Source organism: Amia ocellicauda, chromosome 6 (genome assembly GCF_036373705.1).
Source record: "Amia ocellicauda isolate fAmiCal2 chromosome 6, fAmiCal2.hap1, whole genome shotgun sequence".
Lineage (NCBI taxonomy): Eukaryota > Metazoa > Chordata > Actinopteri > Amiiformes > Amiidae > Amia > Amia ocellicauda.
The window spans coordinates 9397392-9629824 of NC_089855.1; the positions used below are offsets into that span (position 1 = coordinate 9397392).

The window sequence follows — 232433 nt, forward strand, 5'->3', positions numbered from 1 at the left end:
GCATCAATCATTACAAATTCAACTTACATAAAACATAGCAATTCAAAATATACATTTTACAACTTCCAATTCACACAGGCAAGTACAGTAAGTGAGGTCCTACATCCTGGACGGTGAAAGCTAAGTGCTGTCAAGATGTAGGGTCACAGACGAGGGCTATGGGAAAGGGAGCAAGGAGGAAAACAATCAAAAATGCAAGAAGCATAATACACTGTGAAGTGCTATCTAACGGGGGTTAAAAGGACAAATATTATAATGAAAAGATGTGTCTTGAGTAAGCGCCAGAAGGAGGTCAAGGACTCTGCTGTTTTGACTTCGGTGGGCAGGTCGTTCAGGGATGAGAAGGAGCGGCTCTGGAGGAAGGAGCTGGGTGTAGGAGAGCGCAGGATGGAGGGTCACTCCTAGATGTTTAGCGGAAGAAGAAGGAGACAGTGTGGTTGATTCCAAGGGGATCGAGATGGGGAGGTCAGCAGAGGGTGAGGAAGAGTGGGGGGAAAAGAGGAGATCCGATTTGGAGAGGTTGAGCTTGAGGTGGTGCGAGTGCATCCAGGCGGAGATAGCAGACAAGCAGGAAGAGATGCGTGAAGGGATGAGAGGGTCAGAAGAGGGAAAAGACAGGAACATCTGGGCATCATCAGCGTAGAAGTGGTAGGAGAAACCATGGGATGCGATGAGGGGGCCCAGGGAGCGAGTGTAGCAGATTATTTTACACTCCAAATGTATTGGAGCAGCAACTGCATCAGAGACTTCAAACCAACTTAAAAAGTAGTTTCCTTTATTTAAAACACAGAATATATTGCACTCAAATAAGAATATTGCACTTGACTTATAAATAGCAACAGATGTAACGATCTTAACAGCAAATATATCAATCAATTCCAGAATACATTTCCATTAAAATCCTTAATAACCGGTACAGAGAACAGAAGTGAAAACAAATAAACAACTTTATAAATTAATTTCCAAAAGCAACATAAAAGAAAACAAGGAAAATAAATAAACTTCAAACAAATGTGAAACTTTCCAATAACTCGTACACACACTTAAAATAATATGCAAATAAAACGTGATAATTCTGAACCCTTCCCTGAATCGGAGTCCTACACAATCCCCCTGTCGACCAAAGTCCAATCTTCTTAATTATTCCCCAAGACAACATCCATTTCCCTCTATGACAAATCCCTTCCGGGCTTAAATACAGATGTCAATAACCCCGCGATTGACAGCTCTTAAAGGGGCATCTTTATCTAGCAATACTACACTCTTCCCTTCTCACCCACTTTAAAATAAATGTGTCCTCACATTTAAATAAAATAAAACGTGCAAATCAAAAGAAACAAACAACGTGTAAAATAACCATCACCAAAACCTTCTCCCACTCCTGTACCCGTGCAGGCAAGCCTTCGTATTCCTAAAATAAAGCACCTGGCAGATGAAATACAACTAAAAACCACTAACAATTTTAAAATAAATGGCAGCCGCACACCACTGCTCCCCTCCACTTGTGCAGGATGGGGACGCGTCTTCTCCCGGACCTCAGACGACCTTGCCTTCTGCCTCCATCCTGCTCTTCAGGTGGTGTGCGACATACCCTCGCTAAAATACAACTAAAAACACACCCACCGTAGTCCACTCTGATACACCGCACCAACATCGGAAGCCCTCACCTACAGGGTTGCCTTTGGCAGTGGGAGCCCGCTCACTATCACTATCTCCCCTGCTTCAGCCTCTCCTCCAGAGAATGGACTCCATGGCCGCAGCCTCAAGTGGGTGTGGCACTCTACTGCAGGGCACTGCGGGGCGCGTTTTGTAAGAGCTCTGCCACCCTGCCAACCACCCCATCCTCAGTACCACCCTTGCCCACCTGAGCTGACCCTGGGGCTCTGCGGCCGGGGTGAGCTACCAGGGGGTTGGCTTCTTCTAGGCATCCTCATCTGGCCACTTACACCCCAGTCCGTTAAGGAATCGCCACATGACTGGCCATCCCCCTGCCCTGAAGGCACGTCCTCCTCGGCGGGACTGCTGCAGGTGCGAATGAGGGGAACAGCGTTGTGAGAGAGAGCAGCCAGAAGTTTTTTTCTAAATACATTGTTTATTTATATTAAAATGTACAGGGTTGTTAATTAAAATCAATTAAAATACAGGGTTTAACGTGTTAACAATACACAAAACACAAACATCCAGGGAGCAGTGCAGGCGAGAGGATCAGCTTTTGCTTTGTCCGCTCTCGCTCCCACTGCCTCTGCTCCGACCGTCCTGTCGCCTGCACTGTCCCGGGAGCGGCCACCCCATAACTGGTGACACGGGGGCTTTAAATACGCTTTGCACTGCATGGGGACTGGAGGGGCAGAGCACAAATTAAAACGTGCAAATGTGGTGTATTTAATCAAACTAATCAAAGTGCAAATGTGCAGTGGGCTGAGACCGCTTACGTGCCTTCGCGCATGTGCTGTGCTGGGACCTGTACTGTGCTACATAGCCTTTCTCCATTAAACTTCAGTCAACATATATATTTTTATTTATTTATTTTTATTTTTATTTTTTTAACCAAAGCTATGCTTGATAACCTACAACGATAGATTGTGTGTGGAAGTTAAAGAGCAGATAACTCCAATTACCCTTTCCTCAAAGCACACACAGCAGATAAAGCTATTACAATTAACAGGAATTGCCCTACTCTTGTATCCTAGAGGGAAAATATGAATTTTATCTCTAATTAGAAAGAAGACCTAAGGCTACATAGTTATCAGTTGAAGGATACCACTGCCACCGAAACATCCCACAGCATGTAAACATTAGAAGCGACCCTTTATGCAATCCCTCCCTGGAGCTTTCAAGAAAATAATGTTAAACCGGATGATCTATAGATCATCTGCAAGTTTCCATGAAATATGCCTCTCTGCCTTGTCATAATATGGATGGCAGAGAAAACAAGCATGGCTAGATGAGATTGTAATGAATTAACAAGTAATTGTGTTTTGTCTGGAAAGACCTTTCTCGCCTCTTAAATATCAGTTATTTTCAAGTCATGCACAGGTGTTTCACCATCATTTACAAGACAAAAACCTCTATGGGTAGGATCAGTATGGATTCCCTTTTACCACTATGGTTATTTTGAAAAATGAAGGTCACATTGTTTCTCACTGTTCAGAGCTTTGTCAGAAACCGTGAATTATATACTTGTTAGTGTAACTATTTGAAACCCACAACAGAAACAGATGGTAAAGATCTCCATAACCAGGAGTATGATGAGAGGATTGCTTGCTTGGTCATTTGTCCATTTAATCAATTTCATCCATTTGTTGTAATATACTATACTAAGTATACTGTCGATCAGTTGACATTTTGTAACTGCTCTTTGATTATTAATTCCCTGCAATATTTCTATATGTGGTAACAAACAACTACTGAATTCTGTGTTGCTCTAGAATAATATCTCTACTTGAGTTTAATATAAATGTGGATTGCAGTTTGTGCATTAAGTAAATCATCTGCAAAAAAGTAAATGCAAATAATTGGCCTCTTAGACGTTATGCAGATGTAAATACAAATTTGTTTGAGAAATATGAGATTCACAAGCAATTGATATTCTTAGAACAAAATGGATTTGCAAACCTGTGTTATCAAATCGCTTCCTTCTAATACAGGTCAAAACAAATGTCAGGAAACAATTTACCCATTAAAAATGTTCAGTTCTCTGTCAGATCTTGATTTCCAGGCTTTGTGTTGCAACATATTTTGTTAAAACTATGGAAGCTCCTTTTCAAACTTTGAAATGTATTTTTCAATCTTACAAACTCTATAGGACATTCGGGGGGATTTTGTTTTTATTTCATCAAAGGAAATATGCTGAAGCAAATCAATAATTTACATGTTGGAAACTGAAAATTGACAAGAGATCTGATGCACCTTAGGAACTTAGTTCAGTTGTAAAATATTTTCTTAATTCCAGCTCATTTGAGCTTGCTACCATTAAATACAACTTTTTTCAATATTTAGTGTTTTTAAAGAAAACAAAAACATAATATCTTCCAGATCATAAATCTGTAGCCCTGTTTCAGATCCTGTTTAATTGGATTTGCTAATCTGGCATAAAACCAGAAACATTCAAGTGTCAATCAAACCACTTAATTGAAACTGATCTGAAGATGAATTACTTAATCAACACATATGCTACTGCTTAGTATAATTCCTCCTATAACTTTGTGGCTTTATTCCACAATATGCTATAATGACACAATCAATATTCCATGGCAGACTCAAAAATAAACCCACATTTTGTTGTGTTGGTGTCTCCCACAAGTTGACTTCCTTAGAGTTTCACATGATGAAGTATTGAAGAGAATATGATAATAATATTAAAGTACACCCTCCAAAAAACGATGTATAACTTATCTCCTATGTGTGCACAAGCAAAACAACTCCAGATCTTTAAAAGAGCACCTAGAAGGTTTACAGTGGACACTACACTGCATTTGATCAATGTCATACCAATTTTGTTTTCTCACGTAGTGTTTTCTCTCAGAGCTGTGAAGTTCAAACAGTGTTGCATTAGTCCGTCACCCTCTTCTTCCATGTTCTTTAGAGGTGAGGAGCCATTTTAGATGCTTTCAACAGCTCCCTCAATGAAACAATGTTTTTGTGTTTAAACAATGCAACTGCAAGATCAGAATTGTTAGGAAAGGACTGGCCTTCCACTTTTAACCAAACAGTCTGTTTATTCTTTCAGTTGTTTTCTGAACTACCATGAAATGCACTGCAATGTCATCCGCACTTCACTTGCTCGTGAGGAGTAAATCTAGAAAAACAATGGATATATTCTATTATTATTCAGCTTTGAAGATGTGGCATCTCACCATACAACCACAGCAGTCATAAGTTAAAATGCAACTAGTTTTGCTTTATTACAACAGTATGGAATCTTTAATATTTCCATGTGATCCGGTATTTCTGCTTCCAGTGAAAAGCAATGTATTCTGCATTTTTGTTCAAGGTGAGCTGTCATTGAGTTAATTGCACTGATTTATCTCAATCAGAACTTTTTAATTGATTTCACCATTTCAGCAGTTGAATATTTAAAGTCCCAGAATTTCAGTCCCATTTCTATAACAGACCCATCTTATTTCAGAAGGGAAAAAGCTAGTTTAATCAGATGACATTCCAGATTGCTGCAGTACATGACTACTGAGTCTATTAGCACAGGCAACACAAAACCATGTCTGTCACATTCGTAAAACCGTTTGCAACTATCATTAAGATCTGAAAATGAAAGGGAAATCAATAGTAGAGAATATGAAATTCAAATTCAGGTTGTTAGGTGTCTATCTATGGGATTGATTAACGATAATACTGACTGGGTGTTGGGTTTCGTTCTTTCTATAAGACACTTTGGTATGTGGTAATAACTATATATTTCTGAGAAAAATACATTCTCAATACCCAACTCATTACTCTCTGTCACTAATTCAATGCAACTGTGAGTAAGCTATCATTAGTTTTGACACACTGACTGACTGGGAATTAAGAAATGCATCGATTGCAAAGGAACCAATTAGTTAGTCACAGTTGTTGCTCCAAATGATGTGTACCAATGAGCTCTATATATACAAGTCCTATTTTTTACTTTAATACATTATTATAACAGAGATCCATTGCCAGACAAGCTGAATATACTGACATATACCTCTTTCCTAAACAAAATTCAACTTTTCATGGAAGCTCAATGCCTGACTTTATACTTCACACATATTAAAGCTACTGAGAATAAAGTATCATATTTGTGCTCTATACATATTTATATGTAAATACAACACAGGGAGTACATTTGCCAATTATGTACATGTCAGATCAAGTGTTTTTTTATACAAAATCAAGAATCACAAATTTGTTTAAGCTAGAAAGAAATTAGCAAGATACATCTGAAGAAAGCACTAATAGTGTAGACCTGAAATATTGTGAAACTACATTTTTACAACTTTATTTTTGCAATCTACATAATTACAGAAAGATAATGGAACCAATGCTATCAGTATGATGTATGAGCTGGCTTTTGGCAATCAGTATTATATGATATTCCAAATATTGAATAAGGTGTGAATCTAATTTCCTCGTTCAGAATATATTAAATTGAAGTTCTATCTGAGCTACGCTAGATACACTTCGGGCATCGGCTCAGATGCTTCCAAAACCACTGGAGTCTAACTAATAGAAAATGCATATTCATCTGACTGTAGTGTTTTGATAAGCACAGTGGAGTTTGTGACACATCCCCCAGCATTTTATAATTCATTTAGTTCCTCTGTGTCACCTTTGGTAAAAACAGTGTGAGGCATATTAATCAAGGAATACTCTAGGTGCCATAATACACTTTGTATCATATAGCAGTTGACTTTATTTTCTTCACAGGTGGTACGACTAACCCAATGGAAAAACACCTTATTGCAGGAGAATATGGGTTGCATAATAACCATTTTAAAAATGCTATTTACAAATGTCACTTTCTAAACCGCTGGAATAGTTAGGTTAGCTACATGGGTGCCAATGCTTTAATTTTATTTCCATGACTACACTCCCATCTGCTGGAATAAAACAAACCTGTCTTTAAAACATGTTTTCCCCAGGATTTACTGTGACTCCAGTTCAGTCTAATCTTGCAGAGCCTTAAGTAATAATATGAAGTTAAACGGCCATTTCTCTGACAGGTTCATTATTCCTACTTAATGAAAATTTAATACAAGCGTGTAACTCGTTATCTCAGTTGCTTCCTTTCACGTTTTCCTACAACTGAGCCAACACAATCAGGATTTAATTACCTGTTGCCATTTTCTTCTTTATAGATAGTTTCATATTAGCTTATTATCCCTTTGTTTGATTAATGGAGAATAATCTGTCAGCTCCATACCTTCTCAATAATTATATGTATTCTTAATGCGAATTTAATCTTTAAAACACGCTTTTTTAGAGCCAGTTTCAACTTTTTTTATGATCTACTTGAAGCTGAATAATTTAGGGTCGCCGAGTCCTACAGAATTGAACAAATGAACCATTGTATACATTAGAAGAAAAAAAAACTAATAAACTATAACTACTACTAACCTACTACTGCTACTACCAATAGTAATGATCATCATCATCACCATTTCAGATGCTCCTGAGGATCTCATAAACTAATTGTGTTTCTGTTGTGTGTGTGTGTGTGTGTGTGTGTGTGTGTGTGTGTGTGTGTGTGTGTGTTGTTTTTTTAACCCTTGGCTTCTTGCATTTTCACCTGAGTCAGAAGTCATGCAGCTGCGGCAAGACAATTACTGAAAATAATGTGTGGATTTCAAATAATGGCATATTAAATATGCTTATATGCTCTATAAGGAACAAACAAACACCAGCTTTAGGGGGGGAACTATATTGGATCAAGAGGACATATATGAATGGCGAATTGCACAGGGTATAACTTTGCTTTTACAGAATACTACAAGTCCCACAAATCCTCCAACGACCGTTTCCGGGTCCAAACCTCAGAGCAGATGCGTTTTCTTTTCCTCCACTGTCTGGGAAGCGTGATCACGGCAAATCCTCAATTCTTATTTCCTTTTAACCAAACTGGTGTGATTACAGAATAAGAAAGAAGTGCTGCCATTCAGAGCCCCGTCCGGTGAATATTGAGAGATAGCGGTGCATCTGTGTCACATCCATCCCTGGGCGCCGCGATGGAGACCAAGCGCTGTTTCGCCAACCGGTTCCATGATTACCAAGGCGCTCTGCTCACCGGCCAGGGCAAGGAGGCTGTGCTGCCCATAGTGACAGCCTCCATCGAGAACATCATAAAGCATGTCCCCATGGCCCGTGATCCCAGGGACTGCATTGATGGAGGTCTCTATGATGGCCCAGCAGGGGTGGCATACATGCTGTACCACGTCTCTGAGTGCCCCATGTTTGCGCAGCAGAGGGACGGCTACCTGAAGACAGCCAAGCAGATCATAGACGTGTACGTGAGGTATGTGGACGCCGAGCCGGATAAGAGCATGAGGGCCGCCTTCCTGCTGGGGGGCGCGGGCATCTATGCGGTGGCAGCCCTGGTGTACAAAGCCCTGGGGCTGGCGGAGTTTGTGAAGCCGCTCACTAAATTTCGGAACCTGTGGGAGGTGTGTGCGCCCATCACCTTCCTCGACTGCGGCTCGGATGAGCTTTTCGTGGGGAGAGCGGGCTACCTGTGTGGGGCTCTGGTTCTCAAACAGAAACTGGGAATAGAGGTAAGGTGTGTGGATGCTGTGACTGGGTGATGATCTCACCTGTCATTTCAAATATGTTGCATTTGTTGTTACTGGTCACTAGAGGGGGTGATGAAAATGTTAAAGCACTTAATTGTTGTACATTTTACATTTGCCATCTGTGAAGAGCATCCCTCCTCTGACTTACGCACGTCATTCAGCTATAGGCGAGGAGATTTGATCTTTAAGAAATGACACCTGCAAACAAACGCCCATAGAATAAAAGACTCCCATTGCACTTGCTGTTTTTGACTTAAAGAGCATGTTGACCTTGAAGCCTTGATTTAGTATGCCATGATAACCACTATAGGGCATAAAAGTAGTCTAAAACCAGTGACATCTGTATAGTTATAGAAACCTGTCTATGTAAAAATAAAAATGCACAAGCCGCCAAGTATATTGTAAAGCAACTTTGATAGTTTAATCCCTATTATGCCATTATAGCAACTCTTTAATGGCTTTTACACTTCATTTGTAACAGGAAGTTGCATGCCTCTGAATTGACACATTAATTGAGATTAAGTAGACAGGTCCCAATGGTTTATTCAAAACATTTGTTTCAAGGATGTGAGACAAAAAACACATAATCCTGATGAAATACTGCATTTATTACTTCAGTGAATCAAATGTCATGTTGTTTCTTGTACAGGTATTAAGTCCAGAGCAGATCAAAGCAATCTGCCAGGCTATCATTGAGTCTGGTAAACAGTACGCTCGGAAGAAAAGGAAGCCCTTTTCACTAATGTATTCATACTATGGCACCGAATATTTGGGTGAGTACCACACTTTCACCATTGACTATTAAAGGTAAGGCCACTTGTTATTTAATGAGTCTGATTTGTCATGTGTTTAATTAGCATTTCAAATCAAAACCTCCATTTAATTTATGTTTATTTGTTACGGTAAACATAACCTATTTTACATACGATTTTAGCAGTCCATTGATCTAGTATGCAGAATCAATTTGGCATAACATACATCCTAATGGTTATTAACTAAAGTTAACATATAAACTAATGAAGACACAGGGGGTATACCACATTGAGCTCAATCCCCTTTTCATCAATGTGGAAGCTTATGAATGAATCCTCTTCAGCATTCCTCCTCCCTATGTTGTTTACACACAATCAGTGCTGTCTTCCCCTCCAAATCAATCTAACCCTGCTCTTCCTTGATTATACCAGATGGAGAAGTGATTCAGATGTGAAGATTAAACATTCTCTCCAACACAATGGCCATAGTAAGCAATGTGATTATGGGACTGTTTGCATGGAGATTGAGAAAGGGGACAAATAAGTGAAAAGACAATTAAGCGAATGTTATACCGCAATTGCACAGATTTCTCTGAAACACGATGGCAAGAACTTCGCACGCACAACAAAAGCCTGTGATTTTCTGTGATTGGTTCAAGTGGAAATCCTTGAGTGCCAATTCTACTGAAATTGCATGCCATTTTCATGGGACTAATGCTTTGTCTGCCTGTCATTGTGTGCTCTACTGCATCAGACTCTGGTCCTTTCTTGACTATCTCTAGGTGACTGGGGCCCATTTCCAAGATACGTTCCAACAGAACAATGTGTTCGGTATCGACACTTTTATCCCAACAAGTACATTCACTCTGTAAGGGCAGTTTAGAGGTGAAATAGTGAGACTCCTGTCTGTTATGTCAGCAGCAGGCAGCAGGCTGTTTAACAAGCATGATCCTTCATGCTTTTGATCTCATCTGAGTGCACTTGTGAAGGTAGAGGAATATATTAATTGGTCACAAGAAAGAGGCTACACCTGGATGCTAAGGCTGTCTAAAGACCTGCATGTTGTTTGCCAAGTCCATATTGCTGCATTTTGAGTATAAAAACAACAACAAATTAACTTGACTACTGGTTTAACCTGTTTTTACTCTGTGAGGCTGTTAATGAGCTCTGACATTGTTTTCAAACATATTTCACTGCACAGGTATTTGCATGCATGCCCAGTACTAGTGTATTTCTGGTGCTATAACACTGACTGTAAAAATGATCTCTTCAGCACTGATGTGCAGCAGACTGTGGATCAAATGTGCTAAGTGTTTGCCAAAGTTAAAAGAGCAAAAACTGTGATTGATAAGACATGCGTCTGTGAATTATTGCTGTGTCACGGCTCCCCAGTGGCTCAAATCAGTTAATTGAGGGCCAACACATGTATGCTTGTCATACCTCCAGAGCTCTTAATTAGTTAATTTAACCAATCTGACCTCCTGATGTGTAATGCACTCAAATTCAAAGAGTTTGATAGCTACGGGATTCTACTCCTCAAGGACTGGTTTGAAGAGCACTGGCTAAGAGGCTCCATAGAGAATGTAGAATGATCTCTTGTGTTTTGATAGAGCTGGTTCCAGTCCAGGCTCTGCCTCTAGAAAACTGGGGTTGGAAGCTCCCAGAGCAGCACACAATTGGCACACAAGTGCTGCTGGGTATGGCTGGGTGGAGGCCGGCTTGGGAATCCTCTGCCCATGGCATACCAGGGATGCCCTGTCCATGGTCAGTTGCTTGCAAGTTTGTTGTGATATCAATAATAGCAAAGTCACTTCTCTTTCTGACACAACAGCAATGGGAAGAGAAGTGAATGGCTTGCCAGTGCACGTTTTGGAAGACATGTGTATGTTGTCTTCATCTCTTCATCTCACCCCGGCTTATGTAGGGGCTCTAGCAGTGAGCCTGGGCAAATTGCCTGTAATTCATGAATGCAAAATGGTGGGAAAAAATAAATTGACAATCCTGAAATATGTAAAAATAGCAGCCTTACATGATTCAGAGCTGTATCTTTCTGCACTTCAGGCAAAGCCTTCCAAGGAATGCTAATATTGCACTACAGCAACATTTTCGTGTATCTGATACCTCCAATAATGAACATGTGTTCTGACAAACATGGTAGACTGTGCCATTACACACTGTACACCATCTACACTGTTCAGGATTTTCTTAGGCGATGTTCACATAATATTTACATATACACATTATAGCTTGCCAATAATAGATGGGAAATGCTGATTAACAGTCAATAAAAGTCTCCCTTTGAACAGTTAGCAGCAGCTGGGATACAAACACACTATATATTAAGACATGTTTTGAGGACATTGCCTTTAAAAGTAGTGATTCTGAACAAAAAATAAATGGTGGACAGTTTAGTGACAGTTTGGTTTGTTGTTCATCAATGCTTTTTACTCTGTGTGTGTGTGTGTGTGTGTGTGTGTGTGTGTTTGTTCTCGTTACAGGGGCAGCTCATGGACTTTCCTCCGTCCTCCAGATGCTGCTGTCGTACAGCGGGTTTCTCTTACCTGGGGACCGGGATTTAGTGTGGCAGAGTGTGGACTTCCTGATGAACCAGGAGCAGAACTGTAACTGGCCAGCCGAACTGGGAGCCATGATCGAGCGCGAGAACGAGTTGGTGCACTGGTGCCATGGCGCTCCAGGTTAGGCCATAGATACAGAGCTCAGAACAGGTGGCACGGAGCAGGACAGTACATAGACCTGCAGTCTGTGATGTTCGGCCTTGTACGGGAGAACACCTCCATGAAACATGTTCTTCACCAAGGTTCTCTCTGAATTTGTACCTTATAGACGTGCGATATGCTTGTGCCACGTAGCACAAAGATGGTCTATTGATTAGTGAAATTGTTTAGATTTCCTCTCTTGACATTGTCTTTCTCAGGTGTCTGCTACCTGTTTGCTAAAGCCTACCTGATTAATAAAAAGCCCCGCTACCTGGACACCTGTATCCGCTGTGGGGAGCTGGCGTGGCAGAAGGGACTGCTGAAGAAAGGGCCTGGAATTTGCCATGGGGTGGCTGGCAGTGCCTACGTTTTCCTGCTGCTGTACAGGCTGACTGGCAACTCCAAATATATCTACAGGGCCCAAAGGCAAGTGTTTTTTATCAGAGCGTGCATGTAGAACTGTTTTTGGTAGCATTATTTTTATACCATGAACATAATTAATGCATTTTTTTTTTCTAGTTATGGTTGATCAATGTGTCGTCTAATTTTCTCTCTTGACAGATTTGCAGAATTCCTGTTTTCCGATGAGTTCAAGACAGGATCCTGTTATATTGACCGTATTTACAGCCTGTTTGAAGGTCTGTCTGGGACCGTTTGCTTCCTGGTTGACCTGATCCAGCCTGAAAAGTCTGAATTTCCCCTCTTCAGTGTTTTTGTGTAGATCCTATAAGTGCACTTTAGACACAGACATACAAATGAGCTCTAATCGTGTCATTCACAGCTCACTGTGTTCCTGTTAGTTTAGTTTGTTGTCACTGCAGTCTGTAATCACAGTCCTGGCACTGCACAACGCACTTCACTGTCTGTAATGTTCACAGGTTCACAGTGAGCAGACATCGCACAACATGTCTTACATTCAGTGCAAATGTGAAGTGAAAAAAAAGAATCACAATCAGAATGTAAAAACATTCAGTAAGGAATACTTTTTGTTTAAGTTTAGGTCAGTAAGTGCCATATAATTAAGATTAATTTGCTGTGCTTCGCAGTCATAAAACATTGTCAGTGTCTTCAATAGAGTAAGTGATGAGGAATATCAACATATCAGGTCCAAAGCAGCGACAATCTGTATTGAGATGAATTCTCAATTCCTTATTGATTGTCAGGGGCAATTTGTGGTTTCTTTATATTCCTCTTTGTTTAGTTTTCTGGGGTCGTTGTTTTGTTTTGTTTTTGTATTTGGATCGCAAGCTTCATCTTGTGGATTCCAGTATCCCAACACTATCCTACCTCTCTGTCATATAGTTGCTATTTTTAATAAGGGGCCAGCCAACAGTAAGAAAGAGAAACTGCCGTTTCACAGAAGAGACCACTGTCTAAAAAGAAATTACACAGATGACATCCCTGAAAAAACATATTTATTGTTGATTTTCCTGTCCATCTATGTGTATATATATATATAGATAGATAGGTAGATATGTTTTCTTTTATAGAGTATGTTGGCGAGCAGAAATTCAACGTGAGGATTCAAATGTGGTTTTAAAGCAGCTTCATATAATCCAAAATTAAGAAATGTAATAACGCTTTTAGTTACTTGTTTTATGTGTAGTATTCAGTCAAGTGTAGTACTACTTCTGATGTTTGTAGATGTTTATACATGAGGTAGTGCATTTGCAAGTTTTAAATATTTTGCTTGTGAATAATTATTGTTTCTGATAGGGAGCTATAATAGCAAAACTTTGACCCACCCACCATCCAAAAAATAATTAATTTCAATAATTGTTGACATGCCAGCCCTCTCTCAAGCACTTTGCAATTTGTTTCTGATTTGGGGTGGCTCAATGTTTTGATTTGGTTTATATCTTAATGTACCTTTTACATAGTTAATTATGATAATATCACCTTATCTCAAACCTTAATCAAAACAAATCAAAACAAGTTACCTTTCTCTGAATTTTCTTATAAGAAATGTTTGAAAACCATTTCTGTGCTGTTTTATAAAGCTTTCAGAAAATGTATAACATGACAGTTTGACAGTTGGGGTTATAAATCTAATTTAAAAAGAATAGGAATATTTCTACTTGATTAGAGTACTAATTGTCTACTATTCTATGAGGTTAAATAATGGAGTAGTGTTATATGGATATATTTATAGCTATTTCAATGTAATTTTTTTAATCATGAACTTGACAAATACAACCAGTTGCTTGGCAAGGAATTTACTATACATTTTTATGCACTTTGTCTTGATGTATTGTGAAATGTTTGAATACTGCAGTTAAAGTCATTTCCTTTTAGTTTGTTCATTCTGTTGTGTGTGTATGTACTTCTTTTGTAGTAGATCTATTGTGTATAGTAAAGTTATTATCTAATCTTATGCTGCATAGATGTAATTCAGTATGTAGTAACTGTCGTTTGCCTTTTTATACTGTTTTACAAGTGTTTACTCACTATATTATTGAACTTCACTGTGATCCGGTTGATATATTCATGTAACACTATTATACATTATTAAGCTGTGGGTTATTTTTGTTCTTCTGACGATAGTTGCTTTAAATGCCTTTACAGATGGTACTTGAACAAAAATAAATGGGAAAAAACAACCTTAATCTCATACTTGTGTGTGTGTTGTCTCTGCATTACAATGAATGCGCCAACATTTAAGCTATAAATGTGCAATAAAGCAGCTGTTCAGTGGAACAAAGAAAGAGGCCACAGGAGCTTTAAAATACAAACACTATCACACAGACACACACATGTGGGTTTCAGGGAGGTGTGGGGAGATGGGTCAATGCTGCCCAAAAAAATTACAGTTCTTTAGCAGTTCTATTTAGAACCTTTGGGTTATTCATAAGTTTATTAAAAGGTTCGTTTAAGAACCGCGAGGTCCGTCGTGAACACAGGATCATTTAAGAACCCTTTTTCATCATGATCACAGTTGATTTAAGATACATTTAAGGTTATTTAAGGATCCTTGTTTGCAGGGATTATTGGTAAGAGGTTCTAATAAGAACCTTTAAGTGTTCCTCCACAGTATCAACCCCAGGAACCCTGATGTGAGATGTGAGGGGGAAGAGAAGTCAAGTAAGAAAAGGATTAGTGTAAGGAAAAGAGGGGACAGTAAAAGACATAGCATTTAAGAGAGGAGTACCTCTACCCTGTGTTCTGTTAATCTAAATGTATATATCTACAATCTATCTGCTTAACTATTGTTGTCTATATTTCCTATGTTTTTTTTTCCTTTGTTTGTTTGTTTGTTTTGTTTTGGGGGGTGTTATATCTCTTTATGTGGAAAAATAGCACTGTCGTATTCAACTGAAGCAGCCTGTTAACTATTATGGAACAATGTAATATTTTTACATATTCCTTTTATGTATATGTGAATCGCCATCACCATATGACAAAAAAATAAAAATAAAACGCGCATTGGTACAATAATTGTTTAAATGATATGTATATGGTTTCTATTACGCTGGTACAAACACAGATGAGCCTGCGCGCTGCCGGCGGCGGGAGCAGGTTTTGGGGGAGTGGTACCAGCGCGTGTGCGGCGCCACCTTCAGGGTCGCTATGGTAACTGCATCCCTTGTGCCCGACCGCGGCGCTGGACCACTGCGCGCCTCCGCCTCATCACTCGCCTGTGCGGGATGGGAGCGCCGGTGCGCCTTTAGGAGACGAGCTCCCTCCTCCCCCGATGGCCATGCAAGCATGAGACTCCCCAGCTCCATCTTTGTGTCTGTCTCGCTGTTCACTGCCGAGACCACCGCCGCGCTGTACCTGAGCACCACGTACCGATCTGACGGGGACAAGATCTGGCAGGGGCTGACGCTGCTGTTCGCGCTGGTGCCTTCGGTGCTGGTCCAGCTCACCCTAACCTTTATACACAGGGACCTGAGCCGGGATAGACCCCTCGTCCTGCTGCTCCATATTCTGCAACTGGGACCGGTTGTCAGGTAGGCTGTGTGTGAAATGTAGACACGCAGCACTGTCTGCACTGAATACTCAGCCAATGATTGCAATGTGTTATATTTGAGAGAGGACAGAGGCAGTCATTTCAGCTGCCACCCTTTCATCACAGCGATGGATTGGCGCTGTTCGCCAGAACCATCATTTTTTATTTAGATCGCAAATCCTGTCTTATGCTAATCACTTTGAGGAATGTCTTAAAGCTGGATGTAATGAACTAGTGACTTGCATTTTTTTCATCATGTGAATGAATGAATGTATCTTGTTTGTTGTTGTTGTTGTTGTTGTTGTTGTTGTTGTTTTAACAGAGGGTTATTATTAATCGAAAGTGAATTAGAAGGCGTCGTGTCAGTGTGTGTTGCTTTTCCTATATTTGTGTATTCCAGGCCTATTATATGCATACATTATGGTGCATTGCACATAGTTAGGTCAGAGACCAGTGAGTGCGATGTGGGTCAATAACAGCATCAATAAGCATGTTCTGTAATACACCACGCCAAAGCGTCTGACTGCGCTGGTTACATTTTATACATCAAAGTCTGTGTCATCGGGATATTTGAAAGACAAATAAAGAAAGAAAAATCACAGAAACAACTCCACGTGCTCTTTTCCATTGAGATTTTTGCTGGGGCACAAGAATCACAAATAAGCTATGGACTAATCTTCAATGCTTTCGTTGTAAAACTGCGTAAATAAAACTGCCAATGAATTATGACAGCAGAAGGAGCAGCATGTTGGTGGAAAAACACAGCCTGCTGTTCTGTTGCTTCAGTTGATTACAATCTGCATCAAACCTAATACTAAGCCCTGGCCTCCCTCAGCAGGCTGATTTAAAAGACATCTGCAGCACACTGAGAGGCCGAGTGACATGCCTGACTCGTTGAACATCTTTCTCTAAGGTTTGCATGTTATACAAATGCCCATATTTACATGTTTTGGAAATATGAATTGATGTTTTTACTTTGCTCTTCAGTGTGTATTTCATATAAGCGTATACATATATAGGGCAAAATATGTATTTGATGGAGAAATTTGTGATGGCAATGGCTGGTAATGATAACTGGTGGATCATGAGGCCAAAATGGAAGAGATGAGGTTAGCATTTTGGATTCAGCAACTGCAAACAATATTTAAGCGTCTGTGTTATGTCAGCTACCATGTTACTCCCCCTGTGCAATGGAGGTGGAATATGCTGGGATAGAAAGGAGGGGAAGGTTGCATTGTGCTTTTGAATTCAGCAGCACACCTATTAACACGAATCGCACATCACCTCGGGTCGGTTCATTCTTGTGAAAGCAACACAGTCGGATGCAAACTGTTAGCTTCATATCAATAATTAAGTCCTTCCGTGGACTTCACATCTGGGAGCCCTGTGCTGGCTGTTATGCACGAAGGCTAAGAGTCTGATTAGGGACCATTAAAGCATGTGGAGGTCTGTAGAAAGGAGAATAGCAGAGCAGTAAATAGAACCAAATGCTTTTCATTCTGGCCCTGAAATAATACTGAACTAGCAGTTTGCTTTGTAAATATTTAATGGCTCTTGAAAAGGGTATGTAAGCAGCTCTATCTCTTCAGAATGTATCGCTCTGTGCGTTGGCCCTCAGAGGGATGAAGCTTAGCCCCTCCTCTGAAATGTCGTTGTATTTGTGAGTAACGGTCTTGTCAAGGTAACTGCTGACACTGCAACAGAAGAAAGCAATAGCATCATCTCTGCTTGGTAAGAGACAAAACTTGGATTTGCTCTATCTGTGTTTGGGAATTACAGCTGCCCACGTTATTGTCGTGTTTACATGTGTACGTTGTTTGGTTTACATTAAACACATTTTGAAAAAAGTAATAGTCACATTCTTTCTCGTCTTGTTAAAAAAAACACTGTAGCTATCACGTTATACTGCTCTAGACCCTTGTGCAATAAGCTCTCGAAAAACAATCTTATCATTATATTCTTTAAAAACAAAATCAAGGAACCTTAGTTACTATTGCCACATCTAATGGCAGAAGGACAGAATTCTGACCAGTCTGTTTAACCAAATTCTAACCAGACATTTGATATAATTAAGAATATAACACGGTATATATAACTAGGAATGTTGTCTGGAGGGCATAGACAGACTTGAATGGTTTACTATTATAACTATTATTATTATTATAATACTATTTAGGTGTTAAGGTATGCTCTGTGTATTGTCTCTTTACTTTTCCATGCTGCTGATACTGAAGGAGTTAAATTGAATATTATTGGCCTTGTCTCTCTTTCCTTTTTCCACTGTCTCTATCTGAAGTTACAGAGTGTCCTATCTGACATTCTGTTGATCAAGCTGTCTGTCCTTCAGATTGTTTGGCTACAAAATCTGCAGTATCTTTCATGTCTTGCATATGTGCTCATTTCTTAAGATAACTCACTGTTGCTAGACAGAATGAAGAACCATATTAGGATTTTACTTCCTGACTATTGCATTACAAACTGAAATGTATTATTCCACCTTCAATGATTACTATTTGCCCCTCTGATATGTTGTGAAAGGTGTAACCAATTAAGTGCTTGAAAGAATTGTCTTTCACACCCTGCTACCTATTTTGAATAAAGAATCCACCCTCTGAATAAATCCAAAGGACATCCAAAGTCTCTCTGATCTGCAGAACACCCTCCCTCCTCCTGACAATGAGTGAAAACCCCAAGAAATACGAGCTTAGTAGACACACTGTCCGGCTTTATCCATACTGTGCAGTGAAATGAATCAGTCTCCCCTTTGCATTTCCTATTTAGGTACACATGCCGTGGTCAGTTAATGGCTGAACCGTAGTTCAGAAAGGGACAAAAACAGCTTACAGAGGATTGAAGTACAATATTGACCTCTCTGTTGTCGTTTCAGGTGTCTGGAAGCATTCTGCATATATGGAAAGGCAGGTCAGATCGAAGAGCCATATGTCAGCATTACGAGGAAAAAACAGATGCCCAAAGACGGTCAGTCCGAAGAGGTTGAGAAAGAAGTGGGGCAGGCAGAGGGGAAACTCTTCACCCACCGCGCTGCTTTCGCCCGGACGTCGGTGATCCAGGCCTTTCTGGGCTCTGCACCCCAACTCACACTTCAGCTTTATATCTGTGTGCTGCAGCAAGCGGTGTCCATAGGAAGAGGTACACAGGACGTGTGCACCCGGGTTGTATTTCAGCTGGTTGGCAGAAGTATTGATTTTCTGGTCCAATGCTCACTTCCGTTTTTTGCACTTGTTTTGGTCATCTCAGTTCACAAGTGCAACTGTTTTGTAACCGACCTCGAACATGTAGGCCTATGCCACATTAGAAGAGATAACATGTTATTAAACTTTTCTGGTCAGAGAAAGTGTGTAAAATTAGGCTAAGAAGTTCGTTCACAAGGGTTCACAAGGTCTTGACCTCAAAGCGCAGACTGGGCATACATTCTGAAAACAGGTAACTGAGGAGGAAGATGTATGGTATTATTTAAAAGAGGAAGGTTAGCAGAGGAGTATTGTGACATGGTAGGCTATGTATATACATTTTCACCTTTCTTTAGTACCGCTGAGAGTACAGGTGCCAATTTTAGTTAGACACTAACACTTTTATAGCATGCTATAATTTTTATTGAATACACAAGAACAGTACAGTATTTTACACTCACCAAAGAGGACCGGAGAAGAAGCACAGTCATGTATTTTTGTACCTCAAAGGTTATTACTGCCCACAGCCTATTATTGGCGCCGCTTCCTCCGTGTGAGATTTAGCACGAACATACGATCGTTGGCCAAGTTTAATTTGAATGCGATCCACAACAGCACACATTCATTCCAACAACAGAACAAAATAATATCTCTGCCATACTCAAGCTGCAGCGTCATATGGTCACGATTGTTTTTAACATCCATCTTTAAAGAGATCAAGGTTTAAATAAGAATCACACACCATCCAGGGCCCATAGAGGTAAAAAAAATCACTTTTGTTTGTTTGTTTGTTTCTGTTGTTTTACCTTAAACCCAACAATTTGGAAATCTGCAGTTCTGTTTATAATGTCTGTTTTTCTGCCTGGGTGCTTAAACCTTGATACAATTCACTCAGTTCGACTGTATATTTAACTTGGGGTGGAATTTTGCTGAGCTTCAGCCTGCAATTTTTGGTACTAACTAAATGTGGGACAGATGGTCAATTTATAGTAAGCTAGCAGGATCTGGGCTCGTGATCCCTGCCAAGGCTTGTTTACTTTCTGCAACCCTGGTTCACAGCCTGCTAGCCTGCAGTTTGAAAAGCAGAGCCGTATCTGTCCTCCCTTGGTTGCTGTGGACTCTGACTGTCTCTGCATTAGCACAGATATTGTTTTGGTCAGACGATTTGAATGAGATTTGCCAGTTTCAAACAAGGAGGGTGTAAGACCATCATTACATATTAAAGGGGATATGTTTTATCACATTGCATGTCTGAAATTAAGCAGTTATGAAAGTGAAATGATCACAGGAAGCTGTTATATATATGTGGACATGCAAGATTACCCTATATTTGTTCCCCTTACTTGCTCTTTATGCTTAGCAATGAAGCAATGTAATCGATCATGCTGTTTATTTCAAATAATGTCAACATTACATTAAATGCATTTAAGAACTGGAAATCCAAGGAACCCTCCACAGTTTTCATATTTTTTCATATTTCATAGTTTTCCCGTACCTCTACAGCACCTTCATTTGTCTTGACGCTTGTCTTCTTCTCCCAGGTACGTTGATGGTGATTTCCCTGCTGTCGATAGTGTACGGGGCTCTGCGCTGCAATATCCTCGCCATAAAGATTAAGTACGATGATTACGAGGTGGACGTGAAGCCCGCAGCATACCTGTGCATCTTCCTCTGGAGGAGCTTTGAGATCGCCACTCGAGTGGTCGTCCTCGTGCTCTTCAGCTCGGTGCTGCAGATATGGATTCTCCCGGTGGTGCTGCTCAACTTCTTCGTCTTCTTCTTTTACCCCTGGATACTCTTCTGGCAGAGCAAGTCCCCGTTCCCGGAGAACATCGAGAAGACCCTCACTCGGGTGGGCACCACGATCGTCCTGTGCCTGCTGACCTTCCTATATGCCGGCATCAACATGTTCTGCTGGTCCGCGGTCCAGCTGAAGCTCAACGACCCCGACTTGATCAACAAGTCGCAGAACTGGTACCGGATGGCGGTGTATTACATGCTGCGGTTTGTTGAGAATGCCACGCTCATTTTGTTGTGGTACGTTTACCAGACCGAGTTCTACAAGTTCATATGTGCCCCCCTGCTCGTCTTGCAGCTCCTGATCGGTTACTCCATCGGCATCTTTTTCATGCTTGTGTTCTACCAGTTCTGCCACCCTTGTAAAAAGCTGTTCTCCTCCAGTATTTCCCAGGGACTCTGGGCGTGCTCAAACTTTCTCTGCATGATCTGTAAGCCCCCCAAACAAGGGGAGTCTGTTGACAAGACTACACTGGACCCACCCAGTTACACTGACAAAGACATTGCCAACGATACTATGAATGAGACTCTGAATGGGAAAACCAGCCAGAGTTTTTCCAGCAACCCTTCAATACTGAAGGACACACCAGAAGGCCCCTGTCTCAATGTGTGATGCACTCTGAAAGCCAAATGAAGGCACAGGTTCACAGCAAAATGTAAAATGGGAAAGCAACACCATAGCAGTCATGCACTTTTCCAGCAATTCTTATAAATATGGATTTCAGGGGAGACATTGGCCCATCAGCAATGCAAAGGAAAACCTATTCTAGATGTTGATTTCCCTTGTGTTACCAATACACAAAAGAGCAACTGTTTTCATTCCAAAAGAGTAATGTGCTAGAAATTCAGATAATTAAGAAGTCACCTGATTTCATACAGATTCCTCTTCCATCTCTTTGAGCTCCAAAATAAAATATTCCTAGTTATTTAACTCCAAGATATAATTAACTCTGTTGGCAGAAACCATACTGTAGGGGATGGGAATATTTCTGCTTGGTTCTGTAACTTTCGAATGTACATTTCAGTGCTCTTGCATTATGAAATATGAAGCGCAAAATAATATGAATTGAGTGTTTACTGCCTGGGTAAGTTTTCTGGTTTCAAGTATTCAATTATTTGCATCCTAAGACAAATACTACTCAATGCAAGTTTTTCAATTTTATCTGCTACACTACAATTCAACAGCCCTGAAAACCAGTACAGCTAAATGTCTGTCTATGAGGCCAAGTTGAATATTTGGATAAGACTTCAATTACCGCAAAGAGTCATTTTGTAATTTGTTTATCTCTAAGAAGATTTTGCACAATTAACTAACAATTATAAATCCATATCGCATACCACTGGTATTCAAATACGGGACATTCAGTCATTTTTCCATCCACAGACCATTAATAAACATATAAGGCAAAGTTATAAACGAATACATATTTTTTAACATTATTTTAATGTGTGCCTATGATTACAGCTGTTCTTTTTCAGGTTCTATGGCTGTGCCTTGTCAGTGATTAGTATTTATTTGCATATGCAAAAGAGAACCATTCTCAAATTCAAAACAATAATCTTATAATGATAGAATACGAATTCATACATCTCATAGACTCTGTTCAAGTTTTTATTTTTATGCTGCGACAAAATGGCTGCCCTGACCTGAAACTATTAACCATTCATAGTGTTTCTATGAACTATTGAGCAGACATTTCTGGAGAGAAAAAAGGAACAAGTTCAAAATACACTTACTGCTGTATATATGTTTTATTATTAAATTACATATAATGTGAAAGAAGTAAATGTGCACATTCTGCCAGCTCTTGTTTCTTTGCTCTCGATGCATCGTTGCACATGCCTGCACTTACTTCGTAACTAACCGAGTATAAAGACAGAACCACCAGAAGGGCACGCAATGTGTTCAGGGAATTAATTACCTGCATGAACTATTAGAGAGTCTTCGTCCATAGTTTCTACCACATGTCCTGTTTTGGGGTATTATATGATATTCTCTGTTGTGGCATCTATTTAGATTATTTTCTGTACAGAGGGAATACATTTGGGAAAGTATCTCAGCATTCATCAGGTATAATTCTTCAGTGGGTTTCTCACATTGGGATGCTATTTTTCTTGGCTTGTATGGCCAGTAGAAGAAACATATACAAAAATAACAGAACAGAATACTTTATAACATACATCACCGTTCACAACAAGTGAAAGATGAAAGATGAATTTTGGCAGTGCTATGAGCCGCCCATTTACGCTGCAATCACGAATGTGCTTATTCTGACGGGATCATTTATTCTGCTGACCTCTAGTGGCCAAAGATAATGATACGGTTTACTGTACAAGGAAACACAAAGTACTGTACTTGTGTAATGTCCATGTATACTTCACAGCCCACTGTATGCCACACCCTGGCCCTCGAACAATACAAAAAACAAAGGTGTTTCATTACATCTGTGTTTGAAATAATTAAAAAAAATACAATAAGGTATAAGGATTGCATTTCTCACAGAATTGATTTCAACATTGGATGTGAAGTAAAACAGGGAATTTGTGGTCAGACCACAGTGCTTGTACTGTGTTGTAAGGCTTGTACCTAAACCTGCTGTGTATTAACTGTGTGTCAGTCTGTTTGTACTGTATTTGACTGTGTTATGTGTGATGTGTGGTGACTGGCTAACCTTTTCCAGTGTTTGGTATTTACCAGTGTACAATTTCATACAATATTGAACAGTTAATTTATATATAAAAAAATTATATATATATATATATATATATATATATATATATATATATATATATATATGTTGCAGCTGCTAATGCTGGACTTTTGCCTTAAACATTGTAAGACTGTGTAATAAATGTTACATGAAAGCACGTGGTTCCTTTGTGTTGAGCATGTTTGTCCAGGGCAACTGAATTAACACAGAAAGCTAATTGTTCCTCTCTACACATATATTTTTCTGTGTCTGGATGACATCAAATTGCCACTGCAACTGCAGCCCACAGTTGTAAATTACACAACCAGTATTTGTGTACATTTAAACCTGCTTTCAGTTGATCTCATTCATTTTTTTGTGTTTGACAGGTGGGTCAAGTCATTATTTAATTTTGGACCTCATAAGATTGTACAAGGAGTTGCCATAGCTTCAGTGAAGGAAATAAAATACAATTAAGCATTTTAATGGGAATGTAGGGGGAATTTCAAGAAAGTCCAACCTGATAGGGAAAGCTGAACAAACAGAAACAGCCAGCTGGTAGATTTTCCTTAAAATAACTTGCTGCTGATTTAAATTCCAGAAGAAAACAAAACACTGCATCTTGTCAATGTTTGATAAGATAACTAATATGACTAAAATACCTAGGATGGGCTGAAAACATTGAAGCTTGGTCAAACAAGCAATGGAAGAGTGTAATGGGCAGATGACACGTGTTTGTTCTCCAGGGAAGGGACTTTCTCAATACTATGTAGTTCCTACAGTAAAGTACAAAAGAGTGTTTAGTGTGTTTTTTCAACAGATAACCCCTACATTACTACATTGCACTTGAGTGTTTCATGTAATCTGTAATTATATTTCCCTCTTGGTGCCCTGCTGATTTACATTTGTCTTTTAGTCCAGAGGTGTGGTCCTGAGCTTTATCTGGGTAGTCACTTTCAGGCCTGACGATAAGTGCTGGTGAAAGCACAATGGAGACATGGACCTTTTGAAACCTGTGGTCACATTCATTTAAGAACAAAAGAACATAAGAAAGTTTACAATCGAGAGGAGGCCATTCGACCCATTGTGCTCGTTTGGTGTTCATTAATATCTAAATGATCCAAGGATCCTATCCAGACTATTTTTAAATGTTCCCAAGCTTTCAGCTTCAACCACATCACTGGGTAGTTTATTCCAGATTGTGACGCCTCTCTGTGTAAAGAAGTGTCTCCTGTTTTCCGTTTTGAATGCCTTGAAGCCCAATTTCCATTTGTGTCGCCGGGTCCGTGTGTCCCTGCTGATCTGGAAAAGCTCCTCTGGTTTGATGTGGTCGATGCCTTTCATGATTTTGAAGACTTGGATCAAGTCCCCACGTAGTCTCCTCTGTTCCAGGGTGAGAAGGTTCAGTTCCTCAGTCTCTCAGTAGGACATTCCCTTCAGACCTGGAATAAGTCTGGTTGCTCTCCTGTGAACTGCCTCTAGAGCAGCGATATCTTTCTTGAAGTGTGGAGCCCAGAACTGTCCACAGTATCCAGATGAGCTCTAACTAGTGCATTGTACAGTCAGAACATCACTGCCCTTGTTCTCAATTCTACACTTTTGACAATATACCCTAACATTGTGTTTGCCTTTTTTATTGCTTCCCCACATTGTTTGGATGGAGAAAGTGAGGAGTCCACATAGACTCCTAGATCTTTCTCATACGTTACTTCATCTAGTTCTGTTCCTCCCATAGTGTAATTATAGTGAACATTTCTGTTACCTGCATGTAATATCTTGCACTTGTCCACATTGAATTTCATCTGCCAGGTGTCGGCCCACAACTGAATGTTATCTAAGTCCCTTTGAACAGCCTGTGCTGCCGAGATTGTATCTGCTGAGCCACCTATTTTAGTATCATCTGCAAATTTGACGTTTGCTAACTATCCCAGAGTCCAGATCATTAATATAGATTAGAAAAAGCAAAGGCCCTAGTACTGATCCCTGTGGAACTCCACTAACAACCTCACTCCAGTTAGAAGCGACTCCTCTAATCGACACCCTCTGCTTCCTGTACATCAACCAGTTCATAATCCATCTACTTACATTACCCTGAATGCCTACAGCTTCCAATCTGAGGATCAGTCTTTGGTGTGGAACCTTATCAAAAGCTTTTTGACAATCTAAGTATATCATATCATATGCTTTCACATGATCTACAGCTGCAGTTGCATGTTCAAAAAAATGTAGTAAGTTAGTAAGACATGATCTGCCTCGTCTAAACCCATGTTGACTGTCTCCAAGAATATGGTTTTCATTGAGATGCTCCTCTATTTTCTGTCTAATCATTTGTTCCAACATTTTACAGGTGATGCAGGTGAGACTGATTGGTCTGTAATTTCCTGGCTCAGTTTTGTCCCCTTTCTTGTGGATTGGTGTGACATTTGCTGTGTTCCAGTCAGTTGGCTCATCCCCTGTTCTAAGTGTCTTTCGGAATATTTGAGTTAGCGGCCTATAAATAATTTCCCTCATTTCTTTAAGTACTGTTGGGAATATCCCATCTGGTCCAGGTGATCTGTTTGTTTTTAATTCTGCTAGTCCCTTTAGTACCTCCTCCTCATTTATCCTGATCTCTCTAGGGTTTGACTGGACTAATTGTCAACTTGTGGCATGTTATCTGTTTTTTCTTTTGTAAAAACCTCTGTGAAATACTCATTCAGAACATTTGCCACATCTTGTTCGTTTTCCAAGATTTGAACTCTCTACAGGTTTTCATAAATGAAACTAATGTGAGTAATGAATCACGTGTACATATGTTTATGATACCGTCATTTCGAGGCGCATGGCATCAACTCGTTCATACAGTTATATTTCATTGCTGGTATAAATGGTATTTTTATCAACCAGAGAAAGAAACACAGGGAGTCTTCAACCTACAGCTGGAAAAATGAACATGCATGTTCTACATTCAGATTGTCATCTATTTCAAAACTCAAAAGAGAAGTGAACAGGAATAAAGAAAAAGGGAAATATAAATGTCTTGTTAAAATCATCCGTAAAACAGGTTTCAGAGGCTCGAAAATCATGTACTTTAGTGTGTGGTTTTAATGACAGATTCTTTGAAGTGCAAATCCAGTTCCCTGTATTGTTAAACTATTACTGTATTATAATTCAGTTAATCATCTCTGATCTAAAATAATAAAGGCATTTACTTTGCAATGCAACCTAATACTATTGATCACTGTACTCAGTAGCTATTTGCATTTGCTTTACAGTAAGGGATAGCAGAGAAAGTGATGGTTTCATGAAAAATCAGGGGGCAGTAATTCCACTGTAAGAGTTTGTACATGATCACCACAATGTGTCATTTTTTTAAAAACAAAAAAGTAAAGTTAATAATCAAATCACAGCAGCACCTTGCCATGATCAAGTATAAGCTCCTTCTAATTATGAGTGTGTTACCGTTACCTAAAAGGTTTAAGTGACTTGTTAGTGAAAGCCTTAGTGATAAGAATTCAAAAAAGCAAATACTAAAGCTCAGCTCTGTGGCTGCAATTGGGGATTGCAACAGAGTGGGGTTTTCTTTCTCACTTCCTTGTGTGAGCTACTATATCTCTAGCTGCAGCACCTGCTGTCATCTCACTTTTTCTCCTTTTCAGAATGGGCAACTGGCTGGTGAACGAGGGGCTTTCAATCTTTGTCATTGTGCGTGTTTTCAAATACAACTTAAATCTTTCTTGCTTGATTTGGATGGAAGTCACTTCAATTTGTTAACAATATGCATTCATTTTCTTGCAGTTGGTATGGCTTGGGATCAATATATTCCTGTTTGTGTATTACTATATGGTTTACCTCAGCGAAAGATTTTTCTACACTCGAGTACTTATCGGGGTGAGTATGCGTTTATTTCATATTTTTACAATATTTTTAACAATATTTTATGCTTTTTCTGTTTTGTAAATCACATCCAGAGTGGATACCCAGATTGGTACCCTTCTGGATAGAGTTGAATGTCTCTGAGCAGAGAAGAGTGCAAAGTATTTTCCATTAGGAGAGAAAAGTTTTTGATTAAGGTTGAAATGTATTAAAGGTTGGGCCAGTTTTTCTAATAACACTGAACACTATTTAATAAAAGATGATCTTATCGCAGTCCTTTCTATTCCTTATTATTATAGAAATATCAGGGACTAGGAAAATATATTTCAGATGTTTTTTCTGCATAAAGTGTATGTATTAACTTTGTACCAAATTTATATCATAGACAGAAACATACAATAAAATAATCCATAATGGGTGTGTTTTTCTTTATCATTTTGCTGGAAAATGTTAGTGTATAACATTATAAAACATGACGGTTTGAAACAAGGGAAAATACTCTGAACATGAACCCAGTTATAAATGTATAACGTCTTAGTCCCGTGGGAACCCAGTCTGACACATATATGGTGTACAGGAGACCAGTACAGTGTTTATACGCTCTTGTGGGCTGTGCAGGTGTTTGCTCTGTAGCTATAATTAGAATTGGCAGGAAACGAAAGCTGATCTTTATTTTTGTTTCTAGCATGCCTTGTCATGGGCCAGAGCCCCTGCCGCCTGCCTAAATTTTAACTGCATGCTCATCCTCCTGCCAGTGTGCAGAAACTTGCTCTCCTTTCTCCGAGGATCCTGCCAGGTAAGGCAACTGGGGGGGTTTGGGATGAACGGTTGAACAGTGGATGGAAGAGATTCACTATGACATTTGTGATACATAAACTGTGAAGCAAAGAGAACTATGATTTCAATGTTTTTATGATAATAATTTCTGATCAAAGGGCAACAAGAACAAACATTAGTTAACGTATTTGATGTCCAGGAATAAGGAACTAATCTAAATACACACCCACTCCATTATATGGAAACAATTTAACTGACAGCAAGGAAGTGCAGTGATATGAGGCCTTTGTGATTTGTTTAAATTGTTTGTTATTTGAGTATTAGTCATTTACTTGGTCAACACCACCCCCATTGAGATATTAGCAAGCAGTGTAAAGCCATTGGGGAGGAGGACCATGCACAATTGTCCCATTCTTTCTACTTCCAGCCATTTCACACTGTTTCTACCACAGCTGACCTTAAACATAAGATATATTTACAAGAAGAACAGAAACCTAGCGGTATTAATCTTGTCTTCTTTCGCCACACTGCCGAAGCGGGGTTTTTAAAGTGCGAAAGAAGAACTATACTTGGCATATTGCAATTGTGGCTTTTTATTTCTTAAATGAATTTAGGGAAATGACCGGCTAGGACTTGTGTAAGCTAGTGCAAAGTGTTTGAATGTGCAACCGATTTCAACTTCTAGAACAAGATCAAAATGTTAATTGGGCAATATGCAAAAGTGATTATGGGCCAAAGTATTTCCACTTACAGCGCACAAAATAAATTAATAATAGTAAGTAAATTAAATTCGAGTTAAGTACAGTAAGTACTATATTTATGACAACTGCTTATTATTTGTATCAATGTGTTAATCCCTTAATACATTGCTGATCTGTATTTACTCCATTATATTGCTTTTGAAAATTAAAATGTGGCATTTGTGCCTGTGATTGTGGTAAAAGAGGCTTGTGGCCCAGGCAGTTATTTGACAACCAGACTTGCAGGCCGCTGATTAATTTAGGTTGCCCATCACTGCTCTAAACCGTAGCTTGTACTGGGAATAGTCCAGGTGCTGTAATATACCTCCAGAATCTGTCTGGTCGTCCATAGAGCCTGGTGAATCTGAGAGGTAATCTTTTCTTGGGCTAACTCACACCTCCTGGGTCTCTGGTATATCTTTCATCTAAATCCATTACACAATTACAACAATGGCAGAGGCACTTGCAGTATCTTGTGCCACAACAAATGTGGTGTGAGCATGCCAGAAATTTTTTATATAGATTAGAAAAGTTAGAAAGTTAGACAACTGAGAAAAGAAAAAAATGTGAAATGGTGCATTCATGTTAAGTAGCAAAGTTTAAATTTGAGGAAGTGTGAGTACACACACCCTTTCAGATATTAGCAGACATGACAAAAACAATATATACACACACATACACACACTGGGGTTGTCCAACTTTTGAGTTTACAACAAAGTTTGTCTTACTAAAGTTTAAAAATACATTATATATACACAACACACACAGATACATAAACTATACTTTTTTATTTAATTAGGTTTCAGGTAAACGCAGTGTGTGTAGGTGGTTGTAATCTGGTGGTTTGGTGGTGGTGGTGATGGCACTTCAGAGCACACAATGGTTTAGTCAGAAAATGCTAATTACTGATTAAAGCTTAAGGTAATGTCTGTGTTTCTGAAGTGCTGCAGTCGTAATATCACAAGACAGCTGGATGGGAATCTCACCTTTCACAAACTGGTGGCCTACATGATTGCACTCCACACTGGTAAAGACCTTTTCCCTTATTGACTTTCTCAAATTCTTATTATTTATCACTTTCTCAGCACGAGTCCTGGGGCCGTGTGTGCTTTCTTTATCCATCAAACACGGGCTTCTCAGGGGGCAGCAGTGTTGTTCTCATTTCCCTGTTTAATATTTGGGTGTCACTCAGTTATTCATAATCTCTGAAGTGTATGGTATAGGAATTCAAGCAATGTCTCACTTTGTCTTTGGATTACGAAAGAATAGTAATTGCATTATTTTGCCAATTGCCAATATTTCATTTTACTTATCTGATGCCAGTTAAATTCATAATTTGGCACATTGGCACAACACTATGTAAAGAATATGGCTTACAATGACAATGTGCAGTGTAAATATAGGCATTGGAAATGCAATTGATAATACAAAAATAGTATGTTATATATACAGAGAGAGAGAGAGAGAGAACAGACAACAATTAGATATGAAATTTCACTGAATTATTTTCCCTTTTTTGTTTTCCTTAGCTATCCACATATTAGCTCATTTACTCAACTTTGAGTGGTTCATGGATGCCCAGTTAGATGCCAACAATACTCTTCCTTATGTGTTGTCACAAATTGGAAATGAAGGTACCAACCGTTCCTACTTGAACCCGATCAGGTCCAGTGAAACGGTAAGTCCTACAATGTTGTATTGCAGAAACATGTTGCTGAACCAGAATGCATTATTCCTCTCTGTAGCAATTCAGTAAATCAAAATCAGAAATGTATCCATTTTAAATCAATTGGCTATATCAGTCACCCATCATTGGAAATGAGTCAAATGAAAATAAACAACAGAATCAAGCCCATGTTTCTCATTGGCAGTTCCAAAATACTGGATCAATATAAGTTGTAGTATTAATTGTACTCAAAATCTATTGAAATGTTCAGAAAACAAGAGGTGTTTCAACAGGGCTTTTTAGTCTGACATGGAATTGAGACATCAGGTGAAAAATGTGTAGAAGTTATTTTTAAATATGTTAATTTTCCAAACAATACAATTTTTTGAGTCACGTGTTTCATTCAACAGAGCCCCACGATAGTGGCATTTACAACCATAGCTGGCCTCTCTGGAGTAGTCATTACTCTAGCCCTGATCTTGATGATTACAACATCTATGGAGGTCATCCGGAGGTCTTACTTTGAGGTTTTCTGGTATACCCACCATCTCTTTGTCATCTTCTACATCGGGCTCGTGATCCACGGAGTTGGGTATGTATTCAACAAAGCCTAATGTATCTGCATGGATTTTGCAAATATATCTGCAAAACCTTAACTGGAAGAGTAATAATCACAGTGCTGTGACAGCATTCACCTATTATATCCACTTACCATATCTGCTTGGTGTTTGTAATTGGCCCTTCGGGACGCAGTTTAAGTGTCTTGAGATACCTGACCACCTTTGTTGTTTTGCATTGCTCAGACGAATTGTGCGCGGTCAGACAGAACAAAGTTTGCAAGATCATAAACCAAAGATATGTGCCAGTCAGTTTCAACAATGGGGACCAAACAACACGGATTGCCCGGTACCAGATTTCGCTGGGAATCCTCCAATGGTAATTTATTTATTTATGGTCTTTTTTGATCTTTCTTTATTCTAGACCTTTGTCAGGCCATTTAGGAGGCTCCACGTGCCTTGTCAGCATTTCTCTTGTCCAACACCTCTGGCTCCGGTTCTATTGTCAATACTTAATTATTGACCGTGAGGCAATTGGTTGTTGTGGACATTTGTTTTTATTTTTTTTAATAAATAAAATATTTCAAATACTGAATTGTTGTGTATATTTTTATGTATGTATTTATACAATAAATACAACAATCCTAAACCAGACCTCTGTACCCTGAGAAGGTGACTGAAGTAGATCTTTATTGGAGTGTTTTTCTTGAATTCATAATTGATGGATTTCAATCGATGCTTTCAGACATGGAAGTGGGTGGTCGGCCCCATGTTTTTGTACGTGTGTGAAAGGCTGGTGCGGTTTTGGCGATCACAGCAGAAAGTTGTCATTACAAAGGTTGGTGTTTCAATTAAACATATATTTATTCAGATAATAATATATGTGTATAATATATATATAAATATAATATATGTTCTTTGCAAAGATCGAGGCTAATTCATTATTGCTCCTGCAGGTGGTAACACACCCTTCCAAAACCATTGAGCTGCAGATGAAGAAGAAGGGATTTAAAATGGAAGTCGGACAGTACATATTCATGAAGTGCCCCTCTGTCTCCCAACTGGAATGGCACCCCTTCACCTTGACCTCTGCCCCAGAGGAGGACCACTTCAGTGTCCACATACGAATTGTTGGTGACTGGACACAAGGAATATTTGAAGCTTGTGGTGGAAACAAGAAGGAGTTCCAAGAAGCCTGGAAACTTCCAAAGTAAGTTTAAAATATATAAACTATATCTCTGAGGGCCTTGTGCAGAGAACAGACCACTTCTATTCAAGATGTCTTGTCTACAATCCAAGCAATGTACAATTACATGTTGAGAATCATGGTGGATGATTCTGGCTTCAACTAAGCCTTGCCATTAAATGTCACAAATAGTGTGGCAATGCCTTCACTTCTTCATTAGTCAAAAGTAGCTGATTCAGTGTTAGTCTCTTACCAGTAATTCATTTCCAGACCTAGAAGGCATTTTTCTAATGATCTGTTCTCTTGTTACTGGATCCAAGAAATTGAAAACATTTATAGAATAAATGATTCATGCAGGAGTCAGAGAAACTGGTACTGGAAAAAACACACATGCCCAGATAAAGGGGGTGTGGTATCTAACATACAGTTAGCAGTTCTGAAGACACGATTTTTTAAAAACAACTGTAGGCTGAAAGGAACTGAAATGGAAGGTGTGAGAATTAACTATCTGTTTTTGTCATATTACCATATTTCATAATTTGTCTGCAAACATCACAAGATTGGAAAAGTATTAAACAGGAAGCATAAGAAGAATTTTTGCACTGCATTATAACTTCCCATTTCACAGTTGTAACATATTTTGCAAATAGATTCATATCCCTGAGGTGCTGCTTTTGTAAAGCCTGATTCCCCAAAAATATTTTTAAATAATTTGAGATGGAATTTATATGTTTAAGCTACTAGAGACTACACTTTAATATCAAAAGAAAATGTTACATTTGGTGAAAAGAGTGTTAAACTGCTGATCTTGCCATTTAACTAACCAACTCATCCCTTGATCTGTCCCTAAGGATGGCTGTCGACGGCCCGTTTGGCACAGCTAGTGAGGATGTCTTCCGCTACGAGGTGGTCATGCTGGTTGGGGCTGGCATTGGTGTCACTCCCTTCGCCTCTATCCTCAAATCTGTCTGGTACAGATACTCCAACAACACCACCGACTTAGTAACCAAGAAGGTAAGGTGGAAAATCAGAATTACATTCAAGAGAATCATCGCCAACTGCCAGGTGTTTTGAGTTCTTGAGGGGACCTTTTCCTTCACACAGACACAAGGGCTTTGTTGTGTGTTGACGACATTTGACACCATTCCTATCATACAAATGTATCTATTAATTATCTTGTTGACCACTTCCCAGTTCATTTTAACGGTGCCCAAAATGGCTTCTCTTTCAGATCTACTTCTACTGGCTGTGCAGGGAGACCCAGGCTTTTGAGTGGTTCGCTGATCTGCTACAGTCTCTGGAGGGTCAGATGCTGGAGAGAGGGAACGCAGATTTTCTCAGCTACAATATCTACCTGACCAGCTGGAACGAAGCAGAGGTAAGGCAGGCCCAGAGATCCTATGCATTTGAAAGTGGTCCTTCCAAAACAGATCCACTAGATTCAATTCACAGCATTCCACAGCCTCAACTGGGATCCATTCATTAAATCAAGTACTTAGTGGTATCCAGTTAACTTTGTCCCTGTGTCCATTCTAGACAGATCCTCTCGTCAGGTTGGTTCTTTGAGCTATGCTGTGAAACGTCCTCATACACACACACTTACAAATAAATAGCGAAGCACGTAGAAGAAGAGACGACTGAAACTCTGAATATATTTAATTCCCCTAATCCCTATTATATAAGTGTGGAGAGCTGATTTCAAGCAGGAAGAAAAAGGAAGGTCACAGAATTACCTAATGACAGAAGATACTGTTGTATGGCAGGGTGTGGTGTGTGAATACCAAGAGATATGGTTCAGCAGGTTTTCCACCACATCGCCTTTCTATTATGAATTCCCTTCCCCTTTCTGTTCCAAGAAGGAAATGGGGTTATCGCTGGGCATGTTTCTAGCAGGTGTATTCGAGTGTGACCGTTTTCAGACTACTTTCACTCACAAAGAGTGAGTTTATCATGTGTGTGTTCTCTCACAGGCGCTGAATCCTCGGAGCAGTCATCCACTGTTTGCTCATAAGATTGGTTGTGTTTCTCCACCCGCAGGCGGCCCATTTCACAGTGCATCACGAGGAAGAGAAAGATCCCATCACTGGACTCAAGCAGAAGACCCTTTATGGGAGACCCAACTGGGACAATGAATTCAGGACCATTGCAGGCAATCACCCAAGGTACCTAGTGAACTTCTACACAGCTTCTCCTATCAGTGATGTATTTTTGTACTGCTCTGTGTTAGACATTTTTCTTAGAACGTAACCTTCCAAGAATAGTGTGAATAATGATTTCATAATATAAGTATAAAAAAATCTGTGACTTTTTGTAATAATGAATAATATGCTGGTCAAATCACCACACACCTTTAAGTAAACATTTATTGCATCACTCTTTTCACTAAGACTGCAATTTTCTCAATCCTGATCTTCGGTTCTGTGGTTGTTCGCAGTTCTAGAGTCGGAGTGTTTCTGTGTGGGCCGCAGGGTCTTGCCACAACTTTGGGAAGGCAATGCATTGACTACTCTGACGCTGACCCACGAGGGGTTCACTTCATATTCAACAAGGAGAACTTCTGAAAGCCGCCTGACGCTGGAGGAAGTCTCCCCACGGCCTATGCTAGCTAAAGCAGTTGTGTTGTTATTGCTGAGGTCATGCTGAGTTTGAAAAATGAACAGTTGCTTTTTATGTAACGCCCGGAATAAACTGAATCTTTAACCCACCTGTCAGTTGCAAATTAGGAGCCCGGTAGTAGGGTTTGTCATTTGTAATTGGCTAGCAGGACAAAGATTGTATTTAATTAAATCAATCTAAGTCAAGTATATAGCTATAGGCTGGGATTAAATCAACATGTTGACCCACCTGCTAGTAGAAAAGTACAATATTGTGCTCAATACTGTATTGTACTATACTGTACTGGTATTTCTATTTATAAATGTAACCACTATGATGAACAGGTTTGTACTTTGCAATTATCGGGTGGGTCAAAGTTTTCATTTAATCTGTAATACATACGAAATTCATAGTATACCGAATATAATTCTAAATTATATATTCAAAAAGATTCCTACACATGAATATCTGTTTCAATAATATCATTCTACATAAGTCTTGTTATTATAAAATAATACAGTTTATATATTTAGGAAGACTATGTTCTGTGAGATACATATTTATTTACCTTTGCTTTCTGAATTACAGTCAATAGTGTTCTAACTGTTACAACTTATTTTGGAAAACTGAAACAGAAATTATGAAATATGAAAGTCTTACATTCTGGCTTTTTATTTATTGTTGCATTGTTTTGTTTGTTAACATTTCATATGTCTACGTTCGCTGACAATTAGTACTAAATTACAAATTAACCTACATTTTTTATAATTTGAAATGATCAGGAGAATTGTCAGTTTATGAATTTAACAGTGGCAGCTGCTTGCATTTAGAGTAAATATGTTTACAGTGTATGATACAATTCAATATATATGTTATCTCGTTATCTTTTAATGTACACTTTTCCACATATTGCCTGTTGATCAATGCATTGGTCACATGTTTATGACTTGTGAAATGAATAATAAAAAGATCCCTCAGTGAGAAAAGCATTGACTAGTTATTTGAAGTTTACACTGCAAATCTTTAGTCTATATATATATATATATATATATATATATATATACATCAGCACTCTAAAGAAATCAATCAACAATAAGAAAATATGAACAATACAATTAGCTTTTCCAATTGCAGTGCTTTTTATAATACTCATACCAGAACAATTACTTTAGGAAATCAGTTACACAAATGTTTGTTTAATTGAGCTGCTGAGGACATCTAGGTATAGATTAACATGAGATTAAAGTGACAGTTTGAGTTCAATTTCAAAAGGTTGAAAACTATTAAGGTATTAATAACATCTTCACAAACTTTTAAATTCTTCCTGTAGTAGATATTTGAATTAATTCACCTGTCCCTGACTGGGACTCTGAGCTTTAAACAAAGTAAAATTAATGAATTAGCTAATGACAAGTGTTAATTATTATTAAATTAAGGTGCCCTTCCCATTTGCTTCACAGCTTGTCTTCCTGAAGCTGCCACTATTCTCTGGAGGTTTCAAGCCACTGCAAACAGGTGCAGACAGAGCTGTTTGGGCTGATGCTTTTGTGTAATGCAACACTGCATTAAAATGGGGTTTAAAACTAAAGTTTGGAAGGAGGTCAACTTCCAATATTTATATCTTGCTCCCAGCACAACCAATCAAAGACACCCTCACGTACACCCACAATTATTAATACCACAAAACAAACTTCCTTCCCTCTGAGTCAGTAGCTGCACTTCAATATCCATGCTCCCTCTTGCATACAGCATAGAGAACAACATGCCGCCTCCTCCCCAGGCTTGACAGCAGCTCCTTGGCTCCGCCCACCGAGTTGGGGGATTCTGATACCCTCGGCCAAATAAACTCTATTACTTCATACCACTACTAACTTCCACCTACTTCTATTGGGGGGTATCCAAACTTCTGAGATGCCATTAGAAGCCAAAACACACAAAAACATATGTTGCGGTCTGCTCTATGGTTTTACACGCCACAAAGAGGTGGGGTGGGTCTGAGCATCCTCTAAATTACTCGCGGTCCCGTTTAGAGCTGGCCAATACACACTCAAGTATAACACAAAGACAAAAGTTAGCATGCTGAATGTAAAGGACAATCACTAAAAGGATGACAAATGGGGTGAAAAACTGCAAAGATGGGAGGATGTAGAGAGAGAGAGGGAAAGGTTTCACCAGAGAGAAAAGAGGGAACAAGGGCCAGGAAGAGGATGTAGCTCCATTCCAAGATTCAGTTGTGAGATTTTAGCAGATAACAACATGGTTAACGTCTTACTGTAACTATTGTAACATGAGTTCACCACTGGGGATCGTTAAGCTGCTGTGTTTATTTGTGGTCGAGCTCTCCCTGCATCTCTCACACTATATATTTGGTATCATTTTTGCAAGTCACTGTGTTGCACACAATGAACCGATGAAGGGCTGATGTTTGTTGCTGCATTACTCAATACTGAAAAAAGTCCATTATTTATGTATTTATTTGTTTTATTTATAGTTGTAGTCTCTCTCTGCCGAGTGCAGGCCTTTTCAATTTCAAACATAAAATCAAACGCACTGAACACTTAATAAACAATGAAGGACAAAAGAGCATGGGAGGAGAGAGAAACTCGCTGCACCAAGAGAGAAAAATGTAAGAAAACAAGCAAGAGATTGACAAAATGTTGTTCTGTGCCCACAGCAACACAATGGAAGTTGGCAGGATTGGGCTGTTTTGCGATTGCGCACACATAGCAAAAGCACTCACCCAGAATCTGGAAACAGTTACAGTGGTGCTTCAAGTAGTGGGGACAGGCAGGAAGCAAATGTAGAGACAGACAGAATTAAGGCAGCTGGAAGTGCAGAAGTGAATATAGATACGATTCAGTCAATCTTAGCCCAGTGCTGCAGCATTTTCCACAACCAAAATAGCAGGAGCCGAGGAGAGGCAGTTTCGTAATGTGTCTCTAACAGAAATGTGTGAAGAAAGAGCTTACCTCATTGACCAACACTGACTTCTAATTCTCTTTCTCAAACTCTCAGTCCTTGGGGAGGGAATTCTGTTTCAAAACCGTTGTTCCCTTTTCTTGATTCTAGTTTTACCAATGTGCATAATCTAAAGAATGTGGTTTAAAAAATGACAAAAGATATTAACAGATTTTCCATGTGTTTAGACCCTGCAGTTTTTCTCTGCATTTCTTTAAGAACTGGATTGTTCATGGTTTTTTTTTATTATTCAACGTGGTCCTAATCCAAGTTTTGAGTGAAATACAAGTAGATTTGTTTTGCAAGCACTCAATAAAACTCAATGGGAGTTCTTTAAATCCACACCCTAGAAACCATCTAAAACCATGTGCTTTTAAGGGACATGCTTTCAATAAGAGTGGCATCTACATAATAAAAGGCAGTTTTATAAAGAAAACCTATTTTCTTTTTAATTAAAGAGCTTAATCATGATACATAATGAAGTGGATTATTGTGCCTTTCTTATCCTAAACTGTTTCTATAAACAGAAACAGCAGCAAAAAATTTAATAAAAGTGTCCACTCATAAAATCATTTCTATGGTTCCAAATATGTATTTTATCTATTCATGTAATACCTTACATGTGAGGTTGACATTAAAACGCATTGACAGAAGCGTAAGAGAGAGTTTTCAGAGCTAGCTTTTGATCAAAGCAGATGTTTTATGATATGGTGATTGAGAAATCAGTTTGTGAAATACTGGCCAGAATTCAACTGAATCTGTCCATGCAACCGCTCAATGCACATTTCGTGTAAGATACATGTAACCCAAACACATGTTCAACAAGGGTAAAGGAATAACTGAAAAAGATTCTAATACTGGGGTATGAATAATTTGTATAACTTGCAGCTGTGCAGGAAGGGTGGAAATAAAAATAATAATCTTATTTTTATTTAAGATTAAAGTTTAAATGGCTACACATTCAACAAATCAATGAACAGTGATTTATCATAAATGTTTTTTTTTATTTTTTATTAATAAATCAGCTTACAGCCACAATATTAAATATCACTTAAGCTTTATTGAAGCAGGGGAATTACATATCCTTGCCATGTTTACAAAAAGCCATTTATGCTTCACATCAATGCATAAAGGCATATCATAAGTGTGTTTTAACTCAGCAGAAGCACTGGTAAGCATTTATATATGCAAGATCATTGCTAACCAGATTTATTACAATCATACGCCTTTAATGTGGTACATATTTGCAAGATGTGTGGCATTAATAGGTGTATCAATTATAACATGATAATATCAAAACGAGTGTGTGATAAATGGGGTTTATTATTTAAAAAAAAAGAAAAAGAAAAGAAAGAAATGATATTATAATCAAGCCACGCCCCTGTCAAAGGATGTCACATGACACTGTCAGGCGCCAGTCTTTCACACAGCCATACAGAATCAGTGCATTTGGGAATTTTAGTTTTTTGTTTTGTTTCGTTTTAAAGAATCACATTCTTCTACACGCCATTGCAATCAAAATGTGTCACATCACACCCATCCAATCATTGTGACGTCTCTGCGCTCAATGCACAGCAGCGCCGTTTTTGAGCATTTTCTGTTTAAGTGCTGCCCCCTGGTGCTCATACAGATAATAGTCTCCATCAAATCTCACGTTTCAAATGCACTAAGCGTTTGTCTATTTCAGTTTACATCCAAATGGGAAAATCATATTTTAAAGTAATCATATCCTGTTCAAATAATAATAAACTTTATATGACATAAGTATTCTTAACCTTAACTTAAAACTACTGCACTTTTGTCTGGAAGACTTCTAAATACGTGTTCTTCCCAACGAAAGTTATTCCTATATCTGAAGTTTGTACAACAGCCACAGGCGATATCTAAGCAGACTACATTTGCATAAATAGTCGACTGATGTTGATGCAGATACAGAATAATATAGGATACTGATATACAAAATTGCCACATTCATACACTAGTGTGACCAAATCAATACAAATTCTGTGATTTAAAATAAAGTCATAAAGTGAGTCTTAAACAACAAATGGTGTTGCTTCAGAATTAATGGAATCTGGTCATTATTCTAATTCTAGTCATTATGTGTAAATGGTAACATATCTAGTAGTAGTGTTTTACTTCTTACAAAATATATGCGAGTTATTCTGCCCTGTAGTTGTGCATGTCCACTTGAGAGTTGTGCTCAGTGCATCTACTCCAGCAACCGTCTAGCAAAAGTCTAGTCTTCATTAAGCATGTGTAATGAATGAGAAACACCAGCCCAGGTGGGTTAATTCTATTTACTTACAGCTCGGCTCTAGATGTTACAAAAGCATGCTTTTCCTCAGACATCCCGCACAGCTGTGGCACGAGACGGAGCACAGGGATAGAGGGACGAGAGGCACTGTGTGACCCGGGTCTTTACACAAGTGTGTGCTCACTGTCGGAGCGGTAACACAGAAGGCAGGTCAGTACAACAGCTTGCAGTGACATTAAGAAGTCCATCTCCAATATTCAAGGCATGCTCTACCGAGGTATTTACAATACATCATCAAAGGTCATTATAATGCAACAATTGGTGTTTACATTATGAGCTTTATTCGGAAATTATTAGTTTCTTACTTCTATGTATTCAGCTTTATACAGCGTGTGTCAGTACTCATTCTCTACATTGTTTAAAAAGATTGGAACCACTCTTGGTTTATTTAGTGGTTACTTCTTGAATTAGATGATGCTAGTGCATCACTCAAATTACTGACACTGGTCATTCATGATTAATTCCTGGCCTTTCACAAGTGGTGGTGGGGGGGCGTTGTAAAGTGTGTGTAAATTGTAAAGTAACTAATTGAAAGTATAATTCAAATTCTTGTTTTTTTTCAGTTCCAGTTCTAGTTAACTTGTATTTATACATCAGAAATATATTACAATCAGTTACTGGATTCCGGCAACCATAGCTGAATGTGTCCATTGCCCAGAACAATATGTGCACCACATCAAACTTTATATAATTAAATACAATTCTAAAACAATCAATCGATTGGCAGGGTCAGATATGAGAATACTGCTTTAGTTTGGGGTTTAAATGGAAATTGTATATTAGTGGCATCATAAAAGACAGCAAAGTCACACTTCTGTTTAAAATCAAAAATACATAAGCAAAGTTTACTTAATAACCATTGTGAAACTGTAAATATTTTATTATTTGTCAACAAATTAAATATGGAATGTGTAAATATTAACGTTCTGGATCTCTATGGGACCAGATATTGTAATGCAGTTAATCTGTCACCATGAAAAGCAATAGCATTTGCAAGAGAACAGAAAACATTCAGCATTTTGAAAGATATCTTCAGTTTAGAGGTAAGATAGCAAATAAGAACAATTTAGAGCAGATGGTCTCTTTCATTCTTTTACAAAGCAGTTGTTGTTAAAATCCCTGAAACCATTTTGTTCTTTCCAGGCACGAATGGAGGCCAGATTTAAAGACATGTAGGGCACCACCATGTTATAAAAAATAAAGCATGGCCTTAAACAAGCACCTTTCTGCTGCATTTGCTAAAAGAATTAAAGAGATATATACACATTGTTGAGCAATGGGACTGCTGCTTAAACTGGAGAAACCAGAAAATAGGCCAAGCGTTATATAAAAGAATATCCATATCACAAAATGCATTGTTTTGCCTCAGGGTAAAATGAAAAATAATAAAGGCCTTCACAACACAATAACAATGGAAATGGTAACATATCTAAGCATGACTGTTAACCACAATGTGTAAAATGCCAAAGGAAACCTTGCAGTGTAGCCTAGATGCGCGACTGTGGAAGGTGTGCGTACTCAAGTGTTCATTGTTACCAAGCTAATTCGTAGTGCGAGAGTTACACACATAACCAGCATTAGATCTTCAAGGCTTTGGTGGTTCCCAATGCGTGTCTGTGTGCATTTTTTGTTTGTCCAGCCTTTTTCTCTCACGCTCTTCATGTTCAGAATCAGCGTGCTAGAGGGCCACGGCCACGGCGAAGACGCTGACCACGCAATACATGGTGCGGTTCTCCCATCTCACCGTGCAGCTCCCTGCAGAGACCAGAAACCCCACCAATCACACACGGATGTTTGAGGACACAAGAGGCTTATAACGTTCACATGCACGGTCCCTTGCTTTAGAATTCATACGACACATGAGAACACAATCATTCCAGCTCAGTATTGCATAAGAACAAGATCAATTCATTTATTTGTTGTAATGCTTTATATACACCGATCAGCCATAACAGTATGCCCACTGACAGGTGAAGTGAATAACACTGATAATCTCATTATCATGACACCTGTCAGTGGGTGGATATATTAGGCAGCAAGTGAACATTTTGTCCTCAAAGTTGATGTGTTAGAAGCAGGAAAAATGGGCAGCGTAAGGATCTGAGAGACTTTGACAAGGGCCACATTGTGATGGCTAGATGACTGGGTCAGAGCATCTCCAAAACTGCAGCTCTTGTGGGGTGTTCCCAGTCTGGAGTGGTCAGTACCTATCAAAAGTGGTCCAAGGAAGGAGAAGCGGTGAACTGGCGACAGGGTCATGGGCGGCCAAGGCTCATTGATGCACGTGGGGAGCGAAGGCTGGCCCATGTGGTCCGATCCAACAGACGAGCTACTGTAGCTCAAATTGCTGAAAAAGTGAATGCTGGTTCTGATAGAAAGGTGTCAGAACACACAGTGCATCGCAGTTTGTTGCGTATGGGGCTGCGTAGCCGCAGACCAGTCAGGGTGCCCATGCTGACCCCTGTCCACTGCCGAAAGTGCCTACAATGGGTCTGCTGCTACCTGCTACAATCACGAGTTCAAGGTGTTGACTTGGCCTCCAAATTCCCCAGATCTCAATCCAATCGAGCATCTGTGGGATGTGCTGGACAAACAAGTCCGATCCATGGAGGCCCCACCTCGCAACTTACAGGACGTAAAGGATCTGCTGCTAACGTCTTGGTGCCAGATACCACAGCACACCTTCAGAGGTCTAGTGGAGTCCATGCCTCGACGGGTCAGGGCTGTTTTGTTGGCAAAAGGGGGACCTACACACTATTAGGCAGGTGGTCATAATGTTATGGCTGATCGGTGTATGTATTAATTATGCATGGAAAGTATTGTTCATATAAATAAAACTGCCACCTGAGGTGCAGATTCTGACTCAGGAAGGTCGTCGTTGTTTTAAGTCGGTTACTTTGCTGCTTTATCTTTCCTCAACGGAACGCACTCAGAGGTTCTACGTTAGCAAATGTGTCAAACCTTACCATCAGTGGCGGTGTCCCAGTAGCAGGAGTTGGCCGTGTGCAGGCCGGCCCCGCTCTTCTGCATCACCGCACAGTTCACTGCAACACACAGAGCACTCAGAGTGACCCACCGCTAATGGCTCTAGACATACAAACGTTTGCTTTCTGCCTCATCAGCGCTATTAAGTCGTCACCCACTGCCACGCCATCTCAGAATCCATTCAGGGCACGGAGCCGTGATGCGACAGAATAATACCGACTGAGGCATTGCTCAGTCTCCTGGTACACAATTTAAAACACATATTAGGATGTTTTTGCTACAATTAATAAAGATGTGACTTTAAAAGGCAGATGAGACCTGGCTGAATCAAATAACTAGTCTGTTTGTACTGGTAATACAGCAGTGGCTGACAGATGCGTAGTGATGGGTGGACAGAATGAAGCGCCGGGCAGAGATACTTGCCAATGTACTTGAAGGGTTTCCCCTGTTTGACCAGCTGGGTGAGGGAGTGCTCCACGATGCTGGCCGTCCACTGGTTCACTTTGTTCTGGTTGTAATCCACTCCACCAATGATGCCTTCGATGCACTGAAAACAAGACATTTTATTTTTTATTTTATTGTTTTACACAAAGGCCAGGGTGTTTCAGTTCACTTCTACTCACATGCTAGACTGTAACATTGTACAGCAGATGTGTAATGTTTCATATTTTCGATTTATAATTATAATCTTTTCTTCTTAAGTGGTCTTATTCACATTTACGACAGGAAATCTTATAGCCAAGGTGATAAAAATGTATTGTGTTGAAATTTACTAATCCGACTAGGTTTTGTTAATCCATTTTCTCTTGGGGAAAAACATTATCTTATAATCGTATGGCATAATTTTCACATGCATTACAACAGTGGTAAAATATGAGTACCTCTTTGACATAGTTACTTGCTTCATCTGGATTGAAGGATACCTATAAAAGTAGAGAAAGTAGTTACACATACCATAATTCTCTGAAAGCAAACATAATTCTGTACATCATAAATACAAATAACACCTTGATCATTTTGATATACAAAACATTTGTAATGAATTCTCTTCAAAATATTATGTTCCTCACACTATTGCACAGAAATCAGGATGGTTGCTGTAATTTGATTTATTGTTGTAACACACCCTGCTGAAACAGAGTTAATAGCTCTAGATTGAGTCAAAACGTGTGAATCATCTGACCATCTATTCATATTATTTTAAATTGATTTGCAAGTTGATTTTTAACTGCTTTTGTTGCAAGTTTCCTAGAAACTCTGGGGATAACCTCCAGTCAATTTATGAAAGCAAAGTTGAGATTCTAGTCAGGAGGAGATAATTAGGCTTAACCAGGAAAGGAAATACTTTCATCACTGTAGAGAATACAAATAATGACACCTAGTCTATATAATGATAACTATAATCAACATCATCATCATCATGAAAAAGCCAACTTCTTAAGGATAGTGTAAGTAATGCACCGTTTCTAGCTAATGTCTGATACAGAAGACCAACTAGAAACCATAATGTCTCAGATCCGGCCCACTAAGAGCCAGTCCTGGCCCGGTCCGTCCACCCGCTGCCCGCTGACGCTCTGGCCACACCCTCTGACTCGCTGCAGGCGTAGCGCAGACATCCGCAGCTCTGCGCAGATCGACGCGGCTCCACCAATGGGGGGCGCTGGGACTCCGCCGATCTGCGCACGACTGCGGACGTCTGCGCTGTAACGCTGAAACGGGACCTGTATTCCCAGTCAGCAGACAAGCGGTGGCCAGACGCCAAGCGCAGCCCCTACAGCGTTTTAACTTAATCTTTAATCAGGAAACGATATATATTTGACTCAGGCCTGTTTACCCGCCTCTATTCTATGTTTTTAATGATCTGCTGACTGATGTCCTGTAATCCATCGATGGGTACAAATGCACCCTTCAAAACTTGTCCCCTGCCGCCCGTCGCTTTCCTCCCGACTGCGGCCTGCGCCCGTCCGGGGTGGACGTCGCTCTTAGAGGCCCTACCTCGTCGCTGTTATGGTACTCCTCCATTGTTTCGCGCACACGGGCGGAGATGATCCCACTGCAAGCCGCTGTCGGTGACACAGCGCCAGGTTCCTGTCCAGCTGTCAGTCCGGAGCTGCTGCTCGACGAGTGCCGGGCAAGGGAGTCCCACCCCGCCGGCAAGGGGAGCGGATCTGGTGATCGCCCCCTAGCGGTAAGAGGTCTACATGCCACCCGTTTGGAAATGTGAACAAAAACGCATAATGTCTCACTTCATGTCTTCTTTCATATGCACTGAATGTCAGAAAAGGCCCTATTCCCAAAGTGCAGTTTGCTGTTACTGTTGTGTGTTTTTTGACCCTGGGTAAGGCTGGATTGATAGTTAAATACACCATGTTCCTTTTAATGCCACGCAAAAATATATATTACTGCAGCTGCATGCATGGCTATGGTTGGTCACAATTGTACATTGAAAAAACTAATAACATAACTAATTAAGGTATTTTGATTTCCTATGTTTAGGTTAGCGGTTTTGTGTAGAGTTTGTAAATGTACAATGCGTGTAGTTACTTCATATGGACACCAGAGGGAACTCAGTTAAAGCATCTGAATTGATGTTAAAATGTGATGGATTGAAAAAGAGTCACAGCACCTTATACAGAAACTTCAAGAAACATAATCTTTCTCAACAATTAGCCATTTTTGGACCCTCTCAGTTATAGATGAAATGATGTTCTTGGCATAATAATGTCTGTAACTGTCAATACGTTCAAATCAATGTTTGTACTCTAGTAGCTGTGCCATCATTGTGTAATTTATGTTAATCAGGTATGCAGGACTGTAGAAACTGTGATTATAAGCTGTTGTTGTCTCAATTAATCACAAAAACATGGTCCCAACCACCAGACTTAAGAATATCTCAATTGATTTTCAGCGCATACAGACCAGTGGTATGTTTGGCACAGATTTAAGCTCCTGTGAAGACACACATCAGGTCCACTGTGAAGCAAGGTGGCGGATCGGTCGTGCTTTAGTGCTGTTGTGCATCCTGTAGGCATGGTGCCCGTGTTATGCTTGGCTGTTTTAGCCAATAAACCTATCAGCCTCTGTCCAGAAGCTCAAACTTTGTGTGCAATTTTCAAGCACAGTAACAATCCTTATCACACAGCCATGGTTAACAGAGCAAAAAACTAAAGTTCTTCTTAGGCCATCCATCACAATTTCCAGGCCTCAATCCTACAGAAAACTTCCAGTGCATGTAGGTACATATTTATGTATCATTTTCATGGTCATTTATGTCAAAATTTATCGTCAACATTTTCTTTTCAGTAATGCTTTTTCCCCTGACAGATGAGAACCTGACGTTTATGTATATTAGAATGTATGTGATATATCTTTAATGTTAAATACAGTGATTTTGGTGAGACTGTCTTTGTTAAATGTGTGAAGGCTTACCTAACTTTAACATTAACAAAAAATGAACGGTCCAGGTCTACTGCTAATCTGATTCTCCGAAATCAGCCTTTAGAGTTTAATGTGATCGCTAGGCCAGTCCAGTTTAATTTTGTAAATGTTTCTCGTCTGCAGTCCGCTAATTTACATGACAGGCAAGTGAAATTGCATTTGTGTGCTTGGATAGGTTTGGAAGCACATCTGAACACATTTGGAAATATGAAGACAGAATCAGTCATGTGTATTAAAATAGCTGTAATTCAATTACAATGATATAAAGTACAAAAAAAAAGATTTGAAAGTTTAAAGTTAGCCTCACCTAACTTTTACTTACTAGCTTTTTCTTATTGTTTGCTGTTAAACAGAAGGGTGTGTGTGTGTGTGTTTCTCTTCTGACACTTTCCCATTCTGAGCAGGCAGGTTGAACACAGAGTCAAGATGACAACCTGAGCGAAGTTAAATACTTTGCCTAGTCAGTACATGAAAACATGACAGAAACTATTGGGTCTCTATATACTTGAAGTAAAATGAGTCAAACTAAGACATGTTATTCACACAGCATTTCAAAAACAAAAACAAAACTTCAAGTTCAACAGAAAGTCTCAGAGCAACTACTAAGTGTTTAAATTAATCTCTAAATCATAGCTTACTTTGCAAAAGTAAAACTGCATCCATATTTTGTCATATGTTATACAGTGTTGTCACGCTCCAGTTCCAATATGCAAAATGCATCTACTTTCTTTAGATGCCACTTAGTGTGCATTTTTCACTGCAAATCTAAGATTCATTTGAAGTTGCAGTATGGTGTGTGCATGTGGTGTGTTTTGTCAATAATGTAAAAACATTAAAAATAATTTAGTGTATTTTTGGAATATAGATTATGCATTTTTAGTGTTTAAAACAATTTGAGTTTTTTTTTTAATGTTCCTTAGCTTTGTAAGGCAAGCACGTCTGTGAGAGAGTGATTTCAGGATATTAACATCAAAATATGAATAAATAATACATTATGAACCATATTTGCTCATTTATTTTGTGATTGTCGTGAGTATAGGCTCACAGACTGCAATTTTGTAGTTTTGGGAAAAATAAGATTAATTAATTCAGTTTGTTTGCTTGCATTGTGATTTAGACTATGTCTCTTAATTCCCTTACCTTATTACTGAAGCCTTTTGTTGCAATGCAAAATTGCGGAGATCTAAAATAAAATAAAACCTGCTGGAATAAAATGCTCCAAACATGTCAGTTACAGACAAATGCTCACCCTAAGCACGGGTTTCTGATTGAGAACAACACAGATGCATTGTTTCACCCTCTTTGAGTAACAGCACACACCATGCTTTAATGATTATAATGTATTTATAGATATTCTTCTGTTAAATGTTTTTTTCGCAACTTACAGGAGGGGGCTAAAAGTGGCAATGCAGAACTACATGATGATGATGATGATGATGATGATGATGATGCAATGCTCAGTCCAGCACAAGCCGCGGATGCAGGGGCAGGCCGGTCCGTTTCCAGCTGTAGTAAAGTCTGCACCGCCTCCTTCACGCAAAACACTCAGCTGCTGCCGACGGATCCCGCACAGCAGCGGGGATTAGCGGAGCAGCGCGCAGCTCGCAGCCGGGCTGATGATCGCGGTTGCGTTACGCAGGAATGCATCTCCTCCGCACTTTCGGGTGAGTTTCGTGCGAAGCGCAGGTATCAACACAAAAAACACAAGAACAGAAACAGATGCAATTCCTGTGTTTCTTTCGAGAGCAAAGCAACTACTTCTGTCCCAGCCACGGTGCCGCCGCGGAGGCAAGCGAGCAAGACACACACTGGCATCCCAGCTGTGGTTAAGGCACTTGCAGTTGGGCAGTTTTCATCGGGATCAAGTTGTATGTGATCGTTGATTGTGACATGCATGTTGAATGAAATGGAGAGTCCCACACATGCTGCTCGTCTCATTAGAAGAGCGCGGGCTGGTTTTACAAGCTCCTGGCAGGGGTGCGATGCGCTGAAGTTCAATCCTGTAACTGTATCAGAGGTGCATTGCAGCAAAGATGCACGTTACAATTACAGCGATGTTGTGTTTTAAACCCATGGGTATTGTTGTTCTGTATTTGTAGTTTAGTAAATGCATTATATTGGGGCTTACTAAATTGCGATTTCAAAGTTTATATTGCACTAATGCCAGACAATGCATTTCATCTGTCTTGATTACATAAGCAAAAGGAAAACTGTAACTAGTGCTATTACTGTGCAAAAGCAATGTAGGGGATTCTTTATTGCATTGTTTCCCACGCTGTAATCGTAATGTATTCAATGGGAATAACCACTATAAACCCTACTGTATTACCAGTAATATAGGGAGTAAACTATCGCTTAACCGTTTGGCCTATTGTAGTCTACCATAGTAATTACCTATTCACAAATGTGCATTTTGTAGTTAGCACTACATTTCCATTTGGACTCAACAAACAGCTTGTCTGATGTATAGGAAATGCATGCCTACTTTGGTTTTCCATTACAGGAAAAATAATGACCGTCCACTTCTGTGAATACAAGCACTATACATTTGTATTTATAATTTTAATATTATTCATGAAGTCATATTTAAATGAGCTTCTCCGCACATAAATCAGCATAATAGACACAATTAACAAATCTAAAAAGACTCATTAAGATGTTTCTTTGAAATATTTTACATTCACTGTCGGTCAGTATATAATTAGGCCGAACAATGAAAAGGTTGAAGTGATTCAAGTGTACTGATGAGGTCAACAGAAACACTGTTAATAGCTGACTGTCTTCAACAAATAGCTGAAGGTCTTTTATGAAAGTGACGAATGAATCATTGTGCCCTGAGATGGTCTTTTGACAACTAATTGCTCAGGACAGGCGAAAGAGATTCACAGGGACACACAACTGGGTGTTTTACCAGCTGATTAACAAGGAACAAATCATGGTGGTGGAAGACTGTCAGGAAGAGTTATTCATGGGTTTTAGTGATCAGAAGCTGGATTTGAAATGAGTCTGGTGAACTTACTTTAGAGCACAGGACTGTTATACAAAAAGCTATATAAATACAGTATTCTTCTTAATTTTACTGATAGTGTTCAATACCCAAGCATTTCTTCTGGTTCAGTAGATGTGTTTTTTTTAATTGATGTGACTTTGAAATAGACTGACTGGAAAATAGTAATTTGCTTCCCAGAGTTAAATGTAATCTGTGGTGGCTTTGTGTTGCATGTATAATTGTTTTGTTACGCTACAGTATCCTAGCTTTATAGAGTCACTTAGGATAGGGGTGGTGCTGTTAAAAATGAATATAATGTTTTTGCACAGGCGATAGATTTTTTTTTAACAAGATCCCAAACCTTAACATAATGTCAATAATATCTACAGTTATTGGCTATTACATAAGTACAGATGAAGGATATAGGGAGAGTTTAGATGCGATTATATTCCTACACTTATTATTGTTATGTTTTCTATACATGACCCTAAATCTAGGTAATTTATTATCAGATAATTACAGTTTATTTTAACCTGGGGACATGAGGTAAGCAGTGACATTCCCTATTCCCCATCATGAGACAGAATGTGTGCCAGGCAGCTTGAGCTGACATCAACCATTAAGGATTTGAAAAAGGACATTTAAATTCCTCCACCTTCCTGACCGAGCGCAGTGACCCTCTGTGAGATTGTCAGCTCAGGGCACAGTCATCCTGACCTGAACAGATGAGCAGTAGTCGCCCTGCGATTTCCCTGAGGTGTACAGAGGCCGAAGCCAGATGGTGAACTTCGAGGGCACTCAGCAATCCCATCCCTGTTTACCTCCGTCAGATCAGGTATCATAGATCTGGCCATCCCAGCTGAGGGAAGAACAAAAAACGTCACTGCGCATGGTATCCGTAAAAGGCTGAATCATAAAATATATTTACAGGACAGCTGACGTTTCGGTTCATCATAACAAAACAAAATATAAAACATTCTGTGTCCTACGTGTCTGCTCTCCGGCACTGGTCTTGCTTTAAAATCCTGCACTGATCCAATCAGAAGCGCTTCGTTGAGCAAGGTTGTTTTTTGTCGATGTGTGATGAGTTACCCACTGGGGTGTTGAAATGCAGTGGGCTGTGTGTTCGCTGCGTGGCCCCATGCCCACCACTGATCCGGAGGTGCCACATCATACTGCTTTTGAAGGGACACAGTTTTCATGTTCAGAACAGGCGAAATGGCACTTGTTAACAAGAGGCACCAAGTGTGAGGGTGACTGTGAATAGACTCAGCAGCATTTTCAAGGTCCCTGTGTCTATAAATGATATTCTCCATTGGATATGTAATCTAGGACACACCACATTTAATTTATTTCTGTCCTTTTTTCTAATATGTTTTTAGTTGCATTTAACGCACAACCATTTTTATTGTTGTTGTTGCCTGACCCCCAAAAAAGCCACCTTTCGATCTGCAGGTCTTATTAAATCTATTTTTCCTTTGTATCCAGTGGGTGCTGGACTGTGAATGCAGTGTAAGTGCTGCAGGGGAGGAATTCTTTTTTTGAAAATGTTGGTAAGAATGAGTCAAAGAGATAATGGGATAGCAATCACGGCAAATTACATTGTTTTTTCAGTGCCCTGAAAGATAGACTAATCTCTGCAATGGCTTTCCATTTTGCACTTCAACTCCTGTTTGATATGCAGGGCATCACTTACTCTGCTTGGAGAAAGAAAAAAAAACAAACAAACAACAACCTCCTCAAATAGTACACAAAGTTTGATGTGCAGTTACAGCCAATATAGGTTTTTTTTGGGAAACAATTGTGTGTGTGCATGTGTTTGTTTGGAGGGATGTAAGTCCAGCAGCAAAAATAAAATAATCGTTGTTTGTACGTAAGTATTACATGGAAAAGCTTAATTAAATGACAGTAAAGAAGGCTTTCTCTTAAGTACACACTAGATTACATTATCAATGAGTGTGCATTCAAGTTGTTTTATTAGGTGTGGTCAGGTGTGGTTTTTTCATTTGAGGAGAAAAAGGAAAAGAGCCAGTTGATTTTGAGCTAGAAGCATCACAGTTGCCCCCGCTGTGGTCACTGTCCTCAGCCAGCTATTCTTCTGCCAGTGCAATCTGCGAATCGGTCACCTTTCATGTTCTTTAAATACCTTCTACCTTCAAATACCTTCAAAACTGCTGAAAGACACACCGACACTAAAGCGCGAGAGTGTAATTACAGTGAATTAGTGACTGAATGATTAAATAAATGAAACTGCATGAATGATGTCTGGAATTGAGCAGTCAAGCAAAATGTAAGCCTTTGCTGTCAATGAAGAGAGGTGGTTATTTGGCTGTTGGCCGCCCGTATAATAGAATAGAAATTGTGAATAATTTAGGCTTGCTGTTGAAAAAGGAAACTGTAAAATTAAAAACATCAGGGAAGGAAACTGGAAGTGCCTTATCGTGTAACTAACATACATGAAAAAACTGTTAAATATTTCAAATGTTATCAAGCCAAAATCTTTCCCTAAGTCACCATGTAAGCTCATATAAATCTCTATACAATCTTATGATTGTAACAGGGAAATGAGCCCGATGTGGGTCAATCGGCAGTCTGTGAATGTATCTTTCTTCCAGCTCAATGGGTCTGCTGTTCCTTGAATTCTCAAACGATGTGCGGTGATGTTTTAGTGAAGCCATCAAGAGCCCAGTCACAGAAAAACCTGGCCCTGTATCAGATTGATTTTTAAGCTATAAACAAATACTACAGGCACCTCCAGACACTTTTCTTTCACCCTCTAATGATTGACTTGCTTTGTTGTACCTTAATTTACGAGATACTCACACGTATTTCTGTAATGAAAGGAAGATTTACAAGTGCTTGTAATGAAAGATAAATTGATGCACCGGTTCATGCCATTATGCCACGACACATTGTAAAGAAAATTGTAATTTCTCTTTGATGTATCACATAAGAAATAAACAAATGCATCCTAAGGACGTCTGCACCCAGGGATGTCTGCACCATGTTCCTTACTTGCTTACATCAATTGATGATTCTTGTCTGAAATTGAAAAAAGACAGTCCACTTCATTTATAATGAAGCCTGTGAACAAATCAAGACTGTGTGGACAAAGAAAACAGAAAACTGTCGTCCCTTGCAGCTTTGATTGTGTGTAATGGTTACATAATTATACAGTGCTGCTAAACACCTTTGTAATGTATCAGTGCCCACATACCAGACTCTCGAAAAATTAGTGAGACTGCTGTGTTGTTGGAAGAGAAATTGCATATTGTATTTAGTAAATAATAACTACCTGAAGGTAGTAACATAAATGTGTGAACATGATAGCATATTTTTTCAGTTCCATAGAAATCTTTTCGGGTCGCTTATTTCTAGTGATCTGGCAAGAAGGAAATGTGGAAGACAAGATAACAACTACAATGAATTCCCCCCCTCCCCCCAAACAAATGCTTGCAGGAGGAGGGATATAATTATTCGTAATGATTTTGATAATATCACAGATGTTACAGAAAACAATGGTATCACAAATCACTCTGTGAAACCCCATGTGTTTGCAGTGAAAGCTTCTGTTACTTCATCGCTAACACTCACATTTATCTCTGAGCACTTTCATGCTCAAAAATGCCTTAACTCCCCCCCACCCCCAGTTCTGTAAATGCTATTCCAAAGCCCGGTTTGCTGTCCCCGCACTGCACTCACGAAACAGCCCCTCCAGCAGGCTGATAAACATGCTAATTCACAATGTCGTTTTTCATTCCCCTGCAGAAACAAATCCACACAGTTATTGTAATCACCCACGTCTGAGAAAATCACCTTCTCTCTTTTGTGAATCAAACTCAGGGCCTCGGGGTATTGTATTAAATTAAATGTTGTATGTGGGAAATGATAAAGAGGAAAAACAACTGCAGAATGAAATACCATCCTGCCATGTCTTAATAATGAATGCAACAGATAGTGATACTTCAAACTAGTAAGTAGAAGATTTTCAGCCTTGACCCTAGACATCTAGTTTGTCTTCTGCTCCTTGTATCAATTAACTCCCAGGTTAGATAATTTCATTAACCAAACCATTTGATTAAACTAATCTGTATTGTGTTCTGCTCTTATAAATGTGAGTGAGGCTACATGTACCCTGCACTGAGTGTTAGGTTTCAAAAGCCCAGATCTCTTTTAATATATATTTAATATATTGGACCCAATTAAATTCATGGCAGTGTTTGATATACCTGCATTCCCACCAGAGTTTGATCAAAATTAATAGTTAACATATAAAGGATTTTTTTAGCTGGGGAGCAATAATTTATTAAACAGGTTGAGGACAGACAGAAGGGGTGTATTTGTTATATTTCTTGACCACAGTCCACCTACAGCATGTTGTTTTTGCTGAAACCAAGATCTGAACCCACCCATCTCATTTAAGCAGTTCAATAGAGGAGTCGATAACCATAAGCAATTAGGACAATGCAGTTTGATTGAAAAGAAGTCGGGGTTGAAATGCTCTTCACTGTACTATCAAAAATATTGAACTCAACAGACAAATATGAAAAGACAGCTTGGCTTTAATGGCTGCTACAAACCTTATGATTGATAGCAGGAGGACAAATTTGCCATTTCTGGTTCTGAACCACCAGAGAGGTGGGTCTCTGCGGTCTCTTTCTGGTTTGCCATGTCAGTCCGAGCGAGAGAACTTCTCTTCAGATTGAGGTCAGGGCTCTGAGTGGTTCTCCTTGCACATGGCATTCACACACAACTTTTTAAAATGTTATCATAGTGTTTGGTAGATTTACTGGCCCTCAACCATAATATCCCAGCAGGGCCGGCATCAAACAGTTGTCAATGTTATCACAATAAGGGCAGTCAGAAAAAATACATTCCTTACCTACAATATGACAATAATCTGAATTGGGGTTTATTTCAATAACTTTTCATAATATGCTAAACTAATATCTATTAACACGGCACGAATGCTGTTACTGATGCAGCTCTGAAAATTGCGTTCTTTGTTCCACGGATTCATGCATCTCCCAGCGGATGAAGCAGCACGTACAGTCGAGTTTGCCGCGTATTTAATCTCTGTCACGAGTAATGCAAGGTCTCAGAAGTTCTTTACAATTAAAATGATGAATGGAGTACACCTTTGCCCAGCCGCTCTGAGTCATCCTTTATCCCGCTTTGTTCAGATGCGAGAATAGTTTGAAGAAGGATGTCACAAGAGAGCCTTTTCATCTGTCCCATGTTGAGGATTTAGGATACAAACCTAATCGCATTAAAGGTACACAGAAGGGTTTGCTTTTGATTTTACAGGATTGTATTTGTGTGTGTGTGTGTGCAAATTATACAGCATGCCTATGAAAATGTTACACATTATATCCAAATCGGATGCAGTGGCAGTGAAAAATATACACTTCCCCTGCCTTGGTTAATGGTTAATTCAACTGGAATCTCAACTGAGATCAACTAACTTTGAAAATACATAACAGATAAATAGATATAGTTTAAAGATCAGTAGTTATTCAGCTAAATTAATCACTGAATAACATTATTTGGTGATTGGTGTTCATACTGTTAACTACAACTTGATGTTTTCCCTCCCCTAATTATATTAAAAAAGTAGATATGATGCTTCATTTGATTTCTGTCTGTTGCTAATTAAAATCTGCACACGCCAAGATTGTTAAATTCGACAGCAGGAGCAACAAAACAAAACAAGGAATACTAGCTCTACCCATTAGGTCTCTTTAAAGAATACATCAATTGGAAATGACATTGGAACAGATTCAGTGACATAGTCGGTTTCCTAATGATGGCTTTATTTATCCAGTGGGTGTAAACCGCACCTCCTCTTAATTCTCTGATCTGATCTCCTGAATGTTTCCATTATGGTGTTACTGCCCTGTTTTGATTGCTTTGGAGAGGGAAGACAGGCTTTGGAAAGCTTTACCACTGGAGATCTGAGCAACATTCAGAATCGCCACTCTCACAAAACTGGCAACCGCTTTGAGTGTTGTTCCTCTGTGAATTCTCCAGGGTGCGTGATTGACTCTGGGCACTTGGGCTTTAGTAAATAGTAATAGTAAATACATCAAGTGTTGTGACAGCAGTGCCTTCTTCACAAGTACTTAGCGGTCTTAAGTAATAGCCAGTGTCCTCCGCTCTCACAATCAACCAGTGGCTACTTTCTGGCAATTATCCGTTGGCTTTTTGACCGTTAGAGACATGGGAATTTGCTGTTTACAACAAAATGGGAATCTGAAATTGGATTGACCGAGACTTACGTCTGGCTTTGCTGTGAACGGTCACATATACTGCGAACATGCATCCATAATTCAAACTTGAACATGCCTTCTAATGAGGATGCCTATGGGAGGAAATGTAGGATCCAATTCACAGAGATAGTTGTTAACGTGGCTATTTCTGAAGTTTCCATTCCATTTAGTGCAAAAGACTGTACTAGGAATTAGGCTTATATTGTATTATATTTTATAGCAAATGACAAACTCTCCCATCATGTTACCAGGGTTCATTTGAGAAGTTGGTTGGGCAGTTTCTTGTCTGATTGCATCTCTCATTTTATCTTTCTCTTTATGTGCTTATGCAAAGTGTAAAACCTGTTTTTATGTGTGTTCGTCTGCCTCCCGGGAATCATTTTAAGGTTTATGACTGAACAGTGGATCCTCTTAATTCATCCATGAATTATGCAGGGCCCTTACTGTAAATATTTAATTTAGACAGACATTTGTAAGGGGGGATTTTGGGAATTAGGCAAATAGACAACCCTCTATAAAAATGAAAAGGAAAACGGAAATGTTTAAATGTGCAGGGCAGTAAATGAGAAAGACATGTACAAACGGCTCAAAATCAATGTTCTTGTTCAAATCAATATTCAGAAATCAGAAGTAGTAACACCTCTCAGAACGATATTATTTGTTTCTGTATATTCATGGATTGTAGTGCTACCCAAGTTACTAGGTTTTAGTTTCAGTACAGTGCTTTTCTTTTTATATGGTTTATAACACAAGATAAATGGAAACATACTGTATGCAAAATAAACATATTGCCAAAATCCCTCTTTAAGGACCCTAATTTGATCAGTTTTCACATTTAAGTCATTTATTTTCCTGACTTGCACATATTTGCTCTATCCAGCTGTAAGGAAAGAAACTAAGGAAGGAAACAGCTGTTAAATGTTTGCATTTCCTTTGCACGTGTACACAGCAGTTTCTATAGTTTGAAAGTTATCATACAGTGTGCATTGCTTTGACGTTAATGTGTGGCAGATTCTGCATCACAACATCCATAAGCAGAATTATCTTGTCTCGTGGACATTTTGAAAGATTTAACAATCGGATTTGTTTTTCTGTTCTTGTCTTTCTGTTCATCTTCTCCTGTTCTCTCTTCATCTCTTAATGAATATTATTATTTAATTCTTGGACACTGTCATCCTTGTTGCTACAGTTGTCACATAATTGCTTTCGAGTGCCCATGTTTACAAGGTAAGCTCTCCACTGTAGTCTTAGCCCTTCAGTGACCATGAAGCTTTTCTAACAACTCAATCACGTTGAAACTAACAGCACACTGTAATTAAAATACAACTTTTAGAACATGTTTTTCTCTTGGGTGATATTGAATTGACAGATTTGGAAATGTCTGACATTTACATCGGCAGCGTTTTGAAGAGGATTTGCAGTTAACTGAGCTGAGTAATTGTAGTAGATGGGTCAGTAGGCATCCATTAACTTTTCACCTACTCAAAAGCAGACCCCGAAGGGAAGTAACATCAGGGAAGGAAACTCACTGAGAGACAAGGACATGCAAGATGACTTTTCTTTAGTGGATGTAGATTGCCTTAAGTCTTAATTAACCCTTTAAATCTGTGCCAGCTGATCACTGGTAACCAGACGCTTGCTATTTTTTTTTTTTTATAGACCCACACTTTGAAGAGATCCTTGCAGGGCTATTATAAGATTTATCTTTTTATTCAATCAATATAGCAGAGGTTGTTAAAACCTGTGCATCAATGTTTGAGAATAAATTAATACAGCCCATTGTTTCACCTCCAGCAGCACGGTACTGTACTGAGACAGTTCGACTGTAGCGCTGTGCCCAGGACTACGCTCAGCTGTAAACTCAGACCTGTAAATCAGGCGTGTCAGCGATGTGATTGCGAGTGATGAAATCCAGCTTAACAGTATCACCGATGGCTGACCGCCTTGATGGTTTTCTTTGGAAGTACTGTGCTTTCCGGCTTGTTCCTCAGCGCCTCTTTTTTGTCGGCTTCCCAAGGACAGCACATAGTGAAGGGCATCCACATTACAACAAACACAATTCACAACTTCAGTTACCCCCCTGGAGACAGACACATCGGATTTGACAAATCTTGTAAGGAGACGTGAAGTGTGAAGAGATGTAAGCAGAACCAGAGGATTTTATTTGGTTGACAGTTGTCTCTAGGGGTTGGTGGGCTGGTTTTCTCTGTGGCCCTTGGGGAATACTATGCCCACCATCAGAATTCACCTGAGTTCGCAGTGCTTGTGGAAATATATATTACAATACCCTCTGTGTGTGATCAAGGTGCAAGGTTGCATTGCCCATACAGCTGTGGAAATGCTCTTGGCAAACCTGTATCTATAAGCCTTTTTTATTATGTCAGTACCAGTTCTTCTGACACACAGAAGAGTATAACCCAGAGACATGCATCAACAGGGATCTGTAGGTACATTGTTTACATCTCCTCCTGGCAGGAGAGTAAAACCCATGACACCTACTGTCTCAGTCCTGTTCTTGTCGTTGATGCCATTCGCACTCAGATCAAGACCTGATCGTAGAGCCTTTATTTTGTCAGGCGTTTCCCCCAAGAATGTCTTGGCATGTTTTGTTTTTCTGTCTGAGAGTCCATGAATGTATTGAAACATTTGAAGAAGAAGAAGCAAGTAGAGCAGAATGATATTCAGAGAAGTCTGTCAATAATTCACAAGTTAAATCTTTTTGAATATGGCTCGTTATTTCACTGCTTTGCAAATGGCCGAGGAAGCTGAGACCCTGTGAAGAAGCTGTTTGATCGGAGTCAACGTTGTGTGAACATTGTGCCAGGCTTTACCTGAGCAACTCTTATGTTTGTAGACTAAGGTCTGAAGTGATGATAACTGTTTAAAAGAGCCATGTCTTTCAGTATGGTCGCTTTTATATTTTATTTACATTTCCAAGCTTGTCAAAGCATCTCAAGATCTACACACAAACAACTTAATTGTGAAAAGAAGGCGTTGATCTATTTTTCGGCAGTACTGAATTTGTGTAATATTGATAAGACTAGCAATGTATTTCTTTTACAATGAATACATTAAAAAGAAGGCTTTCATATAATTTTCCGCATGCGGTACTATGTGGCATACACATTTTTTAGATTTTGTTTTGTAAATGGCGGCTCAGTGTTGTTCAGATTAGAGTGCTGTGCCTGAATTTAATTAGTTTAAATTGCTTTCCAAAAACACTTATAAAATAATAAAATTTAGGACAGTGGATGTAACCTCATTCATTAAAATATTTTAATGAATGAGGTTATATCAGCAGTCCTAAATAATACGCCACTAAGCAAAGTTTTAAATAATATATGCCAATACAAATGTGTTATTCTCCTCAAATGAGCTCACAGTATACAGAAACCAATTTGTTTTGTAGATGCAAGTAAAATAGCCTTCTTCTAGTCGAGGCTTTGGCTCTTTGAAGTATTTATAAAAGAGTACATTGTCTTCTCACAAGAATATTTAAAAAAGTAAAACTAAAAGGTCAAGTGAGAGGAGCTGTCCACAGGCGAGGCGAAAAGGCAGCAGAAAAGGTTTGAAACTCTTCAGATTGAAGGTTAATGCACCCCCACATAAACCTCTAGCACCGCCGTCATTCAGCATGTGCTGCAGACGTGGCAGACATGTTCTTTTTCTCTCCGGTCATTTTAAATGTGGTGATCTTATCTGAAAACAGCTCTCTTAAACAGGTTTTAATTAATTCAAGATCATATCATTTTAAATTAATTTAAGTAATTCAGTCTTTACATGTATCGTCATTAATTTAAAAACCTGAAGATGTGTTTGGATATTGTAAACTTACATTGTGTTCAGGCTAAAGTCATAACAGGGAACATCCTTAGCTCTTTGTATCTGACTGCAAAGCTTCAGAGATCGAAAATGAGTCTACCTTTGTAAAATGTTACATTTAAATCACTGTCTGTTTGTAGCCTTAAGGGAATGTGGGACTTTTTGAGGTCTAGAAAGCTAGAGTGAAACAAGAATGACAGTCATCTACCTTTCTGTAAAGTGCATCTGTATTTGAAGATTAAAATCCCTTTTGTTCTTTTGATTTTTATTTCACAGTTGTTTGCTCTTAAGTGCTCCGTACGAGTAATATCTTTTACAGCTTGTGGCGGACTGTAAATCTTGTAAGAAAGTCAATAAAATGTTTCATCATGTGGTGGGAATGGTACCAGAGAGGCAGTTTTAGCCATTGCCTCAGAGCATCGGATTGAATTGAACTTGACTGTGCATTTTAGTCACATGACCCATCAGAAGGGTGCGAAACCCTTTTCATTCCAACAGCAGCTTGTTACTCCATTGTTAAACACAGGAGTCAGTCCAGCTTCTATGAACAACTCCACTCCACCTGAAAGGCAACATGTGCGGGAGACTCAACTTGATGCCATTTGAGAACAGTTGTGACTTTGTTTATTGTGGATGTGATGATAGAGCTTTCTAAATGATACTGTGTTCATTTCACTTCACCTGAAGCATACATATGTGTTTAAAGCATATAGCACTTAAGCAGGATACTAAAAGGTTACAGTCCTGCATTACAGTGACTGATTGGAAACCCACCACACAAGGGCAGCGCAGGGTATTTGTCGTATCTGTGATGAATGTAAATACAGTACTGTACTTGAAGCCCACATGACAATCTTGGGTGAATTCGTTTCACAGACGTATCTGGGTTTGCGGGAACCTCCTCGGCTAGATCCTGCCGTGTCTTTGCCCTGAGGGGAAGACAGTGAGATAGATTTTGCAGCACTCAAAAAAAATACTGTCTTAATCCCATCAGAGCACCCCGCACACACATACATCAGCAGCGCCGGGCAAACTGCTACTGACAGACAGAGATTTCTAATTGGATTGAACTCCCTTGTTACCACAGTTCTCGCTCCAGTTTGTCTTCATATGTGACATTTTCACTTCTTTCACGGGCTGCACATCAGCCAATAAAAGTAAACATTAAAAAGCATTAATGTGTTTTATTAGTATTACAACGTACACATGTAAAGAAATGTCTTGCATTAAGAAGGGTACCCGTACTAAACGTACATTTCTTGGTTGATGCTGGTGTTAATGTGATCATTCATTGCAGGTTGTTTTTGAGTTAATGGTGCCCTTGCTTTTGACATGATCAGTCAATTAAATTAGTGTGTTCTGCTTGGCTTTACAACGAAGTTACCCCATTGATATTTGTAATGAACAGATACAGGAGTTATTACTAGTAATATCTGGTTTGGATAATCTGACATGATTAATAACTCTCATTACTCAAGTCCTTTGTTGGGTCTGGCAGAGGACCTGTTCTGAAGCCATGATGAGATTGGCATTCGTCATGTTGGCTAACTTTTCCAGATACAATAACTGAAGGGACTCGTAGGAGATGGCTTTGGGCAGAGGTGAAGAGCAGATTAGTACGAGGTCTGAAGTTCTGCAACGCAAAATTGTCAGTTTTCAATTAACTGTGACAGTGTTCAGTTTAACACAGATGTTTTCTGTTGAACACTGTCAGGTTTTGCAGGTTTTGCTGTGTGGGGTAGAGCATGTCCCCCCTGAAAAAGCTAGATACCACAGCAAATAAGCATCTGAAAAAAACAACAACACAGGAAATGCAGATAAAACAACCTTCTCCTATCAGATCGCCTTTATCGACCACAGCTGCTGAAATAACTTAAGCAAATTCAAAATAAATAGACCTACACATGGAAATAGCTCACCCAGAAGCACATTATTGCCAGACCTACTAATGTCTAGTTTTGCCAGAATGGCTTTGTACAGCAGTACGCTTCATTTACACCTTCACCTCCAGATCTTCAAGGGCCAGCGAGAGCTCACCAGACACTTCCAGTACCTTTGTACAGACATGAGAAAAGCAGTCTAGCTTCCTGTTGCCCTTGTAGGTCAACTCTTTCATCCTTACATCCTTCAGAAGATGATGTGGCAGGATTTGGCTACAGAGATGAGAGTTGGTGGCTGTCAAGGTGGCTGATGCTAATTAAAATGTACTCCTTCGTGTAGACTTAGACCCCGTTCACATTTGAGATTTAGGCAGACCCATGGTCGCCTTAACTCATATGTGAACGGGGTCATAGTTTTAAGGCGGCCCTGGGCCAGGTGAAAACTAGTCCCGCTTTTTGACCCGGCCTGAATCTTTTGAGGGACCAAAAGATGACCTAAATGTGAATATGAACGCGCCGGGCCTTTGCTATTGTTTTTTCTTGTACTAAGTATGATTGAAGTCTGTAATTTAACAGTATGCATTTTACACCTGAAAATTCCCCAGGTAACTTTATTAACTTATTGTGCATTAAAACTATATAAATTTTACCGAAGCAGAATCAGAACAAACGCAGTGGAGTCCAGAGAGAAGGTTGCACTATTTTCAGAGGAACTCAAAAGAAATACTGAGCAGCAGCTTGGATTGCATTGGACAGATCGACATGCAGCAGACAGCACCGAAGAAACCGACACTTGAAGTACTATTATATGTGTTGTATGTATGTGTGTATGTAATACACATTTTCAGTTTATGAATCTCAATAGGCTATTGATAACTAATACATATGATTTATTGTGATTAAATGTAGATCTAAATGTGCTTCGCTTTCGGGTGAATTGTATAACAGCGCTTTTAGACTTGCAGAACCGAAGATAGACATTCGAAAAGGGAAATATATAAATTTGAGATTTGAAAGATTACTTTCAAAGAAAATATAGAACCGATCAATAGCCTATATATATATATATATATATATCAATATTAATAAGTTGTGATTATAAGTACATCGCATACACCTGTAAGCAGACCTAATGTCATGCGTAACTGGTTTGTTTGAGCAGATTTGTTTAATTCCCACCATGCATTTAGTTTAGGCCTCCTTTTTGCCCACATATGTGAATGCACTTAGGCCTCCTAAAACTGCAAATGTGAACGGGGTCTCTAAAAAACGTAGGGCGAAATTTGAGGCGGCCTATGGCTGGCCTAATAAGTGTGAACGGGGTCTTATCTGGTGTACATTATTTTATATGTTTGCATCAGACGATTATGTTGCTGTAGATTCTCAGCTGTTTTATTTATTAATATCTATGTAAAGAGATGCCAAATAAAAAAAAAATGACACAAAACTGTAAGACAGGGTGCAGAGGAAACAGAATTCCTACATAAAGCTTACTATATCTACCCTAAAACCTATTGAAAACCACCTCACTGAACACATAGAGGCCCAGATATTAAAGAAAGCGAATGCGACAACATGGGGAACTAAGAGGAAGGCTAAATCCCCGCAGGCAACCCTTCTGCAAGCATCACTGGGCCTATGGGGATTTGTCAGCAAAAACACGGTTTCTGTTCTGCTAGTTGGACTAAATGGATAATTAGGTGTTGCGAAGAAAAGCTGAATAATCACATACCCAAGCACTTGAAGTCAATTGAATTTGTTCCTGGCATAATGAGACCATTTTAATCCTGTGTGACTCATTGTAGGTCCTTTAGAGTATTGCCTTCAAATGATTGTCCAAAACAATTTCATAAACAGGAACTGAATCATGACAGGAACTTCACTGCATTTGTTGTTTTCCGACAAACTGTGAGGCCACAGTGCATTAATGGACTCTGGAAAGCTTCTTAAAATGCTTACACTAGCTATTGTAGTTACATTCTCCTGTAATCTACAGATGAGTGACAAATTACAGGAAAAATCTGAATAAATGAGTGGAGGAACATAACAAATGCAGATGTCTCCAAACAGGTGTACTGCATGATACAATTAAGCAATTACCATCCTATCATGCTCTGTGGCATGTATACAATTATTATTGGGGCATGAATGGCAGGAGCTTCAGTCACAAAGACGCTCAACTGGCTCGTGTTCTGGACAAGAGTGCATGTGTGGGACACCAAGAGAACGGGACAGGCCTGACTGCTGGACCCCTACAGTGAGGGGTAATGTTATGCTGTGGGGGGCATTTTCCTGGCATGGTTTGGTTCCACTTGTCCTCTTAGAGGGAAGGGTCACTGCAAATCATGACACAGTTATTCTGAGTGATCACCTTTATCCTATGGTGACACATTTCTATCCTTATGGGAGTGGTCTCTTCCAGGATGACAATGCACATCCACAGGGCACGAGGGTCACTGAATGGTTTGATGAGTATGAAAATGATGTGAATCATATGCTATGCCTTCACAGTCACCAGATCTCAACCCATTTGAACAGCTATGCGAGATTCTGGACCGACGTGTTAGACAGCGCTCTCCACCACCATCATCAAAACCCCAAATGAGGGAATATCTTTTGGAAGAATGGTGTCCATCCCTCCAGTAGAGTCCAGAGACTCGTACAATCTGTGCCAAGAGCATTGGAGCTGTTGTAGTGGCTCGTGGTGCCCAACACCTTAATGAGACACTATGTTGGTTTTTCCTTTAATTTGTCACCTGTCTGTATATATCATTGTTTATGAAAAGTGTTAAGGAGCAAGTCAATCGAAATCTGTGTTCTTTGGCCGAGCTCTTCAATCACCAACTTGTTCCCTCCCAGCGATGTCAAAATATGCACCTGAGCATGATTAGTTCCCATCACTCTTCACATGCATTTCATGTATGTCGAAAACAATCATTCAATTCACAAATTTAGATCAAAGCATTCCTTGCAGCAGCAAAATTTTGGAATTCGGTTAAGATCTATATATATATATATATATATACACTCACCTAAAGGATTATTAGGAACACCTGTTCAATTTCTCATTAATGCAGTTATCTAACCAACCAATCACATGGCAGTTGCTTCAATGCATTTAGGGGTGTGGTCCTGGTCAAGACAATCTCCTGAACTCCAAACTGAATGTCTGAATGGGAAAGAAAGGTGATTTAAGCAATTTTGAGCGTGGCATGGTTGTTGGTGCCAGATGGGCCGGTCTGAGTATTTCACAATCTGCTCAGTTACTGGGATTTTCACGCACAACCATTTCTAGGGTTTACAAAGAATGGTGTGAAAAGGGAAAAACATCCAGTATGCGGCAGTCCTGTGGGCGAAAATGCCTTGTTGATGCTAGAGGTCAGAGGAGAATGGGCCGACTGATTCAAGCTGATAGAAGAGCAACTTTGACTGAAATAACCACTCGTTACAACCGAGGTATGCAGCAAAGCATTTGTGAAGCCACAACACGTACAACCTTGAGGCGGATGGGCTACAACAGCAGAAGACCCCACCGGGTACCACTCATCTCCACTACAAATAGGAAAAAGAGGCTACAATTTGCACAAGTTCACCAAAATTGGACAGTTGAAGACTGGAAAAATGTTGCCTGGTCTGATGAGTCTCGATTTCTGTTGAGACATTCAGATGGTAGAGTCAGAATTTGGCGTAAACAGAATGAGAACATGGATCCATCATGCCTTGTTACCACTGTGCAGGCTGGTGGTGGTGGTGTAATGGTGTGGGGGATGTTTTCTTGGCACACTTTAGGCCCCTTAGTGCCAATTGGGCATCGTTTAAATGCTACGGCCTACCTGAGCATTGTTTCTGACCATGTCCATCCCTTTATGACCACCATGTACCCATCCTCTGATGGCTACTTCCAGCAGGATAATGCACCATGTCACAAAGGTCGAATAATTTCAAATTGGTTTCTTGAACATGACAATGAGTTCACTGTACTAAACTGGCCCCCACAGTCACCAGATCTCAACCCAATAGAGCATCTTTGGGATGTGGTGGAACGGGAGCTTCGTGCCCTGGATGTGCATCCCACAAATCTCCATCAACTGCAAGATGCTATCCTATCAATATGGGCCAACATTTCTAAAGAATGCTTTCAGCACCTTGTTGAATCAATGCCACGTAGAATTAAGGCAGTTCTGAAGGCGAAAGGGGGTCAAACACAGTATTAGTATGGTGTTCCTAATAATCCTTTAGGTGAGTGTATGTATATATATATATATATATATATTTGTTTTGTTTTGTTTCCATTCAGTTGTAATTTCTTATGATTGTTTTTTCTGACTGAAACGTACAATGTGGGAAGATAATTTAGTGAATATGTTGCTAGTTATAGTTATAAGTACAGTGTGCACTTGTTTTACTACAATATAAATTATCATACAGTGTTAAACTCTGTATATCATTTGAGATCTTAAGTATAAGCTATGTAAATAGAAAGTGATCATGTATGTGCTTTTGGTTCAAAACCTCAGTACATGTTAATGTTTATTTTTAATTAAGCCTAGGTTTTTAAATAATGAATAATATCCAAATCTACTACCAATGCCATCACCATAGTAGAATGATGTTTTCAATTCTGTGAGGAATTAAACTCAGTGCTGATGCTAAGACTGAGTAAATTTTAACTTATTTTTTTGTATCAAATATACAATTGTTGAGAGGCAATAAAACTTGCCAAATACCATTTTTTCCATTCATATTCTTTAACTCTTTTCTGAATGCTTTTACTTTTCATTCTCAAGGATTTGTATCTGTGAGAATGGGAATGTCTCTGTTGTTTGGATAGTAAAGAGGTATAGTTTAAAATCTGATTTAAAAACTATGATGGTCCTCTAGATTATTTGATATACTGTTAAATGGATAAGATAACATGGTAGATAGTATTTCCCTTTATATATTATATCCCTTATATTTAAGAAAATAGCCTGTAGGGACTATAATTATATTCTAAAGGAGGCCTGTATTAAATTATATGTGTAGTATTATACTTGAAAATCTGGGTTTCAGTATTGAACGTAATGGTGCATTGTTCTGGTCAGGACGTATCTGTCACATTTGGAAATAACAATAACTGATCGGGTTTTCTGTTTTTTCGTAACCCGATGAGCAATTTGTGTTGAGCTATTAATGGTTACATGGCAACCAGTGGATATAAGGCAGGACTTTTCTGGTGTGTACAGCCGATGACAATTCGTTTCTTGTTGACAATTGGCAGAAAGCTCCAACCTGTCATTAGCCCCGCTGGGTAAGCCTGTGGGGACGGCAAACAGACCACACCTGCACCAGAGCTGTTTTGCTTATACGTGACAGGCTTTGTTCTATTTATTTTCCACTACAAAGATCGTCAAAGTCAGTTTCGATCTCAGCAGGATCAGAAACTCTGAAGAGACGTTGACTGCGTTATTACTATAATTATATTCTTCCTTCGGTGCTTGAGGACAGATTGAACGTTTCCTCAGGCCTCTAACAGTGCTCGTCAAAGTAAACCAACGAAATGTTATTGTCAGGGACCGTTAATTGTCTTTCTCATGGTGACAAGTAAAAGTTAGCCATGACAACGGCTTTAAACAGCTTTCTCTCTTTGTCTCTGATTGCCAGTTTGGTGTTAAATCATACACAGTGACAGTAACATTATCTCTACAGTAGGGCGGTCAGGGAGGTCAAGGAATGCCAGTGCCAGGACCAGCGTTTATTTTACAAGAGACAATCGATGTTCAGATTTCTTGTTTTGTTTCCTCTGCATCACGAGAGCCCGGTTTCATTTCATTGTAGCAGTGTGGTTGTCCATTCACAAAACATAGAGCAAATGGTGCCATGTTATCGGCAAATCTTATCGAGTGGTGGGCTGTTTCTGATTTAGCGTCAATAAAACACAAACAAATGGCTCATCGTTTCTCTGGATTCGAGAAAAGGGTCGCCCAGGGTCGATTGTTTCTGCTCCCCACTAAACTGTTTTTTTGGAAAGGCAGTACAGCTCTCAGAGTAGGATCTATCCACAAATACAACCAAAGGCGGTTCAGGTTCCTGCTAGAGATGGTTTTAGATAAAGCTGATGGTAACCTTTAAATTTGAATCTCATTTGCACAGAAGCAGTTGACAAACCGTATCCATCCTTTATTCTTTCCTGACAGGGTCACGAGGGCAACATTGGTTATGACTCCTTTGTACGTGAGCTGCTGTGGTGTATTGATTCAATGTTTTATGTTATAAATGATTCATTCCCAACAGATGTTGCGGTGCTGGTAGTGGTGGCTGTTGGGAATGTATACTGCGTCAAAAACATAGATCATGTTGAATTACGTTGGTACAGTCCTTTGAATTTATAACATGACAGGTGTGCCTGGTCTTTGTCAGCACTTGCTTGTCAGGCAGTCGTCAAAACATTTAATCAATGTCTTTTCATGAATATTATTTATAACATATACATACTAATGTAATGTAATACAGACCGTGCCAACAATAAGCCGTGGCACAGCTCACAATTACGCCAGGCTTGGCTGTAGTGGATGTAGTCAGATTATAATACTGGTAATGAATAATCCAACACAAAGTCAGTGAATAAATACTACTTTATAATCTTACTAATACTACTACTAATTATAATACTGTCCTGTTAGAATGTATGTCCATTAACAACATACTGAAAAGGCAGTTCCTCTTTCTTTTACTGCTTAAATGTATGTTTAGGGTTTTTATTAAATGTGTATAATCATAAACACACCAAATTCAAATGTTTTAGCCAACTGTTTGCACGTGTAACATAATGGTCATCTAAATGTGCTAAGAACAATGCCATGTACAGCACTAGCATGAGCATATTTGCAAGGGTACCATCGGTGTGGATTAGCAAACTTTTCTCAACGGACCACTATCATTTGCCCTCAGGTCTACTGCATCTAATGTCATTGCTCTTTCCTCTTCAGAGCACTTTCCCCTGGCCAATTCATCCTGGATATGAAATGCACATTAAATATTGACGTCCACAGATATATATTCTCTACTCTCTATGGATGCAGCGTAGCAGCTCTGCTCGGCAAGTGTTACTACTGAGTTACATCCAATACAGTTTGAATCAAGCTCAATAGTAATAAGGCATGAATGTAAACCTGCCCAGACATCCCTCATGTCATGTTGATTACAGAAGGTTTGGTTTGGAGATTAATAAACATTATTTTTTCCATCCAGATTCCACATCCTGTTGTCCACTCTTTACTGGGGACTACACAATGAATTTAAGCCCTCTTTTTATTGATTTTAATCTCTACATACTCCTGTCAACAGTACAATTGTATGAACATCAATAGTGTTTTATTTGTAGAGCTTGCGGCGCACCAGAAAATTAATTATTAAGCCTATTTTTGTTGGAGAATTGGTTTGTTTAAAAGGAAGTCAGAGGAGTGCTTGCTTTTGTGACTGAAGGTATCATCTGCAAGATAAATACTCTGCTCCAGTTCTCATAATTCGCAGAACAGGGTCTTTAATATCTATGCTGGACTGGTGCACTGGACATTGTGAGGTATGTGCCTTGCAATAATGTACTATTTCAATTAATTAGCAATATTCCTCAAGTAATATGTGTGTTGAAAAACTGCTACCATAGCAAAAGCATGTAAGAACCCTCAGTTCTCTTGCATCAGATACACAGCAGTGATTTCTGAGCATAATCCCAGTACTGCATTGCCGTTTGTGATGTGGGTCGCTTTGATTTGTGAGTGATGTTTCGTGAGTGATTTGGGTTGTGCTGTCTGCCTCCCCAAGTGCAAAATAAGCTAAACAGGAATTGAAAGCTAGCATGCCGACTAATGTTTATGAATGAATTTGCAGGACTGACCCTTGAGGAGAATCTTGCAGTGGAAGACTAGGATCCCAATCAGTCTGGAACTGAAGGATTATGCAGAGGACAGGGGTAAGGAATATGTTATATATATATATATAGTTTTATGATTGAAAAGGAAAAAGAAGCAACTACAAGAATTAGTATGTTCTTGGCTGTGAATGGCTTACAGCACATTCAGGAAAAACTACACATCTATATATTTGAACAATTATATTTGATTTAATGCAGGGAAAAACCTTGTTACTCTTTACAAATAGTAACGGACAACAGCACACAATACTGTTGAATCTGTTCCTGAGGTTTTAGATCACAGTTTAGAAGTGTCACCTTCCACAAATCTGTTTGCTGTGGCTGTTTATTGAGCTTTTCAAGTTTGTACAGTTGAGAACAGTAATTATGCATATTAGGTTTTGCTTGTAGATTAATATAATTATTTGTTCATTTATGTGTGTATATTTGTATGTGTGTGTGTTTGTTTATTTCTAATATTGTAATGTATTATTTATTATCCTGTAAAAAGCATAAAACCACTTCACTTTCTCCCAGGTATTATGGTGATAAATCTCACCTCAGTAACATGTCCAGCGAATAAGTCCAGGTCCTGTGTGAATTCAGTGTGTTCAATAATACAGGACTGCGTAGAAACATTGGAATAAGTATCCTAGTAGAACAGAGGAAAATCATAATTTCCTGCTTAATTGGCTATAGGTTACATGATGACATCATTAATGCATTAGTGGCTTTAAAGCATGGATTAAGCTTTTCAACAGTTACCTTAATTATAATAATTAGGCAGGGCAGATGTGACAAGCAGCAGATGAGTAGCTTGATTTCCATTACTGGCATCTTGTGCCCCATATTTACTTTGTGAACTACTATTGAGCTACAGTGCTAGGGTCTTTCTAGTCTGCGGTAAAAGGTTGTTCATTAATCACATGTGTGCACCGTGTAATTCAGACAATGCAATTATTTTTCCGAAGCAACATCTATTTAAGTTCAAGAACAAGGTTGGGTTTGTAATGAGGAAGTAATTATAAGCATACAGAGACGTTTTTTATCTGCATGTAGCTTCACCAAATCTCTCTTTCTGCTTCTGTACCATTCACACCTCTGCTAAAACCTGATTAATACCTCTCTGAATTAATTATCAGTCAAATATGGTATATACAGCTGAGTTCAGTAGTTACATGTTTTAATTGATCTTCAAAATTCTCTGATCCAAATGTTCCGCTATTTTAAAACAATCCTTAAGGCAGCGTTTGGGCTGACATGCAGGGAGACAGAGATGCTCAAGGGGATACTTGGATGTTTTCCAATCTCTTTGGTCCGTGGTTGTAAAACGCATGGCTTGTGAAATAAGGTGTTAGGGCTAATAAGGAAGGTGAGGGGAAGTGTATTGTTGCCTGGAAATTAAAGGGGGGGAATATATCAGACATGAGAGCATGGTGTTTTTAAATAAATTGAAAATACAAAGATTATTTTAAAATGACATCACTGTCCAATTCTCATTGATCGTCTAATGGTATTTTTATTTGGGTGTGTATGCTGTTCATGGATGCTGAAGATGAGATTTTATTTGCACTTCTTTTCTGGTTCCTTTATGTTAACACAGACCAATATGTCTTAAAGGTGTATATAATCGAATGAGAAAGTAAGTGCCTTGCTCTGTGCATCGACTTCTTTTAAAATGAATAAATCAATTTCTGAGTAACTGGTTTCTGCAGTATCTACAAATCCAGATGCAATTTTATTTTTTGCAAATTAGCCACTGTTTTAAAAATATGTTATGTTCTCTCTGGTGCGAATGATGTGCCAGCTTTGGAAAAATCCATATCCGCTTTATGATTTATACACAAGAAATATCATAGTTGTTCAAAGATGATATGCAAAATCATCCATCACATGCTTTTCTTGTTATTAGATTTCTGTAGCAAACAGAGAAGCTATTATTACTTATTATTTTATCTGCTGTACCAGTTTCTTAATATATTTTACATGTTTATAATGTCTGCAGTCATAATTTGAGCCCTTCATTGGACGAGAACAAATACTAAAGAATTTGCTATGAAAAATGTAGCTCATTAACCGCGAACTAACTTCTGCCACGGAGGGAGTCTTGTAAATTGTGCACAGTTTAATGTCCGTCTGTCAGCCGCTTGAAGGCAAACTTCTGTGAAATTGTTTCCAGTGCTTCTCAGACCATTAGTTTCTTGTCAGCAGGCATCCTCTTTGCAGGAGTCTTAAGCACTAGGTCAATCATAAGGCCTTTTGTTTTTTAAATAAAATGTTCCGGTTTAAAGTCGTTCCTCTTCTCTTAGGTTTGTTGGTGGAATATGGCTGGTTCATTATATATATTTGAATTGTTTTCACTTTTTCCATGATGTTACATACTTTTGTTTGTTTCTCGGATCTATTTATTTGTTCTTCTGTCTGTCAAAAATTTAAAAATGGCAACTGGTCGGATACATTGCGAGCAAAACGGACCGAAGATGGACAAAAAACGCTATAGAATGGATCCCAAGAGATGAAACAATACCTAGGAGACCATGTAACAGATGGAAAGATGAAATAAGAAGATTTACTGGTGTGACCTGGAAAAGAGACTCTGTATATGGAAACAAATGGAAATATTTACGGGGGGCCTTCTGCACTGGATCGATAAAGGCTGATGATAATGTTGGTGATGATGATATTTTAATTATATTGTGTTGCTGCTGTGATTCCAGTCTGCTAGTTAAGCAGACAAAAACTGTTAATCCAGCAGGCACTCAAGCAGAAATTGTGTCAGAACCTCACTCCGGTACTGTGGTTAGTTATTCGATTTAATTCAGTTTAATTCTATTTATATGTAGTATAAGGTCCCTTTGCAACACAATGCTGCCAAGCGCTTCACACAGTAAAGAACAGGAAAGAATAAAAAGGTAAATCGTTAGGCAAGGAGGAGAGAAAAACAAAACCCATTATAGGAAAGCAGTTGCTGTTACAGGAGAGAATAAATCTGTGGGGGTCCATCGCTTAAGGCCTAGGCTTAATGGTTGTCTCCCTTCCAGGCAATCTAACAAAATCGGGTAATTTGAACATGGAGATTGGAAAGTCTTTTATGTATTTTAGTTATCTCAGAGGTAAGTCCATTAATCTTGAGCCTCATGAATAGGTGGATGAGGAGGGGAGCTAGCAGACCCACTGGGGGCCCATATTTAATAAACTTGTGAAAAAAACAGACCACACTTTCTTGTCTATTTCCTCCACATCTGATTGGCTTACCCATCGCATTTTGATTGCTGTTTTACCCAGAGAGGGCACATGACCAATGCTTGTCTACAGTTAATTGAATGTAACTGTAATGGGATGCCATTACACTTAATTTAGGCTTGTAAAGTGTGATGACTGTTTGAAACATTCCTGGGATTAAACTGGGTGAAGCAGTCAGCGATGGAGAATGTCACAATGGCACACTTCTCCCAGTCTTTCTGTTTACATAAGTATAAACACGGAAACACTCCATGTTATATAGGTCAAGGAGAGAGAATGTGTAACGCCACACCTAGGATTGGATAAGCTTGTTTACTGAGACTGGTGTGAGCAAGCAACTCAGTGGAAATACATATATACATTAAATTCTAATTAAATTTCAATATCTTAATATCTGAATACTACAATTTGCACTTTCTTAGTTGCTCTGTAGGTAAATTATCTATCTATTTTTTAAATACCTGGCCTTAATACCTCTAACTTAAGTTTATTTTATTTTTGACTAGGGGGTGTGCTCACAAATAACACACTCAAAACTAATAAATAATGCAGGGAGAGATTGACTGAATACTTCCTTTATGTACAGATGTCCCCCTATAGAAGAACCACAGACTTTCTCCCTCGCGTGCTAAATTGTCAGTTTTGTGACTTCAGTAGCTTTTTATCTATTGACAACAATGGAATATGAGTCTATGCAAACCAATCTTTGAAATACTGAAATGGCTTACAGTTGAAATACATTTTTATATTGAAATAGATGTATAGAAGCTAATCTAGAGAAATAAATGTTCTCCCTCAGAAATGTAAAGAGAAGTTCAAACAGTAACTGTGTTTGTTCTGTACAGAATATGTGGGAACTTTACATTATGTACTCAGGGAGGTTTCCCTACGTAGCCAGGTCTGCATGTGACACACCCATGACGTTACCAACCTAAACATTGTACTGAGCTCAATAAAAGTTATATCGGGATCTTATGTGTGTCTGTTGACTTATCTCAGAACTGTATTCATGCCAGAGTTTTCCATTCCGCATTGAGAGAACCTGAAAGGATTCTTAATTTGGTATTTTCTAAAGCTAGTGTGATATCTTTTCTTATATTTCTGTATAATAACATTGCAATTCTGTATTCTGTTCTATTTGAAGTTCATCTTGATTATTGTTAACATGGAAAAACCCAGAATCTAAACCCTAAGGTTGTAAAAACAAATGTATCGTTATCCATTCCTACACTCGCTGAACATCGAAAACACGGTTAAAATCAGGTTAAAGTCAGCTGTTTAGTTTCTCCCCCACTCTGTCAGTTCACAGCACAAAGTTAGTCGCTCTCTTTCGTCATTGCCTCTGTGTCAGCCACGCCAGAGCCCTGTCCTTTTTAAGTCAGCCCAGTTGGAAGTGGTTGCGATTGTGTTGTGGTGGTCCAGTCAGAATGTAATTAATGGTGCCTGGTAGACCTTAAGCTTTCTTTTAGATGTAATACCCCTTTTGTTCCACAGCCTTTTACTGGGTATGTGCCCTTCTCTGCTGCAGGCAGTGTTTGATCGAGGTAGCAGATAGGGTGGTGCAGGCTGCCACCTCTTTGGTCATTATTTGGAAAAAATAATCCACGACTATTTATAGATCTTCTGCTGTGTAGCAACAAGGACACGATCACCAGTCCAGAAGACTTCCAGAAAGCAGAAAATCATCCGCTAAGATGACTTTCATAGACACAAATGGTACCGAACAATGTGGGTCCATCTGTGTGTGACAACAATAACACAAAATAAGTCGGTTTGGTTGCTGTGGCTTAATAGCACTTCTGAAGGTTTCTATGTTAGCGTGTGATTGTATGTAGGCACGAAAGGTTAAGCAATAAGACAGAGAATACTGTGCTATTTGAAGTGAAATGACAGAGGATGTCAAATGCAGGAGCAATGAAAGATAAGTGAAAATGTAACCGACTATTTCATTTTGATGAATGCCCTTTGTATGTGGTTCTGGAAAGTGATATTCTTCTGTGTGATCCAGTGGTTGAACGTCTGCACCAGTAGCTGACCTGACAGCCGGTTTGACCTTTGTTTCTCTTTCACAAATTACTTCTATGACATATTGTTATCTGTATCAGAGTCCTTTGAATGAACCACAAGAAATCATTTGAACCTCCCAGTTATATCATAGTACTGAATACAGTTATTAAAAAATGATGATGATGACTCTGAGCTCATGGTGCCATTTAAACTGAGAACCACACAGTAAGCAAGTACACTATTGCCTGACAGAATTCATATTGGACAACAATGGCTGTGATCAAGAGGACAAAGATAAGCCGGAGGAGTGTATTATGAAGAATAAATGAATGTGGCGCTTTTGATTTGTAAAGTCGAATTGGATATTCTTTGTAAAGATACCAAACACAGCCTAGTTTCTGTTTTCAGAGCAGCTGGTTTCAAGGAGGCAACGGTTTCTGTGGTTAACAACAGAGCCCTGTAACCTCCTGACCAGGACCAAACCAGTTCCCAGTCCTTCTATAACAGAACTATTTAGCATCCTAAATAGAGATTTCTAATAGGAGTTTCTGGCCTTTCTTGAAGAAAATTAGTTTTTTCTGTGACTTGTACTGGGAGAAAAACAAGTTGAGATGATGTGTCATGAAAGATTAAGATTTAAAGTAAACACGCCGCTGTGTTTTTGCAAGGGCAGATGTGAGGCTTTGAGGACAATGACCGCACACCAGTGTCTCTAAGCTTTGGGACTGCCAGTGTCTCACTTCAGCAGCTGGATATCCTAATGGAGAAATTGTAGACACTGTGCTATAGAGCCATTACTTCACCAAGTGCTGTAGGCATTGAAGCTCTGATATAATTCATGCTGGAATATGAACTAAAACCCGAAACACAGCACAACGATTTCTATCCACATTAGAAATCTGACTCCCGCTTCCACAGGAGATGCTTTGTTAAAACCTGTTCTGTACACTGCTACTTAAAAGATTATTATTCTCTTCTCCCATTTAGATCTGTTAGGTCAGCAGCTCACTGTGATTTTCTGTTTATTCTGTACAAGGCTCTTCAGGGACTCATTATTCCCCCCCATTTTTCATTTCAGCAGCAAGAATCTCCACTGATTAGTTTAAATGGCGTTCATCATCCAGCAGAAAGTGATATTAGTCTTATAGTTCTGTGCCTCTATGTTAATGCTTTTGGGAATAAGATAATGCCATAACCTGTAATGCTGCTTTAATAGCTATTTTAATTAATTACTTTTTCACATTCATATGTTTGTGCCTTTCTTTAGCAAACAACACAAAAATATCTTGGAATGTGTTGTCATTTTACCTGCCTATTTTAAGGTGGACAATTAAAATCTCGAGTGCTTAGCGGTTATTTTCCTTGTCACACAATTCTCCTTTTGAGGAATACTATAGCAGCAGCAGTGTGCACTGGAGAAGATGACAAAAACATAGTTAGAAATCACCTGATTTGAACTGTGGTCCTCATTGTAAACATTTCTGCCTTATTTTAATTAGTTCATGATTGCCTCCATAAAATTCGATAATCTCCTTTGATTAATTTACAAGACACTGGCCAAAACAAGCAATGCTCTCCACTTTGGGAGTTCCTTTTTAATAAAGAGCGTTTACAGTCCCTGTGTGTATTTACATACCAGCTGAGTCAGAGACATGTGTCTCTCCCTCGGCTTAAAGGCGTTTTTTACAGCTAACAGTGAGCACAGGGGTTTTGTAGAGGCTGAACTTCACTTTTCATTTGGGTGTGAGCTCCTTTTGCATGCCAGCACTGGGGAGAGCCAGGAAGGAAAGGTTTGTTGAGACCAGAGGCACCACTCGAGGACCTAAGGGAATGTTTTTCTTTTTCTCCTTCACTACAAATCTCCAAAGATATTGAAATTATGAAACCTCTTCTTGGTTAATAAGGGATTTTACAAGGTATGTTTTTATAAGCTTTATATATGGAACTTTTTTCTTTTTTGATGTTTTCTGTTACTTGTTTGTTTGATTAGTTTGTGTGTGTTTTTGAGTGTTTCTGTTGCATGGATGTTAACCCTAATATGTATTTTGCTATTGTATAAAACTAGATAATAACTTTCAAAGCAGTCTCGTACTTTAAGCAGACTGATATAGAGATGGTTTTACATTGAAAGGAAAGTAGACACTGTTGGTTCTTTTGAATCAACAGTTAGTCATTTGAATATGTGTTGTGTGCCCTGAATAATGTGATTGGCTTCACAGCAGATTTAAAGAATGACTCTATAGCTTTTAAACCCTCTAGTCATCAATATTTTCTTCATACTATTGTATTTGATAATTTATACTTGGGAGTTCAACAGGAATACCAGAGTTTTAGGTGTCTGCATATAAATGAACATGTTTGGCGTTCGCACAAAAGGTGAATGTTCTATAAATTAGTATACTCCTTTAGGTGTTACTTTGAAGACTGATTTTCATTTTTACTTTTTGAGTCGGTTCAGACAATTGTACAGGGTTGATGCTATAGAAATAAAGGCACATGTACTGACCTTTGTACTACAAAATACCCTACACCCAGTTTAGACCTGCTGCAGAACAGAATGATTACCAAGAGTTGTTCACTGAATGCAAACAAAAAGACCAGACTTCAAATTCATAGTAGCAGAGTCTCTTCAGGAAAAGGAAATCAAAGGTTAAAAGGTCAAGTGGCAGGTGCAATACACTCCATCTAACGAGGAAACACAGCTCCTCTTTCTGTGCACTGAATCAAGAATCAGGAGAAACATTTACCTTTTTATCTCCCATCTGTGACTGACGCATTTTCCACAGTGAGTCGTCTTTCCATGTGATCCACACTCACAAAGTGTAGATTAATTTTCTCTGACAAACTGTCTCCTTAAAGAACCCGAGATGTACTCTGTGATTATACACGAGTATAGGGAGCTGAAAGAAAGCACTTAACGCAGAAATAGGCCTGAAGAGTTGATGCAAATTGGAGTTCAAACTTATCTGATAGGCTAATGAAAACTGAAAGATGATAAACAAGTACACACAGACGTAGATGTTTTAAAGACATGGAACCATTGCCAGTAAAGAAAGTATTTTTCAACAGGGGTCAGTGGGAAAAGGTGGATTTATATTACATATATATGATGTATTTATATTATGCTCGTATAAGCTTTGTTGTTGGTTTTGTTAGATTAAATTTTTGTTCTGAACAGTGACATTTAATGTATGATAAACGGTTAATTTCTTAATTATACATTCTTACTTGAATCTTCCTCTTGAGACTCATTCACAGGACAAATGCCGGGAGATTGTGTGTTTTGTGGGGATTGAGATGAAAAGTAAATGATTTTGCCCCTGTACTCAGTACAGTTTAACAGCCTTAGGGATGCAAGTTCAATGTTTTTATTTCTAACTGGTGCGTCGTCCATTCCTTCTTCAATGTCTTTTGATGACACAATTGTTAAAGGAAGCTCGTAGTGATGCTCTGAGATTGTGTTTCTCAATGAGGTCTGTGTTTTAGGAGGGAACACGTTTGTATTATCTATGAGTAACGTAAAATATAAAGGCTTAAAACACCAGTGTATAAGTTCAAAACAAAGCATGTTCGTGTCAGAAGTCATTCTCCTCAGTAATGTTAGCTAATGTAAATATTTACATTCACACTTTCAACCAAGAACAAATATGTAAGATATAATAAAGATATTACTACCTAATATAAGGTTGATACCTATATAAAATAAATCACAGTGATATTAATGTGTGAGTATATCGTGACAATGCGCTGAATTTTAAAGCTCTGTTTTATGGACCAACTTTTATCGTTTAATCGGCCACAGTGCACGAGGAAACGAATATTTAAAATGCTTAAATGGTGATGTACTTATTTTTGAAATGCCATGAAGCTATTGTTCTCAGATTCCTTGTTTTCTTAGATTCAGAACACATTCTGCTTATTTAACAATCAGGTGCTCACCAAAGTGTGAGATTAGAGAATTAGAGAAGAAAATAATTACTTTTTCAAATTTGCATAATCTGCACCACATTTTGTCACACTGTGTAGCATAAACCTGGACCTTCATTCATTCATATATATTCAGGGAAATATACAAGAGAAAGAAAATGGTGGTCGGGAAAACTGAAAGAAGTCGGGAAATTGACATGAATTTCAAAACTGGCCCCCAGCTGATAAATTCATTTTTTATTTTTTTTTATTCACTCGACGAGAAATTGAAAAGACGTTCGCCTCATTAGCTTTCAGCGCTCAGCCGTTCTGCACCTGATAACACAATTTCATAATTAAGAGAGAAACATTGGGCCCAATAGTAATGAGCGAGTTTGCCAGCTGGGCCATATGTGCTCTTTACCGTGCGTTTGCAGTTTTTACTTAATTGATTTATCCCCCTCAGTTTATATAAAACTAGTGTGTTACTACAAGTACAATGACTGTCTGTGTGTCTCATTTCACTATAACTATGTATGCTACTGGTACAAGCCCTTCCACAGGTATTATTATTGATTCTGCTTGAGCAACAACCAACAGCTCTGTAATTTCCATGCTTCTATAACTTAAAGTGCATTTGTATTGGTGATCGGATTAAACAGATTACACTGAGCACACAAAATTGATTTCTCTTTCCTGGGATAGCAACCCTGATAGTTCAAACAGACAGGCTAATTGTCTAGTTTTCATCAAAGGTTTAAACATTGTAGCCAGAATTCTGCTTCATTCTCTAAGGCCTTCATTGCCAGAGTTTCATTGTTTCAGTTTGTTTTTCCGTTGCTTGCGTTAGCTTTGGATTTCCATACAGGTGTGCTAAATTCTGTCAGGTGTGAGTGATGTGCATACCGGACCTAATTTAAAACTTATTTTGTTCTTCAAGCTATAATTTCTCAGGTCAGCATTAGGCAAGTGCATAGGGAGGGATGATGAAACACATAGCCTTTCATATCAGAAAATAATAAATAATAAATAAGGCTAGGTTATAGGTTTAATTAATTTCCAAATCATGGCTTCATCAGTGCTTAAAGTAGCGACCGTGTTTTCCATAGTGTAAAATCAGATACTACAAAAAAAAGACAGGATTCCAGTCTCTGTAATGTGTTTTATTTAAATGTGTTTTTATTAGTGGTTGTGGAATACAGCTTGGGCATTTGGTAGATGTTTTAAAATGCTAATTGTGACATGACATGAGATTTGTTTAAAATATATCTATAAAAAGAAAAATATATAATATGTGTAACAAAAACAACACTGATGTAGAATGAGATTTTTGTGTTGTTTCATATGGCTGCATGGGAAAGTGGTAGCAATGTCTCTTCCTTTAGAAATAACAGAGTGAGTGATTTCTCAGCTCTGAATTATGGGAAGTGTCTTTAAAAAGGTTATTGATCTTAATGGAGTGGAGCTCTGAGGAGGGGTTCGGACAGATTTTGCTTCAGAAACAGTTCTTTACCATTCCATTAGAAACATCAGAGAAAGAAGCACTTGCAACATAAATATATCAAAGCATATAAAATCAAAAGGAGTGTAGATGCAAATAAAACACTAGTAACACTACAGGGTGCTGTTAATGGATGACTTCTTGGGACTCTCTATTATAATAAATAATAATGCTTTATACATACTCTCACTAGCTTAATTTGTAACAGATTAATTACAGGATAATTATATTAACAAATGCTTTAATAGATATTAATAAAGCCAATTTATGTTAATTTTATTCTGACATTAAAAACACTGCAGTTGGAAACAAAACCTGTCACTGAAATTGATGTTTTTTTAGTTCCTGTTGTTGTTGCCTTTTACAATGATTTTGAAATGTAAGACTACAGAGTAGGCAATGCATGTACTGGACACGGTTTGTCATATTGGTATATGTTGATGTAAAATCACTAAAGCTGGACCTGTGGTCACTAATATCGCCAGAGAATGACTCACTCCTGACCTTGAAAACTCATTTTCAGCAGCATCACATGTAAATATTTTGCCAGTCAGTTAATATGTGTTATCTAATTTTTTTTTATGTTTTATGTATTTATAGTCCACGGGTACAATGCTAAATGACGTAAAAAATAATAATCCTTGTCATATGTGTTTCAGATGTTTTTAGGAGCCTCAACCCAGTAAATCTGAATAGCTCATATATTTTCATCAGCTTGAAATGATAACACCAGCTTTAATACTATAGTTTTGTCAAGGTTATGATGGAGTGAAAGCCTGACCTAACAGATTTTATAAGCAGGTTGTAATACAATCTCCCAGCAGTCCATGGAAGTAGGTCATATGCATTAATGTCATTAAAGACACCACTTTTGAATATCTTCAAAAGCTGATTCGTTTGTTGAAGATGAAGAAAAACAAGGGTAACCAATGAAATGAGTAGATTTAATGTGTGTGTAACAGCAGCTGAAGGAAATAGAGATGTATGGAATAAGTAAAATGGACTGTTCATTCATCTTGCTTTATTATTAAACTGTTTCAAAATTTAGCAACTCCCAACCATTTTATCTACGCTAGCTGCTAAATGGAGATCAGAGCAGGATGTTGCCTTTTGAAATCAAGGTGTTGCTTCTTGACTTGAGGGAGGTCAGTCAGCCCATTCAAAGGTTATTCAATAATGAGCTTGTTAACATTCACATTCTGAACTCCAGTAGGGGTTTGGGTTTACATTTGTAATCCAGAACCATTCAAAAACCCTTTTAATCAAAAATCTCATTACCAGAAACGATGGGTCTGGGCTTCATAGTTTAAAATAGCCACAGGAAGTGGGTTATTGTGTGCAACAGAAAAATTACATAATTGCATTGTTTGCACAAGGAGTATCTTCAGTTTCAATGTGTAAGTCTCATTGAAATTCGTTAATTATGGCAATGTTGTTAACAAAACCTATATCTACATTTATGTAACACTACTTTCAATACTTTCAACCCCTGCAGAAAAGCCAGGAATAATACATGGTGATTTTTCTATAATCACATATATATACAGTGAGGGAAAAAATAATTTGATCCCCTGCTGATTTTGTATGTTTGCCCACTGACAAAGAAATGATCAGTCTATAATTTTAATGGTAGGTGTATTTTAACAGTGAGAGACAGAATAACAACAAAAAAATCCAGAAAAACGCATTTCAAAAAAGTTATAAATTCATTTGCATGTTAATGAGGGAAATAAGTATTTGATTCCCTATCAATCAGCAAGATTTCTGGCTCCCAGGTGTCTTTTATACAGGTAACGAGCTGAGATTAGGAGCACTCTCTTAAAGGGACTCTCCTAATCTCAGCTCGTTAACTGTATAAAAGACACCTGTCCACAGAAGTAATCAATCAATCAGATTCCAAACTCTCCACCATGGCCAAGACCAAAGAGCTGTCCAAGGATGTCAGGGACAAGATTGTAGACCTACACAAGGCTGGAATGGGCTACAAGACCATCGCCAAGCAGCTTGGTGAGAAGGTGACAACAGTTGGTGCGAATATTCGCAAATGGAAGAAACACAAAATAACTGTCAGTCTCCCTCGGTCTGGGACTCCATGCAAGATCTCACCTCGTGGAGTTTCAATGATCATGAGAACGGTGAGGATTCAGCCCAGAACTACACGGGAGGATCTTGTTAATGATCTCAAGGCAGCTGGGACCATAGTCGCCAAGAAAACACTACGCCGTGAAGGACTGAAATCCTGCAGCGCCCGCAAGGTCCCCCTGCTCAAGAAAGCACATGTACAGGCCCGTCTGAAGTTTGCCACTGAACATCTGAATGATTCAGAGGAGAACTGGGTGAAAGTGTTGTGGTCAGATGAGACCAAAATCAAGCTCTTTGGCATCAACTCAACTCGCCATGTTTGGAGGAGGAGGAATGACCCCAAGAACAACATCCCCATCGTCAAACATGGAGGTGGAAACATTATGCTTTGGGGGTGTTTTTCTGCTAAGGGGACAGGACAACTGCACCGCATCAAAGGGACGATGGACGGGGCCATGTACCGTCAAATCTTGGGTGAGAACCTCCTTCCCTCAGCCAGGGCATTGAAAATGGGTCGTGGATAGGTATTCCAGCATGACAATGACCCAAAACACACAGCCAAGGCAACAAAGGAGTGGCTCAAGAAGAAGCACATTAAGGTCCTGGAGTGGCCTAGCCAGTCTCCAGACCTTAATCCCATAGAAAATCTGTGGAGGGAGCTGAAGGTTCAAGTTGCCAAACGTCAGCCTCGAAACTTTAATGACTTGGAGAGGATCTGCAAAGAGGAGTGGGACAAAATCCTTCCTGAGATGTGTGCAAACCTGGTGGCCAAGTAAAAGAAACGTCTGACCTCTGTGATTGCCAACAAGGGTTTTGCCACCAAGTACTAAGTCAAAGGGGTCAAATACTTATTTCCCTCATTAACATGCAAATCAATTTATAACTTTTTTGAAATGCGTTTTTCTGGATTTTGTTGTTGTTATTCTGTCTCTCACTGTTAAAATACACCTACCATTAAAATTATAGACTGATCATTTCTTTGTCAGTGGGCAAATGTACAAAATCAAAAAAATTTCCCTCACTGTAACTTATTGTTAAGCATAAGTTTACTACTTTACACAAACTGAAATAGGTATGACACATTCACTTCTGTGTCCTACTGTATCATACTTACATACATAGGCAGAGCTCAGACACAGGGGCGTCACAAGGGGGTAGGCATCCTAGGCAATTGCCTGGGGCCCCGGTCTGGGGGGGGGCCCAAATGGGAAAACTCCCCCCAGCGAAAGCACCGTCCGCAACCACCCCCACCCAGCTCTCACTGGCGAAAGCACCATCTGCCCCCCCCTCTCTCACGGGAGAAAACTCTGTCGTCCCCTCACGCTCTCACGGGAAAAAATACCAACACTGCCAGGAATTAATTTGCCTGGGGCCCCCACATACTCTAGAATCGCCTCTGCTCAGACAGTCCTGCTATATAAGGTGTGTATGAATCAGGATCTATCAATGCAAGCCTCTGCTTAGAACTCATTGAATTACTTTGTTCCCAAAAAAAAGTATACATTTCCATCCATATATTTATTTCATACATTATAAACTCCTATCATTCATATAATTTCCTAAATATGCTACCTAGTGAGATTGCTTTGAGGGTTGGTTGCTTTCAGGGTATGGAAATTAAAGGAAATTTAAAAATAGTAATAGTTTGAACATAATCATTTGATTTGCTTTTGATTTAAGGGAGACTTGGAGAAAGCAAACTGCTTTAACTGAAATGTGGGATTCTTAATGTTGAGCATTTCCTTTTTTCAGTTTAATTATTGCCTAATTTCCAGTGATCCCTGTGTTTAATCACACAGCAAGCTCTGAACTGAAACATGGTGTCCTCTAGCTGCTGTGCTTATTAAAAACATAATTCAGCTTGTTTTATCCAGACCACATGTATCTGGTAATGAATCCCCCCCCTCTCTCCACAACCGTGAGCTGCTGTAGCACTTTTGCTGGGGTGACACAGGCGGACACGAAGGGGCTGCCTCTTTCCAGTCAATCATTTAGTTACATTTTGTGTTTATTCTAGTTGCTACACCGAATTAATGGAGAGACGTCCCCGGGGGGATTCTGAGAGACGGGGAGGGAGACAAGGGATGCCCAGCCACAGTGTGAGCGCAGTGACAGAGACCAGCACCAAAGACAGGATGGATCTTTATTGACTGGGACACAACTGACCACTGTAAGCCAATGTTATCACCAAAGAACACACGGCGGCATACCTTATCTACCTGGGAGGATATGTGTGACAATCTACACTGACAGCTCTCCCGCCCCTCCTGGTTTGCTCTTTTGCTCCTTCTTGCCAGCACTGACTCTGTCCTGCCCTGTCTGTGGATTAACGAGTAAAGGAGCATGGCAAAAACACCAGACATCATGAACCTCTCGTTCCTACTGGACCACGAGAGAGAGATGATTCTCCGAGTTCTTCAGAAGGATGAGAAGCTAAGGAAGTTGGAAGAGAAGAGGATAAGGTAAGATATCCTGTCACTTAAGTGCACTGGCTCGGGTGAAAACCTCAGCAGGATAAATATATTGCCTACAACTGCCTATTCTTTATCCATTTGAATTGCTAGACACTGTGCTTCATTGCTTTAATGTGGCTATTATTGGAAGCACTGAATTAATAGTGCGTACATATCTAACTGGCTCTTGAGTTGCGCAGGAATGCTTCAAACATTAAAACAGTATTAGTTTCTTCTGGTGTGTTTGTTAATGTGTCCTATATGGATGTCCGGATTCTTGAGAAGAGTAAACTGTATTCTTGACTTAATATCCTCGTATTAGGTGCTGTAATTAAAATTATAGCACGGTAATAATTTGATAAAAATAAAAATAAGTTAATATATTATTGACTAATTATTGACAGAGACACACAAGCTGGGATCAGGGTTTATTACAATATCTAAAGTCACCCTTCTGCTTTTATAGTGCTCAAATGGTTGCTCACTCTGTGTGGTAGATCATCATTGACAGATGTTTATATTTTTTTTAATAACGTTACAAAATTCCTTCTTCAGTGGTTGATAGCTGTGGATGAGGTATATACATATAACTTTATAGTATTGATCTTGTTAAAAGCTAAGGGGTAGTGTAATTTACAGGAGACATGCCCAACTAAAAGCTAACTTCAGTACTTTTTACTCCAAAGGTTGGTGATAAAAGAATAGCACTTCACTTATATCATGCTTCCTGCTGTATGCTATGAAAGAGATAAATCCCACAGGACAAAATCGTGCCACACATAATCTACACAGATGAGGGCCAAGTAAAGAATGTATTGATAATGTTATTAAACCAGACAAGCTTGGACTCTTTTGTCTCTCCTCTGACCTCCTCCTCCTCGGCCTCCTCATCCCCTGGGCTGGAGGTCAGCTGTGCTTTTGCCAAGCTGCGCTGTTGAAAAATTTAATTCACATCCAATCAATGTCTAATTATGCCTCCACACTAGAAACACCTGGCACTTTGTAGGGCTGGGTTCAGAAAGGTCAGAGAAAAGGAATGCTTTCTACCAAATTGCACCACTTAAATTTGTTATGATATGTAAATTGTTATGATATGCAAATAATTATGGGATTTAGGAAAACTAGACTTTGCTTTCTTTCCTCCTCTTGTGGTTGAAGTAAACCTTGTCATGAGTTGTGCTGCCCCAACCCTGAACTGCAATGTGGGTCTTCCAGGAAGTATCAGGCACACCAGCAGGTGCTTCTTTTTCTGTTCACCTCCCAGGAAACTGAAGAATGAGTTGCTGGAGATCCGCAGAAAGGGCTCCCGGAAGCACCAGGAGCCGAGCGACAGGATGTGCGTTCGCTGCCAGAAGACCCTGGGCCTGATCTTCGACCGCGGGGAGCTGTGCGAGGAGTGCAAGGAGCGCGTGTGCAGCGAGTGCCGCGTAGTGCTGCCCAAGAACAAGTGGAAATGCGCCGTCTGCAACAAGATCTCGTAGGTCTCCTCCAAAGCTACGCTGCCCCTCTGTGAAGGACGGGTCTAGATAGGAGGTGTTTTCCATTTCCCACAATCCTTCAATGACTTCTTCACCACTGGCTTATTTCCGAGAGGAGTGTTCTGCAGCTTTTCAAGTATTATTATTATTGTTCCCAAATTATGTTAAATTTATGATGTTATTTCAAAAGAAAATTATCCAACTATCTATTGTCTGGACAGCCGAGCAATTATTCAGTGTGAATAATGAAAACCTCTCTACGACGCAGACTATTTTTATATGACTTGTTTTGGCCCATAGGATTTACACCAGGCGTAATCTGTGTCCCACAAAGAGGTGTGAATCTCTTTCAACAGTTGGCCTGGCAACTAATCAATACTACATCAATCTCAGCGATACAGCCATTGTTTGTTTGGGGTTTTTGGCAGGGATATACATAGCATTACATTTTTAAAAAACTCTCTGGCCAATGATATACTCCATCCATGCCAGAAAATTTGCAGAATGTGAAAAACAAAGTTGCATTCAATAAAATCAGTCACTTTTGTGTTGTGAGAACCTTCTCAAACCAATGATTTGTGTGACAGAGTGGCACAATAAGTGACATATGATAAGATACGTTGAAAATACTGTTGAGCAGTCAACAAATATAGTGAATTCATGAAATTATGCTATAGCACCAATTGATAAAGGAACTGTTAACACTCCTTAAAATGTTAGCATTAATAGGAAGTTGATAAATCTGACAAATGTACACAAATCAAGATATTTCTAAAGAAGGTGCAGTGCAGAAAATGAAGAATAGCTTACAGTATATACAGAACGCAGCACTGATCTCAGAGAGGCAGTCATGTGGGAAACCTATGTGAGCTGGCAAAAGTTTGTATTTCCCAAATAAATATGAACTACTGAATCTTTTTTTACGCAGCTGGAAAATGAAAGACTAACACATTTTATTCTGTCTGTGTAGTGTGTAGTGAATTGCAGTGGTTCTAGTTGCCGGTATTTGAGGAGACACGATGGTGCATTGATGTAGGTGAAACAGCTGCAAGGGATGCTTTGGTTGAAGGAACCTGCACTCTGAATGCGTCAGTAGTAGGAGTCGGTGATAAAGACAAGGCTGGTGGCAAGATTTTAGTGATTGAAAGGGAGGAGATAGAGTTGGGTTCCAGTGACAGAAACAGTGAATGCATGGTTTCCCACTTTGTTTCCCAAAGAAAGCTGACCCACATGTGTGTTAAGGTTAGGTAGTCATCGTGTCCAAGCAGTGACCCGGCCACTGAGCGCAGTCCAGTCTCCACTGCAGTGTTCCCTCTCTTGTTGGCAGGCAGCTGAAGGTGGTGACCGGGGAGTGGTTCTTCGAGGAGCGATCCAAACGGTTCTCAGAAGGGAATGTGCTGAGCTGTGATGTCGTCAAGCAGTCCATCATCAGCAGTCCACCAGGTGAGAAGCCACTGAGGAAATGTTGTGCAACATATAGTGTTACCAGGTTTTATGTAGAAAAGAAAGTATATTCAGAATCGCTCAGAACAGCATATAACGGTTATGGTATTTTCCATTGTTATGAGATATCCTAACACTGTAATTGTAATTGTGATTAAACACATGAACTGAACAAAGCCTAGCCTTCAAGTTCTGTGGCAAAGAATGATTTAATTTAAACCTGCCCGTTAGAAAAGTACATGCATAAATGTAACATACAGAAGAGAAAATTTGACAAAGATGGACCTTGTATCCAAAAGGCTAGAAGATATTGATGATGATGATGATGTAATACTGTTGTATAAATACCAGCTACCCCCTGGAGTCAGAGTGCAAAAAATAATAGATTTCAGATTTCAGGCATTGCTTTACTGCAGTGGTTCCCAAACTGTGGGGGCACAAGACCCTCTTTGGGGGGGGCGCAGGGAAAGAGCTGAACGTGTAAAAAGTGAAGACGAGACACACGAAATCCACAAGGGGATCCAACAACTGTTGATTGTCGCCCCGCTGAAATCGCACTGGATAAACTGATTTATTCTGCATCAACCCATCTCTGTGAAACGACTTTTCTACACTTACATACATTAAAAACAAACCGTACTGTCGCGACTCACAAGTAAAAAAATTTTTTCAGTTATTGGATTATTCCATATCCAGTCCTGGCAATCAGAATAGAGGATTGTCAGGTAGCAGTGTCTGTGAAAGCCACTAATTGGTAGTTTCAGACCAAAATACACCACAGTTTATATAAGGTGATAATTACGGTAAAAATACATAAGAATAACTTGAAGCTTGAAATGTTAGAATCACTTGAGAGATTCATGCAGAGAGATTCCAATGTAAATGGCCAAATAAAATTGTGAAAAGTGAAATGCAAGCAAGTATTAAAGTGTATTCATCCTTGTTAAGCATTGGGGCTTCCACAAATATAAATGGTAATATAAATATGATTGTGTGAGACATGGGGGAGGGCACGAGCTGTGACCAGTGTTTTTTGGGGGGCACCACGCAGAAAGTTTGGGAACCACTGCTTTACTGGGATCCGAGTATTCTATAAAGTATTGTCACTTTGCACGTTTGTTATTCAGCAGACAGTAAGACTGACCAGAGAAAACAGCAGGCCGCCCAGGCAGCAGCAGAAAGACCAGACACCCCAATGTCTGGCAGGAGTGCCATCAGGAACATGCTGGATGGACCAGGGAAGAAAGGGTAACCGCTGAACAGGCACCATTGACAGATCACCAAAGTGGTTCTGTAAATGTTTCCCAGTTAGGTCAGGGTGTGTCTGAATCCCTCATCAACACCTGGTAGTGAGACCTTTAAGGCATCTTTGTCCATCTGACATCTTGCAATTTGTGTGGCAATGAAGCCACTGCTTATAGGAATTTCCAATGTAATTAGTATTTGAACTGCTCTGGTAACTCACTCTCTTTAAATCTCTGTTTATATATCTAGTTTTAACGTTCTGCTTCAGTTATGTTTTGTTGTAATGCTCACACAGGTTTCAGTCTAGCAGTAGATGCATTAGCGCAACTCATAGAGGAGTAGAGAAGAAATTCAGTTCTAAACAAACATCAGCCTCGCAGCCTCGCCTCGGTCACCACTGACTATCACACACTGTCGCTGGAATGAATTCACTGGGGTGGATAATGCCATTTATAATTGTTTCTCCTCTCCGTCTGCTGGCACAGGATTAGGCAGGATAAGAGAGGCATTCGACCGCTGCTCAAAGGTGAGAACGCTGCAGATTCTCGGCCCGAAGACTCCAGGAGTATAGGCTCGGCATCAGACCTGGACGCCTACAGTGTCCGCAGTGGCCGATCTACCCCCCGCTCCAACAGGTGAGCAGCACTATTACAACCTGGTTTTTATCCTCTCTACGGCATTTAAGAGAAAGGCTGCTCCTGTTTCTTCTGTAATGCCATAGAGCAATTTCATGTCACAGAACTGACACCACAGTCGTAATGAGATCCGACCTGTGACAACGATCGTGGATTCGGTTAGTGTTAGGAGTATGTTATCACACTGGAGCGATGGCAGAAGTCACAAAATAGGTACCACCATTGTGGCAATCTCTATAGATTAGTGTACTATCACTGTCATTGCAGGAAATCATCCTATATATCAAGAGGGTGTGAACAGTTTCCTCCTCTAGGGAACAATATATGTGATTTAGTAATGTGAGCTTTTCAGCTTCTCTTAGGTTAGAGGTCACTGCTTTTTCCGATAAAAGGAAGACACTGTAAATCACAATGAAAAATCTGAAATATAGCAACCACCCTTCTGGACTAATCCGCTTGGACCACTAAGGTTTTAAGCTGTTGGCCGAACAAAAGGACAGTGCAGTGAAGCAAAAATAAGATTTGTATTTGTATGTGTGGTTGTTTGTGTCTGTATGTGTATGTGTGTGGAGAATCAAATTGATTTTCTGTCTGTGTTGAGAGATGCTACCCTGAGAAGGACCACTTCTGATCCCCGGCCCATTAATGTCTCCTTACAAAGGAATTACCCGGTTGAGAACGGAGAGGAGGATGGTAAATGGAAGTGACAGTTTAAAGACGGTGGCCCATCATTCTTAGCTGGAAGATCCTTTACCACAGGTCCTGACTGCAGTGAGATTGAGCTGTGTGTTGTACACCATTTCTAAATCCCCATCGCCCTCTAAAAACCCAGTCGATTAACTGCACATGCTCCACTGCACAAAGAGCATGTGACCAAACACAGACGATTAAAGAAAACACGGGATTGTTGTGTATCAGCGAGTTGTAGGCGACAGGGCTCTGTTAGGAGTGAGAGATTTTCTCATTATCAACTGACTTTGAAAACAACAAACACCGTGGCACCCTCCCACTAATCTGCCATTGTGTGTCGTGCGTTTTTGCGTTACAGAAACTATTAATGTACTGTTTGTACAACAATATTGTAACATCACGACTGTGGCTCTACAAGGTTATTTCACAAATGTAATTCTACCTACAATTAAGCACATTCATGCACTGTAGAGAAACTGCACAATGCTATTTGTTTATTACCATTCCTGTTTTTTTCCTTTTTTGTTCCTGACATGAGTCCCTGCATTGTATTTAGGGGGAAAAAAAACAATTTTACTCAGATGGTTGGGTACTACTTGTACCTCAATTCCATGAATTACTCATGAAGTCAGCCGCAGTTTAAATAGCCTGCTCACAGCAGTAATGATTATATAAAAAGGGATGTTTTACTTGTCACATGCAATATATCTGTGACGGACTCTTTTGCTCATTGTTTTTGTGTCAACAGAGGCAGTAATATTGCTCTGGAGTCATCAGGGATGCCGACAGTTCCCAACAACCTCCGCTCTAACACCCCCGGCAGATCCCCGACGCCCAGTCAACGCAGCGCGGGCTCCGGGAACAGCAGGAGGGTACGGCACAACGCGCCAGCAGCTGCTCAGCACTGTACAGCAACAGCTATATTTTTTACAATACGTCCAGAACAGCATATTAACTCAAGCAATTATTTGTCCTTTAGTTATTTCACAAACCTGCTTTTCAAACGCACTGCCCTGGTGTCTCTTCCTGGGTGTGTCCCTTGGTGATACTTTCATATTCAGCTTCGTTCCAGTTGACTAATTAAGTCCGTTGTTTCAATGCGCTTTAGTATTAAAATCCAGGCCAACACACACAGAAATTTTAATAAGACTAAGACATACAAGGAAGCTCGTCCCGTCCTGTTTTGTATTCACAGCACACATCGCATAGTAAGGATATTGCTCACCTTTTTAAAAGATGAACTCTCCTAGTGTAATTTATATTGAATGCGGTGCATTTAATATCAGGCTTGACAGATTTTGAAGCTCTGGTAATGATTTCAATCCATTCAGTGGCAGAAGCGGAGCTGCCATTTTAGATAACATTATGCTTCAATTCTGCAGCAAACTATCATCGCCTTCCCGAACTAACGATGACGTGGCCACCTCTTTGATTATCCCCGAATGGAGACAGTCCCCTGTGTAGCGTACCGCGGTGCCACACGCCGGTGAAGAGGGTTAGGATGATGATGGTTTTGATCATGATTCCCATGCTTCGCTCTTCCTCTCTCTACAGGCGGACGGTGCTGAGAGCGTGGCGAGTTTCCGTGCCAGTGAAAGCGTGCACGATGACATGGCCCATCAGAATTTCAAGAAGACATCTGGGACTCCTTCGATTGCAATTTCTCGAGCTTCTCTCTCATCAGGTATGCTGCTCTCGATGTGCGGAGGAAGGCTTGGGTGCACTTAACTCGGCTCCAGAAAGAACTGTTCTTGTTTGGAATTGAAGCCATTTTAACCATTCTAGAATTGTATTGTTCAATATAACAATGTAATGTAGATAATATGACAGTTTTATGCAGCTAAGTTTTTTTTTATGTTGCTTGTATTTTTAGAAAACGTTATGCTCAAACTATTTAATTTGATCAATCTCCAGTTCACCTTTTTAATAACAATTGCTATATACCAAAGATTTGTCTTTATTTGATGTATTTCAGATTATGCATCATTTGAAATTCCCTTAAAAAGTTAGGGCAGTTGCTTTCCCCTGTCTTTTCTAAGCCATGGTGTAGGAAAGCTTAACATTTAATAACAACACGATTCAGTTTAAATGTTGTATAGGCTGTTCGCAGTGAACCTCTCATCTATTTTAACTGAACCTCCCAGTCAATATATTGTCTCCACTTGCAGTCCATATATTAAACTGCAGGTTAGTAACAGCTATGCAAAGTCTTCCCTTTATGGCAGTGATTTCTGACAAGCTATTTGGTGTGACCCTCTGCCCTGCTCCTTCAGCCTGTGTCTCCGACCTCCTGGGGGGAGATGAGTCAGTCTGCTGCAATTCGCCCAAAGTGGTGATTAAAAAACAGCAGTGTGTTCACGCCGACCAAACAAAATACCTTTGTAACATGGTTTATGATACACATTTCAGAAAGTGATGTACAGATATTGGTGCATTTCATTGCTTGTAGCTTGTAGTCACGAAGGCCCTTGACCTCGCTAAACTTACTGGATACTTAAAAATATGTAAATATCTTTCAAAAAAAAATTTGGCCTTGCACAAATGCTGTAAGAACGGATGAATTAGGAGCCCATCTGGTGAGTTAAAAAAGATTCTACTGTCTCAAGGTTTCAATACCCTGCTCTTCTCCACGACGGAGGTGTTTATGTGAGCTCTGTGTCTCATCGACCGCTTTCTCTCTCTTGGACCCGGGGCAGATCGCAGCCGCTCGGAGGTGGACCTGAGTGGCCCATGTGCCGGGTTTAACGAGGAGATGCTGAGCCTGCGGTGCCGGTCGGTGCCGGGAGAGCTGAACGATGCGGTGAGTCAGGTCGGCGGGAGCGAGTCCGCCCCCACAGTATCTCTGTGTTCGAGCCACGCAGCGAGCTGGCTGACCGGGTCTGAAGCCACGGGCCGATCCCACAGAGCACCTCCGTGTGAGAAGGACGCTCCTATTGCCTCGTAAACAGGCAGACTCTAGAATCGCCTCTCTTCTCCTTCTACACGTCTGCTGACTCCGTGTTATGCCTATGAGAGGTGTTTGTGGTTGACACAGAGTCATCCAAATGTCTTCCTTCGGGCTCTGAGTTCAATAGACTCATCCCAGCTTGAAGGACACTACTGTCATGAGCTCTAGATGTTGGGCAGGGAAGAAAATCAACACTTAAATTCTGAAGATACACAGGTGAATAGTAAAGGAAGGGTTTCATGCTGTAGAGGAGGCCAAAGGCTGCGCCGATCATATTTTGGTTGTAATTTAAGTATTGTCTTGAGCTGCCCTTTTAATCCGAGAAGGTGCTTTATGTTTGAAGGTCAGGTGTAGCATCAGCTTTTGTGGTTTATCCTACTGTACCTGCCATCAGTTTATATAACATTTACAGCTCATTAAAGTGAGAATAATAACTCTCTGCATTTCAAATATTTAAAAGTTTTCAGAACGTCCCTTCTGCAGCGCATGTTGTGTTCAGCAGTTACTGTGCTGTAATACCGCAGCCTGTTCATACAGCCCACAAAGCGTGTGCTTGCCTGAGTATTGTCATCTGTCATGTGTAGTTGATGGGGACTGAAGAGGAAGGGGAGGAGGACATTGACGAGCTGATGTCCGCACACAACTTCTCCACCCACCGGAACATGAAAAGCGCTTTGTCTGTGGTAAGTGTTCGAGCGCGAAACAAGCTCCGCTCTCCTGGCGAACGCGTTGAACACAGGCTGCGTTTGTCAATCACAGCGTTTCTCCCTCTTCTCCCAAAAATGAATTCTCTACCTTTTTTCCAACAAGTCTCATGACTCATGGCCAGATTATGAATAGTCTGTTGGCGGATGTTGTCCTCTGCCCTAGGCTGCACACAAATTAAGTCATCTCTGTTTTGTAACACCACACACAATACTGTTCACTTCAGGAAGATAAGACAAATATTTAGGATATGTGTAATAACCACACCATTTCCTTGGTACTAATTGAATAATTGTGAATAATTACAGAACTATGGAAAATTGAAAAAAACTGCTAAGTACCAAGACATAAAATGATTGCAGTGGGTATTTCAGAATTAAAAAAACACTCTCTTCCAAGCAATTTAGGGCTTTTAGTTTCCACAGCAATCTCTAAAGCAGCTCTTCTGCCCGTGCTTTCCATGATGTGTCAGCTGGAGTTTAATCCCTGGCTTTCAACGCTGCGTTCATGGAAACAAAAAACATTAATGGCTTTGACGGCTTCTGCAAAACATCAAAGAATGGAGCTGATTGTTTTTTCCATGTAGCTGTGAGGAGCACAAAAATGAATTTCATGTTAATACTCCTCTTATCATCATCATCATCATCATCATCATTTCCATCTTGTGGAAGATGAGACCGATTTGTATCAGAGAGTCCTCTACTGCCAGTGCGATCTGTTCAACTCCGTCTGACAGGCCTGGTCTGCTCCTCAGATAGATAGATACACAGGCTACGGCTCTTTATGACAGGAGGGTCGGGAGGTTATCTCCTCAGCATCTGGGCCCTTACCGGTGTGGTCACTCTGTCTTTCCGCTCTGCTCTCTTTGGTTTCCCCTCTGTGGCCCTCTTCTCCTCTCGACGTCAGGCTTCGGACAGGAAGTGGAGTTATCTAAACGTTCCCGACTCTGACGCTGAAACTGTGAGTGCACCTCACTCTCTTTCTTTCCCTCTCTGTCTGCTTTTTGTGTCTTCACCTTTGGAGTAGTCAGATGCTCAGTTGGTTTTAAAGCGTTCTTCTAGGGCAGTCGAGCGCACACTTCCTAATGACCGGAAACACTCTGGTGTGTATATTACTGAGATATGTAGATGAAAGTAATGTATTATCAATTACTGCTGCACATAGCACACACCCATTGCTTATACAATTACCCCTTATTTTTGCGGTTTTGTTTATAAATACTGAATAAAGTGTTACAGTGTGTTTGGAGATTATTGTGTTTAGAGAATTGATTTTGGATAAGAAACTGTGTTGAGTTAAAGTGAACCCTATCCCCACACATAACCTCACCTGAACCTCAGCACTTTGCTCAACCCAATCCCACACTCTTACCCTGAACATAGACCAAGCCACCACAATGATCTCACTGCTGACAAACAGATTGTTGGACAGACCTGGTGCTCCACTGTATTGACATTCCCTCCTCCTCCTCCGATGTCTGTGCCTACAGAGCAGTCTGAACAGCATGATGAGCGTGTACAGCGAGTCGGGGGACTACGGGCACGCCAACGTTAGCGGCGAGATCCTCCTCGGCATCAGCTACAGCTACAAGACCGGCGCTCTCAACATCCTGGTCAAAGAGTGTCGCCACCTGGCCATCGGCGACGAGAAGAAGCAGAGAACAGACCCGTAAGGCCCGTCGCACTGAACTCCCTGCTTCTCTAATCCACTCTGTAAATATCTAGGCTGCCTCTCTTTCCTCTCGGTTGGTAAGAAGGTTCCAGATTGCGTGGTACCTTCATTTGCTCTGTCCTTTGTAAGCAGACTGAGACAATGTAAACATCAGAGTCCGGGCATTGTCGTGTGTTTATTAATTGTTCCTGTGTGCTGTGGGCGTTTGCAGCTATGTGAAGACATACCTCCTACCAGACAAATCTCGCCAGAGCAAGAGGAAAACGAGCATAAAATCCAACACAACTAACCCGGCTTACAATGAAACATTAAAGGTAAGAGCTGGTGCTAGGCACCCAGTTTGTGTACAAGCAGTAGACTTAATGATTAATGTAAAGTTGTGATGACTGATTGGTCTCGAAACAGTGTCCCAGCCCCCTACAGAAACTAAGAATGCAATGAGAGGTGATGAACATTTGAATGCATTTGTAACACAATTGGAACTGGTATTTTGCACTGACATGACCAGGCATGGTTTTAATATTATCAATATTTAGAAAGCACCTAGATGCAATTGTTCAAGGTTCTGCCAAGCAATTTCTGTGCTGCTGTTGTCATGGTAAAAAAATCAGGAAATTGTGCAGCAGTAAAACAAATGTTTTTATTTATGCCTTGTGAACTATGGATCTATGTTTGTCATGCATAATTTCATAACTGCAAACCTTACTGACAACATAGACTTATGTTTTTTAATATATATATTTCTCAAACAACATTGAACTACAGTGAAATAAAATTAGTGAGAAACCTTAAGAGTTTTCGTTTGATATTTTTTCAATGAGAACTAAATTACTATATATATATATATATATATATATATATATATATATATATATATATATATACTGCATAGATGGTAAAGAAGTTCAGGTCACCATGTATATTTTAGTAGATGGAGAATGGGACTGGCTTTTCTGTTGTGGTCCTCTGTGCATTTCCTGAAAGTTCTGCTCTCCGTGCACGTATAAATATTTATTGGAATAACAAGGAAATCCTTATGCATTAAAAATGCATTCGATGGCAGTTAAATTTAGCATAGTGTTTTTCAAATTTCTTGTGTCTGCTCTATTAACTGAAGAGTTGGTAAATGGGCCAGCACTGCAAGAAATGCAGATTGACTCTGGCACATTGTCTCTTCCTTATTTAGTCTGCAGCACATCCGTGATGGCTGAATGAGCGCAGCAGTGTCAGTTGGCCAGTTTCCTAGACAGGAACTTTCCTGTTGTTGGTATCAGGTGTCTCAAAGACAGCCGGGACTGTGAGCAGTCCTCAGAGGAATTGACTGGAGGAAAGGAAAAGCAGGTTAACAAAGCTGAGGCTTCCTGAGTGCAGCTTAACAGCGAGAGCAGAGTTTAATGGTCCTCCAGGGTTGTGTAGTGTGGGAGCTGCAGTGGAGTTGGTGTAATTGCCTGTGATGGTCAGAAGGCAGGCCCTGTGCCTGTGTGAAGCAGACGCTGTAATGGAGCATCGGCTGGGTCACGATAGCAGTGGCTGCGAGAGAGCTTAGCTTCTCCTCTCTTGTTTCCGGGCAGTATGTGATCAGTCACTCGCAGCTGGAGACGCGCACCCTGCAGCTGTCTGTGTGGCACAATGACAGATTTGGACACAACAGCTTCCTGGGTGAGGTGGAAGTTCCCTTTGATTCATGGGAGTTTGAGAACCAGACAGAGGAGTGGTTTTCGCTGCAGCCCAAGGTAAACAAATTCTTTATCGCCATGTTTCTAAGGCAACAGTCGAGGTGAAGGGTGGGGGGAGAATCAGATCTTAGAGGGATTTTAATTAAACTGAAAGGTTACAGAGTGGGTTTATTTGACGATCATTTTAAGGTCCTGTTGGCATTTAAATTTTAGTGGTTTTTTTTGTATTCCTCTCTTACATGTTTTGTTCTAATTTGTGCATATATTACTATTCCAGACCAGTCTGTAAAATATCATCTTCCCTTTACGATTAGTTGTGTATCTTGCTCTGTCTGCTCTGCAACATTCGCTGTTGAGTCTGCAAACTAAACTAGAGTAGAGCTTTAAGGAAGAGGATTTTGGCATGTAATTGAAAATACTGCAGTGAGCAGATTCCTAAGACCATGTGTCCTGGCCGGTGTTTGCAGATGGACGCGGGTGTCGATCCAGTCCTGCAGTACAAGGGGGAGCTGTCCATAGTGCTGCGCTATATCCCACCAGAGAAAAACCTCATGCTGCCTCTGGATCAGTTTCAAGGTACTCTCTTCGACAGGCAAGCTTTGCAGTTGGGTTTCATGATTGAAACTAACAGAATAGGTCTTTTGAGGAGAGAGGACGTCTGGAATATGTCTGGTTTTCTGTGCTTGCTTTGTAATCGATGTGATCTCCGCTGCACACGACTTCACTGTGAAGTTGATTTATATACATTTCTTGCAGGCCTCCTCAAGAGAACAGTTACTGTCCATTGTGTATATTTTCCTGGAAATATATATTTTCATTATTTTTTAATACTTTCTTTGTCTTCTCAGCTAAGAAAAGTTTTCTGAAAGGGAAGAAAACAAATACCCAGCTGCCCAAAGGCGGAATAGTGGAGTTGGTTATAAAAGAGGCCAAAAATTTAACCGCAGTGAAATCAGGCGGCACGTCAGACACATTTGTTAAGGGGTAAGACCGAAACTTCGCACGTGGACTTTATCCAGTTTTCTCTGTGTAATTGTGGATATACACACGTCCGAATTCCTGCATCTTCGATGACAAAGTTGCGTTTTCTCAAAACTAGGTACCTACTTCCAGACAACAGCAAATCTTCAAAGCACAAAACCCCGGTGGTGAAGAAGAGTGTGAACCCGCAGTGGAACCACACGTTTAGCTACAGCGGCCTGCAGCCCAGCGACCTGCAAAACGTCTGTCTGGAGCTCACCGTGTGGGACAAGGAGTCGCTGTCCAGCAACGTGTTCCTGGGGGGCGTCCGTCTCGGCCTGGGGAACGGTGAGTGGGATTCAAAAGCACCATATTCCACACTGTGTTGTGATTGAGAAAATGGTTGCGGTTATGGTGTTTTATGTAAATTTAGGGGGACACTTTTTTTTTGGTAAAGCTCTTTGTGACATTTTACTACGTATATAAGGAGCTGTATTAATATTATTTGATTGGTCGATTGAACATTTCTTTCTCCGCTGTAGGTCTGAGCTATGGGAATGAAGTGGATTGGATGGACTCGCAAGGGGAGGAGCAACGGGTCTGGCGGCGAATGATTGACAACCCAGAAGCCCCTCAGGAGAGCACACTGATGCTGAGGTCCACGATGGGGAAACGCACGACCTGAGCAGACTAGGAAGATACAAACTGTTTTCAGCTCTCCGTTCCCTCCTGCAACACAAGTTGGATGGAGCCCAGCAGACCTATCCCATGCAAAAAGCCTTGGGTTGTACTGTTCAGGACAATGTACTGTATTATGCCCTATAAATGCATAACCTGCTCTAACGAAGACCAAACATTAAACAAAAGACGGCGCTACAGAATAAGCTGGAACAGGACCAGCTGTTCTGACTATGCACACTAGGTGGACTTTCAATTAAATGTTGTTGAGATTGTCTAATGTTGTTCAGAAAGGTCTTGGAATGATTAAGAAAGAGTCTAATTTGTGCAAACAGGACATCGTTCGTCCTTTAGGTGTTTCAGTTTGACACAACATATGTGGTCAGGATGTTTTAGTGGGAGCCCGTTCTTGGGATGTACCTCTGGTGCTTCAGCTGAACTGACCCTGGAAACACGCCCCCCCACCCTGCCTCGTAACAGCACATTCACAGCGACAGATTCAAGATCATCAGTAAGCCCTGTTCTCTAGAATGGTGGTATAGTTACAAAGAAATGAAAAGGAGGATGCTCTCTAAAGGTGGACTTGGCTACTTTTAACTTTCATCTGTAATAAATATTTTACGTCCACATGAAAGAGTTCATAAAATTTCATAAGGAAGCACACAATCATGCTATTTGCTCATTTGAAAAATGTACATTCCAAACACACAAATACCTGGTTTAATATTCATTAGTCAGCTATGCCAGCTTTGTGCAGCCAGAAGCATTTCAGAATGCATCGTATGGTTTGTTTATTCTGGAAAGTTTAGCAACCAATTCAGACACCTGGTTTAAATGTTCTCTCAGCGAGGCATTTGGACAAACCAACCTTGCGTTCCAGCCCAGACGTCTTGTGGAAATGTATTTGCTGGTCACGTCTGTGAAAAAAGGAGCCCAGCTGCACAAGTCAGAGCTTCTACAAAACATCTGATTGATCATCTGAAAAGACATGCACTAAAGATGTGGATATGTGAGGGCCCAGAGGGTTTTGCAGTAACTGCAGCGACTTCTCCAGGTGCATATTTTCTGTACAATATGTGGATAACATTTACTGTGCACTTATCTCATCAGTGAGAGATTCACAGAGAGATCTCCAGTGAAATGGAAAGGCAGAAGAAAGCACAATTACGATGTGTACTCACTATAAAGGTTTCCTGTTTCTCCACAGTAGGCATTAGACAGGTTGGAGTTTGCCCTTTTGCAGCAGTCGATCTTGGCAATTATTGTAATGCATTTACTAGGCATAATACTACATTTTCCCCTCCTTCTAAATCATCCAAGTTATATTTTTGTAATAGAGCTACATTTTTCATAACCAATTGTTACGTGACTGTGAATCTTGATAACCCGGCTGTCCTTAGAGACTGAAAAGGGAAATTGCTTTGTTGTAATGTTAACTGTAAGCATTTTGATATATGTTGAACAAATGTTTTTGATTTCAAGAAGCACATATTAACTGTAGACACAATTTGATTGATTTGAAAATGCGGTCAGCTTTCCTGGAAATGAGTGGTAATATCAAGCCAGACAGTGCTAACCACTTTCTATTACTTTGCATTTGTCTACCTTCAACCTTGTTTCAGTGACAAATCTTTACAGTTGTTCATTTCCTATCTGCTATGTATTTGTCCTCACCTATTTTTCTGCTTTCTGGCAAAACAATAGGTGTTGCTGTTAACCAGTTTACCTGCATCTGTTACTCACTATATCCCTGTCTCTGTACCTCCGTCTCTTTGTAAGATTAAAGGAAATGCTTTGGTTATAATATATATTTTCTGTGTTGTCATATTAAAAGTGGAATATGTTTATTGGGGATTTTTCTGGAAGAAATAAATAACTGCCATAAGCACCTATACAGGAAAAAATAACATTTATTTTCAGTCAAAACCTGCAACTTCATACAGGTCCTGGGCTGCGATGCCGTTGCTAAATTCGATGCCGTTGCTCCGATTCAGCGATAATGACTCCAGTGTAAAAACAGTGGATGCAACCAAATCAAATACTGAACTGTAAGAGAGTCTAAACAGATTTTGAAAGTTTCCTCTGTGTAAAATTAGTTTTAAAATAATAAGAACAAAGGTTAAATAAAATGTGTCAGTGCTGAACACAGAACTGCAGGGAGTTAATTTAGTCCCATCTGTCCTGGAGAAATGTTCTGCAGCTCTGTTAAAAATAATATATAAATTTATAAAACGGGGTTGTGACTAGAGCCATGTAATTAATATTAAAGTGTAGATTGTGTACTTAGTGTACTTCTTTTAAAAATGCCACCCACATTATTACCCGTCTCATTTACTTCATTTCCTGGCGCTCTAAGGCCAATTATGTTGTCTACCCATCTTAACAGAAACATCTCTAATTAGATATTGGTAATTATGTGCAATATTCTCCTATTACCTTCAAAAAGGTAATGGTTGTGCAGCCTGCACTCTGAAGTGATCCTTTCCAAAAAACAAAAAATAAAATACACGCTTTTGATGGAAATGGTGTTGATTACATAACTTCTAGGAAATTGAGAATGTATTTTATTCGTAAATGTGCTGTGTGTAACTGGAATATATTTATGAAATTAAAACCAACTACATTTTCCTCAAATAAAGTTGCTTAGATCTCCTCTTAGATAATAGGGTTTTTATCTCACAAACTAAAAACTTTCTGAAGCTGTAGGAAAGGGAAAAGTATTATTTCACAGTAAATGTAGCTTATGTCAGTTTGAACAGACTTTGCAGATGCCACTGACACCTGAAGTGTCATTAAGTGTGGTAGACGGCCTATCATTCACACCCCCTGCCAGGTGATCTCTGGGAAACAGTCAAGAGGAATCTTTTTCAACAAATGGAAATGCAACTCTCACATCTTTACACACGCTGCGCTTATATTTTGTGACACCTAAACAGGAACGTCTGAATTTCAAAACATGGCCTTCAGACTCAGATTGCAGAAAAATATATATTTTCAGATCAAAACATTTACTGATACACCAACAGAAATTACACAACTCAACAGCCTGCATTGCATTGATACACATGAAGGTGTCAATAAAAAAAAAAAAAAAAAATGAAAAATATACTGGAATATTTTTTTTAAACATAAATATAAAACCATTTTGTTTTTGCTAGATTAAACTACTTTCCCCCACCTCAAAATGAACAAAGAAAAAAAATCAAATGATGCAAAATAAAATCCTGGCTGCTTTAATAAAAAAAGAATAAAAAATACTAATCATGCATACGGACAAAACACAAGAAAAATATTTGTACATCAGTGTTATAAAAAGCCATGCTCTTCTGTAGCACCTCTGGAGACGAGACGGGGGCTGAAAGAGGTGAAAGGGAAGCCCCCGTCAGTGGGGACAGGACAGGGCACTGAGGGCAGGACTGGACAGGACAGGAAATGGGGACACAAAGGGCAGGACTGGACTGGACTGGACAGGAGAGTGGACACTAAGGACAGGACAAGACAGGGGACACTAAAGGCAAGACTGGACAGGACAGTGCACACTAAGGACAGGACTGGCCCGACTCCTGCTGCAGCTTCTGTTCCTCCTTCCTCAGGGGGAAGGTGTCGATGAGGGTGAAGAGCTCGGACGCGGTGACGGGGAAGGCGTAGCGCTCCTTGTCCGTTCCGTGCTTGTCGATCAAGACCATGCTGTAGCTGTTGTGGGAGATCTGCAGCAACAACCTGCAAAGCCCAGCGACAGCATTACAGAGCGCTGATGCTGGGGCTCCCATCACAGGGGTCTGGACACACAACACGCCACTGCACGTGCCCGTGTCTGGGGGACTAGCCCTATACTGTAGCCTGCACAGGCATCTCAGTGAGGGAAATCAAACAGAACACCAGACTGTGGGTGGGTGTTTGTCAGCGCTGTGTGTTTTTAATGTTCAACTTCAAATAGAAACCTCCGAACCTCCCTCTCTAAAGTGCACAATAAGAAAAGATCGAAAGCTAAATCATTTCTGCAGAACAAAGGGAGGCACACAAGGCTTAATTACACTCTTTCACTTTCAAAGTCCTTTTGATGGGATTCCATGTTCACATTATGTATGCATTTTGCTCTTACCAGTCGAATGCGATCTCCACTTTACGTTTAGCAAAGCTATTCCTACTTATTTACATATACACATACAAACATACATACATAATATATACAAACACACATTTACACAAATACTACACATTTACATGTTTCAATATTTATATACATTGTATAGATTCTAATGCTTGCTAAGTGTAACAAATTGAATAATAATAATTTCCTTTCCTTCCTGGAAGGTGGACATATGCAGGAAATGAAGATCACACCTGTGTTAACAGCGTGTGAATCACTCCACATACACTCCGCACATTACCAACAAGCAAATATTTGTATTTAATAAGGAGGTGTTCTTCGGTACACAACCCTGGAGCTGTGGATGACAGCGTCACATACCTGATCTGTAAGGCAAGGCCAGGTGGGATGAGTCTGTGCCTGATCCTGCCGATCTGAGCTGGGTAAACCCCCACCAGCTCGATGACGGTGATGTGTCTCAGATCAAGGCCACACTGAGCTTGCTGCAATCATAAAGAAACACATATACATACGTGTAGACCAACATACACACACACACACGCTTACTGTACGAGGCTGGAAGTTCATTTTTCAACCACGATTAAGCTGAATTGCTCTGGACCTTCCTATTGCAAAGACAAAAGGATAAACAGTCATTATTCCATAGATTGTGCTCTCTGACCCTTCATATTGGATTTCATAGAGGTCCAGTGAAGATGCATGCCTGTCCACTCAAAAATAGACTTGCTTTATGTTTAGAGATTGATTAACTGGATTTGAGTCATTCATTCACTAACATGCTGGCATTTCTGTAGTTTGTTGTGTGGTTACAAACTGGTAATTACAAGGTTATTATGCTATAACGGTGCTTTATGAGGACATTGCCAATGTCCCCATAATTCAAAACACTTAAAAAACATACTAAATGATGTTTTGTTGAAAATGTAAAAATGCAGAGAGTTTGTTATTAGGGTTAGGGTTAGGGTTAGGGGATAGAATCTATAGTTTGTACAGTATAAAAACCATTATGTCTATGGAGAGTCCTCATAATGATAGAGGCACCAACGTGTGTGTGTGTGTGTGTGTGTGTGTGATCATGTATCCATGCTTTACAGGGAATAACGGCAGAACAATTATCGGTTCTCCAGCCTGACAGCCAGAGTGCTCCATTCCTGGAAAAACAGCAACAACTAATTCAAAATTGTTATATCTGATGGGATATAAAAGGCACTACTGAACCAATTTTTCTATTCCAAGTAATTGTAATAGTGCATACTCAAAAATGTATCTAATACAAAATAGGGACTATGTTATGTAGCTTATATTTTAATAATTCAAAATATAAAAATGAAGAAGAGTAGTTTAGATTAATAATTAACATGTTTGGAACCCATAAAAAGACTGAAATTAACTATAAATATTTTATAATAAATATATATATATATTGTAACTACCCAATATGGTGCTTCGTCATTTTGAAATGTAGTCAATAAGAGAGAGTGATTCATACTGTATTTTCCTTTAAGCCATTTTATGTTTTTACTTTTTCAGTGACATTGTATCTAAAGGTTATAGCTTTCAGGTCCCAAGCTTCGTTATACGTTTTGACATTTGAAAAGGTGCCAAATAATATACGTATAATTTGGAATAATGTACAAGTCACAAATCTGCAGTGTAAAACTCACTTTCGTTTAAGTGACTCGGATATTTTCCTGTTATTAATTTGCCATCTTTAATTAACACCCTCAGATTTATTAAAACTGAAATAAAACTGAACCTTCTGCTGCATTTCTACCCACAGAGAGTGCAACTGAAAAGAATCCAATACAAATATAACTGTTCCACATGCTTTTCTGTAGCACAGAGCAGTCCGACAGAGCATCAATGTCCAGTCATTGTCTCTGTACGCCACATTAAAAGCATAATAATTAGTGCATTTTAAATAAGTTTCCCTTGACTTTGCTGACAGCACCTGTTTCTGGATTAGCACCATAATGAAGTTCATAACAATCAGCCGCCATGCTCAATTCAAGTGAAGTGGAAAAACAAACAAACTCCCAATGTTGCTGTGACTGAAACACAAACTGAGACACAAACTCTGTCACGATTCTTACACTGGAATCCTGAAAGAGTTATGTCACACTGCAAAACTTCAATGCATGGACCCAGTGTGGTGGTCAGTGTATAACAGGGTCTTTGGGCTCTAGGGGGGACATGTTCAGTGTCATGGCAGAAGCTGTAGGAGAGATCTACCTGGAGAATGCCCATCTGGAATCGGTAATAGTGATTGGCTGCTGTGGGAGCCGACACAATGAGGACCCGCCTCTTCTCATAGAACTGGTCCAGCAGGGCGGCCGCGGTGCGAACGCCCACGTTGATGTTCATCGCTGCAACAAAGCACAAGACAGAGTCCTGCAAAACGCCTGTCCCACACAGCATGAGCAGGGCACCCCGCTTCAAACAGCACGAGCGCTGTGCTTCTGAGCAGCGGGGAAACCTCACCCACCCATCCCTGACACACTGAGATTACCATTGCAAAACAAATTAAACCGGATCTGCTTTTAGTTTAGCGCGGGACATAACAGCCTCTTCAAGGTCTCTGTCAATAACAAAGACACTTCAAACAGTCCCCAGCTGTGCAGGAGAGATAAGGAAATGTACTTTTATTTTCCTTGTCATTTTAAGGCTCATTTGTCTCTTCCCCAGAACAGAAAGTACATTGCTGCTGCCTAGCAAATGGAAGATGTCCGATGTAAAATCATGAAAAGATTTATATTGAAAACTGGATGGTTGCATACACGACCTTGCAGATATATGGACGAAAATAACAAGATGATCCTACTTGTAACATAAAACGTTCTATAAGTAGCTCCCTTATAATCAACAACTACAAAAAAACTTCCACCAATTCTATAAAGGCTTTATTGACAGTAAGACGGTCTGACGATGCCAGTGGGCCCGGTGATGCAGGTTGGCAGATCGGCAGTGTTTGCCTTTCTAATGTTAGCTAAAATGAAGTACGTCTGACAGGTAATTTGGGTAAACATGAGCAGGCAGATGTAATATAAGGCTAAATGATGTCGTAAAAAAGAAATATTTACTATATCCTACATTGTCATATATTTACGGTTGCTGTGCCGAAAGGATGATCTGTAGAATGTGTGCCAGACTTTTCTGACTAAATTAAGTGTCGGACTTAATTAATCCGTTAGCAATCGGTGGAGCTCCGACTGAGTGGGTTTTCTAAACCACAAGACACCGAGACACACAGCCCAGTCTGACACGTTTCATCTTTCCCTTCACAAACATTAATTATGCCTGCCTATTAGCCACAAACCGTAAATAGAAACTTGCATAACATTAAATTAATTAAAATAATTATCAATTCATAAAAAACAAAAAGATCTTTCTAGCTTGTCATATTGTTTTTGAACTCTGGTTTCTCGAGACACAGAGTCTTACATCATATTCTCCTATCTGTGCCTGGCCGGCTCTCTGAACACAGAGCTGTTACCCAGACATAAATCTTGTTGACACGTTACATTTTCAGTGCCGCTATGATCAAGCAAGCAGTGCCGGCACGGGAGGGAAATGATGGATGGTGTGAATGTGATCTGCTGTAAGTACCTGCGCATGTGGCCTCGTTGCCCGACCATGTCATCCCGTACTGACAGACCCTGGCGGTGCTGCCCTGGAGCTCATACCCCCCCATGCAGGAGAACGCGCAGGTGGCCCCGTAGTTATCTCCATCACTGTCGCACTTCATGTAGCCATTCTCCGGTGCATTCAGTGGGCCACACCGACGAACTGCAACGACACAGACAAGAACATCAGAACATGAGAAATTGTCCAATCAAGAGGAGGCCATTCGCCCCATCGTGCTCGTTTGGTGTCCATTAATAACTAAGTGATCAAGGATCCTATCCAGTCTGTTTTTGAATGTTCCCAAATTGTCGCTTCAACCACATCGCTGGGGAGTTTGTTCAGATTGTGACGCCTCTCTGTGTGAAGAAGTGTCTTGAATGCTTTGAAGTCCAATTTCCATTTGTGTCCCCGGGTGCGTGTGTCCCTGCTGATCTGGAAAAGCTCCTCTGGTTTGATGTGGTCGATGCCTTTCATGATTTTGAAGACTTGGATCAAGTCCCCACGTAGTCTCCTCTGTTCCAGGGTGAAAAGGTTCAGTTCCTCAGTCTCTCAGTAGGACAGTCCCTTCAGACCTGGAATAAGTCTGGTTGCTCTCGTCTGAACTGCCTCTAGAGCAGCGATATTTTTCTTAGATATCTAGATGAGCTCTAACTAGTGCATTGTACAGTCTGAACATTACTGCCCTTGCTTTCAATTCTACACTTTTGACCCTGGAGACTACACTCAGCAGGGGGGAGGTCATCCCACAGTTATGCATCATCTCCCAAGCACACAGGGTTGAAGTAAACTTAAAATTAATTGCTTTCAAAGATATAAGCATCACACATTAAGTGAACAGCTCAGGAATTCAAGTATTTCAATATCCAGTATAACACAAAACACAGAGCCACATCTTTTTAATCTGTGGCACACCAGCTCACTATTGTGTCAATTTTCTCCAGTAACCCTTTGTGAATCTCTTTAACCAAACAAGAGTTAAACATTCTGTCTTTCTTCTTCAAACATCGTAATGGTCTATTAATCCTCCTCACAATGTCATCAAGATGAAAAACCTCATTAATAACGTCTCATTAAAAAAGCATTAGGGAAATGTCCCCTGGGAGTTGGAAGTATTGAGCTGTGAACGGACAGGTCAAAATCTTCTACAAAAACGGGCCTCCAAAAACATGGCTACAAAGGATTCGGAAATTTTTAATATAGTTGGAAGTCTGCAGCACACGTGTCCTGAATCGCCCTCCAGAAAACACTCGTGTCTGGTTTACTCTGTAAGGACTAGAGGAGGCTTTTCCACAAACGTACTCATTTATTTCTAGCCATGGATTTTCCTGTCAACGAGGACATTGATATATTATGTGGGTTCGCAAAGCCTTAACATTACAGACAGGATCCGGCATCACTCCTGACAGCCCAGCTATCTGAAGGTCAATTCTCATGTCACGCAAGCGCCCAGGCTGGAGCGCCTACAGTACAACAACATTTTGGACTCACTGGCTCAGGAACCGGCATACCCCCGGCCCACACCTTCGCCTCGTCTATGTAGTGTATAGTAATAATTATAATACACTTTCAATGCGGTTACATACTGCATTAACATTAAACTAGACAGCGTATTCTCTCCAGTGCTGCAAATGACTGTCACACAGAGCTGACGGCACAATGTGCATGAGGGCTTATTTCAGTGTGAATAAGGACAAAAACAAAGCAAACTAGATCACTTCACAAGCTGTAATCAGTGCAGATCGCAAACACCAGTCATTCTGTAAAACAAGAGGCTGTTTAAGCAGGAAGAGAAACGAACACAGCGGGAAACTCTCAGATGAAGGATGTTGCTCTCTGGTGCACATTTCTTCCAGAGGGGTAATTTTGCCTAAATCACAATGTAGTCCATCACCCTCAGCACTTCTCTCACGTACGCACATATTACCAAAGCTATTGCTTTATGCCGAGTAGGTGTGTGTCAGTCTGAGTATATTATATGATGTACAGTATATTACCACAGACTAGATGTTGTATAGACTAAATGCATTAAATTAAAGGTTAGTAATAACCACTGGTAACCAGATGCTGAATCACAGTAATATATATATTTACATACACTGCATGATAAAGATATCCAAGGATGTATCTGTAAATGTGCCAAAAATGTGTGGCTTTAAATCACCTTTTTTTGCCATTACTTTTTCTCTGAACATGTTTCAACAAAAACAGGCCCATATATTATGCAATTTAAGTAGACATGAAAGAGGTTTCATTTATTTATCTTCTATCTTATGAGACGATGTAGTGAAGCGGGCTTTAATCTTTATCAAAGCGAGAGCTCTCTGCTGTCAAGGCTCTTACCAGGGTCCCCTACTCGGAGGCATCTCTCATCACACGGCAGTGAACTGCATAGTGAGCCGAGATGGTTAGAGTTGTGGCGGGGGCTCAACTTCTGTCTGCAATGTTGGCTAGGGTCGAGGTTTATCGTCGGGGTTAAAATGGGGTTGGAATCTTAACCTCAACCTAACATGGCCTGCGACTCAACCCCCACAGCAAAGACTTCACCTCACCACCCTGAACTCGTACCCTGAACCTCGGCGAACACCCCCCACCGACTCGAGAAGGAAACCCCCTGCATGAAGGATGAGAACCCACCTCGCACTCTGATGGAGAACTTGCAGGTGCCCTTGTTGCCGGCTCTGTCATACACGGTGTACTGGATTTTGTTGTCTCCTGCAGGGAAGTTGGATCCTGGCGGTTTCCCTTTCAAAATCACACTGAAAAACACGAGCATATTTTCCTTAAGGAGGTTCCTGTTGATTTTTTTACACTTCAACAGCAACAAGTTTTCGGGCTCAAATCGAGACAGTTAACCCTTTATTTTATATTCAGAAGAATTCAGTCAAACCCATTTTTGAAGAAAATAAACCTTTTTAAAGCTATATTTACAACGTAACAGAGGCTACGATTTTCAATTTTCATTAAAAATCTTACTTGCCAATGATAGAGAGTGTTCTCTTACCATCTGCCTCAGCTAATTTGTTTTATTATTCCACCTTTGAGATTGCACTTTCCACATCCCTGCCTGGGAAGCTCACAATGTCCTGCGGGTGCATTGTTGTTTGGCTAAATAGAGGCTCTATAGGACTACCACATTTGCAGAATGTGAAAAAAAAAGGTGACAGACTCTGTGAGTGTGCCGTCGGCGGTGTCCCGTCCCTCCGGGGTGTCCCAGTGCACTCGCACAGTCAGCTTGCCCGGCTCGGCAGTCTTGTCTTTTACGCTGGGACAGTGGATGGCAGGGGGTTCGATATCTAGGAGAGAGGAGAGCAAAACCAATTAAATTACAAGCAGAGAGCTTTCTCCCAGAGTTCACAGCAGGATCGAAAAGTGTGTGGAAGGTGCTGGAACAGAACCAAGCTGTCATAGGGAAGGAAACATTGTGGAAAAGTACTAAGAAAGCAAAGTGCCCTGAGGAAGCTTATTAAAGATTATTAAAAATCGCACTCATATTTCTCCTGGCATGCATATAAAATGTACAAAACAACAACGCTAACAAGTGTTTTGTATTCTTTTCAATTTGCATGGACTTACTTTCCCAAAGGCACTAAAAAGCACAGATAAACACAGAGGAGACTGGGCTCTTTAGAGGGGTCCCTATAGATTTCCATTCCTACTCCTTTGTAAATTGCATTTTAGAAGCTCTTATCATCTTGGAAACCAATTTAGTAAAATCACTTCCAAAGAGCCAAATCAATAACTCCTGGGTGCTCTGAGTGTCACTCCGGTGCTGGGTATCCATTTGTGAGGCCAATCAGATCTCCTTGCCTGTTGCCAATACTTGATTTCACCAGTGAACGCTCTTCTGCCGCTGCACATATACAGCCTAATTACACAAAGTTTCTACACAACGCAGCACACAGTTCACACTGAATGGGTCTCAACAAAATAATGACACTAGAAATGGATACACACTCTCTAAGTGGATCTCAGAGAGCCAGGAATGGCAACCATCATTGTGAAAAGGTACGTTCTTCATCTGGTGGACAGATCTTGCAATTATACGCTGAATTATTCAAATGAATCATTTGCATAGCGTACACAATAACATATGTTAATGATCAAGTGCCAAGGGTGATATGTTTGGGTAGCAATTGAGCCGTGTTGCCCTTTTATAGAAAAGGCAGATATTTGCAATAAAGGCCACTGGGCATCTAAGATAATGAAAACCTATGGGAGCCCATTAGACCTCCGAAATGGGTCACAAAAAACATGAAATAATTTGCAGATTTATACAGAAGTGTTCAATTATGTGGAAAGGGGATTTTCTGGTCTCCTGGGAGATGGGAAATCACAGCATTCATTGTTAGCTGTGGGTTTCTGATTGAAACCAGAAACTGTAACGTGCTCCCTGCTCAAGGTGGGGTACGGGTGAACGGACTAGAAAATGTAAGACTTTTTTTTCTACATGTCTGGAAAGTCCATTTATGAAATTCACAATAACAAAACAAAGAGCTGGTCATAGGAACTGGGCTTGCTTTGACTTCAGCAATACATTCCCGACATCAGTCGATGCCCTGAAGTCCGATGTTCGGCGCACTGTGATGCAGGTCTCTTCCAGCAGCCTGCCATTGTTTCAGTTTTGTTGGGAAAATACTCCAGTAGGGATTATACTTTATGCAGCACGATTTCAATGGAGAAACTTGAAACATTAAGATTACTTTTATTCATTTGTAATTTAGACAAGTACATATACACACACATTACTAAACTGAGACACAAAGTTGTACATTAAAAAAAAACGATTTGTCTTTCCAAAATTGAGGCGAGACTGACATCTGCTGGTATTTTTACAGTAAAAAACTTCTCAGTGTTTTGTTTTACTCCAGTCAAAATTAGATTTGAACACATACTCCTCTGAATGTGTTTTGTTAAATAAATAAATACACACAAAATGGTTTACAGGCTGGTAAGTTTTGCATGTTTTATATCAATCTCTTGGAGGAAAAGAAACTTCACACGTCAACGTATTTTGTTTACGAACTCTTGCTTGCTTTGGATTCAGGCCAGGTTCTCTAAAAAACTCACAAACACTGGTTAGAAGTGGGGGAGATTGAGTTCCCCTTAATCTTCAACCCCCGAATTCCAGTACATTATGAACATTGTGAGGTAATGTGGGACAGAAAGTGCACTCGGCTCCAGCGCTCAACCATCCATTCATCCCAGGCAATGGCTTCCCATTCATCGTGTCGCAGGTTTCCACACCAAATGAAGGCAATTACATCCTTGTAAGATTTGGCAATTAAAACAGACTGTAAGGGCTGTTCATTCCTGGCAAACAGTTAATTATCTAATTAGGGCCGCTTTTATACAAATTGTGTTGTCAGCATGGAGGCTTCTGCAGTTCCGCTATTTAATTACAAAACAATTACAGTGTGTAAGTGAAAACAGAGGAGCTGTGTTCAAACTCACCCACACAAGTGGTGTGCCTCCCAGTCCAGGCTTTATTGCTCATGCACGTCACCGCTGTGTCTCCTTTGAGCTGGTAGCCCGGCGAGCAGAAGAACTCGCACCGGGAGTTGAAGTAGGACCCGTCCGAACACTTATAGCCTCCGTTCGCTGGCATGGTCAGCATGGGGCAGCGGATTTCTGAAACCAAGTCAAATCCCGCAACAATAAGCTTGGTGACAAGCTGAAAAGGGGATTAATCTGGCCCTGAAAACAGGAAATATCTTTGCCTTTTGTGGTTTCTTGACTCTAGGGTTTGATATATTGATGAACATATTAAACACTTTAAACATATGGTTAAAACAAAAATAAAAGCAATGTACACAAAGTGGTTTAACATAGGGAGCTAAAACACAAGGTACACAATTTCAAAAGTGTGAATATGATTAACACGGTATATTTCTAATTTGAAGACAAAACAATCAAAAGATGAGGTGAACCTATCCACCCTGCCTATGTATGTAACAGGTGTGTTTGCTGCATGTAGTGGTTGTGCACAGTGAGCTGCAGTTGGGGTTGCCCACCTCTGCATGCATAATTCCCAGACCACCTCTTGTTGGCCATGCAGACGACCTCCGGGTGCCCCACGATCTCATAGCCCTTCTTGCAGTGGATTTTGCAACGGGTCCCCATCACATTCTTATAGTACTCTCCTCTCGGTGTCCGGCAGCTCACCTGGCCATTCTTCACCTTGATGGGAGCGCACCAAGGCGTCCCTGTCCCAAGAGCACAGGACACCACAGTGAGAATGACACTTAACATCCTCCTCCTATCAATCATCATCATCATCATCATCATCATCATCACAGAGCAACAGTATCACCACAATAAAATCACAATCATTCAGATGGCATCGATAATGAAATCTGTGGATGGCGTCACAGTGGCACCAGTACAAACCAATACGTATAACTAGCACATATAAGAAACCATTTTACTTTATTAGTAATGCAGTGCAGGACAAGTAACCAATCTACAGCGAAGGCGTTGCTTTAAGATGAGTCTAACAAAGGTTGAGGATAATTTGTAATTAGTACTAGTGAAGTTGGCTTAATTTGACTATCCTTCAATCAGAACAAAGGGCTCTGGCCCCTAATACAAAACAACACGTTTTTTTTAGGTTTTGTCTACTCAGCACAATTTCTACCTTTCCCCTGTCTTATCCGTTTAAGCTTCATTAAAAGTCATGTTGCAATTAAATGTGTTTGTACAGTAAGTCATTAAACACACACACACACACAAACGATTTTCAAATTGCATTGATAAATCAAAGACATATGCAAGGAGCCCCCTCTACTGGTAAAGGGAGGTAAAAGCAATTTCCAAATAATAATTCCCACCCCCCCAAAAAAGAGAAAGGTCAGCATTTATTTACACAACTCATCTAAGATTAAACATGAAATTGAGATATAATATGCTTCAAAAAAAAAAAAAGAAGCTTTAAGACATTTCTTATTTACCAATATATAAAACGCGGAGGATCAAGAATAGGCATTTTAACACATTCAATATTTCTAATGCCAACATTGTGGTCAATTCTGTTTACAGGATGATGAAAGTTAAAACTAACTTAAATTAAGAAAAACAATAAAAAGCGTTTTCTAACGGTTTTACTTATTCATTGTTCGTATTCGTTGTATTGACATTATGCCCCAGTGCAAATAAAAAGCCGTCAGATCTTTCAAATATTACCGGTGACGTAAAAGACCGTTTAACGAGACGATCGAAACGAGCGTTGGATTTCCGTTAAAGTTCAACAAACACTTCAAACGGGCGCTGTAACATACAATAAAGGCTGCACAATACACACTTCCATTATGAATGGCGTGTTTAGGATTGTTTAAAAAATAATTGCTGGGTGGTTTCCCCAGCAGATACAATAAATTGAAACTAGGTTGTTTCTAATGTATTGTACCTGCTGGGCCCCTTCATTGGATGTTTAATTTAGGATGTCGTTTACTAAAATAAACAATGATCGATGTAAAAAATATATTTAGAGAGAGAGAGAAATTTGACTGACATACCTAATTTAAAATGCCTTCAATTACAGTAAATCAAATTTTGTACTGATGCCACTGAAACAACTTCTGAATTCATAAAAGAAGAACAAATACGTATTTTTAATCTATTTTGGATGGATAGACTTGTTACTGACCATATTTTAGCTGAATCCTTCCATCTCTCTGTGCACTATGGGAGATAATTTCTTAATAAAAGTAACAAGAACAGTACTTACCTGAAACAGGAAATTACATTAAAAAAAATACTGAAAAACTTACCTCCCAACACTGTATATGTACATATTTATGTGTATATAAATATAAATACATTATACACATTGATATATACACACATGCATACATATATGTAGGCTATGTATGTATGTATGTATGTATGTATGTATGATAAAAACACAGCTTTTTTGTCGGCCTGCTTGGCTTTATACACTGGCTGCCTCTATGTTTGTCTTTAAGCACTTGTACTGGTCCGAGCTCAAGCTACCCCGTCACTGGTCTTGTTACTGAGGCAGAACAGCAGCATTCATGCAGTTTGTACAGGCTTCGGGAACTGGCACACATTAGTGATTAGTCACAGCATTCACCTTTATATCTATGTGAATAAGTGTCTTCGTCGTCTCCATGCGGTGAATATCCAGATCCTACAACACAAAATAAAGACCAAACTAGACACAAGAGAATCGCCATGATCAAGGAATGTGACTTGTTTCCATGCAGCCAGACAACAAACACATTGACACGACCATGTTCAGAGCAAAAAGCCAACCGTGTGCTGGTTTGGCCGTACGCTATATACATGCTATACTGTACACAGGAATCCGTGGATTCTCTGACCAAAACCAGCAACGTCCGGTCAATGAGTCACAATGCAAGGAAGCAGCAACGTTATTAGGGCCAATAAAATTATACTTACATTTATCTGTAGACAAGTGGACTTAAACAAAAAAAATGCTAATTGCTTGAGTAGTAATATATCATATCACAAATGCTTCAGTTTAAACAACATGTTTTGAAGAACATACTGGTAAGAAAAGGTGAGTTATTAACTTGTGGATGACTTAAATAGTTTAGCAGCAAAGAGGTCCATGCTGTAATGCCAGACTTGGATAGGAACATGCCAGCTGTGTGCGGCAACGTTGAGTCCCAGGAGGGCCGATGGAGACCTGTGCAGGACTCTAGGACAACACAAGCTTCACACACAAACAGGAGTAAAGCCTTGTCACTGTTCAGTTTGTTACAGTACACAATCCGATGCTTTCACAGTAAATTGTTCCTCAGAGATCTTTACGACTTTGTTTACTTCCATGTCTGTGAAACCCCCCTATTGGGATTGTATTTTCTGAAAGCTTAAGAGAGTCTGCAGCTGCACAAATACAATCCTTTCTATTAATCAATATTTAAATGAAACGTTGTTTAAATTTAATACAATTTCTGTGTGAATATAATTATCCAATTAACACCCACATGATATTCTTTATTCTTACTTCACTGCTCCTCAGGCCAAAGAGACCCCTCAGTCCTATTTCAGTCATGGGCAGTAAGGAGACCAGCTGGTCACCTTTTTTCTCCAACAACCAAGGAGAAAAATAAAAAATAAAACTTCTTTAAAAAGCGTAGAATAGCCGAGCCCATTTGCTGGAAAATGCAACATCAGCAACAAAACAAAAGTGTGAGTGTGAGTGAGATGATTTTCACATGAGAGGGACACACACCTCCTTCCAGAAAATAATGAAACCTTTATGAAATCCAGTGTTTTGGCCAGCAGTCAGAACACTATAGTGGAGGAATAGACCTCATTCCTTTTTTCGTATGGATCGACTGTAGTGTAAACACGCCGTGCTGGGGTAAGCAGGGACCCTCACGGAGAGCGATCGCTGCCAATGAGAAGCAGAGTTAAAGGATGAACGGCCAATAGACTGTCAGAGAAGAAAAGTGGAATAAATCTTCCCAGCTCTGACGACAATGTGTTTCCACTTACAAACGCATATTTATTGCTGGCAGCCAATACGGGGGACTACATCGGAGCCAAGTCTTAGAAAGTTTCTGCTAGTTTTTTCTCTGAGTGAGTTTCATAAACTCCACTAAACACTCCAAACATTTTAGGAAGGAATTCCTTTGTTGCAGTCTTAATATTTCCATTATGTATGATTGTTCTGGTCTGAATGAGAACTGAAATACTCACAAGGACCCATGCAGGGCGTTGATGTAATGCACCCGATGCTGCCACCAAGATCGTCTGGCCCAAGTGTCCTTCAGAAAGTTATCATCTGGAAGTTTTAAACACTTCAATGGGGGAAGTGGGCAGAATCGGTGTGGCAGCACTTACCACCTCGATGGAATGGTTCTGTATTCGTGTGGTACTCTTGGTTTGTGTACCACTCAAGAGGAACGCTAGGTGTTCAAGTGATACACTTCCTTTGACCTGGACAAGTACGACCATCCTCTGAGACAAGGAATTATTGTGTCCTTCTGCCAGGGTAGCAAGTGGCTCTGATGGGTTCCTTATTTCCTTCCCTGCCTGCAGTGCTTGCTCCTAGAGAGATATTTATAAACATTTTAACTTCCCGATTTTGTCTTCCGAACATCTTAAAGAGTTCTCAAGTTACACTTAAAAGCCGGCACAGCGAGAAGCAAAGATCTTCAAAACCCCATCAGACCAAAAATGAACCAAACAAGGTATGAGAGCAGTAGAGAGTGAATGCCACAGCGGGGAGAGCTGACATTCGATTCATGCAACGCAACAGATGTACAAAGCTGATTTTCTGCTCGTGACTTCTTTCTTTTTTCCAGTCATCCCTCATAAACTTGAGAGGAAAAGTAGAATCTTCTCCACTGCTTAAAAATAAAACCAGAGAATTTGCCCAAGGGGAAATTCCACAACTCTATGCTGATAGTTTTATGCAAAATAGCCTACTGTGTGTGATGTTTTTTTTTTCTCCACTGGAAACTGAAATGGTCAATGTTATTTTTGTAGAAAGATTTGCAGCTGCACTGAACTAAATCTCTCTAAATGTGATATTTATCTAATCAAGGCACTTACTGTAGCAAGCTGTAAGTCAGTGGCCACCCACTACTTTTATCATAATACAAATTCTAGGCCACCTGGGTGCCGACTCAGCAAAATCCTGCATTTGCTTATTAACCTGAGTCAAGAGAGCAGCCAGCTGAGCTGATCTGTGCTGGGACTTGAAGAAGGGTCAAAGGCAAGATGCAGAGAATGTCTTTATACAGAAGACACTCAGCCCAGAATCAAGGGGCTGAGAGAATAACCAAATTACAGCCCTTTCATCACAGCACCTGGGAAGAGCTCCTACATAAACGCTAGGCTGCAGTGTGAAGCTTTTGTGTTTGTTTTCTTAACGCAATATAGACGCCAAGGTGGCCCACCACAGAGAGACGTGCGTTCCCACTCCTCTCTTCTGTAACGCGGTTTGAGACGCTTCGCTGCACGACACACAGCAATTATTACTACGCCGAGGCCCCTTGCTAGGAAGTCATTATGTCGATTCAGAATACTGTATAGGATTCCAGACTCTGTTGTGCCGTACATCTAGGGGGGAATGAAAAGTACCCTTTCCACAATTATCCGGCTGCGGGTAAACATCAGACTGAAAGGAGATGAAAGCCAACAAAGGCCACACACAGAAGCCAGGCTGGTGACGGGGTGAGCAGCCCAGGACCCCAGATTAAAGATGAATGAGAAACAGGAGCTCAGTCTGTGTGATGGTGGAATAATTATGCCTCGAGGGATAACATCAGTCAGCTGTAGGATCCGTAGAAAAGCCTGGAAGCGCCATGCAGCAATTCACAATGACATCATTTCTCACTATGCGCCTCTATTGCTGGTTACAGTATCCCTGCAACTTTATACTCTTCTATTTCAGAATGTTTATGATGTTTTACTGCATCTCTTGATTACTAGGTTTTGCACTTAGATTGAAAGCACTTCTGAAGCAATCTGAAGCAAGTTATTGAGCCATTAGAGGGTTACTTAATAGGATACAAAGTTTTATACATGCCAGTGGCCTTGCCTTTAAACTATACAGTAAAAAGCATAATCGAGAGATCCTTCAGTCCTTGCTTTTAACATAAACATGCACGAAAACATGAAGGTTACATACTTGAAAGAAAATCCTAGCTTTGATTACTAGTCCAAGTACCTTTATTTGAAGTAGGATATATATATAAAGGCCGTCAAGGTAGTCAGGACTATGTCGAGATCACAGTGAATTGTGTCCTGCAGGAAATCAGGTCAACAACAACGCACTTAACATTTACAAATGTACAGGTTTTTAAGTGTCTGCCTCAAGGTGTATGAATTTTAAAAATAAAGGAGAAAGAGTTAGGAACCGAATCCTAACTCCGAGTTTAATACTTATATACAATACACAATACATACTGTAGGAATGCCAGTGCTGTTAAACATTCACAAGAAGTGACTTTGTATTGTGTTTTTGGAATGATGCCTAGGAATGACTTCCCCCCAACAATCTTGTGGTGACTGCTGTATAACAGGCTACACAATCATACTTTAAAAGAAGTACGCCGGAGGTTTCCGTAAGTTTATGTGAAAATTGGATAGTACAGCGCCTGCAACCTTTTCTTTTTCTCTCAACAAGCGTGCATTTACTTTACAGGCACAATCTGTATCACGGCAAAAGAAGGTTTGGTCCGATTGATTTATATTGTATAAGAAATCACATAAATCTTGATTCAGATTTACAATACTCAAGAGAGACTTTTTGTTTTTTGATGGGAAAAAGATGTGAAATGAGCAAGCCCAGTATGAGCAATCCCTCCTTTCTGACACACATTGATGACTGTATTGTCGGGGCAAGATTAAGTTCAATGGCATGTAGACGGAACAGATAACACCGAGCTCCCGGCAAGACACTTCAATAACCATCTTCTCCACAAAATGTGGGCATGGAATTTAACGCCGTCCTCTACCGAGTAAACTGAAACCGCAATCAATGTCAGATTGACAAGCGGTGTTTATTCTGTCATCATACATCTGCCTCCAGTAGCTTGTCTTCGTGTTACAACCTGTCTCCCGCAAACCCAGCCGAGAGGTGATTTCCCAACCTAACTGTGGCTGAATTGTTAACTCGCCCAGCAGGCCTTGTAGTCTCGAATGAGGTTTAAGTGCCTGAGATGCTCATAAAACTGGTTGGTGGGAACTTAGCAATGCTCCTTAGCCTCTGGCCATCAAACCAGCTAATTTTATTCATATTTGTCCTCTTTTTAATACCTCACAATTAAATGTAATGGTACATAAACTGGGTGCATCCTGTTATAAAATACAAAAAAAAGTTAAAAGATAGTGATAGAATGAAAAACCTACAAAACTTTTAACATAAACTAATTTTTTTCTTCCGTACACATAGCATGTGACTATATTAGTCTGACATACAAAGGTGAATTGAGATGCATTGATTATTCTGAAAGAAATGCAAAGTGAAGAAAAGAATGACATAAAACCATTTGTCGTATGTATTTTATGTAGCTTGCAAGAACATAAAAAGCAACTGATAAGTTTGCCTTAACTCAACTTATATATATATATATATATATATATAAAAATGTTTTATATAAGTGTGCTGCTTCAATGCACAATGCACAATCATAATGCACACCACACAATAAATCTGTAGCTCATTGCTCAGCAGACAGAAGGCACTATAACATGCTGAACCCTGAAAGAGCTCTGATTGGATGTTTCCGGCTGGTGACTCATCTGTACCAGCAGCCCAGCGAGAGAGACTCTACACGTTGAGCTGAATTCCACAACTGAGAATGACTAACGGGACTAAAATTGCTTCAAACTAAACTTTTACATGAAAGAATTTCCCTCAGACAGATTTTGCAGTCCGCAGACTTCAACATTTTCACTCAACCGGCCAACGTTTGGCAGCAAATCATCCAATATGTTGACTGTGACATCAAGCCAAGTCAAATGTAAACAGCAAACGGGTTGGGACTGTAAGCAGGCCTGTCCAAAGCCCCAGAGCGCAGCCTCCCTCGGCACGTGGTGAGCCCTGGACTGGACCCTTACACCACCGCGATCACCTCCCCCGAACACTTCTCACCCACTAACTGTTTTGTGGCTGCAGTTATCTCGTCCCCACCAGGGACTTTCTTTTTTCCAGCAGAGGACAGCATGTTGTGCCTGAGAAAGCACGACCATGATTTGAGACAACTGAAAGGGATGTTGCTCGGCTCCTGTGACTTATGAAAACCGGCACAGAACTGAGGCCAACTGTATTCATCATATTAAACAAGAGAAAATCAAGAATGATCGTATGGGAGGGTCGATTCTGATTTGGATCCAAGTCTAATTTTCCCTCCGGGCTGAGAATTGCTGTGGCATAGGAGAGACTGCACAGGGGTCAGAGCGGGGGCACCGACCCCCCGAAATGGAAGAATCTTCCCAAAGGTGAAAAAAGGCAGGTTGCACGAAAAGAAAAAGGAAAACCGGAGGCACACTTAATTTCTGAGTTTAAATAAAGACAGATTATGTTTCTCAGTTTAGGAATGAAATAGTCTGTTGTACACAGTTAAAACATACTCTTTGTGGTACTCTATTCAGTTTATTTTTTATGACAAAACCTACAGAAATATGATATTCCGTAGAAAACCATTTTAAGAATATTGGGAATGGGACCAGCATTCCTCACAAAAACTCCTAGTTACTGTCAGGACAAAATGAATGGAAATTTGCTCTTTATTTTATGCACCGTTAAGCATTTTCTTCAGTCTGCAGCAGTTAATATGTTTGTGATCAATTTTAGTGTATTATTTACAACTTTATGACAATTCTATTAAATGTAGCTTGCCTACACTGAAAATGGATTTGAAGACATTTCATTTTCAGAACACATACAGAGAAGAAAATCTGGAAGGTCCTCAGAGGTTTTAATGCATTGAAAAGGATGATCAGAAAACCATTATGAATTAATCCAATAATCCTTTTGTTGAGTTCTGGGTGGTTCCAGTCATTTCCAGTGAGTTAATCATGCTGGGATAATTGCTTTGTCAGCCTACAACTTAATAACACATTTTTCAGGGTTTGTCTCCAGATCCCAGAAGCAAATATGACAAGCTTGTGTCTGTTCTATGGCCACTGTCACATTTCTAACCTCTAACTTCCCTTTTCGGGGGTTATATATAGATATCCTTACAATGTGGTGTGGCGGAAACTTAAATAAATACACAACTCTGCTCCAATGAGAATGCACCGTTTCTCTTTTAATCTTGTAAGATGTTGGCTCCACGTGTTGTTTTTATGCAAACTGTTTCCAGTTTGTCTAGTGCGCTTCTCTCTGTGCGCACACAAAGTATCCGATTCCTGCCCGTCGCCCCTCTCCCAATACATCCCACGTCAACAGATAGAAACATCATGTTCCCGGCAAATACACAGCAGCTCAGGGCGCACATGGGTTACTCTGTGCAACCGAGGCGCAAAAAAGCCCCATCCGCGCAAAAACTTCAGCCCTTCGTGCATCTCCGTGCAAGTGCAATTCAGCACAATGAAGAAAACACGCGTAAAAACCTCGGCGATTGTGTTAAATGTAACTTCACCCAGACAGCGAGAGGCTTGTCGTGTCCTGCGTCCAACAGCGACTGCTTTCCTACGTCAAAGAGGGACCAACATGACACGTCTTACCTTCGTGGTATCCAAAGCTGCAGGAAAAGTGCACACCTAAGACCAGGACCGCTAGCAGCCAGGTATCCATGTCCAGATGTTTCACTCTCTTCCCCATGAGTCTCAGGGAGAAACAGGCAGCTGGAGCCCCTTTCCACCGGATCCGCCTCCTGCTGCAGGAAACGGGAGAATATTCTCCTCCAATTACTAATCCAATTTGGACACACAGCCGGGACGCATCTCCGTTTATGTGTGCATTGCTTAATGTGCATTTATTTATTAATGATTATTATCCATTCAAATCATGGGACTTCTATTGGTTATTTGCGATTGAAAAGTAAGAATGCGTTACAGTCGAAGTCCACAAGAACTTCTCTAGTTTGAGCACTTTAAACCCCCACTGAACTGCGCCAATCCACTGTTTACTAACGGAGGAGATCCTGACGCCAACGTGATAAATCACAAGTTACTGTCTGATTCCCAAGGAAGCCTGGAGGCTGACGTTTTACACACTGAAATTAACTGTTGAGCTTTCTTCCCCACAAGCAGTCATGCCAAATGTTAAAGAAAGAATAAACCTCTAATGGAAATGTGATCATTTGCAGTGATATATGGAATGAAGACCTATTAGGCGTATTTTGTCGGAGGAGCTCCAAACTCCAAGCATTTTCAGAGCGGTGCAAATGTTTTTACAGCCACTAATTTAGTAGACTTTAAAGGCATGTCCAAAAATGAATCGGACTTGGCAATACTGCAGTGCATCCTTGTGTGTGTAGGTATTGCTTCCCAGTGTTTGACAGGGAAGTTTATTTTCTGGTTTATTCAATTCCCCTCATCCCACGAATCTCCCCTTCTGAAGTCGCCCTTCCCAGAGAGAGCAAGCCAGGTCCTATTCCCGTAAAAGACACCTGAAGTGGGAAAAGCAAACCATAGACAAGTTCAGACCCCCGTGCTACAGCAGCCCCTATAGAGATCACAACCTGTTCAATCGGCTGATAAGATTCACAGGAGAACAAAGGAGCTTCTGGGCAGGTCCATGAGGTGAAATCCTTGCCAACATCCTCAAAGTCAAGTGGAATTAGCCACCTAATTAGATTTTTTTTATACGCATTTATAATGTTCGCGCTGAATGCAAAAGTGTTCACTAAAATGTTTTGACCCACATTCTAGAGCAGTATTTCAATTCCAAGTTTCAGATGCAGAAAAAATGCAAGACAAATGTATGTATGCATGTATAATATATATATATATATATATATATATATATATATATATATAGCAAATATGTTTACTTTTACTGTTCAAACAATTGGACACATTCCAAAACATTCACATTTAGGTATGAGAAAAAAGGAGACATGCAAAATATGATGCCCTATAAAGGCCACACAGAGAATGTGTCATAAACAGACATTTCACTGCAACAGATTACAATATACACATTTAAAGTGCCGTTTGTGCTCTTACATTATTTAAATTGTATATAAATAAATATATGTTACATTGACAAATATGTACATTTTCACAACTGCAACAATTCTCACCTGTATATTACTTTTTTCCACATCAATACATGTTTAATTATAGAAAAATCACCAAAAGGCACACGTGCGCGCACACACACACACACACATATATGTATTAAGTACAGGACAAGAAAAACATTTTAGTGTAGAAAAGTTGAAGAATAGTAGGTGTTTTTGTAAAAATAAGTATTCGACCATTTATGTCTATAAACTTACAGCACATCTTTGCGATGGCTTGGTAGTTCGGTAAAAAAAAAAAAAAAAAGATAAATAAAATAAAAATGACGGATGAAGACAGCGTTCCAAAACGGAGACCATTTCTGTCATGTTGATGTGAGTTATATTATGAATATATATATATATATAAAAACACTGAATCCACAGTTACATTAAAAAAAACTGTGATCACAATTGTTGACTTTGAGAAACAGGGGTGCTTTTGACTTTGTACCCTGAAACAAAAAGAAAATAAACTGAATGAACACGTTCTTCTGTAGTGGTCTGGATCCTGGAAAGTGACGAAGCATACAATACTATTCGAGAATGCCTATGGCACAAATGTCTACAAACATTGAAACAACCCCCAGAAGTACAGTGCGTCTGAAGCCACATCTTCGAAATAAAAGAAAGCTGAAAACTGTCAGCAGTGTGTGCAGTTCTAGGGCCAGTTTCCATCATGGGGCACTCGTTAAAATGTAAATAATCTTTCTAGTGTTTTTCCTCAATAATATATCATTCTAATGTAGTAATGTAAAGCTTTACATCGATTTTAAAAGTGTAATCAAATCTATAAATTACAATCACCTCCCATAATGTAAATAGGTGGGAACAGGGGTACTTAATTAAGAATTGCAGTGTACACTATGACGTGGTCTGTAAATCCAAACCACAAAAGAGGGGGCAGTTTGAAATCATTATTTTCATCCCAGTTCAAACTCTAAGCCAATGTGTCCATCAGAGAACACAGCGGTATTGTTGCTTTCTTTGCGTTTACGTAACAGCACTAAGCCCCCCTTTCCACACTTGGACTTGACAGAAGGAATAACAGTCTGCATGACATTAATCGAGCAGCTGATTCTGGACAATGTGCTCACGTTAATGCTTTCCTGAGTGCGTTTTCTCAAGGGGCAATTCGCTCGAATGCTCTCCCTCTAATCCACGTTGTTGTGAAAGAGAAGTTACAACAAACTCTGGAAACGTCTCCTCAAAGCGCCAAATCCCCCCACCCTGGTTCCTCAATTACGTTGTCAGAGGATATTTATTACTGTATGTAACATACCTCAGTTTAAAGACATAAAAAGGGGTAACCTACTCTTAAATAAACTTAATTATAGATTAAAGTAAAAGTGTGTAAGTACAGAGCCAAATGTCACATTCCTTAATGGGTTGAAGATGCAAGTTAACGATTAGGTTACTCGATATGTTCCAGCTCTTACAAGTTCACTCCCAAACTGTAACAAATATATCGGGAGAATTAAGTGTGCAAACGCAGCAGGTCATGATAAACGCGTCCACAGATCTGCCGCTAGGGGAACAGCACTTACGCTATGTTGCAATCCTTGACCTTTGGTTTGTCAGCTTTTAAATGTGTTATTTTGCGTTCCTCCCCAAGACCACACAACTGCTCTACAGCAATCAAGAACCTCGGTGGAGAAACGTGGGAGTTCAGTGCAGGCACACGTAGCTCTACGAACATATGTGTTGCAGCGTTTTGAGTTATAAGCGGTAGAATAGACGGAGCAACTCAAAAGTCGCCCCACACTTTATTAAAGAGAGTAAACTGCAGGATGCGTTTACTATTGCTAGTTTAAAGCCTTCACAAACGCACGTCTTCCAAGGCACAGTGAAGCAGGTGTACTAAACCTGTGGGCAATCACAGCAGGGCGCATGTGGAGGAGTGGGACCTCCTGTCACTGGGGCCCTCTCTCTTCTGTGGCCCCCGCTGCTGGGGAAGGGTGAGGCTCCGGCTGATCTCGCTGGTGTTATTCTTGTTCAGGTCGCTGGGCTCCTCGTGGCCAGGGTGCATGCTGGGATTTGGGACGGGGGGCTCGTTTTCCTGGACGCCGTCTCGTTTCCTTTCTTCTTTCCTCTCTGGCTTCTTGGATTCGCTCGACAGTCGCTTGAAAAGAGACATCTGAGAGGAAGAAGCAAAGTCAGCTGGTCACAGATTTCTTTTGTATCATTTATTCATTTCCACCTTGGGGTTTTAGTCCCTGTAATGCTGTAGTGACTCCTTGGTGCTTTGAAAACACACCTCTGTTTTCTCTCATGCATCCATCAGATAATATCACAACTAGCACACATTATAACGAACATTTCAACATCATAGCCCATTTTACTGTATAAATGTTGTGTTATTCTTAATGAAAAGAAATAATTAAAAGAAAAAAAAGTTTATCATACAAATTTGTATATTGTTAAAATACAATTGATCCATTTATTTCAATGTCTTTTAAAGGGAATAAGTTTTAAATGTTCTTTCCAGCAGCACAAGTTGCTTAAGATCCACAGTTTTCACTAATGGAATTTAGAAATTAAAACATTCCATTAATCGAGTTCTATCATAATGTAACGGGGAAAAAAAAGGATTTAATTAAATGAAACCATCATTTACTTACCTTTCTGTTTGTCCCAAAAATGCCCTTTTGTTTCAAATCCTCTTTTGATCCGCGGTCTCCGTCACCTTGTGCATTAGTTTCCTCCTGAATTTTTGGATTTCCCGACACTTCAGAAACTGTCAACAGCAACAACACAATGGACAACATGAATGGCTATGACAACACAAAGTTTTAAAATTTTAATTTGATTACATTTATAGCCAGGACACAGTCAGCCACTCCGATCCACACTAAGACTTTCGCATTCTTATACAATGTCATTAATATTTCCCACATCCCTTCACGTCTGCTGAGTGTCTCTTAACCATGTTATCTACATTTTAAATTAATGAGGATGCCTGCACTGCACTCTGGTATGCAATTGAATGTACATATTACAGGGGGGATGTTTAATCATGCACTAGATTCATAACTTATATATAGTTTATAATTATACATGTGTAAACTATAAAAACAGTACGTTCAATCAGCATTATATATCAAGTGGTCTCATATTCTTTCAGCAATCTCAGCATGTTTTTCAATGCACTTGAATGGCTTATTAACATCCTGCAGACCCATTTCTAAACCGTAAATGGATGAATGACCTAGTGTATTGCATACCCCATGAAAGGGCTTTCACAGAGCATGACAGGAGAGCTGACATGAAGGTCACTGTTAGATGTGAGGCGTATTTACCTTGCCGTATGCATACACTCCTTGATAGGGGGCTATAGAAGTCTGCGGACCTGCGTCGTAATTAAATGCTTTACATTCCTTTCTCCATGAAAGACTTTAGTTTGTGTCAAGTTTCAGGGCTCTCTGAAAGCAATGCCTTTATATGAAGTTGGGGGGAATCATGACTTAATGGTTACTGTTGATCCACGGTAGCACTTATTTTCTGCCAGTTAATACTAAAGGCATATAAAAAGCTAAAAGGATAAAATATCAGGGGACGGAGGGGCGCTATATTCCAGACCGCATCTTCCACTTCCTGACAGTCCAGACTACAGGTCAAGAGAAGAACTACAACCTCCAGGCTGCCCTGTGCGGAAGGTGGGACACGGTAAGGGGAAACGGGAGCCTCCTCTGTCCGACAACATGACGCTGAACCCACGGTTGTATGCGAACTGTGCTCCCAGAGAATGACATGGCCTGGGTATTGACTGTGAGATTGACTTTCCCGTTGTGCTGTTACTCTTACTGAAGTCGATAAACAGTTCAGCTGTCGACCATCATAGCTCAGGGGAAGTCGGTTTGGCTGGCGCTCCTCCAAATATATTAATATTATATCTTACACAAAAGTATCCCCGTTCCCACCTATTACAACCACCCCCTCATTCATTCATTGTTGCATTTCTGTTCTGAGCAGTGAGTGACAGTCGGTCAGCTCTTAATACTCTTACAAGCGCTTCAGCTGAACTCTAGGACCCATCATTTTGTTGTTTTTATTGTTGTTACTAAGATGCTTTAAATCCCACCATGGACACAGTCGTACAATACTTAAGGAGTTTTAATACTGCAATAAAAGTAAATTGGTGGTTAACCATAATGTGCTACAGAAGGTTTGAAGTCCATCCCTAATACACTACAGTGATCCCTCGCTTTAAAAACACTCAATGGACTAACAGAATAAACACACAAACAAACAAATAATTAAAACTATAAAAAACAGGAGGACATGCTGAAGCTGAAAAACACAGAGACTTTGAACACATCTGTTAGAATTATTGTGGAAAATAAAAAAACATATGTTGCGTCTCTGAAAACTGCATACCTTTTTGCACGCCATCTGGTACAGTCTCTACCGTTGCAATTCCAGAGTCCTGCAAATAAGCAAAACATGCTGGCAAACTGAAGAAGGAAACAGAAAAGCTTAACATGCTGTGTAGAGAAGGCCGTGCGCGGAGATGCCTGAAGAATGCAGCTTTCATATTTCACAATCCGAATGCAAGCTTTCGAATCGTTCTGTTCACATCCACACAACCGAACGCTGCAGAGACGTTACCCCAGAGATATACCGTGATTAAAGAGAGCAGGCAGGTGGAAAAATGTGACATGTACACAAAACAAGCTGTTCCGCCCAACCGAAAGGAGACCTGGAAGGTAAATTCATGGTGTCGTAGCTTCTGGTGTCACCTTGTGCGGTTAGGTGTCCAGTGAAATTGTGCTGCGTACCTTCGGTGATCGCTCTCGAGACAGGCCTTCCCCTGTCGCTGACTCAGGCTGGGGCTTCTCAACAGACTTTTCCTTTTCCTCTTCCTCCTCCTCCTCCTCCTCCTCATCTTCCTCTTCCTCTTCCTCACTCTCCTCTGCAGTACTGTGATCCACTTCCTATTACAGGAGATACAGGGGATCAGAGATCACTGGGCACATAAAAACGCACCAGGTCCATATACTGTGAGTTATGGGTGGGGTGGTGGGTTATTCTTCACTTGGGTTAAATTAGACCGATTAGCATAAAAATTACCACGGTTGGGGTAAATCAACAGGGTTCCGATGTCAATACCATTGCAGAAACATTTTGGGTTGGGGGGGTGCATCTAGATGCTCTACTCTATGGGAAGGGAATACTAGTTACCTGTAGATCCAGACTGAAAACTGTACTGCTTTTCAAGAGACACAAAGACACAATGAAAGAAGAACCTATGGCAGATGCAACAACGCATGCAGACTATATATTACTATGGGATCTAAGTAACACCTATGATTATGGACTTGCCTCGTTGGGTGGGCTTTTGGGGGGAAACTTTAAGAGAAAGGGTTATAAACCGGAGGACAGCTGGAGATCACATTTGGAAATAAACTGGAAAACAGAATGTAAAATAAAATAAAACCAGCTAATACTTTGATTTCAGTTTCTATTTCTTGTGATATGACAGTGTACGTACCTGTGATTTCCATGAGAGTATGTATGAAAACAGACAGTAATAACATGGCAGGATGTTAACAACATGCAAGGCAATGACATGAAATCAGAAATGTTCAAAAGATGCGTAGCTACCATCTCATACAATTCCCTGAAGACTATGAACAGCATAGGTATGTGTGTAGCATACAGAGGCATTTTGCTAAAGCATATAACATAGCAGTCACCTTGTTAAATGTAATTAATACCCCAAGAGGAACTGATGTATCAATTTCTGACAACAACTTGTTGATGATTCACAATATAAGAACATATTGGCATCCTAAATAATCTTCATACATTTTTTTTTTTTAATTAACTATATAGGTTTAGGTTTTGAGGTTTGAGACTAGGAATAAAATGGATGAACAAGTAGCTCAAATTACTCAACTTTAACTGCTAATTTAAAAGCGTACAAATTTTAAACGTGGAGGAAAGTAAATTAATCTCAATTAACAAAACAAAAAAAACAGATTCAAAACATTATTTAATAAACTTGAAAAGGACATTCTCTGTTTTAGCCCTAAAGACAATCTAGGAACCATCATGAAGAGAGCGAATACAAAGATTGTTTATTAGAAATGAATATATTTACATGTTGGTGTATTATAGAACAACAACTAAAATTTAAAGAAAATACAAAATTGTATCAACGAAAGCACATACTTCACAGAAGACTTTCTAAAGACAGAAAAAATGCAATGCACCTTAAGGATTATTCACAACCCTGATTATCTGCAAAAATACAACATAATCATTACATTATTCAGATAAAGATTGTCCTTCACGAGTTAAGAATCTGAAGTGGAGTCATGAAAAAATAAAAATAAACAAATTACCATTTTGCTTCCTTTGCCGTTTCAGGCACATCTCTGTTCACTACTAACTCCACTAGGTGGCAACACTGAAGGGAACAGGATTTTACTCTACTGTTCCTTCAACAAGAAGGACCCCAGATATCACGGGTAACCAATATCAGGGAAGACGGGCTGTACTGAAATGCAGTGCCTGAGAGCAAGCTACTCGGAGAGACTGAGGAACTGAACCTTTTCACCCTGGAACAGAGGAGACTACGTGGGGACTTGATCCAAGTCTTCAAAATCATGAAAGGCATCGACCACATCAAACCAGAGGAGCTTTTCCAGATCAGCAGGGACACACGCACCCGGGGACACAAAAGGAAATTGGGTTTCAAGGCATTCAAGATGGAAAACAGGAGACACTTCTTCACACAGAGAGGCGTCACAATCTGAACAAACTCCCCAGCGATGTGGCTGAAGAGACAATGTGGGAACATTCAAAAACAGACTGGATAGGATCCTTGATCACTTAGTTATTAATGGGCATCAAACGAGCACGATGGGGCGAACGGCCTCCTCTCCATTGGACACTTCCTTATGTTCTTATGTTCTTTCTAAGCTACAGTTCAGTACTTGTACTATGAGTACTTACTTAATTCACAGTGTGATTGTGAGCTCTGTGACACTTTTCATTTCAACATGAAAAACACTTAAGTATAACAATGAAACCATTGTTGTTATTAGAACACCTTTCATTTATGCAATATGACCTACATGGCCTCAGTAAACAGGAGCTTATGTAAGGAATTTCAGATATTACCCAAACCGAGGTACAATTCCACACATGAAATGCACTTTTGGAGAAATTCAAACGGTCACTTCAGAATCTGAATTAATACAATTTAGATCAGTGCAGATAAACATCAGAGGCACTTGGAAAGGTTTCTTAAGAAGCAGGGACAGTAGTAACCACATATAAACACAGGACAGTTTGAGAACGGAAAACAGGACAGAGAAAAGAGCACAAAAATCGAAATGAAAAAAACATAGATGAACAAATTAAATAAATGTATGCAGAATAGCACCTTCAAAAGCAGACATGTATTCTTGACTATGACTTATCAAATTAAATGTTACACATTCCAAGGCATTAAAGCGTTTTAAAAGGCTCATCTAAATTGTTTATCTTGAGATCACAAGGTAATTATAATCTGAGCATGTCAGGGTTCCAGAACCACTGTCCAGAGTTCTGAGATTTTTTATCATCAAAATGTCTGGCCTTAATGAGGCGTCGTAGAGCTCCAGTGGCAACGGCTCAAAGTCTCGCCGGTGAAAAGACTAGCCGTCACGCGTGCTGTTTGAATGTCCTCTGTGTGAGAGTGGCCCGCTGTCACTTCAGAGTCAGGTAGTGAGGGAGCACGTCGTTCCAGAACTGCTGGGGGTTGTGTGCGCCGTTGGCCAGGTGCTGCTTCCCCCCCGTTCTCCGTTTGTTCCTGGCAGCCGGTTCACTTTCCTTGGCATCTTTCTTGCCAGTCTTTGCCATCTGCTTTGATTTCTGGATCTGTTTGGTTTTCTTTTCCTCCACCACAGATTCCTCTTCCTCATCTTCCTCTTCTTCACCCTCCTCTTCTTCACCTCCCTCCTCCTCCTCCTCCTCTCCTTCTTCTTCCTCTTCTTCTTCTTCCTCCTCCTCCTCACTCTCTTCATCCTCCTCGTGATCCTCCCCATCGTCATCATCCTCTTCCTCCTCTTGCCCTTCCTCCTCTCCTTCTTCCGACTCTTCAGCTTCCTCCTCTCCCTCTTCTTCCTCCTCTCCTTCAGCCTCTTCTGCTTCCTCCTCTCCCTCTTCTTCCTCCTCTCCTTCAGCCTCTTCTGCTTCCTCCTCTCCCTCTTCTTCCTCCTCTCCTTCAGCCTCTTCTGCTTCCTCCTCTCTCTCCTCTTCATCCTCTCCTTCTGTCTCTTCTTCACCCTCAGCACTTTCTCCGGCCTCCTCTTCCTCCTCAGCTAATTCTCCCTCCTCTTCCTCCTCCTCACTTTCCTCTCCTGACTCCTCCACTTCACCCTCCTCCTCCCCCTCACTCTTTGATTCTTCTCCTCCACTCTCTTCTCCTTCTTCCTCCTCGCTTTCTGCTTCACTTTCCTGTTCCTCCTCCTGCTCAGAACTCCCGCCCCCACCCTCTCCGTCCTCCTCTCCCCCCTCACTCACGGCCTCTCCTTCACTCTCCTCTTTCTCTTCAGTTACCTCTTCGGCACCGTCTCCTTCCTCCTCTGCTTCGCCTTCCTCATCCTCTTCTTGACTCTTCATCCCCTGCTTTTCAGACTCTGCCTCTTCCTCCTCCTCCTCCCCCTCGCCTTCCTTCAGGTCCTGTTCTTCATCGCCTGCCTCATCGCTGTCATCTTCCTTCTCTGCTGTTTGGGTTTCCTCCTCTTCCTCGCTTGTGGTTTGAGCTTCATGCTTTTCTGGGCTACTTCTTTCTTCCTGCTCTTGCCCTACCACCTCCTCCTCCTCCTCCTCCTCCTCCTCCACCAATTTTTCTTCTCCATCAATGGTTCCATCCTCCTCCTTGAATTCAGGTCGGTCACCTGCAATCACATTCTTCTGGTCTGCCTTGCCGTCTTCTTCTTGGCTGGTACTTCTCTTCTCTGCTCCCAATCCCGAGTGTCTCGCCTCTGACACAATCTTTATGCTGACAGCGGGTCTCTTATCGGACCCCTCGTTGCTCTCCTCGCTGGAGGAGGGGACGGCAATCGCCATCTGCTTGGTGAACCTCTCCGTCTTACTCGGCCTCCTAGAAGCCGTCTGGTCTGCGGTCTCCTCGTTATCTCCTTTCGCCTCGTTCTCCTTCTGCAACTCCCGTTTTCCGATATGTTTAGGGCTGCTCTCCTTTCCAATGTTTTGTGAAATGGAAGTCACTTGAGTTATAAGGCCCATCTGTCCTTCCTCCTGTTTTAACTTCATAACGCTTTGAGTTTCTTTTGTTTTTGGTTTTGTTTCATCTTCAGCGAGAGCGACTGCTTGCTTCAGTTCTGGTTTTGACTTTTTTCCATCAGCTTTTTTCTTCCTCTCCTCAGTTACAATTCCAGCTCCTTTTGGCTTTGCACCGATGTGTTTCGTGCTCTGCGGTACAGGTACTTTATGGCTTACCGGTTCCTGCTTAACCAAGGGCTTTTTGGTGCTTACTGTAGTAACTTCAGGTTTAAGGCTTGGTGGATCAGCAACAACCTCTTTAGGTTTTGGCTTGGCTTTCACGGCTATAGGCTTTGTACCTTTGGACTCAGCTTCTGCAAAGTTTGACAATTGGGACCTATCTTTCAGTTTCTGCGTGTCGGGTTTCTGTGAAGGCTTTGTTTCTTTAACATCTGTCTGAATATTTTCTTTGCCCCCTCTGTTCTTCCTAAAACCCCTCTCTTTGGAAGTCTTTCTGGCAGCCGCGTCAGACTCTGAGACTCTAGCGCCAGGCAGGAGTTCAGTGGGCAGGGGGCCCCGAGAACGTGAAGCTGTGAGCTGATCTTCCGACACAGACTCAGGCCCTTTGAGTACGACCTTACCATGCCTTTTCGCACTTTTAATTTTCTTCTATCCCACCACGAAAAGCAGAGGACAAAAAGAGGGAAAGTGTTAGAAAAGGAATGAACATGCAGAGAAGGCAGAGTGTAGAAATCAAGGCTGTGAAACAAACAGAAAGATGGCGGTCACTGTCACAGGAAGAGATGCAGAGAAAGTTGTCAACAACAAACAAAGCTGTCCTGGCAATGATAGTGAAGTGGGGAAGACCATTGTATCGCTGCTGTATAGATTTTGGCCCTGCTCCTTGTTAACTTTGTGTTGCTGAGCGGACAATTCAATTAGATTTGCCAAAAAACAAGAAATGATTAATTGATTAAAATAAGTCATGTTTCCTGGAATGTAAGGATTTGAATTCCCTAACTTTAATAACCGGGTGGGGGGTGGAAACAGCAATTGCACAAGAAAATGGGTCTCTGAACGTCAAAGTAAAACTAGACTTACTTATAATCTTGAAACAATTACATGTATTTGGCATAGCAGAAAACACTGGTACATTCACCACACATGTTGGTCTTGGTTAAGAAAATTATAAAATGCAGATGTGGATTTGTTTTCATTGGGAGAAATTTCCACTTTGTCATTGTCAAGCTGCACTGTGTGACACTAACCCTATGGAAGCACATATAAATGTATGTTACAGGGAAGACTGTCTTTCATAACATTATATTCCGATACATCATGCACACATTACTTTCCAATTGTGTCCGAACATCCATATCTAAATAAACCACCAGTCTATGAGGGGAAAAAATACTTTTACTGACACTGAGGGCAGAATTGAAAACATGGTGCCTTTTTACAATAACATATTCTCCCTTCTCGTGCTGAAAATGCTCACAGTAACAGCTGAACTCTTGGCATACCTTGTCCTTGAGAACTGGTGATAATGTCAATGTCTTGTCACTGGGATTCATCGTCATTACATGGGTCTGCAAGACACGGGAATTGAGGGGAAAAAACAACAAGATCAAACAACCCCATTAGAGAAACTGGCAAACACAAAAGTAAAGTCAGAAGCTGAACAAATTCAAGAACGCTAATTCCAGGCAAGCCAGGGTGTGTAGTTCGATCGCAAACAGATGTCAATATGAAGAGTTATAGTATAAGCCATGTAAAGACATGTAATGCTGCTATTATTAGCAAATAGAAAATAGGTAAAACTGCAAAGTGAGAAGGACAGACAGAGGCATTAAACGTATGGAACTGCGAAACAGAACATATTCTGACTCAACATCTACTGAGGATCTAGGCCAAAATACAGCATATCATACTTTTTATGAACATCAATAGAAAATGTGTTTTAAGGTTTTCCTTTTAATCTTCTGGAATGACTCCAGCAGATATGTGCCAGCTGTACAAGGATTTACACGTTAAACGCTACCAAATGATAGCTGAAGATGTTTCGTCGTTGCTTGTTTTCGTTTTTTTGAATTAGAATAAACAGACCAAGATCATATGACACACAACAAGCAATTGCCATGTAAGATACACTCCTACAAATTAACATTACAAATATAAGGACTAATGTTTTATATTCTGTTATGGATAGCAAATTTTAATTTCACATAGTTCCCACTCACATGCAAATAAGGCATAATGATTGCAAATAGCTATTTAAACAGATACACTTCCAACAAGCGCACCAAATTCTGACACCTACAATGGAGGATATGAACCTTTGTGGTCAACATTAACATGAACGAGCACAGGTTCAGAGATACATCACACACACAAACACATCTCTTTTTAATGGCTCTTGTGAAGCAGGAAGAAGAAGAAAAAAAAACGGTAACAAGAAAGCTTTTAAAAGGGATTTCAGAATGTGCTCTCTCAATAGGATCTGGAAATAAATTAACCCTAATGAGAAGGGTGTGATGGGAGAAATGGATTGCGAGCTCACGGCAGCCACAATTATGTATCACCAAGGTTACTCTCCTTTTAAGCAGCTCAGCACTAGAACACTCAGCTGTTCTAGAACAAATAAAGTATCTTCCTTTCATGTTCAAATGCATGTCTGGTTGTAAGAAGGCCCAGACCCACAATCCTAGGCGGTGAAAAACAGAACAGGGTTTAATCCTCAGACTCTCAAACCATTCTAGAAGGGAAAGAGTTAACTCCATGTTTTCTATTTTGTATTTTTAGAATGAGGGTGTCTTACTATAAATCAGTCTGGCACCCAAAAAGATAGTGTTCACCCTTTCCCGTTAGGCCGAACATTAAACACAGTCTCTCTGTCTGCAAATAGCTTCTCTTTTGGTTTCTGTACAGCTTCAGTTAGTCATCAAAAGCAGATGATCTGGACGAACACTACCACTTTGTGCAAGCACCCTGTTCACTCGCTGTCTTGGATCCAAGCTATTTTTACACACGATCTGGTTTGAAGTTAATTTGATGACAAGCACAATGCGGTTTTGACCGAAGATGACAAGCAGACATTAAAGTATGCACAATCACCACACAGAAAGGGATCGCACAGCAACAGCCTTTCCATTAACCATGATTTGGACTTCATCATTTTAGAAGAATAAGAATAAGTAAATGCTTGGGAGCAGCCATGAGATGCAGTTCCCTAAACACCTGAGGTGAAATAGCGAAGGCCAGTTTTTTAAATGAACAAGCTCCACGTTTATAATTTCAAACAGAAATGCAGTTCTGGGCCTTTTTCTTATCAATAACCTCTCAAACTCAGCTTATATGTCCTCTAATTTAAAACAAGTTAAGGCGAATGTGCTGTTTACCCGGAGCGCTTCCGTAAAACAGTTCTTGTCACTCTCTGGGTCATAAGTGCCAGGTTTTGTGCTGAATACACTCCACGCTAATTAACGAGGATGTAGGAATTATAACAGGGTGATAAAAAAAATAAACTCACACTTCACGATGCTATGGAAACGTCTGCATCGGAGGTGACTCTCTTGTAAAGAACTCACTGTCAGTCTCTGTTAGGGCGGCGGGTGGGATAAGCCTAAAGCGAGCGATTATTTGGAACCAGAGAAACACAATCTTGGTTTCTGGCTGCTGCTGACATCGATGGCGCCCTCCAGTAAATTAATATTAGCGCAGCATCGGCCAAACACAACAAAAACAACCAGACTGTAAAGCCGAACATCGCTTATGAGAAATCTCCACGTGGAGCACAAATCATATATAATGCACTATTTAAAGCTCTGGCTTACACCATATGGATACAAACGGAAGCAGTCGTGAAACCTGAACAGTACGTTTTAAGTACGCTGTAGAGTCAGATGCTTTATTGGCATCAGATGTCCTGTTTGCTCGCAGGCAAATTATTCAGTTTAAATCCCTCTTGATCTCTCTCCCTTGATCAATGGGAGTATTATACCCTCCCTTCCAGTAAAAACAAGTCTCGTTTCATGGAATAGTCTGCTGTGAGAAACAAAACAAAAGCAAAATATGTTCCTCAATAAACTCTATAGGAAGGAGGTGTGGGGGAGGGCTTACCATGTTTAGCAGGTCAGTGGTGTCTCCAAGATCCTTCTCACTGTTATTATCATCCAAGTCTTCGACCCTGCAAGCCTTTTCATCTGCCCCATTCGATTCCTTATCTGGAATTAAAGGGGGGGTAATGTACACATTTATATTTAAGAGGACGTACCCAGGCTGCCATTCCACCACAATTAGAGAGCCGTCAGCACTGAAGTACTTAAGGAAATAACCAGGACTGCATTAAAGACCAAGATTGTATTGAAGACTTGAGGTCTTTCTTTGAGCTTTAAGGTTCTTATCAAAAAGGCTTCTATTTTCCACGTTCATTCTGACATAGTAGAGATTTCTTACTTATAGTAGAGCAGCTACTGACTGTGCTTAAATGAACCTTGTAATACAGATATGACAGGGCCATCTCAGCTTGTAAGCAGTAAAAATTATCTTCTTATCTGCAGACAAGCACAGTCCTGTTCGCTAAGACACTTCAGAGGCTGCTGAAGATTAAACAGCCATTCAAATAAACCAATTTTAGTACAGAACTATGAATAATCTACACACACACACATATACACACATACACACACACACACACACACTTAAATCACTTTGATCAAGCCCAAAGCTTTTTTAAATTATTATTAATGGTAGTTTTTTTGGCCCTGAAAGTATTATCAACGGGGAGCTGCTGTAATTATCGTGCCACGGCTCATCAATTAATCCCGTCAGCATGCGAGCAAACACAGACTGCAAGAAATACTAAAACAAAAGTGAAATGAGCGTCACAACATCACACAGAATTAAATACAAAGGAGACTGATTAAACTACACTTGAATTTAAATGTGTTCGTTATTTTTCGGCGAGGCAATTAGTAAGAGACTGGCGCAAAGCTACAACGCACAAACTGCACCGAGATTTGAGACTCTGCTAATTAGTCAGATAAAAAGGACAAGGTTGCACTGAAGTCGTTACAGCTTTGCGAGATCTCTAAATTGCATGGCATGAATTATTTTGATTCCGGCACTGGACCTTAAACCTACTGAATATCAACTGCCATACATTTAAATATTAATCAGAGTGAGATGTGAGGACAGAGAACAGAGATACTAAAGCAGTATCTAAAGAGTAGATGTTTCTGAAACGCACCCGTTGTTGGAGCCGCTAGGCTGTGGAGTCCGTTGGGTAGCTTGGCATCAGGCAGGTCCATGCCAGGCAGTCTAGCAGGCACAGACATGCTGGGGACGGGCAAAGAGGAGTTGAGGAATCCCGCTCTCAGTGGGGGCAGCGTCCTCAACATCAGCCCAAACTGCTCTGGAGAACTCTCCTTCAGGAGAAGAGGAGGAGGACAGTCAATCTATGGCCTAATAAAAGGAGCCACCAGAATTCATCATCATAAAAGAGATACAAATTCTGATGTCTTACTAATCCAAATAACACACTATACATGGTGCCATCTTGCCTGAGTGTTTCTTTCATTGCACAGGGAGGCTGCTGGGTACAATCTATCTAGATGAATGGTTCCCAGCCTTTTCTCAGTACAGTACCCCTTTCTGTTGTCGGGTTCAGCATGACTTCCCCCTGAGTCACGACACACTTTCCCTGACTACCAACAAAGTAGGCTTATTCCCTGTGGAAGGAAAGGTCAGCAGGGGGAGCCTTGACTTTCCAGAAAGACTCTGTGACAGGCCAGGCACCTGTAAGACAGGGCACTGAAATACCTACTTGTGTGCCATGTCACTTTACAGAGACAACTGACTTACAGGATTTCTTCAGGTCAGCATTTATGTACAGCTGACAACCCAAATTTGTGTTCTACATTGTGTGGAATTAATAATAAGACTGTAGACCCTGCAAGAATACAGCAGATCCTGAATGTACAAATATGGAGGAACACTTCCACCTAGTGGATAGAGTTAAAATTGAACAGACGAATCACAACTTCAGACTTATTTATTTCCCTTGAATTGACACAATTTTGATTTTGAGTGCAACTACAGTTAAAGAGATTTTATTTTATTCCTGCAGTGGTTTAGGTTCCTGGCTGCCTTAAGCCACAGAGTGAGGTTTTGGCATGACTGATTGATTGATGTTTAAATGCACAAACACACTGCTGAAACCTTGCAGAGCATTAGGCTTGCACACCCTTTCTCTGCGCCTGACACGAGCCGACAGTGTCCTCCTCAGCGAGCCAGCAACGGAGGAGTCCCCCAACAGCTCAGTGTAAGATTTCTCCAGATAGTTCTCAGTGATGTCATCCTCTTGAAGGATGATGTCACCAGAGCCCTTGGGCCGAGGGACAGCCAGGACCAGCATGTGACATCCTCCACACATCACCTGAAACACAGACAGTGCGGGTTTACGGCTTTACAACTGGATCACTGCTATTAATGACTTCATAATGATGCTGAATGAAAACGTCGCAAGAACACGGAGACACAGCTCTGTTAAGCCAACTTGACCCGTCTTATGCACATCCAATCATGGAGCAGAAAATGTGACTGAGGCACTTAAAATATGCATCGACGTGCTCAGAGCGATATCCCTTCTAATCAGCCAGATCTCACTGGAGGTGAGCATTCAAAAACAGTCTAAAGCAGCATATAAAGTCAAGTCTGATCTTATTTTCTTTCCCTACACTATGGCTGCCAAAACACAGTTTAGCAAAGCAACATGCCAAGACTGATCCAGATACCTCCTGTACAAACAAAATTACAATGAGCCCTGACACTATCCATGCATGTGGCACAGGGGAATTAGAAACACACAGCACATGACTGGCTTAAGTCTGGTATCACACATGTATGTAAACTTGATCGAATGTCAATAAAGCATTCTCACCTTTTCTTTTAGCAACTTCTAGGCTGTCTCTGCTACTAATATTAGTGATTCATTACAGAAATCTAAGCTTACTTTACAAACAATCAAGTCTACTCCCTTCACACACAACCAGGTCCACCGCCTTGCTGTGGGATAAGTGCTGCAATTAAGACACCGACTCCTTTGTAATGGAGAAAAGCAGAGGTTCAACGGGGGTGGGGCTTACAGACTGCACTGTGTACTTCAGAAACCGGGAGCACAGGGTCGGCTTGAATTGGTTGGTAAAATTCTCCTCCCCGTGACCCAGCTTTCCGTGTCGCCCATCTCCAAATGTATACAGAAGGCCATTGTCTAGAGTCGGAAAAAGAAGACAAAAGCCTTAACAAGAAGGTACCAAAGGAGGTTTGCACAAGGTTCATGGCCTTGTAAAAAAATATACTGTATGGTTACTTTATATTTATATTATAAGGTTTCCACTGGGGATTTAGAACTTGAGAAATGCAATTTAGCCTTCTGATACAGCAGTATCAGGATTGAATGGGATGGAAACAGATCATGTTTTAGGGAGGAAAATCAGGGTGAGACATTTGTTAGAATATTCTTTAATATTATTTTCAGTTTTATGTTTCTATTGACCTCAGTGTAACACAACGATCTGTAGAAATCTGTAGAAAGAAAGACAAATGTCTCTGCTCTGCTTAGCCCATCTTGAGTCCATAGGTCCATCAAGACCATATACTATTTCTGGGCAGGGGTTTAAAAACAAAATTATACAATTGAGTTCAACGTTCTAAAGTGTCCAATGTTATGCTAAATGTCCTTTTGTGATAAACAGAGATTGCAGAGCTCGCATCAAAACAAAAACTGCCAGAAACAGCCCTGTGAGTATATAAATACACAGAGACCCAGATTTGGCAGCTTTCTAGGTGCTGTACTGATCACGAGTTGCTGTGGGTGGGATTTAGTTTTTTCCCCCCCAGCTAACTCTATTATTATTACTTATGCATTTGGCAGACAACTTTAACCAAAGCGATTTCTATCCAAGACTATGGATAAGGTTTGATGGCTGCTGGAGGCCACGTTTGCATAACTGCTTTTTTACAGTTCAGTATGTTTTAAATTAACGTCACAGGACTGTTTTCAGGAGGAGTTCATACTTCACACGGAGAGCTTGGTACTGGCAGGTGTTTAACTCTTTCCCGTGAGGTTGTGGACTAAGGATTGTCCTCTGCTAACGTCACATGGTTAACCTTTGTCAGAGCCACGCCATCACACGCTATAGGGCTCACTTTCCTGTCTTAGGAGTGCCCTAGCTTACCTGTTATCACAGCCGTGTGGTTCTCCCCACATGCTATATGGATGACTTTCCTCTTTCTGAAGTGCTCGACGGCCTTGGGGAGAGAAGCCTCAAAAATAAACGTCCCGTGTCCCAGCTGTCCAAACTGACCCAGCCCAAATGAATACAGGTCATCCTCTGAATGACAAGAGAAAAATGGCAGATTGGAAAGGTCACACTTTCCTTTGCGGGCAAGAGCGTTTCCTAGGCTTCTCTCATACCTCGGTACCTTCCGGTAGCCTCTAAATCACTATGATTGCTTCATGAATTTTTTATGTCAGCACGGCACACAATAACATTAATGGTTAATCCTTTCAGGGGGAAAAAAAAGAAGAGCTTACATAAACCATTTCATAAAACATTTAGGTTTTGTTAAAAGGCCCTAGGGTTGTGTGTGGGAAAACAAAGCCAGTCAGCCCACATATAATGCGAGTGCTTTTGGTCCACTGACACCATTATTCACATGCACAAAAAAACAACAGGAAACACATCTATAAAAATCAGCACAATACTTTACATTGCAGACCGGGAAAGCTTTCATAATCAGGTCGTTTTGCTTCTCATCCTCCTACCTGTAAGTGCGACTGTGTGTCCACCCCCACAAGCCACCTGGGTCACCCTCCCCGGGATGCCCCGCACTGGCTGCGGGACACGGGTGTTGGTCATCTGCTTGGGAGGCAGCCCCAGCTTCCCGTTGTCGGACTCCCCGAACATGAACAGCTCCCCATCCACTGCAATCGGACACGAAACAAGGACGATGAAGTAGCACGCCTACATTTCTAATTGCAGAATCAATGGCGCCATTTTATCCCCTGAACAAAGCATTAGGCTTCAAAGCCTGAAGTGAAAATTTCAGATTACATTTATTTTTAACTCGGTACAGAGATTGGCCGATTACTACCTCTGGAGGACTTTTGCTTTCACTTAAAACCGCTCTTAATTTGAATATTCATGTGAATTCACAGAATGATTTTGTATACCGTTAAGAAATCACGCACAATAATGCCCATTTTATTTAATACACTAATGAACAAGTCTCAGATATATTGATTTAAGAACACACACATTTACGGGAGGTCAAAGTAACTAATTTTTCAACATTAGTGCTGATTATTTCCCTTTAATTAGAGCACGGTGCGTGTGACATTAATTCATGGATCTGGTAATAAAGGGCTACAATGAATCATTGATAAACAGTGGATGGTTACACTAATGGTCAGAAAAATGCAAAGAGGCCATGAATATTTCATGTGGGTCTGCAGCGAACACAGGTTTCCTCTGAAAGCAAGCAGGTACGCAAAGCAAGACAGAGAAACAAATCAATATTGTAATGGTCGGTGCAGATGCTGTGGCCTACCAGTCACAAGCGCAGAGTGATAGTATCCACAGGACATCGCGGCAACCGGCTTCCCCACTTTCACTTCCCGAGGAACGGACACGCTGTTCTCTTTGGCCAGCCCGATCTGACCTTCAGAGTTGTCCCCCCACATGAAAAGCTGGCCATCCTCTGCAGTGATAAATAACAGGGAATACAACACAGCTGATTAAACACAGAGTAATCCAAGGCCAAGAGGTTGAGGATTATTTATTTGGAGCTGTCTAGTAAAAGAAAAGGATCTCTTACAGTCACACTTACAGTCTCATTAAAACTGTGGGTAGGATTTGTCTACCATTTGTTCTAATTGTGCTTTTGTATAGATTTAGCTGACTTAAAACATGTGCGTATATTTTGTTTTCTAAAATGCAAAAGGCCTTTTGAGATACAGCTGGGTGTTTTCAGCCGTGCACCTGTGCTTCAGAAGTAATTGAAATGAATAACATAACAAGGCCGCAGAAAATGACTTGCTGTTCTTGCGGTTACGGTTTCGTGTGTTTATGACAGGGGCAGAATGCTATATAAAACAAAGACACAGCATTGGTGAACGTGTATTAGAACGTCTCCCAGATTGCAAGGGGCTGCAGGGCCCTTAACGTCCCATTCAGCCAGACTTTCAGGTAATAACCTTTCTGCTGATTCAGAAGGTCCTTTTAAATCATCCTAACGAGACCCAGACTTTACTATACAAACTGGAAAACCAGCATAGTAGCCATCGGCCTTGAACTAAATAAAGATTCAGAGGGCCTTAGGAGTTGAAGAAATGCCGAATTTCGATCAACTGAACACCCTATAGCGGACTCTGAATATCGGTGATAATGGCTTGACTATAGGTGACCACGCCAGAGTCCCCAAGAACCCCAATCTGCATCTCACCAGTCAGAGCGGCCGAGACGTTGGAGCCTGCTGCCAGCATCTTGATCCGACTGTCGCTGTTGAAGAAGTCTAACCGGTGGAAAGTGCTCCGCTCCTCACAGTCACCGAGGCCCAGCTGGCCTTCGTTATTGCCCCCCGCAGCATACATGTTCCCTTGCCCTGAAGACACACGACCAGCCATGAGCAACAGTTAAAAAAACATATCTAGAAAGCCAACAGGGAGTAATTCAAATACAAGGTAAGGACCCTGGGTCCACCATGAATACTAAAGTCTTGGTAACAGTCAGTGGTTTAAACAATCAGTGATCTATAATAGAAAGTTGTAGTTCTGCCGAGGGATATTTCAAATGAATCAACTGAAGATGTGTGTGGAGTTTGTATTATTAATGTCCTTTTGATTCACGTTTATTTCCAATATATAAAGCCTGCTTTCAATAAAAATGTTATCTTTAAAATGTAATATATGCCAGAACTGGTTGCTCTCTGAGGTTTGGATGAGTAAATATTAAAGAATGTGCTAAAATTAGACAAAAGGCTTTTTTACATGCATGTTCCGCTAGATTTCCAAAAGCGCATACATACCGATCAGTAAAAACTCACCTGTGTATACGAGTGTGTGGTTTCTCCCACATGCCGCAAGCCTCACCTTTTCAGACTTTAAAGCTTAAATAAAAGAGATAAATAAAAAAACACTAAGATTTTAATCAATACCAGTTATTTCACATTAAATGTAATGTAAAATAGAGCAACACAAATCCCACTATTGTACATATTAATTTTCCAATTATAGATTTATATATAAGAAACTCAGGTGAAGGTAAAGAATTAATTCGGCAGTGGCACCAACACAGACAGAGTATATTTTTAACAGTGTTTTCTCACAAACAAAGCTGCAGTCTTAAGCTGCATATCTAAATAATGAAAAGATGCATTGTTTATCACATCCCTTTACTGCCTTTGCTTGCTTTTGTTACACTTTAATCCCTGTGGAACCCATTGTACTTTTTGCAATACATTTCGTTAGTGATATATTACAGATTTGCGAAAAACAGAAAGAGAATTTAAAATAATGTTGATCTAGTTTAATTGCGTGCCATCTACATTTGTTCAAAGTAAAAGCCCAAAGCTACCTCAGAAGAATTAAACTGCTTTTGTTTGGAGGCAAGAAATTAATACTTAAGGGGATCCAAGCTGTTTGGTAAATTGCCAAATAATTCACCATATTCCCCAGGCAAGCATTTCATATGAAGGTATGAATAAACTAAATCAATTATGTACTGCTATGAGCCGTTTCTTGATTTTCACGTTTTTTTCCTGTCTATCACTGAATGTGACAGCAAAAGGTATACTTAAATGTAGGCTCTGAAACCTGGTCACTAAAGGCAAAAATGTTACAGGAACTGTGAACGACACAAAGAAGGATGTAAAGATTTATGCTTGGAATAACAAAGGGATTGAAAAAAAAAAAAAAAAGAATGGATCCGAGAACAAAACCAAAATATGTGAAAGAGTGAAGGTGTTAAAATGGGCTGAAAATGTTGTAAGAAGAACAGAGCAAAGATGGACAAAGTAAGCTATCGAATGGATCACAATAGATTAAAAAATACTTAGAGGAAGATCACATAGAAGAGGGAAAGATTAAATAATACATTTTGCAGGTGTGAAAAGGTAAGCTATAAATCGAAGCAAGTGGTAACATCTTGGGGAGGCCTTCATCCAGAAGTGGATCGATATAGGCTGATGATGATATATATACAGACGGGTGACAAATTAAAGGAAAAACCTGAATAAATGAGTGGAGGAACATAACGAATGCAGATGCCTACAAACAGGTGTACTGCATGATACAATTACGCAATTAACATCCTATCCTGCTCTGTGGCATGTATACAAATGCTGAGCAGGCCCAGTTGACCTCGATTTTGGATCAAGATGGCAAGAGGAAAGGATCTCAGTGACTTTGAAAGAGGGTCATTATTGGGGCACGAATGGCAGGAGCTTCAGTCACCAGACGCTCAACTGGCTCGTGTTCTGGACAAGTGGGCGAGTGCATGTGTGGGACACCAAGAGAACGGGACAGGCCTGACTGCTGCACCCCTTAAGTGAGGGGGTCCGGAGGCTCTGTTATGCTGTGGGGGGCATTTTCCTGGCATGCTTTGGGTCCACTTGTCTCCTTAGAGGGAAGGGTCACTGTAAATCATGACAAAGTTATTCTGAGTGATCACCTTTATCCTGTGGTGACACATTTCTATCCTGAGGGGAGTGGTCTCTTCCAGGATGACAATGCCCCATCCACAGAGCACGAGGGTCACTGAATGGTGTGATGAGCATGAAAATGATCATATGAATCATATGCTGTGGTCTTTGCAGTCACCAGATCTCAACCCAATTGAACACCTATGGGAGATTCTGGACTGACGTGTTAGACAGCGCTCTCCACCACCATCATCAAAACCCCAAATGAGGGAATATCTTTTGGAAGAATGGTGTTCATCCCTCCAGTAGAGTCCAGAGACTCATACAATCTGTGCCAAGCACCTTACTGAGACACTTTATGTGGGTTTTTCCTTTAATTTGTCACCCGTCTGTATACATAGATATGAAACCAAAGACAATGGTGATAATATTCCACAGCAGTTCTGTCCTAGGCAGGGAAAGGGAGATGCAGAGCTGTTAGTCTGGAGGTAGATTTGCACCGGTGGCCATAAGACCACTTCACAGATGCTACTCAAAAGCCCAAGAAGGTGTGGTTGCAAGTCCCTTCCTCACTTGATCTAATATCAAACACTGACACAAGACCCCACGTGAGCGATGGGATTTAGACTACAGAACCTTTCTGTAGAGAACATCACGCAAATAGCCGTGCGTCTGCTCACACACAAGCTGGAGAGCGTGTGCATGAGCAACAGGTCCTGTGTTCTGGAGAAGCACAAGCAGAGAAATCCAGCTGCTCCAAAGCGGCCCGTTTACCACTGTGTGTAAAACACTTCTGACAACAGAGCATCAATCTCCGCTCATAGCTGCAGGTTCCCTTCGCTAACAGAAGATCAGAAAACACACAGTCTGGTGAGTAACGCTTTTTTAATGCTAGAATTATACTGGAAATAAGCTGTTTTTTGAATTCACTCTTTGTAGTGAAAGTAGCCTCCACAGCACAGAGAATATGTTAGACTTAATCCTGAAAGAAATGCACCACAGGCAGTATAACCAAACCAGTTTCAATGATATATTTACACATATTTGAATGATCTTCTTTTCACATTCATTCGGCACTGGTTTCATCTCATTTCATTTCAAGGTCTTACGTTTATTTAGGTTTTGTACACCTGTGCTTCAATTGCTCCGATGTCTACACCACACAGTAAAACAAATTATTCCCCGATGTGCTCAATGCCATATTTAGATGCTGCAAGCAAAATTACATTATATTATCCTTTACCCTTAGAAACCAACACCTATATGGCAGGGTGTTAATTTGATCTCCTGTGTTCATGGGGCCTTAACTAACCTGCAGCTCAGTCCACACACAGTCCGGAAATGATGGAAGCTACTCTGCTGGGTATGTGGCTCATTTTAATATAAAACATGTATTACCTTTGTACTTACAATATAATTCTGTAATAATTACTAGAAACAGTCCCAGTTATGTTTTTCTTTTTCCTTCTGTAAGTAAACTAATGTTTGATAACAGTGGTACCTGCCCAACCGGTTTTTTGTTAAATAATAATAAGTTAAATAATGTGACACAGTAGTGTGGGGTGTAGTAATGAATGCCAGATATATACAGAAGGAATCAACCCCACCGTGGGAACTCTTTTGTAAAGGTCCTGTAAGACACCGCTCAGCCCAGGGCACCTGAAGGTTAATTTAGGGAAAGCGCTTTGCATTGTACCTCAGGGGAAGTGCAGGACGACTTTTGGACACATTGACGTTTTGAAAACCTGAGAGCTATGTGGTTAGGAAACCGACCTGGATTGGATGACGACCACAATACCGCTCTTCGATCCCCCATTGTGGATTGTGACGACAGGCCTGCCTGCCGGACTGGCAGCTCCGCTCTATGTTTTTATCGGGAAAGCAAGGTGGCCCGAGTGTAGTCAGCAACACGAATGAAGTAACAGAAGATGTAGAGTAAGTGTCTGTCACATCAGAGCAAGTCAGCTCCGATCTCTGGACCCACGCACTCCGAGCCCGGCACAGCGTCACAGTAACGACTTACGTTTATTAACATCATCTGCAAACACACCAAGCAACGGTTTTAACGTTCAAAAGGTACAACATGATCTGACGTCCGCAGGTGGGGTCACATTGAATACAGCTCAGATTGCGGCAGAAGGAAATGCACAGCATCCACTACCCAGCCAGGGCGAAACGGGTTAAATGCAGCCAATCCAAATTGCATTTGCAAATATAGGCAAGCACGAATTACAATATCCGCCCTCCATTTCGACCTGATCTGAGCGTCGGCGCTGTTGATTGAAGCTGTCGCCGGGGGCTCAATCTGCAGTACCCCAGCTGTTCTCAATCCGCTGTAAACGCGCTCACAGGGGCATACATCTGATTAACTCGAGTGAGTCAGGTTGAGCGGTTACCAAGGAGACTGACCCTTCTTGCAGAGGATTCGGAGGGTCTACAGAATGCCCCCCCCACTACATTTAGCCCGCTCTTGGATTATTTTATTTTTTTTAAGAATATTTCCATAACTCTTCAAGAAAACAACAAAGGTTTCCCTCTCTGAGGATGATTTTAGATTCAAATTAAATAAACAAACAAAGAAATTCGCCTCTCTTTGGAGGTATCTGGCCTCACCCCGGCCCTCAATTCCACAAGGTTACTGTGCTTTTATTATTTATTTATTTAGTATCCCCGTGCAACTCAATATATTTATATTGACGGTGGACATTCATCGCTTGAATTGACCCAATTAAGCTTGCATTCCACAATGAAACAAGGTAGGGACATAAAGAGACTGCAGCCAGGTTCACATTGACAGTACACAACTAATGAGGATAAATTACCATCTTTCATTTTACTTTTATTCTTTCAAATTGTTTTTCTTTTTACACTGACTACTAAATATTTAATTGCACATTCAGCTGCTAAGTCTGTATGTGTCACCGTATGGCAGACAATAGTGTAGTGTTCCCTGGACCATCAGGCCTACAGGAATAACAAAGTAAGATATTTGATCATGTTTGAACATTTGCAGAGAGTTTGCTGTTAAATGAATTGTTTTGTTATCCCATCAATATATTTTCACCTCCTTTAAAGCTTCCTTCTGATTTGCTGTAATGTCTATGAAACTTATTTCCAGGACCCAGATTTATTATGGTTCCCCAGGCCTACGATTTCAGTAAATCTCATGTAGTTAGCTTCTTACTTGAAGATTACTCAAGATTACTGACCAGTCCAGACTGGGATTATCACAACTATCAAACAGGGGCAATACTGAAACATCCTGTTACATCCTACTACCTGCAAACATTTGCTTTTCCTCTCCTCAGATTCAAATGAAGCACATATGGGCTATAAGGTTTAGACAAATACATTCTTACTAAATTTGTATTCTATTCCCACAATTTGCAATTGCCTTGTGGCCATGACACTTAACCAAGTTTACTGAAAAGCACAAACAGGAAGGACAATCTTCAGATTTCCAGGCAAAAGTGCAATGCCCGTTTCATTAGACACAGCGAGGTAAGAGGCAGCAGCTTGAAACGCCAGCTAAACAACAGAACAATCTTGACATACTTATCCAGGGTCTGTGTGTGTGTAAAACAGACAAAGGACAGACAATGGGCAGGGTGACTAACCTTTCACACAAGTGGGTTTGTGCACAGTGTCCTTTGTTCCCAGACCCAGCTGGCCCCAGTTATTGCTGCCAAACATGTACAGCTTCCCATTGTCTGTGAAAGTGAAAGGATACACAGTCACGAGCCACAGCACAGCAAGACATTGACATCAACAGATGGGCCGCTGAAGGGGAGTGGCACCTACATGCTTATAGACAAACAAACAAAAATCCTAAACATCATAAATCTGATGTGTTGCCAGATAGCTTTCTGCAAAACATTTCACTCTAAGGCCACAAGTCCACAAGTTCCAATCCGCAGTGAGGATAGTCTACAGGTAGATGGTTCCCTTGAAAGAAATTTGCATCAATGTCTGTTCACGATGGCTAACAGCACAGGTATGGCATCACAACTGATGCTTTTAGCAGCACATTCACTGGCACAGTGCATTAGTATAACTCATAACTTATACAGAATATACACACATAATAAATATTACAATGACCACAATTCCATTCATAGCTGGAATGGTTCTCATCGAAAACACTGCTAGACAGTAAAAGGAGAAGAAATGTACTTTTTTGGGGTTAAACAAACTAACAAACAAGAACGAGTACTTCTTAAGCAACAGATAAATGTGCATGTTTAGACTGGCTACTAGTGATAGTGTCTAGCATCGATGTATTTATAGTATATAATGTAGTCTACATAAAGTGGTAGTTTCCATGAGGAAATTGTGTTTTAAACAAACTTTACAACATCAGAAAAATTATGATATCTGAAAAGTTTGGTCCATAATGTAAAGACTTAATTACAGACACTTTTAAAACTTCCCCTAAAATAATCATCCACTTGGCATGGCTCAGCAATGTTTTCAGTTGAGACCCTGTGCAAAGAACCTTCTGCTTTTGAAGCTTTTCTCTTTTGTGTTCCCTACATCTTACATGTTACACATATAATCTTGAAATATCTAAATAAATGAATGACAATTTTTTTTTTTTTTTTAAATATATATCTTTTCATAGGTACTACTTAATAACTCCTGGCAGTGTAATCTCCTGCCAGAAGACATCAGAGGTACAGAGCTGAAATTGAATGAACAGTGTTTGATTGTAAATCTGCCTTATCGAAATCCCAGGTACACCTTTTGTTCTCCAAGTCTGAAGTATTGCACAATTTATTGACCCGAGGCGAGTCCAATATAAAGCAGAAATGTTCAGTTTATGTCTGGAATTAGCAACTTCCCAAACAATCTGAGTCAGTTACAGTTCAAGTTACCTGTTATAAGCGCTGTATGTTCATCCCCGCAGGAGATCTGGAGAGCCTTGTCATTTTTCAACCAGAATTTGCTGGGGACATTATCTTCAAACTTGCTTTTCCCAAAGGTAAATACAGCACCCGATTCTGCAAAGAAACAAAAAAATGAAATCTATGGAAATGGACTGCTGCCCAAAGGCTTGAATTAAATCTGCAACCTTGGCAGTAATTGCAAATCATGAACCCAGAACTTAATTTATTTGGGGAAGAAGCAAGAAGCCTCTTGCAAACAACAAGCTGCCAGCGAGTTCAACTTTATAAGCCTAGATATATGGATGATGATCTTTTACAGATATCATATTTTAACAGAGATCAGCCTAAATGGATAAACAAACTTTAATTGTACATTAGTAAATATGGTATTATTAATAGCCAAGTCTTTCTCTTTTTTAAACTGAATATCTCATAGATCAGATCTTAAGTTCCTAGTCTTGACAACAAGATTCCCAACCGATTTACTTTTTACACATTGGTACAGCTAACTAAAAGATAAATAGTTATTACTAATATGTGAATCTCTGTGTGATACTGCCTAACAATAACCCCATAGCATAACCTAATTTCAACCGTGCAGATCTATATTGTCTACCACTCCTTGTGGTCTCTAAGGTACAGCATTTTCCTGCGGCAAAGGTTTCTTTGACTTAATATGCTGCCAGTTTTAAGTCCATAGAAACACTACAGGCAAGTGATCTAACAATCTGAAATAATAATCAATTATTTTAATGGTCCATATAATCTGCTCTATCTGAGACGTAATTAGGTGTCAAACAATCTGTTTTGACTCCATGCGCTCCATTAGCCAAATTGTTTTCCACCCTCACCCGCCCATACATTGGGAACAGAGGATTTAATCTTTTAATCCATTTCTCTTAGAAGGGAGTGTCTGGTGTACAGCGGTGTTCATTAGTACCAAGAAAATGTAGATTTATTTTTAGTTTCTGACACTAGGATTTCTACTTCTATGCAAACAAAGGTTTAGTCTTGAAAGAAACAATCAGCCTGAGCAGCATTTTCACAAAACATATGGTTATTTTATTTCCATGTTGAGCAGAGACAGACTTCTGGGTGTGCTTTGATTGTAGACAACTTTGAAACAGTAGAAACAGGCCCATCCCGGGTCATTTGTATTTGCAACCTGCCCAGAAACCTCTAGGCCTTATTTACATAACCTGAGATAGACTTCAAAAGATCATGAAGCACCTTGCACTACAAAGCACTGACTGGATTCCCTATTAAAAATGAGAAATTAATATCACAAATAGAAGATAAAACCGCAGCATGTCCATTTCTGGTCAAGATGCCACAAAAGTCAATACAGAATTCCTGTGACTTCAAAACCAGTATCAAAGCAAACTTTAGGCAAAAATCACCAATATCTTGAAAGGATGCTTTTTTTTACTGAAGAATTAATAATATAGGGATACAGTTTAGAAGTGGCATCAAACGCATATTTTAAACTGGACAGATCGGTGTATATAACTCCATGGGGCGCCAAATCTGTTTTCCTACTTCATCTTCAAAGAGAGAAAAGTGAATAGTTTATTTTCTTGTGGTTGTACTAAATACTTACTCCATGACTAGTACTAAATATTGACAGCTAATATTCCTTTCTGCTGCCCAACAATATCACACAGCTGTGGTCTGAAAAGCTCTGTCTGTTCTCAGGTTAATTAGTCCTAACAAGGGATAAGAGCGGAAAAAATGCTTCAAAACATGTTGTGTGTATGTTGTGTATTTGTAGAGAACATACAGCTGCTCACAGAACAAAAATGTGTTCCTTTCTAACATTTACAGCATATAACTCAATGGGAGTTTACAATTGGCAAATAGTACTCATACTTCCAGTTGTATTAAAGAAAAGGTATTGTCACAAAACAATGTAATGATATGGTACCCCACGGCAAGACAGCAAGTGAGGTGAAACCAGACATTAAAACTACTACTAAAGACTATTAATTAGGGTTTGCCAACAGTTGCTAGAGATCCACAGTCTGCCAGGATGTATATACAGTAAGTAAGTACTAGAATAACATCTATAGATACTATTATGGATTAATGAGTAATCCATGACATGACAGAGGATGAAGGTAGAAGCCAAATGTAATTGATACTCAGGTGCAACTCATACCACAGTTGACTAATCTGTGCCATATCACATTTTGGTTGTTTTCCCTTTATTTGCTCAGTATTTACATGTTTCAGGGGAAGAATACCGATTATCAGTTAATGGTATTTTTTATTGCAATCAGTGGTGAAAAAGGTTGACTGTCCCACGCAGCATGCCACAATGCTCACAATTTAAATCAATCAATTAATCCATGTAATACATTTCTGCCACTTCCCTAATGTATAGCTATGCGCCCATTTTTAATATAATTCAAGTAAGGGTGGTACTGCTATTCTGCTTGTTGCCCATCCACTATGAAATAAATGCGTTATTGTTCGCAGCTTACATGTTAAAAGTAAGTGCCGATTCTCCAGATCACCTTCTGTAAATGTTTTCGCATTTTGTATTACATTTGTAAAATCAAGAATTACATAAGACAGTGTGTTCAAGTGAGCAACACAGTGCGAATGGCAACAATGTGTCCATGCAAGTGATCAGCAGTGACTGTACAAAACGTGAAAGTAACTGCATCCCCCACATCAACGTGCAGAACAACTTCAGCTCCCAGAAACGAGAAAACAGAATAAAACCACAGCTCTCGGTCGGGTAACCAACTATTGCATATATTTCTACTTATGAATGGAAACACCTAATAATCCCCAGTGTAAACTCTAATAGTTAAAAAACATCAAGATTGCTCCGGTAAAAACATGCATAATAACCATACATATATCTACCAACTGATTATATTCTGAATGAACTGATTTACAGCTATGGTGCAATCAAAACAAAACATCGGCAATTCGTCCCACACGACAGGGGATGTCTACTCAGAGGTCCCAATCCCAGCCGCAGACTTTCACTCAGGTCTTCCCGATACGTGTCGTGTTTTAGTAAGTGGGTGCTGTAATTCACTCACCAGGGATCTCGTCCTCCGCCTCCCCTGCCATCATCTTCCTCGGCTCTCAGACCTGCTGCTGCCCCGGAAGTAAACAAAGTGGCGCCTCTAGCAACCAGCGCGGACACGTGTTTCACTCGCTGAGATTGTTACTTTTTAAGACACTTTGTATCAGGCAATGTGGTCGTTACATTGAAATCCCCGTGTATATGTATAGTCATACGGTGTACAGAGATGTAGCATATGATTTGGCTACCACTCTGACTAAGCCGGACTAATATAACTAACCTGCTTATGTTTGCATACTATTAGTGATGCATTGTATTTCCTAAAGTAAATTCTACTACTTCGATTACAAACGATCACTAATATGAACTTGATTACCATAAAAGTAGCACATATCCAATCATATATCATGCATAACTTTCCCCAGAGACTTTCACTTCTACTTGGATTTGCTGACCACTTATATACGTCCATTAATTAGCCTAATTATGTTTTGTTATCATTATTATTTTATTTAATAGCAGACGCCCTTATCTAGTGCGACTTACACATTATAAGAGCATACGACGTGCAATAATACAGTACCGTTTGCAAAAGTGTATAGGAAATAAACAGTAACAAAATATAAATCCTGCATCATAGAGTGTAAAAGCTAATAAGTGCAGACATGATGTTATGTGAAAGTTAAGAGCAAAGGGAAAGGGGCTTAGGGGATATAAAATATAAGCAATACGAGTACTAGTAAGTCTTGTACGTGTAAGTATTGTTGCATGGTAGTGTTGGGAACTCATGTATTATCACCTAAGATGGCACACTAAATATTACGATCTGCTGATTGATGCATGTGCCACAGTGTCAGACCCCTCCCATCCCAGCACAAGTTTTGCAGCTGTTCAGCGCTACAGCTGAGGTTGAATAGCCTACACCTAAACCTGTCAAAAAGGCAGAATTGTTGCTAGGATCGAGAAATTACAAGTCTCTTTTCATTTTAGTTCCGCGCTATAGAAGCAGGGAAGATTAATTGTAACTTGACAGAACCGCCATGTTTCGTTTCAGCAACACTTTAGTTCGTGCTCTGAAGAGTGTGCAATGCACTGCTGTGCGGGATTTGCGGTAAGTGCGCTACTGTGCAGCGCAGTCTCCTACACTGGCGCTTACCTGTGCATTGGGAAATCAGTCACTGGTTATGTTGGCATTATTTATTTGCAAACTGCAGTAGAAACGCGATTATATTCCGTCGTGTTGGCATTTTCAGTGCAGGATCAGGTGTTGCATCAGGTCTGATATAGAAATGTTCTTTGAGCAGATTGAGATGTTTTGGGGGGTTTGAATGTGGTCATTTGACAGCCACCTCCCGGGGTAACAACAGAAACAAAATTAGAATTTGTCTGACATCACTAAAATTGTCAGATCTTTGTGTTAAGAAAGCAAAATATCAAAAATATCAAATATCAAAAGTTGTCACTGTATTGCTGTTGACACTTCAATACACTAGCAAAACACTGGCTTGTTTTGTGAAATGAAAATGTTGCTTAAGTTTAAAGATCTCTGCCTGGATTTGGTGCTTTTGTATTCTTTGCAGTGTTGGAGGGGTGGCTTTAGGTGCTGTGAATTTGAAGGGTCGCAATTTCATAACCCTAAAGGACTTTGATTCGGAGGAGATAAAACATCTTCTGTGGACATCAGCAGACTTAAAACACAGAATTAAAAAGGAAGGACAGGTAAAGCACCCTGGTTTCATATGCATCGCTTCAAACAATCCGCAAGAGTACCACTTGCTGCTGTGTGTTTACTATATTGACTATTTAATTGATAATATAGTTTTGAATGCTTTGTCAGTATGTTGTAGGTCTATAGAAAACCTTTATATTACAAATTTGCTTCACACCCAGAAATTACATTGGTACAATACACTGATATTGAATGAAGCAAAACATTTCTAATCATTAATAACTGTGTTTTATGTGCAGAGGTATATCCTAACAAATGTATAATATGTTCATTTTGTGTATGAAAAAGGGGATTTCTTAATGTGTTGACGGGGAATGAAAATCTCATCTTGTACAATGCAAGCAGCAGAAAATAATATTGATTGCGTTGTGTGCACCTAGCAGTGAATGTCTTTTTAAACCTAAAGAAACTCTCTGTCTGCAGAATCTTCCTTTGCTTCATGGCAAGTCCATCGCCATGATCTTTGAGATGAGGAGCACCAGGACTCGGATGTCTACAGAAACAGGTTATTATTAAGCCCTTATTTAAAAAAATAAACCACCAGTTTCTAGAAGGGTATGATAAAGTTAAATATTGTCCCCCAAGTCACTGAATAACAGAATTTATCCATTGTAAAACATTTTTAATTACATTCAGACAACTGGATGCATTGGTAAAGATGTTTAATATTTTAAAGGTGTTCTTTCTCTTAAATTCAGAAGTCCTGTTGTTGCCAAAATAGTAATGGTAATACAGGAGTAGGTTTGAATAAAAAAAGAACAGTACTGTCTAAAGTTTTCCTCTATTGTACCTCAAGGCATTGACTGTGGGAAAATAATTAAATGATACCCATTTATAACTTTAATCTCTGTCTTGGATGTGCGCCATAAAAGTGCTGATCTGTCTGATCTGCCAGGACTGGAGTGAACAATACAACTGCAGGAATGGCACAATGTGTGTGGGGCCGCAGCCATCACTCCAGACAAAACTACACACTGCAGCTTTCAGGGTTTTGTATTTATAAACGATTGATCATTTTCTTTCAGCTGCCTGTTTGATGTGAGGGATGTAAGATTCTCATGTATGATAGGGTAGAGGAGGAAGTGGTGGGCAGGGGGGCTGCAACAACCTGAGAGCCCCTTTGGTTCTCCAGCACGTCTTTCCTAATAGCTGTGTCTCGTTCCTTCTCTGCCCGAATGAAGGGTTTGCGCTGTTAGGAGGGCATCCCTGCTTCCTCACGTCTCAGGACATTCACCTGGGGACCAACGAGAACACCACTGACACTGCCCGGTGAGTGCCGTGTGGCCGCGTGATGGCATGTAACTGCTGCCATGTGGTTGGTGAGGGGACAGGGTGGAGGCCCGGGACTGAGCAACACTAATGGTAATGGTTGATGTGGTGGTCTTGTTTTCAGGAAGGGAATCGATTCAACCTAAACTGTCTGGAACTGAGCTCGAGGGGGGGTGGATGAAGGCTCACGGTTCCGTCAAGCATTTCACATTAGTCTTCCTGTTTGTGACCATTACTTACCCAAAAGCCGAAGGAGAAGAAATTAAATGAAGTATTCAGTCTTCCATATACCCGCACAAGTCATGTATCGGTACAGTCAGATACTGATCTTAAATTAATTACATGACGGATGCATGTTGCGGGACAATCCCCTGTCTAAATGCAAAATATATTATATTCCAAGGCCATAGAGAGAACAGAGTCATCTTGTATATAATAGTATGTTCTTTAGAAAAATTTTAGATGCGTCTTCCTGACTGGCCATCTCTGTAGCGCTTAAACAATTTTGGTATTATTTTAGTTAAATCGGGCCCTGATTATTCCTTTTCCACCTAATCTATTGAGGGAGTACATTTCTCCCTATCAATGCAAATTATAGATCGTTGAATACAAAACAGGTATGAAATTAATATATTGGAATAAACAGATCCAGTCTTCTCCTCTGAAACACATTTGATCCCGAGGAGCTTCAGACAGATCTGCTAAGTGAGCTTGAGCATATCTGCTTCCCTTACGTGAGCACACACTCAATGAAAACATGACGGCCACCTAATTACTAAGCTTCTCCCGCATTCAGACTCGAGGGCAGCTGAGCTGTTGCTCTGGAAATTAACCCCGTCTACCAGTGTGCAACGCAGCCTCAAATACTACATGGTATCGCAATCATATCACTATCTTAATGGTGGAGGTTTTCTGAGTTACAGTATTCACATACCTTGGTTATATGACGGAAAAGCACGGTCCAAAGAACTTAAGCAACTTTAGAAAAATCAGGATGGAACCCCTAAATGGGCGGTTAAGGAGAGCAGGTGAGAGGTCGCATCTCCTGAAAATTACTTTATCACAATTAAGTCAACACAAATTCCATTCAACTTTTGAACACCTCCAGGGGTGCACTGCTTCCTGACCCACCCAATGTAGATGTTTTGTAGGCAGGGTCTGCCCATATTGCCCTGCTTGGCACCCTTTCTGCCAGCAGCTATGTGTCTGCTGTTTTCAGCTAATGATGCCCCACCAGGTGGCGAGACTGTTTGTCATTCCAGATGAGCCTGTTGCTCACTGACGCACTCCAGAGACAGGGGCTGCGCAACCTGCCGGCCCAGCTGCAGTTTGTTCCTCGCGTCTCCCGAGGGCTGCCGAGTCACCGGTGCGGCAGCTGCCAGCATCTCTGGGCTCTTCCAGTGATCTTGATAATTTATTTGAAGTGCTTATTGACCATTTTTGTCTTGTCGATTTTGAATTTCATGGGAATCAATTAAGATATTCTGAATTCTACTCTAGTTTTCCTTTTCATTGTTTTGTATAGGATTTGGGAAAGGTGTGCTTATTGGAAGTCATTGTACAATATTTTACTTTGTATGCATGTTATTTTGTCACTCTCAACAGGCCACTGACTTTTGCATTGACTTCTCCCAGGCATAATAGGCATGTTTACACTGCTATTTCTGGTCCGGATCAAATGCATTGATTTTACCTGATAGAATAATTCTTGATAGAGCTCTGTGTTCTCAGGGACATATAATAAAGTTGGGACTTCCGTCCTAGAGCACATACGAAGCCCCCCCTGGCGGCTGAAAGTTGATCCTGATTAAATGGCAGTGTAAACGCAACACCACTGATCCTGATCAAAAGTACCGATGCATTTGATCCAGATCAGAAATTGCAGTGTAAACGCACTTATTGACTGCAGAGACAAGGAGTTCTACCTTTTGAACAAATCAGCCAAAGGTTGTGGTAGTTCTGTGAATACAAGTGATGTGAGCTGAGTTTGAAATCCAGATTTAATTTAATTTTATATATTATGTACTTTTTTATAAAGCTTTTTTCCAGTTTAGTACGCATAAACAAAATAATGAATGGCTCTTCAGCTTCTCTGGAGCCGTGTGGTCAGTCCAGTCAGGACACGCCTAAGACTGGTTTGAATTGCAAACACAAGCCACATGAGGGCAGTCCTTCCAAACTGCGTCTTTGGGCAAAACGGGGAGGTCTGCACTCTTGTGTATTTCCATTCTTGTGGTCAGTTTGATGTTATGACCGCAATTTCAGCTTATGTATTTTAAAAAGGAAGACTGGAGGTGTAAGGGGAATGATTTTAACCCAGGCCTAGATCTATTGTATGAAAAATACTTCCTCCCCACCGAATATCCAGAATGCCTTTAGTCGTTGGAAAGCGGGTGAGGTGAATTTCCGAGAGTGGGCTCAGTATCAATAGATGCGACAAGATGGGATGGGCTCCACGTGGGACGCTTCTGATAAGCTGCAGGTGCTGTGGCACACTGAGTACATGTGAGACACTCGAGTGTGTCCCTCTGCGCTCTGTGCTGATGAGACTGGGATTGCAGGGTAGCACTGACTTGTTTTACAGCAGGAGAAAGCTGTTTGCACATCACGGACTATTTCAATGACATGTGAACCTTTAATCTCCCCCTTTAACAGCCAATGTAGTGTTCTTTCATCACCATTTATTTTATTATTAAATTAGTTTCCTTTCCACTGCAGTCTTCAGTGCTTCCATCCTGACATTGTAGCTCTCACTGGAGTTAATTTAATCTTAGACATACAGGTTTGACATCAGATTTTAATTGCACGGGGTATAAAATCTGTCTTGCTTTGAACCTGCAATGTATAATTCTATACGAGCCTCTGCTTGTATTTAAATTAGTAACCGCTCCAAAATAGCTTTTTCCCCTCACAATATGTCCATGCTCATGATGTGAAGACCAGCTTTCAGCGAGACTTGTTCTCAGCAGGTCGACCAGATACAGACATGTTGGACCAATTCATGACTAGCGTATCTGTGATATATAATAACTGTCAGAAATCCTCATTGTGTGCGTATATACATGTTCACATTACTGAAAGGTGAATGTCCGAGAAGTGGGGTTTGAGGCTCAGGGCTGGAGGGAGGTCCTGACCGCAGTCTGCCTTCACAGGGTCCTCTCTGGACTCACAGACCTGATCCTCGCCCGGGTCAGCAGACACTCAACCATCGAAGAGCTATCTAAGGAGGCCTCTGTACCAGTCATCAACGGGATGTCCAACTTCAACCACCCCATTCAGATACTGGCAGACTTCCTCACTCTGCAGGTATAGTACGACTGTGGGTAAACAGTGATTGTATTACCTCTGGGGTACTATAGTATAGGGAATGCGTCCTGATTGTTGTCTGACATTAGATATTCATTGTTAAGTCAAGTGCCAGCAAATCTGTAACACCCAGCGTTAACATTTGCACATAAATGCCTTGTAACCCTGTTCCTATAACCATGAGAGATGTGTGCCTTGGCAGCCAGTCGTCCTTGGAGTATAAAAATGGTTTCCCTGATGCCATATGAAGGTACATTTGTAGACATAGGTTTTCATCTGCTCTGACAAACGAAGACATTTTTAATCGTTCGGCTGGTCTCTCGCGGTGAATTAGGAATTGATTTGTGTGGTTTTCCACTTCCTATTGCCAGGCTTTTTTTGTGTACCTTTGATTGAAAATGAAACTTAGTGGGAGAAGTAGAAACCATATGTTTGAGACTTTGTAAATCAAAAATGATCATTCAGATCTCCACTATTAGCGGAGTGTTTCTGGACTTGTCCTACTCCCAGCAAATTCGAAGGGAAGTTAGACCCCATTCATCAAATTACCTGACACACTGCACTACTGACACAATAAGACAAAGATAAGCCCTCGCATAATTATGACTTTAATATTCCTGGTATGACTAATGTTTTCATGAGTGAAGCCTCTTAACACGGTAGCCAAATGCCCTTTCAATACCAGAAATAAAACGTTATGAAGATAAATACATGAAGAATATTCAGGACAAGCCAGTTCTTATGATTTAAATGTTTTGCTCCTGTTTTGAAGGAGCACTATGGGTATTTGAATGGCCTGACGTTGACGTGGATCGGTGATGGGAACAATATACTCCACTCCTTCATGTTGACAGCAGCCAAACTGGGGGTCCATCTCAATATCGCAACACCAAAGGTAAATCGGTTACTGACACGGGTTGATTATTATGGCATTTGTATGTCATGTTTTCTAATTATGCTTGGAATATATTTTTACTGGAATAATTATCAGCCACAGAAAGGACAAATGGTGTCTAATATAATTTGTCTAATTTAGTTGAGGTCATTACAGCTGTATCTACAGACGGGTGACAAATTAAAGGAAAAAATCAGAATAAATGAGTGGAGGAACATAATGAATGCAGATGCCACCAAACAGGTGTACTGCATGATACAATTAAGCAATTCACATCCTATCTATGGCATGTATAAAAATGCTGAGCAGGCCCAGTTGACCTCGATTTTGGATCAAGATGGCAAGAGGAAAGGATCTCAGTGACTTTGAAAGAGGGGTCATTATTGGGGCACCATAGGCACTGGTCTACAGAGATGTGGAGAAAAGTGATATGGTCAGATGAGTCATCCTTCACCACATTCTCGTCAATTGGGCGACAACTTGACCCCTACAGTGAGGGGGTCCGGATGCTCTGTTATGCTGTGGGGGACATTTTCCTGGCATGGTTTGCGTCCACTTGTCCCCTTAGAGGGAAAGGTCACTGCAAATCATTAAACAGTTATTCTCAGTGATCACCTTTATCCTATGGCGACACATTTCTATCCTGATGGGAGTGGTCTCTTCCAGGATGACAATGCCCCATCAACAGGGCACGAGGGTCACTGAATGGTGTGATGAGTATGAAAATTATGTGAATCACATGCTATGGCCTTCGCAGTCACCAGATCTCAACCCAATTGAACACCTATGGGAGATTTTGGACCGGCGTGTTAGACAGCGCTCTCCACCACCATCATCAAAACCCCAAATGAAGGAATATCTTTTGGAAGAATGGTGTCCATCCCTCCAGTAGAGTCCAGAGACTCGTACAATCTGTGCCAAGAGCATTGAAGCTGTTCTGGGGCTCATGGTGTCCAACACCTTACTGAGACACTTTATGTTGTTTTTTCCTTTTTTGGTAAAATAACCAGTTTGGACTTGACTTATTTGTGTTGCAAGCTGTGAATGTTGTATATTAGGCTTTAAATTATACTTAAAATGTCTCCTAAAAATGTGCATGTTTGTTCTGGTAGTAAATCCTAAGTGTATATATTTTGTACCTCACAGGGATATGAGCCTGCAGCCGGTGTGATTCGAGAGGCGGAAAAATTATCCAAAGAGGTGCTTACTTTTCTTTTCTTTGCTACAGACAATGGAGTTTTTTTTTCTGCTTTCATCTTTTAGCTTATTTATTTGATCTGTTGCTGAAGTGTGAACTTGATTGTATTTACCATGAAAATGCCATAAATTATTGATTAAATGGACAAAAATTCATGAAGCAAAACATTAAGCTGAACTGAAAGAATTTGATCCATTTCGACGTCTCCTTTTGCAGTTAAGTGAGCTGCAATATATAAAAGTGATTGCAAATTTTAAGCTGTTAGAATACATGTGTATCCAGCTCATTCATTTGAAATAGTGGAGTGCCTGGTCCTGTCAGTTTTAATTTTTATTGTCATTATTACAAAAACATTGATATTTACACTCCTCACTACTGAGGGGAAATTAATTCTCTGTCTGGAGCACCGTACTGTGGCTGTTCATCGCCACAATCGTTTTGGTACTCCTTTTATCTCTTCTAATTAATTTTGCGGGAAGAAGAAGAAAGAATCAAACTCTATTTGTTCAGAGGTAGTCATGGAAACATGATGAAGAATTGACCAGGTTTGGGGCGGAATTTTTATTTATTTCAGGACTTCTTTAAACTATAAATAAGGGAAACGACTGAAACAAAAATTGTTCATTTTGATCAGCATGGGACCAAGTTGCTCCTGACTAACGACCCGTTGGAAGCGGCTCGTGGAAGTAACGTGTTGGTGACGGACACGTGGATAAGCATGGGGAAGGAGGAGGAGAGGAACCAAAGGCTGAAGGATTTCCATGGTTACCAAATCACCATGCAGGTAGAATGAGCTCCGAGTCGTACAGCACGGCCCCAAACCTGTCATTGCGGTGATTTATTAAAGCGATCCGCACAGGGATGGATGGAGATTAACAACAGCTGTGGACTCTGCCTTAATTGTGTAAGCAGAATGGGATGATTTTGCAACCTGTCTTTATCAGAGAGAGGTAAAGGAAGAGTCGGTTATACTTTATTAGATCACGTATGTTGAAAGATTAAGCTTTTCCTCCTCTTCCTGGAAAATGCCTAAAAGGTAACTGAATGCCTTCTAATAGAGAATTAAAGTTAAAAGCCTTCCTTTAATATTCCTCTTCACTGCCAAGTCAAGGCTTTCTTTTACAAATGAACCTTCAATCAGAGTAAGAAAGGCTTTTAACCGCAGTTCTGAACGATTACATTTCAATTATCAATCCAGCGATGCTGTGTTTTACCACTAAATTGTTCCATGCATCCTGTCTGAAATCCTTACCTCAGAGACGATCACAAAAGCAGCAGTTCATTGTTAATGTACATGTTATCAGTTCACTGGAGCCCTTTCGCATGTTAGGCAGGGCTGGGGGGAGAGTAGGGAGACTGATGGATGCTTTTTTGGCCTCCAGACCGGACGCTTGGCGGCCCCTGACTGGACCTTCCTGCACTGCCTGCCCCGCAAACCACAGGAGGTGGACGACCAGGTCTTCTACTCCCCCCACTCCCTGGTTTTCCCAGAGGCTGAAAACAGGAAGTGGTCTATCATGGTAGGGTTGCCCTTTGTCTGCCTGAGCCCAGATGAGCGTAGTGTCACTTATCTCCCCAAACCAGAGTGCTCTGCTCACATTTTATCTCGTGTCTTAAAACAAATGTTTACCGGATCTCCCAGGCTACTGGTGCCACCAGAAGTGTCTCCTAGATTTGGGCCGTGCTGGTTTACTCCCTGTGACACTGAAGATCTGTTGAAGCAAAACCTGTCCGTTATGGCAAAGGAGTTGACTGGACATGAAAAGTCGTTGGACAGCATGAGATAAAAGATGTGAAGAATAGAATCAAATATGTGGGAGATTTTCTAACCCGGTTTCATTAGTGTAATTAGCATTGGCAAATTGTGCATGTCTATTAAAATGCATTTCCTTGAAACTGCAGTCAGGTGGTACAGAGAAATGTACTGCTTAATGTAATTAATTAGTCAGTGTGACATCGCATGATTCTCAGAGTGAAAAGCAAGACTTCTTAAGGATGTATCGCGTTAGACTAGTTATTTTTAAAATGAAGAATCAACTCCACTAATTATATTTTCTCTCTAGAGTCTACTCTAAGAATTACACTCCAGTACACCAGCTGACTAGTTAATTACTCTGCATGTCCTGATTGCAGTTTAATGAGTGTAATTGTAATGGAAAGAAAGTATTAAAAATCTCAGATTTCTGTGATTTTAATGGAGAAATGGACGTAGATTCACATTACTAATTACAGACTTAAAGGCAGATGATGGCAAAACAAAATGAACGCTGAGCCTAGGTAGCCGTGTGTATATTTCACATAAGACAACCCCAAATATTGAGTTTGTTTTGCTAATTAAAAACAAAACAAAATATTTTCTCCCGCTGGCTATAGTTGTCTGTTGAACAATACCTAAATGTCTGAAGTGTAATGCATATTTAAAATGGAAAGTATTAATTTGGTTTATAGTTAACATTTTATCTGAAGGTGTATCTAGTTGAAATCTTATAGATTATTGGGCTCAGTGGTTAAAAAACCTGGCAAGCATTATGTTTTCAAGGTCCAGATGGATTGGGAACACCCTTCCCTAGGAGATATCTGGGCTGTAGCCTTGAAGGAGAGTCTATCTATTCTAGAACATGATTATCGGGTCAGCAGACTCTGTGACTCAGTGATAATGAAGCTGTTTCCCATTGGGCAGACGCCACATTATTAATGGTTTCCTGATGCTCTGACCCACTTGGGTAAAAAGATATACTAGTGGAACAATTACGTTGGGGAGAATTGCACATTGCTTATTTTCTATTGCACTGCTTTACTGTGTATTCCCTCTTGCCCATTTGTTGTACATTTCAGAGATGCAAAATGCTCTGATTTAAGATGAAGAACAGGGTCCAGGTTACAAGAGAAACATTTGCACCTTTCAGTAATGGCACAGGTTTTATTTGGCTATTAAACTCCATCAATCATGCGTTGGGGGTAAATCTGATATCCTGCCCCAATATATCCTGTGTGTGATAGTGACGGCCCTGTTGAATATTAGTCTTTCTTGGGAATTCACAGCGTACAGGGCCATTATAAATATCTCTTGCATTATAAAATACTTTGGCATCAGTCATCCGCTAGTTGGACGTTTGCAATCTGTGAGATGGAGATCCGTATTGTTTGCCGATGCTGCATCAGGGCAGCAGTCCTGGCTGTGAGTCCGGGAAGACTCAATTGTAGGACAATGTCTGAAGGTTAAGATGCGTTGAGGAGAGGCAGCACCTATCCCCGAGCTGAAAGACCTCTCGAGCGTATCTCTGCCAAACATCTCCACTACATAAATTTTAATTAACCCAGCCTTTCTCCTCCTCTGTGCCTTTTTGACTTTCTGATACCTTCTGATACCTTCTGGGTTCACAACAGATTGTCAGGTTGAAGAGTGTAATATCAGACACCACTGTGCCAGTTTTTACGCTCAGCTGCAAACTGTTTTCTGCTTCTGGCGAATTAAGACTCATTTCATCAAGGCCTAAGAGAGTTATTTTTCATAAAGCTAATGACTTCATGAAACATGTTGATGTGTTGGTGAGGGGATGGGGAATCACTCGCTCTCTGTGTCCCGACCAAGTGAAGTGTGTAGAGCACAGTCTGCTCTGTTTATCTTTCTCTTTAATGTTAGATTGTTTTAGACGTGTACCTCAGAACAGAACGCTTTACTGTAAAGAAATCTGACACAAGAACATTTATAGTTTTATGTATTTTCTCTATTGTAACACTTATTTTCCTTGTCTGTTCCCAGGGCCTGATGGTGTCTCTGCTGACCGATTATACTCCCCAGATACCAAAGCCCAGGTTCTGATCCAGTGGCCCATGGGAATGTACATTTCTTCTAAAACATTATTTATTCTTAATATGCAGTAACGGAAGAAATGAAATAAATGGAGGGATACTGTCTTACATGAGTTTGTCAGTGAAAATTGTAAGAATACATCTTTTCACAAAGATATTTATGCTTTTGTCTTTTGTACAGTAATTTAGGAAGTGCACATCCTTAAAATGTGTATATTTAAGGGAGACATTCACAGTTACATCTATGCTGGATGCTCATGTTACCTTCTTACTTTGCTTTTCTCATAATTTGTAATGTTTCATCTTAACATTGTTCATGTGATGTCATACACAAAACATTCAGGATGGTTTGTAAAAAGCTTGTCTGTGAAACCCTATGGCTGATGACACTTGTTTGTGTAAATTAAGCCTGAATAGAAGGCCAGGCAGCTCTTATTTCGTATATAGGTATAAGTTTTACCTAACACCCCAGATATACCCAAAAGTATGCCCTTATTTCAAAGAGAACCCGTAAACTGTTTAATATACGCTTTACCCCGTGTGTCCCCTTTATTATTGGTCTAGAGTAGATGGAGAGGGGGCAAAGCTGCATGTTTTCTGTTCTAAACTAAAATGTGATGGTGGTTTGACTTGACAATAATCACTACCCATCTTTTTCATCTGTCCATCACCACCGTCTGATTGATTCTCTGTTTTGTCAGTGCTGATATTTCCTGAGGGCTGCTCCCTGGGCACAGACCAGACTGTCCCTGTTGTTTCTGTGACATGTGACCGACATGTAGCTACTCTCATTCTTACTGAGCACTGGAAGATATCTGCCTCACAGAACAATGATGCAGGTTGTGTCACTTTGCTGTGCCAAAAGATTGCTACTGCAAGGATCACAACCTACATTGAAAAAAACTACTGTATATTCAAACCTCCTTCATAATAATAACAATAATATTGTATTCCCTTGCTGCCCCAGAGACGGGTGATTGTAATACTCATTGTCTGAGATACAATGAGAATTGTATCTTAAAATATGAATATGGTGTCTGGGATAGTGAGACTGTTGCATATTAAAATAATGTTAATTCAGGGGAATGAATAATATTTGAATATGCAACAGGCCCTTGCTGTCCCAGATCCAGACTATTAAATACTTCAATATGATATAAATCTTTTGTGAGGAATGCAATGCAAAATAAAAGGCTGGAAAAATAGTTAAACCATAAAGATGGAATAATTTGGGCAAACTTGAACCCATTCCTCAGGGAGGATTTGCCCAAATTGTATTCCAAAACATGGTTTATTTGTATGATATCATGTCTCTATATCTCAGGACTCTTTTTCTGACTTATAGGATTATGCATGGTCCATGTTTTTGTTATAGATGTATACCAGTTATGTCATATTTAAGTATGTTGAATATTAAGAACAAGCTATTTCAGTTTAGAGAGCTTTGGGAAACTCTAGTTAATATTCTGTCTTATAATAAGAGTAGGACTGGGATTAACTTGATCTCATACCGCTGGCTCCTATGTGCAACATATGATTTTTGTAGGCTTCATCAGTATAGGTTCAGTTTTACAAAACCATTGCCTACATTTCTGGTCTACAAGTCTTCTGCGAATCAAAGGTTTATCATCAAAGCTTTTTTTTTTTCCTATACAGCTATTACAAAAAATGTATCTCTTCAGAATTAAACCCATATTAACTCTGCAATTAATACACAGCCTGTAGTAGCCTGCTGCCTTGAGGGAGTAAAACAAAAATCTCCCAGCAGATCACACTGGTAGAAAATGAAAAGTTAGAGATGAATCCAGCACGTATCTGTCCTCCTCCTCGTCAGCCGGGAGCTCCAGCAGGGGGCGCAGCCGGGCGGAGGCGCTGATTGGCCGGCGGGCCGGGGGCGGCTGCGCGGTGCAGGACTGCAGTGGATCAGCTGAGCGGAGCCCAGTGGAGAATCACAGCAGCGCAACTCGGGCATAATCTGCACTTCAATTTAGTGTAGTATGGCATCCAGGAGAATGGAGACCAAACCAGTGATCACCTGCCTCAAAACGCTCCTCATCGTCTATTCCTTCGTCTTCTGGGTAAGCAGAGCCTGCGTTCCCCCGGGCTATGTCGCGTTTTAATCTTTGCTGTATCGGTATTGGACTTTATTCATGATTTCAGCGTTTAATTGAGCACCATTGCCAGTCTGTGCTGCGGTGCTGAAAAAAACCCCACAAGTGCATGTTTATGATGTCAACGATGGAGGCATTCTTGTGGGACAGCTGGGTAGACCATCTTTTATTTTGAGTATAGGATCTGTGCGATGTGCCTTTTATGTTTGCCCAGTATCTTGTCAACAAATACATAACGGTTTATGTCGGTATATGAATGCCTTATTGGAACCAACGTGCCATTTGCAAATGCTCATCTTAACGAAATCTTAATATTTTGCATGCCGTGCATACTGTTCATATTGACATGCGTTTGGATTTGGTTTACGACGTGTAATTGACCTTCGTAGATCTTATTGAGCGTAGAAAACGTGCGCTGCTGTGGGTCGCTGCATGCACGGCGCCTCCGTCCGCAATCGCAGTGCCCACCCTGCGCGTCATTTACTAATTTGAAGTTGAAAATGCAACATAAGAATCAGCCCGACCTGCCAACTGTCCTCTGAATCTGTGATGTGGGCTGACACCGCCGCTTTAAGATACCCGTTATCCCAGTGTCTTACATAAGAAATCCGCGCTACTTTTTTTTTTTTAGAATCTTTTAGAAAGCGATCGAACGTTTGGTTCTAGAAAAAAAAACTATTATTAAAAACCCTCGGCTACATGCGAATGAAATGCATCTTGTCAATGGGGGGGCATGCGAAATATCGACCTGTGTGTGTGTCGGTCTAGTTTGTGTAATGCAATGTTACATGTTTACACAATTCAATCCAAAAGAGCACATTTTATCCCCCTGTTTGTACACTTAGAAGATACAGTGTAGCAGCCTGTACGCATGTGACGGTGATAAAGAAACACCCTCTGTATCTGTATCTGTGCCGTGACAAGTCTCCTGTACTGGGCTAATGTAACCGCGTGTATGGGTGCATGTACACAGTATTTTGCAGTCTTGAAAATCTGCGCTTATAATGACCGTGTCTGCTGTGCTCATGCAAAGTCACATTTTGAAGTGATGGATTGGATTTCACACGGAGATGCGGGAGAGACAGTGTTGCTGGGGATGGCAGTGTTGTTAATTTGGCGCTGACTTCCTCTCATGTTGGAGGTTGTTATTGATGTCTATAAGCCACAGAAAGTGAGAGTGGAGGCCAGCAAATGTTACAATATTTAGCAATGTGAACCAGAACAAGTGGTGCCAATCTGTTTTGATTTTTCCCAACAATGGGGACAAACATATATCTTTAAGTTAAAGCTTTAGTCACCTGGCACACAAAGTTGAACACAAACACACACACACTATTTAATATAGCCTTTAATATAATATAGTGTAATACATACACAGACAGAGGTTTAAAACCAGAGGAGTCAGTGAACGCGAGATTGGAGATCAAGGGGTGAGGGAAGGTGTTTCAGGCTCCGACAGGCTGGTTTAAGGTGCCTTGCTCATTGCGTTTCAGGGGAATGTGAGAAATGAAGGGTGTGGACAGTCATCATCATGGTAAATCTAATTTCGAAGGACAGGAAATCCTGGCTGATCAACATAGGCATTACTTATTCCATTTGTATGATGTTGATACACAGTAGCATGCATGTCTTGCATGAATAAACCAGATGTCTAAGTGGTAATTACCTGTTATGATTTCAAGGCTGTAAATATTACATTTGGTCTGGCTTCTGTGCTGTTTACATAATTAAAGCTGAGCTCACAGTTGGACAAATTGTCAGTAGGAAGGTTGTGATTGCATCAAGAGCTGCACAGATTGTGTAACAGTGTGTCGGAGGGTGTGTTTAGCACAGCCACATTAATATGAAGGTGCAATAACAGAGTTCTGACTTTATATACATAAATTGACTTTAAGTGAAATCTGATAATTATCGCACCTATTCTAAAAGCTGAATTTTCCTTATTTCTACACTTATGAGTTAATCTGGATACAATAAAATCACATGCAAAAGAACAATGTTATAAAAGTTATATAAGATCAGAAATGAAGAGTCAAACATATAGCAGGCAAAGGAATAAACTGTACCCTTTACACTAATATTGGACATGGGAAAGAATTGTGATTTTGTATGTATTTTTATCAATGTAATTGGTGATACATGATCGCTTCTCATGACCATTAGTCCATGGTAAGGAACATCAAGAATTATTGACATTTCTCTACATGCAAATGCCAGGCTAAGACTGCATCGATATGTTCAAAATGCACAGCAGTGTGTCTAAATCCCACGCCAGGTTTAATATATGTTATATGTTTGGGGTTGCTTTGTGGTAAAATACAATTCCTTCATGCCTTGTTGAGAATTGAAACATTGAACTCCGTCATGAAGGGCGAAGGGCGAATCTTTAGTGGGCTGAACCTTGTCTTTTTTTTCCACAGCTGTTTCTCCACCTGGAAAATGATTTGGTTAGATGTAGGTTACTATCAGCAGGCTGGCTACTTTTCCTAGACACAACCCACGTCTTTGTCCAGTACAGTAGCGCTCTGTAGATTTCCCAGCTCAGCTTGTTTGTACTGTAAACAGCTCTCCACCAGAAACTATATTCCAAAACAGCTGCTATGACTGTGCACTATACGAGCCCCTGGTGCCATATGATGAGGGTTGTGATGACATCATGTGGTGCCTTGCAGTTTTATACAATTTCTTATACTGCTGGATATTCATAAAACATGTTGTTGCCTGTGTAACCATTGTTACCATTGTTGCCAGTAATGTCACAGACCTCAGAGTTTGTAACTTGAAGTTATGAAAGGGGAAGAAAATATGAACCATCAGCATGTGGGCACGCCACTAACTTTGTAAATATTTCCTCATGCAGTCCGTGATATAAATCATGTATTGAGCAAGAATAAAATGTAGCATGCTCACATTCAAAAGGGAATTGGCATTACTTTCACACAGCTGTTGCTATCTGCAAATGTACCTAATTAGTACACATTTAGTAGGTACGAATACACATATTGTATTTTAATTGCCTCTGTAGTTAAACGACACCTTTGCACCGATAGTATTCTGGAGTAATTAGGTTTCTGTGCACGGCCTGCTTAGTGAAGTCATATGTGACTAGTCAACCTGCTGTGAAGCATTGATTTAACAACTTTGAATCTGAGACGGAAGTTAAGAAAGTGAAAGGAAAAGTGTATTATCATGGACCTGACAGACTGTACACTATGCATAACTTGTTTTTCTTATTAAATAACTTTAAAGTGCATTAAAGAACTTATTGACATTTACAGAAAAGGAAAAGAGATCAATTTCAAGACCAAGCTGACATAGTTAAATACTTTGGGAAATACTCCTACGCACAAGAGCTCCCACTTTATATAACTGAGGATCTTTACAGAATTGTGCTGTTTAGTTGTTTTTTATGGAGGGGGGGTTGCATGATTAATCATATTCCCCAGTGCTGCCCAGTTGCATCATACCTTGTGGTATTTAATTACATTCATGTCAACAACTGATGTTTAGGTTTCCAGTATGTTTCTTTCGCTCTCTCGCTCTTTCTTTCTGCACACATGCACCCTCTTCTGACACCATGTGGGTTCGCCTGGTTGCAGCCAGTTCTCATGTTTACTACAGATGTTTTGTTATAAATAGTTACTCACTTTTTCTATCATTCTGGGCTATTCCAAGAAAATAGAGTGGGCACAATAGATACCTCTTCAAACCTGACAGATCCTGGGCCTTCTGCCTTTGTGCCCCCTGGCCCTCTCCAGTAGACATGCAGTGATTTGCGCTGTGTGGTTTGGGATCTTGTTGGGTTACACAAAAAAAGCCTCTGGGTGCGAGTGTGTCCACAGGATGCTGCCAACCTGTAATGTAGGTTGAGCGCCACCTGAGGTTTGAGGTGGAGCTCGGACACCGTCCACTGAGAGGAAATCGGGATGTTTCTTTAAATTAATTAACTGATCTCCAAGAGGCCGAGGGCTGCCAGGAAGGCTCCTGAGCTTGTCTCATTGTATTAACTCATTATGGAGACCGGAGACTGGAGACTGAGTGCAAGCCAGGCTGAGAAAACACAGATTCACGGTTCACTCAAGACTACGGAGGGATTTACAATTCTAATGGATAGCTTTCTGACGCCTGAAGGGAGAGACCGCTGCATGGAAGGCAGGTCGGACGCTCGCTGGAAGTTGCTAGATGGTGCTGCAGAGATGTTATCCCTCTTTCTGTTGATCTCGTTGCCCTCATAGTTCAGTCAATGTGAATATCTTTTTTCTAGCTCAACAGGAAATTGTTTGAACAGTGCATGGTTATGACATTAGTGTATAGTATTTACCACAGTTTGTTTTGGGGGACATCGGTGGGGATTCAGGGTTTTAACACGTTTCTGTGATATTTTGTGAAGAAGCTACCACAAGCTTTTGTACATGCATGGCTTAGGTTGCATTTGTGGATTTTCAGAAAGTCTGTGACCAGGTACTTCGCAAGCCTTTAATCCTTCAGCTTGAAGCTGGAGGAATTTAGGGGCCTCCATGCAGACATAAATTGATTCAGCCTTACAAGACAGTGTCATTTCAAAAGGGATATATTTAATTGGCAGTGTAAATCAATGTTCATAAGGTTTCAGTGCTCAAATCAACATTGTTCTTTCTGATACATATGAAGGCCTGCAAATCAATAGAGAGACGTTTGAATACGAGTAATAGCCGGCACTCTTTCTGTAACTGTGACAATAAATGTGGGCTGTGTAAGATTCATCAGTTTATATTTTCGGTCTGAGACCTAATGATGCAAGGACTGCTATAAAACACGGTGGGAGAATTTAATTGTTGTGATTAGATTTCTCAATCTTTGCATCGGGGCAGAAACAAAAACACAAAATAGGATACTGTGTTACTTAGTAAAGGGCCAAGAAGGAACTTCAGCCTGTCAGTTAACAATATCAAAGGAGAGAGTTAGTTTAATTTTTAGGATTTTAAAGGGAACAAATACAGTTTACTACAGGTGTTAGACCTACTATAAACTAAGTTCTTCAAGCCAAGCAGGAGAAGGAAAAGACAAACATATTTCAATCTTAATCTTGACACTGCGATAGTCATTTAGGAAATGGGCAAGATCTGATTGGCTAAGAGACCAGTAAACTTGCTGATGTACTTGAAAAGAGAGATAGTGGACACACTTAACTTCCTTTTATTCTTCATCCAAATAGTGCAGATCGAAAAATAGTGCAGCAGAAGGAAATGCACAAATAGATTAAAATAATGCTTTTACTGGCATTGTTAATGCTAAGTCATATAAAACCAACATTCAAGCAAGTGCTTGCAAATATTCCCCACTTAACATATATTTTACAACTTACCAACATTTGTAGACTTCTGGAAATTACCAAAAAAGGATGTTTCATTTATCAGCAGATTCAGTTTTAATATGTGTTTAATATCACAATGTTGGTTGACTGGAATTCAATGGTCTTCCTGGATACGAGTTTACACTAGATATATTGTGTAATTTTCTTCAGATCCAAATGAGAAAACATTTAATATGATGTCCAGCTGTCACTAGAAAATAGTAACAGAATGGCCAGAGGATTTGTGACTCAAATGTCACCAACTGTGTGAGCAGGAGAAAAATAACGCATTAGTTGTACTGATTTCCAAATCCCTTCCCCTCCCCCAAATCTGAATCGATCACGTGTTGTTTAGGTTTTGATTCATGAGAAAAAGGCTGCTAACCAAATTCATACTATGACGTGTACCTGTACATGTTTATATTGTTCTCTAGTTTGAAACATTTTCCTTTGTAAATACAGGTTGTTGGGGGGCGTCCAGTGTTGACATGAGAGGTAGTATACAGTTAATCTTTCAGACTTTCTACTCCGCTCAGTGCAATGAAAAATATGTCCTGGTCACCAAGAAAAAGTGAAAAAGTGACCAAAAAGACAATAAAGGAAATATCTTTATTTTTTTATTTCTTCGGGAGTAGAAAGGGTAACTGAATTGTTCTCTAATGCTGGTAGTGCAGGGCAGAATGCGTTCAACAGCCATTACCAAACCCCTTCATAACTGCCGAAGCTCACTGAGGTAAGGGCATCCCTTAATCAGGCACAGCAGGAGGGATCAGACCTCTCTACAGATATTACATTTACAAAGGTCAGTCCCACTGGACGGCCATTAAAACAGCCAGACATTAATTCCAGCGAACTCTCTAATTCCCTCTCTAATCCCCCGGCAGCTGTGGCGACACTGACCCACATTTTGCATCATCCTCGGTCTCCTGTTTAGTTCATGTCCGAGTCTTTTCCCCAATTCCAAAGGTACCGCCGTTGCATTTCAATGGGCAGCATTACCATAAAACCAATTTCAAAGCAACCCACTTGTGAGTTCAGCCTTAATTTGTTCTTGTGTTTTCTCCCAGTGTGAATCTTATTGTATTTTAGTTTTTTGTTTTACTCATCTTTTTTCATTCTTGTTGGTTGAGTTCAGTTATTTCGTAAACCATTTGTAACTTTAAGGGTAAACTCAACGAGCCACACTTCCCAGAGGATGCCTATTGTTTTCTGTACTGGTGACACTGGAATTGGGAAGTGTGCAGAATGGGATCCTCACCTTTAAGATTAATTGACAGCTCAAAGAACTGTGATTGGCATTGTACAGAGCATGGAAAGACCAATCACATTTGCAACTAGAAAAAGAGGTAAGACACCCACCTGACACATGGTTTGTGAGGGATCTAGGCTTGTATTGGTTGGGGGAATGCGAATGTCAGACTGGTGGATCTGACTGTGGCAGACTGGGGTTAAACCTGTACCAGGGTGGAAATAAGATAGTTTAATGGCTTAGAAAAGGTGCTTCCCATTTGTGTTGGTACTAGAGGTTCTTGAGGTTTCATATCCTCTTGGTTTAACCTTTAAGGTGCATTGATGTCAGTCCAGAGAAAAAAATAATCTATTTGCCCCCTCACTTATCTCAGAGTAGAGAGGCCATTTTAAATTGAATGTTTACATTTCCATCTTTGTTTGAATTAAACCAGGAATGACTGGATTATAGTGAATCCTCTTCAGCTTTTCTAAATAAGTGGATAGTGTCTGTATTACGGTTGAAGGGACACAACAAGAGGACGATCCCTTGTCTATTTCTAGTCTGCTCATGATCACAGTCTTGATTGGCGTCATGCCTTGTTGTTGTCCTGGAACCAGTTCACTGTTGCACAACCCTGAGAGTGTTTGGAGATTTTTCTTTCTGGGCCCTGATTCAACCGAGCGTCCATCTTATTCTCCGAGAGGGACTAAGGCACTCTTTTTTTTTTTGGTCGAGACCCTCAGTGTTTATCACGCGGTGCTGAGGACAGACTGCTCTCACATCAGACAGCTGTGGGGTCCCTCGGCTGGCCTGGGTCTCGCCATCGGGTTTCCCTTTTCAAAGCCTTAGCTCACAGAACCATTTCAAGACATTTTAAAAGTAAAGTATGCGCCACCCCTTTCTTCTCCAAGAGGCATCTTTTACAAAGGCACCGCAATGAATGTCAGCTAGGTCTTCAATAGAGCTAAACAACGAGAAAAATTAATCGTGCACGGGTTGTTGTGCAGACTCGGCACCGCTCCGTCTATAAAACCACATCAATGTAAAGAGCAATATTCAACACCCTTTATGGTTCCTTGACAGGATTTCCATTTAAAAGGCAACTTAACGTTTCAACGTGGCAGGGTTGATTGATGACACCGACTGTCAGTGAGGAGAACTGGAGCTTTTGACAGGATCTCAATCCCACATCAGAGCATCATCACGTGACTCTTGTTGTTTCATGAGGGATTTACAGGTACCCTCAAAGAGACAGCCCCTATGTCTCAGAAAGATATCTATAAAAAAATTACTTAAAAAGAAAAATAGATTAGGTTGCAGTGCTTATAATCTAGTGTGGCAGCAATAGAGACTCACCCACAGCCAAATAGTGCAACTAATCTGGATGTTCTTCCTTCAAGGTAGTGTATTTCTTAAATTATATTGAAAGCAGATAAATAGGATGCACTGATGCACAAACAAATTAGACACTTTAGCTTCATGGTGCCAAATAATGATGTCCACTATGAAAGAATTTCGAATTGGTGTTTGTGTGGGGAAAAGTCCTGCAATTGTTGCATGAAAGGGACTACGCTTAAAGGAGAGAGAACTAATCGAGACACATTTATATTTGCTAGATTTTAATCTGTAAACAGTTTAGGTTGCTGGTTTCAAAGTATGCAGATTACAGTGAAGGCATCACACCAGGTGCTGCTGCAGTGATTTGGTTGGTTGTTTGCTTCCACTTTCTCTATAAATTGGCAGAGCTGCTTACAAAAGCAGAGGGAATATTTTGTGGAGAATGTTTTTCCTTTATAAAGAAAATAGGTCCCAATAGATTGGATCAGATGCAGTCAATATGTTTCTAAATTTAAAGGTCAGTGTTGAGCTCATTGCAGTTAGTGTACACACTTACAAATGTATACGCAGTGCTGGGTTTCTGACACTTCATTTACTTTGCAGCAAAGCATGTTTATTTTTACCTCAAGTGCACTTTCATTTTGTCTCCACTGCTTCCATGACTAGTTATTTCCCCTTGAAACTGGTTTGAACCTATTTTGTCTGTAAATGGAGCAGGACTTTGGGAATTTCTTGAGAGAACTCCAAAACAAGAACTTGTTTGCAGTGAACACTAACTAGTATAATTCCCTCATAGGGTGTTTGATTTTATATGTCATCTAGTAAAAAGGCATGCGTGAACGTATCTTCCCAACCTGAAATGCAGAGCGTTTACCATTTTGACTTCCAATTGGACCTCTAAAGAACATAATAAATACTTGAATAAATCGTTAGTATAGAGTTCTTCAAAGTCTGTGAGAAGCATTGTCTTTGGCAGAATCCCCTCTGGTCCCTCTGAGGAGACTTGAGAAGTAGACAGCAGTTAAGTGTAAATTGGTTTGTTAGTTTTCGGCATTTCAGCGAGATAATTAATGGGATTATTTTCACTGGGGACACAAAGGATAGGTGCTGTCACTGTTGTGGACAAAAGTTTTAATTGCTTTTTTGATTAAAACATGCACAGACTTTTAACTGCTGGGTCTAACAGAAGATTTAAAAAAAATGATGGATTCCACAGCCCCTTGATGGATCGTGTTTCTGGAACAGCAGGTGATACATAAAATGAAACTGCTGAAACCCCCTTGATTAGGTTAAACCATAGTAGTTTGATGGTGAGTTTATGCATTTTTTTGTGATGTTTCTGTACGAGACTTGTTGCGCTGGCAAGTTTAGTCTGTTACTGAATGTTCTGCTAATTCTAGCTCATTCCATCTGAAAACAGTGGCAGTAAATGGCAAAGCAGCCTATGCTTCCTTCAATTAAGTAATTCGATCCAGATCTCTTTAGGTAGTGTGCTTTAGTCATATACAAGTCCTGTTGTGTGTATTGTGAGAAATTTGGGTTGTAAAGATGAAAAATCTGACTTACTCACCGTCTTCTTATGGCTAGTTTGGCAATTATTTTCTTTCTTTATAACTGGTCACTGAAAAGAAGTGCAGTGTGGGAAGATTGTGTCATATTGCAAGGTTTAATCCCACTGTTTTGGGTACGTGACACTTCCTTGCTTTAGTATATGGTGTAGAGGCAAACAATCTGTCCTGCTTCCTCCTAACTTTGAATGTGTCCTTTGACCGCGTGCATTTTCATCCATCTCTTATCCTATTGGCTTCGTAAAGGCTATTGTTGAAAATGAGGAGGCTTACAGGTTGTTGTTGATGGCATTCCAAGCTGATGTATTTGTTCTTACATAGTTATCACATATTGTACAGCCGAAGACAGATCTTGCTTTATACAGTTTAGTCACGGATTCCACATTTTAGCATGCATCGATTTGTCTCTTACTTTGCAGCTTTACAGCTTACTGACAGCTCTGCTCTCAATCGCATACCAAGTACCCGACAAAAAAAGCCATTGTACACAGTCTACTTTCTTTTTTCCCTTTTGTTCAACTCTAATGTGCCAGCATCCCACATGTTTGTGCGGTAAATGTTTTGTTGTCTGTGTTCAGGAGCAAGAAGATCCACATGCCTCAGTATTTACAGCCCTGCTGAAGTGATTCTTTGTAACCCTAAACACTGCTGTCGTAGTCATTTATGTCCGATCAACCTTGGCATTCCTCTCTCCTGTAAAGTATCACTGTACTATGCATTGTCTCTCTGTTATACTTTTAAGTGAACCTGGTATCACGTATTTACTGGATTAAAAAATAATAATTTGTTTCCAAGACCATGGAAGTTTTTCAAGTGCCTATAAAGTTTTCTAGACTGTGGCTCCTTAAGACACTACTATAATCGCTGTAATGTACACTCACCTAAAAGATTATTAGGAACACCTGTTCAATTTCTCATTAATGCAATTATCTAACCAACCAATCACATGGCAGTTGCTTCAATGCATTTAGGGGTGTGGTCCTGGCCAAGACAATCTCCTGAACTCCAAACTGAATGTCTGAATGGGAAAGAAAGGTGATTTAAGCAATTTTGAGCGTGGCATGGTTGTTGGTGCCAGACGGGCCGGTCTGAGTATTTCACAATCTGCTCAGTTACTGGGATTTTCACGCACAACCATTTCTAGGGTTTACAAAGAATGGTGTGAAAAGGGAAAAACATCCAGTATGCGGCAGTCCTGTGGGCGGAAATGCCTTGTTGATGCTAGAGGTCAGAGGAGAATGGGCCGACTGATTCAAGCTGATAGAAGAGCAACTTTGACTGAAATAACCACTCGTTACAACCGAGGTATGCAGCAAAGCATTTGTGAAGCCACAACACGTACAACCTTGAGGCGGATGGGCTACAACAGCAGAAGACCCCACCGGGTACCACTCATCTCCACTACAAATAGGAAAAAGAGGCTACAATTTGCACAAGCTCACCAAAATTGGACAGTTGAAAACTGGAAAAATGTTGCCTGGTCTGATGAGTCTCGATTTCTGTTGAGACATTCAGATGGTAGAGTCAGAATTTGGCGTAAACAGAATGAGAACATGGATCCATCATGCCTTGTTACCACTGTGCAGGCTGGTGGTGGTGGTGTAATGGTGTGGGGGATGTTTTCTTGGCACACTTTAGGCCCATTAGTGCCAATTGGGCATCGTTTAAATGCCACGGCCTACCTGAGCATTGTTTCTGACCATGCCCATCCCTTTATGACCACCATGTACCCATCCTCTGATGGCTACTTCCAGCAGGATAATGCACCATGTCACAAAGGTCGAATCATTTCAAATTGGTTTCTTGAACATGACAATGAGTTCACTGTACTAAACTGGCCCCCACAGTCACCAGATCTCAACCCAATAGAGCATCTTTGGGATGTGGTGGAACGGGAGCTTCGTGCCCTGGATGTGCATCCCACAAATCTCCATCAACTGCAAGATGCTATCCTATCAATATGGGCCAACATTTCTAAAGAATGCTTTCAGCACCTTGTTGAATCAATGCCACGTAGAATTAAGGCAGTTCTGAAGGCGAAAGGGGGTCAAACACAGTATTAGTATGTTGTTCCTAATAATCCTTTAGGTGAGTGTATATATTGTGCTACAGAGAGAGGTTTAATTTGTGGATTTGTTAAACCGTTGACAGTGAAGTGGACACAAGAACCTATTTAATCGGCTTTTCAGGTTGGGAATACACCAATGAACGTACAACACCATCTTATTTTCTTTCAGGCCCAGATGACAGGGGTCATCAGAAAGGGCCCTGATTTGTGTTGGGGATTATTACTTCACTTCAGATAAATACCACTGAAACCTTCAAGAGATTTTCCTCTCTTGGAAAATAGTATTAATGAAAAAAATCCTTCTACATACAAGAGGCTTACCTATCTGCCTCCATCACCTAATCCAGTACACGCAACATAATAACTCAAATTGATTAGCAGTAAAGCAGACACATTTCGAAATGACTTTCAGCTAAATAATGGGGGAAATTCCCAAATCACTTTACTCTAGAGACACTGTAGTTTATCTAAAAACTGAATTTCATTCCAGTAATAACAGTTAATCTGTTGCGTTTTGGTTATAAACTGTAGCAAGTGGCTTAACAATACATTAGAAGGCAGTAAGGTACAGGTTTGTGGTTTGGCATTTGCAGGCCGGTGGAAGTTTTGATTTGGTCTAGGCCGTACTGCTCAGAGAAAACGAAGGGGGCAAGCAGGAGGAGAGCAGTGGCAGGGCTGGATGGGAGTTGCCTGCGTCTGAGCCGTGTCTGCAGTCATACCGGGCGGACTTGGCTGAGCGCTGTAGCTGTTTACATAATGTGAAACCTGAGATCTCACACCTGATGATTGACAAGACAAGATGTTGCTTTAATTTGGTGACCTGGCCAAGACGAGGTCAAGCCAAGTCTCCAGTGCCAGGTGTGAGCTGCATGTCTCTGGTTCAGACAGCTTGCCGGGGGGATGTAGGGCCGTTTCTCACATGCGGCGTCCTCCTGGGAATGCACCTGTTCACTGGCTAATGAAGGCCTTGAATACCGATCCCAGGCACTGCCAGGGGCTCGTGTGTCCTGTCTCTCTGTCCTCCTGCTGAGCATTAACATTTATTCTAAAGTGAACAGTTAAAAGAAATAAAAGAGCATCCCGTCCAAAACGAATGGATGGACATTTTCATTTTCCATTATTAGCTGTTGTCCTCTGAATCGGTAACCAGCGAACGCCAGAGTTCTTGGTGGGCCTCACTGTATGTGTCAGCCATCCTTCTCCTTCTCCGTCTAATTTTTAGTGTAAGTGTCTCTTGTTTGCTCAAGCTTTTAATGTGTGATGAGTTGCTGCAGGCGGCTAGATTGCTGTTCAGCTGCTGTGTCTGTCGAGCACCTTGAGATTCTCCGGGCTGATGGTGCGCAGTAGAAGCTGAAAGTGTTGCTGCGGTATGGAGATGGGCGTGAACCCATTTTCTGGAATCTGGAATTAAAGACTTATATAACCATGGGATTCTTTTCCACTTGTCTTTTGTCAAAAATGGTCAACTTCCATTTCAGAAAAGTAGCACCCTTTAAAGGCTGTACTCATAAACTTGTGGACTGTGCAGTTTACAGCTGATTTATGATTTGTTGGTGTACACTGCCAGGGAATCCAGCAGTAATGGAGAAGACAGTAATTTTAATTTGGTCCCGGCAGCCCCAATAAAACCTATGAAGGAACACTCCTGGTGAATAATGAATCTCATCCTGTGGCATTTGTCAAATATATCTCAGAGCTGTACATAACAGACTGTAATCAAAAGGATTTAAAAAACCGAAAGCACCAGAGACAAAGTAGGGCAGCTTTTGAGATGCACAGGATCTTCCGTCTCTCTGCTCATAGTGTCACGACCATAAATATTTATTCTTTAAATTAATGGCCACACTTCGCTATTGCTCGTACAAGCCTACAGTTAGCTTCAGGGCTGCAGTGGGGTTTCCATTATGGTTTCACTTTTACGAAACTCATTGCTGGTCTAAAGAATGGCTCCTGCAGATTGTGTCTTGTTGAAACTCACTTGTGCAAGCAGGTTTCAAAGGACGCATTAATCATTATCTGTACCTTAACTTGTTAACATCATGTTTGTATCGGTCGGTGTGTTTGGAAATGATCTTGAAGAGAGGGTGCATACATTTTTTAACATCCATCTGGTGTGAGTCTACAAATCATCTTGTTTCTCAAATGATTTGAGAATACTTTTCTGTCTCGTTGCTCTCTGTACATGTTAGCTCATGTATAGTTTTCTCTATAGCCATCAAACATATTTTGCTACATTGTTGAGTACCTATTATTGTAATTTATATTAGCATTATCAAGTTCAGTTTCAGTTTTCAGCTTGAATTTTGTTTTCCTTAACCAACGTTTCCATGCATGGAATAAAGTGTTCTTCTGTGAAGTGATTTGCAATACATGGTTTATAGGGATTTTTATGTTTTTACTGCTGCAAACAAAGCAGTCTATTGTGATAAAGAGTAACCCGTTAGCAGCGCATCTTCAGTAACAACATCTTTTGAGAAGCATTTAAATGAGGGATCTTCTAGCATGTTGCTTGGTACAACAATTCTGCAGAAATATGACCCTTCCTTTCGAAACGTTTCGGGTACAGCAAAAATCAAATCATACCACTAAAATAGCGAGAGTGAAGCATTTCTTTGCTGTGCAGAGCATCATTGCATTTGCACTCGAGAGCCATGGAAAACAGAACAGAGAGAACTTAGTACACGTGTTGTAGGCCTGGTCCCCAGCTATTGTTTGTCTGGTTGTGTTTACATCGTTTTTCCAAGCTGTCGTCTTTGCTTTTCTGCTTGCTTGTCTTCTTTCTCTTACGTTTCCCCACGGCTGTCTGAGTATCTAATCTGTCTACTTAAACAGAATTGCCTGCTCCAATAGGTGCAGCTTACCTTCCTCCTCTTCTTCTGGATAATTCATTTCCACTCCTAGCCTCAAGCCTCAGTCGCTGCTCACAGGGTTTCTGTGTTAGCGCTTTCCGTGCGTGTGTGTTTGTGTGTTTGTGTGTGTGTGTGTGTGTGTGATTGTCTGATTGCAAAGATATCTCATATTAATAAATAAATGTGCTTATGTAAATATGCCAGAGATGCCCCTCACGCCCCTCGAACCGCATCAAGTATATAATTGTAATTGATAAAAAGAAGAGAATCTAAATGTCATCCAAAAAACCTATATCTAATTTGCATATTAAGAAAAAATAAACAACCACAATTTTTAACCGTCAGCAAAATTGCAATGCTGAAAGGTTCCTGGCATCACTGGATAAATACTTATAAAAGAATGTATCACTTGGCTGTTGGGGAAGTTAACCTTACCTACAATTCACAGGCTTTTCTCAACTCTCATTGGACTTGCTTTGCTGTGACTGTGTAACATTTACTCAGCTGTACTTCCATTGACAAGCTATTTCACCCCAATCCTTTACACTGACCTCAGAGCTCAGTCCTGTGGTAGTATAAGCTGTTAGAGCAATTCTGTAAGCCCCAGCTGTCAGGTACGAATAGACTTCACTGCTACTACAGGACTCCTTTTGACTGAGCATTGACAGGAAAGCGTTTATCATTTCCACAAGTGTTTATATCAGACTTTATACTCATGACGACGGCACGTAAGAAACATCCCTGAAAAACAATCGCAGTGCTAATGTCATGACAGCACAGTGATTTCACTGGGAGCCCATGTGACAAATTCTTGCGAAGGATGTCAGAGCAGGCTTGGCTGGGTCCTTCAGAGTCGCGATTGCTTGCAGACCGAGGCTGGTGCAGAAGGGCAATTCACAGGCCCTTGGACAGTCCTGCGGCCGGTGACGGGTGGAAGCAGGAGGCACGGCAGCTGCCCTGTCTGCTTCAGAAATACAGTGTGACTTTGAATCAGCATTCCCTGCTCCCATGTCAGTGCAGGGCAGCTAAGTAGTCAGAGGTGTGTGTGTGTGTGTGTGTGTGTGTGTGTGTGTGTGTGACTTTTAGCATGTAATCAATACGGGCTTCGAATGCCATGTGGTGTATTCATACCCCTGGTGGGAACTAGTTTAACTTTCTCGGTATAACCTTTGAATTAAGTTTAGCCACAGCAGCTCCAAGAACTGGCGAGGTGAGTGAACTTCCAGCTGCTTCCTCAACGGCCGCGGTGCTTTGAAGCGAACCGATCATGTCCTGATTTGTGAAATGGGATTTTTGATTTGTTTTTAATTATAATTGAAGGACGTTAAAATGTTCTGTGAAAATGAGAGAGGAGACAATGTTAAATGTTTATTAAGTTACAGAAATACTGTATTTTGTTTTTTACTTATTTCAGTTTTCCTTCAATGACATTTACTAAATAAAACCTGGTAAAACCTCTATATTGGATTATGTGAGAGAATTTTAAATGTATTTTACATCAGCAGGCATCTCGTATATAAATACAGTTGTGCTGTTCAACAAATTGAAACCGTTACTGAAGGAGAAAAACAGTTAGCTAGTACATTATCCAGAAACTTCTTAACTGAACTACAGGATCACAGATGTGACAAAATTCGTAACTGTCCATAAGATATAGGCTATTAGCAAACCATTCAATCATGATCTCAGTATACTACAGATTGTCAATGTGGTTTATGTGTCCAATAGATCCAGGGCAAGTGACTTTTTACACTCTGCAGTAATCATAAAATGACCGGAGCTGCAGTGGCTGGTCAGTCACAGGTATTCCCCAAGCAATAAAGTGAATAACGGCAGGCCGCTGTCTGCAGGGCTCTCCTCCCGCCTCCCGTCTGTGAGCCGTCCTCCTATCATATCGTGATTTCCTCTGTGTATTGTAGACAAGACACTGTGGCTGCGCTCATCTGACCTCATTAGAGCCATATTAGTGTGTAAGGAACCTGTGCTTGTGATCTTGCCATCCTGCTAACGTATTCCCTACTGGATCTTTATCTGTCCAACAAGACAGCTTTGTTGTGGTCTTTCTCCTTGTCTGGCCTTTTCCTTCCCCTCCCCCCCCCCCCGTCCCAACTGCCAGGTTCATTCATTATCTCCGCACAAAGCTTTGAGTGTCTTGCACAGTGCAGCGTGGGTGGGTACTGTACCTATACTGGGGATACAGCATGCGGTGTAGAAAATCTCCCTGATACTCATCATTTGCCACAGGCTCTACCCCACATCTCTGGCTGCTTGATACTGATTCTGGCAATAGGATGGCAGCAAGCAATCACACCATTAACGATTGCACACGGTCTTTCTAGATCGTTAAGTTTTCCTGACGGGAGAACACCTTGGCTCCCTAAGAGCAGACAGTCAATCATCGTGCACAGTTGGCACTGATCCAGTTTCTCAAGGGAGCTTTATGTAAAATTATATACCTCAAGAGGCAGAGATCTCCCTGCTCGGCAGTATTGAGGCACATTGTATGTATCAGGGTAATGCTTCCTCTGACTACGGAAGCGGCTGGTTGTAAAACATTAGCCATTGAGCAGTGAAATTAACTCCTGGGTCTGGAGAGCTGCAGGGCCTGCTAATGACTTAATTGAATCAATTGTGGTCTTAAATGTTCTAAATTACCACTGTTTCTAGGTTTGAAGCCATGGAGAATGATGCACTGCCTCTAAAAAACTGCAGCACAGCATCTAGCGTACAGGAGTTGGGGCCCAGTTAGATAGCAGTGTGTCGTGATACATGAAAACAAATGGTGGATGGAAATATCTCTCGTTCTATAATTTGCTATGTAATCTAACTCATAGATTAGTATTATCTGTAATGTATATGATGTTAACATACGTGCAAAAAAAGTGGTCTTAAAAATGTTTGGCATCAATTAAGAAAGAAACCCGACAAAATAACCTGATCAATTGAACAAAATTACCTTTGCTAGCAATTTTATTTTGTCTGGGAGCTCATCCGTGGCAGGACCAGTGTGCATTCAATTTGTCACATACTGTTGAAATAGTCGGCCTCCGATCAATAGAGTAATGAAGCGGATACCTGTGCTGTATCACCATACGCCGAATTCTGGAGTGTTCCTTGAGAAACAGGAAAGAATGATTGTTAGATCATTATCTAAGGAGGTTGTGTAAATGTCAATTTCTTGAGAATATTTTGGGAGAATATTATAGGTTGTGTGTACAACGAGCAACAGACACCCTTTTTTTTTTTAAACACCCCTCACCCCCGAAATGCAGCACTGATGATGTGACCCTTGTATTGCCCAATTAAACTGATGCCTAATATTGGATAGTTGAATGTTCAGATATGTCCGCTTCCTCTTTGGCAGTTATAAGCCTCATAGAGACTAAATCATTTAGCAGTCTGTCGAGGCCCGACTCCTCTCGCCTGTGATGGGCTTCGTTGGACTTCCTAGATATCCTTTGATCCTGAAAAATCGTTTAGCATTGAGTCATGCTATATTTCTTGAGGCTTCACATATTGATGGAGGCCTCGAGGACGCGGGTTCCTTCTCATGCACAGGACTGTGCTGCTTTGCATCGGCACGTGGCACGGTACAGTAAAATGTACTCATAATCGATTACACCTAAATAATTTAAATCACTCCAATTAAGCATATGTTTAACATATTCTATTACATCTGTGTTGCTATTTTGATTTTGTTTTTTTATTTGATTGCTGCACCCATTAGACAAGTGCAAAGGGAATTGACTTCTGGCTGATTTTTTCAAACATGGCTCAGGGGAAACTCTCACGACGAGCCAAAAACAGGCAGCACTAATGACAAACCGCATTCACCCTTACTGAACAGTTAAGCACTCATCGATGGAAACGTCTCGACTAATTAACTGTGACTTCGCTGTCCTGCAGCACTGCTTTCATGCTCTTATTATTCTCGGTGTAAAATAATATTCTAGGGCAGCTCTGCTTTGATCTCGGTTTAAACCACGGGTGCCTATTGAACACAGGAAATCGGTCCTGTTGTCAGAGCCGCCTGTGAACCCCTGATCAGTCGTGTGGTTTACACGGTCCTGGGACAGTGGCCAGCTCTCCTGCTCAGTGAAGGCCAATAGTGCGCTTTGAGAGGCATCCCAGCAGATTCGTCCTTGCCCAGCTAATGACAATCCTTTTGTCTGCTCCCTCCGCACATCAGACACACCAGCCAGATGAAAGAAGGAGAAGCTGAAATCTGTGGAGCGTGTTGAAGATGCCAGTTCTCTTCTGCACACGGTTCACTGCGACGACAAACCCCTGATGTTCTTGTCAGATGCTTATAATGTGATCGAAAGCTGAACTAGAAGAATCCTAATAAAAACATTAGAAACACTTGTCGTACTGGCGCTCATGCTATGTTCTTTATTTATCGTTAGTTAGTGGAATTATTACCTTGTGCTTTTTGTACCTTTGATTTGTAAATATTCTGCTGCAGCAGCTTATAGTCAGTGTGAACAAGATGTAACAACTCACTGGACTACACTGCATAAATATAACATCAATGTATCTCTCTATCTAGGGGAGATTCAGTAAGCTAAGCAAACCTTGTTACTTTTGCCTTATATTACTGCTAATGCTTCGCCTTCAGATTTGTACACATTTTCAAAGCCGTTGCCTCGCTTGTGTAACAGAGCAGCGTGCCTCGTTATTACACACATTGCAGTGCCTTTGTTTTATAAGTATACTGTGTGCGTGAATGTACTGCTCTTCAAACTGTTGAAAAAAATCTCAGCAAAATCAAATACGCCAAATAATTTATTTTAAATGTTAAGCACCAGTCTGTTCTGGCATAACAATAGAGACCCCATGATTTCTCATTGACAACTGTGATACTTATGTGGGTGTCTTCATACACAAATAGTCAAGATGTTTTTAGGTGGAGGAAATACAAATTGTCTTTATAGTGCAGGTGAACACAATTGTTATGTGCAGAAACGCTGGCTTCGGAGTATGGATACAAATTGAATTTTGTTTTGTGGGAATACAGGTCTAGTAGAAGAGCGGACTGCAATTTCTGGCCTCCTTGGATTGCATGCTTCTCAGGTTTATGGTTGTGTTGTCAGTTATTGTCAATTTCAGCTTGCTTATATAGAAACTAGAAAGTCTTTGGCCTGGAATAATGCTGTCTGGACTGGTAATGTGTGTTGGATAAATCTGGCCAGTTTCTTCTATTTACACACATTGGGACACAGGGTTTTAAAGCCTATGTAAATTGCTATACAACCGCCTCCACAAATTAGTCACACGTTTGTGAATTTTAATTGTGACATAAACTCAGAGGTATTTAGCAACAAAGTATTTATCTTTACAGAATAAATACTGTTGCGCTGAAGAGTACACCGACAGGCTGTGCAAAGTTAAAACGAGCAGTTTAACAGGTTGTAATGTCTGTAAAATTAATTGAAGTTGATGTCAAACCCCCTTTCCTAGCTCATTTCAGTCAGTGGGAATCTTGTTTTCTATGGGCAGAATTGGCATTCAACAAACTCTTAAAATTATATTATTGATAATTAAGCATACTTTGGCACAGTATTAATAAATCACGAGGAGTCTCCAAATAGTTTCACATCTGGGATGTAAAAGAAGCTCCTGCTGTTAATTTAACGTTTGTACTTTAAAGTGACTCGTATCATTAATAAAGCCTAAAGATCTGGTCCACTTTGATTAAATGCAGCTTGTTTCACTTTATCATGGGGTTGGCTTTTTTGTGAAAGCAGAATACAACGGTGCCATTGGAGATAAGAAATGTATTATTTTCTTTTACAATTGCAAGTCCTCTTACTTTATCAGTTTCAACACAGTTTCTCACTTTTCAGTATTTCTTGCTGACACCTGAGAGCTATTTTGCGCCACAGCACAACACAAGCAGTACAAACACTTTCAATTTACAGCTACTAAGAGTTTCTCAGAGCATTGGGCAACAAAGAGCAAATGGATCTTGTTCCTTCAGTCTCTTACATAAGAACATAAGAAAGTTTGCAAACGAGAGGAGGCCATTCGACCCATCGTGAGATAAGATAGTTGAAATGCAGAGACTGGGAAGAATTGTCCAAGCCCCAAGACACGGTTGTGTAAGTCTTGCCATGAAGCAGGACTACTCGGAAGCACAAACGGCACTGGGGTGAGTCAGCGTTGGTGATACACAAGACCTGACCTCAGGAACGGCTCCAAATGAGAACAGGAGTGGCGGTGGAGACTTAAGATTTAATCAGGAAAAGTAGGTTATTTAGTCAGGCTGTGTTCAGTTGGCCCACGTTAGACTCAGCCGTGATGTAGGGGATTTCAGCTCTGTCACCAGGAGGGCAAAGGGGAATTAATGGCCAGAACTGAAAAAATATCTACTCACAAAGTCATACAACCCCCTGTAGCAGTAGTGGTGGACCCTGCTCGTGGCATGCTGCAATATCTGCTATATTTCTTGTTCTACTTAAGATCAGCCATTTGTTTGTTAAACCAAATGAGTGAAATAGTGTTACAAGGCTGTGAGAAAGCGGGAGCGTCTGTCTGGCCTGTGTTATGTTCTCAAGACTCTCAGCCCAGCGCTTCCCAGGGTTAAACCTATTTACCTTCTCGCCCTAAGACGTGCAAGTGCAAGATAAATCGTTCTGCTCCGACATACTACCTTCTTTCACCGAGACGTCCCCCCGAAGATAGACCACTCTTTCTTCCCCCAGAAAAGAATGTCCTTCTCTGAATCATTCGTTGCGTGGTGCAATTAAAATGCAGTGGCAGCTTCTGAAATCGAATGTACTGCAGTGCCCTTGACAATGTGCTGAAAACATGAGTGGAGGTGAGGTCTTTAATGTTTCATCAACTGGAAACCAGGTAGAATCTCCCAGGGCCGGGTATTTTTCCACAAGGCAGTGGCTGTGAAAAGCAACAGTGTTTATTTTAGCATCAGAGTTCATATCCCACTGTTCTAAGTAATGATATGCCATATGGAAAGGAGCTTTTGCATTGGTTCAGATGCAGTAATTTAAGTGTATTACCGCCGTATTCCCAAATATTCGCCCCCCGTGATGCAGCAGCACAGAATTTCATGCTACATGTTACGAAGACTTGTCTTTATTAAACAGCGGTGTGTGGAAGTTGATAAGGCCAGCATGTTTGAGGCTTTCATCAGCAAAGATCTGGCAGTTCCCCTTTTAGAGCACTGATTATTTAGCCTGCGTGATTTTTAAACAGCCATCTTTCACTGCACCGGGACATAAAAGCAGTATACACGGGAGCTGTTATTGTTCATCCCCTGTTGCATGTTGTCATCTGAGGAAATGGCCACTTTATTCTCTGACTGCACAGCTGACAGCTTATGATTAATGCCGTCTAATTGCAATTTCAGCTCTAATTGCATTCAGCCCATGACATGTCCAACTGAACACTGTACTGCATCAATCCCCGGTTCTCGTTGAAGGCCTTTTTAAGTACCTTCCTCCTTAATTCCCATTAGTCGGTTCAATAATTGTGTCAGAATTTATAAACAAGGCGTGCTGTATTTCTTGGGCAGAGGGGCCTCTAAAACTGGTTACTTAATGAATCCGGCTGAGGGACTGCTGTATGTTGTAGAGATTAGCCACAAATGCATTAAAAACTGTGAATGTGCTACATTTAAAGTATGAAAACTGTAATTTTTTTGTTTGTGGTTGTTTGAATGTAAAGTCTTGTCCTGTTTGATGTTTTACTTTGTTCCAGACATATTGACTGACCTTTCCATTATAGGGCTGATGGTATACTGTCCTATTCAGAGCAGTCAGAAAATAATAACTTAAATTGTTATAACAACCTCTAAAATATTCCTAACCATGTGAGCATTTTATCGGTTAAATATTTACCATTTAAGCAGTGTGATAATACTGGAAGTTCACCCATTTTGCATTTTCTGCTGATATGTAGTCAATTTGATTTTGCAGTAGAATTATCTGCATGGCAGGAAGTGAAAAAGATTCATTTGGTTAATTATTTTCAGTTGTTTAAGCTATAGTGCAGTGACTGTAACAGGAACTGGAATTTGCTTAAGATAGACGTGTCTTTGTGTGAGCTACAATACCTGCACAATAAAAAAGTAATGTTTCCTTGAAATAGAAGAAGGGCAGGATTGAATACAAATGTGACATTGATAGATATCACTTTATCATGCAACGTGGGAAAACTAATTTACTCAGCAATAACAGCAGACATTTCCATGAACTTAGGTATGTCTTAAAATACTTAAGATTTTGAGTTTTTGTTGGTATTATTCACACTCTGAAAGTGAATTGTAAATGCACTTATATGCACTTCGGTCAGATGGCATTGCTGACACCGATCTCCCTGTTGCCGCTCTTCCCAAAGGCTATATTGGGATTGCTGTTACTGATCAATAACAGTGATAAGGTTAATGTTTAGTGTTTAGGGTTCTGCAGCTAAATGTAATTATAGTAGTTTGATTCCATCCAGCTGTACAGTAAAACCTAAGTGAACTAAATAAATCGTTATCACAGTTCCTTATGTTTTATGCAGTGTGCTGCTAACTGTTTCTCTGTGCACCTTTACCAACATCGAAACAGGTCTCTGTGACATTTGCACGCCAGTGGGAGTTAAAAAAAACAAACAAAAACAAATAACTCGACTACAAAATGTGATATAGTATACGAGAGCATCGAATGAAATACCCTGCTAGCTATATATGATGCCTTAGCCATGCTATTTAAAGTTTAATTGGAATAAAAGCCATGGGAACTGTGAGAAAAACACACGGTGAGGATGCAGGCCTGCGGACAACACTGCACTGTTCTGAGAATTTGCGTTGCTGGGGGAGATGGGTGTGGAAGTGAAGGAAGCTGCCGGCTGAGGGTTTGAGAGACTGCTGTGGTGGCACTATTCAGAGTGTCTCTGATATTTCTGTGAAAGGTTAAGATGTTTAGTGAGGTCTAACGCACTGGCTTTGTACTACAGTCGCTCTATCTGGCTTCAAGCAGGGTGTTTTTGGTGACATCCCACAATAGGTGCCTATCCGGCCTGAATTCCTACTTCAACTTTGTTTTTTTTATTTAATCATGAGGCAGTAGGGACTCTAAATCAGTATTAACAAGAGGAATTATGTGGCATACTTACCTCAATATTTTCTAGCAGTGATATTCAAAGGCTATTTATGTGACAGAATATAAATCCTAGTTTCTTCATCTCATTCGTGCAGCCCACGCTGCCGTCTAATTGCCTGTTGTGTCTAGCTCCTGGCTCAGCGCGCTCACTGTCTTGTATGTCTATCCTGCGGCTTATTTCTGTCAGAAAACGGTCAAGAGTCTCTCAGCTGGAAGGACGTCGTCACAGAACGAAACACAATCTCACTGCCTCTGCTTGTCCTTCGAACTGTCTCTAGTAACTCCAATATGACATTTTAGATTAAATTAAAATCATGTGTGATCTTCCGGAGATGCAGTATTTTTGGCAGATTGATATTCAAATAATCTCCGTTCCTGTTCGCTGCTATTAAAAAGACCTCAGAAGTGATGCAGCAGAGGATAATGGTTCTAATCCAAAGTGAAAGCACTTATATTTAGAATAAAGTGCTGTAGTTATTACTGGGCAGTGTACCAAGACAACAGGGTACCTTCTGCAAAAGAGACATTTGCCATTCTGTACTTATAAGGCATGTAATTACATTTAAATACAGGGAAAGTTAAACCGACTTAAGTGTAGCAGTTGCCTGCGGACAAGTGCAAAGAAGCCATTTCATTGCGTACTGATTGCTATCTCACACTGAAAGCTGTTTATGTTCACTTAGGGGAGGGGAAAAAAGGTGCAAATCAAGAACAGAATCATACAGGTTTGATACGGGAGCTTAAAATCGTTGTCAGGGGTATCCAGTGGGATAAGCGACGGGTGACACGTCAGACGCCTGGTTTTCTCGTTCTGACTGAACAGACCACTCGGCCCGCGACAGCTGCTCTTTATCTCACTCCTTCAGTTCACAAGCAGGCGGCAAGGAAAAATAATCCTGGCAGCTCGGCACTAATCACGCGCTCTGTGTGTCCCTGCTATGATACTGTACGCTGTGAATCTGCACGTTCTGATTAGCAGGAGAAAACCTGTTTTTTTTTGTTTGTTTTTTCTTCTTCTGGATGATTCTGTGAAAACGGTCTGGTGTCTCTGTGATAAGAACAAAAAACAAACCATCCCATTACAGAGAGAATCCTGAATGGAGTCCTTTTTATTTGGATAAACTCCTGCATATTGAAACGTAGTGTCACCAGAGTCGAGTCCCAAATGGACACCATGGGAATACCTCCACGATGCTCCTGAACTGCAGCGAAACTGCTACAGCTTAAAATGTGTGTTTATCTTGCCGTTGTTCTTCAAATACACCAGTGGGATTGTTTGCATTGCCTGCAATATGGCATTGTTTCCCCGACCAAGTTTAGAAAACACAACCGAGAATACAATTATGAAGTAATGCATGTGACTTTGGTCTACAGTTTACCTGAGACAGCTATCCTCCTAGTAATATGTTTTTAAGGTACAATGAGAGAGCATGTTCTCCTTTTCATAAACACACCTGGAATGACTTGCAGATCTCAGAAAACCTCATGTGGGCTGTTATTTGCTGGCGGGTGTTGGAAATGGTTCTTGCGGGAGCTATTCAAAGTTTTCTGGTTCCCTGGGCTGGGATTATTGTATATGAAACAGTACACCAGTCACCAATATTAATTTTAACTTGTGTCCACAGTGTGGTTTCTCACTGACAGCTGTGGGTTTCTGAGGTATGAGAGGGCAGCAACATAGCAGAAGTACATGACTGGGGGGAACTAAAAACATTATTTATTCAATATTGATTATTATTCAATATCTATTACACATTTCGTAACAAGTGTGTGGGTTTACAAAAAACCCAGTGCTGATTGTCACAGTACATGCTCTACTGACTCCCCCCCTCAGGGCGCTGCAGACAGTGCGCAGTGGGGGGGTATTCCTGTAGCTTCACTGCTTTTTGGATGTTCCTTGATGCAACATGTGCATACAGAATATCTCAGCCAGCACACACAGAGCACCACATTTAAATTCCTCTTCCCTTGAAGCTCCTTCCCACAGAGACGGAGATGCTGTAAGAAGAAGAGCAGGCGTGCGCTCTGGCAGGAACAAGAGATCCATTGTGCAAGTGTGGTTGCACATTTCCATTCGGTCTAATTGGATCCTCATTGAAGTAAGCGTCTCAACAATTCCGCTCACTTTTGAGATTCACATAAAAGCGGTGTGGAAGAGAAAACAAAATAATGTTGACGCTGTAACTGTAATGATGACCTGCGATATATATAATTTACCCCAATTGTGCAGACTGGAATCAGAACTATTGCATGTGTGTTTATCTGGACGGGACGAGGGACGATTAAACTAGGATACGGATTGTATTTGGATGACCTAAAAAAACTAAAGTAATGAAACTGCGGGTGGCGGTTTGCTCATTTGGGTTTATGGCACATTAGTGTGAGGCGGAGGGTAAGCCAGTGGATTAGCAGCACCGGGCCCAAGTGATAATTAAATGTGAAGGGAGTTCGTGAATAAATAAATAAATACTTCTAGCCCTTGGATACAGGTACAAGCAGAATAACGCTAACTGAAACAGGCGGCCATGAAGTATGTGTACAACCTGTGAGGTTAATTGCTTTTTTCACGTTACTGAACACAATGCATGTCTAAGGCAGCTGCTGTTGACAAAATGCTCACCTGGACAGACTCCTAATACAAACTGTATCATGATAATAAGGAAACGCACACTGCGTATGGATTGTGCGCCTCAGACGCTGAATAAAATGTATCTTTAGTGTTATACTAATTGTTGGTATTTCAAATTGAAATTGATCAGATTACTGAATTACATAGTGGATTCCCACAGTGTCGGTTAAACCTCTTCAGTAGTTAACTGGCACTTCATTTAAAAAAACAATACATCTGCAGGAATGAACTTCAACCCTTAAGAGAATGGATATCATGGCTGTCTATGTCATTCCTGATAAGGTTTAAGCTCTCTGGGTCTTCTGTTATGTAATTACATTTGTTTTAATTGCAGTAGTGAAGTCCAGAGCACTGAAGTGGATTAATACAAATAAAAAAAACACCTGTCTCTGATTGTGATATCCCCAGCCCAGAGTGTGTCTGTCTGACCTTCCTAATTGAATAGGACAAGTAGTCAGAAAAGAGTTGAGCCCTGCTGTATACTATGCTGTATTTACATATATCAGTACTACACTAAATGATCCTTTCCTATATGGGTCACAACAAAATGTTGTATCATTGTGTTTGTAAATAGTGTCCAACAGATAAACTACCCTGTTATTTACGAGACATCATATCTACAAACGCACCTTCCTGGTCTATTAAAACAGTCCATGGCAATCTGTAAAAATATACCACCTGCGAGGTCAATAACAAAGTCAAGGACATGGGATCTTACAATTATTAACCAAAAACCTCAGCCTTATAATTAACACATCGCCTGAGGGAATGACCTCAGGTCCGTAATACCAATAAGGACATGTTTAAAGATTGAAGGATAGCTTGGGGTTGCTACACAGACAGCTCTCAAATACAGTCACAGTCCATTAAAATAAATTCACACAAAAAAACCCACCTAAGCAACACCGCAAACATGTTAAAATCTAGCGGTGCATTTACACTGAAGGTCATATACTATTACAGAGACAATAACCATGTTTGTAGGACACTGCGGTAAATATTGATTCGAGGGTAAGAAAGTTAATGGAATTTAAAGTAACGTATTTTTCCTGAGTGACCAGCCTGACCAACACTGTCCCTCTGTGCGAGTGTATGCGTCTACCATCAGCGGCTAATATAACTTAATGAAGTCAATGTGAGCTGATAGGCAGATTGGGAGTTTCTGAATTTATTTACTCAGGATCCATTTATCAAACTGTTTACTCTTCATTCAACAATATTATCCCTGTCAGGACTCGTTTAGCAGGAACTGATAAAACGAAGCCAGGGCCTGTTAGTCAGACCGCAAGATTTATAACCGCAAGATTGGACAAACAAGCAGCAGCCGAAAAGCTTTGAACACCAACAAATCGGGGTTTTACTATTCTATACTATACTTTACTATATTATACCATACAGTTACATTGTCAAGGACATACTGTTATATAGATCACAATTAAAGGTCATTCTTTTGCTTTTCTGTGTCTGTTTGCACACATTCTCCTGAGTGACTGTTTCAGTTAATCTTCAAAGCTCGCTTTGGTTTGTTTAAGCAGTTCAAGTATTTGGGGTTTCTCAGGAGAGAATCGAATGTACCACGTAACTGCAAATTTTCTCATCGTATTCCACATCCCAGCACGACTTTTTTCTTAAGGGGTCAAATTGTTTTCACACATGAATGATTATCAGGAATTCCCCCTGGATTTCGCTGATTTTTAAAAGTTTTATTTTTCATGTTAAGACTCCTTGAACATTCTTGCTATCGAGGACCGTTAAACGCCAACAATCCATTCGTTCGTGCCTTCGTCCAATCGCGCACATATAGTTGCCACTGGGTAAAGACAGCATTTGTACTAGGTGAACTCCTATTAAATGAGGTGGTCATAGGACTGGAGAATGGAAAGTTAGTGCCAAAAATGTGAACAATTAGTGCCCAATTGTGGAATTTAAGCTGGGCTGAGCAGAAACCCAGTCGGTCAGGGTGGAAGCTTGCTTGGCGGATGTGCATTCATCCATCAGTGACCACTTTACACACGGCCGGTAATGAAACCCAGACTATAATTAGCCAGCAGCCAGGGAGGGGGTGCTAAATCCCTGTGTTTAGTTTTAGCTGTCACTGTGATGGATTCCCTCTTGTGGGCAGCCGTACACGTACAGCAGCGAGTGTCTCATCCGTCGACGCACGATGCGGGTAAAGTCCTCCCTCGGCAGCAACAAGCTCTTATTCTTCCGAGGCGGCACAACAAACCGTTATGTCCGTGTCGATGTCAGAGCACATGCCCATTGCCTGTGATCTGGATAAGTGCATTCGCAGGGTTATTTAGGCGTATCCATTATCCATTAAATGTATTTACCGGCTGCAGTTGAGTGTAACAGTTTGTGTATGTAATTGAATGTAATTGAACACAATCCAATTAAATCTCCTACCAAATTAAGATCTTACTAACACTGTTTTCTTTTGCTACTTAGACACCTACATTTCTTTATCTTTTGTACATTTTATGTTTCCTTGGCCGTAGATTCATATGGAAGAATTAAATGAAATGAGTGGTGTCTGTAAATGTCTTGACTGAGCAGTGTGTTTATTAGTACACATGCAAGGGAGGATATTGCAGTGTCCGCTCTGAACTGTGGCAGGCCAGTTAGTGGGCATCTCTGGATGTATTGAAGCTGCAGCCAATGAGAGCCGCTCTACAGGAGTTCAGGCAGTGAAGTCTTTTCCACACCAAAGAAGGGCCATTGCTTGTTTCCCAAATCCTCCGATCAGCTGAATGTGGCTGACGGAGCGTTAAACTAATCTTTTGTACTTTGTTTCGCTCTTTGCCTTCGATAAAAGAGTACCCTGAACTTCAAGTGTGTGTGATCTTATCTCACGCAACCCCAGTTAAGCAGATAAACTTCGTCTGGCGTTTCCCTCAACTCGGGTTGTAACTTTTCCGAACCACAAAGCTCCTCTTTCCATTCAGCTTGCACTTAATTCTGCGCCGCTATAATAACGTTGTTTCCAGCCCGTCTCCGTGCACAAGACTGATTAGGTGTTTCACCCGAAGGCCTAACCTTTTTAAAAACAAATCGTGCTGCGTGTTTATCAGCGTGGAAGAAAGACATTTGGAACCCCATTTAAATTCATGGCGCAGCGACGGCTTTTGGCAGGGCATTGTTAGCAGCACCTCTCTGTAGTGTGATTAATGAGTGACTAATGTAAAAGGAGATTTTCTCATCTCATTATCCTGCTTATTTCACTGGCATTACTGAAAGCGTTGCTAGTAAACCATCTTCTCAAATGCCCTCTACAGAGAACTGGAAAATCATACTGCATAGCTGACCTAAAATATATGCAAGTTGGGTAAAGTTTATAAAGTTATTATTAGCTGCAGGTATTTTAAGCTTTCTGTGAGCAATCAGTCCATCTGGGATTTTAACCCGTTTAGTAGATTTTTTTAAGCTTAACTAAATTACAGCTATAATGAGATTTTTGTCAGATCCTCTGCCCTGTTTCTTCGTCTTCTCCTAATGCAGTGAGACTAAAATCCACATTTTGATGTCTATTTCAAATCTCTTCAAAGGGTTCATGAATGAGGATTGCTGAGGTTAAATAAGCCTGGCTGGCACTGTCTGTAAGCAAATCCCTTTTTGTAAACACATTGAAAATACAGAGTTTGCTCCATATAATAATACTAAAAATATAAATTATGATTATATTATTTTATTAATTAGCATGTAGTCTTGGAATTCCTGCAGCTACTGTGGAATCATCTTAATTTTTCTTCTTATAGGATTATCCTATAAGGACAATGATTATATGACTGTAGTATCCATGTCCTCAGGAAAACAAAGTGAAAATGGTCAATATGCAGTAGTGCAATCACTCATAGTACTGCTGCTTGCACAATAGGAACAGTTCCTTCAGAAGCTGCGCAGGTTACAAAGTAAAATAAAGGACCTCCTTTAATCTATTTAGAATATTTTCAAAAGCTAAGAAAAATGACAGTTTACGAATTACATTTACTAATGCTTTCCAGAAATTAAAGAGCTGACAGATACCCAGTGTTCTTCTGCAGTGATTAATTCCTGCACTTGCTCCTTCTACGTCCTATTTATATATCTATTTTTATTTATTTATTCATTCATCTGTTTATGTATTTTTTCGTTTTTGTTTAATAGCTGTGTTCACTGGCAGTGTCAGAGCTCAGCCAAATTTCAGTGCCCACTTCCCACACCTCTGTGCTGCCAGAGTGCCCGGACAGCTGCCTCCACTGGGTTGTTTTCTCCCGATGCCCGCTGTGAACCCCCTGCAGCGCGTGTCTGAGCCGCTGTCTGACAGACAGGCCCCCAGCGCATCTCTGCAGCGATCGCACCTCTGACAACCTCTGACGCTGCTCTGAGGTTGTAATCCTGTGTCCTGAATTCATTACTTCGTGCTGATGATATTTGATGTGAACACATTGCAGAATTCTTGAGAGAGGTTTTCTCTTTCAGTTGATGGAAACTAGAATGTAAAATATCTGAAGATACTTGGCATGTGAGTGTATGAGATGTTTGGATATGTATTATTTTTAAACATGGCAAAGTGGGACCATGGTGAATCACTGTATGATGTGAGTAGGTGTGCAGACGAACGGACGATTAATAATAACAATAAAGATTTTGTAAGAGAACAAAGACTGTATGTTTTCACAGCCAGCTTAATTAATTACAAAATGTGATTGTGAACAGTAAGATATTACATGTCTTAGTTCTTAAATCTGATTTCGCACTTTGGTTAAACACTCCAGACTCACTCAGCCCACTCCACGCCCCTCCACTGTGATGTAACACAAGAGTGCTTCAGGCACAGAGTGCTGTGAGAATGTAAATGTGAGAAGCCCGATGGTTTGGAATAGTGTGTTTTATGATGGAGCTGAGAATATCTCCCTCCGTCTACTCCACTGTGACTTAAATGAGTTAGCAGTCCTGTAATACTATTGCTATTACTATTAGTGTGTGAAGTGTCCGTGTATGTACGTATAGCTACTGTATCTGTGTTTAGATATATCGATACTGTAGATAGATAAGCACTCGCATGCAGATTTACTGTACATATCACTACTAAATATTACATATTATATATAAGTTGTTACCAAGTTTACTGTGTCAATTGTGTTAATTTCCCTGTCAGTTGAAGACTTCCTGACAGATGTATCACTGTCTTCTACATGTTATTTTAATTGAAAATGTAACGGCTCATTGAGACGTGACACATCTGAGCTATTTTAATGGGGGCAAATTCATTAGGGTTCGTGTCTGTGTGTCTGTGATTGTTGGCTTGTCTGGGGATGACGGTGTCTAGGCTCAATATTCCCATGACAGTCTGGAAAATCAGTTATGAGGCTTCAGTCTGAAACACTTATCTGTCATAAGACTGATACTCCTCAGCATTGTTTCCCGGTGGCATTCAATCAACCCAGTGAAACTCTGACTCTCGGGGAAAGACAATAGTTTATATTTCAGCTTATTTGTATCAATTCAGTGGGCAGTGCCCTGCAGGAGTTATCTGTTTTTATGTGGGTGTGAGTGGCTGTAGTCACGGAGAGGCGTGCGATATGACCTATTCTGTGTGAGGCAGCGTGGTCATTAAGAAGTGGTTTGATGCCCACAACGCACTTCTCACAATAGGCCTCCCCTCCCTCTCGCCTGCCTCCCTCTCCCTTCTCGTATCCCAGCAGTTGCGGTTTCTGGGGTCTACCACGCACGCTTTGCTTATCAAAGCGATGTGTTCAGATCTAATTGGAACCAAGAGATTTGGATTTCCCTGGTGAGAGCTCTAAATGTGAAGATAAAAGAACCTCTGCAGGAATTGTCAAGGATGGGCCAAAAGGAAAAAAGAAATAGAAGAACTCAAAGGTTACAGAGCGAGCCCAATTTCTCTTATTGGACATCTGTAATTCCAAACATTTTAAATAGCAACTGATGTTGATTGTGAGTCTGCACGTAGATTTTCCTATCCAGAGGTAGATGTTTGAATTTCCCCATTGCACCGATGCTGTGACTAAAGACAGTCGGAATTGGCAGGGCAGACGAAGCAGCTGTGCCCGTCTGCCTCCGTCATTAGACACGTACTAAGCTGATTACGGGCGGCCTCTTAACCAGGCACACAATTCTCTTTTCTCGCTGAAATCTATTGGCACTTTTTAAAAGGGCAAAGCTGATTTTTTTTTTTTTCTTCACATGCCAGGAAAGACATTCAAGTCACATTTCTTTGCAAGCACCACCTGTTATCTGTGACCATAAAAATGCACTTTAAAGAAAAAAAAATGTTCTCTTAAATCTTTCAAAGCTGGTGTAATTCAGTTTTATAACTTTGAGATTGAAAGAGTGCTGACATTGTTTTAGGTTGTGGGACGAGAGTAGAACACAGAGCTATATGGGGAAAAAAACAGGTATGGTAGGAGTAGCCATTTTAACTTCCTTGCACTGCCACAAACCCCAGGAGAAAACATAATTGTAATAATAGTTAATATTGTATCTGCATATCCCAGCTGTAAAAAAATGTATTAAGTGTTCAGTTTACCAATGCTGCAATAATGTAATATTCCTGGCTGGTGGCAAATAACTTAATTAGAGAAAAAAAAGTCATGCAGCGTCCTTTAATAAAATGTAAACCTTCAAATCATTATCGGTCTACGGAGTAAAATAACAAAATCAGATGACCTAATTTGGGGATTTTAAACAGTGTTAGCCCAGCTGGAGATCTGGTAACTGTGATCGAACAGCGGACTCTTACTGTTCTGCCGAATGAAGGTGTGGCGGGCGAGACCAACCACTAGTCTTGCTTCGTGAAGGGTGTTGTCAAGTGCGGTAGATGTGGGATGGCATTAGATGTCCTGTCAATTACCTAAGCGTTCACACGTCCAGCTTTCCTACTGCCTCTCGCTGGCAGCTCGTGGGCTGGTGCTGTCCACTGTGGCAGGCAGTGGCGGGGCTTTGCAAGCGAGACAGTGATGAGAGCAGCAGGATCCACAGGCCCAGGGTATCCAGGGACAGGCTAACTCAGCTTGTGTCAGGTAGATATCAAACATACTTAGTCAGTTGTCAAAAGCACTCACCCCGCAGGGTGGGTGGCCTGTCACAGCGCTGAACAGGCAAAGTGAGAAGCAGGGCCTGCAGGACACCAGGCTTGGGCGAGAGACGCTCTCTAACTTTGGACCAGCGAGGAAACCCAACACCCCAGTGCAACTTCACACAAAGTATTTTATGTAAACTTATTCACTTGGTAAGGGGTTAAATAGTTTCATATAATAGGTTGCGGAGTCAAGAATGTATTGGTCATTATGTTCTTCTTTTGCTCATAATGTATGGTGTTTTTCATGTTCATTTACTCCTGAACTGACCTCTGCCCAGTTTTAAATGTGCAGCCACTGAAGCGAGTGGTTACTGGGGAAGTCACGCCAGCAAACGCAAGAAGGGCAGTCTCCTGTTGCTAGCTGCGCCTGGTTTGTACCTCGTTTGTGCAGTGACTGTGAATGGCTAGTGCCTCTTTGCTTCTGGTCAATAAACCTGGTACTATTTCAGGCTCAAGGCCAGCCATAGAGATAAGCTTGGTTATATCACAGTCTGCGGGAATGCTCCTAGCACGAAAAATGCCACTTTTGTAACTCATACTTGAAGTCAGAGTAAGTAGTCACAGCCTAAATTAAACACATCGCCCCAGAGAAAGTGGACCTTGGATAAGTTGCTGGTATAGCATTGATCGCCAGGGAGCCTACTGATCGCTTATCATAGTGACTGGCTCTTTTTTATTTTTATTGATGTTTAGTATAACAACATGCCAGGTTGTGCTTTAGCTTTCCACCACCTTTGTTTGGCAACTTTCTCAGAGAGCTGTGAACTTGTTTGAAACAGAATTGATTTAGGAGCATATAATGTTTACATTTAAGTTGTTTTTTTAATCGTTACACATCATTGTGTTCCCACAGCACTGACTCTACTGCTGTGCTCTGCCGTGTCGGGCAGTTTTACCCTACGGTTGTGTCTCGCCTTGTGCTTTGTAGTCCTTTTGGTTGCATTGACTGATTGCAACAACCAGAGTTCACTGCACATCACAACGGGACCCTCTGCGTGACACAACCGCTTCCTTGTATCGCAGCATTCCTCGCGCTCGGCTCTTGAACACACGCCCCGTCATACTGTAATCTGCATGTAATTGACTTTCTTCATACGGAGATGCAGCTGTTAGCATTTTTCTCTGTTGTCTATTTCATCTCGACTGCCACCTGCGTTCCTCGTAGCCCCCTGCCCATGGAGGGTGCAGTTGTGAATATCTTCTCACTGTGGTAGGAGGCCAAAGACCGAACACATGTGCTTCATCTGCAAAAGCTGTCTCGGCTGTGAGAAAAATCAATGTGGGTGTCTGTGATGATCGTCTCTCCCTGGTAGTTGTGTCTCAAGTGATGACATACCTCTCTTGCTCTCCCATCTAGCTGAACTCGTTTCTAATGATGTTAAATTTAATTGGGATTAATTGGGTTAAACCCTGCCATCAAAAGGCTTCCATTAACGAGGCAATAACTTTCACAGAACACTTTAATTTCTGCTTCAATACTTCCACATAAAAATGGCCCTTAAATTCCATTGTGTTTGACAGACTGCAGTCATACCTTATTTGGACACGAGCTAGAAATACCAATGTCAGCATAAGGCGTTGTAAGCTTGCGAGAGATATATTAAAATGCTTAGTTTTTGGGTCAAGTTAGTGCTGACAGGCGTGGCATAGAGACTGTGGAGAATGTTTTCTAGATATTTAGCATAGTCCTAGTGCTTTGTTTATAATAAGACACTGTCCTGAAAAGATAGATGCTGCAGTACACATTTTTTTCCTTTGTGTTTCTCAATGGCTGTGGAGAATGTGACTCGTACTGTGGGGCGCTGTGGCTTTAAGTTTCAGTCCAACACTAGCTTTGATCAGGAGATTTTATTTGAAATGCTAAGAGGAACGGAACAATAGTGTCCCTCTGAATTGCAGCGTTCTGTTATTTTTATTCTCGTTTGCGGGGGCCGTGACGGCAGACTGTCCGCACAGGCCTATCAGTGTCCTGGACACAGTGCCATCTTTGTCTGCCCAGAAAGACCCTTTGTCGTGGCGGCAATAAACATCAGTCTGCCGAGATGCAGGGCTGCTACAGTAAGCGTGCTGTTTGTGCTTTGTTGTGCGTGAAACTAATTTGAGAACTTGGAGGGTGGCACGGTGGTGCGGTGTTTAGCGCTGCTGCCTCACAGCTCCTGGGACCCTGGTTCGACTCTGGCCTTGGGTGTCGGCCTGTGTGGCATCTGAATGTTCTCCCCATGTCCACGTGGGTTTTCTCCGGGTGCTCTGGTTTCTTCTCACATCCCAAAGACAGGCTGCTGAGGTTGACGGGCTACTCTAAATTTCTGTGAGTGTGTGTTCTGTACCCTGCCTTGCGCCCTGTGCCCCTTGGGTTAGGCTCCGGCTACTGGATGAAGCGTTTATTGATTAAAGAATGAATGAGGACAGTTTGTAGTTAATCCTTCTCATTGCACAAAGGCATTTGATTGTCTGAAGCACTTTAAGAGTGGAGAAATGCACCCTGCCGCCAGATAATACACTTTTAATGAATACAATGTCAGTTGTAATAATTTCTGGTTGTGTGAATTTCAGACAGCATCTGTGAACTAGAACGTATGTTCTCATTGGTTTTGACAGAAATAGAAATATCAACCGATTTCTTGAAGTACAAAACCTTGTGTTTTATTGGTCTGCAGGTTTCACTATTGAGTGTAATGGGGCAATAAATGCCTCACTTTGTAGTGTGTAGTGATCTGATTGGATGAGAGATGTGGCTTTAATTATGTTCACTGACTCTGACCACCCTAGGAAGTAAACAACTAATTTGAAATTTGACGTGCGACACCATGAGAAGACCAGTCTGAGGAAAAGAAAGAAAGAAAGGAAGATTTTACAAACTTTACGTCACTTAATAATCTTTTGTTGTACACAGTTAAAGGAGTGCTTTACCTAGTTTCCTCTGCCTTCCTCCAAAGCCTGGTGGTCTGCTTCCTATTGTGGCTCAGCTACCCTTCAGTGCAGAATGTTTTTTTTGTGATGCCCACCTGGGACCAAAGGTAGCTGGTGGAAATACATCACTGAAGGACAGGAAATTAAATAGATCAGAGACACTCCAGATACTGCACTAAATGCGCCCTCCTAAGCATAAATAGAGTAGTAAGTCAGCCATGAGATTGGGGGCTTCTTCCTCCCAAACCTCAGTTTCTGAACTCCATTACAATCCGTGGTAGTTTTATTTACAGAATTAAAAATGATAGGATTTGATTTCCTTGTGGAATATAATTTCCTTTCCGAGTCCTGGATCTGGGCCTTAAATTGTGCACATGAACAATTTACTGGACTGGCAGCCTGCCGTACTCTCGATAACCTCCCACCAACTGATGAAACGTGTGCTGAACATGTGTGTCAGCTGCTCTCAAGACCGTTATGAAAGAACATTTCAAAGGACGTCTTTGAATACCCAAATCCTGTGCGGCTCAATGAATCTATGGAGACTCACAGTGATGGATACGACCCGGGGTTTGTAGTGCACAAAGAGCAGTGTGATAATGCATGCGACCGAAGGAGCAAACACAAGTGCCACATTCTTACGCAGTTGAAGAGGTGTGTGATTTAGTTTCAGGGTGCAGAGTGCTATACAGCCCCCCAGCAAGGTAATGAAGCCCACTCGTCCCACACTTTCATTTGACAGCAATGCAGCAGCGTTAAGGTCAATAGAGCGAGAAGAGAGCATCCCTCTCGATCGCATGAAGTGAAGACTGGTACGTAAGCACAGTCAAAGATCACCTATTAAAAAGGATGATTTTAAACAGGAAATAATACTAATCTCGCCCAGCTACTCAAACCCTTCCTACACAAGTGCGCTGCGTTCGTCGGACGGTGTGATTCACTCACAAGGGTATCACCCGGTCTGAAAACATCTGTGTAACTGATCAAACAAATGTGGCTTATGACTTCTGGCCCCTACTAGTATTCATCATACACTGAGACTTATGTTTTATTTTTTGATACAAAACCCAATTATATATATCGGTTCCCACCGGTTTCTGTGGGGGATTCTGACGTCGCTTCAATCTGCTAAAGGAAGTGAACACATTAAGAAACCTCACTTTTCCTGGTTGTTTTGTTGTTGTAGTTTTGGTGTTTGGTTATCAGAAACCTCCCAGAGACGCAGGACCAGAAGCTGGAATAAAACATCCTGGAATTTCACAGGATGGGAATAATCTTCTTGCTAGCGGGTCAGTCTTTGTAGCTGGTGCAGGACTATCTTTTGTGTTTTCCAGTCCACACTTGCATGAGAGGCAGCGGTCTGTGTTTGTGGGCCAGGGATGGGTCTCTGCCATCCGCTGAATACAGCAAACCAGAACTGAGGTTTGATAGGAGGGGAAACACATTTAATTTCTCTCTTTGACTTGAGAGTGTATGCTGTGATAAATCCATGATGCTGTTATTGATTACTTTCGGCCAGTGTTTGTCTTTTTAAGTGAGTTTTCTAATTTAATTGGATTTTCTAGACGCAAGCATTGCAAAGTATATGTCGACCTTCCTGAATACCAGAGGATACGTTCTGACACTATTCTTTCAGAGCCGGATGACGCATAGAAAGACTCTGCCCCTAATGACAACGGCAGGGCTGATCTGAGGGGAAGGGGAGGGAGGGTTGTTCACCATATAAATTTAATCGCTGCTTAATTCCTTGACCTTAGTCCGCCTTAATTAAAATCCATTTCACATCCTGAGTGAAATTAGCATGGTTGCCTCATCACGGGCTCCATTGAAAATGATTTTGTTCGCCCCAAGCAGATTTCCAAGCTGAGGTAGGTTGTGCTCCATGCTGTAGCCCATGGATTAATGCACACGGACATCTTATTTCTGATGTTGTGTGGGCTCCACAGGAATCGCAATTCTCAACTGTGATCCTACCGATAAGACTTCTGCATTTATTGAGAAATAAAAAGAGCTATGATATTTCAGTGAAATAATTCCATAAAAGGAATATTCTGAGGGTGGAATTTAGACTAATAAAACATCAAAGGCACACACGAGCCACTTTCAGAGAAGCAATAACGGTGTGAGAGTGTCGAGGAAAGCGGACTGGGGAAAAAAAACATGATCGATACCCAACACTGAGGTGAAATATATTTATTGCTCGGGTTGAGATTTATACTCTCATTACATTACTGACATTGTTGAACTCTGCAAACTTTGCTGTTTATTGATGGATCTTAGGGAGCCTTTGCATTATGGGAAACAAGACTGGTGTTTCTTGCCGTTGTAGCAATTAAGAACAACATTTGAAGCATTAGGGTCTCTCCACACTGCCGGTAGAAAAGGTCGAGTGTCTTCATGTTCCTTATTCTAACTTGATAATGTGCAGCAGCTTTTTAAGGCGGGGGATGCAGTATTTCTTGTTTATCCTCGGCCGACACTTGGGATAGGTCCTATCTTGCAGAAGCCTACAATCCGGCTGGGAAATGTTCCCAAAAGAGATCAGTCCCACAGTATTACTCCCGTTCACAGTAACACATTCAGGTGGTGTGCTGGTGACTAAGAGATGCAAGGCTTTGCACGGGGACAAGCTTTTGCACACTTTTACAACTCGTAGGCTGAAAGGGAAAGGGAAAAATCATTGTTGCCCTATTGGAATTAAAGAGGCACTCCGTAACTGATATCAATGAATCAGTCACTCTGTTTTTTTAAGGTCGAGAGACCGCACTGCCAGGTTAACCTTCCTCTGCACCCTGACGTGAAATACTTCAGCAGAAAGTCTGGTATTCGGTGTAATTTTCTGTCTGTCTGCAGATGTATATCCCCATACGTTATAACATTCCTCCAGCCAGCCTCTGTTTCACACCGGTGTGTCATGCTACGCCAACACATCGTCACAAATGAATATATTTCAGAAGGGAATTGGCAACCCACCGTCCTCCGCTGCTCTGTGGCCCAGCCTGCTGCAGAGCTCACGAAGATGTGCACCACCTCCCTACAGTACTGGCCACGGGGGGTTGTACCGACTGGCTGACAAGCACTTAAAGATTTATTTTTCTTCTTTATCATCTGTATGCACTTCAGCCTCCGGGACAGGAGATGGAAAAGGGGGAGACACTAAATTAAACTCAGGAAAATACAGGACACATAGATGACGTCCGGGTTTTTGTTTGCTTGTGCCTCCACCGAGCTTCCCCTCCCCCATGTGATTTTGTCACTGGAAAACAAAGACGAGAGCCAAATAGATAAACTCTTCAGCGAGACTGCAAATTGGCCTCCAGAGAGGTCTTACCATTTCCCATTTGCAGACACCCCCAGCGCACTCCTGCACTGGGACAGACGGGTACAAACATACACAGGCGTCTCTCGTGCCCCACTGAGCCATCCGCTGCCAGCGAACGGCGACACACACCGAGTACCAGACAGGCACTGCGGTGGAGCAGCAGCCGAGTCCCCCGGCGCTGATGTGGAAATAGACGGCCCACGCCAGAATCGCATAAAACATTTAACATCACATCGGATGAGGCTGACGCAAGCTGACAGGTTGTAGTGGTTTGAATCGTGCCTGCAGAGTCCACAGCACCCGTCTGGTTTATGGGGCTGAGATGGGGGTTGCATGTGAGAGGGACAGTTTTTTTTTGTTTGTTTTTTACTCATGGTTTACATTCTCCTTCAATGCACGGCCATATTGCGTGCATTCAGAACGGATGAGGTGTTGAACGAGTCAGTATTGATACAAGAGGACACGCAATGGTGTTTGTAACCTCTTTCTGTGATCGATTTTACTTCTAATTCTCCAGGAAAGTAAATCTAATGTCTTTTCGCCATCTTAGTACAGCGCAGGAAACATCCATGTGAGTCACAGTCATCCCCTATACACAGAGCCCCTGTTCTCTCCCTTCCCCCCCACAGTCCTGTGGCCAGGTTGCTACAATATGTTTCTCCAAGGCTTTCTTCCCTTAACGTGGGTACGGCGCAGACATCTGTGACTAATGCGACTCATTGATCCAGCCGTATCCCTGCCCTGCCACTTGTGACATCCAGCACAGTCTTTGCTCTGAGATTTTTCTTTAACTAATATTCTTTCAAAAGACGTAAATGTTGCTGACTGAACGAGAAAGGGTTGTAACCCTGCAAAGCTCTGACTGGAGGACGGCTGCTTTCAATGCTGAGCGTCTCTTTCATGTTGCTGGAAGAGCCGCACCGATCTGCCTCGCTGGTGAAGATCGCTCAGTTTAGAGCTATGAATAGTGCAGCCGGCAGGTGATTAATATTTCATGCCCTGCCGCTGAATAATGTATGCATTATTGGTGTACAAAGCAGACTGTCATGTCATTTTGTGTTTTGATGTTATTAAGGCCCCCTCACACACACACACACACAAATTAAAGAAAGACACCTGTTTTCCAGACCCTTTCAGCATGAGATTTCCCTCCGAACTGCTGTCTGTTTCCAGAGTGGGAAGCACAGTGCACAACAACATCTTTTGCATCCATGACTGTGTGCTGTACTGTCGATACATCACCGACAGTGTATCGAATGCTGAATGTGATGCGAGACCGGGTCTGATACATTTGTGTCCTTTATTACTTTATACACAACTGTAATTGGATAATGGCTGACACAGAAATTATATATACATGTATCTGGTCAATTGAATCAGTGCTTCCTTCTCTGCTGTATTAGTGTGAAATACTCATCCGTGTGATTTCAAAAGCCCTCCTGCTCCCCGATGCTGTACGATAGCGAGGGTGGCTCGAGACCCCAAGTTGGCCTTAGGTACAGGACTGAACAAAGTAATCAATTAAGGAAACATATTGATTGCCATCAGGGGTGCGTGCGGAGGATATATGTATTCCACACAAAAGTACCGCACTGGGAAAGAGAAGAGGGGGTTTAATGCTATGAAAATAAGGAAAGGCTCTCGAGTTGATATAGTATCTCAATGCAGCTCCATTCGCATCATGTTTCTCATATATCCAACCACACAGGTGCAGTACTCTTTTGCCAGCTCTTAATCCTTCAGTTATTAGCCTGTTGCTCTGAATATCCAGTGAAATTGTGCGAACGCCGCACTCTCTGTGTGAGAGGAGAGATGCTTCTGACGCCTGTGATATGCAGCCGCATCTATCTGAGCAAGACGAAAGAGACGTGCATGGAGGTGAATATATCAAAAGATGCACCTGCATACAATGTTTTAAAATCCACTGTGACCGGAGGAAGGAGAAATATTGCTGTTGTTACGCTCAGACTTGTTCACTGGGGGAAAAGGTGAATTTGCAAGACTGGACAATGCAAAGTCCTTGTGCGTTTTGGACAGTAGGAGCTGCAATTAAAAATGGCTAAACACGGTTATGTCCTGGAAAGCAGTATTCATGAAATTATAAAATATACCATATCAGTAATGATTCGTCAGGCTTTTATCAACAAGTCATACATAACGCGTTATTCTGTCTTTTTCTAGGGGGAAAAAATGTTGTGCGCCAAGTTATTGTCAGGTATTTGCTCATATCAAAGGTCATGATGACACTCAGTCGTTGATTCTGGGTTTCTGCTGCGGTAAATTCTCCGTAAAAATCCGTGTCTCCTTCAGAAACCTTCTCAGCTTAATGTGGGTCATCTGCTTTCACTGGTTCATATCCCTCAACTGTATCTGGGTAGTTTTCGTGCCAGAATCCATAATTACTGATGGAGAAAGCAGTGAAAAAAGCTTTGTTTGCACTGGATTTCCTGTGCCACGCCCCAATGCTGACTGTGTAGTAAACATCTGTGGCAGCTGAAGAAGTCCAGAGCGTATTAACAGTGCAGGGTGAATGAAAAATAACAAAATCATAACCTGAATCATGGGCAGGGTATATTTTACATTAGACCTTTGTTCATTTGGATTGCAGGTGCCCTTTGATGCAGTGTTCTGTTATTGCTCCTGGTTTTAATCACCCTCACCGTCATTCCTGGAAAAGCAGTCATTAAGTCATTTTCTTGCCATTAATGAATTCTGGTGGGGCGACAGAGCTCCCAAGATAACAGGGTTGGGAAAAAAAATACAATGATAATTTGTTCGCACAGTTTATCAATTTGTTCTCACAGTTTATTAACTTGATTTGGTAATTCATGTGCACAGCTCCTCGAAGCAACTAAAGCTTCCCATCACAGCTAAAGTTGTGTAAACTAATTATTAAATTGAAGGCAGAAATTAATAAATGGTGAGAATAAATTTGGGCAAACTAATTGCAATACTCCACAAGTCCACATGCATAGACTTCACTAAGTTAAAGTGTGAGATTCACGGCAGAGCTACCGTCGCTTTGGTTTGTGCTGAGGAACCAGCGTACGTGAACCTTATTTGTAATTATTTCATGCACAGAATGCTATTAACTATAAAGACGTACTTTCCTTTGCGCGTAAGATATTTCAGATTGTTCAGGGCTTTTGGATCCAGTTTAACATCTCTTAACGCGTTACCTGCAGCCGCTTATTGCTCTTCCTGGATGAAGGATGGATTGTGAGGAATAACCAAACAGTGCAGCCGCCCACAGTGGGCACTTTCAGATTCCTAATCAAGTTTCCTTTTCCTGTGAGAATCCTAATGGACTCCAAATGGATTCGTTTTTTCAGGACGATGATCGTTGTGCGACACGGTGATTTGATGTTCCGGGCGTAATGCTGGAAAGTGGCATCATTACGTGGGCACTGAGGCTCAAATAACATCTGACACAAAAAAAGAGAGTTCTAAGATTTTACAAACCGATGTGTTGGCTGAGATCTGGGTTTAATCTGCTGGGACGGTTTATCGATGTCAACAATTACGGCAGGCGGTTTTTGCAAAAGCTGAGATTTGTAAATAAAACCTTTTCAGTGACTGTAGCAAACGTTCAGGCCTTTAAAATATTGAATCTATAAGACGAGGACACCATTACTTCATAGATACTGTATCGCATTTCTGAAATATTTTAGTGTCAGGACAACTGTGGAATATAAGGTCATACTGTCTCGGAAAGGATAGTCAGCGTGGTAACAGTATGCATTGTGATGGCGCACCACTCCCTATACAAACAATCAACAAAACCTCGGATGTGCTGGTGGAATGTATTGACCAGAACACCCCCACTGAAAATGGTACAGTCTGGGTTTGACCTGGGATCTGCACAGGTCACTGCCTACTCATACAAGAAAGGTAGGAATTAAGCCTTCAGCAGCAGAGAGGACACGCACAGTGCGGCAGCCTGACTGAAGCAGTGGATCTTCGAAAGGCCCGCAAACACCAAAGGTAAATTGACCCGGTGGTTTATGGTCAATAAATACTGAACAAAATATGACAAATGCAACATATTATATGTCTCCATTTTGGCATTGCAATACTTTAGGCCATGCAGTGGGTTGTGAACGGCATCCAGCAGCCAGACTAATCTGAATAGATAAAAAAATTGATCGTGCTGTAGATAATTCATTAATTGAATCCAGATAACTGAATGTATGGAATTAAAGACCAATGTTGATCAAAAGCATCTCCTCCAGTCTTTGCAGTGACCCCTCAGAAGCAGCCCATGTAGACATTCAACTCTCACCTGTCCACGTGCGTTTCCATACACGCCACTACAGCAATCACGTGATGCGGAAATGAGGCAGTGGTATTGCAGTGCCAGGGCTATGGAAACATGAATTAATCACGGCCTGCAGGCGCCCCGTCCCGGAACAACAGTGGTTGTTTAGTGCGTTGTTCCCATGCCTCTGCGGTGCATCAGTGCGCTCGGAAATGGGAATCAATGCGCTCTCCTTGTGTTTTTCCAGTGTTAATTATGGAACAGATGTGAACCCGTTTTAAGCGGATTGAACATTTTTAGCACAGAATTAATAAAAAATAGTTTCTATCCCAGGAGTTTTTATCTGGTGGGGTTGGCGCCTTGATCACTCGCTCAGCACCGGCCGTCCACACCAGCACACTGCGAGAACTAGAACAACAACGCCCTCTGCCGGCAGGGTCCGGGATCGCCTCACCAGCCTCATGCAAGCTGTCCTGCGCATCACATCAGGGTGTGTCAGACTGTAGTCCTGGGGCGCGTAGTGTCTGCTGGTTTTCAGGAGATCCCAATTTATTAATATCTTTATTTGCATCGGTTTTTATAGCTGATGTATTATATTTTGTTGATGATTCAAAACACTGAACCCACAGAACATTTCAGAGTCTGAAGAGAAGTGTTAAATTCATCCAGTTAATTGCTTAATTAGACCAATTAAGGAGCCACGAGCTGCGCTGGAACAAAACCCAAGAGACACTGCAGCCCCCCAGGACTGGAGTCTGACACCCTTGTCTCACACAGACGATTGAAGGGAATGCTTATTTTGGGGAGTCTGTATTGTTTTGCAGTCTGTAAACCAGGCGGGACCACAGCTCTCCCTGGGACTCGTAGTCCAGTTAATCAGGCCATTAATCCACATCCCAGACCTCGCCGGATCTCCCCCCCTGCTCCGCCCCCACAGCCCGGTGTTGTCGAGGAAGGCTCTGGCATTGTGATCATCAATCAGTAACCCACTGAGCCGGCGGAGCGGACATACCCAGCCTGCCGTCACATCCCCAGCTGCCGGGCCGCTCACTTCCCCCGTGTGCGCTGTGAGCAGCAGCCGGTTCAACTGAACCCTGACAGGCACAAACCGTGCTGCAAACGGGGGAGTTGAATTATGCACCATATCTTTAACTCTTTGAATCTTTGAATTATTTGACCATGCTGTAACGTGCAGCAGGGCTGTGTTCTACACTGTCCCTTCTTCTCGAGGTTGAGGCAGTGCAGTGTCGGCCCAGGTGTGAAGGAGGTACGGCAGCTGCTGCTTTCCTCCCCGGCTCCCCGGCTCCCCATCCCGCTGCTCACAGCCGGATCCAGCATTAGCGCTTCCCCTGGGGACTGCGGCACCTTGATAATCCCCCAGCTAAGGAAGGACAGCCATATATTTCTCAAATTAGTTGTTTACAATTGAATTAACAGGGCAGGAAATCCCCCAGTGCCGTGTGAGTAAACAGCACAGTCCCCTGTCAGAGCTGCGTGTTTGTCTGTGGTGCCTCAGTGTCAGTGATTCCCCAACTGCAGATAAACGTGCAGAGTGTCGGCATGAGTGAGGACCTGTCCTGGTAACTTCAGCACAATAAGTCACATTATTGCATTGATTTATGACACACTCTTTCAGTGTGTGGTTAATGAATGCATTTTGATGGTGCGACAAGTAAATTCAGTAGTTAGGCATTGGTGAACCCACATCTAAAAACTGGTATCCACTGTATAATGTGGATAATGGGACTCCGATATATACTCTGTTTAAATTTATGGATTAATGTGTGTGTGTTTTTCCTCCTGTGTGAATTAGCATCAGCACCTGCTTATAGGAAAAGTAGTTAATAAAAAAAAAAGGATTCCTAATTCTCTTAATCATATTCCGATAGGGTTCTCCTATGCTTTCTCCCTGTTCATATTATAAAGCACACTAGACCCTTAATGAAGGACATTAATTGTCATTACTGGCTGCCTCGTTCGTGCCGGTGTCAGTGAATCCTCTCCCAGGTACTTAAACCGGGATCATCAGTAAACGACAGTGACAGGCCAGCGCTCAGCATCGAGAGCCAGCCAAGGGACAGAAGAATCGAATAACGTTGTATAAAATGCATATAAAGGAAATGTAAAGACAAAATCCCCTGTACGGGTCTATAAATGTGTGGCTTTTCACAGTGGGAGAGCAGAGGTGCTTTTACACCTGTAAAATATCTCCCCCACCCACTATTTCATGCACTGAAGACTTTCATTTCTGTTGAGTCGGATAGTATTGAGGCAAGGGATGACTTGAGCCTCGGTGGGTGATTTTTCATTAAAAAATCCTGCAGCTATGCCCTGTGAATGCGGTTAATCGTTTTTACAGTGGATCAACCTACAGTGCCTCTAGACTTCCATTAGGGGGCAGCAGATAACTATAAAAAGAGTCACAAGCACAATTTATGGAAGGCATACAGCATCATACAAATCGGTTCCTGACAGTGCCTGACAATAATTCAGTTCAAAAGGAAAGTTACTAATGTATTAATGTGCAGCAACGAAGCAAACTCTGAAAAAAGACCATTAAGAATAGGCTACTCTCAGCATTAGGCATCAATTTAGTGATTGGCCAAATGTAAAGCAACTTTTTTTCGTCTTTTTTCACAGATTTAATCTTGTGGTTTTCCAGATTTTAAAAAATAATTAAGCCTAATATAATAATTATAAAAATAAATAATAAATAATAATAAATGCTAAATCTGTTTTGAAAAATAAATATTTTTTCAAAATGTTTAAATAGATAGTTAAATAAAACCTAATCTTTTGCAAACTAAATATTTAGCCATTACATAAATATTTAACTTAAATCTGGAACTCGCAAACTAAATACTTAGCTTTTAAATTCATGTTTTGTATAAATTTTAAGTCTGGGACTCAACTACATATTTAGCTTAAATCTTAATTCTGGGTTTTGCAAAATAAATATTAAACTAATAACTTCTGACCCCCAGAGCCACCACAATTCCCCTCAAGACACATACACACACAGCTGACTCAGATCCCCAAAATCACTGTTTTTGAAGCGGGAAATCATTGGTTTTATAGCAAGCATTAGCTGAATAAATTATTGTTATTATTGTAATTATTGTTTGTGCAAATTCATTTGTGTTTGTTTTTCATAAACGTCATCAAAGCTCTGTTTATTGGTGCACAGTTTGTAATATATTAGAAGCCACGTGTAACTCAGACGTGTCGAGTATGTTCCCTTCTTCCCCAGACAGCGACAAAAGAAAGTGAATTCACGTAGTCAGCTGTTGTGGTGTGATCCTCTGGCCCCGGCCTCAGTCAGGGCCCCTGTGTGAGTTGCCGTGTTTGTGTTCAGCGCGGAGGGTGAATGTCAGTCCAGAATCCAGCAGCGAGAGACAATATTGCTCTGAGCGCCGGGAGTTCAGTGTGTTTTACCTCAGCCGCGCAGAGCGCAGAAGTAACCTCCCGCCTGTGACCCGGCCTCAGTGGTGTGACTCCGCTGGCTGCGCTGCCCGGCGGTGCTGCCCGGCGGTGCTGGTGTGCCGGTGGCCGGAGCAGCGCTGGGGCGGGACCCTGCATGCGTTTTTCTTGGCTGGCTTCTGTGCCCGTGGTGTTTGAGGAACAACACTGAGCAGACAGAGCTGTTACCTTATATAACAGCCCGAGAAGCCCCGAGTGGGCCGCGCTTTCTGTGCTGCCTCAGAAATTACTTGCGTTTTTTTGTTTTGTGTATTTGCCAAGTGAAAGCAACCCAGATAAATCACTCTCAGCCCAGACAGACGGCCTCTGCCAGGGCTTTCAGACTGGGCGGAGGGGAGGAAGCCCCGCTATTGATTTACTAGCACTTAATGTGATGTGAACTTCTATTGTTGTGGAAACCAGTGTGTGCTTGAGATTGGCCACAGCCCTTGTTGCAATAACGCTTTTTATTTGTATTATTATTATGATTATGATTAAGATGATGGATGTAATATATTTAAACTAGGTTGCTGTTGTGCATACGGACATTTGGTTTGCTGTAAGGATTCCTGTAATTGCTGGGTTGTCTCTGTATATGTGCTATGAATTTGACCATCTAATGCATCTGAGCGCGGCATCTGTTTATTTCTGCTCTGAGCAATGATGTCGTATTAGTCTCTGCAGCCAACAAACCCTCTGGCAGCGCTTGGCCTCTGGGTCCAAGACGGGAACACAGTGAACAACGTGAAGGTCAAACACATGCTGTGGTTATTGTACTTGCACTCCAAGACTAAACAGTCACATACGAATCGTTTAATTTACGGTGCTGTAATCCAGATATCAGAGAACCAGGTTGCTGTTGTTGCTGTGGCTTTTATTAAGCTCAGCCATGTTATTAAAAGCATCTCTCAGAGTGAAAGATGGACTGCTGTTGTGTGACTGGTGTATCTTGGGGTATGAAGATGCTCTAGTAACCCTATCGGTGGAAGGTGAAAGACAAAGCCACTGAGATTTGAAACTCAGAACTTATCTCCGGCAATTTAATAATGTTACAAGGATAGCAGAGTTACAGCATTGATGAAGAGGAACACCCACTTATATTTATGTGTGAAAGAAAAGACAGGTTTTCAATTTCTTAACCATGATATTGAGGAAGAATATATGTAGATCACTGGTGGTTTATACGCATGTTCGCACCACATGAAGCTGCAATATGGCCTCCTCCCCTCTCCTGCAGATTACGGGTGCGATCCTCCTGGCCGTGGGAGTATGGGGCAAGCTGACCCTGGGGACATACATCTCGCTGATCGCGGAGAACTCCACCAACGCCCCCTATGTCCTCATCGGCACGGGCACCACCATCATCGTCTTCGGGCTCTTCGGCTGCTTCGCCACGTGCCGCGGAAGCCCATGGATGCTGAAACTGGTGAGCGCAATTCTTCTCCTCCGTGTTGGCTGGCCATCAAAGTCCAGTTCTCTCTCGTGCAGCGGTGCAGTGAAGCTCCTTTGAGATACCCTCAATATCAGCAGATGAATCATAGGCAAAGGTGCAGGTTTGCTCTCCTGTCGCCCTCTGGTGGTCAGGCTTCCATAGAGCACTGAAGAGATCTCAGACATGGAATTATCAGCCCCATTAACACCACAATTGTACCCAAAGACATGAAACACGGTGTTAAATACCATGCACAAAGCACAAGGCACTTTTATTCCTTGCTGCAGCCTGCGCTCTCCCCCGTGAGCTCCTTTCCTGGCCTTACACTTAATAAGGAAGTGAGTGTTGAGGCCTGGGGGTCCCCGGCTGCCATTTGCAGTTCTGTAGGTGGGAGTCTTGGCCCTGAAAACCGAGATGTAGGGCCAGCCCTTGGCGGCACCATGTCCTCACGCTTGTACGCAGACAGAGAGGAGGGTGTCCGCCGCTCCCCGGCTGATTAACAGGCTGAGTCAATTGAGGCGCAGCGGAGCCAGGCAGCGGCGCGGAGCTGCCAGGAGCTGTCATGTGTGAGCAATGCAAGTTGTTGTTTTGTTTTTTTGGTTTTTTTGTCAAGGGTGCTATTAACATGTCACAAGCACTTACACCACAGCTGGCGTTCCCATTATCCGGCATTGTCAGGACTCAGAAGAAATAGCAACAGCGTTCCGTGCGACTGCGGGGAAATTAAATATTGTTTGACACTAACAAACCCAGAGCTGTTACTGGGATCATCCGCACAGTTGCCCCCTTCTCCTTTTCTTTCTCCTTTCTTTTTTCTCTTAAATTGGAGACTGCTGGCATTTTAATGCTGTAATTCAGAGAGAAACCATCACCCTCTCTTGACAGTTAATAGCAGCTGGCCTTTCGGTGAAACGTGTTACCGGCAGGTGCGGCACTCACTGCTGAAATGTGGCGACTTCTGCAGCGCCGGACATTAGTCACACGAAAATATAACATCCAACCAGAATGGTGTGCGCTCTATAAATGAAGGTTTATTCATGTAGAAGGTGCTTGCCTTGTAATTTGCCTTCAGAAAGAAAGGTATCAGCGTCAAGCCCTTCTGAAAACTGTGAAGACAAGGCACTATCCCAGGGCTATGAGATATTGTCAGCATGCTGCATCGGTGTCTTAAACCGTTGAACTGTTAACTATTTTAATTGTTCCTCTGTGGTTTTATTTGTTGTTTATATTCCAGTGATTACTCTTCTTTGAAAAGTTCATCTTGGAATGAAATACATAAATACCCCCAACACTTGTGGATCTGTCAGGCAATAGACTCCGGTGATAGCGGTGAACTGGAACACTGTTTCCTTGGCCTGATAGCGTTGTGTTGCTGTGTCATTCTCTTGACAGTATGCCATGTTCCTGTCTCTGGTGTTCCTGGCTGAACTGGTTGCTGGCATCTCGGGCTTTGTGTTTCGTCACGAGGTAAGAATCTCTGTCTGTGTTCCTGGAGCGCCCCGTCTGGGCAGAATAGTGCAGGAAAGGAGATGTCAATGGCTTAACGAGGACATGGCTCATCTCAGGACAACCTTAAAATAAGGCTAATGCTGAAATAAAGCTTTATTTTTTGTAACTTTTTACTCATTTTATCTTCTGATGAACCTGAAGAGTGAAGACAACTGACAGAACACCCAGAAGAGAGTTAATTTTCAAACTGAAGCCAGTTGACATTTCAGTAGACAAATGTCCTTATATTTTTTCATTGGTTAGCAATCAAAAAAGTGTTGATGTTTCTGAAATATGGGCTGTAGTTTGCTCTGATTTGATGGAACCGGGATTCTGTGAGTGACACCATGATCACGCTGAACTGCCAGAGCTAAGAGGATTTTGGTTTTCGATGTCTTTCTCAGATCAAAGGCACAATCCTGAGGACGTACACCGATGCCATGCGGAACTACAATGCTAAGGATGAAAGGAGCCACGCTGTGGATGACGTCCAGCTCAGTGTGAGTTAGAGAGCGGAGAGGGAACGAGACGGAGCGAGAGAGTAAAGAACGCTTTAGTCCTCATTCTTATATTTTAAGTATACTTGGTATGAAAAGATAATAATATACTCAAAACAGTGCAGTATTTCACTCTCTTCCAAGTTCCAGATGTTTATTTTTTGTTTTCATACCATTCACACGTCTTTTAATGTTTACGATAACTATAACTGTCCAATAGTTAAAGTGTGACATCAAAGTGTATTTTATTTCACTGCTTAGACGTTGTTGTGAGTAGCCCTATGATCTACCATTGTGCAATGGGGGCCCCAAGCCTCTGCAAAGCTAGAAAACTGAAGTACGCAGAGCCAGTGCCAAGAAAAGGATAGACCGTGGTTTCCACAGTGCACTAGCCGGTGTATGTGAGCGACGTGCCTGTTGTTGATGCGCTCGGCAATGTCCTCACAGTAACGCCCTCTCCCCTCCGTCTCCTCCACAGCTGCACTGCTGCGGCGTGCAGAATTACACCAGCTGGTTCAGCAGCAAGTACTTCCCCGAACACGGCATCCCACCCAGCTGCTGCGCCAACGCTTCAGACTGCAGCCCCCAGGACCTGCGCAACGCCACCATCGCCCCCAGCAAAGTCAACCAGCAGGTCGGTCACACTCCGCCTCGTCCGCACTCTCCCACCATGTCTCGCATCTCCGGGAGGGAGACTGGCTGTCTCCTTTGGTTAAAATCACTATAAATCACTATCATCTTTATTTATTAATTAACCCCCTCTAGTGTGTGACATTTGTTAGGCATAGACGTGTGTTTATGTGTTAAGTATATTATCTCATGTTTTCCCCCTAACAGCTCAAGAAATGAAGAGTTTAATACTCAATTAAAAAAGTTAAAGCAGTGGGCTTCATAATCCCCAACCCTAAAGACCTGATAAAATAATCTTTGAAGCCTTTTTCTCTAAATAAAAAGTGAATTTCTGCACATTAATAGGAGTCCTTGTCTGTATTTCAGGGCTGCTATGAGCTGGTGACCAGCTTCATGGAGACGAACATGGGCATAATCGCAGGAGTGGCGTTTGGGATTGCCTTCTCACAGGTGGGCCGAACTTGGCTCTGTATCTGTAATGACAACAGTCGGCACATAAACTCCAGATTTAGTTCACTGGCACCTTGAACCAAAGAACATCAGTGAGGCTGCCAAGGAGGCGCTTTGCCCTTGCTCAGTAGATATTGGACCCAAGGACTTGGCACGTGGCGACATTCGGGCAAACAAGTTGCGACTATTGAAGGATTCTCGTGACTCAGCTTCAACAACTTGGCTGAGTGTTTTTGTTTTGTTTTTCTCCAAATCCCATGAATATCTGTTGAAAGAAGTGCCCAATTTAGCTGTCTTAAATAAGTTACCCTTCAATTGCTTTAAAATCTATGTTATTTTGTATTCCTCTGGCGGCCTTTCCGGTCCTGCCTTCCACGGCCCCCCAAAACTGTAATGCAAAAGAAAAGCACGAACAGACAATATAACATATGTGTGGTCCGGTATCACAACCCTCGCCTCCTCTGTGCCATCTGTTTCCCACATGGCTATTATTATAAAGGCCGTGCCTGCTATCCTGTCCTCCCACAGGTAGTCCTCTGCCCTGCTAGACCTCAGCTGCCCTGGATATCTGTCAGGCTGAGACGTGTCACGCACGCGATGTCCTGAGCCGAGTGTGAGGGCAGCCGGGACGGGATGTGTTGTGCAAAGAGGCAGAACTGTTTCCCTTTAATGCCCTGAGCGTCTGCTGCAAGATAAAAATGATCAGTGGTGGAAGAGTGCTCCTGAATCTAAAATATAACCAGGGCAGTGGCACATGAGGGGCCCAGCTGGGAAATGTCTCTGCCCAGGTTGCAGGATGTGCCCTGTAGCTCGGATATCACTAGTTCACATCCGCCTCACGCCGCTAGCCAATTCTTGTTGAGAGCTCATAGGGGGCAATGTGCCATTGACCAAGTGCCCCCTGGGGTTGGGTGGGAGGAAGTCAGCTGGCGATGCCTCAACCCGCAGCGCTCTGGCGACCCTTGTCGTTGGCCGGGGCGGCTGTGAGCTTGCGGCGCGATCGGTGAGAGTCGTGTCAGATCTCTGTGCCTGACAGGACTGCTGATTGCGCTCAGGGATTGCGGTGCGAAGAGAAGCAGATGGCTTGACAATGCATGTTTCAGATGACGTGTCGCTGTGAACTCTCCTGGGCTGGTGCGGGGGTTGTGGTGCTGTACCGGTTTCAGTACAAGTGGCATATGCAAATCGGTGCGTATAGCAGGACAAAAATAAAATCCTGAACAATAATACTGGGAATATGTTAGATTACTGTCTCTCAACAGCAGCAACCGCTAAATGTCACGTACATGTTAAAGTCTTATTAATCCCTGTCCTCGGTGAGAGGAGGAGTTATTGGATATCTCCGCTGTAGTTGCTTCCGTCTTTAGCGTCTGAAGATCCGTGCTTACAGCGTCGACAGACTCCCAATTAATCTCCCGTTTTAAGCGTGCCGTCTCGGAAAAACAATCCAAAGCCAATCCTGAGCGTGTGAATAGATTTATAAATGTAGAAAGTGACTGTGAAAAATGCAGCAATCTCCCTCTCTCTATCTGTCTCTCTCTCTCCCTATACACATTAAAAGAGCTAATTGTTGAGAGAAGCACTAATAGCTGCCAGTGGGATTTTATTTATATTCTCTTGTTTTAATTTTACTCTTGTGTGGTTTGTTAATGATAATCTGTTAAAAGAAGAGGTCATTGACAAATATATATATATTTATATAAAAAAAAAATACTTAATCCATATTTTGTAGCAACATTCTTTTGTCCCAAACTGGGGTGGGGGGGGATAAAAATAAAGAATCGCCTGTTTTGCTGAAGCCTAGCAACTAGACACCTGGGGATCTGAGCAGACAGATACCAGTCACTTACAATCACAGCATCAGTCACTCATCGCTGTGTTTCAGACGTTATTGTGTGCTGACAGGCTGAGCACAATTCACACAATAAGCCCCTGCAATTTCAAACGATGCTATGATTTGGAAGAGAAAATAGGGCTTAACTACCGGTTGGGAACGCAGTGCCCCCACCTTCCCTCCTTCTCCTCATCTGGCTCCTTAAAACCAGCACCAATATAAATATAAATGAAAGTGGTCGCTAACCTCCTGCTCAGTTAAACATGCCCAATTAAACTCCATAGTCCTCAGCTCTCTATTACACCTAATGGGAGTGCCATGCAGTTAACCGCCATGCGACCTGCGCACAGGCCGGCTTTCTCACTCCATGGGCTATTAATTGAACTGTAAATGTTATCGGGAATAAAAGGCAGGGAAAATCAATGACACCTATTAAAGGCAGCTCCATCCTAATGTCCTTAATCCCTCTTCACACTCGGTGACAAGCTGTCCTCGGCTGTGACTTCAGTGCGGCGGCGGCGGCGGCGGTGGCGGAGGGGAGACTGCTCTCGGCGCTGGTTTCGCTGGGCTGGATTCTGTGCTGCCCTTTTCAATTAAAAGATGGACATCTTTTTTAGGAAATTAAACCCCCTCCGCCTCCCATGTGTCCGTAACCGCGCAAGACGCAGCGCTCCTTCCTGAAGGAGGGCGAGGCAGAAATAACAGTCAACGTAATTTAGTCGAGGTGTTGAGAGGATAACGCGGCTCCTTATCACCAGTGAATCATAATAGATATTAGAGCTACAAGCCTCTAAGGGGATTAAACCATCATTATCTGAGGACAAACTGAACTTTAGTAAGTAATAATGCGCAGCGAGGATAATATGTTTGACAAGTTGTTGTTGTTTTGTTGTGGTCGTGTGAAATGTGTTTGTGGCTCGTGAGCTCACTGTACAGCTGAAACAGGCAGGGTCGGGGTTTTTTTTGTTATCTTAAACCTCTGGGTTAGCAACCCCTTTGACTCGGGCTGCACTGCTTGTGCTAATGCCTCTGTGTTTCTCTTCTCTCCCTGCAGTTGATTGGCATGCTCCTGGCCTGCTGCCTGTCGCGATTCATCACTGCCAATCAGTACGAGATGGTGTAGCAGAGAGAGCGTGGGGTGAGTTCACACCGCCGCTGTCACTCCCCGCCCTCCACACACCGCTGCTGTCACTCACGGCCCCCGCGCCCCGACCGCACCGCCGCTGCCCCCCCGCCGCGGCCCGCTCTCCACGTCTCTCACCTTCTGGGGGCTCCTAAACGATCAGGATATGTCAATTATTCATGTGTCTGTAGGCTTCACGCGTGTGTAGCGCCGCGGAGGGGAGTCAGGGGAAAATACGCAATCCAGAAAGAGAGAGGAGCTTTTATTTTTTGCATTCTGCAGTGCTCCTCTCGCTAAGAAGAGAGGAGAGATCCTCTCTGGGGCTCGGTGCGGTACACTCGAAAGACACGAACGTGCGCTGAAAGGAGACGATCGTTGTGTTTTTTGAGTAATTGTGCTCTCTTCTTCTTTTTTTTGAGAAAGATCAATCACGGAAGAAAAAACCTTTGTTTTCCAGTAATACTAGATTGTAATTATTCCGTTTTCTCTCTAAATATCTGTCAGAGAGGGAGAGGGAGAGAGAAAGAAAGCGAGAGAGAGAGAGAGAGAGCCTCGGCTCGCAAGTCTGTGTGGAAGCTGCCGGGTCTCCTAAAGCATCCAGAGCCGTGTAGTTGGAGGCCGAGGACAATAATCCCATCTGTGGTGCACCTCTATGATATGTAAATCGAGTCTCTGATGCGATATATAAAGATAAGAACGTGATTAGACTGGAAATAAATAATTGAGGAGAGCCGTGCCAGAGCGTGGAGCTGCTGCTCTGGGGGAGCGCGGGGGGCTGCGGGCCGGGGCTGCTGGCAGGGAGCAGATGGGGGGAATGCAGCCGCCCCTCGGGGGGGCCACACAGCACTGGCAGGGGTCGTCTAGCAGCAGCCCACTCCCGGCGGAGGCCGCGTTTAACACGGAGCCGCAGATTCCTAGCAGCTCATTTAATTGCTGAGCCCTGACGGCACTCTTCTGGATTATAAATAATGCTGTTTGCTTCTCAATTAACTCCCAGATTTATTACATTTAGCTGCGTCCTTGTTTGTGCCGGATGCCTGGCATGTTAATGCATTAAAGAGACAGGCTCTACTTCTCCTGGCCCTCTTACTAATGGCCATTACGGTGCCCTGCGAGAGCCAGACCCCGACAGGCGTCTCTGACCCACGCAGCAATTCAGACGGTGGCATGGGGGCAAGGGGTGACCCCCGGAGAACAGCTGCGGCAGGCCGGAGAGGAGAGCTGCCAGGGAGATAGGAGGCCTCTCAGTGTGGGCCTGGCAGGGCGAGCCGGTCTCTGTGGGGGGCGTCACGGGGGAAGGCGTTGGTGGGGGGCAGCACTTTGAGAGCTTTGTGCTGTTTCCAGTGTAACAGGCCCAACCACAGGGCTCAGCTATATCCTTTCTTATCAACGGCTTAAAGTCGTTAAGCGCTAATTGGCCCCAGACTTTGAAGTTTGTGTTTTCCTTCTTGACCACAAAGCTCCACTGCCAGGCTGGGAGATGTGAACAATAAACCTGCGAGGGGAGGAAATCCTCGTTTCTGCAGACGCTTTTTTTTATTTTCTTTATTCTTTTATTTATTTTTTAACCGTGAAGCCTTTCTAATTGCGGTGGAACAATGCCTGCCGCTGCAGCGAGACCACAGCCTCCCCTATCTCGGCATCAGGCAGCCGTGTGGGAGCCGCACTGATACTGTTGTGCACCGCAGCACTTTCTCCGTGCGAGCGTTTTATCTGATAGCGGGGTCTAAATCTAAATGACAGGCTCATGCTGCAGAGGCTGCTGGCTGCGCGGTGGCGTCGAGCACCGAGGCAGCTCCTCTCACCGCGCCGGGCAAACACTGTGAAGATGCAGCGCGATAAAGGCCTCGCAGCTAAATGGGGGCTGAGGAGAGGCGATAGCAGACGTGCTGCAGCCGGATGACGGTGGAGGAGCCTCACGTTACCCGAGGTTAGCGAGTGTCTGGACCGTGGCGAGCAGCAGCCTGGCTCAGCCTCCCGGGCGATAAAGCGCAGGTGTAAGTGCTTGTAGTAAATCACCAGGAGAGCACGGCTCGGCTGCTATCGGCTCATCTATATATTGAAAAGGCAATGTGCTGAAGCTGCAACACTGACAGGATGGATATCGTGTCACAAGATATATATATATATATATATATATATATATATATATATATATATATATATATAAATACAGTGGTTTATTCGTTTTACCCTGCACCATTTGTTTTCGTTTTCTTATTTACGTTTTGACCTTTTAATTAACTGGTTGTGAAGGATGTATTGAAGGTGGTTTTTCGAGGTCCTAACTTACTAAAGCATTTTGTTCCATTTTGCAAAACAGATTAAAGAATGGAAGCTCACATCTGTAGGTATCAGTCCGTGCACTGTGTCTGTGCTCTGGGACACAAGACAATTAGAGCGAATGTCTAGCTGGGTTTTTTCCTTAGATTAAAAAGCAGCCTTGATATCTGGAACTAATCAGCATTTTTACAGCACAGTGCCCCATTGTATTTGAGTCTGCAGAAATGCAGCAGAATATATATATATATATATATATATATATATATAAAGTATCAAGACTGTGGGCCACCCAGAGTGAAGATTTCTGTTTTCTTCTGAAAGAAAAGCATCATTAAAAACTAGATGGACACAGTTTATGACACATTTCATGATTTCCTTTTTCCATAATTCGCTGCTGATATTAGCCTGTGAAATGACCAACATCGCCACTGATAAAGCATGGCATAGCCGTGTGCTGAGACTTAAAAGAGCAATGGGACGCACTTGTCACACAGACTCCTGCTTTATTCGCAGGCGATCGCACTGCTGCTCTGCGTCTGGGGGAAACGGTTATGGCCCTCCCTGGGAGTATTGCGTTATCTGATCTGTTTATTATTGCCTTGCAGGAAGACGAAGAGAAGTCATTTGTCATCGTGGACGACTGGGAGGACACTCCTAGAAGACTAGCACACTCCATTCTTACTTTCTCTCTTCTTTTAACTATCGTAGTGCATCATTCCTTAACGTACAGCTGTGCCATGACAACAAGTTTACTTTCGAAACGTCTACCTTAACTTTTGTCTCTTAAATGGCGGGATTAATGTATCGACTTTGATAGCCACAACAAGACCTAGCTCCCATTGACAGCACCATTGTGGATGTGCATGTAGTGTATGGACTGTATAGTAACCATTAACAATTTGTAAGCATTAACAGCATTTCTATAAAGAGAACACACACACTCACACATATATATGTTTATATATACCGTAAAACTTCCAATACCTGCCGGGTCATAAATAGCAGCTGGAAAACAGAAGCTGGGCTCTAATAAACGCCGGGTTGCCCTCTTGTGCTTTACTGCTGTTACAAAAGAGACTTGACAATGTCTGATAAATAAAGGAAATTGATACAGTTTGTAAAGATGCATTAATACAATTGAAAGAACATGTTTACGTAAACTTTTATTTTTAGTTTTTGCATCTTTCTTGTTTTCAGTAAATATATATACCGTTCATATAAAAAAACACCATCACGTGTGTTTTTATTAATGTATTTCTCACTATATATATATATACATATATAGCTGTATATATGTATTGCTGATAATTCTAGTGATTTAACTATCTGTCAATTCGAACAAACAATGCATTAATGAAGTATAATGTTGATGGTTTGGTTTAAAGTGAATTTCCACAGTTTTGTGTGCTTTCTGTTTATTTAGTGAGAGTTCACAGTGTATCAAATCTTAGACTGCTAACAGAATTACCGGTATCTTGTTTTCAATCCAGTGTATCCATACATTGAATGTGATTTGCATCTTTGGAAAGCAAATTATTAAAAAATAATAATAATTAAAAATAATAATAATAATAAAAGCCTGGCCTATTAGCCTACTTCTACAATGTTTCCAGGCTCTTCTTACCCTGCATGAGTCCTCAATGTTTTTATTTATGAATGTTTAACACAATCGCCAGCCTCCAATTGACGCCGGGGCTTCTTGCAGGTATTTGGAATAAACGCGGGGGGTGTTTAATTGAAGTTTTACGGTATATAAACAAACAAATGTGAATTTAATACATTCTAGTTTTCCATCCACTACCTTTTTTCAGCCAAAAATATTCTAAAAAATAAGACAAAATCTGAAACGTTGAGAAAAAGTATACTTGAAAGAAAGAAAAAAAAGAAAACTCAATTTTAAAGATGTAGTTCTTGAAGGGAATAGTTCTCCCAGATGTTAGACTACTGCCTTCTGTTCTTATTGACATGTAATGCTTCTGCTTCTTGCTGCTAAATAGAGTCAACTTCAGCATCTGATCCTGTGTACAATTAATATTACTAAAAACGTGTGCAGTTGCTTTTTATGGATGTGTTTGTGTTGCTTTTCTAATCCTTGATTTGACTTGGTTTGATTCAGTGCTGTACCTCAGTGATCTCTGCCTCGCTGCTCCCAGGGCCCTGAGAGTTGTACAAAACTCTTCAGAAGATTTGTCTTTTGTGTTTGCTGTACGGTCTTACTAAGTAGCATTAATTACCCCGTGTTGTTATTCTAGTTTCTGTTTGCTGACAGTAGAAGAGCCCACATAACAGACAGGAGCCCCTGTTTTGTGAACTGCAGCACAGCTGTGCAGCTTCGGCCGGTCACCACAAGAGCCGTTTCCTGCCGTGACTGCCGCCCGCTCCCCCGAGGGCTTGTGGGACGTGTCAGACCGAGGGTTTCAGTGTGACTGTGAGGCACTGCTCTCCATTTTCCTTTATACCCGACTCTCTCAGTGCTAAGGTACACATTTGCAGTGACATGCAGACTATGTATCCGAGCTTAGAGGACACAATTCATATGGGGAATCGGACTTTCCCTGCAGTCCTGGGTTCAAACCTGACTTAGATCGTGAAGAAAGGACTTTGGGGATCTTACCTCCCACTCCTGAGGGAATAAATGATATTGGAAACCTTGGAAACTTGTTTGGCGGAGAAGCAGTAGGTTATATGATGGTGGAAAGGGAAGCCTGCGTAGGACAAGCCTTGATGGGGAAAGCGCACTAGTAAATGTGAGGAATGCATTTAAACATGACTTGGAGCAGCTGTCATCACAAGAGCCCATCTCTAAATGCAATTATCTTCCTGCACAGACACCCAGAGAAACCCAAGGTATTACAGCAAGGGTTTCACAGTGTCTGTTGAAGCTTAAACGTAGCACACCTGTGAGAGTTGTAGGGAAGGCTTAGTTGCTCACTCACGTCTTTAGTAGTGACTATGACTGCTCAGACTGTAAAGCTATAGTAGGAGATACACTGAATTTGGATTTGGGCACATCCCCCTTAAGCTGACCTCTTAACTGGTCACATGATTTCTTGCCTTAACTGTCGCAGAAGATGAACTGCAGAGAACAGGAGTTACGTTTCTTGTCTGGAGCTGATCTCACTGGCCTTATGAGTGGAGGGAGGGGAAGGTTGCAAATCATATTTTTTGCCAATGTAATTAATGCCACTTTTTTCTGGGAGTGGGAGGGAATCTAGATTTTGTGATTTCAATCTAAATCTGTTAGCCTCAGGGATGTGAGGGGTGTGCGTTAAAAACCCCATCGTACAGAGATCCTGTGAGCTCCTGATCTGTCCGGTGGAAATTGGGAATCTTCACGGTTTAAAAAAAAGTTAGCTTTCTTTTTATCACAATCTTAATTTATCAGAATTTATACTTGAATTGTTGAACTTAATTCAAGTGATTCCTGACAGGCATTGTGGAATAGTGAGGCGCACAGAGCAATGCAGCGCGGCTCCGTTCTTGCACATCAGACAGGATCTGAGCGGGAAAACTGTCATGCCGCGTCATGAGTAGGTGATAGGTGTGACTATTCTTGCTCTGCTCGCGTTCTCTCCTTTGGGAATCGAAGCCCTGAAAGGCCGAGGTGCGTCGCTTATCGTGAGAGCAATGTCTCATACTACAGGCGAGAAAAATAAATACAATGGCGCACAACTCTGCCATTATTGGACAAACAAAAAGCAACGGATCTCTGTTGAATTCAGGGGGTCAAGCGATGCTTCACAGGAAACCCTGAGAGAAGCTCATTAAATGTCTGTGAAACAGAGCCAGCAACGATGCTACTGAAATTTTAAACAAGGCGAGTGGAGCCGGAGGAATCGGGTAGCTTCCTCTCGGCCGTGCTGTGAAGGCCTGTGGCTCTTGTTAGGAGATGCCGGGGCCCGTGTAGTTCTGGGGGCAGAGCAGGAGAGAACACTGAAGTCAAAGACTGTATAACTTATTTAATAAAACTGTGATGTGAGTAACTCTGGCTGGAAGATTAAACAAGCAGCCTTTTGTATTCCTGTGTACGTGTTTATTGCCTTGTTTTGAAGTTGTCACGGCAGCCGCCGCCGCCGGCCTCATACGTGTAGGTGGATCAGTGTTAAACTAAACCGAGTCTAGAGAATATTGTAGAAAACGATCTGATGTTGGATGAACAAAACAATAAAGACTTTGTATAAAAAAAATACTTTTTAAACTGTCATCACCAGCTAGCATGCCAACAAAGTACGTTGATATTGTACGCAATTGTGATCTCTGTATTAATAAACGGTCATTACAACTTTCCCACGGGGCTGTGCTTGATTTGCTTGTATGTTGTGGGTGTCTGGCTTTCTGTGGTGTTACTAATGAAACCTGAGATTTTATAAATAAGTGTTATTCCATGTTTTTGTTGCTTAATTATTGCTCTGAATCATGTGAAGCTATTCTTAAATAAAGAATATTTAATGTATTTATTGATCCCTGTGTTTGAGAAAGACATTTGAGTAGAACTATTGGGCCAGAATGGCAGACAGTGATCAAATCAAACCTGCTTTTGGAGAATCCCTCAATTCTTTTGTCTGATTTGGGAAGAAAGACACACGACACAGTGTCCGTAACGATGCACTGACTTTAGATGTGACGCCTAGTAGGACGGTATCCACATGGCGCTGGCTCACACCGAGTGGCAGTCCAGTTAGCGCCGGCTCACACAGTGTTGACACAGGTGTTCAGCGCTGCTCTGTCAAACAAAATCAGGGCTACAGCGAGTCCTCAAACAAACACTCCGTGAGGATGGGGTTCAGGGCTTCCGTCCGCCATTGACAAATGTGTTTGACCGTAACTAACATCTAGACGCTTCTCTACACAAACACAAAATGGAAGAGACTTAATTTGTGTTTGTGTTTTTTCTCCTTCCTTTCTTGTGATACATCCTCTGATTTTCCGTCCAGGAGAAAAGGATTGTGGACGCACACACACCTGGAAACATGATCTACATTCACACGTCATAAATGCTCAAATTCTGCAATTTGCACATGACAAGTATAGGTGTCCGCAGATTTATTTATTATTTCAAATTTTTCCCGTTGGCCGTTTTTGAAGCATCTCTCTGGCTGTGCCTTTCACAGCGTGATTATTTCGGCAGCTACAGCATTTCGTCTCCAGAGAGCCCAGTGATCAATGATCTTGTTCAATAGACTAGCATTCAACAACACCTGCTGTTTGGGTTTATTTATGGCTTTTCAAGACGCCGGCACAAGAAAGCGTCTTCTAGGAAAAGGACACCGTGGTGTCAGACATAGTTAACTTAAGTTTCAGTCTTTTTATCCTCTGATAGAAAGAAATGTTGTGCAACACCAAACATGTTTTCTCAGAAGAGTGCCCTAGTTTCTTTAACTATTTAAGAATGACCTTCTAAAATAAAACTTACTGTGTTGTTTTTTTTGCCTGTTGTTTTGTTTGCTGGGATAAATGGATGATTGTGAGATTATTTATTTGTTGTTTTTTTGGTTGTTATTTTTTTTTTTTACTTTGTTTCTGTTTTAAATGGCTGAAGATTTTCTTGGAATAGTTATCCTTGAGTTGGGTAAGAATTTGAAAAAAAAAAGTGTCTTCTATGCTCTCTAGTTGTGTAGCAGCACAGCAGGCCTGCAAATTTGCCTGCAGGGGGCTTATGGAATATTACTCAGATTACAAATTCTCTGGTGGTTAAGAAGACCCCTGCAGTTCTGCAGTAAATTGGCCACATTGACTTATGAAGGCAAAAAAAAAGATTGAAATACACAAATTCAAAACAGCAGGGTTTTTGTTTTTTTAATGGCTGGCTTTATAAGTGGTTGCAGCCCAGGAAGGGTAACAACAGGGTTTTGGTATTGATTGCATAATTATAGGTAAACCTCATGACCGTGTGCCACGAATTCAGACACAAAGGGAGGTGTTTTCGTGTTTTCTGGCTGGCGGCTCCACTGCCACGGTTGACAGAGGGAGATCAATTAGATGACACTCAACACGGGCCAGAACTTTTCGAGAACAACCTCATTAAACAATCATGACTATCACTGTAATCTTTTACAGCGTAAATATTAGTACAATAGGCCAATAAAATTATGATTTGGAATTAAATTCATTTAGGGGTCGTTAAGTCTTTAAGGCATGTGAATAGAATTGTGTTTATTGATGTGTGTGCATTTGTAATAGTGTATATATTGTCTTTCTCTTTTTTCAGGGTATTATTTATATATTGTTATATATATATATATATATATATAATACCCTGCACACTCGAAGGATACATTTATACAAATTATTGACTTGAAATGCAGTTGGAAACCCAAAGATCTCAATAAAGCAAGTGATCTGAAGAATTCACAACAACACGGCAGGTACTGAATGAAACGTCCTCTAGTGAGGCACAAAGACTATGTTTTGTAACACACAGCCTTCCGTTTTGGCTTTTTTGTTGGATGCAAATTTCTTGCGGGATATTGTAAAATATCCATAATTGTCCCTCATTAAATCGGGACACTTTATAATTAGCAGGTAATTGATGTGCTGATTACCTAATTATTCTTCAGATTGGAATTGGCCTGATTGACACCATTGGATTTCAGTAGATAAATCCTTGTGAGTTGATTGTTTGAATTAATGCAAGAATTCAACATACGATATAATGGATTCAACTGGTTCAGGATATACTTAACTTGACTACTGTGTACAACACAGTTGAATGTGATAGCAATTAGTTAATTCGAAAATTGCAGTAATTGATATATGCTATCTGTAGTTAACAACTGATAATTAGTAGCCCTAACTATTTTAAAATGTGGAGTGAGACGTTGTATGTGCCTCAGTATGTATTAATTTTATTTTTCTTCTGTAGTTAATTTTTGTTTTAATTCTGAATGCCAATTATATATACATAAAAACAGCAATGCCACATTCGGCTCTAAATTGGACAGAGCAGAGCAGCTCAATTATTTAATTATTTACATTTGGACCACCAGATGGCACTACAGCATCGGTGAATATGTGTTCTGTCAGAGACGGAATTGTTAGCGGCTGCTGAAGGTAGCGAAAGATTTTAATAACTAAAAGAGCCTAATTAATGTAATGTTATGTAGCTCTCAGTGCTATACTATATATATGCCCAAAAACCTTTTTATTTATAACATTCCAAATGCATAGAATAGAATTCCAAATGCAAACACATTCCTGATGTATCGATTACATATTCGGTTATTATATCATATCGATTATTATTTTTTATTTCCCCTCTTGTTTCAGGGCCCAGACACCAGCAGGATGCCGTTCTAACATGTGCAAACAAAATTAATATAAGCACTGCTGGACAACAGTCAGCAGCAGTCCTGCTCTAATTAAGACACGTTGCTCTCTGAATGGAAACCCTAACAGCGGTTCACACACCCTGTCCTCCAGGGCTGCCGTGTCTTCTGCTTTCCACCCCACTTCAGCTCTTAATTGGCTAATTAAACTAATTGCATAATTGGACCAGATTAACCCCTTCACGGCTCTTAAACCGATGCTAATTTCTAGACACCTAGAAACCCCTCTGAGGAAAGCCCCGAGGATTAGAGCTGCACAGCCCAGTTCTCACCTTCATCATCACAGGGAACTGAAGAGCCGGTGATGCTGCCTGTCTGCCATCTCCGAGTCAGACCTCCTCCCAAGAAGTGCTACTTGTTTTCTGCAATTAAAAATCAGATGAGATCCATACTAGCAGGAAAGCTTGAGTAAGAGAAAAATCTATTTTTTCTTTTCCAGCGCAATACGAAGCCTCTTGTCTCTGTGAGGCGGCGGCGGGTGAGTCAGTGTTCTGAGTCTGTCAGCGGTCAAGAGGTCAGCGATGCGGTGTGTGGGGGGTTGTGTGACAGGCCTCATCAGCTGCTCCTGGCGGTGGAGGCTCAGGAAGGCCAGACGGGCGGCCTCCCTGGAGGACAGCCCTCCCCACTGCCTCCGACACAGGCGCAGGCTGCCGGGTTGCTAATCAGGAGAGCCGGCCGCGAAGCCACTGCCAAGCTGGCACGTTGCCGCATTCCGACAGCCCAGGCTGTGAAGCTCCCCGGTGCCTCTCTGTTGCTCCCACTCCTGCGTCTTGTTCTCGCCAAGTCCAGTGTCAACAGTCTGCCCGGCTCTGGCTTCTGGGGCGTCGTTTCCGAGTCAGATTGCAGCAGTTACGTGACAACTGTGTATTGTCATGTTTTTTCCCTATTCTGTTCCCTTAGGAGTTTCTTTTGCTGTCTTTTTCTGGCAGTTAGACGACCTTGAGACTAGCAGCGATCTGGTGAGAACATTGTGCTTTTCTCTCTCTCTCTCTCTCTCATCCAGTTGGAAGTTGGAGATAGGGACTGCACCAGGATTGT

The 232433-nt window shown here is 41.0% G+C and overlaps 9 protein-coding genes across 13 annotated transcripts; 6 read left to right on the forward strand and 3 right to left on the reverse strand.

Annotated features, from left to right (window-relative positions):
• Positions 1–7504: 7504 nt before the first annotated feature.
• LOC136750891 (lanC-like protein 3) lies at positions 7505–14344 on the forward strand. The gene is made up of 5 exons (XM_066706040.1): positions 7505–8246; positions 8914–9037; positions 11515–11712; positions 11952–12159; positions 12295–14344. The coding sequence occupies exons 1-5, from the start codon at positions 7704–7706 to the stop codon at positions 12452–12454; spliced, it is 1233 nt and encodes a 410-aa protein (XP_066562137.1). The 5' UTR covers positions 7505–7703; the 3' UTR covers positions 12455–14344.
• Positions 14345–15340: 996 nt separating this feature from the next.
• Positions 15341–23416, forward strand: xk (X-linked Kx blood group (McLeod syndrome)). The gene is made up of 3 exons (XM_066706041.1): positions 15341–15683; positions 18570–18832; positions 20415–23416. The coding sequence occupies exons 1-3, from the start codon at positions 15439–15441 to the stop codon at positions 21281–21283; spliced, it is 1377 nt and encodes a 458-aa protein (XP_066562138.1). The 5' UTR covers positions 15341–15438; the 3' UTR covers positions 21284–23416.
• Positions 23417–26977: 3561 nt separating this feature from the next.
• Positions 26978–35722, forward strand: cybb (cytochrome b-245, beta polypeptide (chronic granulomatous disease)). The gene is made up of 13 exons (XM_066706042.1): positions 26978–27044; positions 27138–27230; positions 27901–28011; positions 29675–29759; positions 30262–30410; positions 30809–30990; positions 31202–31334; positions 31701–31793; positions 31912–32165; positions 32993–33155; positions 33373–33519; positions 34179–34303; positions 34576–35722. Exons 1-13 carry the CDS (start codon positions 27000–27002, stop codon positions 34700–34702), a joined length of 1707 nt encoding a protein of 568 aa, XP_066562139.1. The 5' UTR covers positions 26978–26999; the 3' UTR covers positions 34703–35722.
• Positions 35723–38734: 3012 nt separating this feature from the next.
• On the reverse strand, positions 38735–45137 carry dynlt3 (dynein light chain Tctex-type 3). Its single transcript, XM_066706043.1, has 5 exons — positions 44992–45137; positions 43878–43919; positions 43420–43543; positions 42978–43055; positions 38735–41766 (listed from the first exon to the last, which is right to left on the reverse strand). The coding sequence occupies exons 1-5, from the start codon at positions 45016–45018 to the stop codon at positions 41690–41692; spliced, it is 348 nt and encodes a 115-aa protein (XP_066562140.1). The 5' UTR covers positions 45019–45137; the 3' UTR covers positions 38735–41689.
• Positions 45138–47920: 2783 nt separating this feature from the next.
• On the forward strand, positions 47921–100411 carry sytl5 (synaptotagmin-like 5). Of its 4 annotated transcripts, XM_066706044.1 has the most exons (20): positions 47921–48098; positions 69264–69345; positions 84042–84194; positions 84322–84486; positions 85742–85954; positions 87283–87398; positions 88526–88646; positions 89129–89278; positions 90717–90840; positions 91523–91652; positions 92665–92768; positions 93500–93598; positions 94527–94580; positions 95110–95288; positions 95503–95605; positions 96863–97024; positions 97435–97543; positions 97816–97951; positions 98067–98275; positions 98470–100411. In XM_066706044.1, exons 4-20 carry the CDS (start codon positions 84368–84370, stop codon positions 98610–98612), a joined length of 2271 nt encoding a protein of 756 aa, XP_066562141.1. In that variant the 5' UTR covers positions 47921–48098; positions 69264–69345; positions 84042–84194; positions 84322–84367; the 3' UTR covers positions 98613–100411. The 4 variants fall into 4 exon arrangements, with proteins under 4 accessions (XP_066562141.1, XP_066562143.1, XP_066562144.1 ...); XM_066706046.1 differs by having other exon boundaries at positions 84042–84486; positions 88529–88646; XM_066706047.1 differs by lacking the exon at positions 94527–94580 and having other exon boundaries at positions 84042–84486.
• Positions 100412–101579: 1168 nt separating this feature from the next.
• Positions 101580–121879, reverse strand: srpx (sushi-repeat containing protein X-linked). Of its 2 annotated transcripts, XM_066706049.1 has the most exons (10): positions 121512–121878; positions 114430–114486; positions 112352–112543; positions 111792–111968; positions 109507–109633; positions 108975–109096; positions 106323–106502; positions 104949–105082; positions 103077–103198; positions 101580–102325 (listed from the first exon to the last, which is right to left on the reverse strand). In XM_066706049.1, the coding sequence occupies exons 1-10, from the start codon at positions 121606–121608 to the stop codon at positions 102145–102147; spliced, it is 1389 nt and encodes a 462-aa protein (XP_066562146.1). In that variant the 5' UTR covers positions 121609–121878; the 3' UTR covers positions 101580–102144. The 2 variants fall into 2 exon arrangements, with proteins under 2 accessions (XP_066562146.1, XP_066562147.1); XM_066706050.1 differs by lacking the exon at positions 114430–114486 and having other exon boundaries at positions 121512–121879.
• Positions 121880–123009: 1130 nt separating this feature from the next.
• On the reverse strand, positions 123010–152934 carry LOC136751748 (X-linked retinitis pigmentosa GTPase regulator). The gene is made up of 18 exons (XM_066707542.1): positions 152874–152934; positions 149806–149931; positions 148549–148641; positions 143336–143398; positions 142736–142894; positions 141842–141991; positions 141057–141215; positions 140467–140622; positions 139375–139499; positions 138474–138665; positions 137478–137655; positions 136349–136452; positions 133753–133818; positions 130715–132898; positions 127792–127947; positions 127391–127439; positions 125635–125750; positions 123010–125150 (listed from the first exon to the last, which is right to left on the reverse strand). Exons 1-18 carry the CDS (start codon positions 152905–152907, stop codon positions 124890–124892), a joined length of 4371 nt encoding a protein of 1456 aa, XP_066563639.1. The 5' UTR covers positions 152908–152934; the 3' UTR covers positions 123010–124889.
• Positions 152935–153706: 772 nt separating this feature from the next.
• Positions 153707–165227, forward strand: otc (ornithine transcarbamylase). Its single transcript, XM_066706051.1, has 10 exons — positions 153707–153971; positions 154441–154579; positions 155013–155094; positions 155771–155858; positions 159011–159164; positions 159937–160059; positions 161206–161259; positions 161892–162041; positions 162640–162777; positions 165021–165227. Exons 1-10 carry the CDS (start codon positions 153901–153903, stop codon positions 165078–165080), a joined length of 1059 nt encoding a protein of 352 aa, XP_066562148.1. The 5' UTR covers positions 153707–153900; the 3' UTR covers positions 165081–165227.
• Positions 165228–167003: 1776 nt separating this feature from the next.
• Positions 167004–228356, forward strand: tspan7 (tetraspanin 7). The gene is made up of 8 exons (XM_066706052.1): positions 167004–167148; positions 215571–215759; positions 217158–217232; positions 217658–217753; positions 218229–218384; positions 218747–218830; positions 221719–221802; positions 224676–228356. The coding sequence occupies exons 1-7, from the start codon at positions 167068–167070 to the stop codon at positions 221785–221787; spliced, it is 750 nt and encodes a 249-aa protein (XP_066562149.1). The 5' UTR covers positions 167004–167067; the 3' UTR covers positions 221788–221802; positions 224676–228356.
• Positions 228357–232433: the final 4077 nt, after the last annotated feature.

Bases quoted from the DNA above. Each gene is read 5' to 3' on its own strand.
- sytl5 (XM_066706044.1), top strand. From the start codon at position 84,368: ATGGCAAAAACACCAGACATCATGAACCTCTCGTTCCTACTGGACCAC. The intron at 97,025-97,434 runs GTAAACAAATTC...CGGTGTTTGCAG, and splicing joins GGTTTTCGCTGCAGCCCAAG to ATGGACGCGGGTGTCGATCC. The intron at 98,276-98,469 runs GTGAGTGGGATT...TCTCCGCTGTAG, and splicing joins CCGTCTCGGCCTGGGGAACG to GTCTGAGCTATGGGAATGAA.
- cybb (XM_066706042.1), top strand. From the start codon at position 27,000: ATGGGCAACTGGCTGGTGAACGAGGGGCTTTCAATCTTTGTCATT. The intron at 27,045-27,137 runs GTGCGTGTTTTC...ATTTTCTTGCAG, and splicing joins GGCTTTCAATCTTTGTCATT to TTGGTATGGCTTGGGATCAA. The intron at 29,760-30,261 runs GTAAAGACCTTT...TGTTTTCCTTAG, and splicing joins CATGATTGCACTCCACACTG to CTATCCACATATTAGCTCAT.
- LOC136751748 (XM_066707542.1), bottom strand. From the start codon at position 152,907: ATGATGGCAGGGGAGGCGGAGGACGAGATCCCTG. The intron at 136,453-137,477 runs GTGCGTTTCAGA...CTTTAATTCCAG, and splicing joins CCTAGCGGCTCCAACAACGG to ATAAGGAATCGAATGGGGCA. The intron at 125,151-125,634 runs GTAAGTAAATGA...TCTTCCTCTCAG, and splicing joins TTTTTGGGACAAACAGAAAG to ATGTCTCTTTTCAAGCGACT.
- otc (XM_066706051.1), top strand. From the start codon at position 153,901: ATGTTTCGTTTCAGCAACACTTTAGTTCGTGCTCTGAAGAGTGTGCAA. The intron at 160,060-161,205 runs GTAAATCGGTTA...TGTACCTCACAG, and splicing joins TCAATATCGCAACACCAAAG to GGATATGAGCCTGCAGCCGG. The intron at 162,042-162,639 runs GTAGAATGAGCT...TTTGGCCTCCAG, and splicing joins GTTACCAAATCACCATGCAG to ACCGGACGCTTGGCGGCCCC.
- dynlt3 (XM_066706043.1), bottom strand. From the start codon at position 45,018: ATGGAGGAGTACCATAACAGCGACGAG. The intron at 43,920-44,991 runs GTAGGGCCTCTA...CTACTTTTATAG, and splicing joins AGTACCATAACAGCGACGAG to GTATCCTTCAATCCAGATGA. The intron at 43,544-43,877 runs GTACTCATATTT...TCTTGTTTTCAG, and splicing joins CAAGTAACTATGTCAAAGAG to TGCATCGAAGGCATCATTGG.
- LOC136750891 (XM_066706040.1), top strand. From the start codon at position 7,704: ATGGAGACCAAGCGCTGTTTCGCCAACCGGTTCCATGATTACCAAGGC. The intron at 8,247-8,913 runs GTAAGGTGTGTG...TTTCTTGTACAG, and splicing joins AACAGAAACTGGGAATAGAG to GTATTAAGTCCAGAGCAGAT. The intron at 12,160-12,294 runs GCAAGTGTTTTT...CTCTCTTGACAG, and splicing joins TATATCTACAGGGCCCAAAG to ATTTGCAGAATTCCTGTTTT.
- tspan7 (XM_066706052.1), top strand. From the start codon at position 167,068: ATGGCATCCAGGAGAATGGAGACCAAACCAGTGATCACCTGCCTCAAA. The intron at 218,385-218,746 runs GTCGGTCACACT...TCTGTATTTCAG, and splicing joins CCAGCAAAGTCAACCAGCAG to GGCTGCTATGAGCTGGTGAC. The intron at 218,831-221,718 runs GTGGGCCGAACT...CTCTCCCTGCAG, and splicing joins TTGGGATTGCCTTCTCACAG to TTGATTGGCATGCTCCTGGC.
- srpx (XM_066706049.1), bottom strand. From the start codon at position 121,608: ATGGGGAAGAGAGTGAAACATCTGGACATGGATACCTGGCTGCTAGCG. The intron at 109,634-111,791 runs GTGAGTTTGAAC...CCTCTCTCCTAG, and splicing joins GAGGCACACCACTTGTGTGG to ATATCGAACCCCCTGCCATC. The intron at 106,503-108,974 runs GTGGGTTCTCAT...GTGTCGTTGCAG, and splicing joins GTTCTCCATCAGAGTGCGAG to TTCGTCGGTGTGGCCCACTG.
- xk (XM_066706041.1), top strand. From the start codon at position 15,439: ATGAGACTCCCCAGCTCCATCTTTGTGTCTGTCTCGCTGTTCACTGCC. The intron at 15,684-18,569 runs GTAGGCTGTGTG...TTGTCGTTTCAG, and splicing joins CAACTGGGACCGGTTGTCAG to GTGTCTGGAAGCATTCTGCA. The intron at 18,833-20,414 runs GTACACAGGACG...TTCTTCTCCCAG, and splicing joins AGCGGTGTCCATAGGAAGAG to GTACGTTGATGGTGATTTCC.